This window comes from Salvia miltiorrhiza, chromosome 6 (genome assembly GCF_028751815.1).
Source record: "Salvia miltiorrhiza cultivar Shanhuang (shh) chromosome 6, IMPLAD_Smil_shh, whole genome shotgun sequence".
Classification (NCBI taxonomy): domain Eukaryota; kingdom Viridiplantae; phylum Streptophyta; class Magnoliopsida; order Lamiales; family Lamiaceae; genus Salvia; species Salvia miltiorrhiza.
In genome coordinates this window covers 41,661,036-41,939,396 of record NC_080392.1, presented here as the reverse complement: position 1 = coordinate 41,939,396, position 278,361 = coordinate 41,661,036, and the positions used below count along the sequence as shown (strand labels likewise).

At 37.0% G+C, this 278,361-nt stretch overlaps 23 protein-coding genes and 2 long non-coding RNA genes across 46 annotated transcripts; 15 read left to right on the top strand and 10 right to left on the bottom strand.

The window, feature by feature from the left end:
* Window positions 1-32,552: 32,552 nt before the first annotated feature.
* Window positions 32,553-42,372, top strand: LOC130989623 (uncharacterized). The gene is made up of 18 exons (XM_057913648.1): window positions 32,553-32,696; window positions 33,122-33,158; window positions 33,279-33,343; window positions 34,000-34,065; window positions 34,230-34,301; window positions 34,492-34,564; window positions 35,602-35,639; window positions 35,742-35,849; window positions 38,207-38,323; window positions 38,416-38,496; window positions 38,581-38,649; window positions 39,008-39,085; window positions 39,222-39,347; window positions 39,888-39,995; window positions 41,070-41,138; window positions 41,257-41,319; window positions 41,398-41,552; window positions 41,739-42,372. Exons 1-18 carry the CDS (start codon window positions 32,694-32,696, stop codon window positions 42,241-42,243), a joined length of 1,833 nt encoding a protein of 610 aa, XP_057769631.1. The 5' UTR covers window positions 32,553-32,693; the 3' UTR covers window positions 42,244-42,372.
* Window positions 42,373-42,939: 567 nt separating this feature from the next.
* Window positions 42,940-44,874, bottom strand: LOC130989649 (F-box protein At5g39250). Of its 3 annotated transcripts, none has more exons than XM_057913688.1 (2): window positions 44,720-44,874; window positions 42,940-43,957 (listed from the first exon to the last, which is right to left on the bottom strand). In XM_057913688.1, exon 2 carries the CDS (start codon window positions 43,861-43,863, stop codon window positions 43,114-43,116), a length of 750 nt encoding a protein of 249 aa, XP_057769671.1. In that variant the 5' UTR covers window positions 43,864-43,957; window positions 44,720-44,874; the 3' UTR covers window positions 42,940-43,113. The 3 variants fall into 3 exon arrangements, with proteins under 3 accessions (XP_057769671.1, XP_057769672.1, XP_057769673.1); XM_057913689.1 differs by having other exon boundaries at window positions 42,940-43,930; XM_057913690.1 differs by having other exon boundaries at window positions 42,940-43,939; window positions 44,720-44,856.
* A 22,482-nt stretch (window positions 44,875-67,356) lies between these two features.
* Window positions 67,357-69,238, bottom strand: LOC130989653 (60S ribosomal protein L18a). Its single transcript, XM_057913694.1, has 4 exons — window positions 69,035-69,238; window positions 68,806-68,921; window positions 68,442-68,505; window positions 67,357-67,941 (listed from the first exon to the last, which is right to left on the bottom strand). Exons 1-4 carry the CDS (start codon window positions 69,047-69,049, stop codon window positions 67,600-67,602), a joined length of 537 nt encoding a protein of 178 aa, XP_057769677.1. The 5' UTR covers window positions 69,050-69,238; the 3' UTR covers window positions 67,357-67,599.
* A 7,879-nt stretch (window positions 69,239-77,117) lies between these two features.
* LOC130989639 (U11/U12 small nuclear ribonucleoprotein 59 kDa protein-like) lies at window positions 77,118-81,144 on the top strand. The gene is made up of 8 exons (XM_057913670.1): window positions 77,118-77,430; window positions 77,684-78,026; window positions 78,119-78,202; window positions 78,811-78,876; window positions 79,155-79,227; window positions 79,404-79,792; window positions 80,065-80,105; window positions 80,214-81,144. Exons 1-8 carry the CDS (start codon window positions 77,261-77,263, stop codon window positions 80,290-80,292), a joined length of 1,245 nt encoding a protein of 414 aa, XP_057769653.1. The 5' UTR covers window positions 77,118-77,260; the 3' UTR covers window positions 80,293-81,144.
* Window positions 81,145-84,289: 3,145 nt separating this feature from the next.
* LOC130989654 (40S ribosomal protein S19-3) lies at window positions 84,290-86,091 on the top strand. Its single transcript, XM_057913696.1, has 4 exons — window positions 84,290-84,546; window positions 84,980-85,070; window positions 85,289-85,472; window positions 85,842-86,091. Exons 1-4 carry the CDS (start codon window positions 84,463-84,465, stop codon window positions 85,915-85,917), a joined length of 435 nt encoding a protein of 144 aa, XP_057769679.1. The 5' UTR covers window positions 84,290-84,462; the 3' UTR covers window positions 85,918-86,091.
* A 2,131-nt stretch (window positions 86,092-88,222) lies between these two features.
* On the bottom strand, window positions 88,223-91,903 carry LOC130989630 (microtubule-destabilizing protein 60). Of its 2 annotated transcripts, none has more exons than XM_057913658.1 (8): window positions 90,733-91,903; window positions 90,610-90,658; window positions 90,434-90,526; window positions 89,826-89,945; window positions 89,263-89,361; window positions 88,919-88,978; window positions 88,732-88,826; window positions 88,223-88,641 (listed from the first exon to the last, which is right to left on the bottom strand). In XM_057913658.1, exons 1-8 carry the CDS (start codon window positions 91,653-91,655, stop codon window positions 88,533-88,535), a joined length of 1,548 nt encoding a protein of 515 aa, XP_057769641.1. In that variant the 5' UTR covers window positions 91,656-91,903; the 3' UTR covers window positions 88,223-88,532. The 2 variants fall into 2 exon arrangements, with proteins under 2 accessions (XP_057769641.1, XP_057769642.1); XM_057913659.1 differs by having other exon boundaries at window positions 90,610-90,655.
* Window positions 91,904-98,678: 6,775 nt separating this feature from the next.
* Window positions 98,679-102,200, top strand: LOC130989660 (uncharacterized). Of its 2 annotated transcripts, XR_009090711.1 has the most exons (4): window positions 98,679-99,184; window positions 99,269-99,321; window positions 101,218-101,280; window positions 101,927-102,200. It is a non-coding gene; the product is annotated as an uncharacterized LOC130989660 (long non-coding RNA). The 2 variants fall into 2 exon arrangements; XR_009090712.1 differs by having other exon boundaries at window positions 98,679-99,321.
* A 2,584-nt stretch (window positions 102,201-104,784) lies between these two features.
* On the top strand, window positions 104,785-107,712 carry LOC130989631 (UDP-glucose 6-dehydrogenase 1-like). The gene is made up of 2 exons (XM_057913660.1): window positions 104,785-105,052; window positions 105,973-107,712. The coding sequence occupies exon 2, from the start codon at window positions 105,993-105,995 to the stop codon at window positions 107,433-107,435; it is 1,443 nt and encodes a 480-aa protein (XP_057769643.1). The 5' UTR covers window positions 104,785-105,052; window positions 105,973-105,992; the 3' UTR covers window positions 107,436-107,712.
* Window positions 107,713-113,809: 6,097 nt separating this feature from the next.
* LOC130989640 (zinc finger protein ZAT2) lies at window positions 113,810-115,978 on the top strand. The gene is made up of 2 exons (XM_057913671.1): window positions 113,810-114,400; window positions 114,499-115,978. The coding sequence occupies exon 2, from the start codon at window positions 114,518-114,520 to the stop codon at window positions 115,730-115,732; it is 1,215 nt and encodes a 404-aa protein (XP_057769654.1). The 5' UTR covers window positions 113,810-114,400; window positions 114,499-114,517; the 3' UTR covers window positions 115,733-115,978.
* A 2,593-nt stretch (window positions 115,979-118,571) lies between these two features.
* LOC130989643 (SH3 domain-containing protein C23A1.17) lies at window positions 118,572-121,643 on the top strand. The gene is made up of 2 exons (XM_057913675.1): window positions 118,572-119,123; window positions 120,763-121,643. The coding sequence occupies exons 1-2, from the start codon at window positions 118,725-118,727 to the stop codon at window positions 121,396-121,398; spliced, it is 1,035 nt and encodes a 344-aa protein (XP_057769658.1). The 5' UTR covers window positions 118,572-118,724; the 3' UTR covers window positions 121,399-121,643.
* Window positions 121,644-122,248: 605 nt separating this feature from the next.
* LOC130989621 (pentatricopeptide repeat-containing protein At5g39350) lies at window positions 122,249-124,501 on the bottom strand. The gene has a single exon (XM_057913645.1). It carries the CDS (start codon window positions 124,441-124,443, stop codon window positions 122,413-122,415), a length of 2,031 nt encoding a protein of 676 aa, XP_057769628.1. The 5' UTR covers window positions 124,444-124,501; the 3' UTR covers window positions 122,249-122,412.
* Window positions 124,502-125,739: 1,238 nt separating this feature from the next.
* On the bottom strand, window positions 125,740-134,325 carry LOC130989617 (alpha-1,4 glucan phosphorylase L isozyme, chloroplastic/amyloplastic). The gene is made up of 15 exons (XM_057913634.1): window positions 133,873-134,325; window positions 133,463-133,701; window positions 133,257-133,358; window positions 132,144-132,320; window positions 131,592-131,867; window positions 130,599-130,870; window positions 129,527-129,644; window positions 129,059-129,439; window positions 128,820-128,972; window positions 128,550-128,678; window positions 128,093-128,329; window positions 127,822-127,898; window positions 126,544-126,730; window positions 126,090-126,290; window positions 125,740-125,988 (listed from the first exon to the last, which is right to left on the bottom strand). The coding sequence occupies exons 1-15, from the start codon at window positions 134,063-134,065 to the stop codon at window positions 125,872-125,874; spliced, it is 2,859 nt and encodes a 952-aa protein (XP_057769617.1). The 5' UTR covers window positions 134,066-134,325; the 3' UTR covers window positions 125,740-125,871.
* A 3,643-nt stretch (window positions 134,326-137,968) lies between these two features.
* LOC130989659 (uncharacterized) lies at window positions 137,969-138,833 on the top strand. The gene is made up of 2 exons (XR_009090710.1): window positions 137,969-138,126; window positions 138,502-138,833. It is a non-coding gene; the product is annotated as an uncharacterized LOC130989659 (long non-coding RNA).
* A 3,724-nt stretch (window positions 138,834-142,557) lies between these two features.
* Window positions 142,558-148,177, top strand: LOC130989629 (probable galacturonosyltransferase 14). The gene is made up of 6 exons (XM_057913657.1): window positions 142,558-143,379; window positions 144,150-144,205; window positions 144,286-144,441; window positions 144,696-145,286; window positions 146,014-146,316; window positions 147,199-148,177. Exons 1-6 carry the CDS (start codon window positions 143,151-143,153, stop codon window positions 147,478-147,480), a joined length of 1,617 nt encoding a protein of 538 aa, XP_057769640.1. The 5' UTR covers window positions 142,558-143,150; the 3' UTR covers window positions 147,481-148,177.
* Window positions 148,178-152,952: 4,775 nt separating this feature from the next.
* Window positions 152,953-158,552, top strand: LOC130989628 (probable galacturonosyltransferase 14). Of its 2 annotated transcripts, XM_057913656.1 has the most exons (7): window positions 152,956-153,108; window positions 153,213-153,761; window positions 154,631-154,686; window positions 154,768-154,923; window positions 155,181-155,771; window positions 156,482-156,784; window positions 157,582-158,552. In XM_057913656.1, the coding sequence occupies exons 2-7, from the start codon at window positions 153,533-153,535 to the stop codon at window positions 157,861-157,863; spliced, it is 1,617 nt and encodes a 538-aa protein (XP_057769639.1). In that variant the 5' UTR covers window positions 152,956-153,108; window positions 153,213-153,532; the 3' UTR covers window positions 157,864-158,552. The 2 variants fall into 2 exon arrangements, with proteins under 2 accessions (XP_057769638.1, XP_057769639.1); XM_057913655.1 differs by having other exon boundaries at window positions 152,953-153,761.
* A 3,903-nt stretch (window positions 158,553-162,455) lies between these two features.
* On the top strand, window positions 162,456-164,565 carry LOC130989656 (membrane-anchored ubiquitin-fold protein 2-like). 2 transcript variants are annotated; one of them, XM_057913699.1, is made up of 5 exons: window positions 162,456-162,785; window positions 163,405-163,486; window positions 163,571-163,710; window positions 164,040-164,216; window positions 164,300-164,565. In XM_057913699.1, the coding sequence occupies exons 3-5, from the start codon at window positions 163,578-163,580 to the stop codon at window positions 164,353-164,355; spliced, it is 366 nt and encodes a 121-aa protein (XP_057769682.1). In that variant the 5' UTR covers window positions 162,456-162,785; window positions 163,405-163,486; window positions 163,571-163,577; the 3' UTR covers window positions 164,356-164,565. The 2 variants fall into 2 exon arrangements, with proteins under 2 accessions (XP_057769682.1, XP_057769681.1); XM_057913698.1 differs by having other exon boundaries at window positions 162,471-162,785; window positions 164,022-164,216.
* Window positions 164,566-167,271: 2,706 nt separating this feature from the next.
* Window positions 167,272-168,309, top strand: LOC130989650 (putative germin-like protein 2-1). The gene is made up of 2 exons (XM_057913691.1): window positions 167,272-167,586; window positions 167,665-168,309. Exons 1-2 carry the CDS (start codon window positions 167,469-167,471, stop codon window positions 168,210-168,212), a joined length of 666 nt encoding a protein of 221 aa, XP_057769674.1. The 5' UTR covers window positions 167,272-167,468; the 3' UTR covers window positions 168,213-168,309.
* LOC130989626 (pentatricopeptide repeat-containing protein At3g29290) lies at window positions 168,054-175,638 on the bottom strand. Of its 3 annotated transcripts, XM_057913652.1 has the most exons (4): window positions 175,501-175,631; window positions 173,382-175,113; window positions 173,108-173,287; window positions 168,054-168,143 (listed from the first exon to the last, which is right to left on the bottom strand). In XM_057913652.1, the coding sequence occupies exons 2-3, from the start codon at window positions 174,981-174,983 to the stop codon at window positions 173,126-173,128; spliced, it is 1,764 nt and encodes a 587-aa protein (XP_057769635.1). In that variant the 5' UTR covers window positions 174,984-175,113; window positions 175,501-175,631; the 3' UTR covers window positions 168,054-168,143; window positions 173,108-173,125. The 3 variants fall into 3 exon arrangements, with proteins under 3 accessions (XP_057769635.1, XP_057769633.1, XP_057769634.1); XM_057913650.1 differs by lacking the exon at window positions 168,054-168,143 and having other exon boundaries at window positions 172,882-173,287; window positions 175,501-175,638; XM_057913651.1 differs by lacking the exons at window positions 168,054-168,143; window positions 175,501-175,631 and adding an exon at window positions 175,187-175,406 and having other exon boundaries at window positions 172,882-173,287.
* A 34-nt stretch (window positions 175,639-175,672) lies between these two features.
* On the top strand, window positions 175,673-178,055 carry LOC130989652 (uncharacterized). Its single transcript, XM_057913693.1, has 6 exons — window positions 175,673-175,807; window positions 175,892-176,014; window positions 176,847-176,920; window positions 177,056-177,135; window positions 177,400-177,551; window positions 177,766-178,055. The coding sequence occupies exons 1-6, from the start codon at window positions 175,804-175,806 to the stop codon at window positions 177,882-177,884; spliced, it is 552 nt and encodes a 183-aa protein (XP_057769676.1). The 5' UTR covers window positions 175,673-175,803; the 3' UTR covers window positions 177,885-178,055.
* A 45-nt stretch (window positions 178,056-178,100) lies between these two features.
* On the bottom strand, window positions 178,101-180,762 carry LOC130989644 (EID1-like F-box protein 2). Of its 5 annotated transcripts, none has more exons than XM_057913679.1 (4): window positions 180,500-180,762; window positions 180,322-180,368; window positions 178,381-179,183; window positions 178,101-178,309 (listed from the first exon to the last, which is right to left on the bottom strand). In XM_057913679.1, the coding sequence occupies exon 3, from the start codon at window positions 179,160-179,162 to the stop codon at window positions 178,395-178,397; it is 768 nt and encodes a 255-aa protein (XP_057769662.1). In that variant the 5' UTR covers window positions 179,163-179,183; window positions 180,322-180,368; window positions 180,500-180,762; the 3' UTR covers window positions 178,101-178,309; window positions 178,381-178,394. The 5 variants fall into 5 exon arrangements, with proteins under 5 accessions (XP_057769662.1, XP_057769660.1, XP_057769661.1 ...); XM_057913677.1 differs by having other exon boundaries at window positions 178,381-179,202; window positions 180,500-180,672; XM_057913678.1 differs by having other exon boundaries at window positions 178,381-179,202; window positions 180,472-180,663.
* Window positions 180,763-185,620: 4,858 nt separating this feature from the next.
* Window positions 185,621-189,452, bottom strand: LOC130989620 (uncharacterized). Of its 4 annotated transcripts, none has more exons than XM_057913640.1 (4): window positions 188,947-189,452; window positions 188,796-188,828; window positions 188,646-188,695; window positions 185,621-188,173 (listed from the first exon to the last, which is right to left on the bottom strand). In XM_057913640.1, the coding sequence occupies exon 4, from the start codon at window positions 188,131-188,133 to the stop codon at window positions 186,079-186,081; it is 2,055 nt and encodes a 684-aa protein (XP_057769623.1). In that variant the 5' UTR covers window positions 188,134-188,173; window positions 188,646-188,695; window positions 188,796-188,828; window positions 188,947-189,452; the 3' UTR covers window positions 185,621-186,078. The 4 variants fall into 4 exon arrangements, with proteins under 4 accessions (XP_057769623.1, XP_057769626.1, XP_057769625.1 ...); XM_057913643.1 differs by having other exon boundaries at window positions 188,633-188,695; window positions 188,947-189,385; XM_057913642.1 differs by having other exon boundaries at window positions 185,621-188,695; window positions 188,947-189,385.
* A 9,416-nt stretch (window positions 189,453-198,868) lies between these two features.
* LOC130989636 (uncharacterized) lies at window positions 198,869-201,590 on the bottom strand. Its single transcript, XM_057913664.1, has 6 exons — window positions 201,190-201,590; window positions 200,416-200,565; window positions 200,070-200,328; window positions 199,765-199,983; window positions 199,491-199,633; window positions 198,869-199,276 (listed from the first exon to the last, which is right to left on the bottom strand). Exons 1-6 carry the CDS (start codon window positions 201,448-201,450, stop codon window positions 198,986-198,988), a joined length of 1,323 nt encoding a protein of 440 aa, XP_057769647.1. The 5' UTR covers window positions 201,451-201,590; the 3' UTR covers window positions 198,869-198,985.
* A 505-nt stretch (window positions 201,591-202,095) lies between these two features.
* LOC130989648 (uncharacterized) lies at window positions 202,096-205,003 on the bottom strand. Of its 4 annotated transcripts, none has more exons than XM_057913685.1 (3): window positions 204,843-204,989; window positions 203,688-203,921; window positions 202,096-203,561 (listed from the first exon to the last, which is right to left on the bottom strand). In XM_057913685.1, exon 3 carries the CDS (start codon window positions 203,490-203,492, stop codon window positions 202,704-202,706), a length of 789 nt encoding a protein of 262 aa, XP_057769668.1. In that variant the 5' UTR covers window positions 203,493-203,561; window positions 203,688-203,921; window positions 204,843-204,989; the 3' UTR covers window positions 202,096-202,703. The 4 variants fall into 4 exon arrangements, with proteins under 4 accessions (XP_057769668.1, XP_057769667.1, XP_057769666.1 ...); XM_057913684.1 differs by having other exon boundaries at window positions 203,812-203,921; XM_057913683.1 differs by lacking the exon at window positions 203,688-203,921 and having other exon boundaries at window positions 204,843-205,003.
* A 49,294-nt stretch (window positions 205,004-254,297) lies between these two features.
* LOC130989622 (cyclic nucleotide-gated ion channel 2) lies at window positions 254,298-258,949 on the top strand. 2 transcript variants are annotated; one of them, XM_057913646.1, is made up of 7 exons: window positions 254,298-254,495; window positions 254,566-255,181; window positions 256,880-257,107; window positions 257,185-257,420; window positions 257,491-257,602; window positions 257,709-258,032; window positions 258,254-258,949. In XM_057913646.1, the coding sequence occupies exons 1-7, from the start codon at window positions 254,464-254,466 to the stop codon at window positions 258,725-258,727; spliced, it is 2,022 nt and encodes a 673-aa protein (XP_057769629.1). In that variant the 5' UTR covers window positions 254,298-254,463; the 3' UTR covers window positions 258,728-258,949. The 2 variants fall into 2 exon arrangements, with proteins under 2 accessions (XP_057769629.1, XP_057769630.1); XM_057913647.1 differs by having other exon boundaries at window positions 254,302-254,495; window positions 256,892-257,107.
* A 1,077-nt stretch (window positions 258,950-260,026) lies between these two features.
* Window positions 260,027-262,196, top strand: LOC130989638 (phosphatidylinositol 3,4,5-trisphosphate 3-phosphatase and protein-tyrosine-phosphatase PTEN1). Of its 3 annotated transcripts, none has more exons than XM_057913668.1 (4): window positions 260,027-260,267; window positions 260,420-260,918; window positions 261,074-261,616; window positions 261,699-262,196. In XM_057913668.1, the coding sequence occupies exons 2-4, from the start codon at window positions 260,454-260,456 to the stop codon at window positions 261,924-261,926; spliced, it is 1,236 nt and encodes a 411-aa protein (XP_057769651.1). In that variant the 5' UTR covers window positions 260,027-260,267; window positions 260,420-260,453; the 3' UTR covers window positions 261,927-262,196. The 3 variants fall into 3 exon arrangements, with proteins under 3 accessions (XP_057769651.1, XP_057769652.1, XP_057769650.1); XM_057913669.1 differs by having other exon boundaries at window positions 260,027-260,345; window positions 260,431-260,918; XM_057913667.1 differs by having other exon boundaries at window positions 260,028-260,267; window positions 260,431-260,918.
* The last annotated feature ends 16,165 nt before the right edge of the window (window positions 262,197-278,361 follow it).

Here is a 278,361-nt window from a genome sequence, read left to right as displayed (position 1 = left end):
CTATCGCAAAAGAAGTTCTTTCAATAGTAAAATGTGTTTTAAAATTTCAAGATGATTTATATAATCAAAAATTTATTATTAAAACTGATTGTAAATCAGCTAAGTACATGTTCAGTAAAGATTTTAAACATGATGTTTCTAAACAAATGTTTGCTAGATGGCAGGCGCACCTAACACCATTCGATTTTGAAATAATTTATAAAAAAGGAGAAGATAATAATCTTCCTGATTTTTTAACTAGAGAATATATACAATAATTGCAGGAATGTATTCTCGAGGTAGGGGTTCTTCCTCTTATAGAGGAAGAGGAGGCAGAGGAAAACAACCAGAAATACTGGTTCAATATGGAAAGCAGAAGCTTATAGCTGCAGATTTGACAAATGACAAGGAGTATCAAGAATTTCTTGAATATAAGAAACAAAAAGGGGGTAATAATTCAAGCCAAAATTCACAGGGTAAAATCTTTACATCTTTTTCCTCTATAGTGGGAAATGAAAATGAAGAAATTACTTCTGCCTTTATTATGAATAAAAAACAAGAAGTTATATTTCTTCTTGAAGAAAAAGACATGAAATGGAAAGATGATCCATGGACCTTAATGGAAAGATACATGGAAAATGCATCATATGCATCCAGGGTTTATAAACCAAGATTATATTATGAGAATATACTCATTAATAATGGGTGTGACATTTTTCTAGTGGGCAACCTGAAGTTTATAACTTTAGTAAGATTATTATTAAGAAAATTATACCTTTGGAAGAATGGGGAATATCTCCACAGAGAATTAAAGAGTTTTCTTATCCCTCTAGTAATAGTCCTGTCAAATATAATTATTGGGATTATATTGATGCTTTTGATAAAGTTTTATTATATGAAAACAATAAACGAAAGCATTCTTGGTTTTTAAAAATTTGCTCAGAAGTTTATAAACATGATATTCCAATATGGTTTATTAAATGGTGGCAATATTTTGGTACTCGTGTAAATATTTTGCCAGAAGAGTTTAAATTTTTTTTTGATAAATGGGTGAAAATTTCACCAAAAATTTTAGAGAATGAAGATAAGGATTTTTATATAGAAGGAATATCTTCTTTATATTTCTTTGTTGAATTCTCTATTCCATGGATTTGGAGATGGACTCCAAATTTTGATTTTAATGAAGAGAGAGTCCCTTGTATTAGAGCATCCGCATTGGGGTTACATGATAGCCTACATGATAGCCTACTTTATGAGAGGGGGATCACATGGTGTAAAGAGGCTGCATTGGGGTTACATGATAGCTTACATGATAGTTTTAGTTTTGATTAATCCATTTTTCATTTAAGTTTAATTTCATAAATTTAAATTACACAATTTACTTCAAATTTAAATTGCATTAATTTTGAAATCCTAAAAATTACATAAAATTTAATAAAATAAAAACAAATCCTACAAATAACTATTCCGGCCCTAGAGGTCCGAAACGTGCCCAAACATGCTCCATCAAATCATATTGGAGCGCGGCGTGCAACTGCCTATCTCGGAGAAGGGCATATCTTTGCACATATTCCTCGAATGAAACTGGGGTTGCTCGACCACTCTCCGTCGAGTCACTGCTAGACGCCCCATGTCCCGCGTCGTCATCTCTCCAATTGGTTGCTCATTCACCTTCGTGCTCCACAATCATGTTGTGGAGAATGATGCAACACAGCATGATGTCCCGGAGGTGCTCCAAATACCAATTTCGCGCGGGACTGCGAATGATTCCCCACCGAGCTTGAAGGACTCCAATGCATACAATTAAGACTCCCGAGCATCCCGGGAAATCTGTGTCGCGCCTCGTGCATCTGGATAAGGCGTGTGATGTCCTCCGGCGTTGGACGGCGCAGATAATGGGCTCCAAAAGTCCGGATGACCGCCTTGCAGAACTTCTTGAGGCATACATGCCCGGTGGAGTCGGCGACCTTGAGATACTCGTCAAAAGTATCTGCACTGACGCCGGTGGCTAACTAGCGGATAGCCGACGTGCATTTCTGCAACGGGGAAAGAGAGTCCCGACCTATTGCATCAGTGGTCATCTGGAAGTAAGTATCTTCATCTTGAACAGCCTCGACGATGCGCAAGAACAGCTCCTTCTGCATTCGAAAACGCCGTCGAAAAAATGTAGGTCCGTACGTCGGATTGTCGTTGAAGTAGTCTTGCATAAGACGTTGATGGGCTTCCTCTCTATCACGGTGGAGGTAAGACCGGGGACGTTTTGCACGTCCCGCCTCCGGCGCCGGCTGGGCGTAGATGTGAGCAAGCAGTTGTTTCTGCAACTATCTCCTCCATGATCGCATGAGCTACACCGTCGGATGAATCAGACGAAGAACCGTGGTCGGATTCCGCCATTGTCGGAAGAAAAAAGAAGAAAAGGCTTGAAGGAGGAAGAAGAATGAGTGAAAGTGAAAGAAGAAGGAGAATTGTGGAGTGAAAGTGGGGAAGAAGATGGAATATAAAGAAAAGAAAAAATTAAAAAAAAATATCGAACGGTCAAATTTGGCACGGGAACCGAGGAGTCAAAGCTGCCTCAAGAATTCAAAATTCGATTTTTTTTATAAAGGCGCGTGTTCTACACGCGCCTATTTTCAACCGTTGTGAGGGCTACACGATAGAACGTGTAGCCCTCGTGTAAGTGTTTGCTGAATCGGTTTACACGATAGCAGCCTTACACGAGTAGGTTGCTATCGTGTAACCGTTGCAGATGCTCTTAAGAGGAATAGTGCAAAACACTGATTACAGGTAAATGATATCAGTCATCAGCTCAAGATTTCCAGATCAGGAACTTCACACAAAAACCCCAAACAATAGCCCAACAATGACTTATCATGGGTAAACAGTGTGACAAAATAAATCTTACGAAACCTTGAGCATGCCCGATACCATTACATCTAACCTCTTATTCTTCTTTATTAATTCATTATTATACCCTAATCATTATACCCTAATCACATCATATAATACCAAGATTCCATGTTAAAATAATTATATAGCTCAAATATAATTCATCACATGATAAGATTTAGCCTATTAGGCTATCCATAAAATTAAAATAATAAAAACAATAGTAATTATAATTACAAGAAATAAATAAGAATACTTACAAAATGGAAGCTTTTATTGCAAACTACACCACTTCAAGCACAAATATTTTACAATGAACAAAACAAAGAGAAAGGAAGAACTAAGGGATAAAGAGAATTTTATTAAATTCTTTCACAATTTCAAGATTTAAATATAAATGTTTTAACACAAAATAATATAATAGAATTTTTAAAAACAATTAAAGATATAGGATTAAGATAAAAAGTTATAGATCAGTTGGAAGATCAAATAGATAATTTTCCAAGTACTTCTAATAATAATAAGGAATCCAGAAAAAATATGACGAATTTAGATGGACCTTATATGATGTCAGAAGTCTATAAAAGAATAAGACAAAAGAAAATAAAAGAGAATCCTACGTCTACAAATGATATTATAATAGAAATAAATAATTTAAAAAGAGAAATACAAGAATTAAAAAATGAAAATAAAAATCTAGATTACAGAATTTCTAGATTGGAAAATCCTTCGAAGGAATTTATAATTCCTACAGAAAAACAATATGATTATACTAAAATGGATGAAAACTTTTAAACTACTTTAGAAATGGTGATATCACATAAATGACACATAAAAATAACACTTTTAATTGATGATGATGATGATGATGATGATGATGATGATGATGATTATAATAATAATTATAATAATAATTATAATAATAATAATTATAATAATAATAATAATAATAATAATAATAATAATAATAATAATAATAATAATAATAATAATAATAATAATAATAATAATAATAATAATAATAATAATAATAATAATAATTGTTGAGGTTTAACGTTCAAACCTATCTAAACTAGTCGGAAAAGGACGTCGGAATCACCTGTATCGCACTGTGAGAGGGGATTTGCTTGAAAACTTGCAGATGAGATTTCTTAAGGTAAAATTGCATATCAAATATTGGTTTACAGAGCGTATTTATAGGATTACATTAGGGCGAAGGGTAAAATGGGCTTTTCGTGTCGTTCACGTACTCCACATGCGGCGTACATGAACATTTCTCTCTCTACTAACAAACTCTCTAACTATTTTGCAGCTTTTTGTTGAACACGTGCTCTTTTCCAGCTCTCATTACTGGTTGTTTTCACTCCTTAAGTCTTCTCCGTATGTCGCTTTTAGTGTTGCACTGTCCTCTCAAGTCTGCGCAGATGTTTGGCGGCGCCGCTATCTCTTATGATATGGCTTTGCTTCTTTCGATCCGAGTGGGCTTGGGGTTTAAGCCAGCTTCTTTCTTAATCTGCGTCGACATTGATCATCGCCGTTGTGTTATTTCGGTGATCGTGTGGTGTATTCACGCTTCTTGGGCCGAGTGTGTCCCGGGGCTAAGTCGGCGCCGCTATCCTTGTTCGGGGTAGGATGGCTGATGGGATCCTTACTCCTCATCAGCTACTCCCCCCCTAGTCTACGAAAAAGAGAGCTTTGAATTTTCGTAGATGTGCTTGAAATCAGGTCTCCCCTATTCTAGTCTACGCCGACTTATATTGGAACTGCTACTTTGCTTTGATCGTTGTGTGACACGGCTCTGCTCTTCCGAGTCAGGTATGCCTAGAGCTTGGTTCAATTCCTTTCTCGACCAATGATGCCTTAGATCTACGCTATTTTCTTGTCAAATATGTCTTCTGGGCCGAATATGTTGATTTCTTCTACGCGGCGCAGGCTTTAGTCGGCGCCGATTCTCTGGTATTTCTGGGGTGAGAGGTTTTTGGATTTCTTTTTGTAATTGTATCGAGCGTTTGGTGCTTTCTTGTCTTCGTAGGGTTTCTTTCCTCTGTCCATGACGTCTTGTCATTTAATGACTGACACTTTTGCTATTCCCCGTGCACGTCCTTTCACAGCCCCAGACTCGATCTGCACCCTCCCTTTTCAACCGCCATTTCCGTGATTAAATCTGGACCCTTAGTTTTTAACCCTAATGATTTCCCTCCTTTTCTGTCTCTTCGAATCCATCTCCTCTATAAATGTTTGTTCTTTCTCATTTTCCTTATTCTCTTTCTTCCTTCACTCTTCTGTGTTCTTCGTTTTTTCTGTTTCAGTTTCTCCTCTCTCCCCGCCGGTTGTTCCCCTTTCTCTTCTCGCCCTCCCTGTCGCTAGGTTTAACCAGGTATCTCTTCTCTCCTTCCTCTAGCTTTGCGATATTTTACTTTTTCCTTTTGACGGTTTCTTCATCCCCCTTCCTTCCCCCTTTCTCGTTTCGTGCTGTTTTCTTGTTTGCAACTTTGCATTATCCATGGCTGCTTCGTCTGCACTCCCCCAATCCACTTTGTCTACCCGATCCATGAAGATGATAAGGGATGCCCTTCGTATCGATGTTGGTGATTCGGATTACAAAGTCCGGATCCAGAATCCTGCTGACCCTGATTCCGACATGCCTAATACTTTTCGAGGCATTAATCCCGATGTTGTTCCGATCTGGGTCGATCAAGTTGATGCTGGACTGCGCATCCCTCATTCTCCTTTTCTAATTGAACTATGTAATTTGTATGGCATTCCCTTTTTTCAACTTTCTCCTTCTTCTATTCGTCGAGCCCACGTGCTACATATAGTCTGCGCCGCTAACAATTATCCCTACAGCGCTGCCCTATTCCATAAGACCCATGTTCTGAAACGAACAGGGTCCCGTTATAATTTCACCTCCAAGGCTGGGGGTTATATGGCTTTTATGAAAAAGATGACTTCTTTAGACAAAGATTTCCAAGATAAATATTTCTTTGTCCAAACCCGAAATGGTACTTGGCCAGACATTATCGGCGCCGATGCCCAACTTCAATGGCATGAGACTAAACACCTCACCCCTTCTAGTTATGCGCGTGTAACTGATATTGAAGATATTCTTTTGACACGGTTGGCCGAGGCCCGGGTCAAGGAAGTTTTAGACGTGAAGGTGCTGGTGACTAGACCCTCTGTCCTGGCCGGTGCAGGCTTATTCTCCCGCTACCCCCTATCTCCCGAGGGTATTAAATGTGTCTTAACATTAATATTTGTCATGTTTTGTTCTTACGTTAGTCCCTCTTTCTTGTGCATGTCGGATTTGTTCTTTGGATTGTGTTTCTGATGTGCTTTCCGTTTTGTTTGCTTTGAGTTAGGTATGGATACGTGGAAAACCCCATCAGTCGGTGTCATTGATAGCTTCAATTTTTCTCAGAGTGGTGCTGTTGAACCATCTCCGGCTGCGCAGACTGTAGGCGGCGCCGCGCAAGCCATTGCCGCGGGATCTTCCGGCTCTCGACGCCCCCAGCTTCGCGATGGAGATACCGGAAATGTAGAAGAGGATGATCCTCCAGTTCTGAAGAAACGAAAAGGTGTTTCGACTAAGAGGCAATTGCAGCAGAAGAAAAAGAAAACCACGACGTCTGCGGCGCAGCCGGAAACCGTCGTATTGTACTCAGAGGATGCTACCTCCTCTGCTCAGATGCCTGTTTCTCCTGTTGTTGGGGTGTCTTTTGGAGCGGGGATCGCCCCTCGTGTTCTTGGCGATCTAACTGGTGAAGAGTGTCGATCTCAAATGATCGCCCAGATTGCCCCTGCTGATCTTCAAGCTCAGGAGTCCTTGAACCGCCAGCAGATGGCAGATGGCCTTGTGATGACGATTGAGAAGGTGGGCTCATTTTCGTTTATTCCATTTTCGCTTTTTAGATGTGTATTCCCTAAGTTCTTTTGTTATTTCATCTGCGCAGGCCAGAGTTGAATGTTTGGCCGTTGTTCGAAGTCTTCTTCGTGCAGAGGGCGAGGTCCAGACCAAAGATAAGGAGTTCCTAGCGGCGCTGGCCCGATGTACTACTGCTGAGGAGGAAGCTCGCCGTTTCACTACTAGAAAAACGCACATAGATAACGGATTATATCCGTTATCTATGAGCAAAAAAAGCGTTGTGTATAGTGGTGTTATCTATTATAGGTGTCATACACAACGGTTTAAAAACCGTTATCTATGAAGGGAAAAGATAACAGTACAACCACACATACATAACGGTTATAAAACCGTTATCTATGAAGGGAATAGATAACAGTACAACCACACATACATAACGGTTATAAAACCGTTATCTATATTGATTATACATAACGGTTTTCGACTGTTATGTATTATAATTTATCCGTTATCTATTCCATAATATATATTTTTTCATATTATAGTTAACAGTTTTTTATACTTTTTATAACGGTTTAAACCGTTATCTTTGTAAGAAAAAGATAACGGTTTTCGACTGTTATGTATTAGAATTAATCCGTTATCTATTATATAATATTTCTTTTTTCTCATAACATAGTTAACAGTTTTTTATACTTTTTATAACGGTTTAAACCGTTATCTTTGTAAGATATAGATAACGGTTTTATATTGTGATACATAACACTTACATCCGTTATCTATGACTTGCATACATAACGTTTTTTACCGTTATGAAAGACATGGAAAACCGTTATGATTTTGCATTTTAATTGTTATACATAACGTTTTATTGCAATTTACATAACGTTTCTTGTTTGTTATCCTTGTGATACATAACACTTACATCCGTTATCTATGACTTTCATTCATAACGGTTTGTCTCCACATACATAACGGATTATTTTCGTTATTGTTATCTTACATAACGGTTACTAACCGTTATGTATGACCTTTAATTTTTGTTGTCTATTTTATTATAGATAACAGTTTTGCATGTAATAGATGACAGTTTTCCGCATATTTTTTATATATTCTCAATTTTGCCTTTTATTTATATCTAAAACTCAAAAGAAAAAAATTCAAATAATAAAATAACATTGAGAACATAATATTAACATTCAAAAGTTGCAAAAACAATCATCAAAGATTCAAAAGTAAGATCTGTTAATTTAAAGCAACGAGGCCAGACAAAATGCAGTTCAAGACGACAAGGTCAGCATTCTCCGAGTTCGAGTAGAAGAAACTAATATTTTCAGTTCATAAAGCACATATACCACAAGTCAAGAGATCTATACGGTTATCCATCCATGTTGTAGTCTTCTTGTTGTAAATAAGGATTGTAGTTCCCGGGAACTTCTATCTTTCCTATCATCTGCTCCATTCCTGCATAATACCAACTTCATGCAGTCAAAATGTGAAATTTTTATGCAAATAAAACATTAAGTTAAAGGATTTCATGAATGTAAATGCAACAGCTTTCAATTATCCATAGCTTGCACCTAAGAAAATTTACATTAACATATCGCTATCATACCTAAAGTTCAAGCAAACACATGCTTTATCACAAAAGTTGCCCATTCCTCACGAATATCATCGATTTCCGCTTCGGTGTATGTCTTAACATTCTTAAACTGTAAAAAGAAATACGTACATAAATATATTTTACGAATAATTACAAAAGTTCTATTAGAAAGTTAAATGATGAAGAGTATAATATATATAGTTACCATCGATGATAGAGACGTGTAGGCATTAAGTTCATAGTGGCAGTTTATTCATTTGACATCCATAATTTATTCATTTTTATCAATTCCGTAAGTAACCACGCAATGTACCTAAATAGTGGCAGTTTATCAAATAATTAATTAGTAACCACATAATAAACCTATACAGTAGTGTATGTAATAATTAGTAACTGTTAAATTATTTTATTTAAGATTCTCCAGTTGTACTTCAAATATCATATTTAGTTAATTGGATTTATATCTAGAATCTGTCTCGGATTTAATTGGCCATCAGTCAACTGATTTAATTGGTATCTAATGCTAATATGATTTTAAGTCTTAACAGAAAAATAATACTCCTATCAACGGGAAAGTTACTGTTTCTAACTTTCTAGTATTGTGACTCAGATTTGTGATGGAAGTGTAATTAGTTCAGTTATAAATATTGCACAGATATTTGCTGTGCAGTACAAAACTGGTAGTTGAGAGATACTAATACTATTAAGTACTAAGATTTGATTTGGTTCTGTTAATAATCACATTCCATGTGTTTCCTCTCTCGTTTCAAAGTATATATTTTGCTATTTTTTCCTTATATCTGCTAGCCCACAACACCATATTTTACAATCTATAGCATGTTCATGATAAATGTTCAAACTAAACTAAAGTGTAAGCATCAAAACACACAGCACAAACACACATAGCACATAGAATCGGCTCCAAGCCATCACCACAGCAACAAATGGAATGGAACGAGCCATTCCCCAACCTACTCTCCATATCGACTACCTAGATACATGCTTATCTATGATATTCATGCATAACCATGGCTGCCAGTTGAGCCATGGTGCAAAACTAAGAGCACCTAGATTCCTTCTAAAATCTATATAGGGTATTTACATAACCATGGCTGCCAGTTGAGCCATGGTGCAAAACTAAAAGCAAGAGGATATAAAACTCACCTTCAAGCTTATCTCTTTGTCAATCTCTCTATCACCGTGTGCTTTCAAACCTAAAACAACATAAATGTAAATGATAAACCTATCACAAGATCAAAAGGAAAGTTGTTCAAAAATTTTAAGGATTCTCCATTCTTAGGAAGTTTAATTATCACACATAATGATTTTTGAAGATGCGAAAGTTCTGTTGGGCTTCACATGAAACGTCAACAAACACACACAAACTGGGGAGGAAGTGGGGAAGGTGAAAGCCACACCCCATAGGAGGGGAATGCATGTAATTTGTTAACATGATTAAACTGAATAAAAGTTTTTACAGATCCATAACCTTTCACATTATACTGAACCTCTGAAATATATGAAGAAAACACATATAAGAAAGGTAAAGTTTCCAGTAATACCTTTTCTGTCCGGCAGTTAGGGTCACAACTATGGTTTATAAAGCGGCCCAAATCCCCTTTAGCACATGCATCAATTACCTGAAGCATAAGTAACATATGCATCAAATTCCAACAGAACATGATAACCAAATATCATCAAGCATGGTAAAGGTGCTGAATTGCATACAGCCATGTAGGTAGCTTTTAAATATAAATAAAAATTGCAATAGCAGACATATATGATGACTGGAGTTCTGTTAGCATTGTTGCCCATCAATGTCTTTGTTTTCTTACTTAACTCAGATGATGACTTGATTAATTGAGTATGCTAAGTGATATGTAAGTATCAAATGAATATCATTGTTGGTGACTTTATATTCTACATTTCTACTTACGGATATTGCCTTGTAAATATTGTCTTGATATTTCAGTTTATTAGGCACTTTTCAGTATTTTGGGAGCAACAAATTGGAATTTAGTTAGTTTAATTGAAAATCATGTAGTTATTTTCTTATTCTTAGATAAACTGCAGAGCACCTCTCAGAATATGTGGGTAACATTATTGTGTCTGAACTTGGAAATTATCACTTAGATGAGTTATTTTCAGGTCGTGTATGTATAATGTCATATGCACTCAGTGAGCTGCACATAAGGACCAAATGGCTAATTGATGGCCAACAAGGACCTGGGCCTGCCTAAGTAGGATTAGAAGGGGGGCAATCTTGCTAATCTATTTTTTAATATGGGCACTCTGGTTGATATTAATCATCGAAGAGTTTCATTCAGGCTGAAGGGATGTTAGCTTAGAAGTCTTACATCACTGGTCGATGCTACTTTTGCCCCTTTTCCCAGGTTTATGTTGACAATGCTGAGAATTATACATATGATGATGAAGTGCTTAAGAAAAGGAATTTGCAGATTGCAGAAACAACAATATGCATCTCCGTTGTAATTGGAATATGCACTTTGTCATCAATAGAAAAGGATACTAGAGGATATCATAAATCAAATCAACTTTGGAGCAAAAATAAAGAATGTAAACATACAAATAAAGCCCTAGTTCAATCGAGACTTATTAATTTCACAATTAAAAAGCCCTAGTTCAATCGAACCTGGAATCGCTGGCGGCGGCGCAACGAAAAGCGGAAGGGCGGGCGACGGCGACCAGATGTTGAGAGCAGATGAAAGGCGGCGCCTCGGCGAGCAGGGGTGGCGGCGCAACAGGCAGAGGAAGGGCGAACGGCCGTCCTCCTTTTGCAGAAGTCAGCTTCCCCCTTTTGCGGACGTCAGCTTCTCTATTTCCTGAACGACGGCGACCAGATGTTGAGAGCAGATGAAGGGCGGCGCCTCGGCGAGCAGGGGGTGGCGGCGCAACAGGCAGAGGAAGGCCGAACGGCGGTCCTCCGTTTGCAGACGAACGAAAATTTTGAGGAACCAAACTTGCACACGAACGAAAATTTTGAGGAACCAAACTTGCAGACGAACGAAAATTGCAAAGGAATGAAAAATTCAGCGCGGGATCGAAGGTGTTAGGCGCGAAAATGTTTAGGTGAAATAACCTAAGGCAAAATCTATTCCTTTTTTCTTTTTCTTTTTTTTCACTTTTAATATTCAATTTTTGGTATTTAGATTTTTAATTTAGATTTTATATAAGTATTACTTAATGATAAAACAAAAAAATGTTATGATTTTTTTATTTTTCAAAGTCTATATCTAGGAATAAATTCAGATTTTAGGATAAACAATTTATATGTTATTTTTTAATATAATATAATATAATTTTAAAAAAATTAATAAAAAAAAATTAATAAAAAAAAATTATACACAACAGTTTTTAGATACGCTCAAAGATAACGGTTCCAAAACCGTTGTAAATGACTCTTATACATAACGGTTCTTTAACGTTATGAATAAACCGTTATAAAAGATGGTCATAGATAACGGTTACATAACGGTTTTGTAAACCGTTATGTATGCAACTAATAGATAACGCAAAAACATAACGGTTTTTCAAAAACCGTTATCTATGGATATAGACAACAGTACATAGATAACGGATTTTTTCAAAACCGTTATCTATTCCTAAAAGTGCGCTCATAGATAACGGTTTTTGAAAAAAACCGTTATCTATGTACTGTTATGTATGTAAACTTTTGTAGTAGTGTTTGCGAGAGGAAAACGAGAAGTTGAAGGCTGAGAGGTTGTCCGTTGATACGGAGCTGGTTCGGGTTCAGGGAGAGTTAGCGCGCGTGAAGCATGAGAATGAAAAAGAACTTGCAGCCGCCGCCCAAGATCATGCGGAGAAGTTGGCTGCCCTCAAGCAGGAGATCGTGGCGAAAGAAAACGCGGCTTTTCAGAATGGCATTAAGCAACACCGGCTGCGCTATTTTCTTTCCCCGGAGGGTCATGCGTTCTTGCGTATCATGTTGCAAGAAACTATCATCGCATTCACCTGTACCCCTAAATTGCTGACTGCTGCTGCCCCAGCGTTGAAATGGCTTGTCAAGGAGTCTACCCAGCTTACTCTTGACTTGACTCAAGCTTCTCCCGAGCAGAGAGCCTTGTGCGAAAATGATGCGGTGTTGCGTGCCATCGATTCCAATGCTCTTGGAAAAATTTTGGGTATCCGCGCTGATTCGCCACCGACTCTCGAGTGGTGGTTCCCTATTGTAGACAAGGCCATCAACTTGTTTGTGATGGGCCGTGGTGCTAACCCTCCGCCTACTCTGCCTGCTCGTCCCTTTATCAGGACGCCTTATATGGACGAGATCCGCTCTCGTATCCGCTCAGTCCGGGGTAACTACCCAGGTGGCGGAGTGTTCTATGAGCCAGCTCCTGTGATCGTGGCGGCGCCGGCTTCTATCGCGCCGGTATCTCCGCAGCCCGAACCTTCCGGTGGGGACAGCGGTGGCAACACAGATGAGGAGATACAGATAGACAAGCCCCCAACTCCACCTTCCAACCCTTAAATGCTAGAACACTCCCTCTTCTGATTTTGCGGACTTCGTGTATTTGTAATGGGAACTTCGTATGAATCTTGGTACTTTGTAATTTGTTTGGCTCCCGTATGAATCTTTCCTTTTTGGTATCTCTTTCACTATTTCTTGTTTGGTTTTTTGTAAATGTTGTGTGTTATTCGTAAATTCTCTGTTGTTATTGCGCAATGATATTTCTCGAATCAGATTATTCCCTGAATGACAACTAGGCCCGTAATCTTGGTTGGTGCTCTACACCCCCATGTTCGTCAGAATGTTCGGACTCGCGGTTCAACCATGGAAATCTTGGCTGATTCTCTAGACAAAATATTTGTCTGCGCAGACTCGAGACCTCGTTCTGCGCTAACTGGGGGATCTGGATCATCGTGTTTTAAACCTTGCAGTTAATGCCTCAGCCGCTACCATTGATATCCTCGTATTGCCTTAGACTTTGCAATTCACATCTTGTATTGTGCAGTTAATGTCTTAGGCGTTGCAATTTATAGTTTAGCGTATGCAATTAATGCCCTTATTTCGTGATTGATGCTCTTGTGGTCATCGTCCCATATTCTTATTTGTTGATCAATCGCCTCGAATACTAGGGGTGACGTTTTGAGTGAAATCGACAGCAGCGGCGCAGATGAGCTCTTGCTAATAATGGCATCCTCGTGCGATCCACTGCTTGATATTTCTATGATTATTGCCCTTGTCGTGTAACTTGTGCCGTGAATTTGTGCAATTAATGCCCTCGTCGTGCAATTTATGCCTTGAACTGTGCAATTTATGCCTTCGTTGTGCAATTAATGCCCTCGTCGTGCAATTTATGCCTTGAATTGTGCAATGTATGCCTTGAATTTGTGCAATTAATGCCTTCGTCGTGCAATTTATGCCTTGGATTGTGCAATTTATGCCTTGAATTTGTGCAATTAATGCCCTCGTCGTGCAATTTATGCCTTAAATTGTGCAATTTATGCCTTGAATTGTGCAATTTATGCCCTCGTCGTGCAATTTATGCCTTGGATTGTGCAATTTATGCCTTGAATTGTGCAATTTATGCCTTAAATTTGTGCTTGCGTCGTCTTCTTAACCTGTGTTGTAAATTATGTTGAAGAAAACATAAGAGGCGAATTTCCCCTAAAACCATAGATCTTTATTGATGACGACCATGGCCCCAGACCTCATTAAAACCCCTGTGGGGAAAAAGAGTATCTGGTCTACATAATGATGGGACATGAATAAGATTCACACATAGAATTTCTTGAGGTGATTGATGTTCCACAGCCTCTCGAGAACTCTCCCCTCCTGATCAGACAGATGATAGGCTCCGCCCTTTAAGACTTCGGTGATGATATATGGTCCTTCCCAGTTAGCTTCAAATTTCCCGGTAGCTTTCAGAGCATCCGCGCGCTTGAGTACTAGATCGCCTTTTTGGAATCGGCGCTGCTTGACCTTCTTATCATACTCTGCTTTAATGATGCTTTTGTACTTGGCAGCCTTGACCTAGGCTTCTTCTCGCTTTAGATCTATGAGGTCCAGTTCAAGCCTGCGCAGTTCTTCATTCTGCACCGGATCATATGTACAAATCCGATGTGATTCTAACCTTACCTCTGCTGGAATGACCGCATTTGAGCCATAAACCAAAGTGAACGGGGCTTCACCTGTGGCTGTTTTGGGACTGGTACGCAGCGCCCACAAGACCGTGTCCGATTCCTCTGCCCATCGTCCTCTGCTTCTTTCTAGTCTTTTCTTGATTCCCTCACAGATAGTGCGGTTAGCCAGCTCGACTTGACCATTGGCTTGGGGATGGGCTACTGAGACGAATCTCTGCTCGATGTCCATCCTTGAACAAAAATCCTCGATTCTTTGACTAGTGAACTGTGCTCCATTATCTGATATTAGAACTCTGGGCACCCCGTATCTGCAACAGATATTTTTCCAGATGAATTTTTCGACGGTGGTCTCATCCACCCTTGTTACAGCCTCTGCCTCCACCCATTTTGAGAAATAGTCTACTGCCACTATCAAGAAACATTTTCCTCCCGGCGCTGTTGGCAGTTTACCCACGATATCAATTCCCCATTTGTCGAAAGGATACGCCGAGTACATCACCCCCATTTCTTCCCCCGGGACGTTAATCCTTGGCGCATGTCTTTGGCAAGATTCGCACTTCTTTACATAAGCTTTGGTATCCCTGTCGATGCCAGGCCAGTAAAAGCCTGCTCTGATGATTTTTCTGGTCAGGTCTTTATATCCTGCATGGTTTCCACATCATCCCTGATGGATTTCCTTTAGGGCGAATTCTGCCTCCTCCGCTGATAAGCATTTAAGGAACGGGTTCGTGAAAGATCTCTTATAAAGCTGGTTGTTTATCAAACAGAAATTTTCATATCTAGCGTATTTTGCTGTGTCTCCCTCCATTTTTTCTCCCGTACGTAAGAAATGAATAATTGGGACTCGCCAATCATCCCCCACTTCGACGGCGCAGACTTGAATCCCTGGGCTCTTCTTTGGTTCAAACAAGAGTGTGATTTCATCATTCCATGATTGTTCAACGGCGCTGGCCATCCTCGCTAGCAAGTCAGCCCTTCGATTTTCTTCCCGGGGTACTTGTATTATTTTCAATTCTTCAAACTTTTCCTTGAGCTGCTGCATCCTATCATAGTAAGCTCGCATTCTGTCATCACGAACCTCACATTCGCCTCTCAACTGTTGGGCTACCAATTGCGAATCGGTCTTGATTATTGCTGTGTCTGCTCTGAGCTCCTTCAAGATATGGGCAGCCCTTATCACTGCTTCATATTCTGCCTCGTTATTTGACAGCTTGTCCTCAAACTTGATCGCAAACTGGTAGGTTCCATCCTCTGGCGATTCAATGTATATTCCGACTCCACACCCCTCTTTGGTGACGGAACCGTCGACCTGCGCCGTCCATGGTCCTCGCAACGGCCATCTCGTGGTCTCTTGAATGAAGTCAGCTAGGGCCTGTGCTTTAATGGTTGTACGCGGTTCGAACGCCACGTCATATTCGCCCAGCTCAATGGCCCATTTTACCATTCTCCCTGCGAGGTCTGGCCTCCCCAGGATTTGTTGAAAAGGCAACGCTGTTCTGACGATAACTTTGTGTGACAGAAAGTATGGGCGCAACTTTCTTGCCGTGATCATGATAGCATAAGCTGTTTTCTCCACTGCGGTGTATCTGATCTCCGCTCCTTGGATGATTTTGCTCACGAAATAAACTGGCTTCTGCGTACCCCCTTCCTCCCGCACTAGCACAGCGCTCAAAGATTCTACCCCCACCGAAGTGTATAGATATAGTGGTTCCCCCGGTATCAGTTTGGTCAAGACGGGTAGTCCTTTGAGATATTCTTTGAGGTCCTCGAAGGCTTGCTGGCACTCGCTACTCCACTCGAATCGACTTTCCTTTCTCAAAATTTTGAAGAAGGGCAGACTTCTTTCTGCTGACCTCGATATGAACCGACTTAGTGCAGTTATTCGTCCGTTCAATGTTTGTATCTCTTTGACGTTCCGCGGCGCCGTCATGTCAATAATAGCTCTAACTTTGTCTGCATTCACTTCTATCCCCTCAGGCGTAACCTTGTATCCCAGGAATTTCCCCGACTGCACCCCGAAGGTACATTTAGCCGGATTGAGCATGAGCTTGTGTCTTCGTATCACCGAGAAGATTTTCTCCAAGTCGTCCGCATGTGTGCGTGCTTCAGTGCTGCGTACCAGCATGTCATCTACATAGACTGACACATTTTCTTTCAATTGATCTTTGAAGATTCTATCCATCATTCTCTGGTAAGTAGCCCCAGCGTTTTTTAGTCCAAATGGCATACTCACATATGTGAAGATCCCTGCGCAGACTGCGAATGCTGTTTTAATAACATCGTTCTTGTACATCTTAACCTGATGGTATCCTTGGTAAGCATCCATCATTGATAAAAGTTCGCATCCTGATGTTGCGTCTACTAACTGGTCGATCCGTGGCAATGGGTAACAATCCTTTGGACAGGCTGCATTGAGGTCCCGATAATCCACACACATCCTCCAAGTCTTAGCCTTCTTTTCCACCATGACAGCGTTTGACACCCAGTCCGGGTATTGCACTTCTATGATATGTCCCGCTTCTAATAACGCCTGTATCTGCTCTCGAATAGCAGCATCCTTTTCAGTACCGAAGTGTCTCGTCTTTTGCTTGACTGGCTTGATCGTGGGATCCACGTTCAAACGATGCTCGGCTAGCTCTCTGTCGATTCCTTTCAGGTCCGCCGTAGTGAACGCGAATACGTCAGCGTTTCTGCGCAGGCAGGCTATTACTTTTCTTTGCAATTCTGGCTCCATATGTGCCCCGATTTTGGTGGTAAATCCCTCCTTATCCTTGAAAAGCTCAATAACCATGCATGTATCATTGGTAGTGACGAGGGGTGTTTTATAATTTCACCCTTGCAGCTCTGCGATCTCTCTCCGCTCGGGCTCTGAAGCCGTGATCACTCCAATTTTTCCCTTCTTGCTTGCCTCTACTTGGTGTACTGACCTTTCTCGCTTTTGTCCGGAGTATTGAGTTAATACTTGTACATGGCATTTCTTCGACACAGCCTGGTCTCCCCACACTTCACCAATTTTGCCTCCTTCCAAGGGGAACTTCATCTTCAAGTAAAGAGTAGAGATGATTGCTTTAAAAGAGTTCAGCGCCGGTCTCCCAAAGATCATGTTGTAAGAGGGTTTCGGTGCGTCGATGACCAAGAACTTGACCATTCGGGTCTTTTTTCCCCATGGTTGCCCTATCGTCATTGGCAACTCAATTATTCCCACCGGTAGGACTGATTCCCCTGAAAACCCATAAAGAGGAGCCACAGCGGGCTCTAACTTAGCCTCCAAACCCATTGCCTGCCAGCACTCTAGATATAAGATGTTGACGGCGCTGCCTGAATCAACAAAGATGCGGTGTACCAATACGTTGGCCACATTGGCAGAAAATACCAAGGCGTCGTCATGAGGATAGAATAAAGACCTAGCATCCTTTGGTCCAAAGGATATTATCGGTTCATCGGGCGCGGTGTTGATTGTCATGACAGCTTTGTCATAGTATCCAGATCTGACCGTGCGGGCCAATTGTTTTTTGGCCCTGTTAGATGTTGGAATATTATTTTCTCCTGTAATCATGTGTACCTCTCTGTCATACTGGGCGTGGTTTGCGGGGTTGTGTCTGTCCTGGCTATCTCGCCTATGATTTCTTTTTCCCTTCTCTCCTCATGTCTGTGTCTTCTTTCCCTGTCATCATGGTCGTGGCGGGTGTCATCCCGTCGGCGCCGCTCATCCTCCCTACGTTCATCGTAACGGTTCTCTCTATATGAGCCTCGTGGTCTTTCTATGAATTGATCTAGGAACCCTTTCCTGACCAAAATTTCCAGCTGATGCTTCAAATGTCCGCACTCGCGGGTGAGATGACCGTAACGGTTGTGATATTCACATAACAAATTGTTCCTGCCTGGGGCTGGGGCTCCGGGTTGGTAATCCTTTGGAGCTCTGAAATAATTCTCTTCTTTGATCTGATGGAAAATTTCGTCTATGTGACGATTCCATTGAGTTGGATTTTGTAAATCATCTCGGTAACCCCCGCGCTCTTCCCTCTTCTCTGTCTGCGCCGTGATTAATGAGCCTGCTCCAGCTTCGATGGCCCTTGTTGGGATTCTGGGAGGTAAACCTCGGTAGGGATTTCTTGGGATGTATTTTTCTCCAGCGTCTGCGCTGTCCTGCTTCTTAGGTTTGAGCTTATCGGCCTCTGCCTTCCTTGCCATTTTAGCGTCTTCCAGTTGGAGGTATCCCGGTATTATTGTCATGATGTCTTCGAAACTAGTGGGCGGCTTGATCTGGAGTGCCTCAAAGAGCGGGCCTTGTTTTAACCCTCTAGCGAAAGCATACCACTTAATCTGAGATTCGGCGTCTGGTATGTCTAACGCGATTGTGTTAAATCGTGCCACATATTCCCGAAGTGTTTCTTGTGGTTCCTGCCTGATGTCCATCAAGGAAATTGGTGTTTTCCCAACCCGCTTTGCGCTGGCAAACTGTCTCATGAACATGAGATGAAGATCATCGTATGAGTATATAGAATTATTTCTCAGATTATGGAACCATCGCTGGGCCATGCCCGATAGAGTCGTGGCGAAGATCCTACATTTGATTCCCTCCCCATACTGATGTAGTGCCGCCAGCCCCTCGAAACGAGCTATATGCACCTCCGGATCTGTGGTGCCATCATAATCCAATGAGATGGGGCGGTAATTTGCTGGTAGGGGTTCCAACAATATTTCCTCCGAGAAAGGGCTCTTGTGAGTGGGTGTTGATATAGGGATGTCGGAGTGGTGTCCCTCCCGGTCTCTTGTGAATATGGTATCATTCGGCCTGCGCTGACTTCTTTTGAGGAGCTCCCTCCGGGGCTCTTCAGGTCTCAGTCCGTGCTGGTCGGGGAATTTGTTCACCTCTGTGTTATGATCGTGCTCCCTGAGTTCTGTCTCCAGACTTTTCAGCTGGTCTCGGAGGAAAGATACTTTTTCCTTCAGCCTGTCATTGTCCTTGTGTGCCCCTAAGATACGCTGCGGAGTGGTCCCGCTGGTTGAATCAATCACATCTTCGATCTGGACACTGTTCGTAATAAACTTCCGCTTGTTCTTTCCTCCTTCTTCTCCTCTGTCTATTCATGTTTGAGCGGCCATCGCTGTCTCTCCTCCCCCTGCCTGCGCAGGCGCGGTTGCTGCTTTCTGAGCAGCTATGATTCCCTCTGGCGAGGCTGCTGGCTGAGTAATGCCCATTAAAGAGCGAATAGTTGCATAGTTGAGCATAGCCAAAACTTGGTCATTGATAGGGACATTGGTTGGCCCTGGTGCTGTAGTGATAGTTGCCACGGCGGGCACATTTGCTCCCATATTAGATTGTACAGAAGCAGGGATCATGTTGTTGATCGTAGTGAAACCCGGCGGCGTAAGCCCAGTCAAGTCGACTCCCTTAGTCGATGTGTCGTCAGTAGGTTTGGCAGATGTGTTCCCTGCAGCGGCTTCGAAATCCTTGTTTAGATCCTTGCAGTGTTGATGAGTTGCCATTGTAAAGTACATGTTCACTGTATCGCAGTAAGATAAGAAATAATGAGTCAAGGTTGGAGAAGTATACCGGCGCAGGCGGGCTGCGCAGATGTCGCTGTGTTATATCGGAGGTAGGTGGGCCCATAAATATTCCAATAAAAGATAAGCCCCAGAAAAACCCACGAACTTCGGCCCATGGAACGATTCTCGATTAAATGTACGGAAATTCATAGATAGAAAGGAATTTATAGAAATCCTCTTTGCAGTTCTTTCTGAGATGAACATCCCCCTCTTCTAGGAAATAAACCCAGAAAAAAGGTGAAACAGAGTTCCCGTCGTTCATAATTAGGTAAAGGACATTTCCGCAACGGAAGGTCCTCTCCGGTAGAAAATGCTCTCGGAGAAGCACAAAGGTTAGCTAAAATAAACAGTGAAACGTCAGAAACACAGAAAGGGAGTTACCTCTCTGTATCGTGCCGGGAATGCATCAAAATTAAGCAAGTAACATTAATGCACAACACGTATAGAAAAGTTCAAAAATTCAAAAACAGCACAGTTCCCAAAGAAAAATTCAAAAATGGCACAGTTCCCAAAAAATATTTGAATAAACCGTCTCCTTCCCCTGCTATTTCCCCTTCATTCATGCAAGGTGACAAAGGCCACCAAGATCCCGAAAATCCCAGTGGATTGCCGATACACACAACAAACATACATATCATCCATTATAAACGCAAAATAAGCCACGTTTAAACATTTATGCACAAATCACTTGATTATTCCATCCCTTTCTACGTATAAACCTCAAATGCGGTAAAGTATAGCCATAAACGCAGGCTTGGTAACGAAACCCCCCTTCTTCCCTTTGATTTATGCCAGGATGAACAGATCTAAACCAAATATGGACAAGGACACTCAGACACTCTCTCAAATCTCACGCCTTAGCCCACATTTTCCCACAGACGGCGCCAGTTGTTGAGGTTTAACGTTCAAACCTATCTAAACTAGTCGGAAAAGGACGTCGGAATCACCTGTATCGCAGTGTGAGAGGGGATTTGCTTGAAAACTTGCAGATGAGATTTCTTAAGGTAAAATTGCATATCAAATATTGGTTTACAGAGCGTATTTATAGGATTACATTAGGGCGAAGGGTAAAATGGGCTTTTCGTGTCGTTCACGTACTCCACATGCGGCGTACGTGAACATTTCTCTCTCTACTAACAAACTCTCTAACTATTTTGCAGCTTTTTGTTGAACACGTGCTCTTTTCCAGCTCTCATTACTGGTTGTTTTCACTCCTTAAGTCTTCTCCGTATATCGCTTTTAGTGTTGCACTGTCCTCTCAAGTCTGCGCAGATGTTTGGCGGCGCCGCTATCTCTTATGATATGGCTTTGCTTCTTTCGATCCGAGTGGGCTTGGGGTTTAAGCCAGCTTCTTTCTTAATCTGCGCCGACATTGATCATCGCCGTTGTGTTATTTCGGTGATCGTGTGGTGTATTCACGCTTCTTGGGCCGAGTGTGTCCCGGGGCTAAGTCGGCGCCGCTATCCTTGTTCGGGGTAGGATGGCTGATGGGATCCTTACTCCTCATCAATAATAATAATAATAATAATAGACTTGTAACCCCCTCAAAAAAATAAATAAATTGACTTGTAAGTTATAAACACTAATTATGAAGTAGTTAAACAATTCATTTGTAATTAATTAAGTAAGACAATATGTAAGATGCATTATAAAAAATATATGTTGCTTTGTAACATTATGTTATCATTCTTATTTTTTGTGTATGCATGTATTATAATTATATTGAATATTATTTTGATTACGTTATAAAGTTTGTCAAAAATTTTAAGGTACAATGTTACTTATTTTTATTCTTTTGTTTATCGGTAGTTTGTCATTTTGTCTCTATTTAATATATCAACGAACGAAAAAATTGAAGGAAAAAAAATACTCCCTCCGTCCCAATATTCAAGTCTCCTATTCATTTTTGGGTCGTCCCAATATTCAAGTCTCCTTTCATTTTTTGGCAATAATTAAGCAAGGCTTAGTAAATTAATTAAAGGTCTCCACCTACCCCCAATTTCATCCCCACCCTTGCTCTCTCTCTCTCTCATCTTCCTCCCGCTGTCGCCACCACCAACCTCACGCCTTCACCGGTCTTCCCTCCTCCCGCTTCCTCCCGCCGCCGCCACCAACCGAGCGCCTTCACCGGTCTTCCCTTCGCCCTCTTCCTCACGCCGCTGCCACCACCAACCTCTCGCCTGGTCTTCCCTTCGCCCTCTTCCTCCCGCCGCCACCACCATCAACCTCGCGCCTCCACCGTTCCTCCCGCCGCCCTATTCCTCACGCGGCCGCCACCAACAACCTCGCACCTTCACCGGTCTTCCTTCGCCCTCTTCCTCCTGCCGCCACCACCAACCGAGCGCCTTCACCGGTCTTCCATCCGCCTTCTTCCTCATGCCGCTGCCACCACCAACCTCTCGCCTGGTCTTCCTTCGCCCTCTTCATCCCGCCGCCACCACCAACCGAGGCGGCAGCTTTGTTGCAGATTTGGGGGAAAAAAATTTGGACCTTGATTTCTAAGCAAGGTGGAGGTGAAAATTTTGTATCTTGATTTTGGCCTGTAGCTCTTCTCCGCCGCGACTCATCCACTTCCAGTCGCCGGAGGGCTTCTGCGACCACAATTTCCTCTACCTTCTCCTCGTCGGAATATTTCGAATCGGAAAGATCTGTGTGTGTGAGTTTTGCAAGAGATCTGTGTGTTCTGCCACAGAGAGTGTGTGTGAGTTTTTGCAAGAGATATGTGTGATCTGTGTGTGCGAGTTTTGCAAGAGAGAAGGGCGAGAAGAGAGAGAAGAGAGCAATTTTTGCATCTAATTATGAAATAAAATAACATTAACTAATACACTAATTATGTGGTCCCTACTATTTTTACATCTACTTTAGCTCTCCTAAATTCCCGTGCCCAAAAGCAACGAGACTTGATTAATGGGACGGAGGGAGTATTTATTAGTAATAATTTTGTGGTCTCTATTTTGTTAAAAAAAATAAACAAAGTTGAGGCATATTACATTACGTCCACCTATAATAAAAAATGTCTAATAGAAAATATCATGATATATTTTTATTAAGAGTTAATTGCTTGTAAATTCACGAAAAATATTTATTAGTAATAGTTTTGTGGTCTCTATTTTGTTAAAAAGATAATAAAAGTTGAGGCATATTACATTACGTCCACCTATAATAAAAGATGTATAATGGGAAACATCATGATATATTTTTATTAAGAGTTAATTGCTTGTAAATTCACGAACTTTCGTTGTCTTCTAGCATTTCCCAATATATTTTTTAAAGATAATAAATTAAGGGCAAATGGTTTTTAATACCCACTTCCATAATATATCTATCAAATCTACCCACCCTTATAAAACATCTATGAAAAATACCCACTTCATAGTGAAATACCATTCCTACCCTTATACTATATCTCTCTTAATCCTTCATCTTATACATTAATCCGCACTTTCAAAATTGAGATCGAAAGGCGAAAACCATGTTCCGAAAAAATTCGGAATACGTGGTCCAAAGACCCGACGTATCCACTACCACTTAATGCAGCGTCCAAGGAGTTGCAGCCGGAGGATATAATTCGAATCGTGAAAGGGAAAAGACATGAATAACCTTGAATAAATCGGATTAGAAGATCTACAAGAGTTAGCAGAATCCTTTGCTAACCTAAATATGGTAGATCTAAAGATGAACCAAGGAGGTGAGGTGCCTAAAGCAGAGCATCCACAAGAAGGATCATCCAAAGGAAAAAGGGTTCGTGAGGAAACGAGCCATTATCAACGAACCAGAAGACGCCGATCCAAGATGCAGGATACTCCTGTAGGGAAGGCTACACTTGAACCAATCCACCCTTATGGATTGATTCTCAACCTCGATGAAGCCAGCTTTAAAGATTGGAAAGTTCTCATCGACGACTGGGCTTCAGCTATGAAGGTTGTGATTGCCACGATAGAATATGATAAAGATGAATTTATCAAAATCTTCGAGGTAAGTTTTGCGGGAATGGCAAAACAATTTTGGGATAAGGCATCAACGGAGGGCAAAAATGAGTTATTCAATAAGGAATCAGCTCTGGAGATCCTCAAAAATGCCGCACACCAAGTTAAAATCCATTTTCTTGGAATGGGTTTCTTTGAAGCATCAGCAGAGGAGAAGCGCAAAAAATATCAACAAGCACTTTACAATCTAAGATTGGTAGTGCTAGAACCAAAAGCTCTCGATGAATTTCTGCGCCTATATGCCCTATATACTCATATGGGGTTAGTTGATGATCAAACCGCCAGGGACCTCTTTTTCACAAAGTTTCCAAGTCCATGGAGGGAGATGCTCATCAACGAGTACGTGTTACCAGAAGATTATCCACCTGATAGTGCATCAAGAAGGATGTCTTATGTCCACAAGAAGCTATCCGAATGGTGCCAGAAGGCGGCGGACCAAAGAAATCTCAAGAAATTGAGGAGACTCAATAAAGAATCTCCATTGATGTGCAACAACCTTGATCTTCCAACAGAGATTGGAGCTGAGTTGATGTATCACCAGATGAGAAAGAAGAAACATAGGTATCAACCCTATGAGAGAAAAAGACGAAGTTCTTGGAAGCCAAGAACTATGTGGACCAGACAGAAGGCATGCTTAGGGGTGAGCAAAACCGGACCAAAACCGACGAACCGGACCGAACCGATCGGTTTTTCTGGTCCGGGCCGGTTTTGGTCCATCAGTTGGTCCGGTCCGGTCCTAATTTCGTGGACCAACGAATTGTCGGTTCGGTTTCGGTCCGGAAGAGGTCAAAACCGATGAAAACTGGACCGAACCGAATATATATATTAAATATATATTTAATATATTTATTAATATTATTAATATTTTTATTATTTCTAATATTCTGAAAATTATATTCTAACCCTAATTCTCCCTAACACTTGATCCCTCTCAGTCTCGGCTCCCTCATTTCTCTCCCAAATTGCACAGCGCCGCCGCCCAATCGCCGCTCGTTGTCGCCGCCCTTCGTCCACCGGCCACCACCCATTCCGTCTCGCCGTCTCCACTCTCCAATCTCTCACCCTCACCCTCACCCCGAAGTCGCCAGCTCCAGTATCCAGCCGCCGGCCGCAACTCCTTCGCAGACGTAGATCGTCTCAAGCCACCGACCGCGACTCCTTCCCCGTCGCCGCTCCAGTCTCCGGTCGCCTCTCCAGAATAGCTTCTTCAGGTGATATTTTAGTTTAAGCCCAGATGCATATTATAATTGAATTGGGTAAATGAGATGAGATGAGCTTGTGCATATTATTTCGAAAATGAGATGAGATGAGATTAGATGAGCTTGTGTTGTTGTGCATATTATTTCAGTTTAAAGCCCAGATGCATATTATTTCGAAAATGAGATGAGCTTGTGCATATTGTGAAATTGTGGACTGTTGAGTGTCGAGTACTCGAAAACTGCCCATTTTTTCGAAAACTGCCCATTTTTTCGGTTTTGGACCGGACCGGACCGAGGACCGATGGCGGTTTCGGTTCGGTCCTAGTGTTTAGGTTGGTCCGGTTCGGTCCTACAAATTCTAAGAATTCGGTCCTCGGTTTTGTCGGTCCGGTCCGGACCGACTGCTCACCCCTAAGCACGCTCCTACAAATCAGGCCAACGGAGCAGACCATCAAGGAGCCGGTTTTCATCCCAAAAATGGATCCCGGCAAGGAAAACTTTCAGGCGTACCCAGGCCAAATCAAATGAAAGTTTCAAAGATTGCAACTGCTGGACGTGCGGTGCAAAGGGGCATATTTCTACCAATTGCCCGGACAACGAGAAAAGAGGGATAAGGAAATTCGAATCCACACCGGATATCGAAGACGCCCTCTACAAGATATATCAAAGATATATCCTCAGATGAGAGTATATACGAGCAAGAAGAAATCTTGAGCTCTGAAGATTCTGATATGACTAATGGATCATCCGGAGACGAGTTAGACTAAGGAGGAGGACGAGGTTACTCACCTTCAAAAGGAGGATCAGGAAGGATTTACCAGCCATTTCCTAATTCCCCAAGAAAAGGTGGTGGAAAAGCTCGTAAAGAAACTTAAAGATACGACCATGGATGTACAAACATTCCAAGGATTTTCAAGCGGAATAATGAATCAAGTTATACAAAGCTTGAGTCCATTCAAAATGAAGCATCATGTCTATTTCGACACCACAAGTCGAGAGTTGGCGCTTCCAATAGAGATAACAAACAACCAGGTGGAGATCCAATTAGTTCCAGCCGAAGATGTGCGGAAGGATCTCACAAAAATGAAGCCAGAAGTCGCTAAAATGATGAAATGGATTCATATTGGAGCAATCCAATTGGTGATCAAGTCCAGACTCAAACCAGGGACGGATACACCAATTGATGTTGCACTTTGTGACAAGAGGGTCACAAATACGAAAGATTCAGTACTGGGAGCCTTCTCAGGCAATCTCTACGCCAAGAAGATTATAACTGAATTATATCCACAGATCGCTTATAATCTTCAAGATTCATCCTTCAGTCGAGCCCTGACACTCTACCAGGACTACAAGAGGAAGGATCGATTGACGGGGGGAAATAGGCCATACTCGATTACATATCAAGTATCGTATGCCCTATCAAATTCCCACCACACGGATTTATTTATGGGAAAAAAGTTTATTGAGGTCCCCGAAATATTCAAAGAAGTAGCCAAGGCAGTAAGCCTTGACCGAGTGGAAATTCCCATAATAAGGGAAATTGACATCCAAGTTGGAGATAAACAGGTGCTGAAACATAATCAAAGTCTTAGATTGGGAGCACCAAGGCTATCGTTCCAAGGAGATAGGCTGACCTCAAGGCCATTAGAAAGAAGCTTATCTCACTCCTACGAAAGAATGGTGATCCAGGAAACATCAGCTCTAGGCATAAGAGTGAAACTCAAATGCCCCGAAGGATGGAGAAATGTTTCCACAGAAATTGATACAACTGAAAGGAAAAATCAATTTCCTTGCAATACGTTGTATTATTTGGATAATCCAGAAAGCAATCGATATATCGGAATTCTGGAAATTGGAGGCTTTGAGATCAAGATCGAAGGCAAAATCGGACAAGAAGCTGACGTCCTAATTTTAGGACGAAATTTCCTTGACAATTATCAATCATGGTCAAGGAAAGCAAGTGGAATGGAGATCACAATTGGCGAAAAATGGTTGTTGATCCAATGACAAGCCCATTCTCGATCTACATCTCTGTAGGGATGTTATACGAGAAATTTAAAGCAGAATATTTTGCTGCTTATGTCGATTCAGGAGCAGGAATCTGTACAGTAAAACGAGGAGTCTTTCCAACAGAAGTGGAAGAAGAATTGCCTCGAATTACGGGAAGGGATTTCTCAAAGAAGATTTTACTCTTATCAAAAGGAGTAAAACAGACAGAAATATTGATTGGCGGAGCAGGACAAACACCTTGGTACAATGTTAAGACTCCACCTATCTATTTCCATGATACATGAGCAGATATTTTGTTCGGCAACAATTTTCTGCAAACCTTCAAAAGGTATACACAGGACAATGAAGCCAGACGACTTGTGTTCACAACCAATTGTGACCACAAAATCATTGTGCAAAGGCTCGAATGAGCTTTTAATCGTTTGATGCCAGTCAAATTCCGCAGCAAGCATGGTGATGATGGCAGACTCCGGAGACCACAAATGAAGGATCAACGGAGATTCAGAGATGTTCTACTCAAATGCAGAACAGAAGGATTCCCAGATCTTTCCGAGGAAGAAACACAGATCCTCAAAGTTTCTTTGATATCCCATAAAGATATTAAGGAAGAAGAAAAGGTGTCCATAGCCGATGTCAAAAGGAGAATCCAGAAGTGTTATCATGAGGATCCTTTGGCGTGGTGGAACAAGAACCAGCTCAAAGCCACCTTGAAAGTTAAAACTGGAAAGGAGCATAAGTTCGTAAGGTTCAGACCTATCCTGATGAAGACTCAAGACCAGCAGGATATGAGGAGTATAATCAATGAACACCTTGATTTAAAGTTGATCGAACCAGAAAACTCGCCTTACAACAGCCCTGGATTTCTGGTGAGAAATCATGGGGAGATCAAACGAGGAAAACCAAGATTGGTCATTAATTACAAATGGATTAATGACATTCTTGAGTTCGATGGATATTTCATCCCAAGCAGAGAACACCTCACCAACTGCATCAGAAGTGCAAAGGTATTCTCAAAGTTTGATTGCAAATCAGGGTTTTACAGAATTCGCATGGAGGAAGGGAGTAAGAAGTTCACAGCCTTCTCAACTCCACAAGGACACTATGTCTGGAATGTCATGCCAATGGGGCTAGCCAACGCACCTCAGATATTCCAAAGGAAGATGGATAATCATTTCAAATATTATTCCTCATTCATGTTTGTTTATATTGATGATATTCTCATTGCATCAAAAAACATTCATGAGCATGTCAGGCATCTGGAGATCTTTGCGGATGTTTGTCAACAAGAAGGACTAGTGCTGTCTGAAAAGAAGGCAGTCGTGGCCACCCAGAAGATGGAATTTCTGGGGATCGAGATCGACGAGTCTGGAATAATTCTACAAGACCATATTGTGGAAAAAGGTCCAGAAATTTTCAGAGGATCTCAAGGAGAAGAAGCAGCTCCAAAGCTTTCTTGGAGTTGTTAATTTTGCAGGGATGTTTATCAAAAACCTTGTAGAACATAGGAAAATCTTTAGTCCACTACTGAAGAAAGATGTTCCATTCATATGGAAGGAGGAACATCGCGAGGGTATGAAAAAGCTGAAGGAGATCTGCAAAAATCTCCCAAAACTTTCAATACCACAAGATGAGGACAATTTAGTCCTATATACTGACGCGAGTGATTCCTGGTGGGCAGCCGTGCTCACTAAAATCACCCCCTATGGAGAAGAACCATGCAGATACTGTAGCGGGCTCTTTTTCGACAGTGAAGCTGTGCGATGGCACATCAACGAGAAGGAGTTCTATGCAGTCAGAAAAGCGTTCAAAAAATGGCCGTTATTTTTACTTGCAAAGAAATTTATTTTGAAAGTCGATAACACTAATGTTAAGGCTTTCTTAACCAAGAAAATTGAATCTAAACCTGAAAAGGCTAGATTATTAAGATGGCAAGCTGAATGTCAATATTATGATTTTGATATTGTCATTTTGAAATCTGATGATAATGTTCTTGCAGATTTCCTAACAAGAGATGGAGCCAACTGAGGTTGACGCCATCATCATAAACTAGAGGCAGCTCCAAGAAAATATGGAGATGCTACAACAAGAATGGCAGGAGTGTGTACTCCATGCCAAACAAGCTGGAATGATACAAATGGATGATGAAACCAAAGTATCTGACCGTATACGAGAATGTATTAAGAAGATGATAAATCTTCATGTTACAATCCACGAGCCGCTCCTGCGCGGGATCAGGGCTCGCCTGATCGAAGTAGGCACTACCGTACCGGCCGGATTACCGGTAGCAGGGGATTCAAGTACCCCTAGCACAAGTTCTGAGGCTAAGGTGTCAAAACCAGATCCTCAAGAAAAAGATGTTGCTAAGGCCTCACCGCCCGAACCAACATGTCAACCCTCCACCTCTGGGGTAAAAGAGGGAGAGATCAATCTTAGGCCACTAACAGGCAAATCTAAGATTGATATTAACAATATTGAAATATCTCCTGTTTGGCAGTTGTACCAGTCTAGATGAGAGAAACTCAATACCAGAAAGGGAATTAATCCGGGATATAGTCGGGTTGATGTTGGAGGAAAATATCCTCGTGTCTGGATGACCACCGGAGCCAATCCTCAGGAGGTCAAGGAGTGGTATGAATTTGGGGCGCTAGCCTCAGTTTATACTATATCGCCAGCATTCAGCGAAATCAAGGGTCTACCAAGGTGGATCCAAGAGACGGTCTATGATGCCTAGTCGAATAATTCGTCCCTTAACAGGGGAGATGTTCTGGAACTGTATTTTCTCAGTGCAGCACCAGAACCCGCAGGAAAGGGAAATCACAAAGCTTTTCATTTCATTAAGCTTCGAAGACCCAATACGGAGGCCTTAAATCGAATTAAGGCACCAGATCACCAAGTCTCCATTGTCGCTACTTTCCCGGATGATCAAATCTCCACAAGGCGTGCATGGGGGTTATGGGTCTGTCTCACGGAGATGGACAAAGTAAAATATAAATTCAAGTTCTCTCATAATTCAGGACTTGGATCGTTCTTGTTAAATACTATGACAAGAACAACAACAAGTTTCTCAGAGAAGGCCTTTGAAGAAAAAAGGCAGATACTCTGGCGCAACAAGATAGCAGGAAGCAAAGAGACCCGTCACAAGTTCTGCAACATGGCTCATTTAGGCCATTGGGTGGATCATCTCTGCACAGAATGCCCTACGCAGAAAGAATCGGAGTTCGGAAAAGGTTTCCTCCCGAAGCCTAACAAGAAAAAATTCTGGTCCGACGAGTATGAGGAGCATAAGACTCCACGTGGACGAGCACCTCGGGCACCAAAAAAGTAAGATGCCCGACAGAGAAAAGAGAGTCATGTGACTCACAACAAGGATCCCACTCACTAAAAAGAAAACGACAAAGGTGAGTGGGTTATCATGCAGGCGGACAACTCACCAAAAGCAGAAGTGGGTGGAAAATAAAAGCAGCAGGCCCCTCCTACAGCATTATCAGCTGAATAATGGAGTGAGGGACCACAGATACATGTGAAGGCATAGCTGGTGGTAGCAATTATTGCCGACAAAAGAAGGTGGAGGTCACCATCCAAGTTAGCTGGCCACGAGGATGGAATCCAATGCCAACTACCAAGCAATTATAGAGGGCATCAGACCTCTATAAAACCCCGAGCTCTGGAGAGGAAGAGATCATCGAAAATTCATCACAATTTCACACAACACACACACTCTCTCTCTAGACAATTATCTTTGTAATATTTAGTTTTCAAAGTTTTTTAGTTTAAAAGTTTTAGTTCTTTTATTTTATGTATACAAGAATTAGCTACTGATGAGTAGCTAAACAAGTTTGTCTCCTCCCTAAAGGAGATTTTATGAAATAAATTAAATATTTTATAATTCCTCTATAAACGTTTTGTTTTTGCTCAACTTTCCGGTTTAGTAGAAAATTTTCTTTCATTTATCAACAAAGTATTATACGTCGGCACTTAGTGAAGGAGGAAGGTTGCAACCATCCCTTGCGAGCGCGTGGTTGGACGGAGCCTTGGGGGCAGACGGTCCGTAAAACGCAACAAGCACTGACTCCTGAAGAAGACCAGTCGACTAAAGGTATAATGTTGGTTTATGTTAAGATTAATTTCGAAGTGTTACAGAAGCATGTTGGGCCTGATAAGTTTTCACCGACTATTTCCAATTTGAACATGAAATTGTATTTTGATGAATTATTAGAGGATTTGTTAAAGGGTAGTTTTGTCATTAATTATGAGTTGGATAGGTTTGATATATGTTTTAAGAAAGTGAGTATTTTTGATAGATTAGTTATAGAGGTGAGTATTTTAAATTTTGACCCATAAATTAATCCATCAATTAAAAATTCATTCTTAATGTTCCTAAGGGGTATAATTGTCTCCAAATTAAAGTCGAAATGGACATCAAAATTGTTAGGATAGTGTGATTACATAAGCTTAGGATCGTTTCATTTTTTAGACGGTCGCATCACGTTGGCAATTCCGATGTCTAGCTTAACTTTAATTTGGGATAATTATACCCGTGGAAACATTAAGAATGAATTTCCGATGTGAGGATAAATTTGTTACTTTTAAATGTCGTGGGAAAAAAATTGATAAAAGTTCTTGAATTTATAGACGATTAACTCTTTTATTAATTGTGAAACTTTTGCTATCATTTATACAATCAATATTATTATGTACTAATATATACTACACACTCGTTTGGAATGTAAATATTAAATAAATGGTGTAAAATATTTTTTATTCATATAATAAATTAAAATTACAATCTACTTCATCCGTCTCACCTCAAATGACCCAAAAAAATGGGTACGAAAATTAAGAAATGTGTGATAAAAGTATAAAATGGTGGTGAGACAACCTAAAAAATAATGTTAAATGCTCAATTCTATTTTTAAATTTGGAATGGGTCATTTGAAGCGAGACAACCCAAAATAGAAATTGGATCATTTGAAGTGGGACGGAGGGGAAGGAGTATAACAATAAAGAATATAAAACAAAAACAAAAGATTTTTGATTTTTATAGAATAAAAAATAATAAGAAAGAGAAAAATATTTTGGATAAAACTTTTACTATTTTATTAATTTTTAATCTTAAATTATTTTCTCACATGATATATTATCAAATTAAATTTTTTACCATGATATTTCTACTGAAATATTATATCATTAATCTTCTTAAAAAATATTTTATCATTAATTAAATTGCATTATTTATTAAAAAAATTAAAAAATGAAGATAAAATAGAGATAAAACACCGATCATGTATTATTATTATTATTACTTATTATTATTATTATTATTATTATTATTATTATTATTATTATTATTATTTTTTTTTTTTTTTTTTTTTTTAACACCTATCATCATTCTTCTTGAACCCTAATTTCCCCTTCTCACTCGTCTGCATCTTCAATTCCAGATTTTGCATATTCAATTCCGGAGTTTGGGGACACAACAGCAGATTCAAGAAATGGTATTTATGGAAGATGATTTCGCCTTACATTTATTTTTCACGGTGAAGATATTGAATGAATTTTGTTGGTGTGATTACTGAACTTCATGTTTATGCGTAAAATTGCTGAAATCACGTCTGAAATTGTTGCCGAAATCATGTTTATTTAAATATGTCTGCATCTCCCGATTCCTACATTCTCGCATAGCCTCAGCGCCGCCTCGCATCGCCTCAGCGCGTTGAGGCGGCCGCCTTTCGCCGACGAGGCGCGTATACACATAAATCTTACAGAGGCGCACATATTGGTGCGCTTCAGCGTCGCCTTGCCTTGAGGCTCGCCTCAAGGCGTCCGCCTCCAGCGATTTTCACAACATTGCTTTAGACTATTCGTTTCTACATTTTTCTTTTTGGGTTTGCACAAGTGTTTTGATCACTTTTAGTCACAGATGAGCCAGCCGTTGGAGCAACACTCTGCTGATCATGGTAAGCTCTTCTCAAGGTTCATGATAAATTTAATCTAATTATGCTTAGATTTTGCTACTTTACTTCAATGTTGTTATGTTTGTCTGGTGTCTTCATGATTTCTCCATGCCGTGAGTGCAGCAAAAGGCGTCGAGGTTTTTGTTGGTGGGTTGCCTCGGACCATTGATGAAGAGAAAATTCGCGAGGTCAGTTACAATTCTGTTTTTTTGTGACATACATGTGTTTGGTTGTTAATGATCGAGGTAATGAAACCATATTGTGATACAAAGGCTTGATTATAAAATGGGTGGTCTTGAGATGTTGAGCCATAATTAGAAGCAGGATAACTCAGGTTTGCCTAGTGAGTTTGGTAGCTTTATAAATCATATTTCGAGGTTGGTTTAAAGATTTGAATATTAATCTTAATATAAAGTAATTTTTCCCTGTAACATTCTTAAGTAAACAAGGAAATAGGAAGACTAATTTAATGAACTTAATTAAAGAACCTGGCAGCTGTGGATGCGTTGCGTTATACTAGTTGGCTGATAATTGTGCATATTCTATTTGCATTCACATGTAGATTCTTGTCTAATTACATGTGGCGTCTTGAACAGTTACTCTGTCTCTGCTTGCAGACACTAACTGGGGAATGTTGGTTCTTTTCTATATTTTCCTTCTCTAAGAAAGATTTCAAGCAGATGCGCTTGTTTTGAGCTTATATACGAGTTGCTTAATTGATGAAATCAACACATTGGTTCTTTCCTCAATCCAAAGAACTAAATAAATGAATAAATAAACTGAGGTGTTGATTTTTAGCTATACTTATGTAAATTCATTCTGGAAAAAACTTCCTCTTACTCAGGTGTTTTCCGATTGCGGTGATATAGTGGAAGTTCGTATGATAAAGGACCAGAACGGCAATACAAAGGTCAATACATGCTACCTCATTTCCATTATTGTAGGAAGTTTATGTCTTTTGTGCTGTTCTTGACTTCTTTCTTGTCCGTGTCGTCACCATATGAAAGAGAAGTTATAATGACGCAACAACATGGATATAATCTCATTTCCCTTGCTCTTTTTGGTTATTCGCAGGGATTCTGCTTTGTGAGATTTTCGACGAAAGAATCTGCAGCGAGAGCTGTGAGGGAAAAAACTGGAATTTTGGTGAGAACTAACTTAACTTAGGAATGTTTTCTTCTTAAGGAGTCTCCTCATTTTTGGCAATTAATCATCTTCTGAGTTTTTTAAACTATTAAACTTGATCGACTCATCAGGTGTTGTCTTCTGCCTGCTAATTGAATGCCTTTTTCCCTTTCCCTTTTCTTTGATTAATATTTCCTGTTTTGATTTTCAGCTAGATGGGAAGAAGATTGGAGTGCTTCCATCAAGTGAGCAGGAGACTCTATACTTCGGGAATCTGAACAAAGGTTTGGTACCTTGGTGTTATTGTTGCTGTGTTTTTAAAGGCACAGTAAAATAAATTCAGTACTATGCTGGAACCTGCTATTTAAGACTTCTCTTGAAAGTTTCCAATTTAGCTAAAATTTTGCAATTTTGGCCAATTTGTGAATTTGATCAAACTTAAATGATGTTCAAGCATTTTTATTTTTACTTTTGGCTAGAAAAAATGTGAATTCTAATAAAAATGAATAAATCATCATTGACTAGGTAGATTAGATATTGATTACGAGTCATTGATGTTGAATCAAGTGCTGTTGCAAATTAAATCTGAAAGTCTAAGTCTAATAAAAGATCATAATTCTGGTAGCACCTCGAAGTACTCCCTTCTAGGTTTGAGATATTGTCTGAAAGTTAAATCTGAAGCAGAAGTTAGTGGTACCAGACATTAAAAACTGATTCTTTTGAACCTAAAAGCTGATATCTACAAATAATTTTCCAAAAGACTCACTTTGTGTTATTCAGACTTAATTATCCGGTAAATTTCAGCAAATTACCAATTGGCCAAAATTGCAACCAATTCCTAATTTCATGGCTAGCGAAAACTTTCAAAGCATTAGCTGAAATAGCTATTTGCACAAACATTCTTTTTTCTTTCTGGGGGGTTTTTCACCATAATTTTATTATGCATCTGTCATTAATTAACCTTGTAGGTGGACATTTTCTAACTTTTTGTGTTTGGTGGTAACACTGCTTAGAAAACTATAATATCAGTATAAATAATGTGCATAGGTGCTACTTCATGAATATTTTTGTTGGGCTTTGTAACTTTCCTGAAGCTCAAGTAATTGAAGTCAATATTGTGCCTGTTTCATGTCTTTAAAAATGCCAAAATGTCTCTCTCTCACGCACATATGCACGCAGATCTCGTTTGGTTAGTCTGGGTGATATAAAATTATAATGTCCAGTTCCTTCATGATGGACTTGCTAAATCTAACCATATGTTCTTCTCACATCATTGGTCCACTTTTGTCCATGCAAGACTGAATTTTCTCCTTTATTTCAGCTTGGACTGCTGATGAATTTAAGAGAATGGTGCTGCAGGTATCCTTCTTTGTTTTCTGGGGTTTCCTGTGGAAGTTTCCTTAAATTTCAACAGAGTTCCCATGTCTGTTTCACTGATTAGTTCCTTTTTACGTGCTACAGATTTTCCCAGATATTGAATCCATTGATCTTGCAATGATTAAAGACACACCACCAGGTCAAAAGCCACGAAACCGTGGTTTTGCCTTTGTCAAGTTTTCCTCTCATGCTGTGAGTTCTTTTTGTTCTCTTATTTATTCTTCCAGCTAAACGACTTGAAATGCCATAGTTTCTAAGTCTGTGGTGAGAAATTAAGACTTTCTTGTTGCATCTTAAATTATACAGGGTAGAAGCTCAGGTTGGTGGTTTTGATTCTGAGTTCCAGCATCAATTCTTGACCCATTTGTTACTGGAAATCTCCACTTGAATAATATATCGAAAAATGAACTTCGCAAATTTGACCAATCCTTCAAAACTTTCTTACTACTTACAAAAAGCTGAAAATCTTTGCAAGTCTAATTCCTACAACTATTTACTTTCCGACAAAAAAGTACCAATTAAAAATATCTGAAGAATTGTTCAGTTGTGCATGTTTTTCAGTAAACTTCCATCTCAAACTGTGACATCTCTGATGGTACTCAGTTCAAAACAATGTGCAATTGCACATTGACATCAATTGCAACTGGAACCATACCACAACAATTTCTACTATTGATGCAATGTGCAAAATAGAACTTTCATTCTATATGAGTAAAAGGTTAATGCAAGTGCTACAATTTAAACATACTATATTGGTGATAACAGAATCTCTTATCGTCCACTTCCTGGTCCCTTCTCTTCTTTCTTAGTCAACCAAATCTAGAAGTATTTTGAATATGCCATCCTCTTTATATTGTCCTGTTGGAATGTCATATCAAAATATTTCAACTTCTTCTCCTTGACATCTCTCTCTATGCAACAATTTATGCAATAATTTAAAATCAAGAAATATTCAACTTCTTCTCCTTGACATCTCTTTCTCTATGCAACAATTTAAAATCAAGAAATCATTATTTCTTTATGATGCCATTTCTTCATATTGATTTATTCATTTATGCATCACATTTATTTCATCCTGAAGCATTCTGGCAATCACATTCCTTCTGAAAACACAATCAAACACATTGACAGTTTTCAACATAACTTTTCAATTTTTTTGAACAGCCTCCCTCCCCAGAGAAAAGAATAAGAAGACAAAGCCCAAAAACTCCTAACATAGACTGATTTAAAGTTATCTGATAAACTTTCATAGGTAAAGAAGCCAACATTAAGATTCTCAATAGTGATAAGCAGACTGTAAATGTAGAAGTTATGAAGTAAAATGTATGTCTTGCTTTTCTGTCTTAGTCTCCGTGTGGCCTATAGATATTAGCCCATAGTCCTATTAAATTCTATTTCGTTATATGACTATCACGGCAACAAATTTGTATACTTTTCTCCTCTACTTCAATATACTACCTGGATTTTAAGTTTTGTGGCTTATTTAGAATATCAACTTTTGTTTCTGCTCTTGTATTAAAGATACTGATCCTCTGAACTCTCATGTTCTTTGGTCTTCTAGAATCTCAAATTCATCCTTTATGTTTTTCAATAATAACCTTTGACGATGTCCATAATCACTCATCAAATTCATCTCTTTAAGTTCAACTGGTCTTAGCTATCACTGATTTTCGATCAGTAGTTTTGTGATTTTGGTTATGTTATGCCTCTTAGACAAATTCAGCAGTTTTAATAAATGTTGGGGGAGAATGATTTTAGAATCACTTCCATTCTCCCCATTTTGGAGGGAATTGGCCAAATCCCCAACTTTTATGGAAGTACTTTTGGGGACGTTTACTTTGAGTGATAGGATAGATAGAAAAAAATGATATAGGCTAATCTACCATTTACTTTGAGGATTGGTTAATTTTAAACTTGTTTGATAATCTAATCCTTCAAATACTGAATCACATCTTTATCTATCTATCCTATCACACAAAGTTAACAACTTCTTAGAGGATCCATTCCTTTTCAGTTCTTCCAGGCACTCTCATTAATGTGTGAATAGATGATTCTGAGCTAAAAGATACTGATACAAGTTCAAAGTTCTTACAACTGCACAGCCTTGAAAACAAATTTGCAAACAAATTAAATATGAGTAATTTCACAGAAAAATTATTGCCCAAAGCTTCCAAATTTTCTTCTCATCGCAGAGCCTGGGTCCTCTTTATCTAGTTTATGTCTATCTCAAATCTAAAATCTTTGTCAATGGTCTTATTGTGGTAGGTTCCCTCCTTACCTTGTTCAAGTGGGGATTTTTAGCACGAAAATTCAATGAACCTGTGAGCATGAAATTAACTCCCAACAACTTAATTGAAGAACACCAATCTTGCCTCTGCAATAAAACATCATTAACAATTCTTCTGCAACTTCTGCCACTCTTTTGATATGCAATCTTTCATCAAGTCTGCAGTCAATTCTTCAAATTGAAGCAGAGGCCAATTAAAATACCAATGAATCCATTCTCTATCAGAAATTGAAAATACCTACTTCAAAATTCTTAATCACAGGCTGCTGCACGCGCTCTTAGAGTGGGCTCTCAACCAGAGTTTCGTCTTGGAAGTTTGCACCCAGCTATTCAGTGGGCAGAAGAGGACTCTGAAATTGATGCAAAAGAACTGGCTAAGGTTCATAATCAATCAATATTCTCATGAATAATAAGCTTAATAATATTCAGAAATGTTGCAGTATCTTTAATCTTCTTTTCCATTATTTCCAGGTCAAAGTAGCCTTTGTCAGAAACCTGCCCACTGATGCTGAGGAGAAATATTTAAGTCGATTGTTTGATCCTTATGGCAAGGTCTTTACATATTTTGACATTGATTTCGGCATTTCTTTGATATATTACACACACTTATCATGTAATGCTGATGCCGTCTGTCAGGTGGAGAGAGTGGTGGTATCCAAAAAAGGTAGCTCATCTGTTGGTTTTGTTCATTTCACTGAGAGATCGGTAAGTTGGTTTATATTTGTCATGTTCATGATAACATATTCTATCTAGCCCAGTTATTTCGTCTCCATAGGGCAGTTATATTTCTCAAAATGTTTTTATTTGAATTGCATGTTAGATGAGTTTGCTGTTTGTTTTTCTTGGCCATGGGATATATCACATAGTCCAATTCAGGACCAGATCTGTATCTGCTTTAAGTTATTTCTTACGTCTTCTTTTCTGTTTGTATGTGGTGTGTTTGTATTTCAATCTTAATCATGACAACTAGGATATGTGATCAAATCTTATTCATTTTCTTGGCTCTCCATCACTGACTCATTAAGTAGTTCCAGCCTCAAAACACTATTAATTTCTAATGCAGGATCTTGAGAGAGCCGTCAACGAACTGAATGGAAAAAAAGTTGGAGGACCTAGGGAAGGCCAAGAGTATGTAGTCCAGGTAGTTAAAAGTACTTTAGAAGCTTCCTTGTAGTCTGGTATCTAATATATTTTGTTATTTCTCTACAGTCTACTCTTGGTTTCTTTATCTTAACATGTCTTTGAGAAAAATACCTGAAACTATTGTCTGCAAACAGGTTGAAGTTGCACGACCTATGGAGAAAAGCAAGAAGCGAGTTCGTGAGTATCCAGAAAATACTTCTTCTTTTCAGGACCAATCTAAAATCTTGAAATCAAATATTCAGAATTCCCATATCTCGAGGGTAAATACGTCTCCATTTCAAATTTTTTATTTGAAAGATTTTGTTTTTTCTTACCCCCAATATTTTGGGTACTCTTATTTCAATTTTAAGCATAACGGAAATCATGATTGTTTTAGTAAATTCTAAAAATAGTATCTAATTGTGGTGTGCAATAGCACCATAAGAAAGCACAAGACACTCCATTTCACCAACACAATAGAGCATGTGCAACAGCCAAAGTTTGAAAAATTTGGCCTGTATAGTATTGTTGATGTCCAAAGACGGCATAATTAGGTCCCATCTCTCATATTAACAATTTTAGTGAATTGAGGCTCCCAAAACACTCCTTTGCAGCTATGTTCAGTTTCTTGGTTGGTGATATCCTATTTACTTTTGTTTTCTTGGTCATAATTGGTTCCTCTAGAAACACTGAGGTTGCATCTAAATTTCATCCTTTCTCCTATTGGAGTCATTAATTTACAGAATCCAGTACTTGTTAGGATTTCTTTTGTATAAACATGTTTTCTTTATGAGCCTTGACATGTCATTGTTGTCTTACAGGAAGTGGAGCCTGCTGATCCTTATGAGGATGCTGTAATAGCGTTACCTTTAGCTGTTAAAGAGCGGTTGCTTCGAATCCTGCGACTTGGAATTGCTACTAGGTTTGATGTAAGTTCAAGTTTCTAATAATCGTTTGGCGGTTAATATTGCAATATAGTTTTTGAAGACCCACAATAGTACAACTTTTTGTATGGTAAGATGAATTTCAACCGATTTATCTGAATCCAGCTAACTATTGAAAATTAAATTGAGGTTACCAATTACAACTTTTAGGGTGCGTTTACTTTGATGGAAAATGAGAGAAAAAGTATATTTTCACCTATTTTCCACCATTTTCACATGTTTACTATGATGGAAAATTTTCTCCGGGCAGGGTGGAATATTTTCTAGGGCAGCCACTTTTCACTCCTTTTGTCTCCAATGTTGGATAATATTATCCTAAAGTAGGGGTGTGAAATATTTACCAACACTTTCTCATCTTTTCATCTTTAGTAAACATATGATACAAAAAGGAGGAAAAGATAATATTTTCTCATCTTTTCTTATCCATCATTTTCCAATGAATTTTTTTACAACCAAAGTAAATGCACCCTTAGTGTTCATTCATTAATGTGCTGTAGAAGTTACTGTGGCTGCCTTTGGAGTTGTGTTTGCCTTCACTCTTAAGTTCCCTCCCTATCCTGATTTCCTAATTAGATCTGGATTGAAAATAGAATATGTAGTTATGAACATAAAAATATGTTGTGATCGGGCCATTTTGGACCCACACCCTGGTAAAAATACCAAAAATGTCTGTTAACATTTATGTTGTTCTCTCTCAGTTTGTTTTTACAGAGCTCCTACTAGATAGATGCATGGAGTATATACATGATGAGTAAGAGATGGAGAAAATCAATAAAATCAAATCTACATATCATGATGATAGATTAGAAGTATCTTATAATTATGTGAGGATCAGGGTATCATTTCTTGTTTTTAAATACTCCTCTCAAGTAAAATATGAGAATGAAGGATTTGAGGAAATCTTGGTTGCACTAATTTTGTGTGACGATTCATGTATTAGAGAAAATATGACACATGCTGCATTATCTATATGAAAAGGCCACACTCGCAGTAGTTATTGCATATATTTCACATGAAAAAATCTTCTGCAAGTTTCATAATTTCCTCATCTGTCAACAGATTGATGTCAACAGTTTACGCAGTCTCAAGGAATTACCCGAGCCTATTGCTATATCCGTTCTTGACCAGGTTATAACACACCTGTAAAATATGATTGATGTTTGTTTTTCCCTTGCAAGAAAAAGGTTCTATTCAATATGCATTACTACAATTCTCGCCTATTCAATTTCTTCAATCTTCTTTGTAGTTTATGATATCAGGATCAGCTTCACAAAATAAGTCAGCATACCTAGCTGCAGTGATCTCTAAAGTATGTAACTCAATTCTAATCTACTGGTTTTAAGCTTTCTTGCATTACTCTTCATTGAGCCATTAATTTCTGTCATAGCACCTAGTCGATAAAGTGGGACCGGATCAGAGCTTGGTCAGTTTGTTGCGAGCTGAGGATACTACAAGGACCGAATACAAGCCATTCAACTTCTCGAATCAACTGTCATCCCCCATTGTTGGTTCCTTTACATCTCATGCAGACACTGCAGCTAGGTATGTTTTCCATCTTGTGACATTTGTGCGCACTACACATTGAATCTGGTCATTACATAACTATACTAGTCTGGCTGATTGTGAAACATTCATTCCATGTCGAAATATAAAATCTTGATTAACATTAATCTTATTTCCTGTTTAGTGAGATGTTCAGGAATACATCACTTCCTAATTGATTTTCAGGTCCGACATTTATGCACCACACCATTCAGCGCTGCGCCCGGATTATCCTTTATCTAATCGAACAATGATAGGAAGAGTAGACGAGAGAGGTTCTCTTTTATCAAGCCGATCTCTATACTCATCTGAGAGCATCCCGATTCCAAGAACAGTACTGGAGGAAGGAAGCCGATCTCTGTACGCATCCGAGAGCATCCCGATTCCAAGAACAGTACTGGAGGAGGGAAGCAATTCCCGGTTCGAGGCAACACCACCACACCCCACCGGATCTTATGGTAGGGTTGCAATACAAACCGAGGAGCGGCATCTATCTCCTCCCCAAGTAGCACCGAGTTCATCGTATGCCAGATTGGGTCCGGGTTTGATCTCAGACGTTAGAGGTGTCGCCAGGCAGCAAGCATCTCGACCTCAGATGAGGTTCGATCCATTCACCGGTGAGCCCTACAAGTTCGATCCTTTTACCGGCGAACCAATAATTCATCCAGCGAATCCTACACGCCACTTCTGAGTTTTGTATTAACGACAATCTTATTTCCGTTTTACGTTGTTATTTTTCCTACTGTAGCTTGTTACATAACATACACAAACAATTCACATTCACGAGTTTCATTTCTATACATACGCCTATGTTCCAAAATCAGACCCAACCAAAATATTTTTTGCCCTCAAACGAATGGAACCGAACCTTCAAGTGTATGAAACTGAAATGTTCAGTTCGTTTTATGACATTTGGGTTTCGTTTTTTTGTTTGCTTTGTTTTGTACATAATTGTGTAAAAAAAATATTCAAATTGGAACAACATGAATATAGAAATTGAATAGATTGGATAATTCAAATTTTAAAAGTTCATTCTTATAATTAGAGATTTGAAAACTAAAGAACTAATTAAAAAAGACAGTTAAGAATTCAGGCAGTTCGAGTTGAAACTGTATATATTCCTCGCATATAAATCGAGTTTTTTCAGACAAGTGTAAGTGATCCTACTCTTGATGGCCAATACAATTAAAGCCAATCAAAAAGGCTAACATATAAGGTGAATTCTAAGCAAAAAAGCTATGCTTGGCAAAAAAATGAAGAGTAGAAGCAAGGGTCGTTACCATGAAGAAACTGTCATGATTTATATCATACAATTAGCAAATATACATTCTAAAACCAGTTTCATCAAAGTAAGCCATGGCATCGACATAAACATTAATCCAGAAAAGAAAGGGAAACTGTTTTCTTTAGAATCCAAATAATGGAATTGCGGCCGGTCAATGACCACAAACACTGATTATTTGATTGCAGAATTATTCATACGAAAATACAATGAGAATATACACACACGACTCGTTCTAAATGAGAGCTATACCAGACTGTAATTGATGTATGCTGATATTTACTTCCAGTCGAGCATGTCGAGGAGCCACAGCACCTGGTCCTCTGAGTTTGCAGCGTCGCAGAAATCCAGCTCGATCCCAAAAACATCAATGACACTTTCACTACCATGGTCCATGAAAAGCAAAGAAATCCACGCCCTAATACCGGACACGAAAGGGTGTGCAGGTGAAAAGTCAAGGTAATCAAATGCCAGGGCCCGGAATGTGGAGCGATCTATATAATCGAAAACAGACTTGTTTATGATACAAGCAACTTTTTGGGAATCCTTTCGGCCTACAAAAACAGAGACGCTGACAGTCTGACCCAAAGGGATATTAAACCTCGGTACCATTGGCAACGTCATCTTGTAGTCTGGGCTCATCAAGTGAAACCTAAGAACATCAGAGATTCCAGTTGGTGGAGTCCAAGACCCCTTTTGGAGTACCGGTCCCGGAACCACTTCCGAGAACATAAGGTTATCTTCAGTCCAAATGTCGATATAAAACTCCAAATCCTTGAAGGATAATCGTGGTGGAAGAAGGGTTCTGTTCTTCTGGCGTTTGTAAAATGATTTAAAAAGCTTGTGATACGATAGAATAGGAGGTGACGACTGCTTGCAGACAGATGGCCATCTCTTTGCACACAAGCATTTCCATAAATAGTCGTCTTGAGCAATCTCTCTCCACTGCTTGCAAACTGACATACACGTTGCCAGATCTCTACCTTCTAGAAGAGGGAAAACAACCTTCAAAATCTCCTCGGATGACATCTCCACAGAGGAAAATACTTTCGTGGGGCAGACTTTTTGGACGAACTACTTTTGCAGCACCAGAGACCTACCAGTTCTAAATTCAAATCAGTTCCTGAAACCAATTAAGTATGTTTGAATATCACATGCCACTCATTACTAAAATCATTACTGCAAGATGTTTAGCTTTAGTATCCATACAAAAATGAAACTTCACAATGGTTATGAGAGAAACAAGCCTAAGGAAGATTAACGATTGCATTTCACATTCGTGATCATGAAAACATGAATAATATCTCAAGATAAAATGCATCTGTGTACTTGATCTAAGTTTAGCCTTATTGATGCACAAACATACAATGAAGTAGCAATATTTTCAGCACACAAAATCATCAAAATCACATTGTTTTTTTATCAACACATTAAACTAGGCACTCAACAAAATTCTTGCAATCACATTTGTACAGGCTCCAACATGATAATACCATAAGAATTTTTGTTGATACTTATCAACCTTGTATTACAAAAGTTGTATATCACAAAGAATCAACACAAGCCATCAATAATTCAATACCCAATTTAATGCATATAACGCACAAATCTCACCAATAGTACAAAATTGAATTCGTAAAATAGTAAAACGAATTCACCAGAGACACAAACTAGCAGAACATATAATAACTCCCAAGGAAAAAAACAAAATCAAATAAAATTCAAGCAAATGGACATCAACGTAAAACGCAAATTGAAATCCAACACAAACTAGATAAGGTCAACAATCGAACCCCAATACCAATTACCATATAAAGGAATCAAACCCTAATTGAGAGTATAATTAAACTAAAAACAGCGAAGAAAGGAAAGAAAAGGAGTTTACCATTTACGATTCCGCAGCTACAAAAATGGATTAATCGCAATAAAAGAAAAGGAAAAAAGAAAATGAGGAAGAGCAACTATTTATTTATAACTGGAAGCTTTGGATCCTGATTAGTCTGCACATGAGAGAGAAAATAGCCAAGTGGTGGGATTCAGTGCGACGCGACATATAGAAATTAGAAATGGATGAGATTTTTTGTGGACCCCTTATTATTATGGGTAAATATCACTTTATGTCCCATCGTTTGGCCGAATTATCGATTATGTCCCAACTTATCGATAATATCTAATCGGTACCCAACCTAACAACATTTTTTCAATTGTGTCCCGTAAAAATTTTCCGGCGTACGAAAGTTGACGTGGAACGCCGGAGTTTGATTATGTGGACTTATTAATCCACTTGGAATTGCCACATTCATTATATTTTAATAAAAAAACTTAACATAATCCATATCATCTCATCTTCTTCCCCTGCACCAGAAGAACCACATCATCCCCTTCTCCGCCTCGCCGCCGACCTCCACTCCTGCGACGCTGCCGTCACCACCATCATTACCGTCAAGCCTACCGTCAGCGCCGCAAAAACACCAAAGGCCGTCTACCATCTCAAGCCTACTGTCGACTCTTCTCTTCTCCTCACCTATTTCCTCACTCTCCACGAAACACACCACTGGTCGTCTATCATCTCCAGCGAAATCCCGCATTCCCCCGCCATCGCAGTGTTTCCGACGACAAGAACAGTCGGCCACCTCCTCCTCAATACTCAGCAACACAAAGAATTTTGTTTATAAATCCTTATATTTCGATTTCTCTTCATTCATCGATTTCTGTTTCAAAAAATTATCTATTGTGTAATAGTTGAAGTAAATCATGATAGAGAAGGGAGCAAGAGAAAAATCTTGATAGAATTTTTGGTGGGTATACGATTTGTGCTATAATTCTTGTAAGGGAATTTGGCTATGGTCCTCGACATCCCCAACTCCCTCTTCTACCCCCAACCTCCCTGACGTCTTCTGCTACCAATGTAGCCCTCTTCCCCTACGCCAGAATGGGTCACCTCATCCCCTTCCTCCGCCTCGCCGCTGACCTCCACTCCCGTGGCGCTGCCTCTCGCCGCTTCCCCTGCTCTGTGCTTTCTTCCCTTTCTCCCGCCGCCGTCGTCGATCTCCCTGTCCTCTGGGAACATCAAATTGGCGTTAGGGTTCGAAATCATCGCAATTGGAACAAAGGAAAGGTATTTCGTGGCGGCGAAGATCGCGGGTGGCGGCGACGAGCTTGGAGCGGCGGCCAGCGTAGGTGCCCTTGGCCGACGAAGAGTTCTTCACTTTTCCCAAACTTTAGAATTTTTTAGTGCTGATTTGAGTTTTTTTTCTTCACATTGTTAGTATTGTTTTAGTGCCACATAATTATATCTTTTTTTTAAGTTTATTATAGCTGGAAATTCAACTACTTACACTCCCTCGTCCACAACTATTTACTTACCCTACTTCTACTTCCCTCCGTCCACGAATGAGTACCCATATTTCCTTTTTTCCGTCCGTCCACGAAAGAGTACCCATTTCCCTTTTTGGCAAATGTACCCCACACATCTCTTTAATTAATCACTCAAAAAGTGGGACCCTTAAACTATTTCACTACACTACTCCATACATTTCTTAAAACCTGTGCCGTCCACAAATGGGTACTCATTTCGTGGACGGAGGGAGTATTTTAATATTTCCACGTCACAGTTTCCGGCGTGCCACGTCAACTTTCGGCGCGCGAAAATTTTTTAAGGGGACACAATTGAAAAAATATTGTTAGGTTGGGTACCGATTAGATATTATCGATTAGTTGGGACATAATCGATAATTCGGCCAAACGATTGGACATAAAGTGATATTTACCCTATATTATTACTATTAGGGTGTGTTTGATAGCGTGATGAGATAAGAGATGATAAATAAAATCTAGATAAATAATATAGATTGAGTGAGATTGTTAATTTTATAGGTGTTTGATAAATAAGATATAAATGCTAAGATAACTAATATTATTGTTTGATACAATAGATACAACTATAGATTAAAAAGTAAATTACAATTTTACCCTTATATAACTAAACAAAAAAATAAAAAAAATAATTATCCCTTTCCAATTCTCAACCCCAACACCAGCCGCCCCCACCTGCTGCCCCACCGTCTAGTGCTCTTCTTCACCAAACATCCTTCTTCACCATTGATACATCTCACAGCCCACGCCAGCACCAAAAAAAAATTCACAGCCTCCCCATTTCTTCCTCCCCCACGCCTCCCCCATCTTTGTCTGAAAAAAAAAAAAAAAAAAAATCACAGCCTTCCTCCCTCCCCTTTCGACCCCCCTTCTATTCCACCCCTTTCTTCCTCAAAATTTATGGTGAGAATTTTTTTCCAAACAAAATTCAAGCGAGGGCAAGGGTTGGTGAGGGCAGGGGCCGACGAAGATGAGGGCGAGCGCGGCGTGGCGAGGGCAGGGGGCGAGGCGAGGGAAATCTGGGTTTAGGGCGAGGCGAGGGAAACCACTGCCCCTTTCTTCTTCACAAGAAATCTGGATTTTTCACGACGATTTCTGGGTTCATATTGTGAAGAACACGACGATTTCTGGGTTCGTATTCCAATTCTTGAATTTTTCTGTGATTGAAGAACACGACTATTTTTGCGAAGAACATCTTGATTTTTCACGAGAGAATTCCTGATTTTTCATTTTTGAAGTTGGGTTGATGATGGGGATAAATCTGTCAACAAAAAATTAATATGGGTTACTTACTGTACAAAATGGGATAACTTAACTTGGGGGTGGGGTGAGATGGCTGATCTAGGAGTGTCACAGCCCGCTACCTTTAATGATGATTTAGCCGGGATTATGACTTGGGATGAAAATTAATGAGTGGGAACGGATATGGACAATTACTTAACATTAAAGTATATGAAAATGTCACTTATAGATAAAAAGCTAGGATCATATATGATCATTTGGATACTTATAAACATACACATAAAAGAGAACTGATTAAGGTGGGTTACCCAATAACACGTGTAACAACTTCATAACATAAAGTTATCCTAATCAAAGTGTTTTGCAGCGGAAAACGTGTGAGATATACATATGAAGATGTATACTCAAGGTTACATTTCTTGAAATGTCAAAGGAACACCCGCTCAACATCATTCCATTCCATCAACTGCTCAACCTGCACATTTAGAAATACATGCAGGGCTGAGTATAAAAATACTCAGTGGGCATAGCCGAAAATACAACATGCATACATATATAAATTGAACTGCCATAACAGTAACACACAGGGGTTTTCTTAAATGACCTGCGCTTACTAAAATATTTCTTTCATTTTCATAAAGTCGATCGGCCGATCATTTTCCTTCATATGATCCATATCTGTTCCTTTCTATCACGCGCCGGGAAGGAGGCCTCCTTACCACGGACGCCAAGACCGGTCGCAAGCGACTCGCGGTCTCCATGAGTGTACACGTTAACCCTAGCTAGCGACCTTTGTCTAGCATAGGATCCCAATTGGATTTCCTTTAAAGTTGGCGAACCAACACAGATAGGATACATATAAAAACATAAATATTTTTGGCAGTCAATCATTTCATAAACATTTCATTTTTATTTCATAAGAGTCATTTATCATTTGGGCATAATAATAAACTGAAATTAACAGTTAAAATCATCCCATGCATATTCGTATAAGAGGCCTACGACACGCAGGGGATCTCTATATACGTATAGTAAAAGTAATGCCCACCTGTATAGGCAATGCCTGTCGTTTAACGTTATCTCTGAATCGGAATAGCAGTGCTAATCCTCATGATGCTCAAAGCCTACAAGAAATCTATTCTCAATAGGTCTCCTTAAATTCTAATCTTAAGTCATGGTGTAGTGCTTAATATTCTATGATTCACTTAGCCGGGTTTTCAAAATTTAATGAATAAATAATTAAAAACATTTCTCTTGAGTTAAGAACACCAACAATATGCTTACTCATCTTTCTGTAATAATTGGAATTATAAATAACCAATTAAATCGTAAATACTTTTATTGCAAAATAAATGCAATTTCATGTCATGCTTAGCATATAATAAGTAATTTACTTAAAATATGCACATAATAATAATATAATATTATTATGCAAATTAAAAATAATTAATCAAACTTAATAAGTCTAATTAATTAAAATAGTGTATCTCCTTTAAATAAAAATCTGCATAAATCCAATTAAATAAATTAATAAAGGCCCAACAGATTTAAAAATTAAAAGCCCAGCTGAAACAAAAATAAATAAAATCTCGGCCCATGACTCGAGCCCACTACTAATTAAAATCGGCCCACTCTCTAACAAAGCCCTACCCCAAAGCCCAAAGTCTTCCTCCCCCTTCTTCTCTCCTCATCTGTCGCACAACACTCACACACACATAGCAGCTGCGCAGCGGCACACTCACGCATACCAACGCGATCATTCATCTCTCTCTCTCGACTCCTCTCTCTTAGCCATCAGTCCCGCCGCGCGGCTCCTTCTGGCGAGGCAGCCGCTCCTCTCTCTCTCCCTCTGTTCACAGATCCGGCAGCCTCGGTCAGTGGCTTCGCGCCACCACGTCAGCACACCACTCCCGGCGACGAGCGCGTCTCCGATAATCCTCACATCACCATCGGAATCCTAGTCCCTCTACTCTCATATCTTCCGGCGACGACAACAGCGACGAGCTGCCGCAGCGCCTGAACTTCAGTCATCCCTCTTCTCCGCCTCCGTCCGTGGCCGAGCAACAGCAGCTATGGCCGCCGAGCTCTGCCTCCCTCGCTGAACTTTGGCCGACAGCAGCTTCATGCCGCCACCATCTCCGCCCTCTTATCTCCCTCGGAACTCTCTCTGTAACTCCGGGCGTCGACACGGCTACCAGCCGCACCCGCCCTCTTCAAATCGCTCCATCCTCGGCCGGACAAGCGGCGGAGCCGCCGAGCCCTAGCCTCCCTCTACCTCTCAACTCTCTCATTGTGCGCCGGAAGTACAACAGCAATGAGCTGCCGCCGTCCTCCGCTCAACCCTGCTCTCCCTCCGTCCGTGGCCGGACGACAGCTGCAGGGCCGCCGCGCCACGGCCCTCCCTCTGCGAAATCTCAGCCTAGTCCAGCCAGCCACCACCCCCGACTCGACTCACACCCAAAAACAGCAACCCGACTCACGTAGCAAGTTCAGAAATAAAGAATAAAAATTCAAGCTTTGTGGTTCTACTTCTCTTCTCAAACATGCTTCATATATGTATATATGTACACAGATTGTATGCAGATTTAACATAAGGGAAAATCATGCTTCAAGACTCATCTTTATTGAAACATTGAAGCTTATGCAGTTCAAACTTGTATTTGTTGGTTTTCTAGTGTGATTTATAAAGCTAAAGTAAAACATAATTTAAGTTGGTAAACCTTGAATGAGAGGGCTGATCGTTTGCTGCTGAATTGTTGAAGGAGATGAGCTTGGAATATATATTTTGTATAGACTTATGAATCTGAGTTTCTTTCTTGCGAAGTGATATGTGGTGAGTGATCAATTAATTTGTGCCTAATGGAAAAAGGCATAAACTTGGTTGATGTATAGTTGTATTGCAGATGAGGAGTCTGACTGTAAAGGCATGGCTTGAGTGCCTGTAAAGGAGTGGGTGTATTGCAGTAGGGAAGTTGGTGATGTGCAGTAGAGGAGTTAGTGGTGGGAGTAGGTGTGGAATAAAAATAAAATAAATAAGATAAAATAAACTAAAAAGTCTTCCAGGTTGTACTATGAAAACTGTAATAATCGTTCAGTGTTTGCTTAAATAAAAGCTCGTAAAAAAATGCTTTGAATGCTAAATTAAATAAATATGCGACGCACATAAGTTTAATAACTAAATTTATAAATATGTTTTTTTTTTTAAAAAAAAACACTTTTGTTGGAATTAAAATAAACTCTTTTTCTCAATCCGGCGTGAATCATCTTAAATCTAAGTTTAAAATAAATTCTAAATTTAGCTCTAGAAACGGGGTATTATATTCCTCCCTCCTTAAAAAAAATTCCGTCCTCGGAATTGCATATCTGATAATCTAGCTGGGGATACTAGTCTTTTATTTCATTAATCTCTTTCGTGGCCTTTTCCATCCTGTGATGGTTCCACTACATGACGAGAACAATATTATTGCCTCGTAAAACTTGAACCTTGCGATCAAGTATCTGGACTGAGTTCTCTTCATAACTTAGGTCCTGGCTAGGACTCCTTTATTTGGTTTAATCAAATGCTTTTAATTAAACACATACTTTCTTAACTGAGAGACATGAAACACATTGTGCACGTCTCCAATACTGGGTGGCAATGCCAACCTATAGGCTACAGGGCCTATCTTATCTAGGATCTCAAAAAGTCCTATATAACGGGGTCGTAACTTGCCCCTATTTCCCGAAACGTATAACTCCCTTTGAGGGAGAGACTTTGAGGAAAAAATCGATTCCCAATATTAAATTCTAATTCCGATCGGCGTTTATCGGCGTAAGACTTTTGTCTATCTTGAGTTTGTTTTTTTTTTTTTTTTTTTTTGATTCTTTGCTTGATGTGGTCGACTTTCTCAATCATCTGTTGGACCAGTTCAGGACCTAACAACATTCTTTCACCCACTTCATCTTAGTAAAGTGGTGAACTACCTTAATTGTTTCCTTCGTCCTAAGTCGCCTTCTCAGATTTGACTATGGAATTCTAACATCAAACTTTTCTCATCATCTTGGTAACTTTCACTTAAAGATTAATGGCACTCCTTCTGCCATGTAAACTCATTTTCTCATTTCAAATGATTATTTAATGGGGGTTTCTAAGTTTCTATTGTGGTGGCGTTCCAACTTTATTCTTGCTGTAGCTTCTGGCACTTTAGCCAAAGCATTCACTCTCTTAACTTGAGCCTACTAGCCTTGGGGTTGGGTTATACCTTAAGTTTAGTTCTAGTGCTTTCCTTCCATTTCCTTTTTCTTTACCTCCATCTTGAGGTGGTGTACATATCTTGTTTGTGCGTGAACTTTTTCCTTCTCCAATTGTTGTAGTGACTCGGTGGTGAGAATCTCGTTCATTGCTTGTTCCTTCATAATATCTCCCTAGTTTACTAGGGAAATTGAAAATCTCATGCCGCGATTCATTTACGAACTCCTTTACGCATTTCTCATTATTCATTTATAAATGACTTAAATAAGCATTTTAAAACTCCATTAAAAAGGAATTGATTTAAAACATTTTAATCCTTTTAAAATCCATACTCATAAAGCCTTAACTCATGCTCTATCTCATGTTTTATCTCTTTACTCAACTCTATATTAACTCTCCACTCATCTCAAATCCTTAAGTTCAAGGATAGGTTTCAAGAAAATCATGGTACTAAGTCTCGATTTATCTCTCATATAAGGCTCGTCTAATCTCATTCAACACATAGATAACACAATCACATAAGGCACATAAGAAAACACAATCAAACATTATCAAAACATGCTCTGTTTTTACACTGACTCAACTTCAAAATCTAACCTGTTCTTACTCTGACACCTCTTGGACTCGAGACTCATACCAAAAGAAAGGTCTTCGAGTCTATTTTCATATAAAAAAAGTAGAGTCAAAAACTCCAAGTATTGTAGGAGACATGACTGTTTTACTACAGTCTACCATATTCGGCAGTTTTGAGCAATCGAAAACTTGGATTTTTGAAAAAAATAGTAAATATTGACAAACTGGGCTCAAATTTTGTGGATATCTAGCTAACACAATAAGGTTAATACCATAAAATTTTGGAAAGCTAGATCACACAGGAAGCTACTGAAATGAATGACTCTTTCCCCTGCTCTCGGAAACTCTCGGCAGTAATGTGCAGTTTCGGTTTTGTATTTTATAAAAATAATAGACGAAGTCCAAATGACTTGAAATTTTACCGATGTTCTCAAGACTCATGTAGAGACTTGGTATTAAAATTTCAAAGCTTTTTGACATTGAAAAAAAACGTCGATCACAGTAGGTCAGTAGGCCTACGAAATTCACCAAAATCTCATCTCAAACTCTTAAAATACTCAACTCAACATTCCTTCAAGGAAACTCATTAAAGCTCATTTTAAACACATATAACACTCACAAACATTCAAGCACAATATAATGCTCATCATACTCAAATCTTGACTCTCTTCTTACATCATAACCTCAAATCTCTAGTAAAACGTTTCAATGAACGCATCATTAAAATTCTCTTTTCATTTTCATGCACAAAATTACTCAATTATTCAAACATGATCTCATTCATCATATAAATCATTATACACATATAGATTCCCTTTTATCATGTACTAAACTCTAATGAAACTTCATGTATCATCATAAAACTCTTAATAAAACATGACAAACTTTCACATAATGGTCATAAAGCAATTAGACCTCATTTTATCAATCATCGACTTCTCAAAATATGAAAACTCAAAAAAAACTCATACAAACTAAACTAAGTCAAAAAAATTTCTTAGCCAACAAAAGACTTACTCAAACATAATTATACACTAATATCATGCTCAAATACATATATCTTAAGCCAAAATAACTTAAATAACACATAGGCAAAAAGTCCTAATTTTTATTAAACTAAACTCTTTTGAAAATATCACTAATCATGTATAACCTATTTATCAATCATAGTTCTAAACATCCTAGGTTACCAATTAGCACAAATCAACATCATAAAACAAGATCACATATAGATACATATGTATGTCATCTTCTTCCTCAAACTAACACTTTTCATTTTTCATTTCTCAACCTCAAGCTTCAATCTCATCCATCATTAATCATCTAGATCATCTCATAAACTCAAATCCATCATCAATACATCAATTGATTCATAGGATCTCAACATCCCAATTTTAGGTAAACTAACCTAATAGAAAAATCTATATCTCATGGCTAATCATCAAGATATTCATATATATTAACTCAATAATCATCAATCATCATATAAATCATCGACTCACAATTTCCCAATTTTTTTTTGTAAACTAAACTCAATCGACTTTCACATCTCAAAGCATATACTTTCACAACACACATCAATCATCAACAAACACCACATAGATCTCATTTTTTTTTTCCCCCAAATCAAGGAAAGAAAAAGAAAATTTTGAAGGGTAAAGACCCATTTTTTTGAAAATTTTAAGAACAAGGGAGAGGTGATTTTCTTTCTTCATACAACATTATTCAAGCAAGATTTATGGAATACATGACCACTTACCCAAATTTCTCACCAAAACTCACATTTTCTCACTCTAGCTTGGAAGCCTTTCTTCAATGATTCTCTTGAATATAAGTAGCTAGGATGTGTTTATGGAAGATTTTAGAGTGGATTGAGGTGTTTTGTAAAATTTTTGGAAGCTCCGAAGGTCTCTTCAATGGAGGAAAATGGAGGAAAGTGAGAGAAAGAGGGAGAGAGGTGTTGGTCGAAAATGATGAGTGAGTAGTGAGAGAGGATTTTGCAAGATTGTAAATGATCTTGTGATCTTTAAAGAGGATTTTGTAATCTTAAGGAAATATTGGCAATTAATGCCTTGATCTCTCTCTCTCTAATCTCTACACTATCTCTCTAATCTCTACACTCTCTTCAATAATCTCTACACTTGGCAAATTGTGGTATTTAGTCACATGGTAGGGAAATTAAAGTAATAGTGTGAGAAGGGTGATCAAAAATAAATCACAAAAACTATGGAAATGTACTAATTAATAAAATACCAATACATAATTATTCATGTGACCACATAAAATAATTATAGCACTAATATTAGTGCACTCACTCAATTATAATATTCCTCTCATAGGAAAAATAATTTTAAAACAAAATATATGCTTGGAAATATTTTCATTAACCGGCATTCTTTGATTTCTCGGTAAAAATAAACTGCACTTGCTTTAGAAACTTAATTAAAATTCCAAGTGCTAATATCCTCAAATAAAAATCATAATAACTTGCTCACAATGACATACGTAACAAAACTCACATAATCAATCAGTCACGTAATTTCACATAATATCACGTCAAAGCAGTCGGCAAACACAGACAAACTAGACGTCTCTCCGACCGATTTTTTTTTTTATCAAGGTTTTTCACTCTTTCTTTCTCGACTCTATTTCCAACTCATTATTCCTATTTTCTTAATAGGACAGTCAATCTCTCTGACATCTCAGTATTCTCAATAGTGTTAAGACACTATCTCACAACATAGGGAAAAGTACGGGGTGTTACATGTACTATCAAATTTAGATAAAATTCATGACTTCATGCATAATTTAAAATTCATGTGGCTCATATAAATACACTTAACTCATCAATTAAAACTTATGCACCACATTTATAAAAATTTTCCTTTAACTAAGCACATTAAAACACATATATAATGATTAAATCACATCAGATAAATCAAACCAGTTTTTATTATAAATGGATGCCGAATCCTAATTATTAATAATTAAGCCCTTAATCAGGGATTAAAAGTCGGGGTATGACATACTATCCACTTTAAAAGAAGTTTCGTCACGAAATTTGTACCACAGGAAATAATTCTGGGTATTTCTCCTTCATGCTAAACTCGAGTTCTCACGTCGCCTCTTCTTGGTCATGGTGCTTCCAAAGAACTATTACTAAAGGTATCGACTTATTCCTTAGTACTTTAACTTTCCGATCTAGAATAGATTCGGGTCTCTCCTCATATCAATTGGATTCCTAATTCCAATTTATATACATGAGATTTACTTGAGAATAAGTTCCCTCGTCCTTTTGCGGCGGTTCATTACTCCTACCTCATTCCTAGGGCTCATCTACGGAATATCCTATTTTCCAAAGACCAAAATGGTCATCAATCCATTTCTTGTTACCTATCACATGCATAACACTTTCTTATGAATCTATCTTAAAACTATCATAGACCAATTAACTTAAGTCCTCGTACTCGAACACTATATTACGGTCTTAGCTTGAACTCTGAATTTCTATCATAATGAGTGGTCGATATCATTTATAGGACAAAGACTAATAATCTCAACTAATTACAATGAGACACAATTATACGAAGCCATAATTTGGGTAGTATACTACATCGGTAGACTAACACTTCTTGGTCTTATCAAACAAGGGAATCTATTATGACAACTCACGAGTTGCAAGGCTCAAACTCAACACAACATCAAAGCAAGGTGTTGTAGAAATTGTTCAAGAGAATCAAAAGAATGACCAGAGGGTATGAAATGATTAACTACTAGGTCGAACAAAATGACCTCGAGTAAGAACCCATCTGGTTTTTCATCCGAAAGTTGAAACACATGGGTTTTCAACCCAAAAGACGTCTACTGAGATTTGGATCATGTGGACTGGCCAGGTCCAACATCATCACCTCCCAGTCACACGGGAAACATCGTCCCGAACTTGAAGAGCCATGAACATATTATACATAACAAAACATAAGCTCATTATGACAACTAAACTTATCTTAAGGTTCTCTATCCTATTGATCTCAAACCCCAAACCTCTCTTAAGACATATACACACAGACATACGTACACAGGCAAAACACACTATTCTTAAAATCTGTCCTGTAGCAAAAGTCGATTTGATATTCCGTCGCACTTGAACATTTGAACGTAGAGACTATGGTTCAACCTTTGATGCAACGTTTACCTTGAATTCGTCGCGTATCGTCATTCTGTGCTTTTCCTTTACCTCGTACATATCTTTTCAATCCTATTTGTAGTTCAAAAGAACCATCATTTTCTTAAGGGAGCTGAAACGCTCTAAGTTCTCTTTCATTCTTCTACATCATCACCTTGAGAATCTAGATTGTAGAGGTATACTACTAATCTAGTAGTCTATGTTCTTTTAAAATTGTGATCATGCAACTTATAGCAATCTATGTTCTCCGGGAAAACATATGTCAATTTTTCTATCATTCGTCTGATCATAACATCATAGATTGCGAAAATATGCCATGAAAGGCAAAACATTCAACATTTCATCATAACATGCTCTTCTCATAAACATATTCATGAAGCATTTTAGAACATTAACATCTTTAAAACGTTGAAACTGCAGTTACCTTCTTTCCTTGATTGAGCACGATGCAATGGAGTGTTGAGCGGTGCCATATGAACCCATGTAAGTATAAAGAATCAAACTAGACTCGACTCTTTAGAATAAGGTTTCTAGGGCCAGAGCGAACGAACCGCTCTGATACCACTCTGTCACAGCCCGCTACCTTTAATGATGATTTAGCCGGGATTATGACTTGGGATGAAAATTAATGAGTGGGAACGGATATGGACAATTACTTAACATTAAAGTATATGAAAATGTCACTTATAGATAAAAAGCTAGGATCATATATGATCATTTGGATACTTATAAAACATACACATAAAAGAGAACTGATTAAGGTGGGTTACCCAATAACACGTGTAACAACTTCATAACATAAAGTTATCCTAATCAAAGTGTTTTGCAGCGGAAAACGTGTGAGATATACATATGAAGATGTATACTCAAGGTTACATTTCTTGAAATGTCAAAGGAACACCCGCTCAACATCATTCCATTCCATCAACTGCTCAACCTGCACATTTAGAAATACATGCAGGGCTGAGTATAAAAATACTCAGTGGGCATAGCCGAAAATACAACATGCATACATATATAAATTGAACTGCCATAACAGTAACACACAGGGGTTTTCTTAAATGACCTGCGCTTACTAAAATATTTCTTTCATTTTCATAAAGTCGATCGGCCGATCATTTTCCTTCATATGATCCATATCTGTTCCTTTCTATCACGCGCCGGGAAGGAGGCCTCCTTACCACGGACGCCAAGACCGGTCGCAAGCGACTCGCGGTCTCCATGAGTGTACACGTTAACCCTAGCTAGCGACCTTTGTCTAGCATAGGATCCCAATTGGATTTCCTTTAAAGTTGGCGAACCAACACAGATAGGATACATATAAAAACATAAATATTTTTGGCAGTCAATCATTTCATAAACATTTCATTTTTATTTCATAAGAGTCATTTATCATTTGGGCATAATAATAAACTGAAATTAACAGTTAAAATCATCTCATGCATATATTCGTATAAGAGGCCTACGACACGCAGGGGATCTCTATATACGTATAGTAAAAGTAATGCCCACCTGTATAGGCAATGCCTGTCGTTTAACGTTATCTCTGAATCGGAATAGCAGTGCTAATCCTCATGATGCTCAAAGCCTACAAGAAATCTATTCTCAATAGGTCTCCTTAAATTCTAATCTTAAGTCATGGTGTAGTGCTTAATATTCTATGATTCACTTAGCCGGGTTTTCAAAATTTAATGAATAAATAATTAAAAACATTTCTCTTGAGTTAAGAACACCAACAATATGCTTACTCATCTTTCTGTAATAATTGGAATTATAAATAACCAATTAAATCGTAAATACTTTTATTGCAAAATAAATGCAATTTCATGTCATGCTTAGCATATAATAAGTAATTTACTTAAAATATGCACATAATAATAATATAATATTATTATGCAAATTAAAAATAATTAATCAAACTTAATAAGTCTAATTAATTAAAATAGTGTATCTCCTTTAAATAAAAATCTGCATAAATCCAATTAAATAAATTAATAAAGGCCCAACAGATTTAAAAATTAAAAGCCGAGCTGAAACAAAAATAAATAAAATCTCGGCCCATGACTCGAGCCCACTACTAATTAAAATCGGCCCACTCTCTAACAAAGCCCTACCCCAAAGCCCAAAGTCTTCCTCCCCCCCTTCTTCTCCCTCATCTGTCGCACAACACTCACACACACATAGCAGCTGCGCAGCGGCACACTCACGCATACACAGACGCGATCATTCATCTCTCTCTCTCGACTCCTCTCTCTTAGCCATCAGTCCCGCCGCCGCGGCTCCTTCCGGCGAGGCAGCCGCTCCTCTCTCTCTACCCTCTGTTCACAGATCCGGCAGCCTCGGTCAGTGGCTTCGCGCCACCACCGTCAGCACACCACTCCCGGCGACGAGCGCTGCTCCGATAATCCTTACCATCACCATCGGAATCCTAGTCCCTCTACTCTCATATCTTCCGGCGACGACAACAGCGACGAGCTGCCGCAGCGCCTGAACTTCAGTCATCCCTCTTCTCCGCCTCCGTCCATGGCCGAGCAACAGCAGCTATGGCCGCCGAGCTCTGCCTCCCTCCGCTGAACTTTGGCCGACGGCAGCAGCTTCATGCCGCCACCATCTCCGCCCTCTTATCTCCCTCGGAACTCTCTCTGTAACTCCGGGCGTCGACACGGCTACCAGCCGCACCGCCCTCTTCAAATCGCTCCATCCTCGGCCGGACAACAGCGGCGGAGCCGCCGAGCCCTAGCCTCCCTCTACCTCTCAACTCTCTCATTGTGCGCCGGAAGTACAACAGCAATGAGCTGCCGCCGTCCTCCGCTCAACCCTGCTCTCCCTCCGTCCGTGGCCGGACGACAGCGGCAGGGCCGCCGCGCCACGGCCTCCCTCTGCGAAATCTCAGCCTAGTCCAGCCACCACCCCGACTCGACTCACACCCAAAAACAGCAACCCGACTCAACGTAGCAAGTTCAGAAATAAAGAATAAAAATTCAAGCTTTGTGGTTCTACTTCTCTTCTCAAACATGCTTCATATATGTATATATGTACACAGATTGTATGCAGATTTAACATAAAGGGAAAATCATGCTTCAAGACTCATCTTTTATTGAAACATTGAAGCTTATGCAGTTCAAACTTGTATTTGTTGGTTTTCTAGTGTGATTTATAAAGCTAAAGTAAAACATAATTTAAGTTGGTAAACCTTGAATGAGAGGGCTGATCGTTTGCTGCTGAATTGTTGAAGGAGATGAGCTTGGAATATATATTTTGTATAGACTTATGAATCTGAGTTTCTTTCTTGCGAAGTGATATGTGGTGAGTGATCAATTAATTTGTGCCTAATGGAAAAAGGCAGAAACTTGGTTGATGTATAGTTGTATTGCAGATGAGGAGTCTGACTGTAAAGGCATGGCTTGATTGCCTGTAAAGGAGTGGGTGTATTGCAGTAGGGAAGTTGGTGATGTGCAGTAGAGGAGTTAGTGGTGGGAGTAGGTGTAGGAATAAAAATAAAATAAAATAAGATAAAATAAAATAAAAGGTCTTCCAGGTTGTACTATGAAAACTGTAATAATCGTTCAGTGTTTGCTTAAATAAAAGCTCGTAAAAAAATGCTTTGAATGCTAAATTAAATAAATATGCGACGCACATAAGTTTAATAACTAAATTTATAAATATGTTTTTTTTTAAAAAAAAAACACTTTTGTTGGAATTAAAATAAACTCTTTTTCTCAATCCGGCGTGAATCATCTTAAATCTAAGTTTAAAATAAATTCTAAATTTAGCTCTAGAAACGGGGTATTACAGAACAGTACATTAGTAGCGGGCCGCCCCTTTTCTACGGGCCAATGCTACTAATTAACTCACCTATCAAACACTCCAAATTCTATAGAAATACTAATTAACTCATCTAATACACTCTATTAAACTGACCCTTAGGGTTAATTGTATCAAAACATCTGACCTTTTTTCCAAAATTTGATTTTTTGACAAACTTTTTAATTGTAGCAAAAATTTTAGTTACGTTTCAATTTATTGCAATGTCCGTCCCACGTATATTTCCGACCAAATCCATTCATTTCCGGCCAATTTATTTTAGCTACGTTTCAATTTATTGCAATGGATTTGAGACGACAATGTTTCATTACCCGGCACGACATGCCACCTAAGCTTTACGGAGGTCCACCTCAGCATGGATTTGGCCGGAAATATACGCGGGACGGACATTGCAATAAATTGAAACGTAGCTAAAATTTTTGCTACAATTAAAAAGTTTGTCAAAAAACCAAATTTTGGGAAAAGGTCAGGTATTTTGATGCAATTAACCCTTATTATTATTATTATTATTATTATTATTATTATTATTATTATTATTATTATTATTATTATTATTATTATTATTATTATTATTATTAAGAACTCATCTCAACACACTAATAAATTATTCATAAAAACTTAAAGAAAAAAGAAGGAAAATGACACTTTTTATTTTGCAATTAAAACTTTTAATATATATACAAGTCATTATTTTTCTTGGTAAATGACACTTTTAATAATAGAAAATGACACTATTTTACTTGTAGATGATATTATTCTTAAGTATAGTAACACTTTAGATATAGTTTCATTTACATATATTCTTAAAAACAGTAAATGACATTATGTTTACTATAATCTTGTAAATGACACTTTTCTATAATTGACACTATTTGAAGATGTAAATAATACTACTTATAATAATTAACACTATAACATTTCAAAGGCACTTTAACATTTTAAAGACACAACTCTGACATAAAAATGACACTACAAGATTTCAAAAAATACTTTAATATTTCAAAAGACACTATAACATTTGAAATGACACTTTAAGATTTAGATTGACACAGAGACATTTTGAATGACACTTTAACATTTTGGATGACACTACAAGATTTCAAATGACACTATAACACTTGAAATGACACTACAATATTTGAAATGACACTTTTAACATTTCAAATGAAAACTATAAAATATCAAATGACACTACTATATTTCAAATGACACTACCCGACATAAAAATGACACTACAAGCTTTCCAAAGACACTTTAAAAGACACTTTAACATTTTAAAAGACACTATAACATTTGAAATGACACTTTAAGATTTAAAATGACACTTAGACATTTCGGATGACACTGCAAGATTTCAAAAGACATTTTAACATTTCAAAAGACACTATAACATTTCAAATGACACTACTCCAACATAAAAATGACACTATAAGATTTCAAAAGACACTTTAACATTTCGAAAGACACTATAACATTTGAAATGACACTTTAACATTTAGAATGACACTTAGACATTTCGAATGACACTACAAGATTTCAAAAGGCACTACAAGATTTCAAATGACACTTAGACATTTCGAATGACACTACTAGATTTCAAATGACACTATAACATTTGAAATGACACTATTACATTTCTAAAGAAACTATAAAATATCAAATGATACTATAAAATTTCAAATGACACTTTAACATTTCAAAAGAAACTATAAAATATCAAATGAAACTACTATATTTCAAATGACACTATAACATTTGAAATGATACTTTAACATTTCGAATGACACTACAAGATTTCAAAATGAACTACAAGATTTCAAATAACACTTTAATATTTCAAAAAACAATATAACATTTCAAATGACACTCCTCCGGCATAAAAATGACACTACAATATATGAAATGACACTTTAACATTTCAAAAGAAACTATAAAATATCAAATGGCACTATTATATTTCATTTAAATGTTGTAGTGTCATTTGAATGTCATAGTGTCATTTGAAATCTTGTAGTGTCATTTCAAATGTCATAGTATTATTTGAAATCTTGTAGTGTCATTTGAAATCTTGTAGTGTCGTTTGAAATGTCATAGTGTTATTTGAAATCTTGTAGTGTCATTTCAAATGTCATAGTGTCATTTGAAATCTTGTAGTGTCATTTCAAATGTCATAGTGTCATTTCAAATGTCATAGTGTAAATTCGAAATGTCATAATGTCATTTCAAATGTCATAGTATCATTTGAAATCTTATAGTGTCATTTCAAATGTCATAGTGTAAATTCGAAATGTCATAGTGTCATTTCAAATAACATAGTGTCATTCGAAATGTCATAGTGTCATTCAAAGTGTATTTGAAATGTCATAGTATCATTTGAAATGTTATAGTGTCATTTGAAATCTTGTAGTGTCATTTGAAATGTCATAGTGTCATTTGAAATATTAAAGTGTCAATTGAAATCATGTAGTGTCATTTCAAATCTTGTAGTGTCATTTCAATTGTTGAAGTTTCATTTGAAATATCATAGTGTCTTTTTTTCAAATGACATAGTGTCATTTGAAATGTCACAGTGTCATTCAAAGTGTCTTTGACATGTCATAGTGTCATTTGAAATGTTATAGTGTCATTTGAAATCTATTTTTTATAACATTTGAAATGTTATAGTGTCATTTCAAATGTCATAGTGTCGTTTGTATGTCGGAATAATGTCATTTGAAATGTTATAGTGTCATTTGAAATTTTATAGTGTCATTTGAAATGTCAATGCGGCATTCGAAATCTTGTAGTGTCATTTGAAACGTTATAGTGTCATTGGAGTAGTATCATTTGAAATGTCAATGTGGAATCGAAATCTTGTAGTGTCATTGGATATTATAGTGTCATTTAAAATATTGTAGTGTCATTTGTATGTTAGAGTAGTGTCATTTAAAATGTTAAAGTGACATTTGAAATCTTGTAGTGTTATTTTAGGATATATTAAAAGTGTTATTTAAATATAAATATAATATCATTTCTTAATGCATATAGTGTTATAGTTGCATTTGAATGAAAAATGTCATTTGAAATGTTAAAGTGTCATTTCAAATGTCGGAGTAGTGTCATATCAAAGGGGTGAAAATGGGAAATCTCCAAATCTCCAAAATGCTAATTCATAGTTCTTTACCCGTCGATCCCTCTTGTGGTTGCTGGAATCGTTCGTTGTCGAGCTTATTGAGGGAAAGAAGGCAGATTCACGAGTTGGTGTTGAAGTCTGGTTTTGAATCGGAGCTGCCCTAGCTTCAATTTGGAGCGGCGGCTGTCGGATCTAAGTCGCTGATGTGAGAAAACCCTAGCGGTCCTAGGGATTTAATCTACTACTCTGGATTCTTTGAAGAAAAAAAAAGGGACAATCCACATCTCCAATTTCTAAGGTTCAGATCGGGATTCAAGTGGAGACAAAAATCTCAGCCTCTCTCTCCCCAGGCCGGACGGAGCCTCCATCGTAAACTGACGACCGACAAACACCGCCCCTCCGCGGCCGGCGAATCGCCGCCCTCCTCTGGTCGAACCCGGAAGAAGCTCCTCACAGGCAGTCAAGGACCCAGCGCACGACCGAGCTGCCGCCGTCGATCCCATTGTCGTCGTACGGCCAAATTTTTTATTGGAACATAGCTTGAGTGCGGCGCTTGAGTGCGAAGGGCAATTTTCTCGAATCACCACAGGAATCTGGGTTCCGCGCGATTTCTGGAAGCATGAAGCACGCTAGGGCACACGGCCGCCGCATTTATCACGTGTTTTTGGCCACCGAGAAACAGCGGTGCTCATTCCCCAGTGCCTGAAAACTTATGCAACCGTTTATGGCAGCTCTTACTATTCAATGTATCTCTACCAACGTTTTTATCTAGGGGTTGCTACCACTGATCAACCCTAATGAGGAGTAAGGCTACTCCTCAACAATTTTGCCAAGCTTCAAGAGCAGCAGGGCTCAGTCGCCGTTGTGTGCCATCTAACCATAGTGTCGGGGCTCGATTGAACAAGAGTCTGTCCTGCTCCTCCCTAAGCCAACGTAAAGTCCATGCTAGGTTTCCCCTAGTGAGGATCACCCCTCCGATTGCGACACGTGGCATGTCTTTAAAGAGGAATAAAACCCATGAACCACCACCCCTTTCAAACCGGTTCAAATTTAAAATAACCCAGCCTACGCTCCCTTTTTCTTCCTCGATTTCCGGCCTATATTTTTGCATATTTATAAAGCTTGTCAGTCCAATCAAATATCTTCAACCTCCAACCTTCCCCATCTTTTTCTCTTTTTTTTATTTTCTCAATTTAATTGGAAATGTATAGTTGTTTGAAGATTGTGTTTGTCGGTTTCATTTTAACATTATGATTTTAGAGCATACTATCTAGTATAACATAGTAAGTATAAAATTCATCGAAAATACTCATTATTGAGATAAAATATTAATAATAATAGTGAAAAATATTTTTGGATAATTTATTAATAAAAAATATAAGTGAAGAATATTAATGGTATGATATATTAAGATAATATATCAATTAAAAATATTGACGAAAAATATTTTTGCATGATATATTAATAAAAAATATTAGTGGAAAACATTAATGGTATGATATATTAAGAAAATATGTTAATAAAGAATGATAATGGAAAATGTTTTAGATAATATCCTAATAAAAAATAGTGAAAAATATTAATGGTATCACTAATAGTGTTGATCGTTGTTATGTTAAATTATGATTCTCATATTATAATTCTTAGTTCTAACTTATAAGTATAAGTTTTAAACTTATATTTGAGATGTAAGTAAATGCTTCACTTGTTATTTCATGAATATCAAATTATAAATATAAATTTAAAACTTATATTCATAATGTTAGTAAATGATTCACTTGTTATTTCATTAATATCAAATTATAAGTATAAGTTTTAACTTATATTTATAATGTTAATAAACGATTCATATTAGTGGAAAATATTAATGGTATGAAATATTAAGACAATATATTAATACAAAATATTTTCAAATAATATTATAATAAAAAATAGTAGAAAATATTAATGGTATGATATATTAAGAAAATATATTAATAAAGAATGATAATGGAAAATATTTTCAGATAATATCCTAATGAAAAAAATTTTGAAAAATATTAATAGTATCACTAATACCGTTGATCGTTCTTATGTTAAAGTATGATTCTCGTATTATAATTCTAAACTCTAAACTTATAAGTATAAGTTTTAAACTTATATTTCCCAACCCACGGATTTTCCAAAATGGCACAGGGCTGCCGCGCCTCTGCCCCGACTCTCACGTTCTGCGAATAATTGCAACTTTGAAAAATTTCCCAGTTTGGTGAATAATAAACGTCATCATACTCTTGTTATTCTTCCCCGAACAAAAGCAAGGTTGGAAGTAAACAAATGTTGAAAGTAGGGCTAGAGCCATTGTATGGAAAAGTCCCGAGCAGATAATATTCAGCGCTGAAAACCATCTTGTAAACTCCACAGATAAGTGCAGCTCTGGCCTTCCAAAGTTGTAAATGCAAGGTTATAATCCAGCAGAGCTGGAAAACCTGTAGCAGAAACCCTTAATGTCAAGTAGTCCAGAACAAACTGGAAGTCCCTCCTTGGTAACGAGTACGGCCAGAAATCTCAATACACAGCCTGTTTTGACCGGCCTGTTTTGAATCAACATTTCCAGCTCTGAGCGGGCTGCTCTGGATCAACATTCCTAGCTCCGATCGGGCTGCTCTGGTCGAATATTTCCAGCATCGACCGGGATGCTCTGGGCGAATATTTTCACCTCTGCATGAGACATTTTGCTACAACAAGACAGACCAGATAACTGGGCTATGTACTCTTAGGTTTCTCGGTGCATCATTTTCAGCATTGATCGGGACTTCCTGGCAGCCCTGCTCGGGTCTTGGCTTACAAGAAGCTTTTCAGCTCTGTACACTAAGGAAGGGTGTTCCAGTTTCAGTGGAAGTTGGAAAAATAAAAACTTTATTGATATTCGCAGGTTCATGGAGACGCACGAGAGGGCAAGCCTATGAAAATGGTTAAATTGCATTTGAAATTACCTTCAAATCTCTACACGAAAGAAATTACGATGTTTATTACTCCATCCGTCCGTCAAAAGTATTCCACAATTACTATATTTGGCGTCCGCAAAAAGTATTCCACTTTCCTTTTTAAGTCATGATCCCACCATCCACCTTTATATTTTATCCTTACAAACACTCTTTATTTACAAAAAACCCACCACAAATTCAATCTCAACCACACATCTCATAAAGTGGTGGGACCCTTTCTCCACTACATCAATATCATCACATATTTTATTAAACTCCGTGCCCGGCCAAAGTGGAATACTTTTGGCGAACGGAGGGAGTATTTTATTCGGGGAAAAATCATAAGTTAAGAGCTACACGCGCCTCACCTCACACTACCTTGTTCAGCTGCGCAGTCAGCTCTGGCTCGCCCCTCCCACCTGGAACCCTGATCAAGTTCAAGCGATCTACTCACCTCACACTACCTTGTTCAGCTGCGCAGTCAGCTCTGGCTCGCCCCTCCCACCTGGAACCCTGATCAAGTTCAAGCGATCTACGCAACCGCCCTGATTAAGTTCTCGGTGAAGACACCAAGGCAGCGCAGGTACTTCGTGTAGAGTGTCACGTTTCAGGGTCGACATGGAAGCTGACTGCAAGCGCAGTTGCAAGACATACTTCTCCAAGGAACATGAGGGCATTGGGGAGTGACTAGAGAAAGAAACATCATTCCTTAGAATATCCGAGATGAGCAGGAGATGAGCCTTAAGTGACTAGAGAAAAAAACAACGTTACTTTTAGGTCAAAACGATTTTCTTGCTGGTGTTCGGAGGATTTGACATAAGACTCCCCATGCAAAGGCTAACTACAGTGTTATATTTGATTCTTTTCATCATATTAAATGGTTGTTTTCAATAATTTGATCATGCGTCCAAAACACAATCGATATCTGAGTATAATACCAAATTCAACAATTTTTGAATTCATCAAGTAAAAGAGCTCAATAATACTTGAAAATAACCAGATAACCAAAAGCCGCAGATGAAATCCAAATAATAAACGCATAGAGGAGCAAACGAGACAAGGAACATAAGAACCGGAGATCCAAAATTCATAAGAACATTCAACGAACCCTATAAATAAAAGTCTAATGTTCAAGGCAAACAAACACGGCATGGTATGAGTCCAGCAAAAGTCAAAACTGATAATAGTTTCTGCTATTTCTTTACCAGAAAGTACTTGCAGAAATATAGTGATCGCATCCTCAAACAAATGACTGAGCATTTTACACGAATAGGTTGGGCCTGGTTGCCTTGTACGTGGTCTTGAGCTTCCTCGTTGGTGGCCTCACCTTCCTGTACATCAGGGGGAACTTGATCTTAGAGTTGTGGAACTGCTTTGTGCTCTCCCTCTTGCAAAGCTTAGCTGGGACGGTGGCAGTCTTGATGATTTGGATGCAGTGATGGCGGACCCTGTGACGGGAGGCCATTTCGGTGTACATTTGCTCGACACCACCGTTCAAGGTGGTATCACGGTACTCCTTGTACATGTTGTGGTAGCCAGTCCTACTTTGGTATCTCAACCAGATTCCGTAGTTCTTGATTGTAGTTGGGTTCTTCTCAAAAATCTATCATTATAGAAATGACAGGGAATGGAAATTCATTACAAAAATGATTTGCAAGAAGAAACGAACACTTTATCGAGCACATGATATAGTGTTCTTTGCATAATGAACCTCGATCAAATATTCACTCTTAAGGGGAAAATCCAAGAATGCTAATCACATACATTCTGGTAATAATTAATTGCTGCAAACAGGATACGAAAACAAACTTAACCAACAAGATGACATGTATAATCATGTTGTGCTCGTTTCTGCTTACAAGTATATATGTGCAAAACCTTCAATCTATCTAGAAGCAAATCAAGAGTTCCAAAGTGCAGAAGATAAACGAGGTCACTTTATTATACAAACATACAAAACATTCAGCATAAAATGACTTGATGCACAAAGCACATTATCACATTAAAAAACCATTACAAATTGATCAATAGATGCCTAAATTCAATCAACACGTCTTTATTAAGATATTATAAAGAAAATGAATAGGTTCGGAGATAATATACCTCATTGATAGCTAGAACCTGACCATTACTCTTCTTCACCTTCTTCAGCTTCCTCAGAAAGTACCTTCAGAGATAAACATCATTATAAGACACATTCAATCTCAATCCCATTGTACCTTAATTCCAAAATCACGTACTAATTAGAACCTAAAAAACACCAATCATTTTTTTTATGAAATAACTCAAGTTGGGATTTCTTCACCACAAAAACAAAAACTAATTTATCTCATTGTTTTACAAAACATAGTAGCAATTCCTTTCAAATTCTCGCATCGTATTTTATATAATAATGAACACAAGTGAATCTAGCACCACACAAACACACACATCCGATTATGAGAGGTAGAGTAAAGCTTAAAATTACCAGAATTTGGACTTGGCGCGAACCTCGTTGGTCGCCCACAGCTTCATGCGGTAGATCTTGGGGTGCTCATCCGTCTCCGTAGGCAGAGCTCTTCCGACCACCTGGTACTGGTGGAACTGCAAACACCGCCATTCACAAAATCAGATCAGTACACATCATTTCAACACACAAATCGCAAACACAAGAAATTGCAATAACGCTTAATTTTAGAGAGAAAGAGAGCGCATACTCTGTAGGTCACCATTTTCGCCGGAGTGCAGATTTTCTCTCTCCTCTAGCCTGTGGGCGGGGGGCAGAGTGGCTAATGTAGGGTTTTGCGATTTCAGATGGTGATGAAGACTTAAAAAAACCCTAGTTTCAAATGGGTTTGATTGTTGGGCCTATCTTCCAATATGGGCTTCATTTCTTTCCCGATTCAGGGTTTCTTCTACTGGGCCCGTGTCATAATTAGGGGAAAATACCACTTTATATTTCCGACATATTCACGGCTGTATTCCATATGTCTCCACTCCAACATAGCGAAACCATTAGAAATGGGCTAATTAGCAGTAAAATTCACCGATTTCCGGGAAAATTGGTTTTTTATTATCACCAATACACTAATTCGTACGTTGCACGACGAGCATTATTTTAAAATAATATTTTACATATATTAAATATAAGTTATTGTGTGTAAGTAAATTAAATGACATCAAATTAAATTATAATTAAATATAAAAAAAATACATAGAATATTACACATTTTGAAAAACTTCCTTATATACAATACTAGCATTTGCATCCCGTGCAATGCACGGAAAAATATTTTTAATTTTTATATTTATATAAAATTAATACTAATTAATTATTATATTTATAAATATAATAAAAAATAGTTTTAATTAAATATATTTGAATTGAATATCTAAAAAATATAAAAGATTTCATAATTATAGAATTTGATATTATGAAAACAAAAATAAAAAAATAAGTTAAAAAAATTAAAAATAAAATACTAATTAAAAAGAATTAAAAATATATTTATTCAAAAAAGATGAGAGAGGAGAGAGAAATTTATAAAAATCTTAATATTTAAACAAATTTATTTTTTACATTTAAAATCAAATATTTTCATAATATATACTCCCTTCGTCCCAACTTTCCTGTTTTGGTATTCATTTCTATTTTTAGTAAAAGTAGGTGGAGCCCTTACTCCACTTTAATTATTTTAACTCTCACATAAAATGTGAGACCCTTACTCCACTCACAATACACCAATCACTTTATTAAAATCTGTGCCGTTCTCAATTGCATACCAAAAGCCGGGACGGTGGGAGTATCATATTAAAGCTCTTATCGTGATTTTTAATTTGATATCCATATTAAATATTTTATAATTAATCGAATTTCACAATTTTGGAAAGAAATGTAACAATAAATAAGAAGTTAAAGAAAATAAAAATAAAATTAAAAATATATACTTTAAATATAAACCTTCAATTTTATTATAACTATAAAATTGTCACTCAATTTTAAAATTAATTTGAAATTGACTTCAAATTGGAAACTTCCTTTTTAATATAGTATAGATTTATGGCAATATTATCATTCCTTTTATCATCTTTACAAAGCAAAATTGTAAGTCCTTGTTGACTTCGTGAAATCTTCTCTTTCTTGATTGCAACTCTCTTGCCTTTCTTGTTCATCACAACTGGTGTAGCTTCATCTACAGATCTCTTAAGTGACTCATCATCACTTCAGTTCACCAATTGCATGTGTTGTGAGTGAATCATTATTACTTGATGTTGCATTGAATTTATCACTTGAGCTTTCATCCTTGAGTTCACTTGCAATTTGAATCTTGTAATATTTAACAAAATGGAGCAATTACACATGCATAAGGACACCGGTCGAGACTCTTGATGAGGAGTAAAATATGCATCAGTCCAGAGCTGACCAAGGCCGCCAGAGCTGAAATTCATTTACCAGAGCTGCCTACGTCTCCAGAGCTGACAAGCACTCGCCAAAGCTGACCAAGGTCGACCAGAGCGCCAGAGCTGACAAGCATTCCAGATCTGCCTGCGTCTCCAGAGCCGACAATCACTCTCCACAGCTGACCAAGGTCGTCCAGAGCGCCAGAGCTGACAATCATTCTAGATCCGTCTGCATCTCCAGAGCTGATAATCACTCGCCAGAGCCAACCTTGCCGTGAGCCCTGCCAGAGTGCATCGTTCCAAGAGCCAGCCCCGCCAGAGTGCAGTGCTACCAGCTCTACCAAAGTGCAGCGCTACCAGAGACAGCTCTGCCAGAGTGCAGCGCTACCAACTCTGCCTCTCTTGTACAGACTTTGCTGAAGTAATATAATAACCTCGAGTAATAATTAAATATGCAAAAGAAATATCGTAATTAATGCAACTATTTATTCTAATATGTATTTAAAAGAGCGGGGCATTACACATAAAGAGTACAATTTATAAATTATTGTAATAAAAACTCTACTTTTTAATATATAGACCAAAAATTAAATGTAATATAATGAGATTTTTTAAAGATATAATGTATACACTTAAACTTATACAATGAACAAAAAACTAATGTAATGTTGAAATATATTATATCATGAATTTGTATATTACTAGTTCAAATCACTCGCCAGAGCTGACCAAGGTAGCATAGAGCGCCAGAGCTGACAACCATTCTAGATCTGCCTGCGTCTCCAGAGCCGACAATCACTCGCCAGAGCTAACCAAGGTCGCCCAGAGTGCCAGAGCTGACAATCATTCCAGATCCGCCTGCGTCTCCAGAGCTGATAATCACTCGCCAGAGCCAACCTTGTCGTGAGCCCCGCCAGAGTGTAGCGTTCCAAGAGCCAGCCCCGCCAGAGTGCAGTGCTACCAGCTCTGCCAGAGTGCAGCGCTACCAACTCTGCCTCTCTTGTACAGACTGTGCTGAAGTAATATAATAATCTCAAGTAATAATTAAATATGCAAAATAAACATCGTAATTAATGCAACTATTTATTCTAATATGTATTTAAAAGAACGGGGCATTACACATAAAGAGTACAATTTATAAATTATTGTAATAAAAACTCTACTTTTTAATATATAGACCAAAAATTAAATGTAATATAATGAGATTTTTTAAAGATATAATGTATACACTTAAACTTATACAATGACCAGAAAACTAATGTAATGTTGAACGCAAAAACTTGTGTGTAGACGCCCTGATCCTATGCGGCCGGGTCGACCCGCGCCCCAACCCTGATCCGGATCCGCGCCCTGCCAGAGTGCAGAGCTACCAGAGACAGCTCTGCCGAGAGCCCTGCTTGTGTAAGCAAAAGTAATAGTACTTTTAGGGTTTAGTATTCCCTATTTAGGGTTTAATAATCCGTATTTAGGTTTAAAAAATATTGAATGATGGTTAATACTAATATTCACATAAGTATACATTTATGCATGGAAATGTATATCTTAGACAAAATAAAAGTAAATATTGCCATTTGAGTTTATTATTGAATGGTTAGGGTTTAGTATGCAGTGTTTAGGGTTTTGTATTCCCTATTTAGGGTTTAGTATTCAGTGTTTACAAAATATTGAATGATGGTTAATATTTATATTCACATAAGTATACATTTAAGCATGAAAATTTATATCTTAGATAAAATAAAAATAAATATTGCCATTTGGATTTATTATTGAATGGCTAAGGTTTATTATTGAATATGACTAGGGTTTAATATTCAAGGTTTAGGGTTTAGTATTCAGTGTTTATGTTTAAAAAATATTGAATGATGGTTAATACTTATGTTCACATAAGTATATATTTAAGCATGAAAATGTATATCTTAGATAAAATAAAAGTATACATTCAGTGTTTATGTTTGAAACATTACATTTCTTCACAACAATGTTTATTTTTATTCATAAGAATGTTTACTTTTAGTTAGTTGCTTAAGTAATAATCTTTGTAAATAAAAGTAATTATTGATGTGAAGAAAAGTAATATTATTTTCACTGGGTTGTACTTTTATTTTTAACTATTTTGTCAAGTAATTATTGTTGTAATAAAAAGTAATTATTGTTACAATGAAATGTACCGTTTCTAGATTATTACATTTGATCACAATAATTATTACTATTTTTATTAATGAGAATTTATACTTTTAGTAATTTAATCAACTATTATTGTAAGAAAAAGTAACCATTGATATGAAGCCCAACTCGGTGGCAAAGCTTGCTCCCGGCAGCGCTGCCCTCTGGCAGGGCTCCCGGCAAGGCTGTCCTCGGCAGCATTGCACTCTGGCAGAGCTGTCTCTGGTAGCGTTGCACTCTGGCAGGGCTATCGACAGAGCTGTCTCTGGTTGAACTCTGGCTCTGGCATGCTGTCTCTGGTACCTCTGGCTCTGGCAGGTTGTTTATAGTTTCTTTCTTTTAAGTATGTAATTTATGTATTAAAAGGCGAGATTTTTCTGTAGTTTCTTTCTTTTAATATTTGTAGTTTCTTTCTTTTTTCTATAGTTTCTTTCTTTTAATACTTGTAGTTTTTTTCTTTTTTCTATAGTTTCTTTCTTGTATTACTTGTAGTTTCTTTTAAGTATGTAGTTTCTTTTTTCTTTTTCGTTTCAAATTTTTAATTATTTCTTTATTTTATTTAGTTTGAAAAATAGTACTATCATTTAATTTGTTATATATTAAAGGTTTCATTTAGTAAGAAAAATAGTATCATTTGTTCTATATTTAAAGGTTTCTGATGAAGCAAGAAATTTGACCCTAAATATAAAAACGAGAAACAAGACATGAATTTACGTGGTTCGGTCATTAAGACCTACATGCACGGGCGATTTACGAGTATTTCCACTGTGATCTGTGTGTTACGAGTACAAGTTGAGTAATAAGAATGAATCCCCCTCGTTCCATGTACAAGAACCGTATTTATAAATGACTGATTGGGCCTAACCCTAAAGCCCACAAAACAAAGAAGTAAAGCCCTAATCAGTGGCAAAGCTGTCTCTGGCAGGGCTGGCACTGGAAGCGCTGCACTCTGGAAATGCTTACGACAAGGTTGGCTCTGGTGCGCTGCCCTCTGGCAGGACTGGTTCACTACACTCTGGCAGGGCTCTCAGCAGGGTTGACTCTGGTAGCGTTGCACTATGGAAGAGCTGGTAGCACTGCACTCTGGCGGCCATATATATGAACATAAGTCCAGAACATGCGGTCTTGTGAATGATTGTCAGCTCTGATGGCTTGCGAGTGATTGCCAGCTCTAGATACGTAGGTAGCTCTGGCGGCCTTGTGAGTGATTGCCACCTCTGGCAACTTGAGCTCTGCACGAATGAATGCCAGTTCTGGCGGCATTGATAGTTCTGCGCGAATGAATTCCAACTCTAGAAGTTTGAGCTCTGCGCGAATGAATTCCAGCTCTGGCGGCCTTGGTCAACTCTGGCGAATGAATGTCAGCTCTGTCACGTGTAATTGCTCCATTTTGCTAAATATTCCAATTTCCTCCATCTTAAACTCTTTTGCAAAAAAGTGAAATTTTCTTCATTAAATTCACCACATCAATAACTAAGAGTTCAAATTATCATCAACTAATCCCTCAAATTATGAACAATTAGGCATAAATCAACTATGAATCAAAAATTAAAGATGCAGTGCAATAGACTAATGAATCAAAAATTAAAGAAGCATGTCCCTTTTTTGTTGTGTGAATGGAGTTTCTTTGTAACAGACCAATCTTATAGATATGTTTCCATAATTAACAGATTTGATTAGATATAATTTTATGAGGTAACAGATATGATTTGAAAAGGCAATTACCAACTTATCCTTATTGCAAAATAATAATCGAAACAAATATTAAAAACCAGCCAAATCAAATCAAATCACTACCGTACAATATCCTAGAATAGACGCACACAGGGGTGGGAATCGGGTAGGGTTCGGGTACCCTACCCGAACAAATCGGGTACCCGAACCCAAAAATCGACAAAACCTCCTACCCGATCCCGAACCCGATTCTAAAATCGGGTACCCTAATACTCGAGTCGGGTATCCGAATCGGGTATTCGGGTACCCTATGATTCCCGATCAAGATGCCCTATACTGAATTTGAATTTAATTTTTGTAGCCATTCTCCACTACAATGGACCAAGCTTTTCCCCCAAAATGTTGTCTATCAGTACACGTTTAATTCCTCAAGACAAAAACACCGATTAATTGGTAAGTGCTAACCATAGCAAAGTCAGCGAGATCTTCAATCATATCATCAACAAATGGTCTGTCAATTTGACCTCCATTAAAAAAAAAAAATTTAACTCCATAATTAAATGGTCCATACATGTTGGTTGTTGTCGGAGCTTGGAGGCGGCACGGCGCGGTGCGGTTGCTGCGTGGAGAAGAAGCAGACCGCAAAATGACGAAAAGAAGAAACCGAAGGGGGCAGGCGGGCGGGCCAAGCGGCGCGCGCTCGGCGTCAGAACGACAACTCGGTTGGCGATCTGAGCTCTCGGCGGCGGCGCGGTGGGAGCGAGGGCAGCGGAGCAGTGGACTGGTGAAGGACTGAGGGTGTTGGCGTGCCGAGAGGGTGATTGGGTGAAGAAGCAGAAAGAGGGAGGTGGGACTCGCAGGAGGGCTGTGACTACTCGGTTATATTTAATTTGATTTCTATTAGTATTAATTTTAATCGGGTATTTCGGGTATACCCGATACCCGATTTTTTTATACCTTAAATACCCGAACCCGATCCCGAACCCTAATTTTTTGGGTATAAGGTACCCGATACCCGATTTTTTCGGGTCGGGTAATCGGGTACCCTATACCCGAACCCTATCTTCCCACCCCTAGACGCACACGATTCAGTCTTCGTTCTCTACATAGGGGAGTGGTCTCCATTGAACTCTCCCATATATATATATATATATATATATATATATATATATATATATATATATAGGGGAAGGCTAAAATAAGAACGCTTCTTAAAATATAAATTAGAAACCATTTTCAGCCCTTAGATCATCAAGATCTACGGTTGATTCATCATCTTGTTGGATAAATTCATGGTCCTGAGTTCGAATCCCAAAGGTAGCAAAAAATTATTTTTCGCAATTCATACCTTTATACAATTTATTCATGCGTGTTATACATAAAATTCATGCATTTTTGCTGGTTTGTAATTCTTAAAATAAGGGTGGTTTATTGAATAACCGCCCCCTATATATATATAACCACTAAATAAAAGAAGAACGGAAAACCATTTTCAGCCATTCGATCATCAAGATCTACGGTGGATGCATCATCTTGTTGGATGAATGCAGATCCTGCGTTCGAATCCTGAAGGGAGCAATTTTTTTATATTTTTTGAGTGCATTAATTTTAACAACGAATGCATTAATTTTTACAGTGGATGCATTAGATTTTATGATTCTCACGTTCTCACAAATAATGTAGTTATCTCTAGAACCACACCCTATATATATATATATATATATAGTGGTAAAAGTAATAATAATGATAGTGAGGTTCATAAATAGTGAAAAAAGAGGTAGTGCTATAGTGGAGAAAACATGAGATATCTATGGTTTAAATTGCATATTTTTGTGGAATAGACTGCTCGTCCGCGCTCGTGTTTTTTTTACAGGTTTTAGATTCGAATTGAGTTGATTTTGATGACATTTGAGAGAAGGACTTGAAGAAACGAGTCCGTAGGCGCGAACGAAGGTCAATTCGGACATCGAACGAGGAAGAACGAGCTTCGGAAAGTTCGTGAGTCAACGCAACTCAGTGATAGAGTCAACGAAACAGAGAAGTGAAGCCCAACTCGGTGGCAGAGTCGGCAGAGCTGTCTCTGGCAGAGTCAGCAGAGCTGTACTCTGGCAGAGTTGGCAGAGCTTCACTCTGGCGAAGGCTCACGGCAAGGTCAGCTCTGGCATGACATGGTCAGCTCTGGAGACGTAGGAAGCTCTGGAATGATATACAGCCCAATAATAGTGAATGTAATAAAATTGGGGTGAAATTATGTTAGGGTTAATCTTGTTTAACCCTAAGGAATGAAGCGATGTCGTTTGACGTGAATTCCATTCGAAACGACGTCTTTCAATACACTCTTATAAAACGGCGTCGTTTCTATTAATGCCACGTAGGCGCCAATTCAGACCGAAGCATCACCAGAGATAAAAACCATGGCAAAATTGATTAGTTGGTTAAATTCAGGGGAAATTTGATAAAATAAAAGTTCATAGAAAATTTGGAAATCCGACCAAAGTTCATAATTTTTTACGTAATTAACCCACTAATTTAAATAACACAATGACTAAAAACAATCATGTAAAGAAGATGAAACTATATAGATGGGGGTTTCAAGTGATGTGAGCGGAATGTGAGCTGTGTGACTCTCGAAAATCAATGTAAATCGGAGCTGATATAAGACGGATCCATTTAGTTTTACTAGAGGTAAAATTGAACTGAACACTATGAATCCAATGGGGATGCCTCCATTTAACCAGGCCCTACCGCCGTGGGGCCCGCCACCGCCGCCGCAGCTGCCGCATATGCCCCCTCCGTCTGCTTCGTTCTGGACTTCGGCAAACGTCAGCAGCCGCCTCAAAGAACTTCACGACACTTTAAACCTCGCCAAAGCAATGTAACGACGTCTCTGTCCTTCAATTGGTGTTATCTGAGCTGAATTTTTGTTTGTTGAATTTTAGCTGATTCTTACATTGAATGACTGTTCTGCGTTTTCGCCGCTGAAATTAGTGTTTTTCTATCACGTGAAGCGGTGGTTAGTTTAGGAGCACGGCAAAAGCTTTGATTATATGTTGGCTGGTTAAGAAATTGTTTCCTGAAATCTGAATTTGTTCGTGTTACTGAATTGTGATTGAAGTTTGCTTGATCAGGCAGAAAGAGTTGGAGATGTTGATTCGTTTGAAAGAAATGGATGGGATTAGCGAAGGTGAAGATTTAGGGCGTGGCAACATGTCGATTAGCAGGTTTTCTAGGTTCATGAAGGACAATGGTATTGGAGTTGAATTTCAAGAAACGATGTCGTTGAGTACTGCAAATGCTGTGATGTCGAAGCTCAGATTTCTTCTAGAGCCATTCAGGGTTGTTGCGGATGAGAACAGTCCTTGGGAGGAGAAGTCTGCTGTGAAAAGGTTGGCTGATAAAATGGAGAAGTATAAAAGAAATAAATTATGGCGGAAAAAGAAAAGGAGGCGCGTGGCGGAGAACATAGCTAAGGTGTCAAAATATAGCAGACTTTACCTAGAAGAAGTTCTTGTCATCCTGAGTGAGTTTGGGTTTTTGATTGGCTGTTTGTCTTTGTGTTTTAGGAGCATGAGCAATTTGATAAAATAGACAAGGAAGCGGATGAATGGAGGAAAAGGGAGATAGCCAAAGACATTGCTCAACAGAAGGTATATAGACTGCAGACTTTGTGAAAACTTGGCATCATGCCTTCACTATGTATTTATGTTATGTAACATATGTTCCCTCCAAGAAATTGCGAGGATTCAGTTTTAAGATGTTGCCACCTTATTAAGTATAATGTGTAGGCTAAAAGGCATGCTAAATCCCTATGATTGATTTTGAAATTGAAGGCTCTTTGACTCAGATCAGACGTGATATATAGTTTAGTGGAGTTATAAATGAGAGATGAGCTTGAGGTTTTGTGTACAGAATGATGTCAAATACTTTAAAATATGATGCATAATGTCCAAACTGTTACGACATAAGCAATTTTTGTGTATGCTATACTTCTTCTGGCATGTGCTCAAGTTTCTCTTTACATGAACTTACTTTGCATTTTGGTCTCAATACAAATACTTAGTTAAATTTGATGATATATCTGATGATATTTTAGTAAGTATCATGCTTACATGTTATTAGGTTATTTTCTTTTCGTTTTCTTTTCAAGTTTGTTAATCATTGTTTTGTAAACAGGGAAACCTCCTTTTAGGTAATTCTTGAGATAAGACATCCTCTTATTTCTTTTTCTGAGAAAGAAAGTATTAACATTGTGCAGGTAGAAAAAATGAAGGAGATAGCCAAGCTTAAAGCAAAAGAGGAGAAGAAAAGACTGGAATCCGAGGTTAGGACTCTTATATCTTTGTAGGCATTTAAGCTATTTGAATAACTGGAAAGTTGTGCATCTTCAATAGTTGGAAAAGTCTTGATTATTCTACATTACTATATTGATTATAGATTTTTTTCACATATATATTTCAATTGTTTTAAGGTTGCTCATTTGATGTGGCTGCATTTGCTGCTTCTGCCTGATCAATTGAGTTTGTTAATTCTTTTTCTTGTTTTCTTTGTTTCTCAAGATATGGAATCATAACTATGTATATATGTATGTTTCAATTTCAGCTTGAGCTGGTGTTGATTGTTGAAAAGCTGCAGGAACTACGTTCTCTCAGAATACAAAAAATGAAAAAACAAGGTGAAAAACATGAACTTATAGTTGAGACGGATATACGAGTAGGACTTTTAGGCATTTTATCAACTTTCTAGAGGCTCTATCTTTTCAAAATAACTAAGAGGTGAAATCTACAATTGCCAAGCATCGTCAGAAAATGAATTAAACAGCTTGCTCAATCCATGAATGGCACCATGCAGGCCATTTTCTTCCAGAAGAGGATGACAAATTTCTTGAACGAGTTAGAGCTGCAGTTGAGGAGGAAGAGCGACTATCAATGGCTGCTGTGGATACAGATGCTGCTAAAGATGCTATTGCTACTATTAAGGAATCAAGAAAACACATCAAGAGTCATACACCAGATGCAAAACAACCAGACGTCAATGATAGTGGAGATACAGAAACCCAAAACCAGAAAACCGATACAGACAGCGACAGGATTTCAAAGAACACCTCCCATGATGAATCTATAAAACCTGATGCTGCTGGACCTGGTTTTGGCAGTGCCTACGATTCCATTGCTAATTTACCCATGGAATTTTACCATTATTATCATGGTAGCAACACCGATATGGGCACACTCATCGAGGTAATTCCTATAAGAATTTTTATTGAACTTCTGTCTTGCTATGATAATTTCCCTCGTTGGGTGGAGTTGTCATTGTACTGCTTTATAATCCTCCACGGCTCCACTATAGAAGCTTCTTGTTACTATTGGTCTTGCTTCACTTACCTAGTTACCTTTCTCTGTTGATTATATTTGAGGATAAGCTATTATGAATCAACTCAGCATCAGTTGGTGAAAATCTTTTGAGATTATTGTTATTCTGTTGCTATAATTAATTTTATCCTTTATTTCAGGTGAGAAGAACATGGGATGCATACATAAGACCTGGAGGAAGGTATGTGAATCTCATCCTCGTTGTTCAACTGTTATTTTTTACGACAACCAACTCAATTTATCTGTTTCTTTATCAAGTTTTTTTACTTGTTTTGGAACTTGGATGCAGCCGCATACCAGGGCACTGGGTTCAACCGCCACCTCCAGCAGATGAGATATGGGCATCCTACTTGGTAAAACCTAAATGATCTTAACTTCAGATGGGAAGCTGGCTTTGCCGAATAAGCTCCCTTGCTGGCATGTCTAGCCACCGGACGTCCTTCTTGGCTCTGAGAAGTCGAGAACTGAAAATGACGCGAGGCCAGGAGGTCTTCATCTTGATGGAATAGATTATAGATCAAGAAGAATGCTAATGATCTCAGGAGAAATCCAAGAATCTTCGTCTAGTTGATGCCCAAAAGTCTAGTTGAATCCAAGAATATTCAGTTGACAATTTCACAATTCAAAAAAACCCCCAAAGTCCAAAACATTCGAAAGAGACAAGGCAACAAAGTCTGGAACTGGAAGAAAAAAAAAACAACTTACCTTCAGGCCACCAGAGTCGTACTGCTTGGGTCAGATTTAGGCCGCCGGAGTCGCCGGACGCTTACACGAAGTCGACTGGAGACTGACGTGTTGTCACTCGTGAGCAGAGAGAGCACAATTGATTTTAAAACAACAATTAAATGTAAAAACTTTTGCAAACTTACATGTGGTTGGAGGAAGGACGAGTCGACGACGGGTGTCGCCGTGCTGGTGCGGTCGGCGTGCAGGAGGGTGGAAGCCGGAGTGAGGGCCGAGAAACGGGTACCGCAGCGGGGTAGGGGCCTAGGGCACGGCTTCAGCCTTCAAGTCTATTCAAGGCAGAAGAGAAGTTTTGTTCTTCAATTTCTGGCGGTAGATTGATGGCGATGGCGGTGGAGAAGAGAAAATTCATTGTAGAGAGAGAGAGGAGTGGGGCCCACTAGAAATAAAAGATTTTTTTTTATAAAGAAAACGGCGTTTAGGCGCCGTTTAACGGAGGGGTTTATTTGCACCCTTGTTTAGGGAGTTCAGGGAGATCAACGCGCCTTGACCGAGTTTGGGGGGGGGGTAAACACTCTAGAGGGGTCTAGTTCATGGGCTAATATGCACCTTAACCCTTTTTTATAATTATTGATGCAGTATCGTTTGAACATATGGAATTGAATATAGTAAAATACACAAAATGGGAAGAACAAAAAGAGGAAGAATTGCGTACTGAAGAAAATAAAAATTATTAGTAGTATTTAATTTGGGGCTATGAGCTATAGTGTATTTAATTAGGGGCTATAGTAGTGTTGCCAAGGGCCGACCGGAACCGGCGGTTCGACCCTGAACCGGCCTGGTGGTCAACGGTCCGGGCCTGAACCGTTTAAGGTTCAAAGGGTTGGCAACCCTGAACCACCGGTCCGGCCCGCCGGTTCGGCCCGGAACCGCCGGGCCCAGCGCTGGAACCAAGGCGAGCTGCTGGCTGGTGGGGCGCATGCGGCATGGGGGTGCAGCAGGCCTAGGCGCCTAGCCTTGCCTTTGACCGGCCCAATCCCATTCAATTTCACTCTTTAATTCAAAATTCAAATGTTTGGTTTTATTTTTTATTTTATTTTTTCAAATTTTCAACATTATAAATTATACTTTTCCCCACACAATTTTATCTAATTCATATTTTCCCCCACCCAATTTTATCTATAAATACCCCCCTTCTTCCACCTTCAAAATCACTCCATTGTATTAACAATTCTACACTCTCCTCTCTTCTACTTCTAATTCTCCTCCATTCTTTATGTGCTATTGCTCTTGTTAAATTGCTCTTGCTCTATAATTCTTTAGCTAATCTCTTGCTTATTCAATTGCTTTACTTTATTGTTCTTGCTTTACATTATATTACTACTAATACTACTATTAGAAATTTATATTGGTGGTGTTTATCGTCTATTAGAAATTTATTATGGTACCTTTAGAGATATCTATGAGTCAAGATTAAGAAACAATGAAATGCTAGAATGGTACCTTCCCAACTTAGATGATATTAAATATAGAATAGATAACACACTTAGAACTTTGTTTAATGACTACGAACAAAAATATATGCTTGCAAACCCCTCATACTCTTCAAGTGGCACTTCTAGTTCACAAGGTCAATATGACTCCTCCACCTTAGGAAGTAGTTTTGATCAAAACGAATGGGCTCAAGCCGCTTATTCATTTATGAATACACAAAGGAGCTATACTACTAACGAGCTAGATATATATTTGTCTAGTACATTTGCTTTCAAAAATGTAGGTGGTATACAATTTGACGTCTTGAGATGGTGGTCCACGCACGAGAGGGAATATCCCATACTCGCCACCATGGCCAAGGAGTTATTCGCGGTCCCGGCCTCCACGGTCTCCGTCGAGCAAGCATTTAGCGTTGGTGGGCTTGTCTTGGACGAAAGAAGAAGCAACATGGATCCTCGAAACATGGAGGCCACCATGTTGCTTGATGATTGGTCCAAAGCCGAGTTGCGACAATAAGAGAATGAATGGGATCAAGCCGACGAGAGCCCAAATGATGAATTCACCGAGTCCGAACGATCCGAGCCCGGCGAGGACTACGATTAGGTAAGTTAAGGTAAAAGAACTATGTGGGCTTTGATTCATCATTATTCAATGAAGATACGTAGGCCACTCAAAATTGAGCTCAAGCCCTTAATTTTTTTCCCCCCCTGTTAGACAACTCTCTTTCGGAATTTATTGTAAACTTGTAATGAATTAGTTATTTAGTTAGTGTTAGTTAGTTTACTTATTCAATTTTGAAGATTGTAATTTGTATCCTTATAATATTTTTTGTATACATAGAATAAATTCAATTTTTATGCATTATTTTGATTGTCAATGTGTTAGAATTATTGTACTTTTATTGTATTTCAATTTTCAACACAAGTCATTTAATAATTAAAAAAAAAGCACAAGCATTACTTAAGAATTAAGATGACATAACAAAATATCATGTTAAAAATATATTAATTGTCATGTTTATAAAATATAAATTTTCAACAAGTCATTTAATTTAAAAATATGACATAAAAGATATTACATGTTTATATTTTCGATTTCAACACATGTTTATATTTTATATTGTAAGTTGAATTAAAATTTTGAAATTTCATCACAAATCATTTAATTTCATAAAATATACATTTTCAAGTTTCAACACAAGTCATTTAATTTAAAAATATGACATAGAAAATATTACATATTTATATTTTCGATTACAACAAATGTTTATATTTTATATTGTAAGTTGAATTAAAATTTTGAAATTTCATCACAAATCATTTAATTTCATAAAATATACATTTTCAACACAAGTCATTTAATTTAAAAATATGACATAAAAACTATTACATGTTTATATTTTCAATTTCAACACATGTTTATATTTTATATTTAAAGTTGAATTTAAAATTTGAAATTTCATCACAAATCATTTAATTTCATAAAATATACATTTTCAACACAAGTCATTTAATTTTAAAATATGACATAAAAACTATTACATGTTTATATTTTCGATTTCAACACATGTTTATAATTTATATTTAAAGTTGAATTAAAATTTGGAAATTTCATCACAAATTCACAATCATTTAATTTCATAAAATATAAATTTTCAACACAAGTCATTTAATTTTAAAATATGACATAAATCATTTAATTGCATAAAAGGAAAAAAATATGACATAAATCATTTAATTTCATCACAATCATTAAATTTTCAACACAAGTCATTTATATAATATATTTTAAGATTTAAGTTGAATTAGAATTTTGAAATTTCATCACAAATCATTTAATTTCATAAAAAAGAATACAAAAAAAAATTGAAAAAAAAAAGCCCGGAACCGCCGGTTTTCGGCCCGACCCGGAACCGCCGGTTCAGGGTCAGGAAACCGGCCCTTTACATTTCATCCGGGCCGGTTCAGGTTCACGGAAATTTCGAACCTGAACTGTCGGTTCGGGCCCGGAACCGGCGGCACCACTAGGCTATAGGATAAAACAGTAAATTTATTATTTTATTATTATTATTATTTTAGGTCGGGGCTATACAGAGTAAAATGGAGGCTACAAATAGAATTACCCAAAGAGGAATTGCATTGGGCCAGTTACAGCTAAAAACCCGATGAAGTTTTTTGTCAATGGGCCGAAGCCCAGAATGAAATCCCAAGCTCCAAAAGAGGGCCGCTATTGACAGTGGCAAGAGCTATATAACGTGGCAACAACCCTAATTTGCAAAACCCTAGCTTCTGCCACTGCTTTCGTTGCAGCCGAGAGTGGTTTAGTGAGCTGCCTGCTCAAGATTTCAGATCCATCCAACAATGGCGACCGCAAGGAATGTTAAGGACGTTTCTCCCCACGAGTTCGTTAAAGCTTACGCCGCTCACCTCAAGCGCTCCGGAAAGGTTCAATTTTTTCTTTACGTTTTTCTGTAAATTTTGACGATTTACAATGTAATTTCCAAAATTTTGTTGTTTGACGCATGATATCTTCATTGTTTGTTGGGAATTTGTTGCGAATAAATTTGGGTGGTGATTTGTAATTTTGAAGGAATACTGGAATAATGCTTGAATGTGAATGTTCTTTTATCATTTAGCAGCTTCGTAATTCAAACGCCTTCATTGAAATAAACAGTGATAGAGAGAACAGTGAGTTTGTATAAATATTGATAGAGAGAAACAGGTAGTATTTTTTTTTTTTTTTAATCACGGAGATGAATATTTATTCAAGAGAAGCATGAGTACTAGTGTTTTTATTTATGTTTACACTCCAAGCAAGAACTCTATGTAGTAATGTAGCAATTTTGATCGTTTGTTTTACTCATTGTCTATACAATAGATGGAGCTTCCCGAGTGGACCGATATCGTGAAAACCGGCGTATTGAAAGAACTTGCACCGTATGATCCTGATTGGTATTACATCAGGGCTGGTAATCACCCTCTACCTATACTCTTATTTTTTCCGTAAGCATACCTCTTTTCAAGTGTTGTTTCAGAATTATGTTTTTCTCAAGTTATTTTGTTAGTTTTTATAATTATTAGCCACTATTTAGTACCATCTTTATCTGTAGATTCATGATCCTATTGTTTATAGCCCAGTACTATTATGCTGTATTCATAATTAATAATAAGCTGCTTGATTTTGCAGCTTCCATGGCTAGGAAGATATACTTGAGGGGAGGTCTTGGCGTTGGGGCATTCCGTAGGATTTATGGTGGAAGCAAGAGGAATGGAAGCCGTCCGCCCCATTTTGGCAAAAGCAGTGGATCGGTTGCTCGTCACATTCTGCAGCAGTTGCAGAACATGAACATTGTAGAGCTTGATACAAGGGGGTAAGGCCATGTCTAGTTTTATTCAATTTAATTTATGTGCATTCTTTCTTGTAGCAGAAGAGTATGTTGCTTGGCTTCCTAGAAGTCCATTGTCTCTTAATATTTGTGTTTCTTGTTGAATTTGGTGATATAATTTAGATATTGATAACACTTGTTACAAAACTATGAAATAATCCATGGCTATAGCATATCCCTTATTGTATTGAAGTCTGGAATGGATACCGTAGATGCTTGTGTGCGGGCTTAGGTGCTAGTCGTCAATTAGGTTCTTCAACTGAGAATTCTACAACGTTGATTTCCTCTTGCTTGCAGTAGCATACTAGCATGTGTGATCCTCTAATGTTCTGTTATGCATCACTTGTTTTACAGAGGACGAAAGATCACATCTAGCGGCCAACGGGACCTCGACCAAGTTGCTGGAAGAATTGTTGTCGTTGCTCCATAGATTCATTGTTTAGCTGTGTTTTAGCTTTGTTGAGAACCTTCGTCGGCAGGAATATGGTTGAACAATTTTTTGTTTGAAAATGTTTTGACTATTCTAATTTTGGCTGTTGATTTTCAAAGAGATGTACTTGGATCGTTTGAGTTTAATCTTAATATATCATCTAGTTAGCGGTAACAATGTTCCATTTCCGTTGAAAGGTTCTTTACAATCTGATGTCAAAAGTTTACAATTTTTATTATAGTATCCATGTGTAATGCTCTGCGCAGTTCATTTATTTAAGTGATGGAGTATTTGTCAATTGTCATTGGTTGATTAGAATAAAGTAAATTATGTTGTTATTTATGGCGTCTCCATGTTTTACTTTATATGATCAAAAGCGTAAATTTTTGTGTTGCCTCCCAATTGAAATAATTTTTTGAATATCATGATGCCATCAGAGGTTTTTATTCTGTTGTTTTGATATGTTAGAATGAGTTTTAATGTCTCCATAAATGGAAGCAGTATGTATTATATCTAGAGAACTCTATGTTTTGATGCCATGGTCGATATTTTTTTTAATGCATCGAAGTGAACAAAATATATATGCAATTTACACCAGACCAAAGCTACTGGAAGATAGATAGAATCACAATTTATTTTTTCAATTTTTAGCATTTTTTAAAAAATGTCTCCAACCGAACATAATATTGAGAATTTTTAAAATTTAGAAGATTTTCTGCAATTTTATATTGAGAATAATGCAGATTCTGAGTGACTTACATACATCATATATGTAAGTAACATAATAACTATCCTGTTACAATCAAATGAATTGTGTCTATATAAAAGGGTTAATTACACGGTGAACAAATGAAGTATCAAATTTTAAACTAACTGAAAAATAAAAGGGTTAATTACACGAAAAATCATGAACTTTGGTCAGATTTTCAAGTTTTACATGAATTTTTTTTTTAATCAAATTTTTTCTGAACTTAACCAACTGATCAATTTTGTCATGGTTTTTACCTCCGATGATGCTCCGGTCTGAGTTGGCGCCTACGTGGCATTAATAGATACGACGCCGTTTTATAAGAGTGTATTGAAAGACGTCGTTTTGAATGGAATTCACGTCAAACGACGTCGCTTCATTCCTTAGGGTTAAATAAGATTAATCCTAACATAATTTCACCGCAATTTTATTACATTCACCATTATCAAAAGCTTGACTGCACCTGTTTGGGGAGAAATTGACTTGGGGAAGACGAGATTTTGCAAGAACACGCCGAGAAGAAGACCCATTCCAGGAGAGATTGAAGACGATATTTTTGCAGAATGGGGGACAAGTATATTCCTTTGCCACTGTATAGAATTTGTGAACCCTAGCTTTTTGCCGCCCTTATTTTAAGCTTTGGCGGTCTTGTCAGCTCTGGCGATGGAAATCTACTCTGGCAAGTGTTATCAGCTCTGGCAATAGAAATCTACTCTGGTAATATATTCCAGCTCTAGTGAATAAACGTCGGCTCTGTCGAGTTTAGTCAGCTCTGGCGAGTGTGAGGCTCGGCCGCTGTCCTTATGAACAATTAGACATAAATCAGTCTGTGATGCACTGAACATAGCTATCAACTTATGCGGGGTCTAATTAATGCGGTGAAGGAGTTGGCCCCAATGGTAGAGCACATAAACTGTGCTCGCCATGTCTATATGAACTGGAAAAAGAATTTCAAAGGATGAATCAATGCTGGCAAGCAGTAAGGGCGACATACACAGAGGAATGAGATGAAGCAATGGATTAAGTAAACAAGACAGAAAATACAACCAAACTCACATCTCTGTTGGTGCACCTTAAGAATCGTCGCCCTAGGATTGAGTTGCGTTCTAGAAGTTTTCATCTCCACTGGAACTCGGCACGTGCATTGAGGGAATGACAAGGGTGTGGCCATGGAGGTGGGGCCTGAACATGAGGAGCCCGAGCACTGCATCTTCTTCTTCATCCCTAAACCCTAAGCGAGGCAAATGAGAGTTTGATTTTGAATTTGCCCAAATCAATACCTGAATCGGTGATTTAAATTAGAATTGTGTCAAAACGACATAGTTTTAGGTGTTATTAAATGTCGTCATCTCTTGTTCCCGCCGGCGATGCCACGTCAATTTTGAGATTAACTTAAAGAATGCCATGTCAGCACTCTATTTGGGGTTTTCTCAAAACCATGGCAAAATTGATCAGTTGGTTAAGTTCAGGGAAAATTTGATTAAAAAAAAAAAAAAGTTAATGGAAAACTTGAAAATCTAACCCAAGTTCATGATTTTTCGCGTAATTAACCATAAATAAAATAAAAATCTTGTATCATCGATAGATTCCAAACATGCCCAATAGAAAGAGATGTATGTGGGGCCATTCTTACAACACTTAAGTCCGCTTTGTTCCGAAACAAGCTGCTATCAGAACTCCAGACGAAATGAAATCAATAAATCTGGCACACCATTGTGCCAAGCAAACATATTTTTAGCACCCAAAATTGCAAGCCTCTCACAATTTTTATTGCAAACATATACAAATGGAAATAATGAATGACCAAAAAAGAGAGAAAGAATTACTAGTGTATGACTATGACACACTCAATTATTCCAATCATCGTTCACTGGCAATACGCTGTGAAGTCATCCAAAGACAAGTTACATTTGATCTTCTTCTGTTGAGGTAGGTTGAACTTGGGTTCTTTTGGTATAGTCGGTTGCTTCTCGGACCTGTGATACGAATGAACACAGAGTCGCGATATTATGTGATTGTTCTTTGCAAGTATAGTTTGCTCGACAGCGTTTACAAGTGTGTCTCACCTTCTAGGGATGAAGGGCCTGTCAAAATACGGCATTGGTTGAGCTTTTGGAACGAGCTCCTTCCTCAGTCTCCGGATTTCTTCTTCTTCTGCCAGCTGCAGCAAAAGCAGGAATATTTAGAATCTCCAAAGAGAATAACTTCATGTTGATTTACAAACTTTTGCAATGTAGTTGTGGAGTTAGTTACCTTCTGCTGTCTCTCTCTTTCCATCCGATACTGTTCAATCAGATTCATTTTCATGGCAACCTAAAGAGAAGACAATGAAATTCAGTAACTAAGGGGAAAAATTACAACAGAACTGCCTAACTGTCTACTTGTAGGGAATAAACTAAATCCAAATAGAAAGTGCATAAAAATCAAAGAATTGTGACTTTCAAAAAAAAAAAAAATCAAAGAATTGTGATATGTATGTAGATGGCAATTCGTGTTGTTGGATGGAAGAAGCACACAAGATTGGCTCACAAATCAATAGAACATGTTTGCATTAATAAGTTGAGTTCATATAATTCACTCTAATTCAAGAGAAATACCTGATGATCAAATTCAGATCGATCTACAGCCCGCACATCACTGTGCAACACAAGATCAACTGGCCTTGTGATTTCTTTAACCGGAGGCTTCACCAAACACTGAGAAATCACAATTCAGATTATTGAATTAAACAAAGTAAATTGTTTATGGCCTAAATATTTTGAGCCAGATGGAAAACAAAGATTGACCAGAACAGTATAATTAGATCTCGATCAACATATCAACACAAGACTGGTAGTACATAACCTATAGAAATGGGCACATGGAATACAATCATATAAATTTGAAAAAAGCCAACATTTTGGCAAGCCCGATCAGGGTGGGTCGGGTGCTTGGTGCTCAAGTCAATACTTTCACATAGCATGATATCTGATATCATTAAAAAGAAAAGATAGGAGTTCCTCTAACAATAATAACATGCCAACATTAGCCTATCATCAGCTCTATGAAGTTTTCAATGCTTTTGAGCAAATGATATGCATAAAACCTGACAAGAACAGAACCGACATTCATATATGGGGCACGCACGAAAGAGAGCATGAACCAGTTATAAAAGCTTTACCTCTGGTTCATCTGTTGTCCAAGGAAGACCCTGCGCTATAGGTACCCTCATCTTCTCCTCTTCTTCAATCATCTGTTGTAACTTTTTCAGGAATTCTTCCTCCTTGCATCTTCCTCTTTCCTGCAGTAGGAAAATTGCCAATGTTTAAGTTATTTGAGAGATGCAAACGATTAAAGGGAACACATCCAAGCATCTACTTAGGAGGCAATCAATTTCATGATCACACTCAGTCCTGCTTTAAATCGAACAAAGTGATTCAACTGTTGCCTCTACTTCTTGTCAACGAAACACATACTATCATCATTACATCTGAACTACAGAACCCAACTGGCTGCTCAAAATATACGCTCAAACGATACTGCCTATCTTTCTCACTATCACCATTACACCTGCTTGGCATAGAGAATCAAAATGTTTTTGTGCACGGAACCTATTAATTAGTTAGTTAATAAACCTCCTCTTTCAGCAAAACATACTCCTTGCAATGTTTCCCAGAATAAACTTACAGATATATATCTTTACATGAAAATTGAAAACACTGTCTGCTTAGTTTTCACTTCCAATGTGAAGTCTCCAACATTCTATCTTCTACAAATTATATATAGTACCTCTGTTCTGAGCATGAAAGGCTTTTGAGAGGTTACTTTCCGCTGCTTCCTCTTCCAGAGTCTTCTAGTGCGAACTGCAGCTGATTCAGTACTCTGCACATGTGAAAACAAAGATAAGAACACACCCAAAAATGAGAAACGATTGGCATCAATAAAGCAAGGTCAAAAGTTCTCACACTTCGCCTGTTTTTTTGACCACCCGTAGACGTTATGGTTGAAATACTGCTGCAAAGACACATATATCAGTTGAGAACCAAACAACATAAATAATAAGACACATATGTCATCATTCAACTAACCTTCCATCATTGCTGTCTAATGAATATGATCGACGAAGATCAAGGCCTAAGCTCTCTGATGTCAGATAAAAGTTTGATGGACAAAACGAAGAAGATGAAACCTGTGTCTCTGGAGCCTTAGGTCGTTGCTCCAGTCCATCCGAGTCTACACCAACTTTATCATTCTCCGCCTCCTCAACATCATTGTCCTCAGAAATCCCCGATTTGAACATCGAAAGCTTCTCAAATTCCTTCACCAAATTCATCACCCTGCCAGATCCTGGCGTCCGTACTCGCACTTTTGCATCTTCCAACAACCTATCCCTACTCCTCTTCACACCCGTATCATCATTCGCCGTGGATTCGTCAACGTCAACCTTGTTTTCCCTATTAATTTCTGATAAGGCACCATCTCCCTCCAATTTCGTTTCGAGTTTTACGCTTTCCTTCTGAGTCATCAAATCGAACTCCTCTAGTTTATCGGAAACCTCATCTTCGATTTCATCCCGGTTCTTGAAAAAATCTTCCTGAGAGGCGCGCAGACTCTCATACGCCACACACAGGCACTTGTATTTACCAGTCGCCTTCTTACACTTCTCACAAGCCGCCGCCGCCGCCCCCGCCGCCGCAGCCCCCAGGGAACTCTGCTCTTGGTTGCGCGCTTTCTTCTTCGCGATCACGAACTTCCTCTCTCGAATCTTCTTCTTCGGCGACGGCGAGGCCAGAATCAGCTGCTTAGGGTTAGGGTTTGGGTTTCTGGAGGCAGATTTCTTGGCGCTCTTTTCGGATTTGGTGATCAATGAAGAATTCGAGAACTTCGACACCGGACTCGAAACGTTTGGATTTACATTCTCGGAATGGCGTAGGGATTCATTCAACTTCGATCGGGCGGTTTTTTCTTTCGCAGGAGTAACCGCGCCGCCCGATTTCGAACTTGAATCCATGGGGAAATTCACTTCACCGGACAATTACTCGAACACTCGGTTTCTATAGAGAGAAATCAGAGGCTTACTGCTACTCGTTTATGAGATAAGATTTTTGCTGGATTTACAGAGTAAATTTCGCAGTTCATTGGTGAAGGAAATCGGGAAATGAAGAATGGGGAAGAAAATAACGTTGAGCTTCGACGCTCTGTTTCTAACGGCTACTTTTCTTTGCTTTGATTTTGGAGCGTTTGATTGATTATTTTGAATATTCACGTGAGTTTAAACCGTCGGATTTTTGCCTCTTACATTACCGTTGTCTTCTGGCTAAACATTTTTGGATTATTGAACTTGCTATAAAAGACATGCTATTAGAATAATGAAAGATAATGATGTGATCAAAAATAAAATAAGGTAATAATATGATAATAACGAATTTTCTTACAATGATGAAATAAAATTTTATTAAAAAGAAAGAGAAAACCTAAAAATCCATGAAGTACACAAAGACGTAAACTGAGGGTCATCAGGTCTCATTAAAACTTTCTCGGAACAAAATTCAACGGGAAAAAAGAAAATTTCTTACAATAATTATGCATTTCTTGATTAATAAATGTATTTTGTTATATTCACACAATCACATTACTAGCAATTGGGATATGCACGACAATTTAGAATCACGGATGATAAATACTCCCTCCGTCCACCAATTCAAGGCCTACTTGCCTTTTTGGTCCGTCCACAAAAACAAGGCCTACCTATTTTTGGTAAGTTTTTATTCATTATTTAATCAAAAAAGTCAAAGATTCTTTACAAAAAAATGGGACCCTTTCTCCACTCAACTAATAAAAATACACTTTTTCTTAAAAAGTGGGACCATTTCTCCACTCAACTAATAAAAATACACTTTTTTCTTAAAACCCGTGTTTTTTCATATAGGCCTTTAATTGGTGGACGGAGGGAGTAAATTCTTACTATGGGGTGTATTGGTTGTAGAGTCTGTAAGTTGTTTTTGGACTTTGAAAGTATGGAGATATTCAATCCAAACTTTTAAAAGTCTTTAAAAATTTAGAAGTACTTCCTCCATCCCACGAATCTTGGCACGCTTTCCTTTTTGGGCCGTCCCACGAATCTTGACACTATTTTCAAATAAGATACTCCCTCCGTCCCAATAAACTTGTCCCACTTTCCTTTTTGGGTTGTCCCAATAAACTTGTCCCATTTCATTTTTTAGTAAAAATTAGGGGTCTCATTAAAAATTAATTAAACACATTTTAATTAACTTTGTTAATTAAATCCCTTCCTATTCCCTACTGCACTCGTCTCTCTCTTTCTCTCTCTATCAGCCGCCTCGTTTCCATCCTCCAGAAAACTCTAAAATCATCAGCCCCATTCGAGCGGCGCCGCCACCACTTCCCCCCTCTGTTGGTGGCCGGTGCTCGTCGGCTATTGTTGGGCGACGTATTGCATATATTCGGCACGTACAGGGCTCTCTCTCTCCACTGGTCGCCTCTTCTCGTTTCTCCCGGAAATCCCAAAATCGCCGGTCCAAATCGACCGGCGCCGCCTCCGCTTCAGTCAATTTCTGTATCCCTTTGGTTAGTCGGCTCCAAATTTCTGGTGTTCGTTGGTTACTGTGAAACCCCTAAAATTTCACAGATCTAAGACGAGACCGATTCGGCCGAGTCGCGGCTCTGCTTCTCTCAGGATCGCTACATCTTCCACATCCTCCGCACCGATGGCATCACGTTTCTCTGTATGGCCAACGACACCTTCGGGAGTAAGCCTCCGTTCCCAAATCGAGTGAATTTATTTTTTAATTTTGTGGTTCAGGGTTTAATACATTGTTGTTCCCTGCCTGGGCGTGAATTAGGTTGTCATACTCATATCGATTTTAGGGTATCGTAGATGCTGAATTTTTTAAACTACACTAGGTGATGATGTATTGTAGATTTGCACAGCGCTATATGATTTTGTGTTTATGAAATTGATTTGTTGATTTAGTTGGACTTTACTTGTATGCGATGGAGCAGTGAGGAAGTATTATGTTCATCTATGATTCTGTGTTCTTTTGAAACTTGGTTGAGTAATGTAATGCTTTGATGCAGGAAGGATCCCATTCTCGTATTTGGAGGATATCCAGATGAGGTTTATGAAGAATTATGGGAGAGTTGCTCCTTATTTGAGAAGTCAGTCAACCTTATTTGAGTTAAACATAAGAATAATTAAGATTTACTTACTTTTTGTTAAATATGTGGGACCTCTTACTTTACAACACTAATTCAACACTCCTTAATCTCCGTGCCCAAAAGAAATGGGACAAGTTTATTGGGACGGAGGGAGTAATAATTAGTCCTTAAGGGGTCTTAATTACATTCTCTCTCCTACTTTATCACTTTATTACATTCTCTCTTCTACTTTATCACTTTTATACTTTATTACCTATACACTTAAAACACTAGTCTACAACTCCTTAATTCCCGTGGCGAAACTAAACGTGTCAAGATTCGTGGGACGGAGAGAGTATTCATTATGAATTTTAAAAAGTCTTACAAAATCCTTAGGTATCCAAAAGTTTGTGGATTTTCATGCATTCTACTTTAAAAATACAAAGAGAGAAATTTCATCTCATCACACGAGATTTCTGTGGATTCTTTCACCACTACTTTGTCCAGCGCTCGCTCGAGACCAATGAGCACCGGTGCTTTGAGCATCAAGCATTTCAATGGTTGCTAGGCTCCAACTCTGGTTCCAGCAGTCGCTGGGCACCGGCCGACGTTGGGTTGCTCCGGTTCCAGCGGTAGTTGGGCTCCAGCCGGCGCTGGGTTGTTGTCTTCCTAATTCATATCAAGTCGATGAAAATTTATAAAAATCAATAAAAAAAACTTAGAGTCTATGGATTTCTTAAATTCACAAAAATCCATGGATCTTTTAAAATCTATGAATTAGGAAAAGGCAACAACCTAGCGTCGGCTGGAGCCCAACTAGCGCTGAAATCGGAGCAACCCAACATCGGCCGGTGCTCAGCGACCGTTGCAACCGGAGCTAGAGCCCAGCAACCGCTGAGATGCTTGATGCTCCAAGCGCCAGTGCTCGTTGGTCTCGAGCGAGCACTGGACAGAAGAGAGGTGAAAGAATCCACAGAAATCTCGTGTGATGAGGTGAGATTTCTCTCTTTTTATTTTTTAAGGAGAATCCATTAAAATCCATAGAATTTTAAAATCCACAGACTTTTGGATAGCTAAGAATTTTTTAAGATTTTTTAAAATCCATATTGAATACCTCTAAATTTTTAAAGACTTTTATAAGTTTGGATTGAATACCCCCAAACTTTCAAAGTCTAAAAAAATCCTACAGACTCTACAACCAATACACCCCTCCTACATGTAGCCTTTTAGATAATTTTAAATTCACAAAATCTCCTGTACATCCGGGTTGACGCGTACCCAAATCCTAACCTGCATGGTAATTCAAACCTGCATCCTAACCCAAATCATGTAAATGATACTGCTTATAATTGACACTATTCAATTATATAAATGGCACTGTAACATTTTAAAATGTTGTAGTATCATTTTCAATATTATAGTGTTATTTAAAATATTATAATGTCCTTTATAATCTTATAGTGTCAATTACAGGAAGTGTCATTTATATTTCTGAATAGTGTCAATTATACACAGTATCATTTACAATGTTATAGTGTCATTTATAGGCAGTGTCATTTGTATAACAGAATAGTGTCAATTACAGACAATGTCATTTGTATAACCAAATAGTGTCAGTTACACGATTTGAGTCAGGATACGAATTTAAATTAAAATACAGGTCAAGATCTGAATACGGGTCAACCCGGGTATACGATATATCCGAGTGTACCCAAAACCACCTCTTTTGAATTAACACAAATTCTCATGTACCCATCATTCGATAATTAGTTTGTATTATTATTCTTAAACATTTTTTTTAAAACACTTTTCGTATCAAAATATAAGATGTTTTATTCTGGGAGTCGAATTAAATTTCATTATCTTCGAACTCTCTTGAACTACTACAATGTCTCGGAACAAATTTGTACATTAGTATTATTCTGATTAACGAAATCTCCTCATTTCGTTCACAAAAAGAAAAGAAGATCTAGAGAAACCCTCCCAACAAGTATAAAAGGTTAAACCATGATCAAATCATTTTGACATATACAGACTACTTTTTCACCACCAAATTTTCTCTCTACTATTTTAATTCCTTCAAATAAGTATTAATTACTAACTTTGATTCATTAAAAAATATTTAAATGAATGTTAAATTAAAGATTACGAGAAGAACTTTAATTCGATGTAAAAATTATGAAAAGGTTGTGATAATTTAAAGTATTAAAATTATTATTTTTCGTTCTCATTTACCTCTAATGTTAAAAATCATACTCTTTTTTGGTTTTGTTTTCGTTTGTTGGTGAAAAAAATAAGTAGATGACATTTTTTTCTTTCAAAAAAGTTTACATGATTGTTTAATTATTATTAAAATGATTTTATAAAAAGAAAAGAAAAAACAAACCTAACGAATCATTGAAAGCACAAAAATAACAGACTAAGAGTTGAGCCTCATTAAAACTTCTTAAGGAAAACCCAATGGAAAACCTTAAAGAGAGAGAGAGAGAGAGAGAGAGAGAGAGAAAAAAAAAAGAGTACTCGTACAGTAAAACAACGCCCCAATAGACCAGAGATGGACAAGAAGCGAAAAGACGACAGAGAGTAAGCTTCGGACTAATCATCACCCAACCAACGTCGACCCGACAAGACACGATAGTGATAAGATAAAAATGGAACTCCGAACTAATCATCGCTCCAAATTTATCCGTATCCCCACCTTGTCAAAAAAGGAAACAAAGAAGAAAAACTCGGAAAGCACTTAAACTTAAATATTTCTAAATTATAGCAATTTTTAATGCAATTAAGGAGAAGGAAAATTATATTTATATAAATATAATTTGTAAAGCAAATTATTAGTATATCTTTAAATTAGATTTTATATAGAATTATTTAATTACGTGTACTTTATTTATTTTTATAAACATATTTGTTGTTATATTTCTTTTTTTATATTATTCTTATTTTATTTATTAATTTTGGGATATTTCAATATGAACTTTTTATAATAATACAATTTAGATTTTTAATAGCCCAAAATTATTGTATTAAGTTATAATGATGGTTTAGTGCTATTTGCTCAAAATGAGATTTGACTTTATTATTTGCTTTACAAACTATGAATTTACTTATCATACGTATTTAGTTATTCTTATACAATAACCATTAAATTGATAATATTGGTATTATACATTGTTTTGAATGAAATACTAATATTTAAATAAGCATAACTTTTTTTTATTACCAATTAATTTACTTCATAAATAATGATATTTTTATATAATTTAATTTTTAAAAATAATAAATAAATATATTATGGCGCACTAGTTAGATTCAAAACAATAGTTTTTATTTAAATAATTAAACTTTAACTCGAGTTGGAGAGGCTCCTTTCATGATTAAATTTAGAATCAATAAATCTAACGATAAAATAGCAATGGGCCATTATATTTTATGTTTTTCCAAAGCCATACGTTGCGGACTGGGTCCACATCTGCAATGCAAAATAATCACGTTTTTTTAGCATACAAAATAATCATGAATTCATCATGAAGAAAAACGCCTATTTAGTAACGCCAATTATTTCATGGTAGCTTAAATGTCAGTCATGTTTAAATTTCTGCAGGCAAGTATCAGCTTTATTTAATCTTTAAGTTAGCGCAATCTCTTAAAAATAACAACAAAACTGTGGCGGTCCACACACTAAATATATTTAATTTATTTTTTAAAAATGAAAAAATTAATTGTTTTATTGTATAATTTAAATTATAATTATTTTATCTTTATTTTTTTAAATAAAAATTACAAAAAATACTATAAAAATAACTACAATAAGAACAATACATTAATAACTAAATCCCTTTTTTTATTTAAAAAATAAATTATTTTTTTTTCACTTAACTAGATTATGGGCAGCGACAATGTGACTATTAGCATCACTCTAAAAATAAATAAGTTAAAATGGTGGATTTGAAAACATCAATTATAACAATAAAAAAAAAAATTAAATGAGAGGAGTAGGAGATGCTAAATAGTCACATTGTGGCTGCCCAAAAACTAATTAATTAGTAAAAAATTAATTAATTTAATTTACTTTTAAATAAAAATAAGAATTAGTAAAAAATAAATATTATCTTCCTTAAATAAATAATCAATTCACAATATCCTCGTTGATATTTCTCGAAGTTTAACAATGACATGTATGCATATGCATTTGCGATTTACAACCATCAAATTGTCGGTCTGTAATGAATAGTTAAGTTAGGATTAATGTGCGTGTGTTGGCCTAGCGGTAGGAGGTTAATGCTCAAAACATGAGGTTTTGGGTTTGAGTCCTCCGTTGTGGGGTCTTTAAATTTTCTTTATTTAATTATGTAATTTATTAAAAAAAGTTAAGTTAGAATTAGTTTTGGGTTTGAGTCCTCCGTTGTGGGGTCTTTAAATTTTCTTTATTTAATTATGTAATTTATTAAAAAAAATTAAGTTAGAATTAATACATGAATAAATTGTATTTGTAGTTATATTATGAAACATTCGGTCAAAATTTAGTTGCATGCTTATAGCTCAAAATTTTGTGTATGATTTTCGGTGTCAAAGTCTGTAAAATGAATTATCAAATGGATTGTGGCATTGTCAATATGTAGTAGCCCGCTCTTTTAATTATGATTGAAACTAGTAAATGCAATTTTTATAAATGAATCCAGCTTATGATCCTGATTTTTTTTTTATCAGAGACGGAGTTATTATTTTAGCCTTATGCTTTTATAATGTATGAGAAAAACGCGATGAGGATTATTGAGCCATTCAATAATTATTGTTTCCAAGTTATAACTGACTTAGCAAAGTCATATTATTTATTAATCGAGAAATACTAACAGTTATATTTTATTAGTGCTACTAGAAGTCGAGGAATTATTCCGACTGCAACGCAGATTAAATCTACGGATTTAATTTAAGTCATATTATAGTTTTTCAATATTGGAAACAAGGAAGCAGATACTAAACAGATACAGAAACGCGATGATTGAAAATCGAAGCCAGTATTTATTTACAGTTCACAGATTACAGGCTAGTTCCCAGCTTGGGGAAAATCGTCTAGTATATCACAAAAGCTGTAGACTCTACATGGCCTACTTATTGCCACTAACTCTTGTGCATAAAAATCATTAAAGCTAGTGGAATGGAATCCACTACCCTTTTGCTCCCCACCAACTCCACTACCCTTTGCTCCACCAACTCCACTCCACCAAACTTCCCACTTACTCCCTTCCCCACCACACGCAAGAATGCATCCAACATTCCCTTATACCTGCAGCAATCTCTTCATCATCTTCATTCTTCACTAAGGAACCGAAGAGTAGGAAGAAATTCTACATTCACTGTTCTGCCATCAAACCTCAAGAGGTAAGCTTCGGTCCATATCCTCCAATATCTTCCATATTCATTCTTGCAATCACTAAAGAGGCAAAATACGTTATTTTGTTCCAGTTATCGATTCCTTAATTCAACCACAAACAGCTAACGAACACCAAGCATAGCAGGTATATACTAAGCTCAACTCATTCAATCCATTCGTATTTCATCCAACAAGCATGATCGATTAAAGGATACTAAGCATACAATGAGTATATTCATAAAGAGACTTAGCAAACTCATATGATCTTTAGGCAGAAATCAGTATGTATATGTATTCTTTTCATAAGATATATGCATGAGAACTTTTATGATGCAGTAGCAAAGCCACACGCCATTAATCCCTTGCATAATCGACAATATAGAAACTAAGAGAGTTGAGTTATGTACTGCCAGACTAGAAATTCCTCTTCACAACAGAGTATTACTAACTTAGCAGAGTATTACTAACTTAGATTTATAAGGGGAAAAAGGAGTATTTTACTGTACCTGTTTCAATGTACCGAGAAGGGGCCGACTTGACTGTTCCGTCGAACGAGAGGGTGAACGGCGGCGACTCCAGGCGAAGCAGCAGCAGTCGGCGCTGACCACCGGACGAGCAGCAGCAACTCCAGTCGGCGGCGACTCCAGGCGAAGCAGCAGCCGCTCCAGACGGCGGCAATGGCTCCCAGACGACAGTAGCCCGTCGGATTTCAGACGGGGAGAGAGAGACGGCCACGACCGGCTCCGACCGTTCGCCGGATTCCAGACGGAGGTGCGACAGCAGCGACTTACCAGATGAGACTAAGGCTCGATTTTGGGTCTGCGATGAAGAGAGAGAACAACGCCGGTGGTTGACGCATCGGCATCCGAAACAGACCGGAGCCGACGGCCGCTGAACAGCCAAGGAAGAAGGCGGCGCTGCTGTCTTGGAGAAAAAGAGAGACGAGATCGAAAGAGAGGACAGCGCCGGGACTTAGACGACGCCGGGGTAAGACTCGTCGCCTGTAGAAGCCAACCAAAGCAGACGGCAGCTGAGTGGCCGGAGAAGAAGGGCCGATCGAGCGCCGATTGTGAGGAAGGGAGCAAGCGGCTCCTTGAGAGAGAAAAGAGAGAGGACCAACAGTTTTTGAGAAGAAAGAAAGAACCGATTTGGAGGAAAAGAAATTGGGCTTTTAGCATTTATTTACTTTGGGCCTCTTTTATTAATTCAATTGGGCTGCTCCTAATTTTCTTGATGGGCCGATATTTAGGCTGAGTTTATTAAGGAGTTGGGCTGATGCATATTTTATGATGGGCTATTATTCTAGTCCCATTTATATTTCGTTGGGCCAGTTTAATTCATCATTTGGGCCGATTAAATTGCCTTTCTGGGCTAAGATTAATTCTTTTCAGTCCACATTAATTATTATTTGGACCCCTATTTTAATTGTTTTGGGTCGAAGACTTTTTAAGTTGGGCTTTAATTCTTTTAAAGCTTGAGCTGAAGTTACTCCTTTGAGCTAAGCCTAGCAGTATCAATTTTTGATGGAGTCCAATTATTTATCAGTGGGTGAGCCGATTCGTATTCAGTAAATGAGCCGCCCAGTTTATTTAATATTGTTTTTGGACTTCAGACTTTAAAGCAAGCCATTACTGTTTATTTCATTAAGGCCACTGGTTTATTTAATTAATTGGCTACTCTCTTTTGAGCCTATTAATTATTTGAGGTTTAGTAATTATGTTTCTATCGAAAAGCCCGATAGTTTCCACGAGCTCACATCTTGAGAAAAGCCGAGTTAGTTCTTTTATTTCGAACGAGTACAAAGGCGAGATTTATTTCACGACTAGAATATTCCGATAAGGAAGGAAGAATCACAGCTTTATTCGACCGCGTTATATGAGAATTAATTAAATCTATTAACGTGGATTAATAGTAGAATTACCGATTATCGCTCAGAAGATTAGTTCATGCATACAAGATTCATGCATAGTTACATTACGCTTTCTCATTAATTGAGAATTTTCCTCGAATCAATGTCTTATTTTATATTCTCGTGATTAAGGTCAAGCGCGAGAGTAAGAACTACACAAGGAGTTAGAGTACCTTAGCAAAACTTTGCTATCAGGTGGGCAATTTCTTACGCGTAAATAAAATGCTATGCAAGTGTTATGCTTTAAAATGCAAATTGGATCTTCAAGTATGGTATGCTTTATTACGCTTAAATGAGTTAAGCTTTATTATGATGCACATTAAATGATTACGCTTATTTACGCTTGAATGCTTTACGCTGATAAGTTTATGCTTATGTTTGATGCTTGCGTCTGTTGGGGAAGGCCTCCCTCAACAGTACGATGCCGTGTCCGCTGAGGAGGGCCTTCCTCACGGCGCGATGCCCGTGTCCGCTGAGAGAGGCCTCTCTCGCGGCGCGATGCCAGTATGCCAGTATGCCAGTGTTACAGCGTCTATTGGGGGAGGCCTCCCTCAATAGTACGATGCCGTGACCGCTGAGGGAGGCTCCCCCTCACGGCGCGATGCCCGTGTTCGTTGGGGAAGGCCTTCTCCACGACACGATGTTTGTTAATGAAGATTGATGATGAAGAATGCCCTTATGCTATTTATGAATTTGGAAATGTTTAATGAGCAAAGGATATGAAAGAAACTCATGCCTCTTATGCGATATTGTGAAATTGTTAATGATGTTATGTTATATGCTTGGCAACTGCCCACTAAGTACTCTTGTACTTAGCCCTTCGATGTTTATGTTTGTGCAGGTTGAGCTGTGATGGGCGATGAAGTGTTGCTGAGTGGAGTTTTTGTCGAACTTAAAGTAGGCTCAGAAAGGATACATGTCTTCATACATGTATCACAGTTATGCTTTCCGCTGTAAACACTGATTATTTCAGTTACGCCTTCCGTTGCAAACTCTGATAATGTTTTAGCCAAGCCCCTAATGATGCCTTTTTCCTTTTAAGGAATATAACGCGTATACAAGTTCTTTGAGTACCCTTTTTATGCGAACTATGCCTTTTTCCTTTTTAAGGAATATTTCACGCATATTCAAGCTCTTTGAGTATTCTTTTATGCGCCCCTTTCTAAACCCGCTTCTTAATTTCCCTTCCCCAGTCATGGTTTTCCCGGATTAATTATCCTTAATTAAGGCCGGTCGTGACACAATAGGTACAAGTATACAACATTTTATTTACATGCACTTTGTCAATCGTTAAAATGAATTATCAAATGGAGATTCTAGCTATGATAGAAAATTTACCTATTAGTAAATATCACATCTAATTAAGTCGATTAATTTACATATACGGTGCCTATTAATTCATAACATAAAAATATTAAATATTTCCTCTTTGGGACGACCTAGAGGTTAAGTTGGTATTTTAATAATCTAATATCAAGATTTTAGGTTTAAATTTCACCAACGTTTTTATAGGTTCAAACCTGTTACACTTGGTTTTTCAAGTATAATTTTACCCGTCCCATGTGATTAGCCTATTGTAAAGAAATATGGATTTACCCAGCACACATCGAATGTAGCGATATTGCATTTATTCAGTGCGCATCGAAGATAACGATACGTGAATTACCCGTCATGTGTGGTTTGCAGAATATTATTGCAATAGGAATGTGGTTTGCATGCTATTGCAAATGAAAAGAAAAAAAAATTTGCCTAATGCACACCAAAAATAACAATTGTGGGTATCCCCTCGATTCAAAACAAAAAGAAAACTATATAAAAACTTATTCTCATTTATTGAATTAGCAAGTTACTTCTCATATATAAGAGCATCCACAGCGGTGGGTGCGATGGCCGGATCGAACCCGGCCTATCGCACCCACTGCCATTGCCGCTCCCGGGTGTGATGGGGGGAGGCGTGCGTTCGCACTCGAGGTTTGTGGGAGCGAAGGAGGGGGCGTGTAAACACGCGCCCCTTTCCGAAATTAAAAAAATAATAATAATAATTTTAACGGTCATTTGACCGTTGCCAACGGTCTTCGGCCGATTTTTTTTTTTTTTTTCCTTTTTCACCTATATATATCCCCTTCAATCACAAACACTACATCCACCAATTCTCTTCAACTCCTAAAAAATGTCTTCATCCACCAATTCTTCCAACAATAATTCTTCCTCAAATTCTTCATCCGACGAAGAAGTTCATGTCGATCCCGCACAACTTCCTCCTCTTCCCGATCCTACTCAAGCCCCCGATTTATTTTTTATGAGATGTGCTGTGAATTTTATGCAATTAAAATCTATTGCACCCGGGTGGGTGCAATACCATTGTGGGAGTGGGTGCAATAGAAGTGGGACCCATTCTATTGCACCCATGGGTGCAAGCATTGTGGATGCTCTAAGCAATTTGTTTTCAGTGTATGGACCACGTTCTTCTATCCCTGCATCAAAATCTATTTGAGCTGTATAGGCAAACAACAATTATGCCTCATAACTAATAATGATACTTCATATGTGTTTTAGCATCAAACATTCCATATGCATTCTCATATAGAGAATAAAATGCTATTTTCATTCTCGTATTAGTAAAGTGTATCCCTTTTCATATCTTCTTTTCCCAAAATAAAAATAATATATAAAACACGTCATATGCATGCGGGAAAAGTTACATTTTATTACCTTTTTGCATCTTAAAGAAAATCTCTAATTGAAGGCAACAACAAAACTAGTAAGGAAAAAAACTCAAATTCCCTTTTTTTTTTTGGAAAATCTTTTCAATTACTACTACTTACTATCCAAATAAGATTGTAGATGTCCACATTTTATTTTTCGTTTTTCTTTTCTCACGTGGCTAAGTTGACTTGAACAACCATATTGCTTTGATTTGAAACAAATGGCAATTGCGTATGAAAACATTATTATTTATTCATTTTTTTAGTTTATTACACAATTTTTTAATTTTGGCATAAAAAAATTAAAATATTTACAATTTATTTTATTTAAAAATTTAATATTTTTTATTCAAATTAAACTGATGCTGTTGTTGAAATAGTATGCATGAATTAGCTATACACATAAAAATTTGCAAAAGTTATAATTGGTAGCATCCAAAAGATGGTCAACCGGCTAGTTTCATGTACTTTTTCGATAGTCACATCATCTTTAATTTCAGTAAAGTTTGATCGATATTGTAAACCAAACGAATTGTAAATATTATGTTTTTAATTTCGAAATTTCAAAATTGTGTTGTAAATCAATAAAATGAGTAAAAATGGTGTAATTATATAGCACTAATCCACTAATTATTTGTATCATAAGTTAGTCAAGAAATTTGATCGAATAGACAATAAGCCATCATTTCACTTTTATAATGTGAGATTTCCAAATCTAGAGGCTTCATACTACAAAGTGTGAAAATTGAAGATCCATTTATGCATTAATCTACAATTGGATAAACAAACATTGGTCTATTTCGACATTTCAACAGCCGGATGGTTCAAAGCGAGATTTAATCATTAATCCCAGTGAGTTAGTTAGCGTACCATCCAGGAAGCGTAGTGTACAACCCGCCAAGAGGTTTACGGTACGTGCCTGTGCATGCACCGCCACTCAAAACGCGTAGGATATAATACAACTAGACACCACTCCTCCACCACTTCCCAAACACGCCCCCCACAAGGGCAATTTAGGTATTTCGAGTCCTCAGCGAAGGAGTGTTTTCCACATTTTCTCCTTCCCCGAAGCTGTGGGTGGAAGGGTGTTTTTGTCTTTTCGCGTAGATGTCGGGTGCAGATCTTGCAACCCCCAACGACTATATAATCAGCTACCCGCTCTCTCTCTCTCTTCGTATGAATTCTTAATTCCTTCGTACACACATTTCACTTTGCAGATCTCTCGCTTTTTCCTCCTAGCAAACGAATCGCGCGATCCAGAGGTAAATTCTTCGGTTTTTTATGGTTTGCGAGATTCATTGATTTTGCGTTTTTGCTGAATCTGATGATTTTCTGCAAATATACGAGTGTTGATTTGTGTCGACGAATTGTGCGTGTTCGATATGTTTTGGTGTTTTTTGGGCTCGCGAATGCGAGTTGGGGGTTCCTCGATTTAATTTGAGGTCTAATTTTGTGCTGTCGGCGTCTGATCTGAAACGGAGCTGCCCGCATTTCACGCGATTTGAGTGATATTGCATTTTGACCGATTATATGTACGGTTTTTATATGGATTTCTGATTTATTTGTTGAGTTTTAGTAGATTTATGCTAGTTTGATGAGGTGTCTGAACAAGTGGAGCTTCTGATGGCTTATGATTTAGCTTAAATAAATTTCGGGTATTGGATTCTGGAGCTCATGACATGCAGTGTGTTTTTTAGGTAGATCTGGTCAAAATTAGTTTAGTTTATACCTACGATCTCTTGTTGAAAATGAGTTAATTCGTTTTGAAATACATCAGATCTGATCCTTATAACACTTTGCGTTCTGGTGGAATTGCTTTCATAGATTTTGGAGCTTGCGATCATTTAGAGTCTGATTGAATTACTGTTTGATTAAATTTATGGAAACAGAAACTGGATGATCAGTTCATCACTGTATCTGCCTTTTGACTCGTGTGAAAAAAGATGCTTTTATTAAACAATTGTTGAATCAGTATGTGGACTGTTGAATTACGTATAATCATATTTTCATAATTTGTATTTATGCAATGCATCTACCAATCCATGTACCTTACGCTTTCTATATGGATGTAGATTTCTGATTCTGATAGCTATAATTAGAATTCGATAAAGTTTTTTTTTTCGGGAGTTAACTGAGCATTCTGCTAGAGTGTGTAGTCTGAACGAGTATTTTGCTTTTCCAGGGCACTAAAGCAAAGGAGATATGGTGAAGATATGCTGTATTGGGGCAGGATATGTGGGAGGCCCTACCATGGCCGTGATCGCATACAAGTGTCCTAAAATTGAAGTGGCCGTAGTTGACATTTCCGTTCCTCGTATCAATGCCTGGAACAGTGACCAGCTTCCCATCTACGAGCCAGGACTTGATGATGTGGTGAAGCAGTGCCGTGGCAAGAATCTGTTCTTCAGCACAGATGTTGAGAAACACGTGTTTGAGGCCGACATAGTCTTTGTCTCGGTTAATACTCCTACCAAGACAAGGGGTCTTGGAGCTGGCAAAGCTGCAGACTTGACTTACTGGGAGAGTGCAGCCCGCATGATTGCTGATGTGTCTAAGTCGGACAAGATCGTGGTTGAGAAGTCCACAGTTCCTGTCAAAACTGCCGAGGCCATTGAGAAAATCTTGACTCACAACAGCAAGGGAATAAACTACCAGATCCTATCGAACCCGGAGTTCCTTGCTGAAGGGACTGCAATTAAAGATCTTTTCAACCCAGACAGGGTTCTCATCGGAGGCCGGGAAACCCCAGAAGGAGACAAGGCTGTTAAAGCATTGAAGGATGTTTACGCCCATTGGGTTCCTGAAGATCGCATTATCACCACCAATTTGTGGTCTGCAGAGCTCTCGAAGCTGGCTGCTAACGCGTTCTTGGCACAAAGAATCTCATCTGTCAACGCCATGTCCGCTCTGTGTGAGGCTACTGGAGCAGATGTTGCCCAAGTGGCATATGCTGTTGGGACGGACTCAAGAATCGGCCCCAAGTTCCTCAACGCCAGTGTGGGCTTCGGGGGGTCGTGCTTCCAGAAGGATATCCTCAACTTGGTCTACATTTGTGAATGCAACGGCCTTCCTGAGGTCGCTGAATACTGGAAGCAAGTCATCAAGATCAACGACTATCAGAAGAGCCGTTTTGTCAACCGTATGGTCTCTTCCATGTTCAACACGGTTTCCAACAAGAAAGTCGCCGTCTTGGGCTTCGCCTTCAAGAAAGACACGGGTGACACGAGAGAGACTCCCGCCATCGACGTCTGCCAGGGGCTTCTCGGTGACAACGCCCAGCTGAGCATCTACGATCCTCAGGTGACGGAGGACCAAATCCAGAGGGACCTCTCGATGAACAAGTTCGACTGGGATCATCCCCTCCACCTGCAGCCAATGAGCCCCACCACGAAGAAGAAGGTGCACTGCGTGTGGGACGCGTACGAGGCGACCAAGGACGCACACGCGGTCTGCATCCTGACGGAGTGGGACGAGTTCAAGAAGCTCGATTTCCAGAGGATATACGACAACATGCAGAAGCCGGCGTTCGTGTTTGATGGGAGGAACGTGGTGGATGCGAATAAGCTGAGGGATATCGGTTTCATTGTTTACTCCATCGGGAAGCCACTCGATGCGTGGCTCAAGGACATGCCTGCTGTTGCATAAATATGATATGGATTCGAGCATGCTGCTCAGGCAGCCTATCAACTTCTATATTCTTTTCTTTTTTATAAAAACTTTATAATCAATTTTGTTTCTTCCTTTTTTGGGAGGGGGGGTTTTTGTTTTGCTTCATTTAAACATCAAGATCAGTTTCTGAGTTTTTCTCTGATAAGATTCTTCTTAATTGGAGGATCTGCATATTTGGCCTAATTTTTTTTAAGTCTTTACGATCTGTTTACATTTGTATTAATGACACTGCCCTTTTCTCTTTTTCTTCCTTTGACAACAAGTGATTTCTCTTTCTCTTCCTCGTTTTCATGTATCAATTTACTAGTCGATGAAATTGTTTTTCTACGAGAAGCGGCAGATCAACTCTGGTTTCGTTCCAAATCTTTCCCTGCGCTCGTTGCGGGACTTAACCCAACACCTTAATGGCACGAGCCGATGACAACCATGCACCATCTGTGTCTGTGTTCCCGAATGCATCCCTCTCTTTCAAGAGGATTCAAGGCATGTCTGGTAAAGATCTTCGTTTTGCATCAAATTAAACCACATGCTCCATCGCTTGTGCGGTTCCCCCAAAGTCTCCTTTTCATGCCACCTTCTACGTCAATTCGTTTGAGTTTCATTCTTCTGCACTGGGCAATGCCGCATGGAGGTAGAAGGCCCAAGGGTCATAAACTTCTTTTTCTGAAGAAGAAGCAATGACAATATCTTGTTTTCATATATCGATTTATTGGTTCATAATTCGTGGAAAATCGGGAATTATTAATAAATAATATTAGTAAAATTAAAGAAAACTTATGTAATAAAATAAAAAAGAAATAAGTTCTTTCGCTGAGGTAGAATGGTTAATGCATCTGGCCGAAGGTCTCCTAGTTCACAGTGATGTGGACGGTTTTGTGCATCCTTTTCTTGAACTCAGCTTTCACAAAGATTAATTATGAAACAGAGGCTTAAAATTTTAAAGGTTTTAATGAGGCTTGAGCCACAATGACACAGTGTTTTTATTTAACTGTTAGTTTACCGAATAATAATAATAATATTTAAAGTATACATTTGAAAATTATACAATAGATGAAATTCATTTTGACTTTATAAACCCACCACTTGAAATTGAAGAAAAACTTATTTTACTATCCATTTTGATTTCAAATCAATTTATAGTAATACCGCTATTATTGGAAATTGCTTAAGTTTGTAAAATATCTAAATAATTTTTTACTTTAATTGGTTATCCGTCTCAACAAATATTCAAACAACACAAAATAAATATTACTCATTTCGTTCACGAAAAGTATGATACTTTTGATGGACACATGTTTTAATAAACTAGGCAATGATTTTTATATAGTGAAAAAAGAGTAAGGAAAAGATGTGAGGCCATGTTTTAAAAAGAAAAATGTCATACTTATAATGGATACAAAAATGACAAACGTGTTATACTTTTCGTGGACGGGGGGAGTAATAATATAAATGTATAAATAATGAAAGATTAAAAGTAATGAATATTTCACATAGAAATATCAACTAATATGGTGCTACAAAATTTTGAATTCATATACTAATAAGCTTATATAAAAAAATACAATCATTCGTTAAATTTTTTCCATTATTTAATTTTTTTTCAGATCTTATAAAAATCATAGTTTCTAAAACAAATTATCTCGAACAAATATACCCCCTTCGTCTCCGAAATAACTTTCTAGGAGGGAGAGACACAAGTTTTAAGATAGAGTTGTTGAATATATTAAAAGCTGTGAAAAAGTATTATAATTAATATAAAAAATAGTGAAAATGTGTTATAATTATTATTGAGAGTTAGGGGTGGGAAGATAGGGTTCGGGTATAGGGTACCCGATTATCCGACCCGAAAAAATCGGGTATCGGGTACCCTATACCCGAAAAATTAGGGGTCGGGGTCGGGTTCGGGTACTTAGGGTGTTAAAAATTCGGGTATCGGGTATACCCGAAATACCCGATTTTTTAATTAATAAATTTAAATTATTTAATTAAATTTAATTTAAAAATCTGTAAAATTTTGAATTAAAATTCAATTTTAATTTAAAATTTTAGACTTGTGAGTTGAGATTTGTGCTTGTTGATTTTTGATTTGATGTTATATATTATTTGTTAATACATGGAATTAAAAACATATACAATTATATAGGGAAAGGCTGAAAATTGGGGCTACTATTTTCGATTTTTTTTTAAAAAAAATAGGGTATTTCGGGTATTAGGGTACCCGATTAAGCCAAATCGGGTAATTCGGGTACCCTAATACCCGAAATACCCGATTTTCACAGTTTGACTTGAAAGATTCAATTTTGACCGGGTAATTTAGGGTACCCGAATACCCGACTCGGGTATTAGGGTACCCAATTTTTTTTCGGGTTCGGGTTCGGGTATAGGATTTTGGTCTTATTCGGGATCGGGTACCCGATCCCGACCCGATTCCCAGGCCTATTGAGAGTGATGAAAATGTGAAGAAAAAAAAAGTAAGAATGAATGAGGTATTATTAATGGTGGGGTAGTATCCCAAAATAGATCGTAAATAATTTGAGGAAAGATATATAAAAAAAAGGAAATTATTTGAGAGACGGATGATGTATTTGATTTTTAATTTGATCACCTCATCTATTTGGTTGGGTATTAAGGGTGTGGTGTCTGATATTATTGTTGACACTAATATGGGTTTATAGGTAGGATAAATTAAATTAATACAGATTAGTGTGATGTTTGATATCATGTGCAGTTAATATGGTCAACTCCTACTTAATCCTACTTCTCCATGCTATTTTGTGGGATTAACCCATACTAATAATCCGCCCACCCCCCTCGGATAAATTTAATACTGAGAAGTTGGATAAAAATTCTGCTACCCTTCCTCACGCATATCGATGCAAATGCCCAAGTAATGGTGGACACACATGATATTTTTAAAATTATGTGAGGATAGTTTTGGTATTAGATAATATAATCCAACATAATCCTATGGATATCAAACATAATATAGGATTAAGTAGCCATGATATCAAACACCCATGAAATAATATAAATCCACACTAATCCACACTAATTTATCAAGATAATTTTAATCCTAATCAATCCTAAACTGCAAATCAAACGGCCCCTTATTGTTACCTAGGCAAGGGTAATTCTATCTGCAGCCCCCATTTTGTTCCACATAGCCTCTTATTTTAAAATAATAATATAAATAAATAAAAATGTACCATTATATCCTTATAAGTTATAAGCCCCTATTTAATTTTATTATAATAAATTAAACTCTAAAAATAGGGTAGATTTGTATAGCCCCTCCGCTAACCATTGATCTCTGCAAAAGAAAATTCATCTGATATGAGAAGAAGATGAAATACAACAACCAATATCATTGCAAAAAATCATAACCAAACATGAAAAAGCTTCATCTCTCCCCCAAAAGAAAACACGCACCACAATCACACATCCTAAACTTTCCCAAATCGAAATCCAATTCCTATACGATCAATCTGCGCTGCTGGAGAAGGAGAAAGTCGCTGAAGTTGCACTCCCTAGTGATGATAATATGTTCTGTTTGTTATAGGTGTTCATTTATCTAATTTGGCTTCACCTCTCCCCCAAATTCCAACGATTTCTATCAAATACTAATTCAACTAAACATAAAAAATCCACGTGAATCGCGTTAATGGCTCAATTGCCTCATATGACAACGCGTCGGTGTCTCTTTCTCAACTTACACTATACTTTACATGATTTCTTAAAACTCGTGTTATCCCATCATGTTTTATGGGACGTAGAAAGTATAATAATTCTTCCAGTAAATATCGCAATCAATGTGGCACCCTTCCTCAATTTACAATACACTTTACATGATCTATTAAAACTCGTGTTATCTCATACTATACATATTTTATAGAATAGGGGAAGTATTAAATAGATAATTATTAATTTTCACTATCCCAATAAATATTTCACATCATTTAGACTTTATTTTTATTTTGTTGGTTTTGTGCTTAGAAATCACCCCCCATAACTATAGGGTTTTTGGTAAAAAAGTCACTTAAAAAATTCTTCACTCAAAGTAAAAAATCAATTTTTAGAAAATTTATGCTTTCTCAGAGTGGAATGTAGATGTAATTTGTACTCACTTTGTCCTAATTCAATAATAGGTCACGTTTTTTTTTTTTAATTAAATGTCACATTTTAATAAATCATTTATTAAAATAAAAAATTAATATATAATAAATATCTCCATATAACTTATTATTTACATTAAATGTCACTGTGGACCACACATAATTATCTCTACTTTCATTTAAAAATAATATTTTTATTTACATATTCTCAAAAAAATTATTTTCTCTATTTTAGTTTATTATAAATAATTTATTCTTAATATACGTGCAAGTCTTAGACCTTTTAAATTAAGTCGAAAAAAGTAAAAGTTACTGCAATTTCATTTAAAAAAATCCATCAAATTACATTACACTTTTTCTGTTTTAACAGTATGTGTGCAGTAGGGGTGTACATTTGGGTCGAGTCGGGTACCCAACCCGCAAAATCATCCAAAATTCATACCCTCACCCGTCCCGCATATGATGTGCGAGTACCCGAATTTCTCGCAATTTTTTGAAGGCTTGTAATTTTGAGGGTATTTTGTTCCGCAATTTGCGGGTACCTGCATTACCTGCGGGTATTTTGTCCAGAATTCTTAGAAATGTAAAGCTTTGATGAATTTTTGAATCCAGAATTATGACCAGAAAAGTAAGTGACAAAATCAATATATTGGTATTTTATTGAATCTAATAAATTGGATGCTCTCAATTCTCAAATTAGCCATAATTTCACAAATTACAGGCATAGCTTATAATTTCATTGAATTAGAAATTCAAAATTGGAATAAATGAATAATTATAAAAATTAATTAATTAATTGAAATTAAATTCGAGTATGCGGGTACCCGCATTCCCTGGCGTGGGTACCCGATACCCGCATTTTTCTATAACTTCATACCCGCACCCGACCCTCTTTGGAAATTAGGAGGGTATCGGGTATCCGATACCCGTGCGAGTATCGGGTGGTCGGGTGAGGGTATTCTACCCGAATTTACACCCCTATTAATGCATATCTCACATTGACTTATAAACAATAAAGTACATAGGTTATTTCTGTCCACCAAAAGTATAGCACTTTTAGTGGGCACATGTTTTAATAAAATTGTTGATGATTTTTAGGAAGTGGAGAAAGGGTCCCACCATTTTATGATATGTGTGGTTGAGATTGAATTTGAGGTGATTTTTTATGTAAATATGGAGTATTTGTAAGGATAAAAGTTGAGAAAAAGATATGGAGTCATGTCTAAAAAAAAGGAAAGTGTCATACTTTTGGTGAACGCCAAAAATAACAAAAGTACCATGCTTTTCATGGACGGAGGGAGTACATCATTACATGTAATAAAATTGTATGCACATGTGGTGGGTTGTAATACGGTGGAGTGGAGATGGAGGAGTCGAACAAAAGGAAGAAACACGAGTGCCCGATATGCTTGAAGGTTTTTGGTTCGGGTCAATCTCTAGGTGGCCACAAGAAGGCTCACTACAATGGAGTCGTCGAGAGCAGGAATTAGGAGGTGTTGGACCTCAAACACTGAGCCATAAAAAGAAGCTCTTGTTATGACAAATTTCAAGCAACAAGAAAATGCAAAGCTTACAATATGACGTCGCAAGCCCAGAATCAAGCAGAGCAATTAATGGTGCATAGACAATCTATGGACTCGTGAGCCAATACACGGGCCGAGCAGTTGATGGCATATAGACAATATATGGAGTCGCGAATCCCGGCTCTGCCAGTGGTAACAACAATCTTTTGAATTTGCACGAACTTTGACCAAACTTGCATTTTGCACGAACTTGGGTCAAATTTGTATATTGTCAGAGTGTCAAATTCTTTTGAGGAATTTCACCTTCGCCACTTTTAATGTGTTTGATTTGTACAAAATCAATATAAAGTGCCGTAAGAATCGACAATCTCCGAGGTACGATTTCCACTTCAAAGTGCACAAATAAACAACCAAATAAAATTTTATGTCAGGTTGTCAGACGAGTTAATACTAATTAAATAGATTAAGATCTAAATATCAACATTGACAAAATTATAAATATGTATTCAGATATAAGTGTGGGATCTAAAAACAAGCACTTTTTGATTTTTGAGTTTTTATACATCAAGATACCAACAATAGATGGACTCTTAACCATATCAAATACCTCTCTCGAGATATATATAGTTTGCAAATATTCCCTTGAATGGATATTAGTGAATAACATAAAAAAATATTAAAAGATCTTTTTGTAATCTTGAAGCTTCTTTGAATTTCTTTCTCCCCCTCAAATAGGATGATAACATTTCAACTCTCTCTCTCTCCCTCTCTCTCTAAACCTAGAATAGTTGTTTGTGATGAGAGAATTGGAGAGTGATTAAGTAATAGAGGTTAAACCCATTTCCCCACCACCTGGCTGGCGTGTACACAACGCCTAATCAAATCAAGCCCCTTTTTTGAAGATTTTAAGGTGATCGTGAAAGTATGGCTGCTCCTCGTGCCCTGTCTTTGCTTCCATGCAAGGCTTCCTTCTACTCGATTTCTCATGCTTCTTCACCTTCCTTTTTCTGCTAATTTTTCTTCTCTTCACCATATATACATACATACATGTCTCACCGCCAAACAGCCCTTTAAGTAACCACTCTCTCTCTCTCTCTCTCTCTCTCTCTCAAGGGTTGAGTTACTTGAGTAGAAAGCAGAATCACACTTATATAACAATTGCTCCTTTCTTTTTTCTAAATAAAAAAAAGATAAGAAAATCCTTTTTTCTCTCACCAGATCTTGCATTTCTGCTGATGGGTTCTTCTCTCATCCCCAGCTTCTCCAAAAAGATCGATTTTTGCTGATCCGATTCTCGACTAATCAAGTAATCTCTCTGTTTCTGATCGAATTCTTTCATCTCTTGTTTCAATGCGATGCTTGGATTCACCATAATCGAGTTTTCTTGATTTCTTGGATCAATAGGGGGATTTGCAAATTTGCAATGGGGGAAGTTGAAGAGCAGAGATACGTGTGCAGAATCTGCAGCAAAGCCTGCGTTAGTGGGAAGTCATTGGGAGGTCACATGAGGGTTCATTTAGCCCAAATTGCAGCTTCCAAGAAGGCAGCTGAGATCAAAATGGAAGATTATGATGATGATGATGATCGTCAGCTCAAAGACAGCTGCATCAACCAATCCAACAGTAGCGAGGAGGAGGAGAAGACTATGAATGCGGAAGCCGGAGAGGGTGATCAGAGCAACAACAGCTATGAGCTGAGGGAGAATCCGAAGAAATCTTGGAGGATCTCCGATCCCAAACGCGCCCTATCAAAGACCACGAATTCTTGCAGAGAATGCGGCCGGAAATTCGGGTCACTGAGGGCTCTTTCAGGTCACATGAGGTGCCACTCGAGCAAGAACAAGAAGGAGGTGCATTGCTGCAAGGAATGCGGCAGAGGGTTCGAGTCGGTGAGGGCCATGTTTGGTCACATGAAGAGCCACTCCAAGAGAGTGATGAAGGTGTGTGATAGTGTTGTTGAATCTGGTGAGAGTCTGTCGGATATGGAGAATTTCTGCCCAATTCGGAGGAAGAGATCGAGGATTAGGTACAAGGGCACTGTGAATCCCTCGTCTCGGTGTGGTGCCTCTGAGGTTGAGGAGGCAGAGGAGGCTGCTAGGTGCTTGGTGATGCTCTCTAGGGGTATGGTGGGTGTGGGGAATGCAGGGGATTCCGATGATGATTCTGCTTACTTTGGAGGTGTTGTTGCATCTTGTGGGAGTAGGAAGTTATGTGGGAGTGATGGAGGTGTTGTTGCAAATGCATCACACATTGAGAATGTGAAATCTGTTGATCTTGTGTGTGATGATGAATTCTTGGAAGATGGTATCGGTAGCAATGGAGGTGATCTTGAAAAGATGCTTGAATCCAAGCATGATCATGATGAATGTGGTGGAGTGGAGATGGAGATGGAGATGGAGGAGTCGAGCAAAGGGAAGGAACACGAGTGCCCGATATGCTTCAAGGTTTTTGGTTCGGGTCAAGCTCTAGGTGGCCACAAGAGGGCTCACTACAATGGAGTCGTCGAGAGCAGGAATCAGGAGGTGTTGGACCTCAACTTTCCGGTTGCTGGTGGTGGTGGGCTCGGCCTCGACTTCAGCCTCAGCTCGTGGTTTCTTGAGAGGAGCCGCGAGCACGAGGCTCTGCTGCTCACTACTTGACATGAGATGATGCAATGGCTCTCATTTGGTATAATCTTCCAATTCTTGATTCTTAGCTCTTTTGCAGAATTGCATATACTTTTGCAATGCACATTTTGCTGCTCTATGCATCAATGCACATATTCACTAAATACAAGCAATACAACACTGTTTTTTGATCAGTTTCTAGCAATGTACATTCTCATTTAGAGTTTGTTTTAAACCATGTTGAAATTTTGAAACATGCTTGAATCTTGATTACATGAACATGACACCATCTTAAGCAGATACAAAAAAAATTTACATACTTTTTGTATTGTGTGATGTTGAGAAAGTGGTTGTTTAGTCACCTACCATATAACACAAACATGACACCATGTCTCTTTCCTTGTAGTTGGATCTTTCTTCTATTTCTCTTTTGCCCTTTTCTTTCTACAATTTATTATTTTTGAAATATTTAAAAGATGGCTGGTTGGCAAACAAAAAGAACAAAATGCATATGTCATAGACTTGCTAGATGTCATGATATGCTGGGATCTATGTTCTCACCTTTGCTGTGGTGGACACCTCAGATATGCATAATGGAAAGATATTGTAAGTTTTGGATTGAGTCATCTTATGATTTTATTTTTGGGTAATTTTATCTTGAAATATTTCATATGGACTGAATTATGTCTATAGACTTGCTAGATGTCATGATATGCATAAATATGTGGGTAAAATATGTTAGTAAAAGTTGAAAAGAGATTAATGTTTAATACACCTTGCAGGTTTGAGTTAGTTTAGAATCTGTTTCAGTGGAAGAGAATAAACATTTTTAAGTGTTATTAAAAATTATGGTAAAATAAAGAGGTTGGCAAGTGGCATCTCATGCAGCATTAGAATATCTCTCTCCCTCCCTCTCTCTCTCTCTATATGTATATGTATATGTATATGTATATGCTACATTGCTACATTGCTACTCCCTCCGTCCCACAAAACATGAGTCGTGTCTCTTTTTAAGTCGTCCCACGAAATTTGTTACGCTTTCTTATATGACAATTTTTTTTTCTTTTAATCACATTTTCACCTATCACACTAAATACTACTCCCTCCGTCCCAACGAAAGCGGTGCGCTTCTTTTCGGCACGGGATTTAAGGAGAATAAGATTGTAGTGTAAAAATGTGTGGGGCCACATTGTTTGTAGTGTAAATTATTACCAAAAAAAGAAATGCACCACTTTCATTGGGACAACTCAAAAAGGAATACGCACCGCTTTGGTTGGGACGGAGGGAATAATACTTTTCTAAATTTTGTGTCTAAAAGAAATGACTCATGTTTGGCGGGACGGAGGGAGTAGTGTAGTGTTATATATATTTGTGTTAGAATTTGAAATGGGAGTTTGGTATATGAGTGGTGAACCTTGTTTTGGGAGAGGAGGAGCCATTTTCATTTGATATAATTTATATAATGTTGTGTATTTCATTTTCTCCCCCTTTTGTAAGGAGGAAGTCCTCAAATTTGAGGGGAAAGTTTAGAGAAAGTAGAAATTGAAGCCTAAATGTGGTATACTTTTTGTTGTATTGGGATGCATACGCAGTCCCTATGTGTAAATCGCACCAAGTCAGATATACTCCATCCGTCCACGAAATGAGTACCCATATTTCCTTTTTCGTCCGTCCACGAAATTGGTATCCATTTTCCTTTTTGGCAAGTGTACTCCATAAAACTTTTTAATTAATACACTAAAAAAGGTGGGATCCTTATTCTATTCACACTACACTCAATACATTTCTTAAAACTCGTGCCGTCCACAAATGGGTACTCATTTCGTGGACGGAGGAAGTATATCCCTTTTGAAAAAATGACTTGTCAGATAAATCGTATTATCATATGTGACGAGTTTTATTTGTGAAAGGCGAGATCTAATTTTCAAAAATTCACCTACTCCACCAATCAACTTTAGTCCAAGAAAACTCTTGCGTATACAAAAATGTAGATCACTTTAAATTTAAAATCGAACAAATATAGTAATGTTCATGTCCTGTGACCCTAACAGTGAGGTCTCGGATTCAAACTCCACTGTTTCCCTCCCCAATTCTCCCAAGTCAAAAAAACAACAACAAAAAAATTAAACCCCACTATTCAAATTTGTTTATCTATGACAAAATTTATTTTTTGAAAAATATATATCTCTCTAAATAAAATAAGAACAGAAAATTATTATCAATCCTTCGATCATTAGAATTTATGGTCAAATAGTGGATGCATCATCTTGATAGATGAATGCAACATTTAGATTCAAAAATTTAGCAACGGATTAATTAATTTTTACAGTAGATACAATAATTTTAATGGTTCTCACGTTCTTAAGAAAATTGTAATTCTCATTATATCCATTTTCATTTGATTTTCTCCCTCTATATATATATATATATATATATATATATATATATATCACATAAATTTTACGTGTGCCGTGCGAATTCAATATTATAAACATGGTCCTAGACTACTCCTTCCAATATATACATATTATACATATTATTATACAATTTTGGGTCGAATTTGCGGATTTGAGTGGAATTACCAATTTTATTTTTAGAAGTGCAAGCAACAACTATTTGGTCAAGATTAAATATAAACCTTCGATGCACTAGCTTTTCAATATTCTCATCAATGAGATTTCTTATTTGCACAAAAAAATAAAAAATCATAGCAACTATATTTAATTTAACTGCACAATCATGACTTCATAACGGGTTGTTTTTCGTCTAAAAGAAATAATAATAATAATAATAATAATAATAATAATAATAATAATAATAATAATAATAATAATAATAATAATAATAATAATAATAATTGTAAAATGCCATAAAATCTTAGAAAGAAGCCCTCATCTCCTAAAAAGGAAAAAAAGAAAAGCATGATAGAAAAAGGGTGAAATTAGTGGAAGCATTTTGTTAACGCTGCAATTGTAGAAAAGACATCAGAAAATCCGTTGTGCTACAATAACAATTCAATGGCGTTATGAACCAATTTTCCATCGCCATGAATTACACCAATTGGGCTGAAATTCAACAAAACCCTAACCCTAATTCTGATTTTTCAGTGCTGCTGCACGCCCCGAATCACTCCCTTCAAAATCTCCCTCCCGATCCCTACCAACAGTTACATGTCCCTTCCCACACTGCATTCTTCCTCCCTCCTCAGCCTCGACCGCCGGGCGTTGACCTGCCCTACGTGCCGCCGCCGGTGCCCGTCACCTACGCGCCGCCGCCGCAGCCCGTCACCTACGTGCACCAACCGAGTTTTGAGGCTCAGCAGGGTGCAGATGCAGCTGCGGCTGCTTCTGCTTATTATCATCCGGACCCAAATGTGAGCTGGGTAGCTGCTATCCCGCAGTTTGGGGCGACTCCATATGCCGCTGTAAGGATCCCACTCTCTCTGCGTATATTAGAATATCTCATCCTTGCTGCGTTTTTTTTTTTTTTTTTTAATTTTATTTATCGTATCGTTGTTTATTACTCCATTTATGTAAGAATTGCTTCCGCTTAAGAAGCAACTTCAGAGTGCAGATTTAGATATTGATCTTACTGTACATTTCCTAGTAATCACATGAGTCTTGACATCAAGGATGTTCTTTTTTTTCTTTTTCTTTTTTCTCGAGTAGCAAACTTATCCATCATCAAAATCCACCGGGAAAAGTGCATTCAAACGAAAATGGTAAGCAACCAATGCAGTAAAACGAAAATGGAAATTCGTTTAAAATGTTTAGGTGAGGCCATTATAGTAATTGTAGTGATAATAATAGGAATTTAAGATATAAAGAACCTTATTTTATTATGCATTTTTGGGTGGGGGTGGGGGTGGGATTTAGAGATTATCATCATCCTGAAAAAATGCTGTAAGATTTGGAAAAGATAAGGTGGTTTGTTCAGAAAACATCCTAGATGCATCACCTTCTAAAAGAATGTGTGGCAGTGTGGGATAGGAAGATGTATCATGTGCCTGAAACTTATTTTGGGCTTGAGTTCGGGAAAAGTATTGTGATATGTCTATGATGACCTTCATGATGCTTGGCTAGTCTCCATGATGTTGTAAGTAGCTGTTTTTGTACTTTGTTTTAGCACTTGGAAAACTAGGTGCTTATTTGAACTGGCGGTGATGGTTATAGTACTTGAACTTATTATAGGATTAATCATTCAATGAAAAGTTGTTCAGTAACTTCAGAATGGAAGATTCTTAAATTACTCTTATTGTATGCTACTAAATTATGTACACCAGATGTCCCAAAACACTGGATTTACCGTTGGCCGTGTCTTATTTTGGTGCACTTCCCAACATTGAATTTTGAAGATGGGGTAGGTCTATTTGCTAACAAAGCAACTGGAGTTAAAACATACAGATTGCATCCTATGTTCTAAAATGGTGCCAATCATACGAGTGTTATGAAGCGAGAAACCGTTCTTTTCTGGTTGGTTCATACTGACCAGTTGCCATGAGTTTTAGATATATCGCTGGAAGATGTGGAAAGAATGATTCCTCAAAGATCTCCATCTCCAATTAGAAAATGTTGGACATATTAAAATGTTATACTTGCTATACTTTTGGGAAGGTATATATTGTGTTGTGAACACTTATATTGGCAGAGGGGGGGAAATAAAATATGAAGAATCTGTGGTAACCTGTGAATGCATGGTTACCAGAGTCTGTAGAGGTTATATAATGTGATTTAAAATACTGCAATTATTTTTGGATGACTAGGGGCAGGTAGGTGCTTCGATTCTGAATATGGTGATCATAGTAGGCTAGTAGCTGTACCTGTTGCAGGAAGTTAAACACATTTTCCATATACATCTCCGGGGGGGCTGTTCTTAGTGAAATCTTGAGTTCTGTTCATGCAGGGGAAGTAGCGAGATGACCTGTGTCTATCAATCTACTACGTTATGGTCTTCTTGCATTTCTTAAATCACTCGTTATGTTAAATGCTGTCCCTCTATAATGTTTGAATTCCGTCTCTTTCTAAATCAAATCAGGAGTTAATCAGTTCATTTTGTGGTTGTAGGGTGTAAGTAGTACACCTAATCCAGTAATTCAACCACAAAGAAGATATACTTGGAAAAAAGCCCCTAAGAAGACGAAGGTCGTGCAGTCTGCTTGGTGTGAGGTTTGCAAAGTTGACTGTAACAGCAAGGGTGTTCTTGATCAGCATAAATTGGGGAGGAAGCACCTAAAAAATCTTCAAAAATTAGTAGCAGCAACTCCAACGATATCTGCTCCCATCTTTGCAGCCCCCATCTCTGCAATTACAGTCAACCCCCCTACTAGTATTGCAGTCCCTCCTGCCACTATTGTGATGTCCACATCTTTGCCAGTCCCCACACCAGCACCAGCTCCAGCTCCCATTCCAGCATCAGCTTCTGCAAGTGAACCAGTCATCGGACCACAAGAGAATCCGGTGATAACCAAATCTAAATCTCAAAAATCCCGGAAGAAGGCAGCTGCTCGGACTGAAGATCTGGAAACGAAAAGAAGAAAAGTTTTGGAAGGAGGAGCGGCAGCTAATTCTGTGCGTGCGTGTAACATATGCAACGTGGTGTGCAACAGCGACACGGTTTTCAATTATCACATTGCTGGTCAAAAACATGCTTCGATGGCCAAGAAGCACGCGAGAGCAGGAGTTGCTGCTTCTGCCATGTGAGGTAGGTTGGTTTAGTCAGTGGAGAGATTTCTGATGAACTAACTGTATATACCATTTTCTCATTTCGTTCAGGCGTAGTCCCTGACTATAATTTTCGAATCAAATCATAGCCTTTGATTCCTGATTCTCTACATTAATTTTAGGATTTGTTCCTCAGTTTTAAATCGAACTAACGCTCACAACTTCCTGTCTCCACTCTGTACGATGACTCAAAAACATGTATAGAAATATGCTCTGTTGGTTAATATTTGTTAGCGCGACGTGTTGGCGTAGTGATAGTATAGTTAATGTCCAAGGCCAAAGGTCTCAAATTTGACTTCGGAGTCCATCACCACACGTCTTTTAAAGTATTTATTTCTCCTACCAAAAAGAAATATGCTCTGTTTTCGATATTGTGTTTCCAGAATACATAGCCGATTATTTTTATGTGAATTCACACTTCATCGAAAACACATGCAAATGAGAGAGTCTTGTGTTAGTTGGTGGGTTGAGATTTGAATTCAAGCACTATCAAACAATAATGATGTTACGGTTATTAGCATGTAAATATCCAAATTTTTTCTAAAATTTAACATGATTTTTATTTTTTGTTCATAAATACATGAACTTAGCGTTTTTTTTTTTTTTTTGTCTTTTTTTTTAACACCGACAAAGAAAAACTCTATTTACTGTTGACGTGGAGGTCGAAATAAATGACGTGAACTACGAAATATACACTTGAACAGAGTAGTTGTATTCATTATTTTAATTGGAGAGTTAACGACATGGTATTCCGACCTTCACGCCGACAATAAATTAGAGTTTTTTTCCTGTTGGTGTCAAAAATAAGAAAAATTGCTAAGTTCACGTATTTATGGGCAAAAAATAAAAAATAATGTCAAATTTCAGAAAATGAACAAAGTTTGTGTATTTACAAGCTAATAACCCATGATGTTAATATACCAAGCAATATAAGTTTGGATCCAGATATAGATTGATTAGACTATATGATGAATTGAGATTACAGAGACCTAATTAGATGAGACTACTATTAGCAGGAGCTTTTACCAATCCAATACTATCCATCATCTGTCTCACTCTCTCAGCATCATCAAACCTCCCAACTGCAGAGTAAATATTCCCCAACAACACATAATTCCCAGTGTTGTCCGCTTCCAACTCGAACAGCCTCTTGGCCGCGATCTCTCCGAGCCGCACGTCCCCGTGTGTCGCGCAGGCGCCAAGCAGCGCCCCCCAAACGGCATGGCTCGCCTCACACGGTGCAGCATTGATCAACCGATACGCTTCCTCGAGCCGAGCAGCGCGGCCGAGGAGATCGACAATGCAGGTATAGTGATCCGTCCTCACACTTTCTTGATGATTCTGCTGCATAAAGTTAAACAGATTCAATCCTTCATCAACCAGCCCGGCATGGCCGCAAGCGTGCAGCACACAAGTGAAGGTTACTTCGTTAGGTCTGATCCCAGACTGCACCATCTCATTGAACATCGAAAGGGCCATCTTCCCGTCCCCGTGCTTCCCGTAGCCACCGATCATCGCGCTCCACAACACAATGTCTCTGTTCCTGAGACCATCAAAGAGCTCATGAGCATGCCCTAAGCTCCCACATTTCGAGTAAATGTCGATCAACCCGGTGACAATGTCGGGGTTTCCCAGAAACCCCGACTTCATCAGGTAGCCGTGTATGTTGCTCGCCTGCCGGAGATCTGCCTCCACTGCATATGCAGGGAGGAGGCTCTTCCACGTTGCATCGTTGAGCTTCACCCCGTCCTGCATCATCCGCTTAAAGAGGCTGATAGCTTCTCCACCCATCTTGTTGTGAATGCAACCGGAGAGAATCGCATTCCACGGCACAGTCATTCTCTGACAAGTCCTAGAGAAAACCCTTAAACTCAATCCAAAAGAGTTGCATTTAGCATAGAGATCGATCAATGCAGTCTCCACATTCACGTCACAATCAACACAGTGGCGAATCGCCCACCCGTGCAAGCACTTCCCGAGCTTCAAATCGGGCAAGCCGGCACACATAGCCAGAAGTGAAGCCAGTGTGACCTCATTAGGGCTCACACCTTCACACTGCATCAATCTGCACATTTCCAAGGCACGATCCACATCCGCGTGCAATGCATAGCCGTTGATGACACTAGTCCACGTCACAACGTCCTTCTCCACCATCAAATCAAAGGCACGACGAGCTTCATCCATGCTCCCACACTTGACATACATATCAAGTAAAGCATTCTGAACAGCCAATCTTTCACCAATGCCACTATCTATTATGAGTCGATGAACCTCCCTCCCCTGCTCCAAGTCCTTGAGCGAGCCACAAGCGGGCAAAACCGAGAGAACCGTAGCAGAATCAACCTCCACGTCGCCATCAACCATTCTCTGGAACAGCATCAGAGCTTCCTTGGCTCTGCCATTCCGAAAGCTCCCACTAATCATCGTGTTCCAAGAAACCACGGTTCTCTCTTCCTCCATTGAATCAAACACAGCTCTAGCTCCATCTCTATCCCCACAATTCATGTACATTGCAAGCAAAGAGTTCCCCACAAAACTGTTCAACACGAACCCGGTCTTAACAGTCAGCCCGTGAACCACCGTTCCTAACTCGAGCAACACTAAATCCTTACAAGCCCGAATCACAAACGGGTACGTGTACTCGTCGGCCCGGTAGCGGCCCGAGTGGTGCATTTCGACAAACACTTGGAGGGCGCGGCGGGGGCGGGCGGTTTCGGTGTACATTCTGATAATGGCTTTGTAGGCGATTATGGTTGGTTTGGGCATTCCGTCGAACAGTTTGCAGGCGTGGTGGAGCTCGCCGCAGAGGGCGTATGCGGCGGTGAGTAGGGAGAGGAAATGTGTGGAGAGGAGGCCGGAGGTGGTGATGTGGGCGTGCAGCTTCTTGGTGGTGGGCAGGGATTTGGCGGCGGCGGTGGCGCAGCGGTGCAATAGGGACTCGCATTGCGGCGCGTTGGCGGAAAATAGGTGCTTTAGCGTGCGAGACAGAGGAGGGGATTGGCCATTCATCAACTGGATACCCATTAATGTTATTACATGCCTTTAAATTTCAGTTACAACTAACACAAGTATATAGTTTTGTTTTATTTTAGGTTAATTATAGTTTATAGTCCTAAGTTTTAGCAAATTTTAGTTTATAACCTCAACTTCGATTTACTCCCTCCGTCCCATGAAGCGTGACCCATTTCTTTTTGGCACGGGAATTAAGAAATTGGTATTTTGTGTGTTAAGTGTGGTAGGTGAAAAAGTGAAAAAGTGAATAAATAGTAATTTTTTGCTATTTTTAGAAATAGGTCAAGCTTCGTGGGACAACCCAAAAAGGAAAGTGGGTCACACTTCGCGGGACGGAGGGAGTATTTTTTATGTAGCCTCCGGCTCCATTTTGAGAAATTGTTTAGTTGTAACCACAATCACATCAAAACTATGACATTAGCTTTTCTTTATCAAAATTACATATAAAACGGTGATTGATTGCCACGAAATCATATCCTAATACTTTTTAATGTTTTTATATTAAATGAAATTTTGAACGATGTAACCAATCGTAATCGGACCACCAGTAAAGTCGGAATCGCGTATGAAAGTTGACATCATTGCACTAATTTTTTGGCACGATTCTGACTACACCGATGGTCTGATGACGATGTGTTACACATCGTTGAAAATCTTTTTTCATGTAGAATACATTAGACTCTACTCTAGTTTCGTAGCAATTGATAATCATTTTAGCTATAATTGCGATAGAGAATAGGCTACTAATATAATTTTGATGCAATTATAACTATAATTAAATAATTTCTCAAAGTTCAGGCTATACAAAAAATAAATTAAAGTTGAAGCTATAAACTGAAATTTGTTGAAAGTTCAGGTACTATAATTATCTAGATGTCCTCTATAGGGGACGATATCTTTATATCTAAAATTCTATAACCTATATTCTACATATATACTCATTAAGTCATTATCTAAGCCCAGAATAAAAAAGAACCGAACAAACAAGCAGAAGATCCATAATTACAATGACTCAAGTCCTAAATTGATACTAGCTTTTTCGGATAATGTCTTTATTGTGGCCTCCTAACTCCTAAGCCTAGTTTAAACTTTTTCACAATTTTTGAAAAATTATTATTTTTATAATTTAAAATAAAAATAAAGATATTATAAGCATATCAGAACAAAGTTGTAAGTTGTTCACGCTTTTATTATAGTATAAATATAAATTTTAAAGTGGAACACCTGATGCCTGACAAATTTTGAGGTATATTTTACTAGAGATCTTTTTGGGTCTAGATTTTAATTTTGTCACATAAGCATTAAGCATTAAGCACTAAGCAATTCTAATACTCATTGGCCATGAATGTTTTAACAGCTAGCTTATTTGAAGCTCAACCAGCACATGATGATCCACTGATTATTATAGTCTATACAAAACTGTTGTCTCCTAATTGATATCTAATTTATTTGCAAGGGGCTGATGTTCCAAATGTCCCTTGCATACTCGTGAATAGTTCTATCGCTGCTGAACTTGTACGAACCTGCCGTATTCAATATCGACATCTTCGTCCACCTCTGCCAAATAAATAACAACCAAACCTTATCAAATATATTTCCACAATTTCTAATAATAATTTAAGAATATGGGCAACTTGCCTAGTAGTAGTAAAACTTACCCTTTGATCTCGATAAGCTTCATCCACTCTCTCTTGGCATTCGATATAACTAGGGAAATCCTTGCCCACCAGAAAGTAATCCGCACGCCCGAATCCTTCGTTGCCTTCCAGAGAACCTATCAGCCCGTCGTAGTTATTTGCCCCGAAAGCACCACTTCTCACAAATTTTTTCACTTCTTCAAAGCGCGGATCTGGTACAAACTGCAATAGCCACGGCAATCAGAGCCAGAAATAAGCCCCATAACAAACATCATAATGATCAATATGAAAAGAGAAAAGCTTGTGTAAGACGGTCTGATGGGATTACGATCGGGTGGAAGCCGTATTCAAACCCATATCTAGTGGCACATTTGTAATTTTACTAGTGGTTTATAATGTTTGGATACCATATATCTCAAATTAATTAATTTAAATTGAGGTACAAGAACCAAGTGGGGAGTGACGTTAGCCGTACCTTGCCCTCTGCTCTTTCCTTCCGAAGTCCTGCTATCTCAGGGGCTTGAGCACCGAAAAGGAAAAAGTTGTCGTCTCCTACTTCCTGCCTAATTTCCACATTGGCGCCATCCAATGTGCCGATCAAGATGCAACCATTCATTGCAAACTTCATATTGCTGGTTCCGCTGGCTTCCATCCCAGCAGTACTGGAAGGGGTAGGGGCAGCAGACAAACAGGGAGAACATTTACAACTTTGCTTAAGAAGAATCATTACCCCATCTAGGATCAAGATCATTTATGAAAATATTAAAAATAGTGCATCTTTGAGAATCAGAACTCAGTAGATCAAACCAATCAGGCTGGGTTATGCCCTTCAATTATCAATAATTATATCAATGAAAAATTGAATATATTTCCTCACCACTAGTTACTTATGGCCTAAGCTTTTATACTTATTCAAAGAGAACTAGGAGTTTCTACTGGGACTCCAGCAACTGTATTATTAAGTCCTCCATGTGGTTTTGTAGATAACGGAATCTATGCATTCAACTGAAGTCCTAGAAGGCACCCTGATCTAGAACTTTTGTGGATTTTCTTTGACCTTGATGTACTTTTCTTTCTTCAATTAACACGTGAAGCTTAGTCCTATATGATGTGGGAATGAATAGCTCATAGTATTAAACATTTCATTAGTTAATAATTAATATGCCCAGGATGTTGATTAAATTACAATCTTCAGGAATCTGTTTTTGGTAAGTCAGAAAACCACACAAATTTCTCTGAGGGTGCATTCTCTTTGGTTGTAAATTTATCATGGGAAAAAGAGGGATAAACAAAATTTCACCCTTTAAATCCTTCCTTTCTTTTTCCACATTTCCTACTTGACCCTTACTCATTCCTCATTTACACTACAAATGAGGGATAATATTATCCCTCCAAAAATGGTGTGATAATATTATCCCGCCTTTGTAGTGCAAATGAGGAATGAGTAATGGTCAAGTAGGAAATGTGGGAAAAGAAAGGAAGGATTTAAAGGGTGAAATTTTGTTTATCCTTCCTTTTCCCATGATAAATTTACAACCAAAGAGAACGCACCCTGAATGTAAAGATATGGACACAATAACAACACTTCTCACCCTGCATTTTTTAAATGAGATCCCATTTTGACGTTTTCCATTCCAAGTAGTGGCAGTAGTCAGAACTATCTATTTTAAGACTTTCCAATAATGAAAGCAAAGTACCCTAGAATGAGGTTTCTGGATTTTATGACTGTAATACTACATATTAGCTTCATTACCTGATGTGTTGTGAAAGCTCGCTTGCTGGGATCAATAATTCAGCAACACTCACATTGTAATCCGGAACAAATATGACCTAAAAGAGAAATTGAATGAATCAGAAAAGAAAGAAAACTGCAGTGTCACACTTTTAGGCAGCAGTAAGTGACCACCATATTTTTAGCAAAGCTACTAAGATTTGGAAGAAGAAAGCTCAATGTCTTTACAAAACAAGCATGGTCAACCCAGACCATAAACTGCTCTTGATTTTATGTTGTTTCAGTTTCATACCTTCAACAAGTCACCAATATCTGGATCATGATTTATGGTGGCTCCAACATCTGTAATAAATTTTACAATTCTCTTGGCTTGTACGTATGTTGCAAATGCTTTTCCTCCAAACATACATACTCGAGGAACAAACTTTGCTTCCCTTTCAGCTGCAGTCATTTCTTTCATTTTTTTATAACGATAAACAATTCCCAAAATGTTTAGTAGCTGCCGCTTATATTCGTGAATACGTTTCACCTAAAAAAGGAATGCATCATTAGTCCACATGCCATTATATCTTCAAAGGATAAACAGTAAAATCTTTACAATGCGTAAGAGTAACAAAAAAAGTCCTTAAATACAATAAATAACCTGAGTATAGCCTCACGGCTTATTAAAATAGAAATTAGAAACTGTTAAAAATGATAAAATAATAGATAGAAAAGGCAACGAGGCAGGGAAAAGTGGAGAAAGAGACCTGGATGTCAAACATTGCATCAGGGTTAACTGAGTACCCAGTTCTTTGTTTGATGAATGATGCAACCTTACTTTTGTTGTATTTTTTTGCAGCACTCCATTCAGTATGGAGATCCTCATTATCTGCAAACTGTCAAAGATTTCATCCATTCAAGTCAGAATGCATCTCACTGATTAGGAAAGACTGTAAAAATGTTTAGACAACATAAAGAAATCTTTAAGGGGAGCTACATTCATCAGCACAAAAATTGTGCTTAGCACTATGGAGTACCTTTCGCAGTTCTGCCAATTTCTCAGTTTTCAGAACCCAGTCGTCAGTTCCTATCCACTTAGTTATTACAGCGCTTAGATCTGGATTGCAGAAATGGATCCATCTCCTGGGGGTTACCCCATTTGTTTTATTCTGAAACTTCTTTGGCCACAGCTACAAAAGGAAAGATTAACTGCTTAACATTGAGATAAAAACACTTGCTCGCAAAAAGACAAATAAAAGAAGGGGGAGATATCCACCTGGAAAAAATCGTTAAATACTTCTTCTTTAACTATTTCACTGTGGATCTCAGCCACCCCGTTCACAGCATGACCACCAACAACACAAAGGTTAGCCATCCTGACCATTTTCGGTGGTAGAGGAGCTGGTTCCTTATTTACAGATTTTTTCTTCTTTGGTGTTCTCTTCTCTTCAGATTTCTCTTTTCCAGTAGTTTTGACTTCACCAATACATCTCGCTTCCTCAACAGTCTCATCCATACGGCTTCCTTTTTGTTTGGCAAATAATTCAACAACAGAAGCAGGCAGATCAAGATTTTCCAAAATTCTCATTGCTGCCAATTTCTTTTTCAAAACTTCTGGACTTAATGTGCCATATTCTGATATTATGTTTCCAATTAGCTGAAAGATATACACACGGCATACAGCAGTCAAGCAATGTAATATGATGAAATGCAAGCCTTTATGTATTACTACATACTTCCCTACCTGTTCATCAATCATCTCTATGATCTCTACATGTCTTGGAAGCAGTCTTTGCATTAAATCATAACTCCATTTCTCCAGGGCCTCAGGCAAAACAGTGTGGTTCGTATACGCCACAGTACTGATAATCATACCTCATTTAGTTAGTAAATTTAGCTGCATGAGACTTCCATCAAAAAAAAATTGGACTATCAAAATTCTGAGGGCAAACTTTATAAACCATTATTCCAAAAGGTGATTGTTTGCAACACAAGATTTCCTGTTACGAGTGATAACATAACCAGCATATTTTCTTTGGAGCAGTCTGGCAGTTGATTTATTTTCTATGAATAAATCTAAAGGTATTGTACAATATGCCAAGAATAACTACAGCTGCAAAGGTATAGTTAAGAACAATTGTACAAACTAGTAGAATAGAACTATATAAAGGAGAAGAAGTCACTGACAAAGTTCAAGTAGATATACGATGAATGAAGATCAGATCAAGATGAATGATTATGTGAATGTCACCACAGCAAGTTAACATAAGTCATCTGAAAATTATGTGTAATTTTGTAATTTTTTGTTAATAAAAACCATACCTCAGTTAAATTTAGCTGAATAAAAGGTTAGAGAAAAAAGGTGCTGATTGCAATGCGGTTGTTATTCTGAAAAGACATTACTAGAGGCTCTCTAGAAACTTCTTATGAAAAGTTTTAGCGTTAGAAAATGAAGCCTGTTATAGTAAAACAAGAATATGAGAATCTTAGCAACGAACCTAGCCAGCAGTAGCCTGATCAGAGCAGGTTATAGGTTCATCTAGATCAGAAAATGTAACCAACATATCCAGACAATGGTCAAAAAAAATAAATCCAGAATGCTTGGCATTTCACAAATGTATGGAAGAGTTACAGAGATGTTGATACAATGCTCAGCCTACTAAGTGTCGGAGACAAAATATTGAGGTATCACTTTTAAGAGTTCACCATGGAACAAAGACTTTGGAAGACAAATGACACAATGTGCTCAATGCATATCATGATCAAATAGTTGGATATAATGAATTTTCAAGAAAAGATCCTCAATGAGAAGGTACCTCTGGGTAATCCTCCAAGCATTCTCCCACTTCAAGCCCTTCAAGTCCATCAAAATTCTCATTAGCTCTGGGATACATAGTGTTGGATGTGTGTCGTTCATCTGAACAGCAACTTTATCAGGAAGCTCTTCCCATCTCACATTTCCACCAGATCTCCTCTCAAACCGGGCAATGATGTCTTGGAGAGAAGCTGAGCATAGTGTATATTGTTGTTTCAATCGAAGAATCTTTCCTTCCTCTGATTCATCCCCAGGGTAAAGTGTATAACAAATCTGATATCAGAGATTACCAACATTATTATACTTGAAAGTATATGGATACATTATCTATCAACAACACATCAAAATAGACTGAAGAAGGAAACAGCGAACAACAAAAGAATGGTTCAGAAACGGCACACTGATATCAACTGAATTGTTTTACTTTTTGTGAGAAAAATTATTTATTTTATGCTATCAGGAAATAATGCAAAAGGATGTATCATCATCATATATATATATATATAGGGAAGATTTCAATGGAGACCACTCCCCTATATAGAGAATGAAGACCAAATCAGAGCCATTGATCTCACCAAAATCAATGAATCAGATTCATCCGAATTCTTCAAGTTTAGGAAATCCCGTAAATTCCACATTTTCCAATTCTGGGAACCAACGAACATTATTATGAACTTACGAACATACTAATGTTCGTCGATGTGTTCGTATAAAAAACAAATGAACATACTAATGTTCGTCAATCATTGATTTTGGTGAGATCAATGGCTCTGATTTGGTCTGTATTCTCTATATAGGGAAGTGGTCTCCATTGAAGCTGACCCTATATATATCAAAGCATTCATGAATTTGGTTTTGCTACAATATAAATGGATAACTTAAAATCTTACTGGAAATCCCAATTCCCAAAAGCATAAATCAAGCATACAGGCTCCACATTACGATCATAGGAAAAACACCATAAGAGACATATATGAAAATCAGATAAGCTTACTTTCTCTGCATTAGCTTTGGCCTCACATGCTTTAGTGTGTTCTCCAGCATTGAAGGCGCATAAATCCAGTTGGTCAGAAGGAACTTTAGTGGACCACAACCTGAGACTGATTGTTGTTTTGGTTTTGTATCCTGGTATTGGCACATCATATGCAACAGCCAATATGTCTTCACCACCAATCCAGCTCCTCTTCCCATCCGAACCCGTCACAACTTTTCCAAAAAATTTCACTGGATAAGCGACATCATTTCTAACAATTTCCCAAGGATTTCCAATCTGAAAGGAGAAGTTAAGGATTGAGCTTAAGCGTATGTGGCCAGTGAAGGGAGAAAAGAACAAGGAAAAAAAAATGATGATCTCCTATGATGACTGTGAACATAAGCACTTGTTGCTACCAAAAAAAAAAAGCAAACAAAAAACAAAAAAAAGGAGCAAGAATAAATGAATAACTGCTTTTATTTAGGCTACTGACAGCAATTATAAGCTAATAAAAAAATATCTAAATTTCTTGCATAAAGATATAATAAAATAGTGAACTTTGAGAAAGCATACATCAAGCCAATTTTCAGCAACCTCCTCTTGGCCATCCTTAGTAATTTGCTGCTTAAATAAGCCATACTTGTACCTAAGGCCATAACCCCATGCTGGATAATTCAAGGTTGCCAAAGAGTCCAGAAAACAGGAAGCAAGCCGGCCTAGACCACCATTTCCAAGAGCAGCATCAGGCTCCTGTGAGAATAAAAAAATAAGCTAGGGCCATAAAGAAATCCTAGGGATAGGAACTAGTGAGTAGTGAGTATTAAAGAAGAATCTTCTACCTCATTGTTATTGCAAAGTCAAAGTCCAAAAAAGTTATAAAGGAGCAATTGTTGTGACTAATGTTTCTTCTAAATATACAAAAGGAGTCATTTAACAGCATATATGACTATGATAATGCTTCAATTGAAATTCAGATTTTCTTTTAGGGGAAATATTCAGATCTTTATTGGTTGCAACAACAGTGAGAATGAATATAGGCACGTAGCTGGTAGAAAATGATACTAATAGTCAGGATGAACGATTTACAGAGGCTGAAAAAACATAAAGGCGAAGAGGGAGTTTGTTTTGAAACATAGAGACACTACTTTAAACTCCTACTTGTAGAACACTATTTGTCTTGAGGACATTAAAACAAATCGCCAGTAACAAAATCTACAGATTTATGCCATGATTTGTCATCTATAACAAAATCATCTTCCCACTTTTTTCTTCTGTTTTTTTTTTTTTTTTTTTTTGAGTTGGGGAAGGGGGGAGCGGGGATCGAACCCTGCTCACTCACTCTTATATAGGTGAGGAATACCACTTAGGCTTGTGGTATTTACCACATTTTTTAGCAAATATTAATTCCAATATATATTTTCCAACAACTTTCCAAATATAATTTCATATTCACGTCAACATTCTCTCTTCCAATTTTTTTTTTTTTATGAAAATACATTATAAATAATACAAACCACACGCACACCCCACCTAGTGGTTATTGTGGCCGAGAGAATAAAAAAGTATTACCTGAACTTCAAGATGAGCTTACACTTTCAAGAGTAGGCAATAATCAAAATGTGAGAGAATACAAGTAACAAAAACCATATCAAACTACAGGTGAAAGTATTCATTCCACATGCTGACCTGAGAAGCTACAGTTTCCAAAGTATGACCAAGCTTTTGCAGAGCCTCTGCATATTCACCAGTGAGCTCCAAATTACCAATTGCATTTAGCAACGCTCTACCCTGCAGAGTGACACAAATTGCAACAAATTTTTGTCAGTTGCACGTTAATTCTTAGTACTGCGCTTTGACGCTATATACAATACTCAGACCGAGAAGAGCTCAACCTGTAGAAATTCCATAGACAAGTAGTAGGCTTGCTTCACATTCATTTTTTCGTAATGATCATACGTTGCGTTCCAATTAACAATAAGCGCATCACGCACGCTCTGCGCAGTGGCAAAGAAAGCTTTCGACGGGGCAAAGTTCTCAGGGGAAAACAACGGAGTGAACTCTGCGTGATATTTGATGTTCGATGCAATTGATGCAGCACCGGCAGGAGAAACTTTCGAATTGCTCCGAACTCCTAAAATCATCACAAATTAAGAAAAAAACAAATGCGAAAGCCGCACTCGATTAAAAATAATCCTGCTCATTAATCAGAAATTATGAAAGATTCACTACATCAACACATTAAAATATGAAACGCGAGAAACAACCTATTCACCGCATAATAAAAGGAAAGAAAATACAGCACCTTCCTCAGTGATAGAATCGCGCAGTCTCGGCTTGGGTTGGCTGGAGACGCAGCGGACGCAGAATGACGGCTTTACCCTCGTCAGCAACAACACCTTGGAGCTCCGGCATCTGGAGGTAAAACCAATGAGGCTGGCGCTGGAGGAACGCCTGGAGCACGCGATCGCCGTTCCTCCGGTTGAGGAAGTCGCCATTGCCACACTGCCTCTTGCTATCTCTGAAATGCACACACTCTCACTCGCTCCTCTCTCTCAAAATCTCAAACAAATCAAATGCTATCTCTCTCTCTCTCTCTAAATTCTCGTGAGTGATGAGTGAAGCTGAGAATGATGGAGTTGGTTGTCTTGTAGCGCCACGTAGTTTTCCTCGTGCCTCATTAATCGGGGCCAGAAATCCATTGCTTTCGGATTCCCCCATCGATACTCCAACTTCTAATTCTTGACCAAATTTTATATTTTCAAAATTTTCATTTTATACAGATTTAATAAACTGTAGATGTTTGGCTGAGCTTATAAGCTCTTTAAAACAGCTTATATAAGCTCCAAAAATAAGCTCTAAGAGCTTATAAGCTCTTAAAAAAATAAGTTATTCTACTCCAATTTTTATTTTCTCATTATTTTATAAGCAACACTCATTTTATAAAACTAATTCAACTATAATTTTTTATTTTCATTATATATCATTTTAATTTTATTTTTCTTCGATTTTCTCTCTCTAATTTTTTTTTCTCTCACTAACTAAAAATTCTCTCTTTAGCTTATAAGTTAAATTACTCAAACACTTTGACAATTTATAAGCTACTAATAAACTACATTTTATAAGCTCTTGAAACATCTTATAAGCTCCAAGAACTTATAAGCTTTTTAAAATAAGCTTAGCCAAACACCCAATATATATTAATCTAAAAATTTGCATATTAATCTATGAAACGGTTTTACTTACGTATCAGAAAATGAAAGATCAGTCAAAATCAAGATTTTAAAACAATCAAACACCAATAACGTGTCCAAATAATTTTGATCTGTAAAAGGTCTTATACAAATTGTGGATGTGTTATAGTGTATTTATATCCTTATTTACTCACTTTAAATGAAAATAATGATCTCTGTGTGAAATCATCTTACAAATTACTCCCTTCGTTTTTTCATTAACTATTTTCCATCGTCAAATTACATGTACTAATAAAATAAAAAATTCTTTTTTTGAGAGGAAAAAGGTGCGAATATTATTAAGAAATATCGGACTGAACAATATCTAGAAGTCAAGATGGGAATCCTGACTTCTAAATCATTACATCCGGACAATCAAAAGCGAAGCTAGCTAAAGCGTGAGCCGCTTTATTTGCCTCTCGACGAACGTGTAAAAAGTCAAGCACCAAGTGTTCGCGAAAGGCCTCCGCAAGATCGTCACAAAGAGAATCGACACTGCTAACACCACCGGACCAATATCATGTGCCAAACCCAACAGCCACAAGCATAGCGTGAAGTTCACCCATAAAAACTGTAGTCGTAGCACCAATCTGCTGACAGTCGGAAATAATAATCTTTCCATTCGAATCGCGAGCAATAAAATAAAAAATCTTAACAAATGAGAGAGAAAAATAGCCTATAACATTCCCTCCCATTTGTTGGGCTTTTTTTTTAAAAGTAAATATAGATCATTTATTAAGCACAAACGCATGGAGTAATGAGAAGATTCTCCATAAAGGACGGAGGTTCATCCCACACATACGTAGAAGAAAAATCTTTAGAATAACGAGTTAACTTGTGCGCCACAACATTAAACTTATCTTCTAATACGAAGAACTCTAAAATTTGGCTTATTCCGTAGAATCTTGTGACAGCAACTCACAATAGAACCAAACTCGAACCTATCTTTATCTCGATCACCTAAGCTCTTCATAATAATTCTGCTATCACATCGGAACTCTATATTGTATGAAGATGCATGTCTTTAATCCACGACAACGCCTCCTGCAAGCCCATGACCTCACCATCATCGATTCACAGATAACCAGCAAAAGTATAAATTTTAATAGCAACAAAAGTTCCATCAACACTCTGTACAATAATACCCACTTTCGTAGTGTTCAAGCTTTACAAGAAAACAACATGATCATCACACACCCGCTCACCACCCCTCAAGCTATAGCCACCACCCTGATGGCATGTTGGGCTTTCTTTTATAAGATCATAAAATACTAATAACATTGGAGAAATTCTAACAAATGAAAATAAAAATACTTTATAACATTCCCTCTCATTTGTTGGGCCTTTTTTTTTTTTTTTAAGATCCATTTGTTTAGCCTTGATTGAGATTTGAGATTGGAATAAGAGTGTCATGATTTTTTAGCGAGTCAGCAATAAAATACCTGAATTGCTAGAAGAATTCTTCGCCGGCGAGTATACGAGTATATATTTTGATACAACTTTAATAACAACTATTCAGGTCGAAATTGAATATAATAGATTTAATCATTGTTGTTTATATAATATGAAGAGAAATATCTTCACATATACTACAATATGGAAACAAGGCTACAAAATAAGTTAAATTGGTACGTTCAAATAGTTATTCTAGATTTATGACGTAACCTACTTACATAAAATTGTTTATTATCCACTTCAAAACCAAAATAATATTATAAGCTTAAACTCAATACGTTACGTATAGAAAAGTATCAAAATATCCATTTCCTATTTGATTAGCAATGGTAAATAATTTTTTTTTTTTCAAGTTGGGAATAAGTTGTGAAATTGATTTCTTAATTGAAAATAATGCTTGTACATTTTTATTGCTCTAGGTCCTTAAAATAGTTTTATTCCAATGGATTCCTGAACTTCAGTTTTTATTTCATATTATGTTTGTCCTCCATGTGATGTACGGTAATAATTATTGAGAAAATATATATGATTAAATTAGAAGAAATATCTAAATATTACACATAAATATTTTAAGTTTTAAATTATTTAATTTTATACAATAATATTCATAATTGTACTGCAAAAAAATATTGTAGCTAAAAGCTTTAATATTCATAAAATTAATTTTCATAAACGAAAATTCGCAAATGGGATGAATAATCACAATTACTATTTTTAAAATGTCATACATGGTATTTGCCAAAATTATAAATTCATTATTGGTTTAATAGAATCAACCAATTATAAGGTCATATATAAATATATAACTAGTATGTCCATCTATGGAAATGCCCACTCCGCCCACCTCGTCGCCGCGGACCTCTTCTGGTGGTTAATTGATGATCAGGGAAAGCAAAATTAAGGGAAAAAGAGTGGTATTTTTTCTGTGTTAGGATGAGAAATATCCAATGGGGCTACGGACAAACAAGGCCACCGCCGTTGTATACTGGAAAGCTCTCGGAAAAGGTAGAGAGATTTTTCGCGGGAAAATCCTTGTCAGGACAAAATATCATGTTATAGCTGCTGCTCCGTTGTCAACGAATCCAGATAAGTGTGAGCGTGCGTTTGTCAATAACATGATTGAACAAGCAAATGGGGTTTATGATAAGCCACTTGATCTTGGATTTTGCGACTACACCAACGAGAAATCCAACCTCAAGGGGAAGTCTTTGTCTACATCTCTCATGTCTGATGCCAAGTTTGATGGTGCTAATATGGCTGAGGTGGTGGTGATGTCCAAGGCTTATGCTACAAGAGCTAGTTTTAAGTGTGTATTTTCTTTTTCTGACCTTTTATCTCTATTATACTCTTCTCACTTTTATTGAACTACAAATACCATAAAATATATAAAATTAGGGCAGTTGGATTGTAGATCAGGAACACTATGCTACTAGGCGAATCTGCAGACTGCAGCTACGGTTTCAAGAATAAGAAGGGTGAATAATAAAATAAAAAAATTGAAAAGAACTAACGATGTTTATGGAGGAGGATTTAATTGCACCGAAATTAGAATATTGGGATCTTGATTGATCCAATGTCGAGTATAGGGGGCTAAACGCCATAGGGGTGTCCATATTAGGGGCTTAATTGTTATTTCCCTTTTTTTAAAAAAATCTATTAATAGTTTAAGAATTTAAAAATGCACTTCTTTTCTATTAATTTTACATGTTGCTTGAAGCTCGGTGCCAGCTCTGCTTTGCTCTGGGCGCCAGAGCAGAGCCCATCTCGGCGCCAGAACAGAGCCCATCTGGGCGCCAGAGCAGAGAGAGCTGTGTGACTTATATGACCAATTTTTGAAAATGAGGCCTGTTGCAATATCAGCAAACTTATAGGTATGATCATCTCTTGATAATATCTTAAGTTTGTTTATAATCATTAGAATTTAACAGTAAAAAACTGACTTGAGGGAGTACATAATAGATCTTACGGATTCTGTCCCAATCTCAAAATAAGCATAAAAAACTATTTAGCTCATCATTTTTGGTTGAAGGCATGCTATAACATCTTATAAGCATAAAAACTATTTAGTAAGCATAAAAAACTATTTAGCTCATCATTTTTGGTTGAAGGCATGCTATAACATCTTATAAAACTTTGATATATAAATCATACCTCTATATCATGGAATATGCATTCAAAACTATTTAGCTCTTCATTTTTGGTTGAAGGCATGCCATAACATCTTATCAATCTCGCTTTAACTGCAGGTGACATTGCCAAAGGGCGAAGCTCGTTGAAGAGTGACCACATTCCGACCATCGGTGTTTTTGAACACAATGAATCTACAACCATTTTTAGTTATTAGATATTGAAACTCTAGCAGCTATAATGTAATATATAAACATTACATCTCTTAAAATACTACACTAACAATGACATTATATGAATCTGCAACAACTTTTAACTATTAGATTTGCTTACCAACTGGAGGATTTCAACTCTGGATTTGAATGTAGAATGCAAGAGGCTGTTGAAAAAATTTGTATATGCCTTATGTTCTATGTATATGATTTGTTAGTATTGGATTTTAAAAAATTCAGGCAGGTGTTTTGGGCATTTCAATCGGCGGCAGAATGCGAATTGACACATTTATCTTTTTTTGATTATGAAGGTTATATATTACATTATGTTATTATGTTATTATATTTGATTGGAAGAGCATCGAGTTGAGTGTTTGCATGTCAGAAAAAGTGGGCTGCGCCCTTTTGGAGTGTTTGCATTTCAATTTGGAGTGTTTGCATGTTATTATATTCTGAAGTTGAAAAGTCAGTTTAAAGCAGCATGCATGCGCTGCGCCCTTTTTAGTGTTTGCATGTCAGAAAAAGTGGGTGGGAAAATGAAGTTAATTAATATAACTAATAAGTAATAAAATATTATTTATAATAAAGTAATAATTTTTGCATGGAAGATGTGTTTTTGGCGGGTAGTTTTCATGCAGAAAACTTTCCTATAGTATAATAGTATAGATTTCATTTCCGAATATATGAATTTCCAAATAATTGGTATATAATTTCTTATTATTTTATGTGCAAGTCTATTATTTTATGTGCAATCAAATCATGCATAAAGTGAGTGTTATTACCCCCACTATAATCCAAATTTTGGCAAATTCACTATCTCTCATATTTCCCATCCATGTGTACTTCTTGTACTGTAAATATTTCACTATCTCTCATATTTCCCTTGTAAAATTAAATAAAAATCTAAAAATAACGGTACATATGTAACAATAAAATTCACGAAGGATAAAAATTCACAATCATGCTAATTATGAACAAGTTTTTTTTTTGAAGCGAGTAACACAAGTACCCGCCAGTAATTCGTAGCCGCTGAATAGTAGCCGCCGGTCACAAAAGTGAGCGGCTACTGCGGCCGGCTACGAATTACCACTACAAGAAAATGCGGCTCTAACGACCGAAATTTCGATCGTTAAAACCAAAAAATCGGTCGTTAATATTTTTAACGACCGATTTAACGACCGTTTTTTTCGGTCGTTGTTTGCATCGTCGCCCGAGTTTTAACGACCGTTTTTTCGGTTGTTAAATTTAACGACCGATTTTTTATTTTTAACGACCGAAATTTCGGTCGTTAAAAAGAGAAAAAAAATAAAAAATATAAATAAAAAAAGTATTTTTTTTATTTTTTTTAAATAACGACCGAAATTTTATTTTTAACGACCGAAAATTCGGTCGTTAAAAATTAATAAAAAAAATATTTTTTTTTCGAAAAAAAAAAATATTTTTTTTTATATCTTTGTATCCCACAAGTATTTTTAGTGTATTTCTAATGTATTTTGACCTTAATTGCATACCATTTGACGAACTTCCCAGTAGGTCATCCATCTTACTTGTGCTCTAAGTCAAGCACGCTTAACCTTGAAGTTCCTTTCGAGTAGTCACCAATAGAGAACACTCGTATTATTGACGATAAATATACGATCGAATTTAAAATAATAAAAAAAATAATATTATCGTAATTAAAAAAAGAAAAGAAAATATGAGTATGAAAAATAACAATCAAATATACAACAAAATCAATATTAAATCAAATAATCAATATTAATAAAATTAATATTTGAAAAATAATTTTATTATTTTAAAATAATAAAATTATTAATATTTTGAAAATAATGAATCTAATAATTTAGAAAATCTAATAAGTCTAATAATTTATTATAATAAGTCTAATAATTTATTATTATTTGCAAATAATATCACATTTTTATTAATAATCAATATTATCTATTTTTATAGAATAATATTATGAAAATAACAATCATTTTCAAAATATTCTCTATAATTTGAAAAAAATAATTAAATAGAAAATTAATAAAAAATAATAAAATATTTATATATATATTTATATATAATCAAAAAATAAAAATAAATAAAAATAAAAACGAAATTTAACATTTTTAAAATTGAAAAAATAAAATTAACGACCGATTATTCGGTCGTTAATAAATAAAATAAATAAATAAAAATAATAAAAATAAATAAATAAAATAAAAAATAAATAAAAATAATTTTAACGACCGAAAAATTCGGTCTTTAAAAAAAATAATTATTTTTTTTATTTAAAAAATATTAAAAAAATAAAAAAAATTAAAAAAAAATTAAAAAAATTAAAAAATAATATTAACGACCGAATAATTCGGTCATTAAAAAAAATTATTTTTTAAAAAAAATTATTTTAAAAAAAAAATTAATAAAAAAAATAAAAATATATATATTAACGACCGAATTTTCGGTTGTTAAAATAAAAAAAATAATTTTTACGACCGAAAATTCGGTCGTTAAAAAAAATTAAATATTAAAATATTAAAAAAATAATTAGCGACCGAATTTTCGGTCGTTAAAAAATAAAAATAAATAAAAAATAAAATCGGTCGCTAAACGGTCGTAAATCGGTCGTTAAGGCCGCAAAATTAACGACCGAAATTTTCGGCCGTTAATTTCGGTCGTTAAACGCGTGTTTTCTTGTAGTGTACTGGCGGGTACGTGGTTCATTGGTTTCAAAAAAAAAATTCTTAAGAATTGACATAATCGTGATTTTTTTGGCCTTCGTATTAATGTTTGTAACACACAAGCGTCCCCTAATTTATTCAAAATTTTCAAATCTATTTAATTTTATAATGCATGAAAGTGACGTGAGTTGACATTTTCTCACATTTTGTACCAATTTTAACTGTTTTCTTACACAACTCTTACACAATTTTCATCATCATCAACTTTTACACAAAAAACCAAGCAAGCCATCACCATCAATTACACTTTTCGATCTTTGACTTATTGGGTGGGTAGTTTTGTACGATGTTTTATCAATGTGGGTAGATTCCCCTATTAACACACACACACACACACACACACACATATATATATATATATATATATATATATTTGATTAAAGTAAATAAGCAAATTTTTAACTTTTCGATCTCCAATAAGTATATACTTAATTTGAAAGAGTATTTTCTGCAATGAATATCATAAAGAATCGTTTACGCGATCGGATGAGAGATAAATGGATGAATGATAGTTTGATTGTATATATTGAGAAAAGGGATTTTTGATAGTTGATCATGCAAATGTTTCACTTAATGAAAACTTGTAAGTATATTTTAATTCTAATAGACTTGAATTATTATGTAGTAATTTTTTTAAAGGTATTTTATATTAATAATATGCTTACATTTTGTGACCCCACAATTAAAAATTATGATTCTGTCCCTACTTGAGAGTATAGAATAATGGAGAAGAGAAAATGGAAAAGAGAAGAATCAAGAATGAAGTAATTGATGAAAGAGTAGTGTAGGTATTAATAGAAAAAAATAAGAATAATAAAAAAAAATTGTTGAAAGTTTAAAGATTTTTTTTTTTAATTTTCGACCATTTTCTACATTTTCAAGTATTTTCTTTTATATTTTTTAATAGGCCCGACGCGCGCCCTCTGAGCTCGGCATAGATGAGGGGCTCGCGCGAGCCGGGTATGCACCCGCTCGCTGAACCCGTAGTGGATGCTCTAAGAGTTTTGATCATTCCTTTAATAATTATTTGAATATTAATTACTTATCGCTAGATCAAAAACATGTTAAAAAAAAACATACTATAGTATTTTTTTTTTTTTGGTGAAAGTCAAACCAGTCTCTTCTTTTTTGCCCTTTTTCTCTCCCTAGGAGGCTAGGACAACACGGTTTGAATTTTTGCCCAAAAACATATGATTTCGGTTAGAACTTAGTTGTTATTACACTACTATATAACGAAAAATCAAATAATTAATCATTGATGTATTAGTTTACTTTTAATACTATGCAAAATGACGGAAAATGAACAACATTAATAGTTTCTCTCTCTACATTCACTCTTCCGACTTCCGATCCAGAGAGAGAGATTCCATTATCAGCCATTAACGGCAAAATCTAGAGAGAGAGAGGTGGGGAGAATTGATTACTTGCTTTGCTGTGATGATTTAGTTGATGCATTGTTCTCACATTTACGTTAATTCATTTATTTCATTCGTTGATTTGCTTAAACTAGATACATATAGAACACGGAAATCGGGAAAGCAATCGGAAACCCTAGGGCTAGTGGGATTGGGCGGGATTTTGTTACAATCGAGGAGTTCACAGCTGGAGGGAAAATTGAGATCATTGAATTGCCGCGGTGGCGGATCTGATGGTGAGAAGCGCTTTATTGATTTCGAAGAATTATTTGGACCTTGTACGTTTGAAGAATATTAGGATTGATTGTATCGATGGCGGCGCTAGTGGTGGTGCCTGTGGTAATTCGTTGAATTTTGGGAGGTTAAGAGGAAGGAATAGGAGGATACTGGTGGAGAGGGGCGGCGGTGCAGGAAGATGCAGCTGCACTTCTCACCTAGCATGAGAAGTATAACGATATCGTCGAGCAACGGTGTAGGAAATGGAAATGGAGGTGGAGATTTGATGAAGATCAAGGTCGCAGCTCGCCACATTTCGTACCGCACGCTGTTCCACAGCATTCTGATTCTTGCGTTTTTGTTGCCATTTGTGTTCATTCTAACAGCTCTTGTCACCCTTGAAGGTGTCAACAAGTGTTCGTCAATTGGTACGTTGTGAGATTCTCCTTCTCCTTGGCTCTTCGATTGATATCATGATTTAATTATTCGTTTTGTTTACTTTAGATGATTATGATGTTATTTTAATCTAAATTATTACTCGGTATCATGCAATTGGTATGGACTTGGGTATGATTCTTCTCCGTATGGTAGATAAATCAAACTTGTTGTTTTAAAAAAAAAGACTTATTATATCAATATATACATGAGTATGGTCGAGCATTCTGCCTGTGTTTGCTGTACTTGTTCAGTTCTTTTGTTGCTGTGGCTGCTTGTGTCAAACGTTTTCTTTCTGTGTTAGGTGTTTGATATTGTGAAGCTAGCCTGCTAAATATTTTTTTCCTTGTTTGTAAATCTTCTAAATGTCTTTTTCATCCACTATTGCAAGTCACCCCTTTATGCTTCTGTAGTGTGGCGATCACCTTTCATGTAAAGTTTTCAGGTTAACACTTCCTACTAGTATGTTGTCCCTAGATGTTTAAAGCAGCAACAGGATGGCTTAACCTCATCTTACATAAATCTCACTTGGCCCTTAACTGGAGAAGTACTGTATAATTTTTTTATCTATGCTGTGAAAGCCCTCCAACCAAACTTGTAGACAATCCGGTCAAGACACTTCAAGTTCTTCCTTTTCTGTTTGTGCTTTTTGACAAATGTCATTGATTTCCTTAAGACATTTTAATGTGAATCTGTAATTTATCATTTATTTTATCAAAAAGCCTGAAGATGTGTTCTTAAATTTTATTTCTATTGCTTTCAGATTGTTTAGGACGTCGGTTAGGACCAAAGCTTCTCGGTAGATCCACTGATTCCGGGGTATGATTTGTTTGTATCCATATGATCATTTTATCAATCTTTAAAAACAAACTAAAACTTCGTTGTTGTTGTAATGACAGAAGCTGGTGAAGGACTTCGTTAAGATTTTGAATCAAGTGAACTCTGAGAAAGTCCCCGACACTTTGAAGATCCCAGACTCTTATAGTCAGCTCCTTTCTGAAATGAAAAACAACAAGTATAGTTCAAAGGAATTTGCCCTGATTCTGAAAGGAATGGTATGTATTTATGCAGTATTACATTTTTTTTCACAGTTTCATACTATTTGTGGTTAGCAAGTACTAATATATGCCTTAGAAGTACGTTCCTGAACCACCTAACACATACTTTATTTTACCATCTATTTCATTCATGAGATGATATAATCTCTGTATGCTCCAAAATAAGCTTAAGTTCTTTGGATTTTCCCCAAGTGGCCTTCGTTTCAAACTTAATTTCTTAAGTTAAAAATTGTCTTTTCTCCTCCTGACAGATGGAGAGATCTGAAAGGGATATAAGACAGTCCAGGTTCTCTGAGCTTATGAATAAACACTTTGCAGCTAGTGCCATCCCGAAGAGCATTCATTGCCTTTCATTGAGGCTGACTGATGAGTATTCTTCCAATGCTCATGCACGCAGACAGTTACCTTCTCCGGAGTTACTTCCTTTGCTCTCTGACAACTCCTACCATCACTTTGTGTTATCCACAGACAATATTCTTGCTGCTGCTGTTGTTGTCACGTCTGCTGTACAGACTTGTGCAAACCCTGAAAAGATAGTTTTCCATGTCATAACTGACAAGAAAACTTATGCTGGCATGCATTCATGGTTTGCCCTGCATCCTTTGCCTCCTGCTATAGTTGAAGTAAAAGGTGTGCATCAATTTGATTGGTTAACAAGAGAGAATGTTCCAGTTCTTGAAGCTGTGGAGAACCACAATGGTATTAGGGATTACTACCATGGGAACCACATTGCTGGGGCCAATCTTAGTGATACAACCCCACGAACATTTGCTTCTAAATTACAGGCTAGGAGTCCAAAATATATCTCATTGCTTAACCATCTTCGTATATATCTCCCAGAGGTAATTGTTTGCACTTAAACAATCAGATGTTCCATGTTTTATGGTTTATGTTTATATTATATTTATTTTAGAATAGGAATGCCATACACCAAAATGTAGTTATGCCTTCGACTAACTGCTATCTTTTTTGATCATCTGCACTTGTCTGCTTATGTGCCTAAATATATGGCTGGGTTTCATATTAGAACTTCAAAGCTCCGAATTAACCCAGGGTAAGGATAAACTTTACATATCATTTTTGAAAAAATCTAGACAGTTAACCTTGTTCCGATGCTTGAAGCTTGGAATTTTGATCCCTTCATTGCATTATGGTCAAATAGATACTCATATCATTTTGAATACTTCAATCTTCTTCCGCTTATGTTTCAACCAAATTTTGTACTACTCGTTTCATCAGTGGTCTATTGTCCTTGTTATCTTTATCTTGAACATTCATGTTCTTGATTAATAGATTTTTTTCATCTAAAGAAATAGTTTGTGGGGTCCATGATTTAGTTCATACCATGTCAAATAATTAAAGAATGACATTGGTGTTGCCTAAATGACTATGCATTTTTCTGGGACATAAGGGATGCCCTTTGTTTCTCACTCTGGCTGTTTGTATCTTTAAATTATGGACGGAATTAAAGTTGTTTCCTGCATTCTTTTTTGAAGAATATTTTCTTATTATTCATTTTTTTAAATCTTAATATTCATAGCAGACTGTGATATTTGCTATGATTTGCAGCTATTTCCGAACCTTGACAAAGTGGTTTTCCTGGATGATGATGTTGTGATTCAACGAGATCTGTCTCCTCTCTGGGAAATTGACCTTAATGGAAAAGTTAATGGGGCTGTTGAAACTTGTAAAGGTGAAGATGAGTGGGTTATGTCTAAGCGAGTCAGGAACTATTTCAACTTCTCTCATCCACTTATAGCAAAGAACTTGGATCCTGATGAATGTGCATGGGCATATGGGATGAATATTTTTGACTTGCATCAATGGAGAAAGACAAATATTAGAGATACTTATCACTCCTGGCTTAAAGAGGTACACAAATTTCCGTCCAGTTTAAGTCATTTCTCGTATTATCTGTTTTTGCAGCTTAGTTTAACTAAGCAAAGAGGATTGCTTTTGAAAGCAAGTTCCAAGTTCTTACTTCAGCTGCTAGAGCACCAGATCTCCTACGCACTTTGAAACTTAAGAGACATAATTAGAATAATCCGCATAAAACTTTAATTCTCTCACAAATGGAAACTCATGCTTATGTCAACATATCTATAATCCCTATAGCTAAATCCATTTTTGAAAAAAGATGAAGTTGTGTTGCTAAACTCTTTTGTGGCCCATCCACCTTGAACCCCCATTTGTAGCCCCAATTTCTGCTACAACATCATTCTTAGCTAATTATTAAGCTGGACCAACTCAAGCAGTGGAAATAAACATGCAGTATCATCACTTTTTCTGGAGTTGTATCTGACTACATGGTGAGGTAAACTAGTGCTTTCTTTAGCCAGTGGTAAATTTTCTGCTAGAATAAGATTGAGATCATCCAGTCTTGTTTGTTACAACTAGGACTGATGCTGATAATTGAAGGATATCAGTCTGATATATTTCAGATGTTGATCTTAAATTTCTAAAATTAAGATTAAACATATGCTATATAGTCTGGAGATGTAGCTCAAATGGCAAAACAATTGTATCAAAATGTAAAAATAAAATTAAATGCTATCGAGTCTGCTGGAGGTGGGTGAATAGTTTAATGGCAGCTGAGAGAAGGGGCTGATTATGTCCAGGGGAGCTCAATAACAGCATTTTAGAAGAAAATTCATTTAGAATTTCTATTTTTGCTATAAACTCCCATTACTTCAGCATGAGGTGAAGAACATCTGTAATATGCTCATCTAATGTTGTGGGTGGTGTGTATTGTAGAATCTGAAGTCAAACCTCACGTTATGGAAACTTGGAACTCTACCCCCAGCTTTGATTGCATTTAAGGGTCATGTTCATCCAATTGATCCTTCCTGGCACATGCTTGGGTTGGGCTATCAGAATAAGACGAATATTGAAAATGTGAAAAAGGCAGCCGTGATCCACTACAATGGCCAGTCAAAACCTTGGTTGGAGATTGGATTTGAGCATCTCCGACCATTCTGGACAAAATACGTGAACTACTCTAGTGATTTCATAAGGAACTGCCACATCTTGGAGTAGTAATGAGTCTAATGACACCAGACATGCACCGAGGAAATCATGGGACAAAGACAGAGGCATTATGGATTATATACTCAAAGTCTTTTGGCAGGTAATATTTATCAATTCTTGATCGAGTGAGAAACTGGGGAGTTAGGTGAATCTCAGAACACATTCACCAATGTGGCCAGACATGAAACCTGCGTTTTGCTTTATTCTCCCCAATCCTTGAAGAAGAGGGCCTGTATTGCAAACCGAGGCATGATATTCATTCTTCCAGTATGTGAAGTAGCATTCATTCATCTATTTTTGGTTGGATAAAGGACATGATATTATTTTTGCATCTCCGTAATGGGGTGTCACCTATGTTTTAGATTTTAGAAGGGAATAATGGTATATGCGCTGGTCCACTGCATGAAAGGACAGAGCTAAGATGCATTAAATCCTACTATGGCCCCAATAGACGTAAAGACGACACTTTCCTGTTGTTTCGGTTTCCATTTTTTTGATCAGATTTTTGCTGTGATTCTCCCATTATTTCCATTTTGCTAATTTTATATCTTTTGGGTAGATTTGGAAGTTGTTACTGGGACCTGGTTGAGTTAGAGAACAGCATAGGCTTTTACAAGTCAGGTATTTCTTTGTATGAACTATGAAGCTGTCCAAACATTTTAGATGTGCAGATTATTCTTTCATCAAATTTACTTATTAATCAATATCTTCTGGTTCTCCACTATGCTTCTATGCCGCCTCTAGTCCTGCATTTTGTCTTTCAAAAAATGGTAGCCTTTATTTTATCAGAGATTTGTTAAACATTTCTTTATCAAGGATTCTTGTTGCTTTGTCAAGTTGTCAACAAGAAGGCCATTGGCATTAAAGAAATTGATTGATCGGGTTCGTAATTATTTAAGATTATTGGGTGGCCCCGCCTTAATTTGAATGATCTCTTTGCCCTTTTCTGAAGATTCTGTCCTTTAGGGTGAGTAATGATGAAAAATGCTCTCATTCCCACGATAGAGTGGATACTTCTTTTCATTTTGGCACAAAAATGTACATTGTTATTTTTAGATATTATCTCACAACAAATTCTTTATTTTGTTTTATCTCTACTTTAAACATATATTTATAATTTTACTACACATGGTTCGCCACTAATTCCTTATTTTGTTATCTTACTTATAACACTCCAATAAAAAGTGGGTCCATTCTTCTCCTCGTGACACATTCACCTAATATTTATTAAAATTTGTGCCATCAATAATTATGCATACTTTTATGGAACAGAGGGAGTATATGTTTTTATATTTTTTCAGCTTTTTCACATGTTCCGTAGGATGAATAATTAGAAATGATGAAAAATATATATTTTTATATGTTTTTCATTATTTTCACATTCGGATGAAATCGAAAAGAAATTGAGGCACTATTTTTTTACACATTTTCACTCCAATTCAAATCCATGATATTATTATCATGATGTAGTGGCAACTAAATTTAAATAAAATTTCTAATTTTTTCTTAGGATAAAGTTGCAACTAAGAAAATGCAACCTTATAATTAAATGTTTGTCCCAACCTGATTAGGTTAATTAGTTGAATATTTTGGTTCCCATTTTGATACTATATACTCATTCCTTCATCAAAGTTATGGTGTAGTGTGCAGGCTTGAGTTTTAATAAGTAGTTGAGAGAGATGTATAAAATGATGAATTTTATTTGTACATTATTGAATATGAATAAAGTTTAAAATATAAATACGTATCAAAATGAAAAACATCACACTTATTGGTGACGAACCAAAGTAGCAGAAAGACCACATTTTTTTTGTGGACGAGTGAGTATATAAGACTATCTTTATCAATAACCCTCATCAACCCAACTTTTTAATAGAAAAACATTTCTCTCTCTTCCACATATACAACCTATAATTCAATTCAATTTTATAACTTTTTTACTTTATCAATAACCCACACCAACCTAAATATAATTTATTCTTTTATTATTTTTTATTATACTTTTTGATGACAAAATGCCAAATGGCATAACCTCATTTGATAAATGAGGTTATTAAATTAAGTCGGTCATTACCCAAAACTTACGACCGGTTATGCGGTTTAGAATATTTTATTATTACTTTTGCAATCAAACATTTTGTCTTATATAATGATCGGTCGGTGAGGTCATTAGTAAATGTAGTCTAATAGGAAAATGGATTGAAGCTCTCTCCTTAATTTAGGATCTTAGAATGACATCTCCATAATTCTTTATTTTTATTTATCTAGATTCTTCATTTATATATTTTTAATTATATATTTTATGTCTAATAATAATTATATTATTATAATTTAATCTTTTCAAAATTCATAAAATCCATAATTTAACTTAATTATATGATTACAATAAATCCAAATGTTGAACCAGCCAAATATGAAAACTTATATCTCCAATTAAATACTCCATCTATTCCGTAAGAGAGTATCACTTGGGGCTTTGAGAGATGACACAAGTTTAAAAAATGTTGGTAGATAATATATGAAGTAGAAAAAATGACCAATTACTTTTTTAGAAAAAGTGATAATGTGTGAGGTCATGTCCCAAAATAAAATTTTGAACCAACCCGATGATGGGCTCGCTTCTTTCTCTGAAGGCTCCAATATTTTTTCTCCGAGCTCTCTTCCAACTCCGACAAACCCACCGCCCGTTGTTGAAGCCAAAGTCTTCGAAGCACCGCATTGGGTACATGAGTGCCGAGACAGAGCTCATATGCATGTTATGGGTGGAGGCTACCCACAACTCAATATTGGGAGATGGTAAAAAAGCTACTCAATATTGGAGAGGTGTCACTGAGAGATTCAACGCCAATAAACCAGAGTGAGCTCCTATTCGTGAGAACATGCATATCAAATCTCACTTTCAACGCATTCAAAAGGACGTTAAACTGTGTGAAGCGATATACGACAAATGCAAAGCTAGTTGGGGTAGTGGAATGAGTGACGAGAAAATCACTCAACATGCGCAAAAAATCAATGAGGCCAACAATGGCTCCCAATTTAGGCATTTCAAAAGCATGGATGATCTTGCGCGAATGTCAGCGATTTGCATCTCAGGGCGAGGATGTGCACTTCCCCAAGAAGTCAAAAAGCTCTGAGGGACAGGCCACAACATCTTCGGAGCCAAGTATGACGACGAGGCCCCAAGGCCAGAAAGCGGCGAAGCGCGATAAAGGTAAAGGGAAGAAAGTGGAATCATTGCCGAAGCAAAAGCTAAAATGACCGAACCAAAAATCATAAAATTCAAGATGAGAAGGGAGGAGTTCGATTTCAAAATCTTCAACACGGATACTTTAAGGATGTCAGAGGCTCAATTGGCATGGCACCAGAATATGGTCCAATAAATGCTCATGCGTAGATGATTCATGTAGTCTATGTTTTTTTTTTTTTAATTATTGTAATTTTTTAAAATTATTTAAAATTTAAATTTTTTTATTTTAATTAATGTAATATTGAATTTTTAATTTTAATGAAATATTAAATTTTTAAATAGAAGAGAAAAAATGAGATTAAATGGAAATGAAGATTATAGCGTCTCTTATAGAGTCAATGCACTTGAGATGGGAGGTGCTAAGGTGAGGATCACAAAAAAGGACCTCCCTTTAACACCTTCTACTGGAGATGCTCTAATAATATTATTCACTCTGTATCATAACAAGTGTTCTAGTTTCTTTGTATTTAATAAATAAACTATGACACTTGTCATGGGACGGAGGGAGTAGTATATTAGTTTCAAAAAATATTACTTTCACTTTGATATTTAAAATAAGGGGTTAATTACGCCAAAAACCATGAACTATACCCCAATTTTCAACTTTTTCATGATTTTTTTTTATCAAAAATTCCCTGAACTTAATGTGTTGAACAATTTTTCCATAACTTTCAAGAATCCCCAAATTCATAGCTGACATGGCATGTTTTAAGTGACCGGATATATGATATGGCATCGCCGGCGGAGAATTGAAACGACGTCGTTTAATTGGAGGTAAACGACGTCGTTTAACATCAGCCCCCCTTTCTAAGCCTTAATTTCGACGGAGGCGAAGGAGGAGGAAATCGACGGAGGATCAGTGCCGGAGATGCAGTGCAGCGGCGTGTTGGTTTGCAGCAGCGACCTCACGCGGTGCTAGTTTGCTATTGCCCGTTCTCGTGCGGCGCCGGACGCTAACCTTATCGCAACAATTGATGTCTCTTAGATTTTGGATAGAGGGGTGAATCTGAGGGGTGGGCGGCGGCAAGGGCGCCGGATCTGGTGCGGCGGCGGGTGGAAGGAGGTGAAATTAGGGTTTGGGGGTGGGGAAAACGGGGGAGACGAAATTAAGGTTGGGGCGCCGGATCTGCTTTCGCCCTCTCTCTTCCCTCCTTTCTTGCTTTCTCGGTCGGACGACCATCGGCGAAGAGCCAACGCCGCGCTATTCTGCTCTGCTTTGCTCTACTATACTCTACTCCGCTCTACTTTTCTATACTCTGCTCTACTCTACTCTGCTCTAATCTACTCTGTTCTGCTCTACTCTACTCTGCTCTGCCCTCGGACGACCATCGGCGAAGAGCCAACACCGCTCTATTCTGCTCTACTCTTCTATACTCTGCTCTACTCTGCTCTGATCTACTCTGTTCTGTTCTACTCTACTCTGCTCTGCCCTGCTGTAAACCCTACCCCCTTTCCTCGAAGTCCGGCGACTGCACAGCCATAGGGCTGTCGCCGCAGAGCTCCAAATCCCTCACCTTCTTACGCCTCCTCTGCGCTTCGATTGGACAACAAACTGACCACCACCGTGCAAACGAAGAGAATACATGTGTAACTGTTTCTGACATGGAGGAGGAGTTCGCCGGACATGGAGGAGGGAAGGCGGTGGGCGGTGGAGAGAGAGGGGGCGGCGGATCTGGTGGGGCGGTGGTGTTCGCCGGACATGGAGGGGGGAAGAGAAAGAGAATGATTTTTTTTTCAAGTGTCAATTTTTAGTCCAAATAGACGTCACGTCAGCTCGATATTACCACGTAGGCGACAAGTCAGCCCGGAGCTTCACCGGAGAAAAAAGTATGGAAAAATTGTTCAACACATTAAGTTTAGGAAATTTTTGATAAAAAAAAAGTTCATGGAAAAGTTGAGTGTCGGTATGCAATTAAGAAACAATTATCACTACGCCTATCATATTAGACAATTAATGACACCTATCAATTCTGGACTTAAATTCCTCTAGCCTGATGGCTGAGTGATAACCTATCATTTTATGCCATAATTAATCATACCTTCTTATTCATTTTTTTTCTTTTGTGAGTGGATTGTAAAAGTCAAACCGGTCTTTTCTTAGGACAACACGGTTTGAATTTTTGACCAAAATAAAATTTGTATATTTACTTGGTTTTTTTTTGAGACAAAAGTTTCTGTTACTTGGTTGTTATTACAATTTATAACGAAAAATCAAAGACATTAATAGTCGATGTATTATAGTTTTAATAAGAAGAAAATGATAACAAAGACGTAAATAAACAACATTAATAGTTTCTCTCTCTACATTCACTCTTCCGACTTCCGATCCAGAGAGAGGGAGAGAGATTCCATCATCAGCCATTAACGGCAAAATCTAGAGAGAGAGAGAGGTGGGGAGAATTGATTACTTGCTTTGCTGTGATGATTTAGTTGATGCATTGTTCTCACATTTACGTTAATTCATTTATTTCATTCGTTGATTTGCTTAAGCTAGATACATATAGAACACGGAAATCGGGAAAGCAATCGGAAACCCTAGGGCTAGTGGGATTGGGCGGGATTTTGTTAGAATCGAGGAGTTCACAGCTGGAGGGAAGATCGAGATCATTGGATTGCCGCGGTGGCGGATCTGATGGTGAGAAGCGCTTTATTGATTTCGAAGAATTATTTGGACCTTGTACGTTTGAAGAATATTAGGATTGGTTGTATCGGTGGCGGCGCAAGTGGTGGTGCCTGTGGTAATTCTTTGAATTTTGGGAGGTTAAAAGGAGGGAATAGGAGGATACTGGTGGAGAGGGGCGGCGGTGCAGGAAGATGCAGCTGCACTTCTCACCTAGCATGAGAAGTATAACGATATCGTCGAGCAACGGTGTAGGAAATGGAAATGGAGGTGGAGATTTGATGAAGATCAAGGTCGCAGCTCGCCACATTTCGTACCGCACGCTGTTCCACAGCATTCTGATTCTTGCGTTTTTGTTGCCATTTGTGTTCATTCTAACAGCTCTTGTCACCCTTGAAGGTGTCAACAAGTGTTCGTCAATTGGTACGTTGTGAGATTCTCCTTCTCCTTGGCTCTTCGATTGATATCATGATTTAATTATTGCCTTATTGGTTTTGTTTACTTTAGATAATTATGATGTTATTTCAATCTAAATTATTATTCGGTATTATGCATGTGGTATGGGGCATTACTGTGTTTCTAGCTTCTAAAGTTGTGTAGATTGATGTGAGACCTGAATTATGATTCTCCTGTTGGCTGTGATTCTCAACCTTATGGTAGATAAATTAAAATTGTTGTGTTAAAAAAGACTTGTTATATCAATATGTACATGGGGATGGTCGAACATTCTGCCTGTGTTTGCTGTTTTTATTCAGTTCTGTTGTTGTGGGTGCTTGCGTCAAACAATTTTTTTTCCCTTTCTGTATTAGGTGTTTGATATTGTTAAGCTAATCTGCTAAATATCCTTTCCTGTGTTTGTAAATCTGCTAAATATCTTTTTCATCCACTATTGAAATGCACCCCTTTATGCTTCTGTACAACTTTGATCTAGAGATAGTGTGGTGATCACCTTTATGGAAAGTTTTCAGGTTTGCTCTTCCTAGATGTCTAAAGAAGGAACAGGATGGCTTAACCCCATCTTGGATAAATTCTAACTTGGCCCTTCACTTGAGAAGCACTATAATTTTTTTAATCCATGCAGTGAAATTCCTCCAACTAAAAATCATTTATATACAACACAACTTGTAGACAATTCTGTTAAGACTGCTTCAAGTTCTTCCTTTTCTGTTTGTGCTTTTGGACAAATGTCGTTGATCTCCTTAAGGCATTTTAATGTGAATATGCAAGTTTTCGTTTTTTATCCAAAATCCTGAATATATGTGTTCTCAAATTTTATTTTCTATTGCTTTCAGATTGTTTAGGACGTCGGTTAGGACCGAAGCTTCTTGGTAGATCCACTGATTCCGGGGTATGATTCGTATATTCATATGGTTAATTTATCAATCATAAAAAGCAAGCTAAAACTTTGTCGTTGTTGTTGTAATGACAGAAGCTGGTGAAGGACTTTGTTAAGATTTTGAATCAAGTAAACTCTGAGAAAGTCCCTGACACCTTGAAGATCCCAGACTCTTATAATCAACTCCTTTCTGAAATGAAAAACAACAAGTATAGTTCAAAGGACTTTGCCCTGATTCTGAAAGGAATGGTATGTATTTGTGTATTGCATTTTTTTCACAGTTTCATACTATTTGTGGTTAGCAAATAATATATGCATTAGAAAAATGTCTTTTTTTCTATGAAGTTACGTTCCTGAACCACTTAACACAGTTCTTTATTTTACCATGCATTTCATTCATGAGATTATATAATCTCTGTATGCTCCACTACTTTTTTGGATTTTCCCAAGTGACCTTGGTTGCAAACAATTATATTTAGTTTTAAAATTGTCTTTTCTCGTAACAGATGGAGAGATCTGAAAGGGATATAAGGCAGTCCAGGTTTGCTGAGCTTATGAATAAACACTTTGCAGCTAGTGCCATCCCGAAGAGCATTCATTGCCTTTCATTGAGGCTGACTGATGAGTATTCTTCCAATGCTCATGCCCGCAGACAGTTACCTTCTCCGGAGTTACTTCCTTTGCTCTCTGACAACTCCTACCATCACTTTGTGTTATCCACAGACAATATTCTTGCTGCTGCTGTTGTTGTCACATCTGCTGTACAGACTTCTGCAAACCCTGAAAAGATAGTTTTCCATGTCATAACTGACAAGAAAACTTATGCTGGCATGCATTCATGGTTTGCCCTGCATCCTTTGCCTCCTGCTATAGTTGAAGTAAAAGGTGTGCATCAATTTGATTGGTTAACAAGAGAGAATGTTCCAATTCTTGAAGTTGTGGAGAACCACAATGGTATTAGGAATTACTACCATGGGAATCATATTGCCGGGGCCAATCTTAGTGATACGACTCCACGAACATTTGCTTCCAAATTACAAGCTAGGAGTCCAAAGTATATCTCATTGCTTAACCATCTTCGTATATATCTCCCAGAGGTAATTGTTTGCGCTTGAACATACAGATGTTCCATATTTTATGTTTATATTGTATTTATTTTACAATAGGAATGTCATACACCAAAATGATGGTATGCCATTGGACTAACTGCTATCTGTTTTCATCATCTGCACTTGTCTGCTTATGTGCCTAAATATATGTGATTCTGGGTGACATATTTGAAATGAAAAGCCCTGACTTAGCCCAGGGGTGAGGATCAAACTTCACATACAATCATTTTTGAGAAAATTGAGACAATTAATCTTGTTCCTTTGCTTGAAGCTTATCATTTTGATCCCTTCATTGCACTCTGGTCAAATAAATGCTCATATCATTTTAATTACTTCAATCTTCGTATGCTTATGTTTTAACCAAATTTAGTACTCCTACTACTCATTTCTTCAGTGGTCTATTGTCCTTGTTCTCTTTATTGAACATTCAGGTTCTTGGTGAATAGATTGATTTGTGGGATCCATGATTTAGTACATACAATGTCAAATAAAAATAATTGGAGCATGGCATTGGCGTTGTGTTGCCTAAATGAGTATGCTTTTTTCTGGGACATCAGGGATGCGGCTTTGTTTCTCACTCTGGCTATTTTGTATCTTTAAATTATGGATGGGATTGAAAGTTGGTTCCAGCATTCTTTTCTTTCATTAAAAAAATCTTAAGATTCACAGCAGACAGTAATATTTGCTATGATTTGCAGCTATTCCCGAACCTAGATAAAGTGGTTTTCCTGGATGATGATGTTGTAATTCAACGAGATCTGGCTCCTCTCTGGGAAATTGACCTTAATGGAAAAGTTAATGGAGCTGTTGAAACTTGTAAAGGTGAAGATGAGTGGGTTATGTCTAAGCGAGTCAGGAACTATTTCAACTTCTCTCATCCACTTATAGCAAAGAACTTGGATCCTGATGAATGTGCATGGGCATATGGGATGAATATTTTTGACTTGCATCAATGGAGGAAGACAAATATTAGAGATACTTATCACACCTGGCTTAAAGAGGTACACTAAAATTTCCATACAATTTAAGTTATTTCTCGTATCATCTGTTTTTGCCTCTTAGTTTGATTAATGGAAGAGGATTGCTTTTGCAAGCAAGTTCCAAGTCTTTACTTTAGCTGCTGGAGCACCAGATCTTCTACACACTTTGAGTTTGAAACTTAAGACATAATGATATTAAATAAACTGCATAGAAATTTAAATCCCTCACAAATGGAAGCTCATTTCTTATGTCCACGTATCTATAATCCCTATGGCTGAGCTCTTCCCATTCTTGAAAAAGATAAAGTTGGATGGTTTATCCATGAGCGTTTTTTTCATTATGTCATTCATTTGCCCCTATTACCTCCAGACTTCAGCGTTTTCCTGAATAATCATATTAATAATAGTAATGATTTTCTGCTATAATAAAATTGAGATCGTCCAGTCTTGTTTGTTACAACTAGGACTGATGCTGATAATTATAGGATATCAGTGTGATATATTTCATATGTTGATCTTAAATTTCTAAAATTAAGATTAAACATATGCTATAAAGTCTGGAGATGTAGCTCAAATGGCAAAACAATTGAATCAAGATTAAAAAATAAAATCAAATGCTGCTGTGTCCGCTGGAGGTGGGTGAATAGGTTAATGGCAGCTGAGAGAAGGGGCTGGTTATGTCTAGCGTAGCTCATTAACAGCATTTTAGAAGAAAATTCATTTAGAATTTCTATTTTGGCTATAAACTCCCATTACTTCAGCATGAGGTGAAGAGTTTCTGTAATATGCTCTTCTAATGTGGGTGGTGTGAATTACAGAATCTGAAGTCAAACCTCACGTTGTGGAAACTTGGAACCCTGCCCCCAGCTTTGATTGCATTTAAGGGTCATGTTCATCCAATTGATCCTTCCTGGCACATGCTTGGGTTGGGCTATCAGAATAAGACGAATATTGAAAATGTGAAAAAGGCAGCCGTGATCCACTACAATGGCCAGTCAAAACCTTGGTTGGAGATTGGATTTGAGCATCTCCGACCATTCTGGACAAAATACGTGAACTACTCTAGTGATTTCATAAGGAACTGCCACATCTTGGAGTAGTAATGAGTCTAATGACACCAGACATGCACCGAGGAAATCATGGGACAAAGACAGAGGCATTATGGATTATATACTCAAAGTCTTGTGGCAGGTAATATTTATCAATTCTTGATTAAGTAAGAAACTGGGGATTTAGGTGAATCTCAGAACACATTCAGCAATGTGGCCAGACATGAAACCTTCGTTTTGTTGGATTCGCCCCAATCCTTGAAGAAGAAGACCTGTATTGCAGACCAAGGCATGAGATTCGTTCTTCCAGTATGTAAAGTAGCATTCATTCATCTATTTTTGGTCGGATAGAGGGCATGATATTATTTTTGCATCTCCGTAATGGGGTGTCACCTATGTTTTAGATATTAGAAGGGAATAATGGTATATGCGCTGGTCCACTGCATGAGAGGACAGAGCTAAGATGCATTAAATCTTAAGGCTCATACTATGGCCCCAATAGACGTAAAGACGACACTTTCCTCTTGTCTCGGTTTCCATTTTTTTGTTCAGATTTTTGCTGTGATTCTCCCATTATTTCCATTTTGCTAATTTTATATCTTTTGGGTAGATTTGGAAGTTGTTACTGGGACCTGGTTGAGTTAGAGAACAGCATAGGTTTTTAAAAGTCAGGTATTTTCTTTGTATGAACTATGAAGCTGTCCAAACATTTTAGATGTGCAGATTATTCTTTCATCAAATTTACTTGTTAATTATTATCTTTGTGTTCTGCACTATGCTTATGTGCCACCTTTAGTGCTACATTTTCTTTCTTTCAAGAAATAGGAGCCTTTGTTTTATCGAAGATTTGTTAAACATTTCTTTATCAAGGATTCTTGTTGCAGTGTTTGTCCAGTTGTCAACAAGAAGGCCACTGGCATTAAAGAATTTGATTGATCTGATTCGTAATTATTTAATATTATTGGGTGGCCCTCGCCTTAATTTGTTTTTTTCCTAAAGATTCTGTTCTTTATAGTTAAATGATTATCGCCACCTGGTTGGGTTAATTGGTTGAATATTTTGGTTCCGATTTAGATATTATTCTAAGAAGATTTTTTTTTTCTTGGACTAGATGGCGAGCTTCTGAATTGGGAACTGGTAGTTCCAATGCTTTTCGAATATTACCATTCTCGGCCATCACTATAATCATTCAATTTCTTTAATATTTAATTGATTGATCTTGTTTTCACATCACCAATATTCATTCAAATTTAACCATACTCATTTTGAGAGATTTATTCATGATCACTCCAATTCTAACTACAATATTTTGTATAATATATTTTTTAAGCATAAGAATTATATATAAAAAATAAAATAAAGAATTATAACTATAACAAAAAATGTTAAAATGCCAATAAGTAAAATTGAGCAATAAACATAAAATATATTATTATCAAGAAATCTCAAACTAAATTAATAATACAACAATACGAAATTACAAATAAATTAATTGTTCTTCAAACAGATCTTCGGAAAAATTACACATTCAATTTTTACAACTAAATTATTTTGCGTGTGTAGAGAAATTAAAATTATGAATTTTGATATATACTCCCTCCGTCCCAATTTTTAGTATCCAATTGAGAGTGACACGAGTTTTAATAAAATAATTAGGTATATTGTGAGTGGAATAAGGGTATCACCTTTTATGTGAATGTTAAAATAATTAAAGTAAAGTAAATGTCTCACCTACTTTTACCAAAAATAGAAATGGATACAAAAAAATGGGACATCCAAAAATGAAAATATTGATACTAAAAATTGGGACAAATGGACTAATATATCACAAAAATTCATGTGAAACCGGTTTTACGGTGAAATCGGCTTCACAATGACACTACTTCAACATACAAAAAGTGTTATTTGTATGTTGAAGTAGTGTCATTGTGAAGCTGGTTTCACCATGAAATCAGTTTTTACAGGAAACCACCTCCATATATATAGGGTTAAGTTATAATGAGATTGTTATTTTGCGTGAAATGTGAGATTAATGAATAAGTCAGTATATAGCTATGTTGCATAGGTACGAGGGTGCGGATGCGGGGGCGATACGATACGAGTACGGGGATACGGATTTTTAAAAATTATAGAGTGCGATTGGACAAGGATACATCTAATTATTAAAATTTTATGATATATAATGCTTATAAACTATATACAATTTAAATTTTCTTAAATTAATTATATGTAATTTACATTTTATTTTACTCAAAAGTTAAGCATTTTCAATTATATAAGTTAATTGAGCAACAATATAACGATTCAAATATTATTAGTCCAATATATAAGTCATAACTGAAAATAAAATTATCAAAATAACCTTGTGTAGGCCTTTCGTGCACGAGATACGTGAATTTCGCCTATGGAATTTCGAATCCGGTTTATTTTTATAAATTGTTTTAAAAGATACGCCATGTGGCGAATCGGGTGCAAATCCGACGAGAATCCGAGAGAATCGCACCCTAAAAGAATCCGATTCGTCGTACATGCTAATTTTTGAAGAATCTGTGCATCATAGGTATATAGTGATGAATGAGATAGTATATAGTGTTGAATATCAATATTCAAAAAATAAGTAAAATTTTTGCTCCCTCTTGGATTCGAACCCAGGTAAAAAAAATTCTCTCTAGACAAATATCAGCCATAGAATACATTAAATCAACACATATAGATCAATCTAAAATCTCATCATATTGGAGTTTGAGATATCTTATTGGAACCATTCCACATATATATATATATATATATATATATTTAATTTAGATATTAAGATTATATATATATATATATAATATTAAGATTTTATCTTAATATCTAAATTAAATATACACAACCAATTAAATAATATCACATGTCTTATCTTTTATCAAAAATAAAGAGGTCACAGTGTCTCATTTGTGTTGCAAACAGACCACGGTCCGTCTTTTTGCAAGATAGAAAAAGTTATTTTTTGTTTAATATCCATTTTCAAACGTGGAGGTCGACCATATGGCACGGAGGTTGTTGTTATTCATGGTCAGAGACGGACGCATGTACCCCATTCTGGGGGCACGTGCCCCAAACATTTTTTTTATTAAGTATTTGTATATATATTTAATTAAAGTATATAATAAATAAGTAAACTTTTAAATTCTCAATCCCCAATAAACTTGAATTATTATATAGTAATATTGTTAGCGTATTTTATATTTATATTTATTTTGTGCATTCACAGTATAAAAATTTTGGACCCTTCATGGTCGACTATAAATAAAAAATAGTATATATTTTAATCATTTAGCTCAACCAATCGTGGGAGCCCAATCATCTCCAAGAGACCACAAGGTCTTTCCACTTTTTTCGAGACAAGTGTCAACATTTTATTAGTTTATTAAATTTGATTTTGAGTTTAAGTTAAATTTATCAAAATAAAAAAATAGAAAACACCATTTTTTTAAATTCTCTACAAATATACACATGTTGCTATAGTTACACATACAATATAATTTTATTATTTATCTATATATAACATCAATTTTTACTATTAATTTTGTTATCAATCTCTCTTAATTTATTGTTATTATTTTAATTAGTATTTAATATATTAAAAATATCATGATTAAAAAATAAAAAATAATTATATAAATGTAGTTGAGTGGTTGGAGTGATCATGGATAAACCCAAAATAAATGTGGTTAGCTGGAATGAATATTGATGATGTGGAAGAGAAAGAAATTTTAAATATTAAAAAAATGAAATAAAAAAAACTAATGTAGTATATTAAAAAAATAAAAACTTTAATTAATTTGATAAAATTAATTCAAAAATCCAAATTTGAAAATAGGTTGAACAATCACAATTACTATTTTTGAACGATTGTATTGTTTTTGTATAATATATAGGTTGATAAATAATTCTCTTTAATATTTATAATGAGTAATGTCTATAACCTTTTTATCTTAAATTTATATTTTACATAATGTATATCAATTTAAAAATCATGCCTTGATTTTTAATGTGATATGTATATTTAATACTTTACAATTAGTCGAATTACATTATTTTTAAAGGAATAAATAACAAATAAAAAATAAAATTACAAAAAAGAAATAGAAAACAAGATTGGCGGAAAATATGCAATATTAGAATGGAGAAAAAAAAAATTGAATTTGCAGTAGATTTAGCAAAGACATTTTTGCAGTTAAGAAATGATTAAGTAACAAATACACTCATAATAGTTATAGCAAAAAACATTTTTTTTTTATAATTATGTTTAATGCAATTATGTTCTTAATGTTTATAAATTGGGATACATAAGTTATGAAATTATGTTTAATGCAATTATCTTCTTAATGTTTATAAATTGGGATGCATAAGTCCATAACGTTAACAAATTAGAGCAAATAAGTGTAATGGTTATGAATGTTATGAGCCCATTAATTTACTCCAATTTGTAAACATTAGTAAGAATATTATTATAATAATCAATTGAAATAGTTTAAAGAAAAAACGACATTATTGTAAATTTTGGCAATAATTAACTTCTATTTATGTAATAGATTATCACAACTGTAAAGGTCAATTAGTACTTTAAAAATCATGAAAAAATAAAAGGAAAATCTAAGTCGATTTTTCCCATAGAATTTGGAGAATAACTTTGGAAACTACGGAACACCCTCGTTCTTGTCTGATCATTTTCTTTATTCCCCCCCCACCAATAATGTCTTATGTCTGGCTTTCACTAATTAATTAATTTATTAATTAGCATTTAATGATCTATTATTATTATTATTAAGTTTACAGTATCATTAATGTAGTGCTTATGAAAATCAGTTCCTAAAGCTTTTCTTCTTGTTCTTTCTCCCTCTTCTCTAGCTTTTGTTTTTTGCGTTTCTTGAAAAAAGTTAAGAACTTGTTGGAAAAGAGAAAAGAAGAAGAGGACCCCAGATCAAGTAAGTCTGACCTTGCAATAATTTGTGTTTTATGATAAAGTAAAAGATTGGATTTTTCATCTGAAATATGAAAAAAAAAAAAAAGAGAGGATGAATTCAGTAGTTTCTTCAGTGCTTGTGGGGTTTGACTTTCTGATTGATTTGGTAGCGATGTGAATACAATGAAAAAAATTAGTTGAGAAAAAGTTTAATCTTAAAAAAAGGAAGAAAGAATCTTTAGGAGTTTTTGAGGTTAGGGGAATAGGTGGTGAAATTCTAGTGTCAACACTCTTTTCTTTTTTTGGCTTCACTCACTAGCTTTCTGTATAATAGTAAGAGTTTCAGTGTATATATATATACAAATGTGTGTGTGTGTGTGTGTGTGCAAATACTATTGGAGTTTGGACATGTCCAAGGTTTGGTTCTTATTCCTTGATGCTAGGCATCGTTGAAATTCCTTCGTCATAATTTCAATTATATAATGATGAGTTGCACATTTTGGTGCTCCACTTAACTTCCATTACATTACATAGTGATATATATATATATATTCCTTTAGATAGGGATATATGAAATATGTTCACCATCACATTTTCAAGATTGTGTTTCTAATGAATCTGAGCTCATGTTTCCATTATAGAGAAGAGAGGTATATGGAAACTTGGATGGATTTTGTGGAAGTGTATGCAGAGAAGATTTCTTGATTTGGCCTAAAATTAGAGGTAAGCATCCATTGGAGATTGATTGATTGCTTGCTTTGTGGAAGAGCAAAGTGAAGATCTTGGTGTTTCTATGGGTGTTAATAGTTTGAAGATGTCTGGAGCTCAAGATCAGCTGGAGATCAAGTTTAGGTTAACCGATGGCTCGGATATAGGCCCGAGAAACTTCCCCGTTGCCACGAGTATTGCTACCTTGAAGGAGAACATCATAGCACAATGGCCTAGAGGTTAGACGAATCCCACCATGCTGTTTTTGATGTTTTCCTTTCCTGACTTGTGTTGTTATGACATAGTTTTAGCAAAGATTTGAATCTCTAATACAAATTGATTTATGTTGTGCCAAATGTGTTTGATCTAGAATCTCTAGATTTGGATTGAATCCCTTCTGTGTGAAACCAAACTACCTTAATAGAATGAATGAAAGAAGAAAAACAAGAATCTTAGGCTCTGTGTGGTTGGATGAGAAGTTGAGGTGATGTAGTTGAGTTTGAAAGTAATCTATATTTTTTGAAGTTGTTGTGCATATATATGTGGTAAGGAAGTTGTTTTGGAGCAGAGAAAGAAGACGGCCACGGCCACGGCCTTCCGCATACAGTGAAAGACATCAAGTTGATCAGTGCAGGGAGGATACTAGAGAACAGCAGAACTGTGGGTGAATGCAGGAGCCCGTTGTGCGATGTCCCGGGAGGAGTCACCACGATGCACGTCGTCGTTCAACCACACTTGGACAACGGTTCGTTTTCATCTTCTTTGTAGCCCTTTTTACTCAGAAAGAAATGCTATGGAGATTCAACATTCTGTCTCTCGTGCCTGCAGACATGAAATCACCAGCCCATCTGAAGCAGAGCAAATGCGTGTGTGTGATATTATGAGGTGCAGATTGGTCGATTCTTCGGAAGGCAAGCAATGCATTGCATCCACGTCAGCAGACACGCGCGATATCCACGTGGAATCGAAGCAGAAAACTACTCCAGGTTCATCTGAGTTGAGTTGTATGTTGATGATCAATGTTTCTTTGCTTTGTTTGTGATTTCCTTGTGATTTTTTGGAATCTTGGTTAGATTACTTTTACTTGTTTCCCACTTCCCCTTTTCGTTTCATTTCACCATTTCGTGCATATGCAACAACCACTCGATTCAACTATTGAAAACTATCAAACTTATTTACCTATAATAATTGTAAGATTGCAATTCCATATTATTCTATAATACCAATTGCTTCTCATACTGAATCACAATCATATTGTTTGGTTGGCATATTGCAATCATGAAGCTTACAATCGGGAGGCGCACTTTCATACGCTAGGTCGTTAGAGCATCCACAGTGCAAGAGTCCCTTTGAGGCTCTATAAAGAGCCGCCCCGTCCACAATGGGGGGGGACCATATATAGAGGAGTTCTATAGATTTTTTTTTTTAAATTGAATTCTAAATAAAATAAACATCGAATTTTAAAGATGAAATTTTCATTAAATTTTAATTCAAAAATTACAATAATTAAAATTTGAATTTAAATTAGAGCTTGATAGGGCTGAATCGTGCCCACAAGCTTAAGTATTTCTTCGTCGAAATCAAGTTCCGGGACCACGTGAGTAGGAGAGTTGAAAGAAGAAGAAGACATGTTTTTAAAAAATATCGAGTAGGAAAAGATAGTAGAATGAACTTATTGTGAAAAATGAATGAAATGAGTTACTCGTTTCGTCCCATTACAAATGTTCCACTTTTTATAATGAGAAGTCTCATTCCTTTTTTGGCAACGCATTCTCTCACTAAACATAATATTTAAATAATTTTCACCAACTCTCTTTATCTACTAATTATACATTTCTTAATTTTCGTGTCCAATAGTAATGGGATGGAGGGAGTAATATTTATAAAGAGATTTTGAGTCTAATTTTTTTTTTAAAAGAGCCATTCCAACAACTGTTTGAATTACAGTAGAAAAAAAAAACCACAAAAAATACAATGGTCGAATTTAACGATTTTTTTTTGAAAAGCGTGTACATAGCATTCGCCTACATATATCCATCCTTTCGCGCCCGGCTCGGCAACGCGATGGGGCTCACTGAGGGCAAGCTCGAGCCCCATCGTGTCGTGGATGCTTTTACTATATGCTCGGGTTTTTCCAGTATATATATGTATTCGTAGATTTTATTAATTTATTTATTATTTTCATTTTTTTTGTTCTTCTCCTTTCGCTTTCTTCAGAACATATTCTTCAATCTATAAATTCTCCATTGCACCAAATTCTATCTGATTCGCACCCAATCTACACCGACGCCAAGGATAATTACACCAACCATTCTTTAGGTTCTGATGTCGGCTCACACAATATGATTGTTTATTTTTCAGAAATTTGAATTTTCTAAAATATTAGTACTTCCTCCGTCCTAGTAACAACGTCTTATTTGCGGCGTTCCATTTATAATGTTTCAATCTAAAAAAGAAAATAATTTACTTTATCTATTCTCTCTCTATCTTCTCATTTATTTTATTTTTCTCTTATTTTATCTATATATTTTTTAATTTACGTGTCCCATTTTTTGGGACATTATTATTGAAACGAAGGGATTTTCCGAAAAAGCGTTCCATAAGTCGATTAGATGTTGCTCTCATAAGAGTTGGCATCACGAGGAAATAGGCCTCATTTTTACTTTCTTTGAAGAATTGCTCGTTTTAGGCAGCACGGTAGCAGTATTAAGTGCTGATTGGATTAAATAAATATTTCCCTTTTAGGTCACTCATGACTTGGATGTCAAATTGTGGTGTTTTTACTTTCTTTCTTTGAAATTTGAAGTTTAGGCATTTATTTCGTGAATGCCATATCTTTCTTTTGAATCTCTAAAGAGAAGATGAACACAAAATAAAGAAGATAATACTTAGTATTGGACATGTATCCACTTAAGTTTAAAATAAATTTAATTTTTATTTAGAATAATTGTTACTTTTATTCTTAAGAACTGTCATATTTACAACTATTATTTTTAATCATAAGAATTGTCACATTTATTTGGAAAATATTGTTACTTTTATTAAGAATCACCATCACTTCAGAATTGATATTTTTATTCGAAAAAATTGCCACTTATATGTGTTGGATCGTGGGTAGTGTTGAGTCGAATAACGAGTAGGATATGTGTCGTGTGCGTGTGTGAGCTTTCATCCTGATAATTGGTAAAATAAAATATAAATAGATATACTTTTGTTATACATAAAAAATATAACTAAATTTTATTACATTTAAAAATGTGAAAATTTTTGTGATATCTATATAACATGCAATTAAATTTTGCTAAATTTAAAACTATCACAAAATATTTTTGTTACACATTAACCGATTTATAACTAAACCAATACGTGCATATCGTTATAACTACTCCCTCCGTCCAGCCGAACTTTCGTTTCCTTTTTTTTTTGACAAAAATTAGGAAAATTAATACCCTAATTAAAGCTACTAATTACATCCTTATTTTTCAACCCATTTTCACTTTCTCTCTCTCAAACACATTATTCACAAATTTACATAAAATAAAAAAATTAATTAATTATATAAATAATTTATTTATATATATATATAAATAATTATTATTATTCAAATTTAATTAATTTAGATTTAGATTAATTAATTTAAATTTAACATTTAATTATATAAATAATTACTAAACCACAAATTAACAAATATACTTTAAATAACTAAACAATAGCTCCTCAATTCCCATGCCAAAAAAAAAACGCCTCAAGCTCGGCGGGAAGAAGGGAGTATTACAATTTGTTACTTTTTGTGTTCTTAATGGTAGAATATATAGGGTTGGCAAATTTAATTAGCTAGGTTTCGAATATAATTAATTAATTAATTAATTATTAATTCGAGAGTATAATTGACTTTTCACAGATTCTTATAATTTTCATAAGAAACTAGTTAAGGGACACTACAAAAAGAGGGTTGCTTACACTATAAAAAGAGATTTGCATTCACTAGGGATTCAAAATGGCTTCAAACGTTATTTTATTAATCACATTAGCCCTTTCTAATTTCATTTGCATCTCCTTCGCCTTCGACCCTCGTCCTCTTCAAGATTTCTGCGTTGCCGATCCCCCAGGAAACAGTAACATGCAACCACATTCTTAATTCCTGTGTTTAGTTATTTAACTAAATTATCATAACATGATAATATGTTTTTCAGCAACATGCAAGGATCCGAAAGCCGTTACTGCCAACGACTTCTCTTTGAGCTGTCTGAATCGACCCACCGACCCCTTCAACGCATACGGTATCACCGCCGTCCTCGACGCAGCGGCCACAGTGCCGGGATTCAACACTCTCGGCCTGGCGTTTGCGCGCTTGGAGTATGCGCCGAGCGGATACGTGCCGCCGCACATTCACCCTAGGTCGACGGAGGTCATCTATGTGTTGGAAGGTGCGATAGAGGTTGGATTCGTAACCACGTACCCAGAATACAAATATTACAGCAAAGTTCTGAACAAAGGTGATCTTTTCATCATCCCCGTCGGCCTCCTTCACAGCCAGCGAAACGTGGCGAGAACAAATAGTGTGACGGCGGCGGCGTCCAACACCCAAACTCCCGCCTTTATTTTTATGCCTGACTCTGTTTTCGCGGCAAAGCCCGACATCAACAGCCATTATCTGGCCGGAGCGTTTAAGCTGGACGAGAAAACTGTCAAAGATTTGCAGACAAAGTCGTGGTATAATCGATCTGCTAAGACTATGTAATAAAATTGTGATCGATTTCTCGAGTAGTTATTGAACGCTAGAATAAATAAAATTTCATCCCACTATATGAGAAGAATGTTATGACGTTGGTTGCTCATCCAAACTTTTGTATTGATCGGTTAAACAGGAATGTCTAATTACTAAGACTTAAATATCACCATAGATTTGTTTTCACATGGTATCGACATTGATAAAGAGAAGAAAGGTTTAGATGGCTGTAAAGACTGTGTTTTTGTTTGTATTGCTTGATTGATTTTCTGTGAATTACATCTACCCTTTATAGGGCTGAAAAGCAATATACAAGGAAAGTTACAAACTAGGAAACTCTAAATCATTGATCTTGATTTGATCTCCAATCAATGTAAATGATTTTTTCCTTTCCAACACTCCCCCTCAAGTTGAGTGACGGAATTTCCGATGCTCAACTTGTCGAGAACTTCTGTAAAATTCTTGGTATTCACAGCCTTGGTTAAAATATCAGCGAGTTGATCTTCAGATCGGACAAATGGTAGTGCCACAATACCACTTTCAATCTTTTCTTTGATAAAGTGCCTATCGACCTCAACATGTTTCGTCATGTCATGTTGCACTGGATTTTCGGATATACTAATGGCTGCATTGTTGTCGCAAAACATTCGACATGTCTTGGTTGGATTGAGGCCCAATTCTGTCAGTAGTCTTCTCAACCAAAGAACTTCGGTTAGACCACTTTTGATTCATCTGAACTCTGCTTCGGCACTTGAGAGTGCCACCACCTTCTATTTTTTACTCCTCCAAGAGACAAGATTACCTCCAATGAAGGCAAAGTATCCTGCTGTTGATTTCCTGTCAACTGGGTTTCTAGCCCAGTCAGCATCAGTGTAGACTTGTATCTCGAGATGTCCAGTTTTCCTGAACAGTACTCCATAGTCAAAGGTTCCTTTCAAGTATCTCACAATTCTGAGCGCAGCTTCCATGTGGTCAGCTTGTGGTTGGTGCATAAACCGACTCACAACTCCAACAGCATACGCAATATCAGGCCGAGTATGGGAAAGATAGATGAGTGTCCCTACCAAACGTTGATATTTTCCTCGATTCGCCAATTCAGCTCCCTTCACAATCTGTAGCCCATGATTGACAGCCATAGGCGTCTCAGCTGGCTTGCAATCTAGCATCCCTGTTTCTGCAAGAAGGTCAAGAGTATACTTCTTCTGATTGATAAAGATCCCTTTCTTCGATCTGAGTACTTCGATCCCAAGGAAGTACTTTAGTCTCCCAAGGTCCTTCATTTCGAACTCCTTGAAAAGATTTGCTTTCAACTTCTGAATTTCTTCTAAGTCATCTCCTGTTATGATCATGTCATCAACGTAAATGACTAAGCAAGAAATAAGATTACCTCGTTTCTTCAAGAATAAGGTATGGTCTGAATTGCTTTGTTGATACCCGAACTTCTTCATAGCTGTGGTGAATCTTCCGAACCAAGCTCTGGGAGACTGTTTGAGCCCATATAAAGTCTTTTTCAATCGGGTAAAGGTCACTTTGTGTCCCATCGTTTTAGCGAATTCTCAAAAATGTCCCAACCTAACGATAATACCAAAACGATACCCAACCTATCACAAAAATATCATCCGTGTCCTATTAAAATTTTCCGACAATCGGAAAATGACGTGGATAGCCGGAGTTACGACGTGGCATGCCACGTCATTTTCGGAATTATATTTCTAGCTTAAAAAACCATTTTTATATTTCCGTCATCTCTGCTCAACATGGCATATCCACCGCATTCGTCGCCAACTGTCTTCATCCCACCCGTGCCACCTTCTCCCAATCAACCCCCACCGGCAATTTCCCACTCAAAATTGACCACGAGTTCACCACAATCTGCATTTGAATATATAGGCACAGATTTATGCTTTCTTCCATTTGAATCCATTTGAAAATAGGTCAAGAATGGAGAGCTACCGTCGTATTCATAGGCGAAGGCTTCTCCAGTGACTCCATCGACTTTTGGGTGCACTGTCATCCTCGAGAATGGCATGGAAGCTCCGAAATCAGGGCGGCCGAGGGTTATTATATTGCCCTCGAAGAAATGGTTGGGCCCCTTTGTGATGAATTAAAGGTTTGGGTCGTCGCGGATGTAGGCTCCGCCATTGAGGCAACTGGGAAGGGAGATCTCGATTCTCAATTTTACAGTGTCGGCGACCCCACCTCATCGCCGCCTTCCTACGGCGCTGGCCTTCAATCAGTAAAATTTGAGTATTAGACGACGAGATCCCGATTTTTGAAGTTGAATCTCTCCCGATTTTTGATAGGTCTCGTTTCAATTACCCTGCAAAATTGGACGCATGTTGCTAGAATCAAATCAAACAAATTCCATTATCGCCGCTGTCTTTCTCCTTGCCGACGAATCACCTTTGAGCTATGTAGGTTCTGAGTAAATCGAAGCTCGAGAAGCTGAAGCTCTCGATTCAGTCCGCAAATCTAGGTTGGAAGATTCGAGAGGACGAAGACGAGAGAGAAAATGAGAAAGGTAGAGAGGGCGGAGGAGACGGGGTGTGCGAGCCTACGCAATGCTGTTGTGCTGCCTGTTTGCCGCTTGCAGGTTGCACTGCTTGGACGGAGAGGTTCGAGGTAGCGAGGCCGTGGCCATAGGAGACCGGAAGAGGTGGAGGCGGTGGTGACGGCGATCGGCGGACAACACACAGAGAGAGCGAGGGGTAGATAATGTGAAGAAAGGCATAAATTGTGTTTTAATTTTTTTCTTTTTTCTTTTACTAATTTTAAATGATGATATTTTAAATTATGTATATTTTAGTTCTTTCGTTTTTTCTTTTCGTTCCACATAGGCATGCCACGTCGTAACTCCGGCCATCCACGTCATTTTCCGATTGTCGGAAAATTATAATAGGACACGGATGATATTTTTGTGATAGGTTGGGTATTGTTTTGGTATTATCGTTAGGTTGGGACATTTTTGAGAATTCGCTAAAATGATGGGACAAAAAGTGACCTTTACCCTTTTCAATCTGCATACCTCCCCTTCCTCGAACTCATCTGAAAAACCTTGGGGTGCTTCCATGTATACCTTCCGTTCTTCTTCAAGCTCACCATGAAGAAAGACATTTGTAACATCAAACTGATGAAGATCTCAATCCTTGTTTGCAGCAATGGAGAGGAGCACCCTAACAGTGTTCATTTTTGCCACAGGCGAGAAGGTTTCTGCATAGTCGATCCCATATGTTTGTGTGTAGCCTTTTGCAACCAGCCGAGCTTTGTATCACTCAATAGATCCATCGGGTTTTTGTTTGATTGTGAAAACCCATCTGCATCCCACAGTTTTCTTCCCTTTCGGCAACCGACACTTCTCCCATGTGTGATTCCGGTTCAGGGCCCCTATCTCTTTCTTCATAGCATTTCTCCAATGCTCGATCTTCAGGGCTTGCTCTGCTGTTTGTGGAATCTCCTCATCATATAAGGCCGCTTCATAGGCTATGACATTTTTGGACAAGTTTCCCTTGGCGATATTCCCAACTGAGTATCGGGAATTCCTCGCAATTTTCTCTGGGGTATACCGTTTAGGAGGTACACCCCGAGTATAAGATTTTTATATCCATTTACTAATTATGAAAGTAGTGTACAGAGCCGAGAGCGGCATTTTTTTTATAATACGTCGGCAGGTCATGAACGGAGGAAATGGAAGAGATGTGGCAAAGTAGGAGAAGATTAGAAGAAGAATACAATTCGAATTGTACAGAGCCGAGAGAGGCATTTTTTTTTTTTTCAGAATCTGGACTAGAGTTTACTTTAGGCTTTTTGAGGAAATTAGTAATTTAAATTAATATATATATATATATATATATATATATATATATATATATAGGGGAGGACTAAAATAAAAACACTTCTTAAAATATAAAATATAAACAAGTTTCAGCCCTTAGATCATCAAGATCTACGGTTGATTCGTAGCCTTATTGGATGAATTCGTGGTCTTGGGTTCGAATCCCAAAGGTAGCAAAAAATTATTTTTCACAATTCGTAACCCTGTTGGATAAAATTCGTACATTAAAAACGTTTATATTTATATTTTAAGAAGTATTTTCACTGTAGCTCACCCCTATATATATATATATATATATATATATATATATATATATATATATATATATATATATATATCGGTTCGGTTTGGTTCGGTTTAAAACCGAACAAAAAATGGAAAACTGAAAACGAACCGAAAATTTTCGGTTTTCAATTTTTTGAACCGAACCAAAAACTGAACCAATAGAATCGGGATCGAACCGCACCAAAACCGTTCGGTTTGGTTCGATTTTACGTTTCGGTTCGATTTCTGCTCACCCCTACTAAAGTTCATGTATTTTCATGTAACTAACACTACAAAAAAACGCACGATTACCGACGGCATTCTGCCGTCGGTAATAAGGCACGGCCGCCAGTGAAAAACACTAATCGATCTGCTAAGACTATGTAATAAAATTGTGTTCGATTTCTCGAGTAGTTATTGAACGCTAGAATAAATAAAATTTCATCCCACTATATGAGAAGAATGTTATGACGTTGGTTGCGCATCCAAACTTTTGTATTGATCGGTTAAACAAGAATGTCTAATTACTAAGACTTAAATATAACCATAGATTACACCACACAAGTAAAATTTGCTAATATTCTATAATACAAGTATAAGATTTTTATATCCATTTACTAATTATGAAAGTAGTGTCAGGATTGAGTCACAAACAAGACAACTGATCATGTCAAGATGAGGAAATAGCAAAGCTCTGCTACTATACATAATATATCACTGTATGTGTATGAGAGAGAGAGAGAGAGAGAGAGGTGATTCATGTAAAGTTGCATCATGTAAACACTAATAACTGAATGAAAAACTAATAAACCTGTGACAGTTCTGCAAATCAACATTTGGGCAAGTTTTGCAGCATCATAGCCCGAGTTTTGCCATCGGGTTTAAGGCCGATCTCGCGCATCTTAACGTAAAATCTCTTCGCTAAATCACTCTCCTTCCTCAAGCACGATCCCTGTATAGCAGCATTGTATAGGGATCCATTTGGTTCCGCCTTCAACACCAAAAAACATTAACGTGAAATAAAATCAGCAAGCGTCTCTTCAACTAGCAAGAAACAGAAATCGACACCGGCTTGAACGACTTACATTTAGGATTTCCTCGACATCCTTCCAAAGGGAACCCCAGATGCAGCTCCTTATCAATGACAACAGAGTGAATACATCTGGGCTCCGTTTCTGCTCAACCATGTGCTCGTACACTTGCAACGCGACCTTTGGCTTCTTTGCAGCCTCACAAGCTCCTATAACAAGATTGTACGATGTGACAGAAATGGGGAAACCGGCCCCTTCCATCTCCCATAGCAGCTGCATTGCCTTATCCCATAATCCAAGCCTCTGGCACGACATCAAACAAGTGTTGTATATATGCAGGTTCAAGACAGAGCCGTGCTCTTTCCTAATGCTCTCGAAGAGCTGAAGAGCATCAGAGTGTCGGTTCGCTCTATTCAGCGCACAAAGCAGCCCATTCCATGTGTAAGCATCGGGTGCATACCCCAGCGACTTCAAGAGGTCGTACACCTTGAATGCAAGATCGACCTTGGCTGCTTTCCCGAGTGAATTGATCAGAGCATTACAAGTTACCAGACTAGGGTTCATATCGTTGCTCAGCATGCTCTGCAAGATATCCAGCGCTGTATCCCATTTCCCCTCCCTCGCGCACGCCCCTATGACAGCTTGCATAGCATCATCATTTGGGCTCAACCCGTTTTGAACCATCTCGTGATAGGCATCAAGAGCTAGCTCATTCTGACCACAGCGGACGAATATGCAGACTAGCATACAGTACGTGACTGCTGTCCCTACGCAGGCGTTGTCTCTCAAGCTTCTCCACATTCTCTCAGCCTGAACCCAGTCATTTACTTTCCCGGATATTGCTATCATTGTGTTGTAAACAACCGCATCCATATGTCTCTTGGTTTTTCCATCCCTTTCAGCTTCCTCAAACATGGTTAAGGCCACATCACGGCCCCAAACATCGGCCACGGCTTTCAAAATCAAGCTATAAGTGTGGCCAGTGACAATCTCATTCGACCTCATGAACTCAAACACTCTCAAGGCATCATCTAGCCTTCTATCCCTTAACAGACAAGTGAGAAGGGAATTGCAAGCATGTGAACGAGGCAGCAGGCCAGAAACGGCCATTGATCTATACAATGCTAATGCACTTCTCACTTTATTCGCCCGACTGAGCTTCAGAATCCTTTGTGACAATACTTCTTCATCTCTCTCCTCCAAGTAGTGTATCTCATCCATACTCTCATGAACAGCCTCCAAAGGCATCGTTGAACGAACATCCAAACAGCTTCGATCATCCAATTCTTGATCAGCTAAACCTCCCCAAGGTGGCAATATGTTTTGGGAGCCATTCTCATCAAGACCTTCTTTCTGTCCTTCACAAACTGGCTCAAACTCGAGACTTGCAACATTGCTACGTATACCACATAAAATTTCACTCTCTTTCGATTTGCATAACAGAAAACTTCCCCGTTGTTTAGGAGTAGTTCTTAAATATGAGTTTTCAGCCACGCCAAAACCATGATTTTTGGCAGATACAGAATTGATATTCATCTTCCATCCCCAATCAAAACACGCAGAGCAATTGATGCACCGGAAAGGGATTCTAATATCATGAATTCTTGAATAAATCGAAACAGAACATGCTGGTGAAGTGCTCAGCACCTCTGCCATTATCACAAAGAACCCTAGAAGCTGAAATAAAGAACTTCCTCCCCCCAAATTAGCATTCAATGAAGCAGGTTAGATACATCAGAACCTCCTTCTGTGAAGCAAGAAAGCTTCAATATCTGGAATATAAAGACTGCGCAAAAGAAATTCAAGATTACAGTCCGGTTGAGAAAGATTATGAAGCTAAACAAGAATCAAAATTTCACCTTCAACGGTTTTATAAAATTCACCAACTTCGGAAGTTAGAAACCGTTGCCGATAATAATCTGGGTTGTCCGATAACCGAATCAGTTAACAGACTTCGGTTTTCGGTTAACAAAAAAACCGATTTTATTTTTCTTTTTTAAAGATAGCTCAATCAAGACCACAATCAACTGAACAAAATAAGAAAGCTCAATCAACAATTCCACCAAATTTTCACAGTTGTTACAAAGAAACCAAGCTGCAATTTTCAGACCTCCCCAAGACGATGACACCAACAACAATGACGGAACAGAGGGCGTGAGGCACAGTCTAATACCTGCGCGGCGGCGGCGGCGACGGCGACGGGCTGAGCAGCGATGGGCTCTGCTGGCTGAGAGGAGGAGAGGTCAGAGGTGGTGATGGGGCGGCTAGGATTGTGTGTAAGTGATTCAATTAACACGATTTTTGAATAACGTTTCATAAATATTAATATAAATATAAATATAAATACAAATATAAATATTAAAATTTGGGAAAAAGCTAAAACCCTTCTTCGACGTCCTCGTTTGGAGCACGCCAAAACATCACAAATTTGAAACTCCCTCGGAATTTGGTGACAGAACCAGCAGAAACTAAAGAAATGGGTATATCCTTCTGCAATTTCTGGAAAAATACCATCTCTTGATGATTTTTTATTAGGCTAATCAAAACCAAATCTGTTGTTGTAGGAGAAAAGAAGGAAGAAAAGGTGATGGAGGGAGTTGCATCATTAGCCCTTTTGCCGACTGGCTCTATTTCCGGCCATTTTATTCAGCTGCCCAACTCCATCTGTTATGGCCTCCATGGAGCTGGTACCTTCTATTCCTGAACGCAGCATCGCAGTGTTGTACCTTGCCCTCTTTTTTTTTTTTTAGCATACTTTAATTTGCAGATATGCATGCTGTTACATTTGACTGTTAATATCTATTGTCCATTTGCGCATACATACTAACTATCTACAAGATCTTAGTTGTTACTACTACTAATTATATACGTGTATATAAATATGCTCCATTTTGTCTGAGTAGCTTGTGCCTTCTTGAGCTTCATGTGTTGGTAAAGGTGAATTCTTGTTTTGTGCAAGATTGAATCTTGAAAGCTGTGCAGTGAAGAGATTGGTAGTTCTGTATTAGTTCTTCCTCTCTCTCACCCTCTTAATCCATACTCACTCCGTCTACGATATCGTTTCCACTTTGTGGACAACACAGGTTTTAAGAAAGTGGTGAATAGTTGTTGATAGTAGTAGGTATTGTTGTGAGTGGTGTTTGAATCTCACTATTGTTGTGAGTGGATTTTGTGGACCCTACTGCTATAAATGGAAGTGGAAATGATATTATGGACGGATCAAAATGACCAAAGTGGAAATGATATCGTGGACGGAAGGAGTACATTTTAGAAATTTATAAATAATAATTTTGAAAAATGAAAAATTGGAAGTGGGCTTCAGCCCACCCTAGCCCGTGTGTGGCTCCGCTCCTGATAGCAACACAGCATTTCAATGTCGTATTGGTTCATTAATTATTTGGGTTGTGTTATTACGCGAGCAGAGTGCTTATTCTTGAGTGAATTGCCTCGTCTATTTGTTATGTGTGTTCTATGATTGCAGCTCGTGTGCTTAGTTTTACCTATTTTTCCTGTTATTAGAACTGGAGTGTGTAAGAGAGTGCAGCCATGGTGACGATTACCGCTTGATCAAGCTGACTGTAACAGATTATAACGTCAGTGCCATCTCGTTTTGTTTTGTTATTTGTTTCCCCCCCTCAACTTCTTCACATTTCTAACATTTGTTGACATGGATCGACTGAATAAGCATGTGGTCTAATTGCTATCTTTTGGTGTAACCTTATAATCAGAGTAAGAGAGAAAGAAACGTGGTGGTGGAGTGCAGAGGGCATGATGCCGCCAAGATATGTACCACGGATCATGCTCACGGGTAAACCTTAAAGATATTTGATTTTTTTTTTCCGAAGTTGTAAATATCGAAGTAGTCGTGATGCTCTCCTCGTTCTGTCAGTAATGTCTTTATTTGCTCGTTAAAACCAAATCATGGAAAGCTGTGGATATTATTTGTACAAACACGTTGACATAAGCCATGCACACTTGCTCTCCTCGATGCATTCTAAGCTTCTGCAGAATCTGGTGATTTGCAGTATCGGCATTGTGGCCATCCTTTTAAGGTTTTGTAGCTTGGTAATAGGTGGCAGAAGGATGTTGTGGGCATGCTCGAAGAGAAGCATGGGAAACGCAAAATTTCAGTCCGTTTTGAATGTGAAACGTTGAAATCTGATGAAGCAGCCGAGGACCATCTCAGAAAATTCATGCCCAAGTTAGTTGGGATGGATGCTGTTGGTAATTCCTTTTCACCACTTCATAGTTTCTTTGAAAGTTCATTTGTTTAGATCCATTCATCTCATTATGAGGTAATCATCATTCATCGACTAAAGGCCACTCTATCACTCATGTTTTTGTTCAACTGCAGCATGATGGTGTCTTAACATGTTTCTGGTTCATTTTCGCATCTCCCTTTTACTCGTAACAACTGACAAGAAAACCTCGTATGCAGTCAACATCGGGCACATGACCATAGCAGGACTGGATTTCGAAGCAGATGCTGAATACGAGCGTGGTGAGAACGATGCTGCATGTGCAGACACTGAGAACTGTGATGGTTCGATAATTTAAGGTGTAAATTTGGCAGTTGAATCATCTTCTCAAGAGATATTGAGTACTTTAGTTATGGATGGTGAGTTGGATCGTATTTTTGTTTCCCTCTCACTAACTCTATGAGTTGAAGTTTATGTCAAGTTTGTATTATGAAGAAATTGAGAAATAAATTGGTGATCTATTTAGGCAGTTTTCCCTGTGTTGGTTCATATTCACAGTATAAATACAGATAAATGAATAATGTGTGAAGGTACATAAGTTCTCATTCAGACAGTAAATGTTTGAGGTCATAAATCCAAACACAGAATGTACATTATTTACAGAAACCAAGATTCTGCTACCCAAAAAAACGATTCAACAGCAGCAGATTACACAAAACAAGCTTCACTCAACAACCCCATGGCGTCGCGTTGCCTCGATTTTCGCAGTGAAGGTGCCTCAATCTTGCAAATGAAGAAACAAAGCTGTAGAGCTGCAAATGAAGTTGAAAATTGAAGAAAATGAATGGAAATACCTGACTTAGAGATATCACTCCTCAGCTGCTTCATCTGTATCAGATAGGGGCAACAAGGTGCAAATGCCAAGCACATGTCCATTGAGACACACGAAATACTCGATACAATCCTCGTACGCGCCCAGCCTGCAGCTGGCGCTCGAGGGTATCATGTTGGCCTCCTGCATGTTCCACAGCTTCGCCTTGCAGTACGGGCAGACCTCCGTTGGATGCAGTGGAGCGCACCGGCTGATCAACAGTTTCCTGACCTTGGACGTCGCAAAGGATTTGAAGATCCCACGGAAAAACCCTATGTCCCCTTCGTCTCCTTGGTCAAGATGCTCACAGGGGTCAGAGACGTATAAGATATCTGTCCTGCATTGTGGTAGGAGAAAGCTCTTCCCCGACGTCCTTGAGAAACGCGTCCTGTACACGAAATGGCCGGGGACGTGAACGCGGTTGAACAACCCGTCCTTCTTGCATCCGGAGCAGTATATGAGGAGCTTGCCGAGGGCACTCCAGTTCCCATCCACAATATGGTTTCCGCTGGAGTGCAGATCGAGCATCATCTTAGGAGCCCGAGTCTTGCAAAACTCCTTCCAGAGGACTCGTTTGGCAAGATCGTCTAACCATTTGCACGTACAAGAAAGGGCCACAATCAACTTAGGGTTCCAATTCAAATGGTTGAAAACTAAGAAGATCACTTCTTCACTAAGGTGCCCTTTGGTACAAACACAGGTTGCAGAGTGTATGCAGCGGTATTGCTTTGTGATATTCATTGTTCGACCGAAACATACAGTCATAGCGAGCTTCGATATTAATGCCTGCAAATTTCGGTGATGCCTGTAATCATATGAAGAAAACAAGAATGAAAGAGACTAGAAATAGTTGCAATGCCAAAATGAATAGGCAACTAATAGTAATATAGATTGAATCACAAACAGAACTCTCCATATATGAGCGTATATATATATATATATATATATATAGAGAGAGAGAGAGAGAGAGAGAGAGAGAGAGAGAAAATGTATATATATAAATGTTAAAGCATCAACAAGAACATGTCAACTGCTTCATCCTAAGCATTATATATAGATGTATATCTCTAGGTCAAGAACCAACATGAATCCATCAACATCAAGTTCTCTTCTCAAGAGAAGCAAAAGATTGCACGAAGGAAACCTCTGCGAAACGTGGCTTATGTTTTCAGCTAATAATTAACAAAAAAAGGACTTAAGAGAAGCTCCTTGGCACCAAAATCGACCATGAACTGAAGTTTCCGAACCACTACAAACTCATTGACTATGATGCAATAAACCCTCATTCAAGCTTCTTTAAGATGAAGGCAAACTGTAAACTTTCAGCACTCAGTAATTGCAAACATATCGACTTCAACAGGAAACAAGAGATCCACATGACTTACAAGTTACAAGTGCATAATAACTAGTACGACTAAAAAAACCGGGCACAAAGCAAGACACTGTGAGAGTTTATTCAATGGTAGATGCTGCAACTAATGAGATATGCAGTGTCTATTATCAATATAATCACAATAGCTGAGTGTATTTAGGGGATGTGGACTGATAATCATTCTTCTCCTGCCAATTTGTATGTATATTCCTATATGAACAAATATAACAAAACAAGATAGGATTTCATGATGCAGGAGTGGTGAAATTTCTGGGAAAGAACTCAACATGTTAATCTTTTATCTATGCATACCCCAACAAAGAGAACAAAAGAGGGGTTAATGAGGTGGGAAGGTGCATTTTCTTCTAAAAGTCTTCCATAGCAACAAGCTTAAACTAATTTCAATTATCACATAATAATCTAAAAGTCAGCATCACCTATCATACAAAAAATCCAAAATACATTTTACCTAAAACCAACAGAAAATAGAACAGTAAAACACAAAGAACTTCACTTCCAACACATTTCAAATCGAAACACCGAAGATTTTACCTCAGTTCAAAGGCCACCCTACTTCATCATAAGTCCACAAATTTCAGCTGCACGAACAAGATTTCAAGAATTGTCAACCAAAAAGCAAAAAAACAAAAAATTGGAAAAGGGGCAAATTTCGATGAAGGTAAAATTGTGAAATCTGCTTACAACATGCAAGAAAAGGTCAAGATTTTACCTTGTAACAAGAAGAAGCGCAGGCCCAGAAAAGAAAAATCCAATCTTCAGTTCCAGAAGCGTTGCGCGCAGCTAATAATGCGGAATGAAAATAACAAAATAAATAGGTGTAAATTCCACTGTAACAAAATGAATACTAATAAAAACACTCTACTGTTATTTAATCTTGAAAACGAACCAATGAGTGGCGTTAAATGGATTTTATATATTCAAATCAATTTTTGTGTGCTTATTTGGATATCTGGAGGCGTGATGGTTAGGTGAGATGCAGTTGTGGGCCAGGGAGGACGCCTGAGTTTTTTTAATTTTCGAGTAGTACTAATACTCTCACAGTCTCAATAATCTTGTCCTACTTTTTTTTATTTTTTTATTTGTTTCAATAATCTTATCCCATTTCCTTTTTAGGTAAAATGTAAAGCTTGATTAGTTAATTAAACATCATCCTAATTAATCCACTAAAACAAATCCACCCCTCATCCTACTCTCTCGACTCTCTCACCCTCTCTATTTCTCACACACACTAGCACAAACGGGAAGAGAAGAAGTTCAGTTGCCTCTTTCTTCCACAAAATTCTGTCACCGTCCCTCTCCGGTGGCGTCAGCCGCGCCTGAATCCGGTGAGCCGTGCCCCATTTTTTCCTTGTCTCGTTCTTTCTCTCCTTTCACCCTTCTCAAACTCTTCTGCAAATTTCGAGCCCTAACTCTCCCGCAAGAATTTAGCCGCCGCCGCGGCTCCTCTTTCCGACGACGCCAGCGCCTCTCACCTGACACTACTTTCCCCGCTTGTCACTCCTCTTGCGCCATAGCCGCCGCGCTCCTGCCTTCGCCCTTTGTGCTGCCGCTGCCCTCCCACTTCCGCCCTCTCCTCCTCTGTTTTTTTCCAGAAATTAGGGCTCGTCGGAAATTAGGGCTTTTTTTCTTCATCCCTCTCATTTGTTTCTCTCAACAATTAAAAGATTCCATTTTTTTTATTTTTGTTGTTGTTATTTGTGGATCTCTTTGTTTCTGTGGTGGTGTTTCTCTGTGGTGTGTTTTATCTTTGGTGGGCTCGAACGAAGGGAAGAAGTAGATTGGAGATTTGAGACTCGGCGACGGCGGCGGCCTTCTGGTCGTGCGGTCGCCGAATTTCGGGCATGGGAGATTTGGGGGTGTTAGGGCTGCGATTTAAGGTGACTCTTTTGCCGTTCAGAATCGAAGCAAGAGAGGAAGGGGTTTTCAGATTCGGCTAGAGAGATAGGGGTGGCAGTGGCTTCTCGAAGGGAGAAAAGAGGGAGACGGGAGGCGATGTCTGGTTTGGTGGGATCATGCATTCGGGGTCGAGTCAAAGAGTGAGGGAGACAGAGGGTTAATAGTGGACGGATGGAGAGAGGCGGCGATGCGGCTGGTGGCTGTGCCGACGCCGGGGAAGGAGGCAGCGCAGGTGTGGCTCCGCCTAGATGAGAAAGAAACAAGGATAATTAAGCTATACTTAATTTCCTCTTAAAATGTGGAGCCTTCTAATTTACAACACTAATTTCACACTCTTTAATCTTTGTGTCCAAAAGAAAGGGGACAACATTATTGGGACGAATGGAGTAATTAAAATGAAATTATATTATAAAATTTTGTATTAGTTTTTTTTTAATCAATTTTTTTGTATTAGTTGATATATTTTATTTTTTTTACTTATAAGAGCGTTGCATGGGCCAAGGCTCTCATCTATTGGGGAAGCATTGTCATGAAGGACAACAAGCAAAGGCCTCCCAACACCCTTCAAAGGGACGTGAAGCAAATCAAGTCGCACTTCCAACGAGTCTAAAAGGACGGTCAAGATGTGGGAGGCCATATACAAAAATATCAAGCAAATTGGGAAAGCGACATGAGTGATGATCAAATCATTGATCAAACTCAAGAGAATACATTGCCTCTTGAGCATGACAACTTGTCGTCTTTGGCAATTTGAACCTTAAGTCATATCCCATGTTGGGATTGGGAAGAAGACAATCATATCTATTCAACTCCCGTGTATATATACAATGGAAGATTAAAATCAAATACACCGAAGTTGTTGCGCATTTGATTTCTCAAGTTATCAAACTAGATTAAAGACAACATAAACATTCTGAAGAGAAACTCGTTCTATAGTGTGACATTCCAAATTCATACTTGTGAATCAATACTTAGTTCTTCATTGTAACAGTGTGTTCGATTAGTTCTAGATCACTTCGAAATCTCATATCCCTTGTAAAAGATAGGTGTCAGGTTTTCATATTTAGGATCACAATCCTGAATATGAAAATATCTTAATTCTATTGTACTATAAGTAAACTTTACACGTAGAGCATTACTTCTCTCTTTATACTTTCTAAGTCTCATTGTTCAATCATATCTATTCAACTCCCATGTATATATACAATGGAAGATTAAAATCAAATACACCGGAGTTGCTGCGCATTTGATTTCTCAAGTTATCAAACTACATTCAAGACAACATAAACATTCCGAAGAGAAACTCGTTCTACAGTGTAACATTCCAAATTCATACTTGTGAATCAATATTTAGTTCTTCATTGTAACAATGTGTTCAATTAGTTAGGGATCACTTCGAAATCTCACATTCCTTGTAAAAGATAGGTGTCGGGTTTTGAAGGAGTTCGACGAGTAAGCTATGTATGAGTAGTCTGAAAGTTTATAGAAAAACGGAAGCTAACTTTGCAAATTGCTTGAAAGGGTCACGACCGCAGAACCCGTGGATCAGCTTAATGGAACTAGTTGGTCGGTTGACTTACAATCTAAAAATAAAGAACCATAAAGTGAAGTGGATTCCCCTGTTCAACAGAGCCATGTATGTAGGAGCAGTTGGCTTTGAACCACGTTAAATCTTTGTGTGTTTTACTTTGTGCTTTACTTATTGTAAAATATATCTATCTTAATTAAGCATACATTTGCTCTGCATTGTCTTCATCAGACTTAGTAAGTTTGTTTCATAACTGTTGATTAAACTGAACTCATACTAAACTGGATGTGATGGGTTTGTCTTCAAACTCTTCATGGCCTTTGCTATTTCTGGAGTGTTGATGAGAGCGGTGATTGTCTCAATGGAATCTTCTGTACTTGTTGAATTTTGAATCCATCTTTTCGAGTCGATTGACCATGAGATCACATAGTTGCCAAATGTAGTTGGAGCTTTCTCTACAATTGGTGTGCTCTTGAGTTGTCGTTCTTGTGCATTCTTCACCTGAGGAAGTGCTAAACTTCTGCATGATGTAGGTGAGTTCATAATGACAGTTTATGCACTAATATGAATGAACACACTTTGAATGATATTTTCAAAAGATCAGTTTAGGTAGACTTGATATTCAGATACAAAGGTCTGTTGAAACACTGCTCTGATACCAATTGTTGGTCCCGAGATAATACATATTGGTGTATAAGGAATATGAGAATACCCTAATAACAACTTTTCCTTAGCTTTACAGAGATATGTCTAAGTAATAGGTTCATCTGATAATGAGTCAGCTGATGTTGATTCTAATAAACTAATAAGTAGACTGACTAGTTTTCATTTAAGCCCATTCAGACTGATTGTTCATTTATCAATCTAACTACTCGTCAGCTAGTCAGTTTAACTGATGATTGGATATGTGCCGAATGTAGTGGTTAAAACTGTTTTATGAAAATCTCTTTGTCTATCTATCGATCAAGGTTCTCTTTTCACCTAGCACGTTATGTGAAAATTGTGTACACCCATTAGTTATTTCGATAGGTTGATCTCAATCTGCGCTAACCATGAATGAGGCGTTATAAGGATGCTCGACAAGATTTGTTCCGGAGCATGTGTTCAAAATAGAAGGCTTGTATGGTTTACATCTCTAGGTCAAGAATGGGAGAAAGCAATCCATCGGTGGCTAGAGGTCTGGGATCAAAGCGAGTAACAGAAAAGAGTGTGACATGACGTCAAATGAATGAAATGCTTTTAAAATATTTTAAAAGATGCATGCTCACTTATTACATCAGTACTTAGCCCAAATATTTTATATGTTTTCAGGTTGACTAGTGATAGGGCATAGTTGAAGCTAGTGTTCAACTCCATATATTGACTTTGGCTGTAGCACTAGCTTTTATGTCTTTCGTTTTTCCTAACTTAAAACTTCTACGTTAGATTTTGAATGACATCTTTTACTGAGTTTAGACTTGAAACTTCTCATATAATGTTAATGAATGTTGGTTATCAGAAGCATGAAATCAAACTTGTGATCATAAGGTTTAGTGGTTAATTATTGATTTGCATTATTTGGTGTCTCTGTTTCTTCACTTGAAGTGGCATTTGCATGATCTTAAGGACAATTTGTCCTATTATTTGGATTAGGGTTGTAAACGAGTCAAGTCAAGCCGAATACTAGCGGGCTCGAGCTCAACTCGTTTGAATATTCGGGTGTTCGAGCTTTTATCTTGTTGTTCGAGCTCGGCTCGTGACCCATATATTAGCTCATGTGATGATCGATAATGTCAAATTCGAGCTTCAACTCAGCTCGTTAGATGTTCGTATACATAATTTTCGAACTCAAATTCGTTAAAAATTTAGAAAAAAATTATTAATTAATAGTATGTTACTCGAACTCGAGCTTGTCTCGCTTATAGTCTCCAAAATTACAACCAATAGATCATAAAGAACTCTTAAAAATTTGTAGTTTGTTCCATGATTATTATTTGTTCACGTTTGACCAATAATTTTTTATATTATCGATGTAGATAAATTATTATACATTGATTACTATATTATTTTTACTATATAAATATATGCCATGCAACACACGATGGGTGCAATACTAGTAAAAACTAACAATAACATCCAAATCAATTCAATTCAATTATAATCCTACACCTAAAGATAGGATTAGAGGATACAATATACCATGTTACATTTTCCTATTACATCTCGTATTTTAATGTAACGTGTATTAGTTGAATGAAACACGAAACACAACATAAACATTACAAAATCAATCTGGAAGCAGAACATCCATTCGATCAGCCATACGCAAGTGTAAGAGCATAATAATCCCCACATTTAAAAAAAAAAAAAAAAACACCCTTACAGTTGCAATAATAGAAAGTTAAAAAAAGTCCAACTTCACTCAAGGAAGAAATAAGCCATCCATCATCAATTAGATGCCTAAAACTCTTCAATTCAAAGCCAGAAAGTCACTACAAAACCAACACAAAGCATGTGTCTTGTCGACTCCAAAACAAACATAAAAAAGTTATACCAAGTTTCATCAACTCATGGAAGACAACTATGTCCAAAAACCTTTGTACTTTACCATCTCCACTTCCCTTTCAGTCTAAAAAGCTAAGAAAGAAGACATAAAAAAGACAAGCCTCTGAGAGTGGTTTCCGAGCTTTGATCGAGAATGCTACACAAACCACTCAACACGAGAACACCGTACAACAAAGCCACCGAGGCTTTCTAGTACTAACCTCAGCTACTTGCACGGATCAGTAGTATCAAGCAGACGCGACTTCTCTATTCACACCTCACCATTATTCTCCTACGAATCACTCTATACTGTCAGAAACATGATAAGAAATTATTCACAATTAATTGACAACCTGTGTGGACGGTTTACTTTCTTGTAGAGAGATAACAGTTTCAAAAGCTCCCACCAGGGCTTTAACTTTACTTTTCCTACTTTCGACAAGTTTACTTGCTGTCTCCTCGATGACATTATTCAACAAACCTTGAGCATCTTTCTTCCCTACTACATCTTGATGCTTCAAAACAACCTTCTGAGACGAAACCCCTGTACCAGCTGTGTCACTAGTGACCCCAGTCTTTTTCGTGGTTTTCCTCCTCAAATCACCTTTACTTTCTTCCACTCCTAGGACCCTTGCCCTCCTAAATCTAAGTTTCCTAGGCGTATTATTATCAGACTGAAGTTCCACTACCTTCCCTATTCTGAACTTCACCTTCACAGGAGAGACATGTTTAACTTCAGGAACAACCCCCCTAATCTTTCGTATTGTCTTCTTATGATTCTCTTTCACAGGTGCTTCCTTGCCAGTCTCCAGCGAGTTCTTGGAGATTAATTTGTCTGTTTCAACAGCACTCTCCTCCGAATCTGAATTGTCATCTTCATAAGACGATAATGACAAAGATTTTCCATGAGACAATGATTCCGCTGATAGTGGAGACTGAGGTGATGAACTGACATTATCACCTGGGATAGGCTTGGAGACATTGTTCCCAGTTTCCACCCCGATTACATGCAGCATTTTCTCAGTAACCTTCTCATTCTCAGATGTCTTAGTATTAACCCTTCGTATCCTATTCCGATCCTTTAGAGGAGACACCAATTTCAAGTTTCCAGGTTTTCCTGAATTGAATTGTGCCGTCTTTTTCAAAGGAAGCTTAGACGGCAGAGTACCAGAAGGAGGTGCCAATATTTTCTTTGCAGATGCTTTGGCCGTCATCAATTTTCTGCCTGTTTGAGCATTGCTGTTTCTTCCACCTTTGCCATGCATACTATCTGAATCATCAGGTGCAGATGATGGCTTAACCTTAACAGGCTTCAACTTCACTGGAGACTTCTGCTGCTTGGCCACAGAAGTTGCCTTTTTTTCAGTATCTGAATCATCAGGTGCAGATGATGGCTTAACCTTAACAGGCTTCAACTTCACAACAGGCTTCAACTTCACAGGAGACTTCTGCAGCTTGGCCACAGAAGTTGCCTTTTTTTCAGTTCTTGATATTTTATCATCAGTCGAGGAACCTTGTTTTACTGAATCTTCAACTTCTGTATAGGGAAAGAATACACTCTTTACAATTTCAGGGGGATCCACTGAAGGAGATTTCTTAGCAGATGAAGACTTACATTTCGGCAAAAGAGTCTTACTGCCAGAAGAGTCATTTTGCTTTGAGGGATAAGTGGACAATTTAGGCTTCTGCATATTGGATTTCTTATGAGGAGAAGGAACACTAGGTGAATGGTTGTTGGTATATGTTGAAGGATTGTGCTTTGTAGCCTTTTCCTTACTCAAGGTCAAGGATGTCCTTGGTTTTGTGGGATAAGATTTGGTATCAAGGGATGGCTTCTTGCCAGTTGAATGGACTTTTTTATCTATTGAAGGTCCATGATTAACGACTTCTTCCTTCTTCTCGCCACCTGAAACCACCTCTTCCTTCTTCTTGCCACCTGAAACCACCTCTTCCTTCTTCTTGCCACCTGAAACCACCTCCTCCTTCTTGCCACCTGAAACCACCTCCTCCTCCTTCTTGCCACCTGAAACAAATATCTCAACAGGTATCTGAGCAGGAGACAGTTTTTCAATCCTTTTCCGAACGGGCTTCCTTGCTTTAGTTTCAATTGAATGTTGTTTTCCAAATTTACAGAAATCATGGCAAGAGCCAGTAGATGCTCTGAGATAACGAGGAACCGCTTTCTGACTACTGTTGGCAGACTCCGATTTGTCTGCAGAACTCCTCAAGGAACTGTGTCCAGCATGGTAGGAACCAACAGATGCTCTAAGAGGAGGGGTATCAGTGCTGCGCCCATTACTCAGAGAATCCTGATTCCCATCAGAACCTTCGTTTATTTTCCCATCTAATTTATCTTTTTCGGGAGTAACCAGAGAATCAACACTTACTTCAGCCATGCAAACAGAAATTGTGATAGAGAACTGGGAAACAAGAATCCTACAACACAAGAAAACATACAAATAAACAATTAAATGAATGCCAATGGCCTCTACCATGAAAGAAAGAAAAAAGGAAGGGAAAAAAAAAGTAAACAATGATTTAGGGCCCTTCCTAGCCTCTCTCCAAAAACAATTCATGTGAATATAATGAAATCAATGATTCTAATACCATCATCTAGTGTTCAATGCCGAGAGAGGATTAGAGGAAATTCCTCAACCTAACGTAACAGACAAAATAAACATCAAAACAAACATTTCAGCACAAACAAATTCGAAACAAACCTTTTCCCAAGCCAAAGGCAGATTATAGAGACGATTAACAAAAAACCCCAATTACAAAAACCTAATAAAAAATGGCAGATGAGGTAATTCAATAAAACAGCAACCACATGATCCGCACACAAAATTCCATCTCAAAAAACAATCGCAGCCTCAAAAACAGAGGGAAAAAGGCAACCTAAAATCGGTACCTGATCAACACCCGGCTTCCGAAACCTTGCAACAAACACTAAGCGTGCAACTGAGAGAAACAAATAACCCCAAAATTATAAACTAGAAAAAAAGGTTCTTAAATGCAGCAATTAATGAGAGGGCAATTAATAAAAACGAAAACCGCGTACCTTTTCCTGTCCCTTCTTTTTCCTTCTTCTTTACTGCTTCACCACAAAGCAAAGGAAAAGCGTAAGAAAATTAATGAATCAAATGAATTATGGATAAATCATAAAGCAGGGCAATAAAAATCAACAACAGGAAGGACAGGAACAAGCCGACCTTATCCGTCAATTATTCGTTTATTCAATTCTCCATTTCGAAACGATCGTTTTCAAAAGATCACACATTTATATACGGGAGAGAGAGACGGAGAGATCGTGCAAGCAACGCCTTTCCGTTTTGGTTTACTTCTTGGGAGTTCCAAAGAGGCCGTTTTGATTAGCTCACGCGTTCAATTGTTGCACAATTTCTGGTTCAGAGAGATAGAGAGAGAGGTCTGTTTTGCATTGTGTATATCTCTGTGTGTGTGTGTGTGTGTGTGTGAGAGAGAGAGAGAGAGAGATGGCGGAAGGTGAGAACGAGCTATAGAGGGTGGTCGGCGCCAGTTTTCCTCTGCTTCTCGTTTTTTGTTTTTTTAAATTATTTCTTTAATCACTCGCCATATTGTATTTTTTTTCTTTTTCATTTAGTTCTTTTATAAGTAACTTTTCATTTTAATGGAAAAACTTATGTGAGAAGAAATGTATGCATGCGCGATAAATATTTGGAATTAGAAGCAATTTTCATTTTAATGGCAAAACTTAGGTGAGAAGAAATGTATGCATGCGCGATAAATATTTGGAATTAGATAATTTTTAGGTATTAGGTATCGGGGATTATAAGTATATGTGAATTACTAAAAAATAAAATGTTACTATAATATATTATCGAATCTTGTCCAAGTCAAGAAGATATATATTAAAATTTATTAATCTTATATGAATACTATTATTCACACACATTTTGAAGACGTCCTCAATCTCATAGAAGATCACCTCAGTAGGTAATTTAAGATAATTGGATTCTTGAATAGATGAGATATATCTATGGGTAATTTTAAACATAGCCTCCAATTTTTTCACTATAACCCCTTATTTAAAAAAATAATATAAATAATTATAATTGTACTATTTTACCCTATAGCCCCATTTAAAATTTGTAATAAATGATAAGTTATAAAAACTAAGTTGAAAAAACATTTACGAACAATGTCAAATTTATATAGCCCCATTTCAAATATTTCTTAATTAATTTCAATAGCCCCAACTCAAATTTATATAGCCCCTCTGTCTCTATCTCTATCTCTATCTCTATCTCTCTTCATATACAGAGCCTTGTCCGATGTTATAGATGCCGTCGCCACCGTCAACGACTGAATCATCATAATGTCGTCTTGCTCTTCTATTATCGGAGTTCTATTTTGTGATTTCCATTGAATCATCATAATGTCGTTCTCGTTCTACAAGCAATCGAGGCCTAAGACACCACATGAATTGGCGAAGGCGATAAAAGATCATAGTCTCATGGCGATCGATTCCATTACTGCAGCTGAAGCCAAATCCCTAGAAAAAGGTAGAATTCTGTCACAGCTAAACTTCAAGTTCCGCAACATTTGCAGTGTAACATGTGATTATAATTTGTGATTCGTTGGTTGAACTTTGATGGAAGAACTGACAACACGGACGATAAGGCAAGGTACCTCAAATGAAGCATATTATAAATGTTACCATCAATCTCGATGAACGTGAAGGGAGAAACATCTAAAACTCTGAGCAATTTGAAGGCGCCAATGATGTTTGTGCTGTTTTATGGAGAAACGACATACTTATCCTTGGAAAAACAAACAAATGATCATTTTTAATTTTTTTTCAGATATGCTAGAGAGAAAAAAAAATGAGAAATTCAATGTAGAGCGTAATTTAGCATTCCTGTTCTTAGATTTTGAATTGGGGCTACAGTATTTTTAATATTAGAATCAAGACATTAGGATGGAGGTTTTGGGTATCTATTAATACACTGTACGCATTATTTTGATAAACTCACTAATTTATCATAAATTTTAAATGGGGCTATAAGGTTAAAATAGTAAAATCATAATTATTTTTATTATTTTTTTGAACCAGAGGCTATATTGAGAGAATTAGGGGTTGTGTTTAAAATTACCCTATATCTATTGGGTTGGATTTGGATTGATATTGGGATTTGAATTTTATATTCAAAAATCTAAAATAATAAAATTATTTTTTAAAGGAAATTATAAAATAAATTTGATTTAGTAAATAATATTTCATTCCTTCTAATTTAATAGGTCACATTCTCTTTATTTGGACATGTCAATTCAATAAATCAGTTTCTAAAATAATGGTCTACACATAATTATCTCTCACATAATACTTTTATTTATCGATTTTACTTTTTTTTAGAAGTCTCTTTGACCTTTTTAACAAATTTACTCTAGAAATAGTTAATGCATCTCTCTTAATTTATTATAAACTGTTCATTTATTAATATTATGTTCAAACCCTATTTATAATATCTCAATTTTAAAAAAAAAATATTTTATTTATTTCTCTCTTTACTTACTTTATATCTACTAATAAAATAATAAACTAATGGATCGGTATCATTTAGATTGGATTTATATTTTTTTCTAGGAATTCATATCCGGTCAATTTTTAGGCATATATTCTCATGGATTTCAAACTCATTCGATACGAGCATAGCCAAACTTCATTTATTGGGCTAAAGAAAATTCCCTTTTTAACCCCTAAAATATAGAATGTGATCACAAGCTAAATCAATTACAATTATCGTAATAATATGATTTTTACAATACACGTAAATTAAGCATAAACTCACACATCATGAGCTCTCGATGTGGGAGCTTCACCGGTCATCGCATTGGGTATTATTGTTTAATGTATTGTTAACTCTTCTAAGTTTATAATATAGTTTACTTAATAGAATATTTTATGAGTTATTTATATTATTGGTTAGTTGGGAAGCAGTAATTCATGAATTAAGCATTGAAACAAGACAATTCTATCAAATTAAAAAAAAAAAAAAAAGTAAAAATAAAATAAAACATTAATCGAGTTAGATAAGTTTCGTAAAGAAGTTTTAGAATTTCAACAATATGAAATTAGTCATGATTAATAATTGATGCTCAAATGCATTGAAATTGATGTATCAATAGATTAGCATATAGGACCTTCGATTTAGGTGCTAATTTTTCAAGTCAACTTCTGGAAACTTCTTAAATGTTAGGCGAGCTTTTCGTTCAAGACATATAGCCATTAACTGCATAGGTTTATCATACTAACAAAAAATTTCCACGAACTTAAATTTATAATTAAATCAAAGATATAAATGCAAGAACGCCACACTCTTATTTTCAACAATGTCATAATGAATATTAATTATAGTTATTATTCAAGAAACTTTTTATATTTATAATTTTGTGAAATGACTATCGACTTTTTCGAGCTCCTTCTATTAAAGTTGGTTTCGATACTAATCCTTAAAAAATTTCAATGATTTCACAAATCAAGTGAACCAAGTAACTAACTAACTGTAAATTGTTTCTTAAGCCAATCGGTGAGATAACTATATTGAGTAATGAAATTTAATATTTGATCATTCATTCAAGAAATACAAATTTTAATCATTTTTTATATTTTGGGACTATTTTACCCTTAATTAGACAAACCGGATTAGGGTTACACGCGGGTTAGACTTCGGGTTCGGGTTGGACTTGTGAGTTATGATGGTACAACTGGTACAACTAGTGTAAATTGTGTCATTCATTAGATACACTTGACATAATTAGTGTCAATTGTGCTAAGAGGCGAGGCCGCTGGGCAACGCGGTGTGAGCGAGAGCGGGCAAGGAAGAGAAGGTGTGGTCGCTGGCAATTGGCACAGTTGGTACAATTAATGTAAATTGCGTCATTCATTAAATACACTCGCCATAATTAGTGCCAATTGTGCCAAGAGAAAGGGCGTGTCAGCGGAGAGAGGCGCGACCTCTGGCTTTGCTGCGGTCGCTGGCAATTATACAAATGGAGGAATTAGTGTTAATTGTGTCATTCATTAGGTACATTTGGCACAATTAGTGCCAATTGTATCAGTAGTCTCCCAGCGGAGAAGTCAGCTGTTGGGAAATAAGAAGAAATATCCTACCTTTTATTTTGATGATTCCAAAACCCTTAGACGTCATTGTACTAGACTAGAATTTCTTTTGAACTCAACTGTTGGAATTCATTTTTCTAGTATAGACTGAAGACCAAAGCACTGAAGTCGCAAGGATTGAAAATAAGAGTACTGAAGACCAAAGCACTGATGTTTGAAGGACTGAAGACCAACAACTGAAAGCCGAAGAACTGAAGACCGAAGAACTAAAATCTTGAAGACTGAAGAATGAAGGACTGAAATTCGCCTAAATTAAATGCTGACTTTAATAAAGCATTTGAACTGAAGTACAAGTGTTAGGGAAACACTTCAGTACACCTGATCAATCAAAGAGCATTCAATGCAACTGAAATGAATGTTCTGATTAAAAACCTTGGACTGATAATGCAATATGCGGACTGAAGAAGGAGTTATGCATAACACACCCGGTGTTAACAAATGACAACTTCAATGCTTCCAGTACACGCCGCATTTAATGCTAAGGACAGTGCATTTAATGCAAGGATATGGTGAATCGTCCTTCAACCTGCAGAGTTTCCCTTATCGTGTTACCATGCACTGTAACACCATCTCCTAGCTCATAAAAGTCATGCCTCTTTCGGCGTAAAGGAGATAGAGGACGAAGACTTGAGCCAAATTTGAATTGACAAGTCAACGGCAGATAGGATTGAAGGATCTCCTCCAACAGATCTATTCTTTCTCATTTACCTATAAATGGAGCTCAAGATTCAACCTTCGACCTCACCGATTCAAGAACTTACGCTGAAGCTATGCCAAACTCAAGACTCAGCTTATACTTAGCCAAAATCTTTGAATCGAATAAGAGAATTCCTATTGTCAAAATATCAGTTCATCTGATATACCAACATTATCTTAGAAGTCTCTAGGCAAATATTTTCCATCCTTAGGCTAGATTTCGATTGCTCGAGAGCCTATTCTTAGTAATTAGTATTTGGAGAGATAAACCCTTTTTTACAACGAGTGAAAAGAGTGTTTGAGATAAAGAAAGTTCGAGACGCCGTTCTGAACTCAGAGAATCTTAACCACCGCAAGCTAGACGTGTGTTGTCTCAGCAACTGCGAGTTAAGAAAGAGCAAGAAGTCCAACCCAGTGTGTTGGCTCTGAAACTTGAGTTTCAGAAATAAGGTTTGTTGTACACCTGTAAGCACAAGCCCAGTGATTTGTCAGTGTGATCGACTGACCGTGGACGTAGGAAATTCTTTACCGAACCACGTAAAAACTCTTTGTGTTCTTTCTTGATTTCATTATTTACATTATCCCTATTTGTGCACATATCATTATTCCTACTGAAGTTATTAAAGAGAAAAGAGAAACCCTAAAAATTGACAAAGTGTTTTACTAAAGGCTATTTCGTAAAATCGTTTCCACTACAAGTGTTATTGACTCAACTCAAAACACCTAAAGAATTAACTTGCAATCGTACGAGGTCATCCTAGTGTGGTAAGCTAACCCACCCAAGTCGTCTGTCAAGGAAGATTTAACAGGGCATTCAATCATGTCACACACAAAAAGCAATAAATCCTGACACTCTAAACAAAAATTGGTTACTTATTCTAATCTCCTAATGTGCATAATTAAATGAACGGAATATAAATCTAGTTCTAAGGAATGACAATGCAAAATTAAACATATCACAAGTACCGATACGGTAAATTATTATTAAACCCTAGCCAATAACTAAATTACAATTAAATAACACCCTACTAAAATAATTCACGGAATAGAAATCTGTAATTGAAAGTACTGAATGTAAATTCTACTAACCTAATAAGACTGAAAAGAAATAGCATATGGAAAAACGCAACATAATTCAATCAGATTCACATAAAAAGAAAATAACAAATACCAATAAAAAAATCGAGAGTAACAGAATCCACGCGTCAATCCTTACAACTCCAAGAAAATACAGTTCAAGAACAGAAGTCAACAAATCTAGAAAGTAGTACTAGGAAAATGAAATCCTAATATTTTGTGGTGCCCGAACGTGGGCGGAAAATGAGTGTACCTTAATAAAAGAGAAGTTCAACTCTTTTATACTCCCCAAAGTGACAAATACGTTTTTTTTTCTGGAAAAAAAAGGGGAAGTGCAAGGACGAGCGAGCGGCGCGCAGGGCATTGCGCGCGCGGGGAGTGCGCGACGCTGGGGTGTTTGCGCGTTGGAGAGTTGCGCGGCGCGGGGTAGTTGCGCGCACTGGAGAGTGCTTGGCGCTGGGGATGCTGCGCGGCGCGGGGTGTGTGCACGATGCGAGGAAAGTTGCACGGCGCGGGGATGCTGCGCGGCCTTTTTCTTCATTCTTTGCTCATTTTTTCCCAAGTGTCCAAAAATCCTTCCTTTTTACACTCCACTGCAAAATGCCATGCAAAACTAAACAAATACTCAAATACTAATAAAATATGAGTCCAAAATATAATCACTAATCCCCCAATAAAAGAATAATTGGGCATAAATCAGTTATCAGTCTAACTAACAAATATTCGGATAGTTAGTAAGATTTCTAACACTTATCTAATTATATAAAACTGATTAGACTGAAACCCTACCTGAACTATCAGTGTGTCGACAAGTTGTTCGCACTAAAGTTATTCTACTGAACCAATATCAGTATCAGTCTGCACCCTTCTTAACTGATCTTCAACTCACTGTTCTCTTCAGTCAACTCACATCAGTATCAGTTTCGATACTCACTTCAGTTTAAAAAAGAAGTTTCAATTTTCATTTTAAAAATAGTCTACTGGTATATTACCCCCCTTATACACCAGTTCAGTAACAATAAGGGACCCAACATCAGCAGTGAGCGAGGGAGAGAAGGGGCGCAGACAAGGGTATTTTGGACCGAAATTGTAAAAAATGGCCATAATTTGTATTTTTCAGATGGGTGACCAAAAATTGAGTTTCATTGCTCAATATGGCTATATGAGTGCATATTCTCTTTATTTAATTGTGTGTACAAATTGTTTATTTATTTGTTTATATAAACATATTTGTTGTTATATATATATATATATATATATATACATATTATTCATATTTTTTTATTCTTTTATTAGTTTTGGGCTGTTTAAATACAGACTTTTAATAATAATACAATTTGAATTTTTAAAAGCCCAAAATTGTTATATTAAATGATGGCTATTAGTTTTGTTAATTGATGGTTTAATGTTATTTGTTCAAAATGAGACTGACTTAAATTATTTGTTTTACATTCTATAATGTATTTAATTATTATTATAAAATACTCATTAAATTTAATATTATACTAATCAAGTTGATAATATTGTTATTACACATTATTTTAAATCAAATACTAATATTTCAAATTAACATAATTTTTATTTTCAATTAATTTAACTCATAAAAACTGACATTTTAATATTTTTATATAATTTAAAAAATTTAAAAATATATATTATAACTCGTGTATCACATGACAAAGTACACTGGTATGCTCAATACGAGACATAATTTTCAAAATGCTATCATAATCCCTAAAAATATAGTGAAGATGAACGTAAATACAACAAACATCTTTGAAATACTTAAGTTAGTTGTTTTTTCTTTTTACATTAAATATTTAAGTTAGTTGAACCATAGTAGTTGATAAGATCAACTTAGTTTGAAATTTTATCAATGGTATGTCAAATTTCTATTTTTAAATTTATACTGTATAAAAATTGAAAAAACTGCATAGGAGTGCACACACGCGCCACCATTGCGACTGAACGGAATCGGAACATTATTGTTTTTTTTTTTTCAGAATATTATTGGGTTTTGTTTGGAAATATTTTAGCAACGGTTGGCAGTTGGCTGAGTAAAATACTAATTTGTCAGATTACGAGGTCTAATTTGCAAATTCTTTATTAAAATATTATCACTTGGGATTTGTTTACTGTTCAATCTCAGTTTTGCTGCAATAGCATTATTTTCTTTGATCTCCCAATAATCGAGCTTCATTTACCATTTATGAGATTCAAGATTAATTCATCATTATTATAATTATTTCTGAATGCACCACCCGGCCCACATGGTTCACTCATGCAATACATTGAAAATCGTATTAAAAAATAATGTAAGGGAATTAAAGAAACAGTCGATCTTAATTTACATAATTAACCCGCATTTGCACTTATGTATTTTTATATATATAAATATTTATTTAATTATTATATAAAAATATAATAAAATATAGTTTTATTATAATACTTAAATAAAACCAGGTAATCTCTTAATTTAAATACATATATATAAATATTATAAATACAAAAATTAATCTTTAATTTTATTATAAGAGAGCGTTATAACATACTCATCTAGTGAAATACAAGAGAGAAATATAATATACCCAAATTCATGTGAATTAACTATAATGTCTCTTGGCGATGAGGCTTAATTCAAGTGGTAAAGCTAAAGCACCCAAAGATTCTTTTTTGTGAGAGATTTTGGATTCAATTCCGTCTACGTGCGGATAGTTTTCTCATCTTTATGTGGGTAGTGATTCTGCCTGCGTGCGATTATTTTCTCATTTTTATATGATGTAGAGATCTCACTTGCTTACAAATTGCTTATTTGACTTGTAATTTTAAAAAATAAATCATTACGTATCTTAAAATAGCAGAGATTTTTTTATTGCAATCAGTGGAATTATTTAATAAAAAAGCAGAGGCCTTGGATTCTATTTCTCTTTATGCAAATTATTTAAAAGTCCACATGCTTGAGATGCAACATGTTATTCATCATTTGATATTATTACAAAATAAGAATTGTCACAATCTCATTTAGTGGTAGCTTTGTAAGGCCAAAAGCCTATGGGACCTTCTATTCGTCCCAATATTTCATTTCATTAGTAATTGCTGCAGCCCTACATGACGTTATTAAATTAATAGATTTAAGTATAATTTATGATTCAAACTTAAAAACTTACAAATGAAGAAAGTTTTTTGGCCTTCAACAGAGAATATGGAGTAGGAAAGTTGAATCAGTTCATCGAATTCTTGCATAAAATATACAATAAATTAGTGCATTATAAATGGAAGATTGCAACTAAAAAACCAATTAAGTTTTCACCTCATATATTGGATATTCCACACAAGAATTTGATGAACCTATTCAACTTTTCGAAAATTCTATTTCTCAATTATGAGCCAAAATTGAAACTATATGCAAAATTATAGTAGATTCTTTTTTTAAAAGACGAAAGTTTAGGCCATTTTCAATAAAGGCTCCAAAGTTTGTGTCATAAGCTTTACTTAATTAATCATAAAATTACCTCTAAAAAAAATTATAAAATTAAAGTAACCGAGATTCAGAACTACTCTTTTTTATGGTTTAGCCGATATTACGATAGAGCATTTTGAGCCAATGAGGCCTAGTTCAAATGACAAAGCTGAGGCATCCAAAAATTCTCCTTTATGAGAGGTCGTAGGTTTAATTCAGCCCGTGTGCGAGTAATTTTCTTATCTTTATGTGGGTAGTGGTCTCGTCTACATCTACGTACGAATAGTTTTTCCACTTTTATGTGGTGTATAAGTCCCGCCTGTGTGCGGGTTACTTATTTGATTATAGATGATAGGGCATTTTGAATAAAATAAAACACAAGATTTATTGCCCCATCCCTTTTACTTTATCCAACAGCACATGCAATTTTCGTTGAACCAATTGGTAGATGAGATTCTCAATCTACCTTGACCTTTCAACTATGACAAAGAGAATTATCACAACAAGATTTCCAATTTTGTGGCTAGTGTCATAATTGAGCAACTAAGATCTACCTTCCCGCCTCAAAAAAAAAAAAAAAAAAAAAAAAAGAGGGAAAGAAAGAAAGAAAAGAAGCTATGTCCAACATTTAATTTGTAAAATGGTACAATTTTCATGCAAGTTGTGACTTTGATGCTAACATTAATTCTTACCAATGCTTTCTAGTACTATATGATAAATTTCAATTTGAGAAAGAATATTTTCTCCAGTGTTCAAAATATATTTCAGCAGATTATGATAAAATGATATTGATTGTTCAGACAAGTAATATCAGAACTATCTACAAAATTTACCAGAAATTCATACTTGTTTTTGGTCATTTCTTACGGCCTGAGACGGTCTTCTTGACAGCCCCGACTGACACCAAGAACTGATCCAGAGACGATAGGGTCCTCATGTCGTCTGGAGGGAAATAACTGGCAGCCTTCCCCAACAGCGATGTGAAGAGCAGGGAGAGCGAAGGCCGTGTTTCACCCAAGAGATCATCAAGAAAGCCAAATGCTGCTAAGAACTCGGATCTACTTGCGTTTATCGGGCCAGCAAAATGTGCTGGAATTATCCTCTTGAACCTCCAGTCCCTCGAGATCCTATCTATCCAATCTCTAACCTGAAATCCCCAAGAAACACACAGTCTCAAAATATAGCTTACTCTTGTGTTTTTCAAGTGTATATATCACATAAAGAAAGAGCGAATTTCAGAAAACACGATGAGTTATGTTATATACATGTAGCAGAAAAGATATGACACAACTGTAGCTTTATAAATGCTGCATCAAATCACATATTTATACCTATTTCACACAAAACATCTACTGACTTGCCTTTTCAGGAACTTTGTTGAAGACTAGAGTTTTCACGATGGGTGAGACGATCAACTTCTGTGACATTTGAGAGAAGCTAGCATTCGGCTCCAACAGATTCGAGGGGCCAAGGAACAAGATCTGGAGGACCATTCTTTCCCATCCTGCACCGAACAAAATGAATGAGCTCATCATCACCTCAACAGGGCCTAGTAATGTATGTTAGCCTTCGAGTTAAATGGCTCGTTTCATTTCAGGGCAATCACTAACAACTAAGTCGGAATGCATTGGATACCTTTCTGTCTGTTAATATTGTTGTCAACAACTGGCTCCTCGCGTACTTCTCTTCCCTTGCTAAGAATCTTGACAGCCAAACCGTTCTTTGCAGATGATAGTAACGACTCCTTGCTAATACATTCAGGCGGCTGCCTGGGAACGTATATCACAGCATCTGTTACCAGCAGCGTCCTTGTGCGCTTATGATAGAATGCCACCTCAACATACGGTCCGATTCCTGACAACAAGAGTACATATATACATATATATAACACTATGTCTTAACATGACTTGATTCCACAAACAATAGAATAAGTGGACTACCAACTTCAGGAGAGCTCAAAACTTTCTGCTCGATTTCATCAGCCCACGGGGTTGACAAATCCTCATCTTCCAATATTCTGGCACGAAAAATTCCAAAAAACTCGAGGGGCAAATTGAGTGGCCAGCTCCACTGCCTTGGTGCCACCCACACCTGAGCTCGAGGGAACTGCCTTGAAAACGGGCCAACAAATATCTTATGCTCGTATGCAAACGTGGGAAGGACAATATACTCCACGGGAGCACCTAACTCTTTCACTAGCTGTGAAGCAAGGAGACAAGCACGAGCAACATTTGCCATCAATATCATCATCAGAAGAAAAACGAGGATGTCGTTGTCGGTGATTACCTGAATGCACTCTTTAGTTGGAGCAATAGGGGCATGAACCCATAATCCACCAGATTTGAGCTTGATAACGGTCATACGAATGTTTGTTGACACACTGCTGAAACCAAGTGCTTGCTCTTGTTCAAATAACCATATTGCATCTTTCACTGCCTGAAATTCTAACAGATAAACACACTTATATTTCATTCAACATCACCTCTTTTCTTCTCACTTCTACACATGATTCATCAATCCTCAAAATATCTAGGGGGCGTTTACTGTACATGATTGATGAGATGCATGGTTGAGTATTTTTATCCACAAGGGTAGTAGGATTTCTCCAATCCCGCCCTTTGAATGAGATAAGAATCAAGCAAAACTAGCTTAAATAATATAGAAATAATCAAGGGCCTTGGGATATCCCAAAGTTTTAATCCATCAAAGTAAACTAGCCTTACTATTTTTATCTATCAAGGCTAATCCTTCAAAGTGAACGCCCCCTAATGTATGTGCCATATCTTTAAACTAAAAATCTTGTTCGTGAACAATCTAAGTCTGTTGCGTAAGCTTCAATAACCTAAGAATTTTGGAATGAGGCCATGATCTCTAATCAAACCCAACTATACACTTCTATATATCCTACCAATTAAAGCATTATCTACGGTATGTCTCAATCAAATAGTAGCATCGCAAACCATTTTGTTGTAAATTAATCAAAATTAGCTCTTTTATTTGTAGACATCCAAATAAAATTCTTGAATAAGCCACCACACGAGCAAAAACAGCAGCACTAACCTCGTATCTCAAAGTTTGGCGGTTGAGAAAAGGGCCGAGGGGGAATGGGAACCCAGTAAAGTTGAAGTAAAACCTTCCTCCACCTCCGCCGCTGTCTGCGGCGGCGGCGGCCACCACCAAACTGAGTTCTTTGCTTCTTCTGAATTTGGGGTGAAAACAGAGGGCCTTCAACGGCGAGCAACTGAGAAAGGCAGTATTGAGTTCTCGAGAAGCCAATTGAGAAGATTTCGGTATCGGAACAGCAAAAGCCGCCGCCGCCATTTCTTAATTCCGACAACGAAGTAGTTGAAGAAGCTCACTCGACCACCGTGAAAAAGGATTACAATTGCAGGGGTGGATTTTAGGACCAGAAGAGGTTCAGTTTTCGACACGTGGCGGGATATCCTAGTTGGAATTCTTTTTATTTTTCTATTTCGATTTCCTGTTTATTTTGTTTTACTATTATTTTTATAAGAGGAGACCTTAGTTATGGATTGTATACTTTGTAGTATGTGGACGACAATAATTTACCTGTTCAATTCCATGAATTTTCCAGATACTATTTATTTTATAATTTAGTCATATAAACTTCAATAATATGTCGTCGCTATCGTCTTAAATTATGGCAACGAAGTTGATGGAGATTGCATAGCTTTTTTTTTTTTAGGATGAAGATATACTCTTATTAGTCCAAATCAGAAAGACAATATTTGAAAGCCAAACAAAAAAAAAGCAAATCTAGTCAACCATGAGCAGTTCTATTAGCCTCACGACGAGCATAAAAAAATCTAACACCACGGTAACAAAGGGAAATTCAAGGATTTGGTCTGAATTTGAGCTCAATTTAGGTTTTTTTTGTTTTTGTTTTATTAAATATACATTTCATTCTATCTTAACAAAGTTAACATTAAATGTAACAGGCTAGGCTCAGAAAAATAGCTAAATAAGTAAATTATGCTTGAATCATGCTACAAACATCAAATTGTTCCACTTGACTCATTTACAAACCGTACTAGAATCATGCTTGCAATGAAGCTCCATCTAAACTTTAAGAAAAGAAATAGCAAAGCACTAGCTCTAAACTGAGAGAATTGTCCTAACTTATGTACACAATAAATAATTGAGTACATGTAGAGTCCCAAATAGAGGTAATAAGTTGAGAAAACCATAAATAAAGAGAGAGAGAGTCCATTGTCAAAATCAGCCATCATTCATGGCTAAAACCACCATCCACAAATATATACACAGATGACACTTCTAGAAAATGCCTCGAGCCGTTGTTCGAGCACCTCTGGCGCTGAACTAACCCAGACCCTATTCCCAAGAAAAGCTCGAATGACCTTTAAACAAAAGGGTACCTGTAAGAAGAACTGCACAGCTACTCATGGAGCTGCTACAGAGATAAACACTAACTCAGCAATCTGGGAGGTTGTTGAACCTTCCAGAACCTGAAACAGTATTATTGACTTGGCATTGTGAAAGATTCAAAGAGAGATGGATTCCATAGAGCAAAAGGAAAACGAGGAGAGGATTTCTCAAGTGACAATCTCTCTCACGAGCCAATCCAAGCTCGGATAAGCAAAGTACAGAATGAGGAAGGATGGAAGGGCGAAGACGACTGTGATGACTATGTACAGTGCCAAGATGGCAGCACTGGCTGGTATTACATACAATATGATGAGAAGAAAAAAGATGACCAGGGGAAATTTGGCTGTCAGATGAACGAAGAAAACAAGGGACTTCCTGAGGGACAAATGCAGCCTTTCCAAGGGATGATAACTATTGAACTGACTTACATCATGACTTGAACCTGATTGTTCGGAAAGATGGAAATAATTGGCGCTTCTCTCGGTATTCCCCATCAATCTCGTGCTAGATGGACAGACCCCCTGATGATCCCCACAGTTGGTGGAATGAGGTTTCCCTCTATCACCGTTCATGCTCTCAAGCATCCACAGAAGAAAGAAGTTCTTACGAGGAAATTTCAGGTTCCCCCTATAAACTAGACGAAGTGATAAGAGGTTGCACCAGGGGCAGGATATGAAGAGTGGGAGCTGAAGAGGAAGAGTGGGAAATTTCACAACAGCCAGTTGTAGTCCTAGGATGCAGTTTTTGCATAGTGTGTGTCCACACCACAAAACATATGGTATGTTTTCAACAAGGTTGAAAGATTCCCAGCATATCGGACATTCCAAACCTTCTTCTCTACTAGTATGGGAAGAAACATCGTCATCAGAGCAATCCATTGAATTTTGTGTTGGCTTCAGCACATCATTCTTGAGCCCTCTAGTTCCAGCCAGACAGTTGGATGCAAAATTCCACATGTTGGAGCTAGCTAGGACCACTACAAAACAAGCATTTTACATCTCTGGTATAGACTCCACCCAATAACACTGCATAAAAGGCAGGGAAAGCGAAAAGCCCAATTTAGCAAACAAAGTATCAGCCTCTTTAAAAAAGCATATCTTTTTACAGAAATTTTAAATCAAATCTATAAATATTTCTATGGCAACACGCACTATCATCAAGTTGTTCAGCATTCTCCTTCCAGATATCAACTTATTAGTGAAAACAAAGTAAGTACTAAAGGACAAAAAGAGGGCAACAGGTTGCAATTAGCTTCTCAAAGTATAATTGGGGTACATTTAGCCTCCCGGAACAGAAACTTAGAGGATCTAGTCTCTTTAAACGAAGATAATAGTTTCTGAACGACTCATCGTTAACCTCCAATTGACGAACTACTCAGAGGAGCCCTGTAACACAGAAATGAAGCTAATTTATCACTTCTTCTCAATCATATTTCAAACACAGGACAACTATTTAACTGCATCCCATTTCTACGCTCCTAAGAGATATATGGCTCAGTACACTCTTTATACGAGATTGAAGACTTAGATTTCAAAAGACATTGTAAACTGGGAGCTATTCTTGTAGTTGGGTTATCTTGAGGTTTTCAGAAGTAATATCCTACTAAATAATATACTCAGTTGTAGCTGGATTTTGAAAATCTGGTGGAATTTATCTATCAGCACTTTCATTGATTTCATAACTCATAAAACGTCTCCTCTATCCCAGATCTGAATATTGTGTTAAGACTGTTTAATGGAAATCATTGAATGTAAGCCAATCTCTAAAGTGAACAATTAGAAGAATCACAATTCTAAAGTAGCCAAACACCCCCGATTCTTCAAAGGTTTAAACTTAACCTAGGTCAGCCAAGTGAAAATTGGAAGAATCACAATATCCAAATTTGCATCAATTCTTATGGGATTTTTTTTAGCCATTCATCTCAAACCCACAAGATCCAATCTGCAATCCTCAATCTTCAAATGAAATAAAGAACTACTCTAAGGTTCACAACAGCCTATCAACAGAGTCATAAATCCCAATTTCCTTTTCAATGAAATAATTCGAAAGGTAAATATCCGCCATAAAATCATCACTAAAATTACATTCTCGGTTAACTGAAGACCTAACCAGCTGAAATAGCAGATCTCCATGATTGAACTAATCGAATCGACAACTATAAACACTGTTAGAAACTCATAAACAAGTAACTCGAATCTTCAGCATGAAAAAAATATGGAACAATCAAAGAAACAAAAACTACCACACATCAATTTATGATCCAAGAAGCAGTGAAAAGAAAACAGAGGCGATCGATTACGGCTTACCTATCGATCCGACGTGTGTGTGTGTGAGAGAGAGAGAGAGGGAGAGAGTCCGGTATCTGGTATAACTTGTGAGGCTGAGCTTTCAGGCTTAAACCAACCTCGATCTCTTTTATTTCATCTGTATTTGTTTCTTGTTAATACTAAATATTTCAAAATTAATTAAGAATACCTGTAGCTTAAGCAGAATAATACGAGCGAAATCCCAAAATTATGCTCCTATATTCCTCCCTAAAGCTTCACTATTTAATTTTAGGATCTCGATTTTATAAATGAATACACCAGATCTCCTATTTTCTACATAAAAATAATAATTATGTGTGGGCCCTACTAATTATAAGCTTAAAATAAATTTAGGGTGGGTGTAAATTTAAGATTGAATTTAGGTGGGTGTAAAATTTTTTGTGGGCCCCATCCAATTTAGGGGATCTGCTGGATGCATTTTTTATCTCATTTTCAATTGTTTTAGCCTAAATTTAGAGTTAGTGATGCATTTAGGTGATCTGCTGGAAGTGCTCTCAAATTTTAATAACCTTTATTTTTTCCCAAGAGGAGAAAAAGTAGAAAATTACTACTATAAATTATTTTATACTAATTCTCTTGAAATACAAACTTTTGATTATTCCAGACTTATATAGTAAATAAATATAGCCGACAATTCGAAATAGATCTCACAACTTTCTTTGAAAACATCCCCCTTTTTTTTTGAGGAGGTTTGGAAAACATCCTTGGTGGGGTGTTTGGATTTTTTTTTTTTTTTCATATTTAAAAAATAGTGTGATACTAGTATATTTTAATTCGATGCATTTTGTTCAGTATAAATTACGTTTCTTCTTAAACTTTCATGAATATATACTAAAATGTGAGATTGTCAAAAAAGAAAAGTTAAATACTACTAAAAAATTGGATCGTAGGGAGTGTGAAGGAACAAAACAAAAAACAAAAAACAACAAACACGTATTTAAAAATTAAACTAAATCGTTCAAAGTTGACTTGATTAAAGCAAATTTATTCAATAAAAAAATCAAATGAAGTTGAAACATTGTGAAAATTGGAAGAGTCTAACCTACACCCAACGCACTACACATCGCCGTTGCGATTATAACACGTGTCGCACCATTTAAACCCATGGGAATTCAACTTTTCGATAACCAGACCGTTATTTGGTTTTATAATACCGTCGGTTCATAGAATCATTTGCTGAGAATGATTTTGAGTTTTGACTTGGAACTAGTGCATGAGTAAATTGTTCCTATGTGTCCACTAAGCTATATTTATGGAATTTTGAATGCAGGTCTCCATTAATACTAAACTATATCTATGTAAATTAATATATATAGTGGTAATGTATATATATACATACGAGTATATCTTTAATAATCATTCTCTTATATTTCTAATAAAAAAGAATTGTAGAATAGGTTCATTCAAAAAAAAAAGATGAGAGTGGAGAGATGTTTTTTTTAAAAAAATTAAATATTTGAATAAATAAATATTTACATTTTAAATTAAATATTTAAATAAAATAAATGAATTAAAACTCTTATTGTGACTTTTAATTTGATACACATATTAAATCATTTATAATTAGTTGAGTTTTACAATTTCGTAATCCTCAATTTGATTTTATGTATTCTAACTCTAACTTCATCTAATCTTACTCCAATTTCATAGTCCTCAATCCGACTTCATGTAATCTAACTCCAATTTCATAATCTCCGATTCGAATTCATGTAATCTAACTCCAATTTCACAATCCCCAATTTGAATTCGTGCAATCTAACTCTAATTTCTTAATCTCCAATTCGATTTCGTGTAATATAACTCAAATTTCATGTTTCTCAGTTCGATTTTGTGTAATATAACTCAAATTTCATAATCCTCAATTCGAATTAATGTAATCTAACTCAAATTTCATAGTCCACATTTCGATTACATGTAATCTAACTCAAATTTCATAGTCCCCAATTCGATTTCAGGTAATGTAACTCTAATTTCATAGTCCTCAATTCGATTTTATTTAAATTCAATTTTATAGTCCCCACTTTGATTTCATGTAATCTATCTCTAGTTTCTGAATCCCCACATAATTTGATTTCATTATCGTATTTCAACACATAATTTTGACATATTAATAAACACGTAAAGACATTCAAACTTAATTTAATACCTATCAGAGATTAAAAAAAATAAAAAAATAGATACATTAATAAAAAAAATAGTTGTCATATTTAGAAAGCAACACTAATTTTGAACAAATTAATTAAAACATGTAAGATTTTCTTTATCTCTTATAACTTTTGATTCAATAAAATTTGGATTATTGAATCTTGAATTTAATTTTCATTTATTTGATGATGAAATAAATATTGAAAATAAAAATAAAAATTAAGAAAATAATAAGATCTGATAACATATTTTTAGAATTTTTTTTATGTAAATTATTTATGCAATTTTAGACTCGAGTAATATATACGAATATTTTATACTTATTGATTTAATCTGATAAAAATATGCACAACATGTGACATGCACAAATAGACTATAATTTGTAATTTGATGTCTTTTTGTAGTAATGTTATTTTGTTTTATTCATATATTTTATAAATTAAATTAATTTTAAATGGATAATATAATAATCAAAGTATCATAAATAAATAAATAAAGAAAAATAAGAAAATAAAAAATTAATTTTTTTTGAGTTTATTTAGAGATATATAATAATTAATTTTGTTATATATATATATATATATATATATATATATATATATATATATATATGGTAAAGTTCAATTGAGAAGCTCAAATGTGTTGAGAAGTGAGAAGGAATTTACAACTTAGTACATTTTGATATATATATATATATATATATATATATATATATATATATATAAGAACAATTGACTACATTTAAAACAAAATTTTCAATTAAATGAAAACAATGAGTTGTACCTTAAAAAAAGGAAAAAGGCATGGTTTTGTAGGAAGTAGTAGTCGTCAGTTTGTTAAGTTGTTTTATAATTTTTTTACTCAATTTCCAATTATATCTTTGCAATTGAATTAAATGACATTTACTTTGTTTTTTTTATATATAAAGATTAATATAATATGAGAATCCTACTATAGTATAAAAATGCCCCTTACTATTAGTAAATCATATATTAACTAATTGAATTAATTTATCTCAATTCTAAGTTTATAACTTAGAGTTATAAGTTGAGAATCATATTTTAAATTAAGGATGATCATCACCATTAGTGAAACATTAACTAATTGAGCTAAGTCATCTCAATTCTAAGTTTATAACTTAGAATTATAATATGGGAATCGTACTTTAACATAAGAATGACCATCACTATTAGTGAACCATTAACTAATTTAACTAATTCATGTCAATTCTAAGTTTATAATTTAGAATTATAATATGAGAATTATACTTTAATTATTTAATATCTATAATTATCATTACATTTTATATAAAGTTGAAAATTTATGTTTTCAAATTCAAGATTTTATTGAGTAATTGATGTCGTTTAATTTCAATACTCGTCGTGCATCGCACGAGATATCGTACTAGTTAGTATAATAGGATATTTTTTTCCCAAAAGTTTGTGAAATGTATTTTGATTCAATATTAAAATTCAATATTAGAAGTTAGACTAATCAAACTCGAAATTTGAGAATCCCCAATCGATTTGCCACTAATCATACTCAAATTTCAGAATTCTCAATCGATTTGCCAATAATGATACACGAATTTGAGAATCCCCAATCGATTTTTCACTAATCAAACTCATGTAGTTTGTATGGAGCGAGATTGCATACACGGCCCAGTTGTCCTTACTTAGTGCAAGATGAATGCGTGTGTGGTGTAATTCTACATTCTAATTGTGTTTACTGTAATGCGTTGATACATATTCTTAAGGTTTACCAGTATCTCATTGGTTTATTTTATAATACCGTCGTAATATTTGATAATACCGTCGGACAAATTGAGAATACCGCCGAGAAAAATATAGAATACCGCCAGCCGCTATTCCGACGGTATAATTACACACCACGACGATATTCTCAATTTTCACGGTGGTATTCTAAAATTTCCTCAAGGTATAATTATTTAGCATACGAGTATTTTGTCAAAATACCCTAATAATTAATAGAAACGTCACATAAAAGTTATGAGACTTAAATATGTGTGATAATACCGTCGAAAAAATGAGAATACCGTCATGGTGTTTGACTATACCGTCGGAATAGTTCAGAATGCTGGCCGGCGGTATTCTATAATTTTTCCGGCGGTATTCTCAATTAATCCGACGGTATTTTCAATTTACCCGACGGTATTCGCAATCTTCCACTTTGATATCAAATTGGACTTACAAATGAGGTTACTACTTACAAATGCTAATTAAATCACATCACTACTCCCGTAAATAACAAAAAAAAAAACGCAATAAATGCAACCAAATCATACTTTAATTTGAGAATCTCCAATTCATATCCATGAAATCATCAATGAATTTGAGAATCCCCTAATCAATTTCATCAAATCATACTTTAATTTGAGAATCCCCTGATCAATTTCATCAAATCATCATTGAATTTGAGAATCCCCAATTCATTTTCATGAAATCATACTTGAATTTGAGAATCCCTAGGTCAATTTCATCAAATCATCATTCAATTTGAGAATCCCCTTATCAATTTCATCAAATCATCATTGAATTTGAGAATCCCCAATTCATTTCCTTGAAATCATACTTGAATTTGAGAATCACCTAATCAATTTCATCAAATCATCATTGAATTTGAGAATCCCCAATTTATTTCCATGAAATCATACTTGAATTTGAGAATCCCCAATTCATTTTCATGAAATCATACATGAATTTGAGAATCCCCTAATCAAATTCATAAAATCATACTTGAATTTGAGAATCCCCAATCAATTTCATCAAATCATCATTGAATTTGAGAATCTCCAATTCATTTCCATAAATTAATAAAGAATTTGAGAATCCCCTAATCAATATTTCATCAAATCATATTTGAATTTGAGAATCCCCAATTTATTTTCATGAAATCATACATGAATTTGAGAATTCAAGTTAGATCAATGAAAATCCAATTGGGGAATTGAGAATTCCAGTTAGATTAGTGAAAATCTAATTGGGGATTTGAGAATTCAAGTTAGATGAATGAAAATCCAATTGGGGAATTGAGAATTCTAGTTAGATTAGTGAAAACCGAACTGAGAATTTGTGAATTCAAGTTAGATTAGTGAAAATCCAATTGGGGAATTGAGAATTCTAGTTAGATTAGGGAAAATCCAGTTGGGGATTTGAGAATTCAAGTTAGCTTATTGAAAATCCAATTGGGGAACTGAGAATTCGAGTTAGATTAGTGAAAATCCAATTAGGGATTTGAGAATTCAAGTTAGATTAATGAAAATCCAATTGGTGAATTGAGAATTCAAGTTAGATTAGTGAAAATCCAATTAGGGAATTGAGAATTCAAGTTAGATTAGTAAAAATCCAATCAAGAACTTGAGAATTCAAGTTAGATTAGTGAAATCCAATTGGGGATTTGAGAATTCAGGTTAGATTAATGAAAATCCAATTGGGGAATTGAGAATTCAAGTTAGATTAGTGAAAATCCAATTGTGGATTTGAGAATTCAAGTTGATTAGTAAAAATCCAATCAAGAACTTGAGAATTCAAGTTAGATTAGTGAAAATTCAATTGGGGATTCGAGAATTCAAGTTAGATTAGTGAAAATGCAATTGGGAATTTGAAAATTCAAGTTAAATTAGTGAAAATCCAATTGGGGATTTGAGAATTCAAGTTAGAATAGTAAAAATCCAATCAAGAACTTGAGAATTCAAGTCAGATTAGTGAAAATCCAATTGAGGATTTGAGAATTCAAGTTAGATTAGTTAAAATGCAATTGAGGATTTGAGAATTCAAGTTAAATTAGTGAAAATCCAATTGGGATTTGAGAATTCAAGTTAGATTAGTAAAAATCCAATCAAGAACTTGAGAATTCAACTTAGATTAGTGAAAATCAATTGGGGATTTGAGAATTCAGGTTAGATTAATGAACATCCAATTGGGGAATTGAGAATTCAAGTTAGATTAGTAAAAATCCAATCAAGAACTTGAGAATTCAAGTTAGATTAGTGAAAATCCAATTGGGGAATTGAGAATTCCGGTTAGATTAGTGAAAATCCAATTGGGGATTTGAGAATTCAAGTTAGATTAGTGAAAATGCAATTGGGGATTTGAGAATTCAAGTTAGATTAGTGAAAACCGAATTGGGGAATTGAGAATTCAAGTTAGATTAGTGAAAATCCAATTGAGGATTTGAGAATTCAAGTTAAATTAGTGAAAATCCAATTGGGGATTTGAGAATTCAAGTTTGATTAATGAAAATCCAATTGGGGACTTGAGAATTCAAGTTAGATTAGTGAAAATCCAATTGGGTAGTTGAGAATTCAAGTTATATTAGTGAAAATCCAATTGAGGATTTAAGAATTCAAGTTCGATTAGTGAAAATCCAATCGAGAACTTGAGAATTCAAGTTTGATTAATGAAAATCCAATTGGAGAGTTGAGAATTCAAGTTAGACTAATGAAAATTCAATTGGGGAATTGAGAATTGTAGTTAGATTAGTGAAAATCCAATTAGGAATTTGAGAATTCAAGTTAGATTAGTGAAAATCCAATCGAGAACTTGAGAATTCAAGTTAGATTAGTGAAAATCCAATTGGGGATTTGAGAATTCAAGTTAGATTAGTGAAAATCCAATCGAGAACGTGAGAATTCAAGTTTGATTAATGAAAATCCAATTGGGGAATCGAGAATTCAAGTTAGACTAATGAAAATTTAATTGGGGAATTGAGAATTGTAGTTAGATTAGTGAAAATGCAATTGGGAATTTGAGAATTCAAGTTAGATTAGTGAAAGTTAAATCGGGGATTTGAGAATTCAAGTTAGTTTAATGAAAATCCAATCGAGAACTTGAGAATTTATGTTAGATTAGTGAAAATCCAATTGGGGATTTGAGAATTCAAGTTAGATTAATGAAAATCCAATTGAGAATTTGAGAATTCAAGTTAGATTAGTGAAAATCGAATTGGGGAGTTGAGAATTCAAGTTAGATTAGTGAAAATCCAATCGGGGATTTGAGAATTCAATTTAGATTAGTGAAAATTCAATCGGGGATTTGAGAATTCAAGTTAGATTAGTAAAAATCCAATCGGGAACTTGAGAATTCAAGTTAGATTAGTGAAAATCCAATTGAGGATTTGAGAATTCAATTTAGCCATAGGTATTCTCAATTTAGCCATAGGTATTCTCAATTACCCGGCGGTATTCTCAATTTACCCGACGGTATCATCAATTTACCCGACAGTATTTCAATTTACTCAGCGGTATTCTCAATTTACCTCAATTTATTTTTAGTATCCATATATTCAGTTACAATTATTTTTTCATTATATTTATAAATATTATAATGAGTTGATATCAATTATATATATATATATATATATATATATATATATATATATATAGGTGTAAATACTAGTTCGATGAAATTATATTTCAAGTCGAATCGGTGAAATTCCCCTATTTCTATTTACACGAAATTTCCAATTTAAATTGAGAAAATCCTCAATGTTAATGTTACGTACACTTGATTTTTCTATTACATGCATATCTATCTACGCTTGAAATATAAATAAGTTATTATTGCATTTTTCCTGCTTTGTGGGAATATATTTTTATTATTTTTTTTATCAATAATTTTTGTTTTCTTGTAATCTGTTTGAAATAATTTAATTGCAACTTAAGATATACAGTCTAAATTAATTGAGTACCATTAACTTCGAACTCATTCATACCATTTCATTCAAATTTTATTGCATTGATGAAATTTCTAAATAACTACATAAATTTAAATTTTCATGAATTGCTTAAAAAACAAACTAGTTATTCAAGGTATATATTATATACGTAAAATAAAATTTCATAATAAATAGGATTAATTAATAATTAAAATATATGCTAAATCTGATGTAAGTATAAATCATTAGAAATATAAGAGAATAATTATTATAGATATACTCGTATGTACATATATATACATTACCATTAATTTACATAAATCCTATAGTTTAGTATTAATAATATTTTATTTAAAAAATAGATTTTAAATACTCTCTCTCCTCTCCTATCCACTACAGAGACGTGAACTCTCTCTCTTCTCTAAATCTCTCTATTCTGTAAATCTCTCTTTCTTTCTCTCTCTTCTGTAAATCTCTCTCTCTTTCTCTTCTTCATCCTGTAACTTCGCTGACCCGTGTCCCCTGCCGTCCGATTACTCTCGCCGTCGCCTGTACTGCATTTCCCCCTTCAACCTCCACCCACCCAGCTCTTCCTTCCTCGTCTTGGCTGAAGATTCATTAACAACCAAAATAGAAAGCGAAAAATGTCTAGTGATTCTGAGCTTCTTCGGCAGTTGCCGCAACAACATCTGCAATCCATTCTGCCTCGATATATGGGATCCCTTCGAGGGATTTCTTCTCTCCAACCTCCCCTCCACCGCCCGTGAGACTACCGCGGTGAGCCGATGGCCGACGCCCGCATCAACTGGAAAGAGACGACAGAGGCCCATGTGTTCAAGGTTGATGTTCCCGCACTGAAGAAAGAGGAGGACACAAATATTCAAGTGGTAATATATAAAAGTACCCAAGTTTGTAGTAACACATTTACCCTATACCCACTTTATTCAAACAATTTACTCAATGCCCATGTTAATATTTTATTAATTAACCGTACACTGCCCCAATATCTATGTCTACTTTTAACATGTGTGCTGACACAATATTCACTCCATTTGACCGAATTTATGGGGAACAGTTATGGGTAGATAAATTTGTCATTATTATGTCTTGAATTTGAAGTGCCCCCAATATCTCTACCCATTTCATCCGCATAGTTAATATCTCTACCCATTTCATCCGCATAGTTGGGGTTTTTTGAGTACAAAATCAAAGCTCTCGTTCTCTGCATCGCCGGAAAAGATGGAAGCACCGGCGGAGGTGAGGTTTTAGTAGTAATTTCTCTATTTTGTTGTACTTTGCGTGAATCTAATTTATGCACCGGCGCATAGTTGGATAATTTCTCTAATTTTTTTTGAGTTGATTTGTGTGTTGTGTGAGTTCTAGTAATTCACCAAATGCGCATAGTTAAATTTTGTTGGATGCGCATTATTTGTTGGTAAATTATTTGTTGGATGCGCATTATTTGTTGGTGAATTTTGTTGGATGCGCATTATTTGTTGGATGCGCATTATTTGATGCGCATTTTTGTAAATTGAATTGTGCGCATATAGTTGTAAATTGAATACTCCATATAGTGCGCATAGTTGTAAATTGAATACTCCATTTTTGTAAAATACTCCATATAGTTGTAAATTGAATTGTGCGCATAGTTGTAAATCGAGATCATGAAGAAATTGTGCGCATAGTTGCGCATAGTTGTAAATTGAATTATGCGCATAGTTGAATTTTGAAATTTAATGCGCATAATTCACCAAAAATGCGCATAGTTGAATTTTGAAATTGAATGCGCACAAATTAAAATGAATGCGCATAATTCACGAAATGCGCATAGTTGAAATGCGCATAATTGAAATTGAATTTTGCGCATACAAATGAAATTGTGCAAAATTCAAATGTATGCGCAATTGAATTTTGCACAATTTCAATTGTATGCGCAATGAAGAAATTGCGCATACAATGTTAATTGCGAATTGTTGTTGTTAATTTTTTTTTTGTCATAAAACTTGATATTTAAATATTATTTGCTTTGTAACAGGGGCCTCTTACTCTGAGGAGACCAAGCACTATCAATGTAACGTCCGACGTGGGCACTTATTACAAAATCAAGTATTTAGAAATGGTTAAGAGAATTTTAATAGAAAAAGGTGGTCAAGAACTATTAGATAGATTTTTAAATGGTTGTTTTGGACATTTCTTGGATTGGAATCCTGGTCCAAAATGTGCAATGGCCGTGCATCATTTAGTGTCTCGTCAAATTAAGTCGAACGAGGATGGTCTATATTTTTTATTGAATAATACCCGGGTGCATTTTTCTAGGAGAGATTATGCTTTGGTGACTGGTCTTAAATTTGGTGATTTTAATTTTGATATGTCACGTAATCATGATTTGGATGAAGTGGAAGTGTTCAGTAAATTTAGTGGTGGTCAGACGCATGTTAAAGTGTCTTTTATCGTTGATCTTTTTAATAATTTTACTATTGATGATGAGGATGGAAGTTTACACCTGAAGATTGCCTACATTATAGTCCTATATGGAATGCTGGTAGGTTACGAGACCGATAAATCAATTGCAAATTGGGTTTGGGCGTTAGTGGATGATCTTGATGCATTTAACCAATTTCCGTGGGGGGAGTATAGTTATAATTTGTTGTGCCATAACACAACAAAGTGCATGCCAAAAAAAAATTATAAATTCTATGGACCTGTTTGGGCGTTGCACGTGTGGTCGCTTGAGATCATGCCCGACTTTGGTAATGTGGTTGGCAAGTATGTTGCTGAGTTTGCTCACCCTCGATGTTTGAAGTGGAAGTTTCGGAGTAGACCGGGTAGGAAGGATTTACAGTCATTTTTCAAGAAAGAGGTACTAAGTGCTTATTCTATAAGTATTTATTTTATATGTGAGTTGTTATATTAAATTGGTTTATTTGGTTACTACGATAATGAGGTTCTTTTAATTTGTTTAATTAAAAGAAAATGACATTATAATGTTATTAATTTGTGAGTTGTTTTAATGATTTGTTGGACATTAAAATATTTTTAATCATTTTATATGTAAGGATAAATATTTTAATAAGCATTAATCTAAGCTATTTCTTCTATTTAAATTGAATGCGGTGCGCATAGTTTAATTTTATAACAATGCGCATAGTTATAACAATCCGCATAGTTTAATTTCTTCTATTTCGAAAGCTATGCGCATAGTTTAATTTTATAACAATGCGCATTATTAAATTTTGAAATGGTTAAGAGAATTTTGAAATGTGCATAGTTGAATTTTGCCAAATGCGCATAGTTGAATTTTGAATTTTGAAATTCAACTAAATTTGAATGCGCATTAATCTAAGATATTTAATAAGCATTAATCTAAGATATTTATTCTATTTAAAGAGAATGTGCATTCATATTTACTCTATTTAAGAATGCGCATAACACCATATTTATATGCGCATAGTTTAATTTTTTTGAATCATTGTATCTCTAAGTATAAATATTTTAGTAAATATTAATCTAATGGAATATCTTTAAGTATAAATATTTTAATGGAATCTAATGCTATGTTGCGCATTTTACTTCACTTTCTTATAATTATATAATGCTCATTTTGTTTGTTTGATTTATTGGGCATTTTTTTTTGAAAGAGGTACTTTCTTCCATTTAATTGCTGAAATGTGGCACCATACATAAGTAATTAACATAATTCAATCATATATTGCATAATTAATCTATTTTTATAATTGGGCATTTATGTAGGAGCAAGAGAGATTGGAGTTGGTCCCAGATGAATTTGAAGTCACCACTATGTACTACTTGTCTACCATTGGAATTTATATGGGGGCACAGTATAACGAAGGCCATAATCAGGATTTTCAGGACATCCCTATCCAAGGTGAAGAGCCAGAACAAGAATATGAAGTGCCATTGCATGACACCATTGTACAGGAGGAAGAAGTGTCTCTGCATGATATACCTATTCATGCGCATGATTTGCCCGCGACAGGGATGGATAGACGGGCGCGGAGTTCATCCTCCCGCGGAGGGGGTTCTCGTGGACGAGCTAGGGAAAAGCGTGTTCGGCCACCTACTACATCTTCATCCTCTAGTAGCGGCGATCATAGTAACCGACCTGTAACTGATATTCACACCATATTCCCGCTGTAGGTCGGCCATAATAGTCCTCGTCTTCACGATTTCACCATCCTCACGCATTTTTTTCGCAATATGTGCTGCGATGACTCGAGCATGGAACTTTCGCACACCAGTGTTTACCATGTCCCCAATGCAAGTATGCGCAGGCCCAAACTTGCGAATAAACCAAAAAGATCCCTGCTGAGTGGCTCGTAACTGAAATGGACACCGATTCCGATATTTGCATTTGAAAGTAATCCTATCCAGGTCGGAACGAGGAATGATTAATTCTGCTCGATGTTCCAAATGCCACAAGCCAACAGCTAGCTTGAAAAGTTCTTTGCTTTCGAATATCGAACCTTCAGTTAGTTCGTCGAGATTTGGTATGTCAGCAAGTCTACCAGCAAAAAGATTCTCTGTAAAATATTCTGGATTAACCGGAACTAACCAATTCCTCAACTACTGCGATGCTTCTGGGCCTAAATCTTTAGACAGTCCTCGTGGGTTTGTTTGCATTATCATCGCCATAAGCTCGCCAATTCCACCCTCACGGCGTATCCACGCAATATGCTCTGCAAATGTTCCATAATCCACTCGAGCTGACTCCCGCTCATCTGCTTCTTCTTCCTCTTCATCATCCCCATCAGAATCTGTTGATGGGACGTACTCATCATCATCAACGTCATCATCCCCAACAGATCTCATAGTGTGATGATTCATGGTTGAATTAGGAGTTGAATCCGAAAACCAATCAAATCCTCTCATCTGGTCTACGATGGAATGATCGAATGAAGTGGAAGAAGAAGGTATATCCACTGAAGGTCGATACACTTCTTGCTGCGGCGGTGGAAAAATGCTCTCTTTCAAAGTCACATAAACCTGTGGCTCGACCTCAGTGGTGCATAATCGGAAAAGTTGTTCATCGTTGCTTAACAGAGACCGGATCAGCCTACCACTTCGAGTTCTTGATAAATAATACAGATCGTAGCTTGGATTCAAAGAGTTGGCAACCAGATAATAGTCAATACTTTGTCTCAACTCCAAAATGCATATATTATCGGCTCGAATGTAACAAAATGTTGCACTCCCACCATTGTAAAGAATATCATTCCAATATCCTCCATAATTTACAATAATATTCTTCCACTCCGTCATCTAAAAAAACAAAGTTAACACAATACTCGTATTAGAAACTATGCGCAATAAAACTATGCTCAACTCAAACTATGCTCAATTCGAACTATGCTCAATGCTCAATATAATATACTCCGCGCAATAGATTCAACATTTTCAACTATGCTCAATAGATTACACATTTTCAACTATGCTCAAATTTAAACTATGCTCAATAAAATTCAACTATGCCCAATAAAATACCGTAAAGTTTTCAACTAAAAAATTCAAGTAAATTGCAAGACCATAAAATTCAACTCTGCCTACAAAATTGCGAAAAATATACCTCGTTCCGATCAAGCTTTTCCTTGTAGTTTTTCTCAGCTCCCTTCCAATTTTTTGTGAGTTCGTAGGTTGGAGAAATTATTTGATCTATTTTAACACATTCACCCAACAAATGAATGGTCAAAGAAATGTAACACATTCACCCGTGAACTACTATTATTATTATCTATTTTGAAGCCATTGTACATCAAATAGCTGCTATACCTAAAAATATTCACGTGAAATTTGAATAAATTGTGAAAACATAGTACATCACATATAACTTTTTGCAGATAAGATTCTTCACGTGAAAGTGTAACAATTTATTCGAATTACTATTTTTAGATTAATTAGATTAATAAGTGTGAGCATAGTTAATGCGCATAGTTAATTATGCGTGAAAGTGAACTATGCGCATAGTTAATTATGCGTGAAAGTAACTATGCGTGAAAGTGAACTATGCGCATAGTTAATTATGCGTGAAAGTGAACTATGCGCATAGTTAATTAGATTAATAAGTGTAACAATTTATGCGCATAGAACAATTTGTTAGATTAAACTATGCGCACACATAATTTAAACTATGCGCATAGTTTAAATTATGCGTGCGCATAGTTTAATATAAGAAATTGTTCTATTTCAATTGAATGAGCATAGTTAATGCGCATAGTTAAATTTTAAATATTAATGCGCATATGTAGTAGATGCGCATAAACCATGCGCATAGTATAAATTTAACTATCCATGCGCATAGTTAATCTAACCATTAATCTAACTATTAATGCGCATAGTTAAATTTTTTAAATTAATTTTATATCTAAGTATAAAATATTAAATGCGCAGCTCAATTTTAATTACAATGCGCTTACCAATTTTAAAACAATGCGCATACCAATTATTATCAAATGCGCATACAATATTATATCAATTTTTATGATTTTTTCAATTTTTATTACACTATATGCGCATACCAATATAAACATGCGCATCTCAATTTTAAAATATTTATAAAACAATGCACAATTATTTATAAAATAATAAAATATAAACAACTATTTAACTATGCGCATATCTCAATCTTAACTTCCAATTATTAAAACAATGCGCATTCAAATTGGAAACACTGCGGAAATCAAAAAAATACACCGCATAGTAATACAAACAATGCTCAAATTATGTAAAAGTCAACTATGCGCTCAATATTAACTCTGCGCATATTAATTGCGCAGAGTTCTGACTATGCGTAAAGAATAACTAACGGATTCGCTCAGTACGTCGAAATCCACGCTGCAAATCACACGCCCAATCATTACGCACAGCTTTTTTCAGGTAAAAAATATTAAATTAATACAATGGGTATGGGGTAAATCATTTTCAAAAAGTGGGTATATGGGAAATGTAGTTTGTAAAATGTGGGTATTTTAGATTTCCTCCCAATATTCAATATGGATTCTTCAGAAAAATAAAAACTGTGAAACAAATTAAGTAAACTAGTACAAAATAATCCTTCAGACGAAAAAGTTTTTAAAAAATACCTCAAAGCTATTTGGCTATTTCATACCTATATAGTCCATAGTTTGACATGTCTTCATCCAAGCCACACACCAATTCCTAAGCTCAAAGCGGTATTGAAATAGAATCGGGACCGGTTTGGTCGAAGATAAAGGCAACCCGAATGGTTTGTTCAAGGGCCGACGTGTCCGCATCCTAGCGGCGATGTGTAGTGCGAAGGGTGTAGGTAAGACATTTCCGTGAAAATTGGCAATGAGGTCGGTGTAAGAGACTGGCCCAATTTATGGAGTTTGTTGTATGCCAAATCTAGTATTGGGCTCATGTTAGAAAATTGATAAAAAGAATTTGCACAATATAAATTTTGGTTTCAAATCGTGTTTATGGAATTATTTCCGCTAAACTGACTATATTAATTCTGTACATGAAATTTTGAAGTCAATACGATCTCTTTTATTCATCAGCATTTATATATGTATAGATCAGTAAATATGGCTGCTCGGTATTATACAATGAAGTGATCTCCTGTAAAATCAATTTTATGTTGAAACCGCCTTCATAATGATACTATTTTAACATACAAATGATACTTTAAAATATTAAAGTATTATTTATATGTTAAAGTAATATTATTGTGGAAACAATTTTACCATAAAATCGATTTCACATGAGTTTGACGCAAAGGTATAATTGAGGATTTGAATGGATAAATACAATACATTTTGCCTCTATTAAATTATTTTTTGGTTGAAAATTGAGACACGTTTTTAGTGACGAATATAATGATTATTCTCAATTGATCTTATGCTTGGGCCACAACGCACACTGGGATTTGATTCCAATTAGCAGGTTAGCAAATAGCAATAATTTCGAGTTTGTTTTTTTGTTTTTTATTTAACTAGCATTTGCCTCCCGTACAATGCACAAAAATATTTTTATATTTATTTATGAATATAAAATCGATACTCACTCAATTATTGTATATATAAATATAATAAAAAATTATTTTAACTGAATATATTTAAACTGAATATTGCAAAAATAAAAAATTAAAAAAAAATTCACAATATTAAAAATAGATATTATGAAAAGGAAAAAATAATAAGTTAGAAAAATTCACAACATTAAAAACAATGTTATGAAAAGACAAACTAATAAATTTAAAATAAAAAAAAAATAGATTTAGTAAAAAATGATGAGAGTGGAGATAGAATTTTTAAAAAGTTTAATCTTTAAATGAATATAATTTATATATTTTAAATTAAATATTTATATAAAATATATCAAATTAAAGTTGTTATTAATTTGATATGCATATTAAATAAGTATTTTATAATTAGTCGAATTTCAAAATTTTAAAAAGAAATAAAATAAAAAATAAGAAGATAAAGAAAAAGGAAATGAAAATAAAAAATATAGTTTAAAAATAAACTTTCAATTTTATTATAACTACAATATTGCCACTCAATTTTGAAATTGATTTCAAATTGGGAGTTGCCTTTTTAATATAGTATAAATTGCTATGAATACACAAATTATACTTAAATTTTAGTTTTTAACAATATCTATTTTTGTGGTAAAAAAATATACTCCCTCCGTCCTGTAAGAGTGTATTACATATAGGATGACGCGGGTTTTAAGAAAAAGTTGGTAGATAATATGTTGACTGTTGAGTGAAAATGAGTTGTGGTTGAATTGATTGTGGATTATATAAAAATTAGTGGTTGTGGTTAAAAAGAGAAAATGAGGCCATGTTAAAAAAAAAAACAAATAGAAGTGATACACTCTTATGGGACGAACGAAAATGAAAAATATGATACACTCCTACAGGACGGAGGGAGTATAAATTTTTAATTTTTTAGAATTTAACCTAACTCCAAAAGTTCGTTGGCCAATAATTTGATTATCTGAAATTCGATGAGCAATCTACACGTACGGTTGGAATTGGCATAACATACTACACAAACTATTTTTTGAATAAATCTATTTTAAAATTATTTTTTATTTTTATTTAAATTTTTTTAACTTTTTTTTTATCTTTTCATAATATTAATTTTTATTAATGTGAATTATTTTTATCTATATAATATTTAGTTAAAATTAACTTTTTATTATATTTATAAATATGATAATTGAGTTGGTATCAATTTTTTATAAATATAAAATTGTTTCTCGTACGTTACACGAAGTGCAACCAAAGGCGAAGCAATTTACTGCGGAAATCATTTGATCTTACACAAGATTGAAATATACTTACAAAGAAGCGAGATGATCGCTCACTCAGTGATATTTTCTTGTGGCTGAATTTTTCATTAATTTTTAATAATGTAGGATGTTTTGTCGTGTTTGTGTATTGAACATATGATTGAAAAAAATTAAAGAAATTTTGTTCGAATATTTGCCTTTTAGCAGCAATTGGACCCCAGGAGATTCTTTTAATAGTTTTACTTCATTTTACATTGCTATGATTCTAAACCTGAAGAATAGAAACAGTAATGAAAACAAATTTATATATATGGCCGACTACTAATTTAAGTGCAAAGCCAAATACCTTTACTGGTGAAGAAACGTGTGTTGTGTTCAACTTTTTCAAGACAAAATCTATTTTAAAATTTGGGGCCTTTTTCCATAAAAGAAAATATAAGAAAGGAAAAGATTTTCAGCCCAATTATTTGAGATTTATACTATTAATTCATTGGTCCACAACTCCGACTAGCATCTACAGCAAAAGCATCGCTATCAATATCATGATTTTAGAAAGGCGCGACGACGTTTTTAGGCGGTTCACTTTGTTGCTCAAAGGACTCGATTTTATGAGCAAAAGTTTCAAAGCCTAATAGTTAATTTATAGTTCAAAACTAATGACAAAATTTTCATAAATTATTTTAAATGAGATTGCCGGTCAAAGAAGGCTCAAGTTTGAAACTCTCAAATCTGAAAAGTTGCCACTGTAAATCTCAGCTTGTCAGAACTGAGTTATACGAACTGAAGAGCTACGACAAAGAATTCAAATTTAGAGACGAAAAGTCAGACCTGAAGGAAAGAGTCAGATATGAAGACTGAAAATCAAATTCAAGAAGGATATTTTTAGCAGACTTGAAAGCCGATTAAATCTGATCAGTGCTAAAAGACAAGCACATGTAATTTAAACTATATTCTTATTATTATCTGAGTTTTGAAACCAAGCTAAATGGGCATTGGTATTGTATCTAAACAATAAGCTATAAATAGGACCCCTACTCCTAAGTTAAAATGTAATGAATAGAACATAAAAATTATATTTTCCTCTATAAGTTTTCTCCATATTCGTATTTAGCTCGATTTTCTCCCATTTTTCATAAATTTGCAATTGAGATTTAAACCCAACTCAATAGAAAGGTATCATTGAAATATACTCAGTCAATTTATAATTCACAAATTCACAATACTAGCATTCGAATACTCATCTTAATTAAAATTTAAGTTATTGATGTTAAAATATACTCCGATCCGTATAAATTTTGATCAATTTTTAATTTTGCACACAAATTTTTGAATGTGTGAAAAGTATACGAATTTAATTAAGTTGCAATTTTATCACAATTTGACATAGTTTGTCTGTTCGGGGTATCCCAATCAAAACAACGCAAATTTAACCATGAAACTAAATTTGCAGCTCATCTCTGTCTCTCAAAAACTAAATTTGAGACTAAATTTGCAGCTCATCTTTCTCTCTCTCTCTCTCTCTAAAAAACTAATTACCAAAAATTCTTTCATCTTTACTCTTTCAAAAACAGCACCGTTAATGGCTTCGGCAATCTTTCTGCCTCCGATTATGCTGTTGAACTCATAATTAAAACCGTGCAATGCTAAAAATTCATTGGCACTACGACAAAATTAACTTATTTTCTTGATTACAGCAAAGCAAAACATATTTGATGTTTTTGTGGAATTCAACAAATGTTGTTTATTGTACCTATATCCACTATTCATGAATTCCATGGATGCATTTCTTTTCAAATTAGTAGCATTGAAAGAAGAGAAAAAAGAGAGATTTGAAATGAGAGATGAAAATTTTGTGGGTTATTTGAATTTGATATGAATTAGGTCAAAGAATTGAAACATTCTTGGTGGTGGTGGTGTTGGTCCGAGCCTCCTTCGCTGTCGCAATCACTTTTATTGTTGAACACTGCTTCTTCATTCGGGTCAGCGAGAGATGGAAAGGATATTTAGTCGTTTAATCTTTTTTTTTTTTTAAATATTGTTGAAATGATGTCGTTTTGATTGGGGTAGAGCCACATCGACACCAACTTCACACATGATGAGGAGTAATATATGCGGAGCAGAGGTATGAACGCGGACAAGGGACTCACTAAGGTCAGAGGAACGGACCTCACCAGAGGAACGGACTTCGCAAGAGGAATGACCCTCGACAGAGGAGTGACCGTCGCCAGAGGAATGACCACCATCAGAGGAATGGCTCTCGCCAGAGAAGTCACTAGAGAACAGAAGAGCGACTTGCCCATGCGCCAGAGCAGAGGAATCACCCGCCTGTGAGCAAATTTACCACTATGCCCTCAACCACGCGAAGAGCATGTTTTTAGAGGCGAAATTACTATCTTACCCCTAGCATGTAATCTATAAATACTCGTGCACCCACACTCTGTAACACACGCTCTCTACTTTGAATACAACAACAATCTTATTCTCGGCAATTCAACTATTTTCTCTCAACTTTCACGTTCAAACACTAGGTAAATTTCGTGAATTAGATTAGGTGTTGATAAAATACTTTATCAACACAAATCATGCCATTGAGCAGCCACGTCAGTTTTAGTTTGCGCAAAAATTTGAAGCGTGATAAGGTTGTAACAATATTTAAGTTTGGGTGCAAAACCAAAAACATGCCAAAATTTGTATTTTTAACATCATTAACCCTTGCCATTTTAAATCATGCATGATAATAAAATCTAGTTGAGAACTAATAAATCTCAATCAAGAATTAATATATAATTCGAATTAAAACCCCTAATTTAAAGTTTAATTAAACTATGATTGAGAACTACTAAATCCTAACAAAAAGTTAATAATTGCGACAATCCGCACCACACATGAGTTAATTTTTGCAATAATAGTATGTTATATGCATTCATGTTTCGCATTTTACTGTAAAAAAAGAAAAAGTTGTTTGTTTCGTGATGCCTATGATTCTCTTAGCAAAGGTGAAAATTTCAATTTGGTATAACACCTCTTTTATTGACAAAAATAAGACCCCAGTTTCATACATGCACAAACTTTATTAGAAGAAATGTTGTTGAATTTTTTGTCATTTAATATGGGGTGAAAATGAGTTTTGTTATATCACATGCATTCTGACATTGTACGTTACGCATGTGAGGGCATATCACCGTATATACTATCAGCCAACTAAGTACAAAAAATCTTTTGAATTTATTTGCTTTTATTCCATTTGATTTGATGGAATATTGGGATTTGAGAATGTCACAGCGGGTCCATAATCAAGCAAGCTAGGCTAGGGTCATTATTGATAACATGACTTTGTATCAGTCGTTCTAAATTTCACCTCAATTTAATTACTCCCTCCGTCCCAATAATGAAGTCCCCTTTCTTTTGGGCACGGGTATTTAGGAGAGTTAAAGTAGATGTAAAAACAGTAGGGACCACATAATTAGTGTTTTAATTAGTATTATTTTATTTCTTAATTAACACTCACACAAAACACTCAATCCCTAAATCGCTAAGGAGAGAGCCGCCTCCTTCGGCAACTCCGCCGCCAGCCTCCCTCTGAAATCCGGCAGCCGCAGCGGTTAGCAAGGCCAACACAACAAGCTTCGATTTCCGGCAGCCGCAGCGGTTAGCAAAGCCGCCAATCGCCTCCCCCTTTCTCCTAACCTTCATCTCTCTAAATCACACTGAAACTCTAGATCTCTACATCTGCCCCTCAAGCTTCGATTTCCGGCGTCCGCACTGACGCTCCTTAAGCTTCGATTCACCTCTCTCCCGAAGCTTCGATTCACGATCCTCAAGCTTCAATTCACGCTCCTCCGCCCCTCAAGCTTCGATTCACCTCTCTCCCCCGACTGACGCTCACACATCAACACCAACTGCACAAGCCAACACAACAACATCTCTCTCCGCGAACCGCCGCTGCTGTGCTCGATTTCCGGCGAGGTAGCAGGAGCTCCACCTTCGTCGCTCCATCTGGTCGAATTTAAAGGTTTCTGGAATTGGGGAAGGAAAACGGGCGGCGGTCGTAGGGGAAGGAAGGCCGGTGGCGTGAGGGAAGGAAGGCTGGCGGCGAGCCTTGTTTCAGAGAGAAAAGGCGAGGAGAGAGAGAGACGGGAAAGGAGGGAGGCGGTGAAATTGGGGGTTGGGTGGAGACCCTCGCCGCTACTGAGGGGCCGGCGAGTCGCCGCCCTTATTCCTGCTGAGAGGCGGTGGAGGCGGCAAGGCGGTGGAAGGAGGAGGCGGCGAGGCGGTGAAAGAATTTCAGGAGGAGAGAGGGGGAGATGACGATTTGAGAGAGGAGAGAAGTGAGGAGAGAGAGAGATAATTAAATGTTTTAATTGTATGCTAATTAATGCCAAAAAAGGAAAGGTGACTTGAATATTGGGACGGCCCAAAAAGGAATACGGGACTTGAATATTGGGACGGAGGGAGTATAATAAATCGATGCCTCATGAATGTTTAATCATTTAATAATTAGCATTTACAATCGAAATTAATTAGTAATATAAGATGTCGGATTTGAGATTGAACCGTATGTTTAATTAATCAAGGGATTGAATATTATGCCACTATTTCCATAGAAGACAGTGTTAGAATATATATATATATATATATATATATATAATATCAAATCAACATGTTTGGTATATCTTGAACGTGAAGAGTTTTACTATATTTATAATGTTGATAGATACATATACTCTAATATGATATTATAAATTAATAAATATTTTATCTGAGTATGTGAGTGGTCAGTACCGTGCGGACAATTGCATACGTGAACTCATACCCTAATTTATTTTTATTTTAGAACGAGCCATTATAAATGAGACAATTCAAAATGAATTTTGTGTCATGTCAAAGTGCTTTAAATTTTATTTATTTTTTTCGAGAGAAAAAATTGATTAATTTTGAAAATGTCCAAAAATATATAATTATTTCAAATTCGAATAGGTGAAACAAAAAAGGAAAAAAAAAGGAGAAATGAAAATTAAAAGAGAAAGGGGTTAGGTTATCGTATATGCATGAGATGTACGGTGTTAGAATGCGATGGGTAGCCACTGTAAATTTGAGCCCAAAGGCCCCACACAATGCCTCCTTCTATTATTTTTCAAGGGGTTTGTTTTATTCTTTTTAATATCTATAATTTAAGTTGAAGAAAATAAATTTATTAACAATCATTATGGCATCTCCTTACATATATTGTACCCTATATATGTAAAAGAAAACCATATGAGAGCGTTTACTTTGGAGGATTAATTTTGATAGAGAAAAATATTAAGGCTTATTCATTGTTACTTTGATGGATTGAAACTTTGAGATATTCCAAGATCCTTAATTACTTTGATCATTTAAGCTAGTTTTGTTTGATTCTTATCCCATATATTAAAAGGTGAGATTGAAGATATCCTACTTTTGAGGATAAAAATATTCAATCATGTATCTTATCAATCATGCGAAGTAAATGCCTCCTAACTAAGTAAGGCGCATATATTCTATTTCTGTGACTGAGAACTTGTGTGTGATTGCTTTTGTATTGAATAAGAATAAAGAATAAAGAATAAATGCTAAATACTACATGCTACTTTCTTTATTCACGAAATGTTGTCATAAGGGAGGGAGGCACGAATTTTAAAAAAAATTGTGTTGTTTATTTAGTCAGTGGAGAAATGGGCCCACAAATGAAGAAAAATGAAAAAAAAAATTAATTAAATTATAGTAATAAGTGGAGAATGAGGCCCACATGTTAGTGAGTGGAGAAAGAGATCCTATAAATTTACTAAAAATAGTATGACAATTTTTTGGGACGGATAAAAATGATAAATTAGGACAATATTTAGTGGAGATATTTTACTAATTATAATATCTAAAAAATTAATCACACAAATATGAATTGAACTCCACCCTTATTTTCTTTTAGCATTTATCAAAATATGGTTCTTATTTTATTAGCTCACGTCATAGATACAACAACGATATTCTTACTAAAATAATGTAAAGTGATCGAATCAATACACAAAAATACTATTTATAGTCAATAATTAAACGTCGTATTATAGATGGGTTATAGGTTGGATGGAGACATGAAGTTACGTTCAGAATTGTTGTTGGGATATCATGGCCCATTATTATATTTGTGTGGACAAGAGTAAGAAGTGAGGAGAAATAATAGGGCCCTAAAGCTTGGAATGGGAATTATTATTTTTAAGCCAACTTGGAATGTAATTTCAATGAATAATTGCTGTGGAATTATTTTGGAAAAGATGTCATAAAATATTGTTATGGCAATAAATTAAACAGACCACGTGTGTCCATCAAGATTTTATAATGGTACGAATCCACTTTTTCAATTGTTTGACAGGTCACCATGACCTTCACCAAATCACAAGAGCCCTAACAATATTATGTAAAATTATTCATGCTGTGAGATCGAGTTTTATGTTTTACTTCACTAGGTATTTTTTTCAATTTACCTTAGCTAGACTTATTATGAATAAGATGAATGTCATGATATCTTAAACCACACATATAAGGGAGAAATGGGAATGGTGTCTTGTACGGTTGTACCTCACATATTGTGAAATAACCCTAGTAATTAGGGAGAAATGGGAATGGTGTCTTGTACGGTTGTACCTCACATATTGTGAAATAACCCTAGTAATTATTGGATAAAAATGCTCATATTTATAACTTTTAATTAAAAATATCTATTTTTATAAAAAATTGATTTTATGTTCAAATTAAAGTTCGGTCCACTTTGGTTCGCTGGCTCCCTTCGAAGTTTCCTTGGATGAAGCTGAACATTGATGACTCATTTGATTCACACACAACGAGGTGCAGGTGGATGAGTGGTTCGAGATCATACTGGAGCCCTCATTATTGCCTTATGTACCCTTTGTAATGTTACTTCCAATTTTGACGCTGATTTAGCTGCCCTGCTCGAGGGTATTAGGTTGGCTATCATCTTTTCTACTCATATCTGGATTGAGATGGATGTGGCTGCGATTGTGTTGCTCTTGTCTGTTGGGCATCACGGTCACGCTAGTACTCGTCATACTGTTGCTTAGATTCGACTGCTTACTCAGCTTCGGCGAGTCCGTTTCACTCACATCCATCGCGAGGGAAACCTACCTATTGATTTTATGGCGAGGAGAGGGCATCAAGTTCAAACGTTGATAATTTTTTACTACTCTTTTGCTCTTCGACAGTTTCTTGCTCTGGTAAAGATGGATCAACTTGGTTATCCTAATTTTAGATTCAGTTTTCATGTTGATAGGTAGTTTGCTTTGGCTTGTTTCCTTCATGATTTCGTTTCTTTTGTCTTGTGGATGTAGCCGATTTTGGGTTACGTCTCTGTTTGTTTTTGTTTGGTCTGTTTTATGTTTCTCCTTGTTGCTTCCGCTGGGCGTTGTCACTTTTGGGCAACGTATTGTATGGAAAACTGGTTGATGATATATCTATAGGTTGGGGGTCTGTTTATATAACCCCTCACCGTCTGGGGTGTTATTTTTATTTTTTTTTGTTTTAAAAAAAATTGCCCTTGAATATTGGTGACTTTACATTATTTTTTATGTAATTAAAGTCTTATATTTTTCTGACACAAGTACCATTGTGTATGAAAGTGTGAAAAAAAAAATAGCTTGCTGTCGAAAAAGTAAGTTGTCATCCGGCGACAACCTACTTTTTCTTGTAGTAAATTAATTTTTTAATTGAAAAAGTAGGTTGCCGATCGAAAAAGTAGGTTGCTGCCCGGCCGCCAGATGGCAATTAACAAGCTATTTTTATCTTGCAAGTACATTGATTGAGACAGATTAAAGATAATTTAATCAATTTAGACATAAACACAATAATTGTATAAAAAAAAGTGTAATTTTCATTGCAACTTCATACAAATGGGCATTTTTTATATTTACTCATTATTAATCATTAGTTGAAACTTGAAAGTTAGGGGAATAGGGGATTTGGGCCATTCACTTTTACAAAGATGAGTTATGTCAGTTAACTACAAAGCATGCTCTGCTCTATTGGAGAGAATTGATAGTGAAAGAATATAAACTGCCACCTAGATACTTAATGCAAGTAGGTTTTGATATGGCAAGGAGTTTCCGTAAGAAGAGGACGATATTACATATAAGGAAATTATAAATTAATGTGTTGGAGGAGATTGATTGAGTTTATATTTTGCACATTCATTAGGTGCAACATTTGTCACGACCGCACTTGCTAAGGATAGTAAATTCGGGGAAACCGCGACTAAGGGAGGGAATTTAGGAGCGGGGTTTAGAAAGGGGTATATTCGGTCTCTTGATGACTCGACTTGTATAAGGAAATCAATCGAAATATCTAGATATCAAAAAGGCCACAAGGGTACCATACATAATAATATCCAGAAATGGGTGCTCAATGAGTTTGAGTACATTATTAATTAATACATATTGTTTGACAAATGCCATAATATCATAACGAAATCAGTGTTCGCAGCGGAATAACATTTTGAGTATATGTATGAAGACATATACTCTACTCTGAGGTAATCATCCTAGATCGACAGAAGCTCCGCTTGCACACTACATCCTCGATCACAGCTCAACCTGTACATTTATAAATACATACAGGGCTAAGTACGAAAGTACTTAGTGGGCACTTGCCGAAATTTACATACATGCATAATATTTTATTGTCAAGCCTTTCAATAGTAGTAAGATACGAGGGTTTTCCTTTAAAGACTCGTATTTACCAAACATAATATCATTTATTTCATCAATAACCCGCGCAGGCATTTTAATATCATTAATTACCATATCAGTAACTCGTGCCGAGAGGGAGGCCTCCCTCTACGGACACTATGATCGGCCAACCCGCTAGATGACTCACGATCACAAGGTGTACACTAATTCCGAAGGGATTTGCGGTCCCATCCAGAATCCGAATTCGATTAACATCAGATAGGCAATTAATAACAAAACATAAAGCATTTAGGCATTGACAATATCATTCAAATTCATAAGCATAAAGTCTTAACAATTCTACTATATGGTTTTAGTTTATACGTAAGAAAGCCCACCTGGTAATAGAGACTCACGACTAAGCCTTAAACTCTGGTGCTTGACCTTTAATACGAGAAAATAAAACAAGATTTTAATTCTCGAAAAAAAATCTCAATAAATGAGGATGCGTGAAATGATTATGCATGACTTATATTCCTTTAATAATATTATGAGATGCTAATCCTATTTAAGGAATTAAAGCTCGTCTTATGAGGTCGGATTATTAATCTTAATAATCCACTCTGTCTTGAATTAGTCTAACTTACTTATTTTAAAACAAAAATCACTAATTAAATATAATTAGGATTTAATAATGGGGCCTAAATTAATAAGTCTCATTGGGCTTAACTAAATAAATTGTAGGAGCCCAATTAATAAAAATAATAATAGGAGTCCATTTGTATAAATAATAGAGTCCAAACAATATATATATTAGTCTAATAAAATAAGCAAAGCCTAAATGAATTAATATCCGGCCCAACAATTAAACTGAACCAGACCCAATAAGAAAGCCCAAAAATTTCGACCCAAACCCGGCTCAAACCCGGCTCCCTTTTCTTTCAAAATCAATCACTAACACACTCTTTTTAATTAATCAACAAATCCCCCTTTTTTATAAAGTTGTCGATTCTTTACATCTATATCTATATCTTTATTAAAGCTGCATTCATTCCCCTTTTTTTTTTTTTTTTTTTTTCTCATCAAACCGCACACTCTCTCTCAAAGATATTTTTTTTTTTATCTATATTAAAGTATAACACTCCCCCCCCTTCTCTCTAAATATCAAAACCGATTCTCTCTCTCAAAAACAAGAAAAGAAAAAGCTGCAACATCTCTCTCTCTATTCTTGCAACAATCGGTTCTCTCCCTCAAAAATCAAGAAAGGAATGCTGCCTCCTGCAATCTCCGGCGAGCAGCGGCCAAAACCGCCACCACCGTTTCTCTCATCCCTCGCGTACATCGGACGGCAGACGCTCATAGGAGGCCGTCGCCGCTGCTGCTCTGCTCTGGGCCGCGACCAGCGGCGCTCAGCCTTTGGCCGCGATTCCCCGCTCAGCCGCCTCCGCCTGAAGTCGACAAGTCAGCCGTCGCCGACTGCTGCTGTTCTGGGAGGCCGACGGCTGCCGGTCTGCTCCCTCGTTCGTCCCCTTGCATCGAACTCTCTCTCTTCCTCCAGAAACGACGAGGAGCCCTAAAGTCTTCTCTCGCCTCTGGGTCTCGATCCGCCGCTGGCTCTACTCCGGTGGGTCGCCGTTCGTTCTCCTCCATCTCTAGTCGTCTCTCTCACTCTCGACTTAGCAGATCGTGGAGCACCAAGGCGAGCTTCTCGCCTGAAACCACCGTCAAACACCGAGTCGCTGCTGCTCGTCGTCTTGTTGGAGTCGTCTGTGAATCGCCGATTAGCGCAACGCCGTCAAAGTTGGGCCCAGGAACAGCGAGGTTTGACGCCGCGCTGTCGAAAAGCGCTGCTGTCTCTCCGGGGCTTGGCTGAAAAAGGGCAGTCGGTCCTATGTTCCTAAAAGCTAAGTTCTTGTTCTATCTCTCTACTATTGTATTTCAATTCATGTTGTTGCCGATGGGAATTCTCATGACTTGGTTCTAAGTATAAAGGCAGTATAAAGATATCAATGTATGAATAAATCTATTTCTGTTTAATGCTAAACATGTACGCATATGTGATTTGCTATGTCCCTCTGTTTTACTCTCATCCTATGTTTCGAATTTCTTTTATATGAAATGAGGGAAGTGAAATGCATATATGAGGATAGTGAACTGAAAATACCTTGAGGATATGGTTGTGGTGTCTATTTGCTGCTGTGTTGAATGAAGCAGGAATTAACTTGAAGTTTTAGTGGAGAATGAATGGAAGCCCTTCCCCTTCGTTTATGGAGTATTGAATTAAATGAACTGAAAAATGAATGTATCTGTTGTTGCTTAATGATTGCAGGTGAAACAAGGTGGGGGTGGATGAATTAAACACAAGATCTCACCTTGAATGTGGGCAAAGCAATGAATGCAAGGCGAAGGCAGTTTCTCCTGCTCCTTGGTGTTTCTTGTTTCAAAATGGAAGAGAATGAAGTTTTTGCTTGCTGCAAAGAGAGGTAAAAAGGGAGGAAGGCTGGCTGTTGTGAGTACCATGTGCATAGCTGCAGAGTAGGGTGGCTGTAGAGTGGCTGGAGTGTGAGAAGTGCAGGGCTCGAGAGAAGGGAATATAGGGGAGTGTGTAGTTTTTTTCCTTTTTCCTTTCTTGGGTGTTGTGGCAGGTGATAGGTGTAAAAAAATTATTGGAATGATTGTTGTGTATCTACAATAAATCTTTCATTGGTTCTGTATTAGAAACTTTGGTATCGAGTTATTCTAATGTCAAGCATTTGTATTCAGATACAAATTAATCGAATAATTCTTGTATCTGATATCTATATTGCCCTGTAAAATCTAAATTAAAACTGTAGATTGCTAAATTAAATCCATAGATTTAATTCGATCATCATTTAAATTAAATCCGTAGATTTAATTAGCTACAAAGTCGGAAATAATTCACGACTTTAGGAACAATATAAATAAATATAAATAACCTCCATCTTGATTTAAAAATAACACAACTTTGCTAAGTTGGTTATAACCTTGAATAATAATCATTCATTGATTCAAAGATTGACGTCGCGGTCTTAAACACGCGAAGATAAATAATTGCATACTGCTAGTGTAGCCACTCTGTTTCCAATTTACGTAATTCAGAATCATAGTGGGAATTTATAAAGCGTTTCATTTACAAAAAAAAAATTAATAAACACGCAATATTGGACTTAAATAAATATAAAAGAGCGGGTTGTTACATACTACCCCTCTTAACAAAAATTTCGTCCCGAAATTTGCATACCTATGTAAAAAGTTATGGGTATTTTTCTTTCATCTGGTCCTCAAGTTCCCACGTTGCTTCTTCAGGTCCATGGTGTCTCCACAGTATTTTGACTGACACAATCGATTTATTCCTCAACTCTTGCACCTTTCGGTCCAAAATGGCTTCAGGTTTTTCCTCGTACGTCAAATCTGGGTTGAGAATCATTTCCTCTTGGTGAATCACGTGTTTGGGGTCAAACACGTACCGTCTCAGCTGTGACACGTGGAACACATTGTGGACGCTTCCAAAGCTAGGTGGCAGCGCCAACCTATATGCTACGGGACCTATTCTTTCAAGGATCTCATAAGGTCCTACAAAACGGGGTCTCAATTTACCCTTAACACCGAATCTAACGATCCCTTTCGAGGGTGACACTTTCAGGAAAACCTTATCTCCAATTCGAAATTGTAGTTCGGTTCGTCGGGTATCAGCATAAGACTTCTGTCTGTCCTGGGCCTCTTTAATTCTTGCTCTAATCTGGCGGATGGTCTCGATCATCTCGCTTACTGCATCTGGCCCAAGGATTTTTCTTTCACCCACCTCGTCCCAGTAAAGTGGTGATCTACACTTCCTTCCATACAGCGCCTCATAAGGTGCCATATCAATGGTCGCCTGGTAACTGTTGTTGTAGGCGAATTCGATCAACGGCAGTACTGATTCCCAACTTCCTCCTCGGTCTAGTACCACTGTCCTCAACATATCTTCAAGGGTCTGAATTGTCCTTTCTGATTGTCCATCTGTTTGAGGATGAAAGGCGGTGCTAAAGTTTAATCTCGTTCCCAACTCTTTCTGCAAACTGATCCAAAATCTAGAAGTAAATTTTGAATCTCTATCTGAAGTAATGGATATTGGTATTCCATGTAGCCGTACAATCTCACGGATGTACAGTTGGGCTAGTTTCTCCGATCCATAGGTAATTGAAATCGGTATAAAATGAGCGCACTTCGTGAGACGGTCTACTATTACCCAAATAGCTGTGTTGCCCCTATTTGTCTTGGGTAGACCCGTCACGAAATCCATTGCTATGTGCTCCCATTTCCATTCTGGGATTTCTAATGGCTGCAATTTCCCATATGGTCGTTGATGTAAAGCTTTCACTTGCTGGCATGCAAGGCAGCGCTCTACAAATGAGGCTATATCTCGTTTCATCCCGTCCCACCAAAACTTCTGTTTCAGATCTTGGTACATTTTGGTACTCCCGGGATGAGCGGTATAGGGCGTGTCATGAGCTTCACTCATGATCTCATTTCTGAGTTCCTCGTTATGGGGAACACACAATCTTCCTTCGAAAAGAACGGCGTTATCCGTTGCCTCTTGGTAGCCTCCTGGCGTGCCTGTTCGGATCTTGAGACGAACTTTTTCCAAGTCCTCATCCGCTCTCTGGGCACTGACGATCCTTTCTCTGAGGTCTGGGGCGGCTACCAGAGTTGCAATAATCGCTCTTGTCGTTGCTGGTGGCTGAACCACTTCTATCTTCAATCTGTCAAAATCCCTTACAAGCATGTCCTCTTGAGTGAGAAGGAGTCCTAACTCGGATTGAGTTTTACGACTTAAAGCATCAGCTACTACATTAGCTTTTCCCGGGTGGTAGTTGATACCGCAATCGTAATCCTTCACGAGCTCGAGCCATCTCCTCTGTCTCATGTTCAAGTCTTTCTGCTCGAAAAAGTACTTAAGGCTTTTGTGATCAGTGAAGATTTCACATCTAACTCCGTATAGATGGTGTCTCCAAATTTTCAAAGCATGCACAATTGCTGCTAGTTCCAGATCATGAGTGGGGTAGTTCAATTCATGTGGCCTTAGTTGCCGTGAGGCATAGGCGATGACCTTTCCTTCTTGCATCAACACACAACCTAGCCCATTTTTGGACGCGTCCGTGAAGATCACGTACTCCTTATCAGCTGCTGGAACTGCTAGCACTGGTGCAGTTGTCAATTTCTTCTTCAGCTCTTGGAAGCTGGCTTCACACTCTTCGTTCCACTTATACTTGATTCCTTTGCGAAGTAATTGCGTCATTGGTCTCGCTATTTTAGAGAATCCTTCGATGAATCTTCGGTAGTATCCCGCCAAACCTAAGAAACTCCGGATTTCATTAGGTGTGGTTGGTGATTTCCACTCGCGCACTGCTTGCACCTTGGCGGGGTCCACCTTAATTCCATCTGCTGATACAATGTGCCCTAGAAACATTACTTCTTTCAACCAAAATTCGCACTTGCTGAATTTGGCGAACAACTTCTCTGTCTTTAATGTCTCCAGGATGATTCTTAAATGATTTTCATGCTCTTGGTCATTCTTAGAATAGATGAGGATATCATCTATAAACACTAAGACAAATTTGTCTAAGTATGGATGGAAAACTCGATTCATGAGGTCCATGAATACTGCCGGTGCATTGGTTAGACCAAATGGCATGACAATGAATTCATAGTGACCATATCTTGTGCGGAAAGCGGTCTTAGATATATCCTCTGGTCTGATCTTCAGTTGATGATACCCAGACCTTAAATCTATTTTTGAGAATACACTGGCTCCCTTGAGTTGATCGAACAAATCATCTATCCTTGGGAGAGGGTATTTGTTTTTAAGCGTCAGTTTGTTCAACTCTCGATAATCAATGCACATTCTCATGGTTCCATCTTTCTTCTTGACAAAGAGTACAGGCGCTCCCCAAGGCGAGACACTGGGCCTGATGAAACCCAAGTCCAAGAGTTCCTGTAGTTGCACCTTCAATTCTTGTAGTTCCTTTGGGGCCATCCTGTATGGTGCCTTTGATACTGGGGCAGATCCAGGTTCTAGATCAATGGTGAAATCTAGTTGCCTGTCTGGAGGTAGTCCCGGCAATATTTCAGGAAAAACTTCTGGAAAGTCTCGTACTATTGCCACATCTTCCACCTTCTTGTCTTCACTAGCTTCCCCGTTTAGGTAGACGAGATAAGCTGTGCTTCCTTCCTTCATCATCTCCTTTCTGGCTTGTAATGCGGATATCACTGGTACTCTTTTCTTCATACCTATGCCGTGAAATTCCGTCGGTTCCTTTCCAGGTGGTCGAAGAGAAATTTTTCGTTCACTACAAAGGATGGTGGCGTGATTCTCAGCTAGCCAGTCCATTCCTAAGATCATATCTACGTCCCACATGAGCAGAATATTAAGATTGTTCGCTACCATCTTAAGTTCTCCTATTTCAAATTCTACGTTCGAGCAAACATGTGTAGTGGTAGATCTTTCTCCTGAGGGTGTAGTGATTCTTAAGGCACACTTAGCTCGTTCTGATTCGATTTCTAAGGTATCTACATAAGGGGCAGATATAAAAGAATGCGAGGCACCAGTATCGAACAGAATCATTATGGAAAAACCTTTAAGCTTGCCCATACCTGCCAGGTTTCCTTGGTTTTTCTCGGGCTGGTTTTGGGTGAGAGCAAAGGCTCTCGCCTGCTGCGGCAATGGTTGTTGCCGCCTCTGTTGCTGTTGGCGCTGTTGGTTCTTGTGTTGGTATTGCTGCTGGTATGGCTGTTGTTGGCAGGGCTGGTATTGGTATTGCTGCTGGTATGGTTGTTGTTGGCGGGGCTGGTGTTGCCCTTGAACTGCTTGCAGGGGCTGGGCATAAGTGGCCCTGATTGCCGCGCCCTGCTGTTTGTTGGGGCATTGTGAGGAGTAGTGGCCCTTCTGGCCACACGTGTAACAACTGTCAGTTCCAGCCTTACAGACACCACGATGTGGTTTGTGGCATTTTGGACAAAGGGGAACTTCATTTTGTCTTTGGCTGCCTCCAGCCGGGGCAGGACCCTGTTGCTTCCCTTGTCCTTGTTGCTGATATTGTCCCAACGGCGCATTTCCTTGCCATGGCCTCTTGTTAGTCTGGTTTTCATTTCCTCTATGGTCGTTCCAGTTGCGCTTCCCTTTAAAGTTCTGAGGGCGTGTAGGTGGGTTGGCTGGCGCTGAGGTCTGTGGCGGAGCCAACCTTTCTACTGGCATCGCAGCTTCGATGTCCAGTGCCCTGTTCAAAGACTCGGTGTATGAGAGTCCACCATGACTAGCTAGAGTCATCCGAATCTCGTGCCTCAGACCAGCACAAAATTTCTCCGCCATTTTCTCATCAGTATCCACCTGTTGTGGAGCATAACGCGATAGATCGCAGAACTCTCTGTCATACTCTGTCACCGTCTTCTTCCCTTGTTTCAGGCTATAGAACTCAGCCTCCTTTTTCTTTCTGTAGCTTTTGGGAATATACTTATCATATAATCCCGTCTTAAAGTCTTCCCAAGTGTATGCTGCCCATTGTTCGGGAGTCAGAGTCTTTCGGCGGGCTTCCCACCAAAAGTCAGCCGATCCGGCTAGTTGGAAAGACATACACGAGAGTCGCTCCTCTTCCGTGCAGTGTAGGAAAGTGAAGATACGCTCCAAGGCGCGTATCCAAGCTTCGGCCTCGGCTGGGTCGCCTGTCCCAGTGAATGTGGGCGGATTCTGTCGAAGAAACAGTTCTTCAGTCCTTCTAGCAGGGGGTGGAGGGGGTGGGGTAGGTTCCCTGTCGTTTCGCCGTCCTTCAGGTATTTCATCGCGATTTCCATCATTGTTAACGTTTCTCCTAGGGGGGCGACCTCGTTTAGGCGGCATTCTGCAAATTACAAACACCCTTTTTAATACATTCTATACAGGAGTCTCTAAGGTAATTAATAAAGAACTGTTGTCAAATTTAACTTATCATAACTCCAAAACTAAAATATAACAGGAACCGTTGCATGCACAAGTCACATTATTCAAAGTTACTACATTCTTAACTGACTTGTGAAGAATAAAACCCGTAGAGAAACATAAAACATACACGAGATCGTCGTAGAAAGCCCATGCTAGGGTCATATATATATAGATATCCTGGAAAATTGCCTCATCGAGGGCTTTTACATCGTCAACCAAAATGTAAGTAAAGTCGATCCGAGTACTCCCTATGGTGTACCGGCTTACTAGCTATACAACCTCAAAATGGTACTTAATCATGGAACGTCAACGTTTTCGTACTAATGCTAGCTAGAGACAACACAAATAAAATCATAGTCATAGATTACAAAAATATCGGAACGAATCATCGTTTCTGGAAAATATCAACAAGCTTAAAAATTATCAAATCCGCGAACCCTGAGTCGCGGTACGGCTGCTCCTCGGTGACGCTAAGGGGTCCTCCTCAGGATCCTCCTCGGGGTCCTCCTCAGGATCCTCCTCGGGGTCCTCCTCAGGATCCTCCTCGGGGTCCTCCTCAGGATCCTCCTCGGGGTCCTCCTCCTCATCCTCGCCCGGCTCCCAGTTGGGCAACGGAGTCTCTCCCTGGCCCTCGCCTGTTTCCCGCATGATCTGGGCTGAGCGGAAGATGTCGTCCACAATCTCACGGATCGGATCGTCTCTGGTGCTGATCCTGACCGTGGTGCGAGGCTTGATCGGAGCTGGAGGTGGCACGGGCTCGGGATGAGAAATCCTCATCGTACCATACGGTACTATACCATCATCCTCCTGCATAGGGGCCTTGCCCCTATCTATGAACTCCCTCAGGTTGGACATGACCCTGTCAGCGTTGGCCATGGCAGTCGAAAGCTTTGCTTCTGCCGTAGGTATCATTGGTGGTGGAGGAGTAGCAGCCCGGGTTGCTGAGTCAGGAGGCGATGGGAAATCCCTGCGAGCCCGTGGACGAGAAGGGCCTGCCTCGTCATCATGCCTACCACGGCGCCCTAGAACTGAGGCTCGTGGTGGAGAATCTCGGGGCAAGGCCATCGAGGGCTCGGGAGCAGTAGTGGGTGCTTCCGCTGGCAAGGGCGTCCCTACCTGTACGTAGTCTCCCGGCAGGATGTAGAGCCCTAGAGGGGCGCGGCCCCACAAGGTGAAACAGGCCTGAAGCTCCGCAATGAAGCTAGGGAAGTCTCCCACGAGGTCGTGGTAATCCTCCCGGCGAAAGATGTAATGGGCAGAGATCAGCCTAGCCCATCCCTGCCATTCGGAAGGTAACAGTAAGATCAACCTCTGGATACCGTCATACCCTGATACTCCATGTACACTCGCTTCGACCCAGTGTCTGTGAAAACCTGCGAGAAATTGTCCGAGGTTATCCCCGTGACATGGAGCATAGGTGCGGTAGGACCGCTCGACCTCTTCTGGACTAGCCCATGGGGGCAGTGGTCGTCGTCGGGTGAAAACAGTCCTCGCCATCTAACAAAGGAAGTTCTATCGTCAAAAAGTAACACACGACAAGTAACTTTAAGCGATAAAGCTCTAAATATCTAAAATCGAAAACAAGTTTGGTTCGATAACCAAAACGTGCAAAAACACCTCATCATCTAAATCTAGCATTTATACACAAGCCATACAGGTTCTTAATACTTAATCACAGATTACCAATTCGACTTTCATATAATTCTAATGTCGTTGTTTACCGAACTTAGGGCTTGTTATGTGATGATGATATACTCTTAGATCTAGTAACTAAAAGTTTCAACAAAATAAGTTCAAAAGGCCAAGTTAATTCGAGATCTCATCGTAGAAAAACACTCGAATATTTAAGCTATGCCCATGCCATCAACGTACTATTGGCGTTCGTTACGCTGTTCAATCTTCATGCTCGTGGTTTCATCATGCGACCCTTCGTGTGATTCTTCTTTCTCTATTTCAACCGTCATTGTCGATGTCATCGTAACATGAAGAAAAGTTAAGGCATCTCCCTAAGTTCTCTTCTATGTTCCGTCGTGAGAGTGAGCATATATAACTTAACAGTTCTAAGTTCTTGTGATTCATACAATAGTCATACTTATTCATGCTTCATACATTTCAAGAAATTAACTTAATTAAAACTTGAAAGTACTTACCATAACCTCTGTTGAGCGTGACGAGATGTAGTGCCAAGCTTTTGTCAACTAGTTTAAAAGTATATTGACTTACTTAATCTAGACTCAACTTAGAAGGAATGATTTGTACTCAGAGCAAAAGAAACGCTCTGATACCATTTTGTCACGACCGCACTTGCTAAGGATAGTAAATTCGGGGAAACCGCGACTAAGGGAGGGAATTTAGGAGCGGGGTTTAGAAAGGGGTATATTCGGTCTCTTGATGACTCGACTTGTATAAGGAAATCAATCGAAATATCTAGATATCAAAAAGGCCACAAGGGTACCATACATAATAATATCCAGAAATGGGTGCTCAATGAGTTTGAGTACATTATTAATTAATACATATTGTTTGACAAATGCCATAATATCATAACGAAATCAGTGTTCGCAGCGGAATAACATTTTGAGTATATGTATGAAGACATATACTCTACTCTGAGGTAATCATCCTAGATCGACAGAAGCTCCGCTTGCACACTACATCCTCGATCACAGCTCAACCTGTACATTTATAAATACATACAGGGCTAAGTACGAAAGTACTTAGTGGGCACTTGCCGAAATTTACATACATGCATAATATTTTATTGTCAAGCCTTTCAATAGTAGTAAGATACGAGGGTTTTCCTTTAAAGACTCGTATTTACCAAACATAATATCATTTATTTCATCAATAACCCGCGCAGGCATTTTAATATCATTAATTACCATATCAGTAACTCGTGCCGAGAGGGAGGCCTCCCTCTACGGACACTATGATCGGCCAACCCGCTAGATGACTCACGATCACAAGGTGTACACTAATTCCGAAGGGATTTGCGGTCCCATCCAGAATCCGAATTCGATTAACATCAGATAGGCAATTAATAACAAAACATAAAGCATTTAGGCATTGACAATATCATTCAAATTCATAAGCATAAAGTCTTAACAATTCTACTATATGGTTTTAGTTTATACGTAAGAAAGCCCACCTGGTAATAGAGACTCACGACTAAGCCTTAAACTCTGGTGCTTGACCTTTAATACGAGAAAATAAAACAAGATTTTAATTCTCGAAAAAAAATCTCAATAAATGAGGATGCGTGAAATGATTATGCATGACTTATATTCCTTTAATAATATTATGAGATGCTAATCCTATTTAAGGAATTAAAGCTCGTCTTATGAGGTCGGATTATTAATCTTAATAATCCACTCTGTCTTGAATTAGTCTAACTTACTTATTTTAAAACAAAAATCACTAATTAAATATAATTAGGATTTAATAATGGGGCCTAAATTAATAAGTCTCATTGGGCTTAACTAAATAAATTGTAGGAGCCCAATTAATAAAAATAATAATAGGAGTCCATTTGTATAAATAATAGAGTCCAAACAATATATATATTAGTCTAATAAAATAAGCAAAGCCTAAATGAATTAATATCCGGCCCAACAATTAAACTGAACCAGACCCAATAAGAAAGCCCAAAAATTTCGACCCAAACCCGGCTCAAACCCGGCTCCCTTTTCTTTCAAAATCAATCACTAACACACTCTTTTTAATTAATCAACAAATCCCCCTTTTTTATAAAGTTGTCGATTCTTTACATCTATATCTATATCTTTATTAAAGCTGCATTCATTCCCCTTTTTTTTTTTTTTTTTTTCTCATCAAACCGCACACTCTCTCTCAAAGATATTTTTTTTTTATCTATATTAAAGTATAACACTCCCCCCCCTTCTCTCTAAATATCAAAACCGATTCTCTCTCTCAAAAACAAGAAAAGAAAAAGCTGCAACATCTCTCTCTCTATTCTTGCAACAATCGGTTCTCTCCCTCAAAAATCAAGAAAGGAATGCTGCCTCCTGCAATCTCCGGCGAGCAGCGGCCAAAACCGCCACCACCGTTTCTCTCATCCCTCGCGTACATCGGACGGCAGACGCTCATAGGAGGCCGTCGCCGCTGCTGCTCTGCTCTGGGCCGCGACCAGCGGCGCTCAGCCTTTGGCCGCGATTCCCCGCTCAGCCGCCTCCGCCTGAAGTCGACAAGTCAGCCGTCGCCGACTGCTGCTGTTCTGGGAGGCCGACGGCTGCCGGTCTGCTCCCTCGTTCGTCCCCTTGCATCGAACTCTCTCTCTTCCTCCAGAAACGACGAGGAGCCCTAAAGTCTTCTCTCGCCTCTGGGTCTCGATCCGCCGCTGGCTCTACTCCGGTGGGTCGCCGTTCGTTCTCCTCCATCTCTAGTCGTCTCTCTCACTCTCGACTTAGCAGATCGTGGAGCACCAAGGCGAGCTTCTCGCCTGAAACCACCGTCAAACACCGAGTCGCTGCTGCTCGTCGTCTTGTTGGAGTCGTCTGTGAATCGCCGATTAGCGCAACGCCGTCAAAGTTGGGCCCAGGAACAGCGAGGTTTGACGCCGCGCTGTCGAAAAGCGCTGCTGTCTCTCCGGGGCTTGGCTGAAAAAGGGCAGTCGGTCCTATGTTCCTAAAAGCTAAGTTCTTGTTCTATCTCTCTACTATTGTATTTCAATTCATGTTGTTGCCGATGGGAATTCTCATGACTTGGTTCTAAGTATAAAGGCAGTATAAAGATATCAATGTATGAATAAATCTATTTCTGTTTAATGCTAAACATGTACGCATATGTGATTTGCTATGTCCCTCTGTTTTACTCTCATCCTATGTTTCGAATTTCTTTTATATGAAATGAGGGAAGTGAAATGCATATATGAGGATAGTGAACTGAAAATACCTTGAGGATATGGTTGTGGTGTCTATTTGCTGCTGTGTTGAATGAAGCAGGAATTAACTTGAAGTTTTAGTGGAGAATGAATGGAAGCCCTTCCCCTTCGTTTATGGAGTATTGAATTAAATGAACTGAAAAATGAATGTATCTGTTGTTGCTTAATGATTGCAGGTGAAACAAGGTGGGGGTGGATGAATTAAACACAAGATCTCACCTTGAATGTGGGCAAAGCAATGAATGCAAGGCGAAGGCAGTTTCTCCTGCTCCTTGGTGTTTCTTGTTTCAAAATGGAAGAGAATGAAGTTTTTGCTTGCTGCAAAGAGAGGTAAAAAGGGAGGAAGGCTGGCTGTTGTGAGTACCATGTGCATAGCTGCAGAGTAGGGTGGCTGTAGAGTGGCTGGAGTGTGAGAAGTGCAGGGCTCGAGAGAAGGGAATATAGGGGAGTGTGTAGTTTTTTTCCTTTTTCCTTTCTTGGGTGTTGTGGCAGGTGATAGGTGTAAAAAAAATTATTGGAATGATTGTTGTGTATCTACAATAAATCTTTCATTGGTTCTGTATTAGAAACTTTGGTATCGAGTTATTCTAATGTCGAGCATTTGTATTCAGATACAAATTAATCGAATAATTATTGTATCTGATATCTATATTGCCCTGTAAAATCTAAATTAAAACTGTAGATTGCTAAATTAAATCCATAGATTTAATTCGATCATCATTTAAATTAAATCCGTAGATTTAATTAGCTACAAAGTCGGAAATAATTCACGACTTTAGGAACAATATAAATAAATATAAATAACCTCCATCTTGATTTAAAAATAACACAACTTTGCTAAGTTGGTTATAACCTTGAATAATAATCATTCATTGATTCAAAGATTGACGTCGCGGTCTTAAACACGCGAAGATAAATAATTGCATACTGCTAGTGTAGCCACTCTGTTTCCAATTTACGTAATTCAGAATCATAGTGGGAATTTATAAAGCGTTTCATTTACAAAAAAAAATTAATAAACACGCAATATTGGACTTAAATAAATATAAAAGAGCGGGTTGTTACAACATTTTATCATAATCTTTTTAATGAGAATTAATAATGATTTCTCTATTAAAGTTAATAAAAATTCATAGTTAATTGGCTGAAGATGCTTTGGGCTCTTAATTTTCCGCCAAAGGTAACGTGAATCTTGTGAGACACCACCACGTACCTACTATGGTTCTGCTACAACAGTCCTCATGGGAGAACTAATTACGACTATTGACTTTTATCTTGAGCATGATTTTGGATCGATTGTTCTCTTCTCTGACTCGCTTCTAGCTATCCACATGCTTCATGATACTTACAGAGGTTCCGACTCTTTATGTGACGACTTATGAGAAGCTTTTCTTCCTATCAGCGTGCATGTGATTTTCGACTTCTGTCATGCTCGACGGGAGGCTAATCGCGAGGCTCATGAGCTCGCTTCTTTTGCTTTAGTTTCTCAGGATGTAATGATCTAAAAGTCTGAGGTTCCGTACTTGACTTCTTGATTTTGTTAACTCCGATTTAGTTTGAATAAAGTTCATGGCTTTCTTCTATATATATATATAAATTAATAAAATTTGTGAGTTTTAAAATTGGAACAAATTAATAGAATCAATAAATGCTGAGATATACATTTATTAATTAACCATATTAAATATGTGTAAGCTATAAATATTAAGTTACCATATTATTTGGAAATTATTAATATTTATTCAAAAATTATACTCCCTTTATTAGCCAAAAAATGGTCCTCCGAGCTTTGGATACGAGATTTAATAATTATGGTTCAATGTATTGTGAACAGAGAAAGAAAATTACATTAGTTGTAGTGTAAACAATAATTAATTGTAAAAGTGGTGGACCATATATAATGTATTGATTTATAGTGTGTGGTGTTTATAAAAATGAAATAAACATATAATGTTTTCTGTGGACACTTCAAAAATGGTCCTCCTTCTAACCTAAAATCAAACCTAACCAAACATATTTTAGCTAAATATTTAAAGAGGCTTGGTTAATTTGATATTTTTGTTAATTCAGTTTGATTTTTAATAATTTTGGTGTATTTTAATTTGTCATTTTTTAAAAATAGGATAGTAATCTAAGAGCATCCACAGCTGATCTCTCAAAATTTTACTCCTAAAAATACTCCTAAAGTCTTCCCTAAATTATTTTTAACCCCTATTTTACAATTGCACACAGCTAGTAGCTCTCCTATTTTTCATTATCTATTTTATAAATTTAGGATTAGATGGGGTGTAAATTTAGGATTAGATTTGAGGGCGTGTAAATTTTTTTGTGGGCTCAATTTAATATAGGTGATCTGTTGAATGATCATTTTATCTCACTTTTTAAGTTTTTATAATTTTAGCTCAAATTTAAAGTTAGAATTACTTTTAAGAGATATGATGTGGATGCTCTAATACAATTTTATTTTCGCTAAAGTAAAATATCTTTATGGAATGTTGGATTATTGGTGCATGTAGGACCATGCTAAATTGAACGGACGGAAAAATCCATTTTATATATTTGTACAAATATCAAATATACATTTTTATATTTTATTTAGAAAATAGACAATTAATTTAATATTTTTTATTTCCGAAAAGTAAAATATTTTGATGGAATGTATGACTGTTGGTGCATGTAGGGGAAATAAAATAAAATATTTTAGTTGAAAATAAAATTTTAGACCCCTTCATTAACAAAGAAGGTAAGATTTTCACCGCTGGACAACGGGCTTATCCAGTGAAGCGGCTTGTAACTCACTCGTAGGAAAAAGGCCCAGAGCCAAACTCACACACGGGAGACGCGTGAGTCCGCCAGGTTTAACCCTAAAACACGACAGTTACTTGGCGACTAAGTCAGTCAAGAGTCGTGGGAAATCATTTCCTAAGAAGTCGGAACCGCTAGAATTGCAAGGGACGTTCAAGAAAAATCCTAACCCTAGTTTCCTCCCCGTAGATTCTTCATATATATATGCTAATTCACAAATGAAATGGATCGTCCACAATCACTCGTACCCACTCTTGCACTCGTACACAATGTCTCATTCTCGCATTCCCCGCTCTTTCGTTCCGTCTCCACGCTCACAATATTCGAGGGTTCCGATCTCCCGACTAGCCCTGCTAGCCCGGACGTCCGCCGCCCCTTATTCCACATAGCTCAACAGCTCTAACTCCGACCATCGGGACACCCCGATCCTCCGGATATACCACTTATTACTACCTCTTCTCTATCATTTATTAATTTCATTATGTTACTTACGTTTGTTATTTATATCAATTCACTAACTTGAGCATCAAAGACCCTTTCATCGACACCCCCACCGATACTCATCGGAGGGCTCTAACGTTGTTTGTGGTTTCAGGTTGCTAGTGCCCGTCAATCTAGACGTGACTAACGTCACTTCCGTAATTGTTGGATTCACCCCAACAAGAGAGACTTTTTTTTAAATTTTAATATTCAATCTCAATACATATAGCGCAAGATGATTCCACATATCGAGGTCGGAATGGGATCGGGTGTTTTCACGTCTCACCGTAGTGCCCGATTTGTCTTGATTTTCGATTGATGAACATGAACTTTTTTTTTTGTTTTTGACTGGCTACGTTTGGACCCTTCACTCGCTTAGAAGTGGATTCGAACCACTGACTAGGGGTGAGCATCGGTTCAAAACCGAACCGAACCGATGCATTTTGAGAAAACCAAAACCGAACCGACCTCCACAGAGGACGGGCCGAACCGAACCGCCTATTATTCAAAAACCGACCAAAACCGAACCGGCCGAAACCGATCGGTTTCGGTCGGTAACCGAACCGTTGTGTTATCCTTTTTTTTACCAAAAAACTGGCGGAGTTGGGGAGAAGGTTGGCGTTGTGGCGTAGGAGAAGCCGAGAGGGAGGTCTGCGTCAGCGTCGGTCCGGCGGAGGAGAAGCCGATCTGCTCGTGGCTGGAGGAGAAGCAACGGAAGAAGCCGATCTGCTCGACTGCTCGTGCTGCGCCGCAGAGTCAGAGAGTAAAAGCTGCACGGTGTGGGGGCGGAGGCAAAGCCGGCGCGGCGTGGGGGGAAGGAAACGCCGGCGCGGCGTGGGAGGGAGGAGTTTCAGTTTGGTTTTGAAATTGGAATTGGACTCTCCAATGGAGAGTAGAGGCGGCTGGTGGTGTGTGTGAGTAGTAGGGCAGAAAGCATTTGCAAATATCATTACTTAGGGTTTCAAAAATTAGATAAAATATATAATAAATAATATATTTATTAAAATATATTAAAGTATCGGTTCGGTTCGGTTTTCGACCGAACCATGGCCGGAGAACCGAAACCGAACCGAAATCATGTCGGTTTTTTAGTTTGCAAACCGAACCGAAAACCGAACCAAAAAATCCAAAACCGAACCGAACCAAAACTGATCGGTTCGGTCAGTTTTTCCGGTTTGGTTCGGTTTATGCTCACCCCTACCACTGACACAAGGATTTCAGTCCTTTGCTCTAAGCCCTGTGTTGGTTGGGAGAAGAGTTCCATCGTGAAGGATTCAATCCAGCCACAGGTTCCCCCTACGACTACCTTGTTACAAGTTCACACTTGGAAGTTGCCTTTGCTGGTGTTCCCTATGTTGTAAGGCTGGCCAAAATCAGAATCCTTTCCTAGCCTCGAAGAGCTGGCCTTCCCTTCGGGTGTACGTGGTTTTGAGGCCAGAGAGGCGATTACGAATCGACATCGAACTAACGAAAGAATCCATGACGGATAGACTCAAGTGCGGAACAACCAGACGGAACCATTTCATCTCATTCCTTTTCACCATCCAAGCCAACGACAATTGATTTTCGATCTCTCCTAACTCTCGAAGTCAAACCAGTCGGAGCCGAACTGAGACAATGAACGGTTAATCTCAACCTTTTATATTTAATCCGGGCATCTAGAGGGAGAAAGAAGGGACCAGCAAACAAGTGTATTCGAGCCCAGATCCGATCCATATTATGTTCCAAGTGTATATTATTATCAACTTTTTAAAAAAGTTCTATCAAAAGCTTCACGAATCAACACTTTTCTTCGCGTTATCGCGGCCTCTTTGAATCACACCTAAAAGCGAATGAGATTGAGAATGAGCTCTAGTAGGTGAATGCGTCCGGTGACATCGCTAGCCTTTGTTTGAAGGGCGGGGAAATAGAATAGATAAAGGAAAAGGGCAAGGTTCTAGCCCGTTGAAATAAGAGTATAAAAATGAACAGCTGGGTATTCCCCCCCCCCCTACGCTTACCAACGCTTGCCGACGGTCCTTCGCTTACTTATCTGGAGTCAACGATGCCGCTTTTTCCGTCACTCCAACTGCTGGATGGGACCGGCTTATTGGCTTAATGCTCTCGTTCGTTCTCTCACGCGCCCGATAAAGCGAAGGATAGGGATCGCTGCTCCTGTCTTACTGGAGATATCGTTTCCAGATCTTGTCCTGTTTCTATTTTTGGTAATGATTTTACACTACAAATAATATGGTCTCACCCTTTTACACACTTTTACTACACTAATTTAACTCTTCTTAACAACCGTGTCCAAAAGAAATGGGACAAGTCTAATGGGACGGAGGGAGTATAATTTTACATTTTAAATCAAATATTTACATAAAATATATCAAATTAAAGCTCTTATCGTGAAATAAAAAATTAAATAAAAAAATAAAAATAAAAAATATAGTTTACAAATAAATCTTCAATTGTATTATAACTATAAAATTGCCACTCAATTTTTAAATTAATTTGAAATTGGAAGTTAACTTTTTAATAGATTATAGATTATAGATTTGAGGATCAATATAATTAACTTAATTACTTCCCAATAATAAATTACATTCAATAAATAAATAACACAGTATATATTTGTAAGAGAGGTGGTCGGGTGTACCGTACACCGAGTTGACTCGTACCCAGATCCTAACCCGCATCCTGATACAAACTCGTATCCTGATTCAAATCGTGTAAATGACACTATTCGGTTATACAAATGGCACTGCCTGTAATTGACATTATTCTGTTATACAAATAACACTGCGTATAAACAACACTATAACATTGTAAATGACACTGTGTATAATTGACATTATTTAGAAATATAAATGACACTTCTTGTAATTGACATTATAAAATTGTAAATAACACTATAATATTTTAAATAACATTATAAGATTGAAAATGACACTATAACATTTTAAAATGTTACAATGTCATTTATATAATGAATGGTGTAATATGTATAATTGAATAGTGTTATTTACACTATTTGGATCAGGATGCGGGTTTAGATTAACATGCGGGTCAGAATTTGTGTACGAGTCAACCCGAATATACGATACATTCGAGTGTACAGAAGATTTTGTGTTTGTAAGATGTATAGCTAAAAAAAATCATGCTTCCGATGCGACACAACTCATTCGATATTTTTCTTTCTTAAATTTCCATAAAAGAATAATAATAGAATCGTCACATTGATGATTCAACCATTAAAGGTTCCGGCAAAATAAGAGTAAAGTCTCGCACAAGTGCGAAGTCTTTTACGACCAATTTTGCCACGTCTTATATAGGATTGAAAATATTGCCTCCATTACTAGACCGAAATGAAATTTCTCCAACAAAAACAAAAAAGTTTAAAAACGAAAACACCAACACATTGGTTTCCCGGTCTAGATAAAATTGGATACCCGATATATATATACATGTTTGACTTACTAATTATATTTGTAATTTCAATTTAATTAAATTTGTTGTGAATATATTTTAAAGTACGGACATTACTTTACTCTAGGGTTTTTAGTATTCCACGAACCACTATATACGATAATACGAATGATTTTTTGTAGATATATCTCTATGAGAGCACGATAATTAAGCGATAAATTAATTTCGTATCATGCATGTCACACTTCTTATATATTATTGTGTTTGTGGTTAAATGTTAAACAATAAACAAGAGTGCGTGTTAATTTGATTGTTTGCATGTGTTGGCCTAGCGATAAAGTGATTAATGTTTGAGGCCAAAGATTTTAGTTTCGAGTCCATCATAACGTTGGTTTTAAATTGAATGGTTAATCTATATACTAATTCTAAAAGAGCTTTGGGCTCAACATATGGATTGCCTATTTTACCCATATTGCATATTTTATTTTAAAGTTATTTTACATATTATATATTTATAAGAATATATTAATTCATTAAATATTACACTAAATCTATTTAATATATATATCTATAACTATTGATAAGGCTTATAAATAAATATATCTATCCAATAAATTATATTTAGTAGAAGTAATGAGCTATTAATTTTCTAAAAAATGTTGTAAGAGATACTAGATTAAATTGTTAATTAAAAAATTAAATATAATAAATATTATATTTATATTTTTCGTTTTATCAAATAAAATAACATTATGCATACAACGTACGCTATTTCTGCTACTTTATTAAAATGTGTATGTTCGATTTGAAACATTAATAACACGATAGTTATACTACGCTTAAATGTTGATGATATATATGCAGAGAAACATGTTTTGTTTTGGACGTCTAACTTTTAAATCAAAATTAGTTTGGATGAGAATTGTGAATGAAAAACCTGAGACACGATCTTGTGCGTTTATTTCATCAATTCTATAGCTGATATTGTATCTAGAGGGAGAATTTTTTTCTCAGGGTTTGAGTCCTGGAGGGAACGAAATATTTTTAATTTCGTTATTCATCAGTATATATTGCATTGGTCATCGGTATATACTGCATTGTTCATCAGTTTATATGTTTTATTCATTACCAATTTTTTAAATTTCGTTATTTATCAGTATATATTGTCTTGTGGCCTTTGTTCATCAGTATATACGTCTTATTCATTGTACTCAGTGTCTCACGAAAAATAGGAGGTCTCACTGGAGCGCGCCCCTTCTATATATGTGTGTGTGTGTGTTTGTGTGTGTTCTTTCCTTGGGTCTGGAATTCAGTTAAGTCAACAGGGTTTTAACAATTAATTAGGATTACTTTTGTTGAATTTCTATTAAGAAATTGTTGGAATGAAAATATCAAGTTTTAATATAGGGTTTCGACGTTTTCGGAAAGATTCTGATCGAGTAAGAGGTGTTTTGTTTTCTACACATTTAAGTAGGCCTTGGGTATTTTTTTTTTCCCATTGAATATTCTTAGTTAAAATTAAGGTTCTTAATTATACGGCAGCTAATTAATTAATGCGATACATGAGTAAACATATAGATAACCACGTGTATTGAGATTAGTACTTGACATGTCGAACTTGTATTCACTGTTTACATGCATGAACTGTTGAAAAAAACTTAATTAGATAGTAATAGAATTATATAGATATTTGAGTACATGAAGCATGTGGGTTCAGAATTCTGATAAGCATTAATTAATTAAAAGACAAGTTTGTTAAGATCTGGAATTCGTCCCCTAGCTGTTATTTTCGGAGACTCGACCCACGGAGTCGGACCCAATTAATGAATTATTGATCAATAATTTGAGGTGTAAATTACAATTTGAACACATAATACGTGCATGTAGAGGCATCACCCAATTCAAACCAAAATCAAATAACAAAAAGAAATTCTAGTCATGCATACAACAAAAATCATATAATTAAAGGAAATTCTAGTCATATAGATAAAATTGTGGAAATAATAACATTTCTTATCATAATATCATTCTAATGTGTAGCAGCGTAAAATACATTGTTACACACTTTTTTCGATTTATACCATTGTGTAAAATCGTGTAATAATCGCGAAAAATATGTAACATTGTATTTAATTAAATTGTTACACTTTTTCGTAAAAGTGTGTACCAATGGTGATTTCAGATAGGGCAAGCGGCGGTGGTGGACGAGACGACGACGCTGAAGAATCTAGAGAGAGAGAGGTGAAATAAATCCTGATCAATCTTGAGGGCAGGTGACGTCCGCAGTGGATCGAGTGATGATGATGGTGGAAAACTAGAGAAGCGAGAAGGGAGGGAACGACAATGGGAATTAGGGTTGGGAAAAAGAGCAGTGGCACAACAACGGGGAAGGTGCAGGGAGAGAGGAGCGACACTGGGCAAATGGGAGGAGGGGCTACGGCAGCACAGGGCAAATTAAATGTTGATCCTATCCAAAATGTCTAAATCAATGGAAAAACCATATTCTTGTGGATTAATTTAAGGAAATATGAGTCAGAGGGTTTTTAGGACAATAACTTAGGTTAATTTGGAAATTAAGACAATAACTTTAGAATTTGTAAAAATAGGACACTAATTAATAAGCGTTGCACCTGCAAGACATTTCTGGGCCAATTATCGAATTTTAGGACTTTTTCACACGGATCAAGCACATGACAACCCGCACAGAGGGGTTAATTATGTGGCAAGCACGTCATTTTTACTGCTCTAAATAGGATGTCATGTGCTTGGTCCATGCGGGGAAGTCCGAAAATTCGATAATTGGCCGAAAAATGTCCTGCAGATGCAACACTTATTAATTAGTGTCTTATTTTTACAAGTTCGAAAGTTATTGTCCTAATTTCCAAATCAACCTAAGTTACTGTCCTAAAAAACCCTCTGACTCAAGGAGATATCAATGAGCAAGAAAAACACATGCTCTCTCCCTTTTTGTATGATTTCCATCGATTAAACTCAAGGATCCTTAAATGTTAAATATAGCGTAGAAATTTGAAGAGAAGCTCAAGAACATGGAATAATTCGGAGAGAAAACTCTTAAAGTTGTATTGCTGATAATGAAGTGAACGTAGACTTTACAAAGAATTTTACAAACTATATATTTACACTGTTTTACATGACATGGGTATTCTAGTCTTTTTCGAGGGGCTCACATACACTGCATGCATTCATGAGTGCGGCGATTGCAAAATCAGATGAAGTTCTCCGAAAACTGGCTGGTTGTCCTCTTGTGGTAGAGCTGAGCAAAATTTACGGGTTTTCTGTGATTAGTTTATAGCTGTGGGATGAAACTATGTGACCCAACTATACTATCCATCCATGTGGATAGTTAGTCCTGTTGACTTTCTTTATGTCTCGTTGTATCACTCCTAAAAATATGTAAGAAAAATTTGAAAAACATATTGATTTGACAACTATCAGTCAAAAGTTCATCTAATTGGTGGCTAGAGCATCTAATCGCCGCGGTGACAGTATGATCTACCCACTTGCCAGATGGACTTCTGATAGCTATCAAACAGTTCTCTTTTTCAGAATATGTGAGAAATGTGGGTATTTTAAATTTTCACGGGCATTTGATTTGGTGGATGGAATGGATAAGATTAATAGAAATGAAAGATAATATTAAACCATCAACTCAACTTTCAAGTTATAAATAATCATTTAATTGCATGATTAAGGTGCAAACCGAGTTATCCATCACAGGCCAAACTATGCAAACTAAACACTTGATTAAGTTGAATTATTTTATCAATCATGTATTCATGTTATCACTCAAATCAAACACCTCCTTAACGGGAGTTTATTTTCTACTATAACATATACAAGTACTTAATCATGTATCTTATCAATCATGCAAATAAATTAAACGCGGGTACTAAAAAGGCCACTTTTTTTCTACAATTTTAGTGTATCACTTTATAAGTAACCTTTTTTGTTTAACAATATTGAGGTCGGTTACACTCCAAAAATGATAGGAGAATAGACAACGTAATACGATTGGTTTGAGAAGCTTAGACAAAGCTAGCTGGAATAGTAGCTATAGCTTCGTCCTTTTCCCTTGATGCGCTGGCCGCTGCATAATCTCACTCCCTCCCTCTTTACTTCACTTATCAGAAAATCCAACGTATTTATACCCCCATTTTCATTTCCCCTTTCCCCACATCTTCTCACCTCTCCTCCTCCTCCCATGGTTTCCCTCACCCTTCCAACATGCCTCTTTCCCACAATCCAACCTCACCAAGGTAAATTACCTCTCTCTCTCTACAATTAATACCTAGGGTTCCATAATTCAATTCTCATTCTGTAATGCAGGTGGTTTGGAATATTCCGGCGAGGATCGCTGGACGACGGCGCCGCCGAAGACCACCAGATCCTCTCCGTCGGCGGCGAGTGCTACGCATGCACGCAGGTCGGGGTTCCGGTCTTCCACTCCACCAGCTGCGACGGCGCCAACCAGCCGGAGTGGGAGGCCTCCGCCGGCTCCTCGCTGCTCCCCATAAGGGACCGGGCCGGCGCCCAGAAGCACGGCGGCGGACCGGAGCCCCGGTCCGCCCGGCGGCTCTGGAGCGTGCTGGACCCGCGCAGCAAGCGTGTGCAGCGGTGGAACCGCGCGTTCCTGCTGGCGCGTGGGATGGCCCTCGCGGTGGACCCGCTCTTCTTCTACGCGCTCTCCATCGGCCGCGGCGGCTCGCCGTGCCTGTATCTGGACGGCGGCCTGGCGGCGGCGGTCACCGTGCTGCGGACGTGCGTCGACGCCGTGCACCTCTGCCACCTGTTGCTGCAGTTCCGCATCGCTTACGTGTCGAGGGAATCGCTCGTCGTCGGCTGCGGGAAGCTCGTGTGGGACGCACGCGCCGTCGCTGCTCATTACCTCCGCTCGCTAAGGGGCTTCTGGTTTGATGTTTTTGTGATCCTCCCGGTTCCGCAGGTTTGTTATTTGTATAAATATATTTAAAAAAATAGTACTATTAATATTATCCTACTCATGTATCCAAAATTAAACTCTTAATATACACGTGGATATATATAAAATAATTCACTTCAATTTAGTTTTAAATTTTAGCTCCACGTTCTCTGACATCGGTGAGACGAGAGAGCCAGTTTATTGATGAAGTAAAATATAAAATATAAAATACTACTCCCTCCGTCCACTAATTCAATACCTAGAAGAGGAAACACGGATTTTAAAAAAATGTATTTTTATTAGTTGAGTGGAGAAAGAGACCTATATTTTATTAGTTGAGTGGAGAAATAGATCCACATTTTAAAAATGTATTTGACTTTTGTGATTAAAATATGAATAAATACTTACTAAAAATAGATAGGCCATGAATTGATGGACATATTAAAAAGACAAGTAGACCTTGAATTAGTGGACGGATAGAGTATAATATAGAAATATAACAAAGTAATAAATCATACTGTAATATTACTCGACGCTACCAGAATGGATAAAGGTTCCATCATGGAGTAATTGTGGAATTGTCAACCACATACTTTATAAAAAAAATACTAGTCAAATAAAATAAGTAGTTACTACAATTTTATTTTATTTTTAAATACACTATATACCGAAAAAATGAAGAGATGGCAACAGAGGATTTGATCCATAAACTAGCTTTTTGCATAGGAATTGTATTCTAGTACAAAAATAGATATTCAGTTTGTTAGGGAATTTATTAATGCAAAGTGAATAATTTATTGCTTGGAGAGCCAATTAACCACGAGTAATCCATCACATCACACGTTGATACGTGGAAACAGAATATTGGCTTTTTCTCTTTTGTTTCGTTTTTCTCTTTGTTGCATATCGTTTTTGGAGGTTAACTGATAGGAGGAATTTTGGTGATGCCTTCTTTTATTTTCAGCTTCTTAAAAAATGGAAAAGAAACATAGCATTTTTACTGTGGTTGATGTAGGAGGATACGTCCTAAAATCTTGCTGCTATCTTTAATGATTATATTTTATTTTTTGTGCCATATACAGAAGTCGCCGTTTTCCTTTGTGTATTTTTACCTTTTAAACGCTTTTTATACTCTGAAGTTTCATATATTTATGCATATCTTTTATTTTTGCAGTATACTTTTCCCTAATTTGAATTTTGTATTTTAATTTAACTATATAATAATTAGTTGGTATTTATTACTCCTTTCGTGCCATTTCATTTGGTCTAGTTTTTTTTTTCGGGCCGTCACATTCGACTTAGCATGTTTCCTTTTTTAGTAATAAATTTTTACTATAATAAATATGAGCTCACATATTGTATACTACAATCTTACCCTCCTTAATAACCGTGCCAAAAAGAATTAGGTCACTTGACGTGGAACAAAGGGAGTACACTGAGGTCTATTACTATTTTTTGGTATTTGATTTTCAATTTTGAGTTAATAATAATGAGTAGGGTTGATTATTCCAAAACTAGAGTGTACACCTTTTTAAGCTTCATTTTTTGGTAGTAATGTTAATTAGTATCCATGTCTCCCACGGCACGGCTTGTTGCGTCACATTTCGTATCTTACTATTTAGTTCATTAATACTTATTATAAAAACAAAAATTATAGTAGTATAATACAATGAACCCTAATTAATCTCTCTAAACTGAAAATTAAAATGAAGTTAAATTAAGTTGTTGGTGCAGGCGGTGTTCTGGTTTGTAGTGCCGAGATTGATCAAAGAGAACAAGATATGTTCGATAATGACGATTATGCTGCTGATGTTCCTCTTCCAGTTTCTCCCCAAAGTGTATCACAGCATCTCCTTAATGCGAAGAATGGCCAACGTCACCGGCTACATCTTCGGCACCATTTGGTGGGGTTTCGCCCTCAATCTCATCGCCTACTTCATCGCTTCTCACGTAATCCCCATCTCCACTTTCCATATTTATTTCATTTAATTTATCGTTAATTAATTGATTCCCAAATTGAATTCAAGGTCGCCGGCGGCTGCTGGTATGTTCTTGCCATCCAACGCGTCGCCTTGTGCAATGCCGATATCTCTCTCTCCTGCTCCTCCGCTGCTGCTTCTCATCTTCCCATTAATTCTACTTGTTTCGATGTTAATGGACCTTTTCAATATGGAATCTACAAATGGGCTCTCCCTGTTGTCTCCAGCAACTCCATCGCCGTCAAAATTCTTTATCCCATTTTCTGGGGATTGATGACCTTGAGGTATATATACTTTCTTCTTATAACTTAAATTAATTAATATGGTTTGATTTATTTATTTATTTTGTTGTAGCACTTTTGGGAACGACTTGGAGCCGACGAGCCAGTGGCTGGAGGTGATGTTCAGCATCAGCGCGGTTCTGAGCGGTTTGATGCTCTTCACTCTGCTCATTGGTAATATCCAGGTGATTCTATCTAGAATGTTCCAGAAATTAAGGTGCATGCATGAGCTGAGGTGATATTTTTTTGAGTTGGAAATGATGTTGATTGATTGAGAGGATTAATTTGCAGGTGTTTCTGCACGCGGTGATGGCCAAGAAGAGGAAGATGCAGCTGCGGTGCCGCGACATGGAGTGGTGGATGAAGCGGCGCCAGCTGCCGTCCCAGCTCAGGCGGAGGGTCCGCCGCTACGAGCGCCACCGCTGGTCCGCCGTCGGGGGCGACAACGAGATGGACACCATCAAGGACCTGCCGGAGGGGCTCCGCCGCGACATTAAGCGCTTCCTCTGTCTTGACCTCATCAAACGTGTGCCCTTGTTCCACAGCTTGGATGATTTGATCCTCGACAACATATGCGACCGTGTTAAGCCCATTCTCATCTCCAAAGGCGAGAAGGTACTCTCTTCACTTGCTTCGTCCCCGAAAAATAGTTCTAAAGAAAACGAGTAGTTGAGTGTATGTGAGTGAAAAAAGATTCAGCATCTATAAATGAAAATGCATGACCTATATTTTGTGGACGTGTCCAAATTACAAAATTTTTTAGAGACGGAGGAAGTATTATTAATTTAAAAAAAAAAGAGTTTATTAATTAATAAGAATGGATTGGTTTGAAATAGATCATACGAGAGGGAGACCCGGTGGCGAGAATGGTGTTTGTGGTTCGTGGTCGCGTGAAGAGTAGCCAAAACCTGAGCCGGGGAATGGTGGCGACGAGCCTGATCGAGGCGGGGGGATTCTTCGGGGACGAGCTTATGTCGTGGTGCCTCCGGCGGCCGTTTTTGGATAGGCTGCCGCCGTCGTCCGCGACGTTGACTTGCGTTGACTCAACGGAGGCGTTCGGTCTCGATGCGAACAGCCTTAAATACATCACGGATCACTTCCGCTATAAGTTCGCGAATGAGAGGCTGACACGTACGGCCAGATATTATTCGTCAAACTGGAGGACTTGGGCCGCGGTCAACATCCAACTAGGTTGGCGGCGCCACCTGCAGAGGACGCGCCGTGCCTCTGCCGATGGGGACAGCCACCGTCGTCTCAGGCAGTGCGCGGCGATCTTCTTGGCGATCCGGCCTCATGATCATCTTGAATGAGCTGCAGATCAAGAGAGAGTTGTGATTCTTTCATTTATGTAATTCCCCCCCCCCCCCCTCCTAAAATTTGCAATGGAAAATCAAATATATGCATGACAAGTTCGAGATAATACTTTATCTACCCCCAAAAATTTCAATGAAGTGTGTGAAAAAGCCTTTTATGGCACGACCTTGATTCTTCTTGTAAATTCATTGTTAAAATACATTATTTTTGTTAGGAAATTCGACACTCGTGTTGGTTCGACTAAGAAAAGGTTTACCTTTATGGAGAGTTATACTAAATAAACAACACAAGTTTTCTCAAAACTCATGCCACCCTCGCTCCCTTAGGTCATATTTTCGAAGACGGAGGGAGTACTATAATATATTTCTAACTAGTTTAGAAAATCTAAAATTAAATGTAATACTCCCTCCGTCCACAAATTAATGCCCTACTTGGGTCCTGGCACGGAGACTAAGAAAGCTGAAAAAGGTGATGTGGATGAAATATAAGGGTAGTTGACTAAAGTGATAAAGTAGTTGACTAAAGTGATAAAGTGATAAAGTGTAGTAAATATAGAATATAAAAGTGAAAAAGGTGTTTGAAGGTGGGTCCATTAGTGGCAAAGTGTAGTAAATATAGAAAAAATAGGAGAGTAAAAAGGTACAAAAAGCAAAACAGGGCATTAATTTGTGGACAGTTTTTTAAAGCCAAACAGGGCATTAAATTGTGGACGGAGGGAGTATTACAAAACATACAAAAAAAGTTTCTATTAGTGACATGAGGCTTGGTAGCTAATATTCGTGTCACAAAAATTAGTGGGGTTTGAAAGTGTAATTATTAGTGATTTGCTACATCAACAAATGTCACTAATTTTTATGACATGCATAATAGCCACCAAACCTCATGTCACTAATGGAATTTTTTTTTTAGTGATAATATAACAAGACTCTATGAGAGTTTTACTTCATTAGTAATATTCAATAATATCAAATTACAGAATATTGATCATATTGAATCGTATCAGATTTTGTTATCAATAGTGTGTATGCACACTATTGAGTTAGAAGACTTAGAAATAGCGTTGAATTATGATGAAATTTGAGTTGCCTCGACTAGAGTTTCTCCTATAATATAATATTACGTATGTTGACGTAGGTCCAAGAAAAATATAATCAACATGCATAAAATCATTTTATATATTTGCATTATTGCAAGGGTAATAAATAGAAGAGAGAGAGAAAGAGAGATGTCACATAGGGCGGGTGAATCGGCCTTAATTTCTCCAAGTCTAAGGTTGTCGGAGCTGTGGACAAAAATCTGAAGAAAAAAAAAACAGAGAGAATAGAGTAAATTAATTAGAGAAAAAATTCGTGGGACCCAAAACTGGACATGGGCTTCTTCATCATCTGTTTGATTTGGCCATCTTAAAGAAGAAGCATCATCAACACAGGACTGAATTTTTTCTCCTTACTTTCTCCATTCTTGGACCAATCTTGGTGATCTTCTTCGATTCACTTTGATTGTTCCAAGCTTATCCATCGCTTTCATAATTAACATGTACGAAATCCCACAATATTCGCTCTCTCTCCAACATAACAATATTACTATTTGTCTTGCATCATTGCATGTATTTTGGTACGCTTTTTTCATGATCATCATCTTTAATTTTCTTTTCCTTTGTATATGAATATCAATGAGAAATCAAGTAGGGTTGGTGCAGGCAAGTTTAGATGAGGCGGTGAAATGGGGTTGAAGATGTCAAAGAAGGGGCAGAAAAGCCCCGAGAGCAGCATGAATGTCCGTTTTGTTCGGAGCCAGCTGGTGAGCTGCCTCTGGAAGAACTACATACGCAACCTCGTGTCGAAGAAGAGGCGGCGGCTGCTGGTGGACGGATACGATCTCGACATGACGTACATCACCGATCGCATCCTCGCGATGTCGTTCCCAGCGGAGCGCATGCGCGCCATGTACCGCAACCCTCTCTGGCAGGTGAAATCCGTGCTCGAGATGAAACACCGAGGCCACTACAAGGTCTACAACTTGTGCATTGAGGAAGACTACGACCCTCTGCATTTCAATGGATGTGTCGAGAGATTCCCATTTGATGACAACCATGTCCCGCCCTTGTCTATGGTCAAGGACTTTTGTCAAGATGTCCATTCCTGGCTCGCAACCGATCCTAAAAACATTGCAGTTGTGCACTGCATGGTACATCTATACGTTTCTAATCTATATAGAGAGAGAGAGAGAGTCAGAGGGTTTTTTAGGACAGTAACTTAGGTTAATTTGGAAATTAGGACAACAACTTTCGAACTTGTAAAAATAGGACACTAATTAATAAGTGTTGCACCTGTATGTTGCAGGCAGGAAAAGGTCGAACTGGCTTGATGGTTTCTTGTTATCTAGTGTACACCGGCATGCCCGCGGAGAAGGCCTTGCATTTGTACGCGGAGAGGCGAACCACAAATAACGAAGGAGTGTCGATAGCCAGCCAGCGTCGCTACGTCGCATACTGGGAGAAAACGCTCTCACACTCAAACACCCTCGATCTTGCTTCTTCCCCATACGTAAATTTGCCTCAGCCCTGCACCAGAGAGCTCCAGCACATCCGCCTCTACGACGCCGCCAACATTTCTCAGGTGTTCGTCGTCGTCTCGGAGCTGCAGGAGATAGCCGAGCAACGCTACCGGCCTTCGGTGGAAGTGTCCAAGACATGCTGCAGGAGAATCGGAACGGATAATGAGAAGTCGTACGAGTCCCGATATTACTACTCCTTCGTGGACAGGGACGGCGAGGGGAAGAAAGACGCCGATGAAGAGCCGCGTCTGGTTGTCCAGATGGACACCGAAAGCTCCATTATCTACCAGAAGACTTGCCTCGGCCATCACTACGAGAAGCCGTTGCGGGTACTGCCCATTCCTTAACCTAGATCAACACCAATTTTTTTCTCTCTCAGTTTCCGTTCATTGCGTGGTTGTGTGTTTCCAGTTGACGGGAGATGTGCGGGTGATTTTCTATGAGAAGCTGATCGGAGGGCGCCTCTTCTACGTCTGCTTCAACACGGCCTTCATAACCGGAAGCCTATTGCAGTTTTCGATAAGAGATTTGGATAAAGTGGGGCAGAAAGGGCGTTCCATCTGTGGCCCTTCATTCTGCTTGGAGTTGTTCTTCGGTCCCTCAAATGCCAACTGTTTGATGCCTGCAAACGATTTCTAATACTTATATATATAACGTGAAATCATTCTAAAGCATGCAGTTTTACATTTGTAGCTGCAAGCAATTTCTAGTATCTAAATATCTAGGGTGGTTTCGTGTGAAAAAGCCATCGTTGAATCATGCATCAATTTTCCTTGTAACATAACACAATCTTCCCAACTGCATTTGGCCGTCTCTTTTTGAAATACCACATTTTGTAGTTAGGATCATCAATGTGTGCTTCATATTTTTGTGCTCTAGTTATGACCATGCAATTTTTCAAACTCTTTACCAGACTATATACTTATAGTATTTAATTTGTTGTTGCCGCTTGAATGATTGATTTTTTATCCTTCTATGGGATGCAAAGCTTTTGGAGAAGATCGACTGTGGTTTTCATTTAATAATTTGTATTGCACTATCATTAATAAATTATTATTACCACAAGTGTCTATCTTGCGAAATTGATTTTGTACCTTATATCTCACACGAGATCCTTTGTGTTCTATTGTAATCTCACTTTCAATTTGTTATAATTTTTATTACTTTAATTTTAATTAAAATAATTTCAAGATAATTAACTAAGATCCACTCATTCAGTTAGGGTTTATAATTATTTTCTGTTTATTTGAATTAAAAATTTATTATTATGATTAATTAATCTGGGGTATAATACTTTTTAAAATTTTATTTTTTAGTGATAAATATTAATTAGAATTCATTATATAATATTTTAATTATTTTTATAATAAACAATTATAAATAATGAAATTAAGAATGAAATACAATGGGACACAATAAATTATATATGGAACAAAAGACCCCATGCAATTATTTATGGATCTAAATTCTAACAAATACTTTTGAAATTCTCGATATGGCGCGAGATATATAGTTTAATTAGGGTTCAAATATTTGATTTGTCGAGTGGGTTAAATCACTAGAATTAATATTTTATCTAAGTAGGTAACTTGGGGTGTATAGGGCTAGTAAGTGAATGGCTCACTACGTATACTTTGGGTGATAGATTATCTTCATGACATATATGGTGAGTATGTGAAGAATTAAACGTATATAAGCTCAAAACTAATTGATCCATCAAATTTATGATATCTATATTTTTTTTAGATAAATGCAAATTAAGTTTCAATCTTTTGACACTGTTGCACAATAGTAGACCTAACTTTAAGAGCATCTCCACTCGCCGGTGCAAGTGGAGGATCGATCTGAGGCTTAGGGAGTGAGGCTGCATTGGAGACCCGCCCTGATGCGAGGCGGTGTATTAGCCAAAACACGGGTCGAAGGCGAGAAATGTGTGGCGCGTCCGGAGGACGCGCCCAATTAAAAAAAAATTGAAATTCTATTTTTTAAATTTGAAAAATTCTATTTTAATTATATTTTTAATTTTATTTTAATTATTGTAATGTTTAATTTTATTTTTAATGAAATTGAGAATTTAAAAATAAAAGTGTAGAAATATGAATTTTGTGGAAATTGAGATTTAAGACACCCTCTAAGCACCAATGCATTGGAGAGGGGTGTGTCTTAGGTGGGAACCACCATCTAAGACACCCCCTAAGACACCATGCATTGGAGATGCTCTAAAAGCATTTCAATAATGTCTCAACCTTTTGATCTATAGTAGTTTTATCATTTTTAACTTTTTGCGAGATTCGGACATTCATTTAACATGAAAACTTAAATTGGTTGAGAGTTTATATAGCCCATTGTCTAAGTTAAATTTTTATTAATTGGACTTATAAATCCCCTTAGAATTGTGTTTAACTCGTGGGCCTAACGCGACATGCAATTAGCAGTTAATGGAAAATAACTACGGCCCATTTCTTCACCAAATAAGTTATGGGCGAAAATAAGAGAAGTAAGATGGAAGAGCCAATCGGATGCATACTTTTTGTTTATAATTTTTTTAATTATATAAATGAGTCTAAGTCCTGATGATACATTATGAATTTGCTATAAAATATTATGAATTTGTTGTAAAAAACTTATTAATTAAAAAAAAATTGTTACCTACATAATTTGAACACTCGACTATGAATTTATTCATCAAAGTGATGAAATCCATTGTAGATCTTCATGATCTAAATGATTAAAGTTGTTACTCCCTCCGTCCACGAAATGAGTACCCATATTTTCTTTTTCGTCCGTCCACGAAATGAGTACCCATTTCCCTTTTTGGCAAGTATACCCCACACATCTCTTTAATTAATACACTCAAAAAGTGGGGCCCTTAAACTATTCACACTACACTCCATACATTTCTTAAAACCTGTGCCGTCCACAAATGGGTACTCATTTCGTGGACGGAGGGAGTATTATTTTATGCAATAAACACCTAGGCTCATTTAAGCCATTCCATAGAAAGTATCGAGTGAGAATAGCTTAATGTGGTGAGAAATAAGAACGAAACTGAAACGTGAGATATTCAATCATATGGTTAGTATTTATTTGAATTACCTGTATCTGTATGATATTCAGTTAACGAATAAATCAATAAAATCCTTGAATAAACTGCTTGTAAAGCACGGATAACCATTCTCATCGGGATTCAAATACTGGAGAGAGCAGAAATTTCACCACATTAACTAAATATGACTATTCGTGCATTGTAAACATCTTATTCATGAGTTTTATTGATTTTTTTTGTTATTCTCATTTCTCATGAAAGATAATAATTTTCACTATAATATAGTGAACGGAGAACCGTTTATAGTCATTCGATTATCAAGGTCTACGATGAATGCATTACCTGGATTCAAATCCTAAAGGGTGCGAAACTTTTATTTTTTCTGATTGCATTATATTTTAACTATGGATGCATCGTTCTCACGAAAAATGCAGTTTTTATTATAAGTATTTTAGGGACGAAGGAAGTATGTTTTCGAAAGCAGAATGATGAGACAAACAATATTCACTAGTTTGCTTTGTTGTGATATTCCGTTTTCTAAGCCTAAATTCCATCATTTTAGGTATTTTTCGGCTCTCTTACTAATTTATTAATATTTATTATTATTTCTATTTTAGTACTCCTTCCGTCTCACGAATCTTGAGTCATTTTCTTATATGGTAAAAAAAAATCCCCTTTATTCATTTTTTCACTTTTTCACCTACCACATTTAACACACTAAATACTAGTATTTTCTTAATTCTCGTGCCGAAAAGAATTGACTCAAGATTCGCGAGAGGAGGGAGTATTAAGATTCATTTTATATTTGGGTCAATAAATAATTGTTTTGATGTTCTATAATAATCCGGAGTTTCATAGCATTAGTGTATTTTCATGAGTAAAATGCATATCCAATACATGAATTTTGGTCTAATTTTCAATTTGCACACCAACTTTCAAGTTTCGGTTAAAATACATGAACTTTGCACTTATTTATTTATTCCACAATTTACTTTTTTAGTCAAATTGATGTTGATTTGGCGCAAACTTGTACAGTCATTCAACATTACATTCATGGATTTTCTTCAACTTTTTTCAATTTGTTGCTCTTCGATTTTCCCAAGGTCCTAGTTTATCGTATTTCATTAGTCATGCATATTTATGTATTCGGTATCCTAATTTCTCGTGCTTAGCTTCAATATTCGTGGGTACCTATTTCTCATTAAAAAAAATTTGCACTGTGTAATGATTCGGTTCCAGACTTGACAGTTTGTCCATATAGACCAACACATGTCTTTTTTAGCGTGCTTTGTCCTTACTTGCACACTCCGTGAAAAATTCTTCAGGGGTCACCCATCATGGAATTTCTCCAAACCAAGCTTGCACGTTTTTTGAAAAACTTCTTAGGGGTCACCCATCTTAGAATTGCTTCAAGCTAAGCACGCTTAATCATGGAGTTTCTTCCACGTGGTCATCAGAAAAAAAGATGTATCTTGTTGGTATAAGTTAACATCTATCAAATCATTTAAGTTCTCCACAAATATGCAGTCTCATACCTAGGGTTGTAATCGAATCGAATCGAAGCGAATATCAACATATTCGATTCGTATTCGTGAAATGAAACTATTATTCGATTCGTGATTCGATTCGAGTTCGAATATTAAATTTGATTCGTTATTCGATTCGTTGATATTTTCGAGTTATTCGATTCGTTTTATAATAGTTCCTTAAATTGTTTTTCCGAATATTCGATTCGAGTATTCGATTCGAGTATTCGACTGGTATTCAATATGATTCGATTCGAAAATATTCGATTCGAAAATCTGAAGTGAAAAAAAATGTTAAATAATATAATTGCTGCTTAAATTCAAAATATTGTAAAATAAACAATATACATGTAGAAACATACATCATGAAAAGTTTCAAATACATCAAAATAACATGATACTAGAACAAATGTCAAGCATTCAATCTTCATCCAAGCTTGTAACTTAAGTGGTGTTCAAGCATTCAATCTTCCTCCAAGCTTGTAACTTAACTGGATTCTGCCAAAAAAAACATAAAATCACAATTAATTTATTACAACTCAAGCTACTCATCCTGTGCAGATATTCAGATGCTTAAAATACACAAGAAATTCAGATGCTTAAATATAAAACGCACTAATCTGCTTAAAGATACTGCTGTAGTTAGCCCTAACCAGCTCAATCAACGCTCAAAACTAAAAAAAATATCCGATTCACTTCGCCAATTTCTCACAGAAAATCAGAAAAAGTCCCAACACAAAAGCAAAGATAGGTTCAACTAAAGTGTACGATCAGATTCAGAAATCCAGCAACTAAAGGCAAATGCAAAAAAATAGAAGCAATACCTCGGCTGCGAGCAGATCTGCGGCCGGCAGGGTGCAGGCGGTGCGGCGACGCTGTGCAAGCTCTGGAGCAGGCGGCGAGCAGATCTGCGGCCGGAAGGGTGGGGAGGCGCGGTGCAGATGCAGACGGCGATGCAGGCTCTGGAGCAGGGGCGGCGACCGGTGCAGATGCAGGCGGCGATGCAGGCTCTGGAGCAGGCGCGGCGACCGGTGCAGATCAGATGCAGCAGCGACAGCAGCAGCGCGCAGAACAGCAGAGGCACCGCGGTGTTGGGGGAGACGGGTGGGGCAGCGGCGAGTCGGCGACGGGTGGATGCATGCTTGGAGATTGGGGGCTTCTTGGCTTCAAGCTGTGCGGCGCAGATTAGGAATGAGGAATTAGGAAATAGGAGGCGCTGATTAGGGTTTAGGTTTTACTTTTTATAAATATATATATAAATTATATATATATAAATATATATATGATTATGCAGATAATTATCTAAAAATAAACAATATGCGCATCACCCATGAAAATAAACAATATGCGCATCACCCATTATAAATATATATTATATATATCGAATCGAATATCTACGAATATCGAATCGAATATCAATATTTCATTTAAGTATTTGAATAATAATCGAATCGAATCGAATATTTGTTATCGAATACGAATCGAATAATTTCGAATACGAATCAGGCAATTTCGAATCGAATCTCGAATCGAGCAAAATTACTCGATTCATTTACAACCCTACTCATATCTGTATATTCTTCGAATCCCTCTCTTTTGATATATGTCGGTTCGGATGCACCCCTCTGCTTCAAAACACACTACTAGAAAAACGCTCATAGACAACGGATTTTTTCCGTTGTCTATGATCAAAAAAACCGTTGTGTATAGTGGTGTTTGTTAGAAATCCTTGACATCATCTAATGATACGCAGCGGAAATACAATCAAGGATAAAGATCTAGATTTATAATTATATTCATGTGTAGAGATAAAACACACAACAGTTGGAATAACTTACTTGTTGTGCGGTAGATCGATCGTGACGTTTCCTGCAGTTGAATCCACTACTAGAGGTATCCACGTGTATGCAGATCCGATGCAGGAACAATTCCAAGTGCAAGTTTCAATCACGGAAAGCTAGGAAATCCTGATTGAATACTATATTGCTCTGTGTGTTTTCTCTCTTGTGTTCTCACGTGTCAGACAAAAGAAATACATTCTTATTCTTATATTAATGATAGCCGCCTATTAACCCTAGATTAATAGGGCCGTGCCTTTTCTTTTGTCTACAATTAATTAGTCCAATAGTCCAACTAATAACCAATTAATTAGGTTATTAGAATATATCAAATATATCCTAATCTAGTCCATAAAATATCTTTCAATCTCCCACTTGGACTAGTATTAGATTAAACACCAAGCACTATCTTTGCACCCTTGAGCGAATCAACAATACACATAAAGTGTGACCCAATAGGCCTCCATTATCGTCGATAATCAAATTAAAGTCTACACAAAACTCCTAGACTGCGTTGTGTAGCAAACCCGATATATGAAGAACGTTTACGTGGATTATGTAAACAAACCTTTATATGAAGTTTATGTAATATCCTTTCATTCACGAACCACTCGATTGAGCCTATGATCTGCCATGTGTCTATCAAAATAGCTCAATCACTTTATCTCATCTTTATTATATGACCCATTCGATCATATTCAATTACTTCTAATTGAATATATCTTTGCATTGGCCAATGACTAACGGTCAAATAATATAGAGAATTTGAAGTGTTCTCTCGAAATTCAAATCGAGGAATGAATCCTATTCTTGGCTCAACTACCATTTCCATTTGCCTCATGATGTACCCAACACAAGCCGTATCTACCCCTTAGATGGAGTGCACGCATTGTACTTGGTCAAAGCACACCACTCAACAAACAAAATGAGTATTGACCTCAAGTCAAAGGACTATTACATACTCCATACACTATTAAATCATAGACACTAGAACAAATGATTTAATAGCCGGGTATACCAATACTCTCCAAAGTATCCATGTGTCCATCACGAGAATCCAATATCTCGTAGTTGTGAGATCAACTACATTCTCTAAGAATATGATGCAAACCACATGCTAACCTATTACGTGTCATCAATATCCCATTCTTGATAACCATTGGTTAGGGCACTTTTAGAATTACACTTATATCATTAATGTCTCACATCATTAATAACAGTGATAATTCAAGGGAACAGATAAAAGAATAAAGTCAAACAATAAAACAAATTATTCCATTAAATGCACAAGCCCATGAAATCAAATAACATATATATAATGTGATCAAGTAAGGATGTCTCATTACAAATTGTTTCTAAGACATTCAAACAAAAACTCCCACTAAATCAAAGCCAACTTCCAACATGTCTAACACCCAAGCTCTCAAAGTGTTTGTTGTGTTTTGCTATACACAACGGCTTGGTGAAAGGATCAGCTAGATTTTCATCAGTGGGTACTCTTTCTAATTTCACATCGCCTCTCTCTATTATTTCTCTGATCAGATGATATCTTCGGGGAATGTGCTTGTTTCTATTCGTGGGTCTTGGTTCCTTTGCTTGCGCAACCGCACCAGTATTGTCACAATACAATGGTATTGCACTATTGGTACTTGGAACGACACCCAGTTCTTTCACGAACTCTAACAGAGCAACAGCCTCCTTGGCAGCTTCAGATGCAACAATATACTCGGCTTCGGTGGTGGAATCGGCAGTAGTGCTTTGTTTGGAACTATTCCAACTAACTGCTCCACCATTGAGGATGAAGACATAGCCAGACTGTGACTTATAGTCATCATGGTCTGTTTGGAAGCTAGCATCAGTATACCCAGTAACTGACAACTCTGGCTGTCCACCATAGACTAAGAAGTATTCTTTAGTCCTTCTAAGGTACTTTAGAATAGTCTTGACAGTTCTCCAATGTTCCTCACCGGGATTTTGCTGAAATCTGCCTGTCATGCTAAGCGCGTAAGCCACATCTGGCCTAGTAGATGTCATGGCATACATTATAGATCCTATAGCAGATGCATATGAGATCCTTTTCATGTATTCGATCTCTTGGTCACTAGAAGGGCAACCCTTCTTAGACAAGATAATACCATGTCCCATAGGAAGAAATCCTTTCTTGGAATTTTCCATTGAGAAGCGCCTTAGCAATTTGTCTATGTAAGTGGACTGTGATAATCCCAACAATCTATTAGGTCTATCCCGATAGATCTTTATCCCAAGGATATAGGAAGCATCACCCAAGTCCTTCATCATGAAGGAACTAGACATCCAATCTTTCACGGATTGCATCATGGAACGATCGCTACCCATAATCAAAATGTCATCAACATATATGATAAGGTAGACAATGTTTCCATTCTCGCGTTTACTATAAACACATGGATCCTCTTTGCTTCTGACAAAATCAAACGATTTGATAGCTCTGTCAAAGCAAATGTTCCAACTCCTAGAAGCTTGCTTAAGTCCATAAATGGACTTCTTTAGCCTGCATACCGCATTCGGCCTTTCTTTGGATACAAAACCTTCAGGTTGAGTCATATAGACTTCCTCTTCAAGTTCTCCATTGAGAAACGCGGTTTTGACATCCATTTGCCAAATGCCAAAGTTATAGTATGCAGCTATAGCAAGTAAAATCCTAATGGACTTGATCTTTGCGACTGGTGAAAAGGTTTCGTCATAATCAATGCCCTCGCGTTGACTATAACCCTTTGCCACCAACCTAGCCTTGTAGGTTCGTACTATGCCATCTGCATCTCTCTTCTTTTTGAAGATCCATTTGCAGCCTATGGGATATTTCCCATCTGGCAAATCAACTAGTTCCCAGACTAGATTGAAGTACATCGAGTCCATTTCAGAAATTAAGGCTTCAAGCCACTTCTCCGAGTCGGTGCCCGACACCGCTTCGGTATAGGTCTTAGGTTCATCATCATCCAGATCAACTTCATCATCTTGGTTCTCAACCAATAGATTAAGTCTTTCAGGTGCTCGACGATTCCTACGAGGCCTATGGAGTTGTTCTTGCGTTTGCTCAGGTTGTACATTCTGATCGTGAGGAGGTTCCTCTGTGTTGAACGTTTCAACAGTTTCGGAATTTTCAGGGATTTCCTCAAGATTTTCTTGAGGTGGTGGTGATGCAACTATTGTATCATCATGTCTTTGATGCATCTCATTGTCTTGAGGTGTCTCTCTAAGAGATATTCCCCTTCCCAATAGATCATCAACGACTCCCACTGAATTCTTGTCCACACCATTAGACAAGTTTTCATCCTCTATGTTATTTTGTGGTTCTTGAATTTCTTCAAGTTCTATCGTATTGTGACCTTGTTCTTTAGAGACATAAATGTCTTCTAGGAACGTCACATTCCGGGAAACGATCACCTTGTGATCACCGGGAACGTAGAAATAATACCCTCTTGTTTCCTTAGGATATCCCACAAGATAACATTTCTCACTTTTAGATTCCAATTTATCAGTCATCATCTTTTTAACATACGCAGGACAACCCCAGGTCCGTATATGTTTAAGAATCGCCTTTTGGCCACACCATAACTCATATGGTGTTTTCTCGACTGATTTCGAAGGAACTCTATTTAGAATATAAACAGCGGTCTGTAGAGCATAGCCCCAAAAGAATAAAGGGAGACTTGCAAAACTCATCATGGATCGAACCATATCTAATAAAGTTCGATTTCTCCTTTCGGATACCCCATTCAATTGAGGCGTTCCCGGAGGTGTCCAGTCCGACCGAATTCCATGTGATTTTAAGTAATCAAGAAACTCATGGCTTAAGTATTCCCCTCCTCGATCTGATCGAAGAGTCTTGATACTTTTCCCAAGTTGCTTCTCGACTTCTAACTTAAACTCCTTAAATTTCTCAAAGGCCTCAGATTTGTGTTTCATGAGATACACGTATCCATACCTCGAAAAATCATCAGTAAAAGTTATGAAGTACGAATATCCACCTCTTGCTTGTGTAGGGAACGGTCCACACACATCGGTGTGAATCAGTTCTAGCAAGTCTTTGGCTCGTAACCCCTTCCCAGAAAGTGGTTTCTTAGTCATCTTTCCTTTGAGACAAGATTCACAAGCACCGTATGACTCAAAGTCAAATGATGTGAGATAGTCTAACTTTCTCATTCTTGCTATCCTGTTCTCATTGATATGACCAAGTCTACAATGCCAAAGATAAGTAGTATTATTCGTATTACTCAGCCTAGGTCGTTTGTTTTGTATATTGAGAACACTTCTTTCACATTCAAGATAATATAAACCATTCAAAAGCGAGGCACTTCCATAAAACAATCCATTGAATGAAAATGAGCCTCTACCGTTTCCAAAATGGAAGGAAAAACCTTCAATGTCTAACATCGGAATGGAAATAATATTCTTAGAAATGGAAGGAACAAAATAACAATTACTTAAAACTAGTCTATTTCCCGAAGGAAGATCTAATCTATAAGTCCCCACGCATTCGGCAGCAACTCTTGCTCCATTTTCCACGCGCAGATCGACTTCTCCAGGCCTCACTTTCCTGACTTCACTTAGACCCTGCACATTATTACAAATGTGTGAGCCACAAGCTGTATCTAATACCCAGGATTGTGAATTGTTAATAGACATGTTTATCTCAATAACAAACATACCTGAGCTCATACCCGATGCACCTTGTGCCTTGTATTTCGGGCAGTCTCTCTTCCAGTGCCCCTTTTCATGACAGAATAGGCACTCATCCTTTGGCAACTTCGACTTTTTATGACTTCCTCCACCCTTAGGCTTTAAACTAGCATCTAATACTTTCTTCTGCTTTTTCTTCTGCTTGTTCTTCTTCTTGGAAGATGTAGCAGAGGAGCTCACCATGAGCACAGATTTGCCTTTAGTGGTGGTAGACTCATAAGTCTTCAGCATGTTATGAAGCTCGGGCAGACTTGCCTTAGTGCCGTTCATATTGAAATTCACTATGAAATTCTCAAACAAGGCAGGCAAAGACTGCAAAATTAGATTGACAGAGACAGTAGCGGGTAGCATCGTTCCAATCGATGCTAACCTCTCAATCAATCCAATCATCTTCAAAACATGATCAGAAACCGGGCTCCCTTCGTGAAGCTTACACTTGAATAGATCTCGGAGTATCTCATACTCCATAGTTTGAGCTTCTGAAGCATACAAACTTTTCAAGTGTTTCAACATATCAAAAGGGAACATGTGTTCATGTTGCCTCTGTAACTCCGTAGTCATAGAGGTCAACATAACACATTGTGCCGAAGTCGCATCCTCGACGTGTTTCTTATGAGCAGCTTCGTCAAACTTAGCATACTCTGCAGAGTTCTTGTCGGGAATCACAGAGATTGGGTCGTCCAAGACGTACTCAATCTTTTCTAGCCTTAAGACCAGACGCAAGCAACGGAGCCAATCCGTGAAGTTTGACCCAGTCAACTTGTTAGTTTCCATCAAACACTTTAGCGACAAATTCGACATATATCTGATCAATAAATAAAGAAAAACAAATTAGAAAGAGTAAACTATGATCACATTGTATCACCAATCAAACAATGGGCTATCGTATTGATTAGCTCCCACTAATTTTTGACATATTTTACGCCCCCAACGTAAAATACGGATTTATATGTTATATAAATCTTAGTGGTCCGAGATCCAAGTCAATATTATGCAGCCTCTGCTTGGGCTGATGACTGCAATAATATTACTTAGTAGGCCTCTAAGCCAATTGCAACAACAATTTTGCAACTCTTGGTTGATTAATCTAATTAATCTGCGTCCTTAAATCACTTTGGTCGAGTTTCACGCCACAAATGATCAAGCAAGTCAACCCCATCACACGGTGCCAACCTATGAATGAGCCTTGGCCTTGTAGACTAGAGCAAACATTTGGGTGTAAATACTCTTGATCGAAAAGGATGGGTTGCTCAGACAATTATGATGGACGACGCGTTTTGTGCTTACACAAATACTTATATTTAATGGGGATTTAGCATGTGATACTAATTGCTTATATTTAATATCCAATATTAAATAGCAACACAATTACTGGGTGCCGCCTACCCAGGCATAAAAATGCGGACCACACATATTGGGCGCCGCCTACCCAAACATAGCAAAGCGGACTACATATATTGGGCGCCGCCTACCCAAGAACAAAAAGCGGTCTCTTACTACTATAGTAAAATAATAAGCATAAAATCAAATAGCATGCTTATCACATAAAGGCACAAAATCTCTACGAATAAAATCATTAATCAAATTAATATTTTATTCTCTAATTAAATATGGGTTAATCAATTTATATTAATTCTAAATTAATATAAATATACTTCTATTATTATTAATTCAAATTTTAATAATAATAATAACAAAAATTTATTAATCAAATTAATAAATTAATTCTGAAATTGGGATATTAAGTATTAATTCTAAATTAATAAAAAGTTCTTTTTTTTTTTATAAAACAGTTTCAGCCCAAAAGGGCCATTTATTTTAAAATTTCGCAGGCCCAGCCCCTAAGGAAAAACAGAAGCCCAGCAGCCCTAGGCCCAGTCAAGAAACAGTTGTTGTCCAAGACCCGCTAGGGTTTGCAGCTTCACAGCCGCCGTCTGCCCTCCGTTTCCCGTCGCCGGTCGCGGTTCAAAACCGCGTCAGAGGAAAGCAGCGACAGCCGCCTCTCTCCAACTCCCGTCAGACTGCCGCGCTCAGAGCCACGCCGGAGGATGGCTGCGACGTTCGGCTAAGGCTCGCCTTCGCCGGTCATCTCCATCTCCAGTCGTCGTCGTCCTTCAATCACCACTGTTCCGGTGACCAAGTCATGGCCGGAGAATGCAGTGGTTGAAGCGACGAAGTCACGTCTCAGTGCGTCGACACGGTGATTGCGCGCCGCTGCCATTCAGCCACCATTCCCCACCACTCCGGCGTACAAGCTTTTGCGGTGGAATACAGTTTCGAAGGGACAGTAGCATGCCGGCTCGAAGCAGCGACGCAATACAAGCAGCAACAGACGGTCAGGCGCAGCACTCCGGCAAGCCCCAAGCCGTCTGTCACCGCCCAATCCGAAGAAGCAAACGGCCAAACGAATTATCCGGCAGAAAGGTTCGAATATTGCCCAGTAATATTCACCCAATTCCAAAACTTTCGATTTCAATTTTCAATTCGAAACAGATTTCAAAAATTTCGATTTCAAACTGAATTTTTTCAATTTTCGAAAACAGATTTCTAAAATCAGATTTTAATTAACCCATAATTAATTAGAACATAATATCAATTATAAATCGAGCCCCGGGCTCTGATACCACTGTAGAAATCCTTGACATCATCTAATGATACGCAGCGGAAATACAATCAAGGATAAAGATCTAGATTTATAATTATATTCATGTGTAGAGATAAAACACACAACAGTTGGAATAACTTACTTGTTGTGCGGTAGAACGATCGTGACGTTTCCTGCAGTTGAATCCACTACTAGAGGTATCCACGTGTATGCAGATCCGATGCAGGAACAATTCCAAGTGCAAGTTTCAATCACGGAAAGCTAGAAAATCCTGATTGAATACTATATTGCTCTGTGTGTTTTCTCTCTTGTGTTCTCACGTGTCAGACAAAAGAAATACATTCTTATTCTTATATTAATGATAGCCGCCTATTAACCCTAGATTAATAGGGCCGGGCCTTTTCTTTTGTCTACAATTAATTAGTCCAATAGTCCAACTAATAACCAATTAATTAGGTTATTAGAATATATCAAATATATCCTAATCTAGTCCATAAAATATCTTTCAGTGTTGTCTATGATATATGTCATACACAACGGTTTCAAAACCGTTATGTATAGTAGCATAGATAACGGTACGATGCGTCATACATAACAGTACGCATCCGTTATCTATAAAGGTTAAATGTATTAAGATTTTTCCGTTATGTATTAATTTTTTTTTTTTATCATAGTTAACAGTTTTTTGCACTTTTTATAACGGTTTTAACCGTTATCTTTGATAGAATACATAACGGTTTTTCACCGTTATGTATTAATTTTTTTTTTTATCATAGTTAACAGTTTTTTCCACTTTTTATAACGGTTTTAACCGTTATCTTTGATAGAATACATAACGATTTTTTGCACTTTTTATAACGATTTTTGCAGTTTTTATAACGATTTTAACCGTTATCTTTAATTAGAATACATAACGATTTTTTGCACCTTTTATAACAGTTTTTTGCACTTTATATAATTGTTGTATATTTTTAAATTTTGCAATTTTTATAAAACGACAAAATGATAAAATCAACGATAACAATATTATATATCATCCAAAAAATTCATACATTATTATACAAATGAACCAAATATCAAGTATACATCATCATTGCATATTCCGATTCAAAGCTTGAGAGTAAAAGCTCTTCCTTGCACTCCACATCCCTGCAATCGAAGTGCTACCTCCTTGTATAGATTTTTTAGAAAGTGCTGAGCCTGAGACCAGAAAACAACAGTCACAGAATTTAACTTTCATTTACAGAAGGACTATAGTATGATGGACGACTAACATCATTTGCCTTATTGAATCTGACACCCCAGTTTACTTCTGCACCAATAGACTTGCTTTCCTGCAAAATAAGAAAAGTAAAACAAAATATGTAGGAGTCTAAAAGTAAAATATGACAGTGACAATATCTACCTATGGGCAGTTTAGAAAATAAGAATTATCAAGTGGCACCAACATCATCAAATGAAATAGGCGGAATGTAACCTTTATACTTCAGTTAGACTTGGACCTTACAGGTCTATACATCATGAGCAACATTTATGAAGTCATTAGCAAATTCTTTAAGAACACAAATGAATATTAAAGGCCTTTAAAGTCAACATGCATCTTGTTTCAACTCGTTTGTCATGTAGCAATTAAATTCTAACTATGCATGTGTCCTGTACAAATTTCACTCATGCAGATAGGCCAAGCTAAGCATGTATTACAGTTTCCAATAGAACATGTTTGCCATAAAGGAGCAGAACCATGTCTATCCACCAGCAAAAGTCGGCAGATGCCCTCAAGTACACCAAGCATACATATTATAAAGAGTTCTAAGAATATTACTCAGCTGAAAACCATAATTCCAGAAGAATATAAAGCTTAAACTACCTCTTATTGCAGACTCAAAATAGAAACTCACCTGAATCACTCCAGCCATGATTTGAGCCTATATTTGCACCAGCATACTCTTTGTAAGGGAAGGCATAAAGATGCCCAATAGCCGCAATAAGCATCTCAACACAAATTATAAGAGATCAGAACCACATACGAGCAAGCCATTAAGTGACTCAATGAGAAAAAGACAAAACCTCATGAGCTTGCTCACTTGTTACTAACTAAAAATGGTAGCATTATCAGTATTGAGTAACTTGCCTGTTAAGAGGAGATATAAACATATCCATTAATCAATCCAGGAAGAGGAGATATTAAGACCCTCACTCTGAATTGTATACATGCATTACAACCCAATTATTAGGACCAAAGGAAAAACTTTTAAAGATCAATTGATGAAACCTGTGAACTGTATCTGCAAACTCATGTTACAAACACAAGTAGAAACATCCAACAAAACACTAAAAAATATCATGCAACGGACCTAAATAGACCTAAACTGAAGAAAAAGGCACAACAGACAATACATTAAAGCAGATCAGAGAGCTTCGAAGATTCTTACATACACAAGCACATACCATTCAAGAATACACTGGAGGTGGAACTCATGCCGGCAATTTGTCACCTACAAGGCGGTACGAGTCATGGAATTTCATTAAGCATAAGAGATTCTATCAACTGTAAGAATACAAAAGATCATTCTATCACCGTGGAAGGACATGAGATCTACTTGATAATACTATTGCCCTTTTGCTGATCAGAATGGTGAAAGCCCTTTCAGAGTATGAACTTCTATCTAGTGCTTTAGACTAAATTTAGAAAAGCAAAAACAATAGTCAAGAAAATATTTAGCAGATATTATGATTAGTTACTTACCCTTCACTGGAAAGAAGAGCCCCCTGAAGCACTGACTTGAAGGCTCTCGCTGCAGTTGCACTTATACACATAATAAATCCATATAGATGGAAGCTGGGCTCACCCTAGAAGAGACGAGAAACTGATGCGATTTCAAAAACCAGAAATCAAGTTTGAGTAAGAAGCAATTGCTAGTAGAGATGCCATCAACCAAAGATAGTGATTTAGACTAAATTCAAACCACGACGAGCTTACAACATAGAGCTTATGTGAAAATAATGGGAATAGAGAAGCAATTGTTAGGCTGCTTCTATTTTCTGGATGACCGCAAGCCAAAATCAGAAGATCCTGATATGAAACACGAAGTGTGAGATTTTAAAGGGAAAAGACACCAGTAACACTATAGTAAAGCACTATATTTAGCAATTCTCCAAAAAAGGCACTTTTTTTAGCAATCATTTGAAATATAATTTTATGATGTGTGTATTTTAGCTACCTAATTTAGTGTGCGTTTCGTCGTGGTTTCATGTGATATTACATGTTCTGCTATGTTTTGGCGCAGGAATTAGATGGATTGGAGATAGATCTCGTGGATGGAAGAAGTTGGTGGAAATC

What these genes read in the sequence shown, in the direction of transcription:
- LOC130989649 (XM_057913688.1), bottom strand. Translation starts at nt 43,863, where the DNA reads ATGTCATCCGAGGAGATTTTGAAGGTTGTTTTCCCTCTTCTAGAAGGT.
- LOC130989652 (XM_057913693.1), top strand. An exon ending in TTATGGCCTCCATGGAGCTG is followed by an intron (nt 176,015 to 176,846) that starts GTACCTTCTATT and finishes TCCTGTTATTAG; the next exon opens with AACTGGAGTGTGTAAGAGAG. An exon ending in AGTTGGGATGGATGCTGTTG is followed by an intron (nt 177,552 to 177,765) that starts GTAATTCCTTTT and finishes CCTCGTATGCAG; the next exon opens with TCAACATCGGGCACATGACC.
- LOC130989630 (XM_057913658.1), bottom strand. Translation starts at nt 91,655, where the DNA reads ATGGATTCAAGTTCGAAATCGGGCGGCGCGGTTACTCCTGCGAAAGAA. An exon ending in TTAGACAGCAATGATGGAAG is followed by an intron (nt 90,659 to 90,732) that starts GTTAGTTGAATG and finishes GTGTCTTTGCAG; the next exon opens with CAGTATTTCAACCATAACGT. An exon ending in GATCTGAATTTGATCATCAG is followed by an intron (nt 88,979 to 89,262) that starts GTATTTCTCTTG and finishes TCTTCTCTTTAG; the next exon opens with GTTGCCATGAAAATGAATCT.
- LOC130989623 (XM_057913648.1), top strand. An exon ending in ATGCAAAAGAACTGGCTAAG is followed by an intron (nt 38,324 to 38,415) that starts GTTCATAATCAA and finishes CATTATTTCCAG; the next exon opens with GTCAAAGTAGCCTTTGTCAG. An exon ending in TTCATTTCACTGAGAGATCG is followed by an intron (nt 38,650 to 39,007) that starts GTAAGTTGGTTT and finishes TTTCTAATGCAG; the next exon opens with GATCTTGAGAGAGCCGTCAA.
- LOC130989621 (XM_057913645.1), bottom strand. Translation starts at nt 124,443, where the DNA reads ATGGGTATCCAGTTGATGAATGGCCAATCCCCTCCTCTGTCTCGCACG.
- LOC130989656 (XM_057913698.1), top strand. Translation starts at nt 163,578, where the DNA reads ATGTCTGGAGCTCAAGATCAGCTGGAGATCAAGTTTAGGTTAACCGAT. An exon ending in CATAGCACAATGGCCTAGAG is followed by an intron (nt 163,711 to 164,021) that starts GTTAGACGAATC and finishes ATATGTGGTAAG; the next exon opens with GAAGTTGTTTTGGAGCAGAG. An exon ending in TCAACCACACTTGGACAACG is followed by an intron (nt 164,217 to 164,299) that starts GTTCGTTTTCAT and finishes TCGTGCCTGCAG; the next exon opens with ACATGAAATCACCAGCCCAT.
- LOC130989644 (XM_057913676.1), bottom strand. Translation starts at nt 180,128, where the DNA reads ATGCACCTTCCCACCTCATTAACCCCTCTTTTGTTCTCTTTGTTGGG. An exon ending in CTTTTGTTCTCTTTGTTGGG is followed by an intron (nt 179,203 to 180,081) that starts GTATGCATAGAT and finishes ATATGATTACAG; the next exon opens with GCATCACCGAAATTTGCAGG.
- LOC130989628 (XM_057913655.1), top strand. Translation starts at nt 153,533, where the DNA reads ATGCAGCTGCACTTCTCACCTAGCATGAGAAGTATAACGATATCGTCG. An exon ending in CAACAAGTGTTCGTCAATTG is followed by an intron (nt 153,762 to 154,630) that starts GTACGTTGTGAG and finishes TATTGCTTTCAG; the next exon opens with ATTGTTTAGGACGTCGGTTA. An exon ending in GTAGATCCACTGATTCCGGG is followed by an intron (nt 154,687 to 154,767) that starts GTATGATTCGTA and finishes TTGTAATGACAG; the next exon opens with AAGCTGGTGAAGGACTTTGT.
- LOC130989654 (XM_057913696.1), top strand. Translation starts at nt 84,463, where the DNA reads ATGGCGACCGCAAGGAATGTTAAGGACGTTTCTCCCCACGAGTTCGTT. An exon ending in ACCTCAAGCGCTCCGGAAAG is followed by an intron (nt 84,547 to 84,979) that starts GTTCAATTTTTT and finishes TCTATACAATAG; the next exon opens with ATGGAGCTTCCCGAGTGGAC. An exon ending in GTAGAGCTTGATACAAGGGG is followed by an intron (nt 85,473 to 85,841) that starts GTAAGGCCATGT and finishes CTTGTTTTACAG; the next exon opens with AGGACGAAAGATCACATCTA.
- LOC130989643 (XM_057913675.1), top strand. Translation starts at nt 118,725, where the DNA reads ATGAACCAATTTTCCATCGCCATGAATTACACCAATTGGGCTGAAATT. An exon ending in GGGCGACTCCATATGCCGCT is followed by an intron (nt 119,124 to 120,762) that starts GTAAGGATCCCA and finishes TTGTGGTTGTAG; the next exon opens with GGTGTAAGTAGTACACCTAA.
- LOC130989648 (XM_057913683.1), bottom strand. Translation starts at nt 203,492, where the DNA reads ATGTGGAATTTTGCATCCAACTGTCTGGCTGGAACTAGAGGGCTCAAG.
- LOC130989639 (XM_057913670.1), top strand. Translation starts at nt 77,261, where the DNA reads ATGAATCCAATGGGGATGCCTCCATTTAACCAGGCCCTACCGCCGTGG. An exon ending in AGAAAAGACTGGAATCCGAG is followed by an intron (nt 78,877 to 79,154) that starts GTTAGGACTCTT and finishes TTTCAATTTCAG; the next exon opens with CTTGAGCTGGTGTTGATTGT. An exon ending in ATATGGGCACACTCATCGAG is followed by an intron (nt 79,793 to 80,064) that starts GTAATTCCTATA and finishes CCTTTATTTCAG; the next exon opens with GTGAGAAGAACATGGGATGC.
- LOC130989640 (XM_057913671.1), top strand. Translation starts at nt 114,518, where the DNA reads ATGGGGGAAGTTGAAGAGCAGAGATACGTGTGCAGAATCTGCAGCAAA.
- LOC130989629 (XM_057913657.1), top strand. Translation starts at nt 143,151, where the DNA reads ATGCAGCTGCACTTCTCACCTAGCATGAGAAGTATAACGATATCGTCG. An exon ending in GTAGATCCACTGATTCCGGG is followed by an intron (nt 144,206 to 144,285) that starts GTATGATTTGTT and finishes TTGTAATGACAG; the next exon opens with AAGCTGGTGAAGGACTTCGT. An exon ending in CCCTGATTCTGAAAGGAATG is followed by an intron (nt 144,442 to 144,695) that starts GTATGTATTTAT and finishes TCCTCCTGACAG; the next exon opens with ATGGAGAGATCTGAAAGGGA.
- LOC130989653 (XM_057913694.1), bottom strand. An exon ending in CGCGCCAAGTCCAAATTCTG is followed by an intron (nt 68,506 to 68,805) that starts GTAATTTTAAGC and finishes TTATCTCTGAAG; the next exon opens with GTACTTTCTGAGGAAGCTGA. An exon ending in AGGTTCTAGCTATCAATGAG is followed by an intron (nt 67,942 to 68,441) that starts GTATATTATCTC and finishes CTATAATGATAG; the next exon opens with ATTTTTGAGAAGAACCCAAC.
- LOC130989626 (XM_057913650.1), bottom strand. Translation starts at nt 174,983, where the DNA reads ATGGCAGAGGTGCTGAGCACTTCACCAGCATGTTCTGTTTCGATTTAT. An exon ending in ATGTCGAGGAAATCCTAAAT is followed by an intron (nt 173,288 to 173,381) that starts GTAAGTCGTTCA and finishes TTGGTGTTGAAG; the next exon opens with GCGGAACCAAATGGATCCCT.
- LOC130989636 (XM_057913664.1), bottom strand. Translation starts at nt 201,450, where the DNA reads ATGGCGGCGGCGGCTTTTGCTGTTCCGATACCGAAATCTTCTCAATTG. An exon ending in GCCAAACTTTGAGATACGAG is followed by an intron (nt 200,566 to 201,189) that starts GTTAGTGCTGCT and finishes TTAGAATTTCAG; the next exon opens with GCAGTGAAAGATGCAATATG. An exon ending in CAACTAAAGAGTGCATTCAG is followed by an intron (nt 200,329 to 200,415) that starts GTAATCACCGAC and finishes CTTGCTTCACAG; the next exon opens with CTAGTGAAAGAGTTAGGTGC.
- LOC130989631 (XM_057913660.1), top strand. Translation starts at nt 105,993, where the DNA reads ATGGTGAAGATATGCTGTATTGGGGCAGGATATGTGGGAGGCCCTACC.
- LOC130989650 (XM_057913691.1), top strand. Translation starts at nt 167,469, where the DNA reads ATGGCTTCAAACGTTATTTTATTAATCACATTAGCCCTTTCTAATTTC. An exon ending in TGCCGATCCCCCAGGAAACA is followed by an intron (nt 167,587 to 167,664) that starts GTAACATGCAAC and finishes TATGTTTTTCAG; the next exon opens with CAACATGCAAGGATCCGAAA.
- LOC130989617 (XM_057913634.1), bottom strand. Translation starts at nt 134,065, where the DNA reads ATGGCGACTTCCTCAACCGGAGGAACGGCGATCGCGTGCTCCAGGCGT. An exon ending in CGATTCTATCACTGAGGAAG is followed by an intron (nt 133,702 to 133,872) that starts GTGCTGTATTTT and finishes TGATGATTTTAG; the next exon opens with GAGTTCGGAGCAATTCGAAA. An exon ending in AGGAAAGAGCAGAGGGCAAG is followed by an intron (nt 126,291 to 126,543) that starts GTACGGCTAACG and finishes TGGCTATTGCAG; the next exon opens with TTTGTACCAGATCCGCGCTT.
- LOC130989638 (XM_057913668.1), top strand. Translation starts at nt 260,454, where the DNA reads ATGGGGTTGAAGATGTCAAAGAAGGGGCAGAAAAGCCCCGAGAGCAGC. An exon ending in TTGCAGTTGTGCACTGCATG is followed by an intron (nt 260,919 to 261,073) that starts GTACATCTATAC and finishes TGTATGTTGCAG; the next exon opens with GCAGGAAAAGGTCGAACTGG. An exon ending in ACTACGAGAAGCCGTTGCGG is followed by an intron (nt 261,617 to 261,698) that starts GTACTGCCCATT and finishes GTGTGTTTCCAG; the next exon opens with TTGACGGGAGATGTGCGGGT.
- LOC130989622 (XM_057913646.1), top strand. Translation starts at nt 254,464, where the DNA reads ATGCCTCTTTCCCACAATCCAACCTCACCAAG. An exon ending in TGATCCTCCCGGTTCCGCAG is followed by an intron (nt 255,182 to 256,879) that starts GTTTGTTATTTG and finishes AGTTAAATTAAG; the next exon opens with TTGTTGGTGCAGGCGGTGTT. An exon ending in TGCTCATTGGTAATATCCAG is followed by an intron (nt 257,603 to 257,708) that starts GTGATTCTATCT and finishes ATTAATTTGCAG; the next exon opens with GTGTTTCTGCACGCGGTGAT.
- LOC130989620 (XM_057913642.1), bottom strand. Translation starts at nt 188,313, where the DNA reads ATGAATTGTTTTTGGAGAGAGGCTAGGAAGGGCCCTAAATCATTGTTT.